At 41.7% G+C, this 251,794-nt stretch overlaps 1 protein-coding gene across 50 annotated transcripts; it reads left to right on the forward strand.

Annotated features, from left to right (window-relative positions):
- Positions 1 to 1,944: 1,944 nt before the first annotated feature.
- Sorbs1 (sorbin and SH3 domain containing 1) lies at positions 1,945 to 236,501 on the forward strand. 50 transcript variants are annotated; one of them, XM_074078642.1, is made up of 36 exons: positions 1,945 to 2,102; positions 68,750 to 68,838; positions 116,486 to 116,710; positions 119,690 to 119,744; positions 124,223 to 124,291; positions 127,076 to 127,171; positions 129,431 to 129,559; positions 139,241 to 139,267; positions 139,400 to 139,512; positions 142,781 to 143,500; positions 144,117 to 144,485; positions 148,029 to 148,173; positions 152,866 to 152,895; positions 158,451 to 158,623; positions 160,597 to 160,660; positions 162,505 to 162,579; positions 162,901 to 162,963; positions 170,494 to 170,541; positions 170,665 to 170,794; positions 172,874 to 172,988; positions 178,292 to 178,375; positions 182,265 to 182,330; positions 182,875 to 182,976; positions 187,440 to 187,489; positions 196,632 to 196,804; positions 197,293 to 198,756; positions 199,366 to 199,451; positions 202,413 to 202,580; positions 206,570 to 206,616; positions 210,118 to 210,232; positions 210,372 to 210,497; positions 212,158 to 212,352; positions 213,753 to 214,508; positions 226,518 to 226,576; positions 229,770 to 229,882; positions 233,194 to 236,501. In XM_074078642.1, the coding sequence occupies exons 4-36, from the start codon at positions 119,735 to 119,737 to the stop codon at positions 233,259 to 233,261; spliced, it is 6,048 nt and encodes a 2,015-aa protein (XP_073934743.1). In that variant the 5' UTR covers positions 1,945 to 2,102; positions 68,750 to 68,838; positions 116,486 to 116,710; positions 119,690 to 119,734; the 3' UTR covers positions 233,262 to 236,501. The 50 variants fall into 50 exon arrangements, with proteins under 50 accessions (XP_073934743.1, XP_073934744.1, XP_073934746.1 ...); XM_074078643.1 differs by lacking the exon at positions 142,781 to 143,500 and adding an exon at positions 225,752 to 225,811 and having other exon boundaries at positions 226,386 to 226,576; XM_074078645.1 differs by lacking the exon at positions 142,781 to 143,500 and adding an exon at positions 225,752 to 225,811 and having other exon boundaries at positions 144,117 to 144,149; positions 226,386 to 226,576.
- Positions 236,502 to 251,794: the final 15,293 nt, after the last annotated feature.

A 251,794-nucleotide genomic window follows, 5' to 3' on the forward strand; every position in this document is an offset into this window, starting at 1 on the left:
AAAAAAGGGCTGGCAGAGTGGCTAAAGGTGAAGAACCTGAGTTCAAGTCCTAGTATCGCCAAAAAACAAACACACACTTTTCAACCTACTTTCCCATTCAATAAATATTATAAGGATCTATGTGTGCCAGTAAGTGTCAATAGTCAGCACAGTGGTACATGCCTGCAGTTCCGGTTACTTGGAAGGCTAAGAAAGGAGGATCACTTGAGCCCAGTAGTTTGAAACCAGCCTGGGTAACAGAGAGAACTTGTCTTCTAAAAACAAACAAACAAAAAAAACCCAGTATATCAAATATACCTCTTCATTTTTTGTGGCTGTATGGTATTCTGTCAAATGGTTGTACTGGTATTTTCTTAACCAACCCACACAAATTGAACATTTGATTGCTTTGATTTTTAAAAAGCTATTCTAAATGGCATTTTCCTTTACTTGTTGGGCAAACAATTGATTTACTCACTATTCATTATTTTCTAACTCATGTTGATGCTAGCATTCTTATCTGGGGTTGTTTTGGGTTATGAGTGAGTTAATGCATCAAAGATCTTAGCACACATACATCACTTTTCTTAGCAGATTGACATGTGTGATAAATATTCATTGTTTTGTTATTTTACAGCCTAGATAGAAACGTTTTGTCCCAACTGTGGTGTAAGTTAATTGTAGAGCCTGGGAAGTGTTCTTTGCAAAGCAGCAGGATGAGGTCTGGTAGGTTTTCTAGTGGCTTAGTGCTCCTTGGTTATAGAGTAACTAACTCCTACACAGCCAGGAGGAGTCTGCCTTTTTTTTTTTTTTTTTCTCTCAAATACAGCTAAGGATAGCAGGTGCTCAGCAAAGACTTGTCACTGTTCCCTGACATCTAAGAACTCTTGCCATTGGGTTTCCCATCAGCCTGTGCATTCATCAGAGCCTATCCTTATCTTGCCACTTTCAGCCTGTAAACTGGGAACATGGCTGTGACTGAAGGTTCTCACCAAGGCCAGGTTAAAAGAATCAGTTGTGCTCAGCCTGAGGGTGAACTGTCCTACCTTGAGGATGTCCTAGGGATGTGGGAAGCTGGGCATGGAGGAAGCAAGTTCCAGACCAGCTTTGGGCAAAGTTTCCACTCCGTGTTTGTTTATCCTGTGGTTCTGATGGGAACCGGAGGTCACGAGGTTAGCAAGCCCACAATGTCCTCTTTACGTGCACATTGCCCTGTTTTATTTCATTCACTCTACTTTTCACATTGTAGATGTGCAAAGGGGAAGAGCCTTGCCTGTAACCTCAGAACCCAGCAAATGCCTGTTGAGCCCTGAATAAATGTGTTTGCATTGATAAAAATCTCAGAGCCTGAGGTTAAACCCTGGTGGCACTGCTTGCTGTATGACCTTGAGCTGGCCACTTAACATACACCTGTTTTGTTTTCACTTGAAAACTAGGGATTAGTAATAGGGTCTCCCTTATAAAGCTATGAAGATCAAATGAGAACATAGGAAGCATTAAGCAGCTGGCTGGTAAAGAATATAATAATAATAGAAGTATGATGGCCAACCTCTGCTCTAAACGCCTTACATACGCCAACTATATTAACCTACACTACATCCTACAGACTATCGTACCATTATTCAGAAGGGCAAACCGAGGCACAAAGGTTAAATAACATACACGCAGTCAAGACACAGGTTGTTACTTTATGCTAAGGTTCCTTCCAAACCCCCTGTGGGCGACAGCTCAGAAGGACCAGAAGGACCGGAGGCTGACTAGGCCAGCTGCCTGCCCTAATCAGAAAGGATTACTTGGTGCGAACGCGCGCGTTATCAGCGGAGATTCGCGGGCCCGCGCCTGGCTCACAATGCGGCGGGCGGGGTGGCGGGCGCTCCCTCGCCTCCCATTGGCGCACACGCCCCTTCCTGTCACGGCCCGCCAGACCCCGCCCCTTGGGCGCTGCCAGAGTGGACGGTTCCAGAGGCATGCTAATGACGGGCCGGTCGCCGCAGCCCATTGGCCGGCCGCGGAGTGTCGGTGAAGTCAGCGCCTAGTCCCAGAAAAACAGAGCGGTGCCAACTGCAGCGTGTAGTGCGAGTGGGGCAGGACGCACGGAGCCCGCCCTCCCGGGGACCCGCAAGGTAAACCCGAGCCGCCCGCCTTGCCTCCGGGCCGCGCTCGGAGGCGGCGGCGCTGGGGGTGTGCACCGGCCCGGCCCCCGCGGGCGGGCGGCGCCTTTGTTCCGCGCTCCAAGGAGGTGCTTTTAAAGGGCCAGCTGTTGGAGGGATTTGGGGGACCCCCCTCCCCCAGAGCATCCCCCCAGTGGCTACGGGGACAGCCGTGGTACCCCGCGACCTCACCGCCTCTCCTGTCTGCTGGGGGGATCCCTGGTCCTTCAAGGGAAGTTCCCTAGGAAGCGGGAGGAGGGTGGGGGGGAACCTGGGGGATTCCAGCTTTCTTTTTTAATTTGGTGGATGGGGGTAAGTGCGATCATGGCCTCTGCCAGGAGAGAATGTCGCCGGCCGGCTGCGGGCTGGCTGCACGATGGGTGGGCGGAGGGGATGTGCAAACCCCGGTGGATTCGTGCTGTGAAGTGAAACTACCGAGGGGTCTGAGCAGCCGGAGGGAGGAGGAGGGAGCGAGCGCTGGGGATGCGGCATCTCAGGTGTGCTCCTTCGCCAGCCAGCATCCCCGAGCGAGCGCAGGGCGGCGGGAGGCGCAAGGACGACCGGTCTGTCGCGGAGCCGCGGGACCCGCCGTGTGTGTTCGGGGACACCGCGCCAGCCGCATCCCGGCCCAGCCGCCTCTTCTTCCCCAGCGGCTGACAGCATCACCGAACCCACGGGGACCGAAGCTACTCCTTCCTGCGAATTCCCCGGGCCCCCGTGCTTCCACCTACCTCGCTGCTTTCTCCTTGATAAGCGGTAGCGGCATTCGAGACACAGGGGGAAGAGAGGCTTTTTTAAGTCATTATGTTCCTTCCATGGGAGAATGTGCTGTCGAATTCTGTATCCCCGAGCCTCGGCTGTCGTAAGATAGCTTTGAAATTCACCAGTGCATGCTTTCTTGGGGCAGACAGAATTTATTACGCTATTACATTGCTACATAAAAGCAGAAGGGGATCCCACTGAGCCTGGCTCGTTTTATTCAGATCCCCAGTTTTCCCAGCATGTTCTGGCTGAGCCTTTGGATTTTTATTTTAAACACTGAATGCTGGGATGCTCCTGTTGTCACAGGGCCGACCTACTGAAATTGCTCGAATTGATTTCACTGTCGGTAGGAGGGAGGTTCATTTAGAGACATCATGGAACCTATCTGGCATGTCGGGCCTCTGATTCCATCTCCCCCCCCCCCCGCCCCCCAATCTCGGCCACAATTTTTCTTATTGGTGAAGTCTAGGGATGGCCTGTCTGTCTCCACTCTTCTTGTTTTTTGAGCTGCTCTGTTTAGATTCAGTTCTGTGTTTTTGGTTGGAAAAGTGGCTTGGTGGTGATTGAATGTGGGAGGGTGGATTAAAAGTGAGGTGGGCAGCAGAGGGGAATGGCACTGTCGGTGACAGAAAACACATGGTGGCAATTCAGAGACTCCATAGCTTCAGCCTTTAGAAATTTAGATTAGGAAGATAGCTGTCCATAGAGTGAGTGTGTGTGTGTGTGTGTGTGTGTGTGTGTGTGTGTGTTGGCTGGGAGGGGGGAGGGGTAGAGGAGGAGGAGGATGCCAGCAATATTCTGCCCCACCCTCCTGATGCTGCCTTAAATAGCTCCATCTAGCCAAGCCCTGAGGGTCTCCTTCTTAGCCTGAGGGGAAAAGAGGGAGGGGCTGGTCTGTTGGCACCTCTGCCCTGGGCACTTTTAAAGTAGATGGATAGGAAAGGGTTAGTTCTCCAGAGATTGCAGAGAGCAGATTTCTCAACTGAAGGACCTGTGACAACTGTCTCTGGTGTCTTCCCTGCAGAGAATTAACAGCTGAAATGAAGTGCTTTCTATCCTGTGGGGTGGAGATGGAAGGGCATTGTCCCCTTCCCTTCTTTTACCTGCTTTCATTTGCTGTAGTTGGAGAATTCCTATAAACTTTTTGAAGAGATTGGGAATTGGTGTGTGGGGGTATTGAAGTTATGGGAAAGGATGAGAAAATGCTTCTTCCTAAGCCGAACAAAGAACTGTTCGGATCTCTTTTTTTCCCCTTCTCCAAATTTGAGTTCAATACAGGTAGCAGAGTGTGGGTTTTCTTTGCAGAGAATGGGAGGGTAGGGCCCAGGAAATAAAGCTTTTATTGGGCAGCACGTGTAATCACCTGGTCATCCCGACTTAGCTGTGGACCCTTCCCTGGATGTGGAAGCTGATTTGTGATAGAGGGCATTTGCTGGTAATTTAGGATTTCATTAACTTGTCTGTGTGAAAAAGGAATGGATGATCCCAAAAAGCTTTGGTGGAAGAGCTCTGGACCAGAGGCAGTTCAGCTGGCATTGGTCCTGGCCACCAGTTTTCTTTGGGCTTTAGGCTAGTGGCTTCTTCACTGTGGACTGTGTCCACAGAGCAAGTCTTTGTTGGTATAGTGGAAGGCCTTAGAGCAGACAATTTTTTAGGGTTCCTGATAGCACTCCTCTTCTTAGTACAGTACAGTTTGTGATGGCATTTTTAGATTCTTTTCTATTTGCTAACCGTGTTAAATTCGCAGTATTGAGCAATGGTGTGGAAGAAGCATTCTAGGACTTGGGCTGCTGCTGAATTCAGATCTACTTTTTCTTTGATTAGTGCGCTTTGTGTGGTTTTACTGTATGTAAATAATTCAGAGGTAGAATGACACTGAGAGACACAGCCCTTAGAGCCAGTGGTTGTCTGGGGGAGACGAGGGTGGAATGATAGATTGCTGAGGAAAGAGTTTCTATAATTTACCCTCCCTGTATATGTGTAACTCACTGTTTTATTTATGATAGGTAACTGTTTAGGTATTGAGAACAAGGGAGACCTCTGTGATTGATGGTTATAGCTCCCCTCACTGAGGAATTTGAGGCTTTGAGAGGTTTGGTCATGTCTGAGGTCATACAATGAGTAACATATAGCACTGAGGTAGCAATCCAAGGGAATAGATTCTGGGTCTAGTGTTCTAGATATTTTTGCTAAACCCTCTTCTCAGAGAGAATAGTCTAAGAGGGGGAGGAGAAAAGTAAGAGGGAGGTAGGGTACAGAAAACGAGGGAGGCTGGAGACTCCATAGCTTTAGCTTTTAGAGACGAGAGAAAGTAGGAGGTTGGTGACAAGTCCAGTGGGGAAGGGAAAAAAGCTGAAGCCAGGCTGTGAGGAGAAAGGCATGGAACTTGAAAGGGGAGACTATCAGCCTTGAAAGAGCAGAGCATCTCCATGCTCTTGGAGTGAAGTAAGGAGCAGGGCAGTTGGGCTTAGACGTGTGTGTGTGTGTGTGTGTGTGTGTGTGTGTGTGTGTGTGTGTGTGTTGTAGTGTATGTGTAGGAGGTATGGTAGACTGAGAGTTCTCTGGGCTGATCCTAACTTGCAGTCCCTTTGGGGGTGTGTCCTGTTGACCCTCTGATTGCAGAGTGTCATGGAGTCTGCTTAGTTCAGGACCAAGTGAGGCCTTTAGCTCCACTGGGGCATGCAGAACGAACATGTTGGGAGTCAGGTGTGCTGGTAGTGATGCTGGTGAATGCTGAGTAGGGCCCAGTTCTGCTGAAGTCCAGGTTTTTTTTTGTTTTGTTTTGTTTTTAATGCAAAACTTAAAAAAAAGGTTTTCCATAGAACTCATTTTTAATGCAAGCAGCATTTTCTCTTCTGACTTTTCATTTTATACTTTATGAGAGAGCATTTTATGTACTCCCTTTTCAGAAGGGAGACTTAGAGATGACTGAGTTATTGAACTGAAGCTCATTTGGGGGAGCTGCTGGCCTGTGACCTGAGCTAAGCTTCAGAATCTTTCAGGGAGCAATTAAAGAGCTGTGATCAGTGATCAACCAGTGTATCAGCCATTCAAAGACAAAGATAAAAGGGCGTAATATGTTGAAGTCTATGGCCCAAGCTGACAGCTGGCCATGAACAGTGTAATTTTGTTTGGCCAGCTCTTCAGACCCGTAGGATGTATGTCTGTGGTTCCTTTAGTTGCTCCCTCTTTCTATGTATGGTTAGGCATGTCATGTGACCCTGTATCTTGCTGTCTCCCATTTTTCTTTTTTCTTTTTTGGGTGGTACTTGGGTTTGAACGCAGGGCCTTGCGCTTGCTAGGCAAGTGCTTTACTATTTAAGCCACTCCCCCAACCCTTCCCATCTTTCTTTTCTGCATCTCTGTTCTCCATCTGGTTCTTTTTCTGTCCTCCTGTTGTATCTTTCTCCTTGCTCTCCTCTCTCATCCTTCTTTTACTGTCAATAAAATGGCTTCGTAGTGTGTTTTAATATATTATGTCATTAAAATTTCATGTTCTCTGTTCTTAATTTAAAACCAGTTGAATGTAGTCTTTTTTGAATGTGTATGTGTTTTACACACAAAACAAAAACCAAACCCAATTAAATTGCTTTTTTGTTTCTGTGTGGCCTTCCATTGAATTTCCCCTGCTGCTTCTTCTGTGGTCAGTAGTGGCTCTTTATAGAAAAAAAAAAATCCTAGGTCTCTGTCATGTGGTTATTGTTTTAAAAACAAAAATAGCTAGAACAATAGAAAAGGTTTCTACCCTTACATATTGTGAACACAAGGGACACCCTATCCCAAGAGATGCATCCTGCTTCTTGACTTCCCTCCATGTAAAGAATGTCTTTAATGTATTTTCTAGCCAAGCCTGTACTGTAAGGAGTTTGGGTGCTGATGGTGGAGGTGGGGCTTCTGTCAGTCATTCCTGTATGTTCTGAGGGGTAAGGCTGGCAGGCTGTAACCTGAGTATATCAGGAAGAATTTAGCATGATGCTTTTTCTCTTTTTGCTCAGGCTATGCTAACTCAGTTTGCTGTAGCAGGACCTAGACCCCTTTGATTAGTGTTGGGTAGGACCCGAGAGGTATCCTTGGGAGGGGTAACCTTGGGAGGGGGTGGGTAGCCACCACAGTTGCTTTTGTGAAATTCCAGATATTCTGATGGAGGTATGCTGTATAGCTTCATAATTTTCTTCTGTCCCTGATTAATTACAGAGAAGATTGACTCTTGACACTTAGTTGTCAGTATCAAAAGTGGGCCTCATAAGCAAAAAGGTATCTTGAGGCCAGGTATGATGGTACATGTCTTTACTCAGGAGATAAAGGTAGGAGGATTACAGTCTGAGGCCTGGCCAGGCAAAAGAAGGAGATAGTATCTGAAAAACAAACTATAAAGCAAAAGGACTGGGAACATGGCTCAAATGGTAAGTGAGGCCCTGAGTTCAATCTCCAGTATTACAAAAAAAAGAAGGTATCCTGAAGTCTCCGGTGTTTATAATTCAACTCTGAAATATGTCTGCACTGGTTTTAATGTAATAGTATTTAAATTGTATTACTGTTGAACACAATTGGTGGTCCAGGAAAATGTTGTGATTATCTTGGGCCCTCCCCAACTCCACCCCAGCTGGAGAAGCCAGGAGTGGGGTAGGCTTTGCCCACTAAGACTTGTTCCCTTACCAGAGGACTCCCCACCTGCCTTCCTGGCTGCCTCCTGCTTTTTTTCTGCCCCATCACATCTGAAAGAGGTTCATTGGTTCTTTTCTTCCTGTTCACCTTTTTGTTACTTTTTTTTTGAACTCAGGACTTCACACTTGTTAGGCATGTGCTCTACCACTTGAGCCTTGTCTCAGCCACTTCTATTGTTCTAGCTGGTTCCCCTGTCTGTTTCCTCCCCCATATTGTGAGATCCTAAGGAAGAATAATCTGTGTTTCATCTACTTTTAAATTAAACTTTAATTTGTAACATATATATATATATATATACAACTATATATATAAAACTATATATATGATAATGGAATATATATCTATGTATATATAATTTTAAAAGTTCAATAACCTATGAGAAAAATATAAAGTCTTACAAAGAAAGCAATGTCACTTCTCCTCATCCTGTCACCCTATTCCCCAGAGTCAGTCACTATATACAATTTTCTATTGTTGAAGGTACAAAGTGCTACAAACTCAGGGGCTTAAAGTAGTCCAGACTTATGTTACAGTTTAGGAGTCTGAAAAGGGTCTTATTGGGTGAAAAAATCAAGGTGTCATTAGGGTTGTGTTTGCTTCTGAGAAGAGCTGGTTTGCTCATGGATACCATCTTTTTTTTTTTTTTTCATTTTTCTTTTATTATTCATATGTGCATACAAGGCTTGGTTCATTTCTCCCCCCTGCCCCCACCCCCTCCCTTACCACCCACTCCACCCCCTCCTGCTCCCCCCCCTCAATACCCAGCAGAAACTATTTTGCCCTTATCTCTAATTTTGTTGTAGAGAGAGTATAAGCAATAATAGGAAGGAACAAGGGGTTTTCCTGGTTGAGATAAGGATAGCTATACAGGGCATTGACTCACATTGATTTCCTATGCGTGGGTGTTACCTTCTAGGTTAATTCTTTTTGATCTAACCTTTTCTCTAGTTCCTGGTCCCCTTTTCCTATTGGCCTCAGTTGCTTTAAGGTATCTGCTTTAGTTTCTCTGCATTAAGGGCAACAAATGCTAGCTAGTTTTTTAGGTGTCTTACCTATCCTCACCCCTCCCTTGTGTGCTCTCGCTTTTATCATGTGCTCATAGTCCAATCCCCTTGTTGTGTTTGCCCTTGATCTAATGTCCACATATGAGGGAGAACATACGATTTTTGGTTTTTTGAGCCAGGCTAACCTCACTCAGAATGATGTTCTCCAATTCCATCCATTTACCAGCGAATGATAACATTTTGTTCTTCTTCATGGCTGCATAAAATTCCATTGTGTATAGATACCACATTTTCTTAATCCATTCGTCAGTGCTGGGGCATCTTGGCTGTTTCCATAACTTGGCTATTGTGCATAGTGCCGCAATAAACATGGATGTGCAGGTGCCTCTGGAGTAACAGTCTTTTGGGTATATCCCCAAGAGTGGTATTGCTGGATCAAATGGTAGATCGATGATGGATACCATCTTTTAGAGGCTTCCTGCATCCTCAGCTCAGGTCTCTCTTCCTCCAACTTCAAAGCCAGCAGTTGCTGGTTGAGTCCTCTCACTGCATCACTCTGACCTTCTTCCATAGTTGCATCTTTATCTGGCTCCTTTCTTCCTCTCTCATCTACTTTGAAGGACCGTTGTTCATTGCATTGGGCCACATGGATAATCTAGGGTAGTCTCTGTATTTTAAGATCAATTGATTAGCAACCTTAATTCCATCTGTAACCTTAATCCCCTTTGCCACATAATTAAGCATGTGCCTTATTTTGGGGTTTGAGGGGCATTATTCTGTCTCCCACAATCACTTCCCACTCTTTAAACTGTTTCTCCTGATATTAATATCATATTTGCAAGTTACCTGCCCCTTACCCCATACTTCCCTTCCTCTCCACTCTTTCAGTGTGGCTACATCATAGTTTTTGGTTACATTGATATTTATATTGACTGCATAAACAGTGCTTATGGCTGCTTATGGCTGAGCCATATAGTATACTATAATGATATTTCATATATTTTGAGTTAATAATGGCCTTATTTTTAAAATTAGTTTTCACATACTTATTACTAATCCCCATAGTCTCTAATAGCACTTTAAAACATCTGTTTTATAACATGTGTTTGTTTTTATTTTGTTACCTTTCCCTTCCCTTGGGTTAGTCCCTCCTAGAGGCCTCCATCCCTGTCCTCTATTCTTGCCTGTTGACCTCTGTGCCTTTTTTGGGGGTGGTTTTCTTGTTGTTCCCTGCATTGTCTTTGTTTCCACAAAGTCCCTTTTTTCTATTTTGTTTTGCTTACTGTATTTCCCGTTAGAGCTATCCTTCCGTGCTGACTGATCCTTGACTGACCATTTATATTTTAAGGACACTAAAATGCAAATTGGACATCTGTGGGACATGAAAGGGGATTGTTAATTTCATTGTAAGGTCATCCAGCAGAGAGGGCCCCCCCTCACCACCACATTTTAACACTGGAGAAACATAGACATCTATAGCTCTTTTCTCTGGGGCTTTCCTAGAGAGGGTTTTTTCTGGAGGTGATTTTGCCTGGAGATGTGTAGGGTATGTAACAACCTGAAGGGAAAGGGGGGCTTCCTCTGCAGATTTTCACTCAATTCCTCTGTTGCCTCCCTTTCTCCTTGCCTTCCTCAGCTGTGTCTGAATCCCAAGGATGTGGTGTTAAGTTGTCTGACAGTAGACCTCACTTTCTGCGGTTGAGGGAGGGATGTCAGGATGAGCAAATTGAAAGAGGAAACTTAGGCCTAATTGTTCATGGACTAACATTCAGAAGCAAGCTTTCCTCTTTTTAGCCCCATCCTGCTTCTCCTCTTAGAGTCCTTGATGCCTGCAGTTCCTGATCCCTCTCCAGGTTCTATGGCATGGGTTGATCACTTGTTTAGTGTTTCCTTCTCCAGCTTGCACATTGAAGAGCAGGCAAGGCAGGAACTTAAGGGTTAGCTCTGCATGATGGTCAGCTCTCTGTCTCCCAGAGTTCTGTTGACATGTCTCGGGGATTGCTGTGTCCTTTTCATTAAGAAACAAATTTCTCTTGTGTTCTTTTAGTGGATTTCTGGGAGAGATAAGAAATAAACACTGTGTTCAGCTCTCTTACGTGTTCAGATGTTTATTTTTTTTCTTTAAGCCCTTAAACTTATGCCTGACACCTGATATAGGGTATATTACCAAGAGATGCTTTTTTTTTTTTTTTTTGTGGTGCTGAGAATTGAATCCAGGGCCTTGGCCATCCTAGGCATGTACCCCAGCTGTAACCCCAGCTCTGAGCATTTGCTAAATAATTGAATACATGTTTTAAGATGATAGTCATCAGATTTCAAGACAGTCCCAAACATACACTCTTAAAACAAACTCAGTCCATTGTTTGTTCTGAGGTAGACATGATCACAGGCAGCAGACCCTGCTGTTCTGCTCCTGAGGTGTAGGAGGTTTCAGAAGCATTGAGAGGCAGCATTACGGACTATAGGGCTCAGGAGTGGCTAAGCTCAGGTGCCACATCCTGCCCTGTCACTAACTGTGTGGCTCACCTTCATAAGTTCTTTAAGCTGTCTGGGTCTCGATTTCCTCAGCCTTAAAATGAGGTGCTGGTCAAGGTTTGATTCAGTTCTGTGCACTGAGGACCTGCTGTGTGCAAAGCACAGTGTTAGGATCTTCTAGAAATCATTGCTTAAGGCAGCCAGTGGCAGTGTTTTGTGCTTATGTCTGTTATAGTATGTGTCATACTGATTCAATTGGGTTTAGTTTATGTCTTTCTCCTGAGTTTAGTTCAGTGCTTTTTTTTTAGTACTGGGGCTTGAACTTGGCCTGCACCTTGATCCATTTTACCAGCCCATTTTTGTGATGGGTTTTTTTGAGATAGAGTCTTGCAGGCTGGCTTCAAACCACTATCCTCCTGATCTCTGTCTTCTGAGTAGCTAGGATTACAGACGTGAGCCACTGCGCCTAGCTAGTTCAGTGACTTGAGTAGAGTAACTCCTCTGCATGTTTTATTTCTTACTCTTTGTAGACTGCAGACTTACTGTTAGGACTATTTTGTAGTCATTTTTGTATCTCCAAGGTCTACCACAGTCCTTGGCACATAGATGTATATAGTAAGTGTTGGATTTTTCCACTGAATACATCAAGTAAATATGAAAATGTTAGTTGCTATGCCAGAATCCCCAGAGCTTGCTCAGAGAACAAGACCTAAATGTTGGGAATCCGGCTGCACACTTCCTGGCCCACTCATAGAGTTAGAAAGTTCAGATGTGTTGCTATTAAGGTCAAAGGAGATAATAATTCGGGACTACAACTCTGACACTAGAAAATTGTTTTTCCCCACATATGACAGATCATAGTCCTGTACTTATTGCATAGACCTCACATAATGACCCAATAAGATTGGATTCCTCTTAACTATTAAAATGTATTACAGATATAACCCTGCCTTAAAAGGGTTTAAAAACACTTCAGTGCTTTTTCATAACTTATTTTGGTTTTCCTAAACCTGTGATCTTATGTGTTGGGACTACTAAATGGAAGTTACAGCAATGGATTTAGGGTCAGTGGAAGACCTTCCATAGTGAGAGTGTTTCCCCAGAAGGCTGCATAGGGAGGTCTGGAGCTCCTTGTCAGGCCAACGCTCACCACCCACCAGCCAGAGAAGCTGGAGAATCAATACCTGTATGGGAGAAGAAGCACTGTTGGAGCATCTAAAAGTGCTATGCTTTTGATTTGCTCAACAAATAGTTATTGAGCACCAGCTATAAACCAGGGTCTATACTGGGCTCTGGGAATGTAATGGTAAATAAAGAAAAATGGCACCTGCCCTCCTCTAGACTAGAGCCAACCTGTCCAGGATGGTAGCCACTAGCTGCACATGGTTATTTAAATTGAATACCATTAAAAATTCAGTTTCTCAAACATAAGCATCATATTTCAAGTGCTTTCTGGCTGCGTGTGCCTGTTGCCTGTCCTGTAGACAGCATACATGTGGAATGCGTCCCTCATTTTGGGCAGTTCTTTCAGGCAGGCTGGACTACAGAACTAAGACTCTGGGTTTCTGTACCACACATCTGTGACTACCTTTGCTTCATAGTGGAGGCAGCTGAAGCACAGAAGAGCCATTTGCTTAGGGTTATGTGGTTGGCTGGACTGAGCTGGATATAGATTTCTTCTCATTGAATGTGGCTCTTCCTGAAGTGAGATGGGGACATACAGTGACCAGGAGTGTGGTTTCTGCTCTCAGACTGCATGGTTCAAATCCTGGTTCTGCTACTTCCTAGATCCTACTTGAGTCCTAGAGCAAGTCACTGCTCTGTGCCTCTGTTACCTCACCTATAAAGTGGAAAAGAGAATAGTAATGAACTCACAGGACAGTGAGGAAGATGCAAGTCTGAGAGTTGTGCCTGATACATAGTAGTCACTCAGGAAATGCTGCCCTTCACTACTATTGAGAATGAAATGGTCATAGAAGTTACTGATAGAGCCAAGGAGGCATTTTCAGAAAGCAGACTAAAGATTAGAAAAAGAATATTGGCTGTGTTTGTAGAGCTGGCAGGTCACCTGAAGAGGGGCAGAACTGAATGCTTTTAGCTACTGGCTACTTTAGTCATATGAACTGATGTAAAAATGCCAGCATGTCTACAAATCCTCTGAGTCCCCATAGTGGTCACCGGAACTCTGAACAAGGATCCTTTTGCCATCTCTTTCCTCCTGGTTTACCTTTTCCTAGGCTGGACCTTTATCTTGTCCCCAAATATTCCTTCTCTCCTTACTGTATCTCCTTTGACTTTTACTATCACTCCCCTGGAGCAGAGGGATTCCCCAAAAGGGCGCAGAAGAGAGAAAGGACAGAAGCTGAGTCATTTAGTAGGTGGGGCCTAGTCTTCCTTTGAGGTTTCTATCCTTGGTGATTCCATTCCTACCATTGCTCCATCTTGCCAGCAGGCCCATCTAAAGTAGCATAGCATTCTAAGTATGCTGGATGAGGAGAAAGGGAGCTCTGATGTTAGCCTCAGGGATGGGAGGGTGCCCCTTTGGTAGGTAGAATTCTGCTTGTATGTGGAACTTTAGCTTAAGAATGCTTTAGAATTTCTGTAATCCTAGCTATTTGGGAGGTGGAGAGCAGGAGGATCATGGTTTGAGCCAGCCAAGGTAAAGTTTGTGAGAACCCCCTCTCAACCAATAAAAGCTGGGCATGGTAGTGCATGCTTGCCATCCCAGCCATGCGGAAAGCATAAACAGTAGCATCATGATCAGAGCCAGCTAGTTCATAAACATGGGACCCTGTTCAAAAAATAGAACAAAAAGGGCTCTGTGTGTGTGTGTGTGTATGTGGCTCAATGGTAGAGCGCTTGCTTTGCAAGCCCAAGGCCCTGAGTTCAAACCCCAGTACTGCCAACTCCTCCCCCCCAAAAAAAACCAAACAAACAAAAAAGAAGTGCTTTAGAGTCAGGCATTGTGGTACACACTATCATTACAGCACTGGAAGGTACAGACAGGAGAATTGTCAATTTCAGGCTAGCCTCTGCTACATGACAAGACCCTGTCACAAAAATCTTTTTAAAAAGTGCTTTAGCAGTAACCATAAATCTCATTTCATTCAATAAGCAGATGTTGGTAAGGGAGTTAGACAAGGGCTCTGCCCCCCTGAAATTTGTTTCCTCATTAACACGGAGAGAGTTGGACTCTCATCTTTCCCAATAGGCAGTCAGCAATGCATTTATGGCGATGGAGTAGGAAGGCTCAATTTATTGTGACAAGGTGTGAGTGGGAATGTATAGTCAGTGAGGTTAGTCTAGGTGTGTATAATGAATATGCCATCCTGCCTTACCCAAATGGGACACAAAGGACAGAGATGTAGCAGAGGCCAATTATGTATCTGAGGGTGCCTAGAAATGGCTGACCCAGTTCAGTCCTGTGAGTAGACTTGTTTCTGGCAATGTGGATTCTCAGTGTGGCACAGGAATACAGGTTCTGCCTGAGTGCCAGTGATCAGGAGTATTGAGCACTTAAAGCTTAACTTGTAACTGCTCTGCCAATCCATTCCTATTGGGTCCTTGACTTTCCTTCATCAGGAGGGTGTTCTGGCTTACATGGAGCAGCAGTAACAGGAATGGGTGCTTGGTAGATCCCAGAATTACCCTTCTGCCTTCAGGCCAATGTGAAAGCTCATTATTCATTTATATAATGCTTTATGCATCGAAAATTGACATCAGCCTGTAGGCTGATCTTTGAGCTTAGTTTCCTGGTATGAAAGGTCACTAGGAAATGCCTTGTGAAATCCAAATAGTTTCTCTTATTGCCTAGAGTTTGTGTGTAACCTGGTGGCTGTGCACGTGAGTGGTTTCCATGTCTGATGTGTAAATAGATGATTCATTGGCAAGTCATTTTCCTTCACTTAGAGTTTGTCTTTAGTCATGCAGAGCCATTGTTGGAGGCCTGTCTTCTGAGAGCACAGAATGTCATTTAGGGGTTATAGATGTTTTTATGAATAGACATGGGAAATGGGGACATTTTCCTGGTGCACTGATATTAGGGAGTCTTTCCAAGACTGCTGCAGTGTAGGCACTGTGGTCTCTCCTGTGCTTGGTTTTACTTTGTAGACAATGCACACAGCAGGCTGTGACAGGGGACTGGCAAGATCTTAAAGCAAGGGATGAGGTAAGAAAGACCAGAACTGAACTGGGAGATCTGAGTCACTGCTCCAGTGGCCTGACTGGTAGAGATTTGGGTAGAGAGGCCAAGGCCAGAGTAGGAACTGCTTTTAAGCAGAACAAAGTAAATAGAGGTTCTGGAGAAAGCAAAATCCCAACAGTGACAGAAATTAGAGTGCCTGGAAGGAACCAGGGAGAGCCTATGGCTTCAGTAGTTCAGGTTGCCAGGCCCACAAACCTGGGCCAAGGTAGTTTTAGGCCTTTAAGGACTGTTTTGTGTTTGCTTCTTGGGACATGGTACGTGAGTGAGCCAGCACTGGCAGGTGCGAGGGGGCGAGGCCCCCTGGGAACTGGGAAATATTAGTCATGCCTGTGCACTGATAGAAGATACTGCGCCTTGTCAAGACAGCTGTTGCAGGAGGCCTCCCCCAGCCACCAGCCTGCCTTATAGTCCGTATTCTTGGTTTTATCTTTAATTATTAAAATCCTGGGCTATTTAAATACACACCTGAAGCAAAGCATCATTGTGGATAATTTTCCCTTGCTCAGCTCCAGTGGGGAAGGGGTTTTTGAGCCTGTGGTTCTGGCTTCCCCAGGTGGCTCCCTCAAGGAATATGTATCCAGGCAGCCAGGAAATTCCTTAGATGCCCTTCATGGCAGGGTGCAGACCTTTGTGGGTTGTTTTGCAGATTGGCATTTATTTTGAGTGGGTCCTTAATTTCACGAGTATATGGTATTCCTTTTGTGATAGGCCAGGAAGAGAGAATGCTGTTGGAAGATGTAAAATATTTAACTCTGTTAAAAAAATTAAATTGTCCAGGAGCTTTCAATTAGTGGTGCCCATGGCAACTTGTAGATTCTTCAGGAATCTTCTTGGGGATCTTGGGCTCCTCAGAAGGGATGGGTAGGGTCTAGTTTGGGAGGGTTGGCCACAGCCCCAGAACTTATCTGCTGTGCTTGGCTCAGAGGCTGGGTGGTAGCAGGGCTGAGCCACTCTTCAGAGACTGGTAGTTGGGTATGGTCTGTTTTGACAAGTGGAAGGGACTACAGGGAAAAAGGAGAGCTGGCCATCCTTTTTGGGTTTGTTTGTTCATTCATTTTGTTTCATTGACCTCTGAGTCTCTGGTGCTTACCATTCTCCGTATAGCCTTATGACCTTTGCCTGTATGGGTTCCTTAGCCTGGGGTGGTCTTTCCTCCTTTCACTTTAACTCTGTTTATTCTCAGATCTCACCTCAAGCATCATGTACCTGAGTAAACCTTCTCTGACCCACCAGACCAAGTTAAACCCTTCTGTGTGAGGGCTCTCAGGGCTTGGTAGCTCTTGGCAGAACATTCTTCACGGCACTTGTCTCAGCTGTTTTGTTATGCTCATCTTACTGCCCACCCCAGCAGTCTGTAGGATCCACCATGAGAGTGGCCAGGGCTGTTTTTCATCATCAGGTGTGCCTGGCTCACAGCAGGCACTCCACTATCTGTTGAGTAAATTAATTCATTTAATCATTTTTAAGTTTTGCGTTCTATACCAGATTCTAGGAATTTAGAGGGAATGAAAACCTCTGCTGTCCTTGCAGAACTGTCCATTGAGGTACAGGAAGAAAACAGCAGTCAAAGTTGTGTTTATTTAAAAGAAAGACATGACTTTCCTATTCACAGTAGTACACCTTTTATAATTAATGCATAAGTAAATATGTGCAAAGCTTTTTCACCAATACAAGGTATGATTAAGAAGTTTGCTCTGAGGGAGAGGTGGCAAATGAAAAGGTTTTTATGCCTAAGTCTAATGAGCACTGAATTGGGCAAGGGTGGTGTGGGGGCACACAGGAAGGGGCTGGAACTGGGCCAGAAGCGGGCATTCTTGATGGAGGAGAGAGGGACCAGCACTTGCAAAGGCAGGGTGGCATGGAAGTCTTTGTGTATTGGGAGAAGGGCAACTACTTTAATAAGGCTGGAGTATAAGACAGGAGGAAGGCCTGCTAGGTGTCCAGTACTGTGATTGGGAAGCTTTAGGAACTGGGAAGTCAGAGATGGGTGAAACTGGGTGGGATGAATCTGGTCTAGTAAGGAAGAGAATTGTACAAATGTGACTCAGAAAAGACACAGCACAGAGAATATATGTTCTAGTTAGGAGGGATCAGGTCTCATTGTGCTTTAAAAATCTAATGTGCCCAAGATCACTCAGGTCCTTCTCTTCTTGACTTTTTCCAAGACCATCTTTAGATTTCTCTGCAAAGTTCTCATTGGTCTACTTTTACCCAGAGTAATTTTTATCTGAATGTGATTTAGACTCCTCTTCAGGCCTTATTTTGTGGGATACAGCATTGTAGATGAAGAGGAAAATGGCATATGGTATATAAAAATATGTATATTTGGTGTGTTTACTTACCTATGCAATCATGCATATGCCTTTCTTTTCTTTTTTTGTTACTAAGTTCCAGGGCTAAAAGTAATTATGTAATTAGAATTCACATTGAATGTGGTTAGATAAGGTGTAATTAAAGAGGAAAGCCTAATTTTGGAAGAATGATAAGAGGTCATTTGACTCAGACTGGGCCCAAATCCAATCTTGGAAGAACAGTAAGAGGTCATTTGGATGTTGGGAGCTTGAGGCCACCTGGGAGCCTAGACTGACCTGAGAACCAGACAGATTCTGTTTCAGTTTACTGTGAAGGCCATTCACTGAGCATCCTCTTGGTACCAGGTATTGTGGGAAGCTCACCCCTGAGTAAGGAACAGAAATCCTGGATCTAGAGAGGGCGTGAGGGGACATGGGCTGAGAACAACTAGGAGGTCCTAAGGCAGAGAAATGAAGACTGCTCTGTGTGTGTGTGTGTGTGTGTGTGTGTGTCGGGGTGGGGGTGGAAGGGCATGTGAAGGAATTCATAGGGCAGGTGGCTTTGAAAGTTAAGGAGAGTTTCAAGAGCAGGAACAAGAACCTCCTGGGCACTTAAGAGACACGAGATAATATTTGTGGGATGAGTGCCAGGCCCAGGTGGGATGTAGAAGGAACATAGTATGTTGGTGGGTGGTTATTTTGTGGTTTGTGAGGAGGTCATGCTCCTACAGCTGAGGCGATACAGTGACAGTATGAGACTAGGAGGCCACCAGTACTGGGTCTTTGACAGTACAGTGGTGACTGTACCGAGGAAGTCACGAGAGGCTTCCTTGTAGAGAGATCATAGATGAGTCTTGAAGGACCAATAGGAGAGGAGAAAGGAGATAAGGGATCCAAAGGACAGGAATGATATAGGCAAAGGCCTAGAGAGGAAAGCGGGGGGCGGGGGGAGATCATCAAGCATAGGGGAGCAGGGTGAACCCAGCTTGGCTACAGTGGGTGAATTGTGGCTGATTCCTGGGCATCAGGTGTGTTGGGCAAAAAAGGTTTGACCCAGGAAGACAGAGGAGCTACATCAGGTTTTTGGGCAGGAGATGGCATGAAAAAGTCATCGTGAATGAAGAGGAATTGGATTCTGGTGATGGGCTTCTGGGGAATTTAGCTCCATCTACTAGGTATGAGGTGATGGAGACCAGGCAGTAGGCTTGGGACGGTAGGACCTCTGGAGTCTTTCATTATAAAAGAGTTCTGGTTTTGCTGATGGAAGGTTGAGAGAAATTAGGTAAAGGGAAGAGGCAGAGGTGGCTGTATGGGACTAGCCTAAGAGAATGGAGGTACCTGAGATAGGAGGCATCCACCTAGTGTGGAAAAAGTATGTAGGCAGAGGCTTGGTGTGCCAAGAGCCTAGAGAGCCCTGTTCTAACTCCAGCCCTGCTTTTGAACCAGTAGAGAGATGGTGGGCAAATTCTTTCCTCTCCTGAGCTCCATTTCATCTGTGAGAGTCATTGCCTTTGTGGTTCAGGCTCTTGTCAGAATGTGGAGTTGTTAGAGTTTTAGGGTTCATGTAAGGGGAAAGCTCTGGCTGGAGATTTGTAGGGTCACCCCAAAAAGGTGAGAAAAGAAACCACATAGTATTTTTCTTTATCTTCATGGAGTGGGCAGGAATCTGGCAGAGGCACTTGGTGTGACCAGGTTGTAGGAGGAATTGGGAGAAGAGGGGGTTGTCTGACTCATTCTACCTATTTCTGGGTGCTTTTGAGACTCTTTGATATAATGGAAATATAAAGTCTAAGTTTATTCTGATGTTGAGGTAAATGCTCCATTAGGGGTGGAGCAGAGAAAGAGTTAATCTCGAATTCACAGAAAGGAAATTCTTGGGATTGGGAACTGGTAAACTGCCACCCTCTTCTATTGCCTATCTTTGGGAAATTTAAAGCCTTATACCTTGGAAAGACTATGCAGAGAAGGCTTCCTGACACTTGAAGAATGAATAGTATAAGGGAAAGAATAGAAGAAAGGACTTTCCAGAGGAGATAATGACATGGAGTTATAGCACAAAATTTACAGTAGAGTAAGGAAGGAAGGGATATATTTTGAATGTTTAATGTAATGTGCATATCTGCTCTCTCCCATGTTCTTTTCTGATTTTTCTTTCCTAATCTCGTCATCATTTTCTTTTGGTGGTTCTGGGATTTGAACCCAGGGCCTTACTCGTGCTAGGCAGGTGCTCTACCACTTGAGCCACTCTGCCAACCCTTTTATTGTGTTGGGTATTTTTGAGATAGGGTCTCGAAAGCTATTTGTCTGTGGTGGCTTCAAACTGAGATCCTCCTTATCTCTTGATAGGATTACAGGTGTGAGCCACCAGTGCCAAGCTTTTCTTTTTCTTTTTTAGCATTTCCGCCCCTCTTATTATCTCTGTTACAAATAAGACAAACAAGACTGGAGGTATGAACTTACTTGCCTGGGGTCTCAGTGGTGGGATTAGATTATTTATTTGGATTTCCTACTTCAGTGGCAATAAATACCCTTGTTACTATATTCTGATGGGTCTCTGGGAAATGTAGGGAAAAAAAGAGAATTATTTGTCTCTATGATCTTTGTTCCCAAGTCAAACGGTTATTGAAAATGTGGATCCAGCTGCTGTCCATGCTGTAGCATTTCTATACAGTGCAAAATCTTAGAAACTCCTGGTGGGAGGCACTCAGAGCTCAACAGAATCTATTTACAGATTGAGAAACTGAGGCCCAGAATAGAGAAGGGATATGCCAAGGCCAGGAGCAGAATGAGGATGACAGCTAGAAGAATCTGGAGACTTCATTCTTGTGGCCGTTTTGAGGCTCCCTGTGGAAAAGTTTGCTTTTAGACAACAATGGAAACCTTTGTCTGGAGAGTTGGTCTGTGCAGAGTTGAATCTGAAAGCTCCTCTGTGTGCTAGTATGTACATGTGTGAGTATGAGTGTGTGTGTGTGTGTGTGTGTGTGTGTGTGTGTGTGTGTGTGTTTCCTTCACTTTAACTTGCCTTTGAACCAGCAGGAAGGATTCCTTAAGACCAAAGGTTAAGACCAAAGGCATTTAACGGGTAGAAAGGGCCTAGGAAGGAGGGGGAGGATCAGAAGACACGGAAATAGAAGACTAACCTCTAGGCTTGACTAAAAGGAATTTTCCAAGACTATAAATAATCACCATCATTAATTGAACCCTCACTGTGTCAGGCAATCTTTGTGTTTCATTTTATGTGACTGCTATGGCCTCCCTATAAGGTAGGTGCTGTTTTATTGTTCCCGTTTTGCTGATGAATGGACTAATTCAAAGAAACTGTGACCTACCTAAAGCCATAGAATTGGTAAGACAAAGAGCCAGGACACCTTTCCTTCACTGTGAGATAATCAACTTATAAGGAGGAAGTTTTTATTTTGGCTCTCAGTTTCAGAAGACTCAGTCCATGCTTGATTGGCCCTGTTGCCTTTAGGCACATGGAGAAGAAAACTGCTCACCTCATGGCAGCCAGGAAACAGAGAGAGAGAGAGAGAAACAGACAGACAGATGTGACCCCTAGTTTCCCTTCATGGGCACATCTTCAGTGACCTAACTCCCTTTCATGAGGTCCTACCTCCTAAAGGATCCACCACTTCCCAGTAGCATCATAGGCTGGAGACCCAGCCTTTAACACATGTGCCCTTGGTAGATATTCAACATCCAAAATATAGCACTGGGTTTGCCCAATCCAAAGCTTAGCCTTTAAGGTTTTTTCTGGGACTGTAAGTTGCAGGGATCTGACCACTTTAGATTCCATGTCCATGTAATGGTACACGTATGGAGATTATAATTTAGCGGTGTTACCCAGTAGGAGGCACTTTTATTCCTAGGGTGCATTTGGCAATGTTTGGAGGAATTTTTTATTGTTACAATTGAGAAGGTGTTACTGGTATGTAGACGCTGCCATACTCTTAAACATCTTACATTGCACAAGACAGTCCTGTATAGAAAGAGTTACTCCCCACCCACAAAATGTTGAACTCCAACAATTTGAGGACCTGGTATTTTTATTACACAGAGCACAGGTTAATCAGGAGGGCCCATCTGAAGAACTTGACTTGTTCATTCAGCGCCAAAGGCTTTTGTGGTACCTTTTATTATTTGCAGTGAGGCTCACTGCCTGAACCTGAAGGCCTACAGTGTGAGGTAGTCGTGGGTCAAGGTGGGGAAGAAAAAAATTCAGCAAGGTGTGAGGGCCACCCAAGACTGTGCATGAGCAGAAACAGATGATAGATGGGTGAGGTCCAGTCCAGGCTGCTGAGAATTGACTGGGCTGTTTCACTGTGTATAACTAAATAAGAACATAGGTCCAGGCTGCTGAGAATTGACTGGGCTGTTTCACTGTGTATAACTAAATAAGAACATAGGTCCAGGCTGCTGAGAATTGACTGGGCTGTTTCACTGTGTATAACTAAATAAGAACATAGGTCCAGGCTGCTGAGAATTGACTGGGCTGTTTCACTGTGTATAACTAAATAAGAACATAGGTCCTATGTTCTTTCTCATGAGCTCCTGTTCCTCCCTGATCTAACTGGGTGTGACTGGAGATGCAGAAAGGACAAACGATAGAAGACAGACATGCATAAGTTGGGGTCAGGTGTGCTGGGCACTCAGATGGAGACGCACAGCAGCCTCGTTATTTCTTTTCTCTATTATTCTCTTCCTTTACTTTTCTCTATTTAAAACCTTACTTCTAAAGTCTTCTTTTCTGTTCTTTAAAGTCTGTTTCCTTAGACTTGCTCTGTCCCGTGTTTTCTTTAGCTTTTCTTTAGCATAATCTCTCTTAAGAGTCTTTGCCCTTAGACTTGCCCTGTCCCATGTTCCCTTTTATAGTCTGGGTCCTCAGACTTGCACTGTCCCATGTTCTCTTTAATCTCACTTTAAAGTCTTGGTCCTTAGACTTGCACTGTCCCGTGTTTTCTCTTTAGCTCAGACTTGCACTGTCCCTCTAATCTCTAGAATAACTCAGCTGCAGCAGCAGCAGCAGCAGCAGCTCATTCTTGCAGCAGCCTCACAAGCAAGCCACCGCCAGCTAATCAAAATTCCCCATCAAAAAACCTTGTGGAGTCTTTTATATTCAGTGGCAAACAAGAAGGTGAAGCAACAGTTCTGGGGAGGGGCATGACATTGTAACAAGAGAAACCTGCCTTCCTACTTCTTTGAAGGTTAACAACTTAGGAAAAGCAGCTGTGCTGCATTTTGCCTTCACTCTCTTCTGTGGCTTGGGGCTGTGCCAAACTCAGCCTGTAGATCATTGAGTACAACTGTGCTTATGTCAAGTTCTCATAGACTTCTCATAATCTACTCTCCACATCTACTAATTCTAATTTTGTTTCTTTATTAAATTAATGCTATGAATTACTCATCATCAGAAAAGTCTGAGAGGACTGAGGATATAGCTCAGTGATAGAGTGCTCTCCTAGTATGCCTGAGACCCTGGGTTTGATTCCTGCAATGCAAAACTAATCAGCCAATCAACCAATCAATCAACCAAGCAAATAGAGAATTAAAAAAAAAACCAATAAAAGAATAAAAAAAGAAAAAAATGTCTGAGAAAGGGATATTCATATTGTAGACATACTCAGATACAAGTATGCTAGATTCCAAGCTTGTCTGTTACTGGTTGCTGTTTAGTCTAACTCTGCTAGGCCCCATCCACCACTTAGAGGAGAACTGAAAACAAGTCTAGGCAGCCCCAGGACCCTTGGTTTTATCTTGAGCTTCTCTGAACAGCTTTCTCCAAGCACAGACTCGTTGGCCGAGTTGGTCATTCATCTGGTCCTGAGTGGGTAATCCTGAGGGAAGCACACACTGCCTTACCCTGTATTCCTCCTCTAGGTCAGACATGGAAAAGGTGTGCCCTATGCTCTCTTCTTAGAGGGTGCTCCCTTTTGTAGCTTTGGTATTATGTCACCCCTCCCTTGCCAAGCTTTTTCTCTGACCATACACACATTCCCAAGGTTGTGCTTTACTGTGCTGGTCCTTCCCTTTCTATCACCTGGACCCATCCCTAAGTCTCCCTCATAAAACTTTGTGGCTACTACAGCCAATGTTCTCTAACATCCTCCCCTCCTGCAACTCCTGTGCTTGTCTATTCAGTCTCTAGCTGTGTGACATTGGATGAATCACTTAATCTCAAGAGAAGAAGCATGGCATTGAATCAAGTGACTTTGATTCCCTTTCAGCATCAGAGTCAAATCAGAGTCACAATCGTAGGACCTGGGGTTTATCTCTAAGGTCAGTAGAAATTCAGGTTCCCTTTATATAGAGTCATAGAGAACCCAGAATGAGTTGCTGGAAAACTCTTCAAACTAAATAAATAAGCATCTTTAATATTAATTCTTCACTCAGCAATTGTTTGTGGAGTGGCTGTTATATTCAAGAGAGTGTGAGAGGTTCAACACAGGGAGGGAGTTTCGTTTGCCTTCAAGGAGCTCACAGTCTTGTGGGGTGGTGGGTACATCTGCTCTCTAGCATATCACTCTGTCCATCCTAGGACAAGATATCACAATGGCCTACACACACAGACACACACATTCACTCACTCACTTACACACATGAATTAAGTTTCCATGAAAGATGGAAAATTTTCAGTCTTGTTTATCATGTGCTGACATGTAATAGACAGTCAGTTTAGTATTTGTTGACTTAATACAGTAATGAATGATTTGTGTTTTGAAGGAAGGGTATGGTTTTGACCTACACAGGTGGATGAGGGAGACATTAGAAATTAGCAGTAGGAAGGTGGAGGGATAGGAAGGTGGAGGCAGGAGGAGCAAATGGTGCAATGATTTGCTCCATCAAAGATGGACAGAGATAGTAAAGACCAAGCCATGTTGGGCAACTGCAGCCCATTTTGATTAGACCATGCGATATGGCCAGGATGCAAAAAACAGTATAGGTGGTTGGGGGCCAGGTGATGGAGAGTCTTGAATTCAGACTCTGTTAAAAAAGATTGGCTTTATCTTATCGTAGGAAAAGATGTTCCAGTTTCCTGGGGTGTTTTTGCCAGTTGTCCCAGTATGATTATTAGCAGTGCCCCTGTCACTCTCAAGTGTCCCTGTTTGGATGATAAACATATATGGCCCTGCAGTCCACAGGGCAGTGTGGGCTCTACAAAGGTTTCACAGTGGGAGATGATCAGGTTGATTTCAGGAAGGTCAGTGCACGGTGGAGCCTGGAGGCAGGTGATGAGACGTCCTCTAGTCTGGCAGTTAAGGCCTGAACCTGAGAAGCTGCAGTGATGCCTGAAAGGAGACAATGGTTATGAAAGAGACTAAGGGCCGAAGTGACACCACACATGGTCTCTAAAATGGCACAAGTCTTTCAAAGATAGACCCATCTCAAATTCAGGCATTCTGGACAAGTATTTTTCTAACTGGAACTAATGACTGATAAGAAATAAAACAAAATCCAAACAAAACTACAACGTGCCCATTTCCTGAAACAATTAAAAGTTAGAGAACCTTCTTCCCAGCCTTCTAATTGGCCTGGTGAAACCTGCTGCTATTCACTTTTCTAAACCCAGCATTGTTCCTTGGAATTTAAAATAGGTTATGAATGTGCTTGATGTCAGGAAAGATAAATCTGTGAGGAGGGCTGTAGTCAATACATTTCCTTTTTAAGTAGAAACAATATAAAGAGCTTAATTCAGTCCCGAGTCAATCTCTCTTTCTTGCCATGATTGTATAAAACCTGAACTGTTTTATGTCTGCCTCATGATGTTTATATTCCCCGATGTTCCCCATCTTGGCTGGCCCTGCACGGACTCCCAGCCTTTTTAGGCCATGTGCAGCTCTGTTCTTTCAGGCTGTTTTCTTGTACCCTGCAAAAGGTTTGTGCAAAGACTGATGGGTGATTTCATCTTATATCTAGGGGTGCTTTCAGGGTGCCCCAAATGAACTTCCTCTTCTAAAAGTGTTGGAAGATAAATTCTTTTCCTTTTCCCTTCTGTTAAAAGATTGTTAACTTTAAAAATAGTTGAAGACTGGGGATGTGGCTCAAATGGTAGAGCACCTGACTAGCAAACATCAGGCTTTTCGTTTAAACTCCAGTACCGCCAAAAAAAAAAAAAAAAAAAAATTGAGAAAACACTTGGTTTGGAAATCAGAACACTACAAAAATCTGTACATTGAACATTTTTATTCCATCTGTTTGTGTCCATTCCTCACTCCCCTGCCCTGTCCCATTATGTAGAGTTAACATACATTCCAGTTTGCTCAGGACAGCTCCAGTTGATGTGTTTTTTTCTCAGTGAATGATCAAGAATATCCTCTTTTACTCTCAAAAGTGCCCCAGTTTAAGTGATAAATTATATATACCCAACAGATAGTTGTATCCTTTTGAGATTTCTATAGGCAGGTTTGTACATAAGGGGTGACACATGTTGCTCTTGTCACTTAGCAATATATCCTGGAAACTGTTCTTATTAGTGCAAATGGAGTGTCTTCATGCTGTTGCACTGTCTTTGAGACCAGTGCTTGTAAAGACTGGTAGGTGGTTGCCTTTCCCTTGACTTGACAATTAATTGCTATTTAGGGGTTGCTTCTGTTTACTTAAGGAGAAGCAAAAGACTTTGTGAAACGAAGCTAGCTTCCTTCTTAGGAAAAGTCAGTTCAGTAGCAGACTCATCCATGAAGCATTTATCAGGCACCAGCTTTGTGCCTAATATGATACTTTGGATGAAGTGGGCCTTCCCCTCATCTGTACTTGTTTGAATCCTTCAAGGTCTAGCTTAGATGCTTCAGCCCTTTAGGAAGGCTTTCCTGATTCACTGGCCAGAATTCCTTGGCATCTCTAGCCATCTACTCATCATCCATGATTCATATATCCATCCATCTGTCTATCCATTTATTTCATCAGCTAGTCTTCACTGAGTGCACCTTAGGATCTGTGCTTCATGTATAAAGATGAAGAAGATGAACCCTGTGTTCCAGTACTCAGAGAGAGACAGGGAGACGGGCAAGGGCGGTGCAGTACCATGTGGCAGCTGGTGTTACGAATCACCCAGGGTGATTCCCTCCCAGGGTGTTAAGGAATCACAGGACAAAGGGTGCCTGACCCTTGTTAGCTTGGGAGGGCTGGGGGAGCCTTCTGAAGATAGTACTTGCCTTTTACTTCCTATTTAAATTAAGTGCCTTATCTTCACTGTTACCAGGTTCTTCATGCTGTCCTCATCTGTGGCCCCCTCCTCTGTCATTGCAATGCCTGGTGTAGTGTTCTGCATTTAATAACCACTCAAGTGTTTACTGAATAGGATGAAAAAACCCAAATTAATTAAGTGGACCAAGTCCCAAGCTAGAACAGGTGAGATGTTCTTTGCTGCCCTGGGCTTTCATGGGTTTTCTGGGTATCTGATGTCCTACAAGACATTAGTGTCTGCCCTCCCTTTAGTCTTCTTTTTACCTACCCAAGTAGCCTCAGTTCCTGCTTCTACCCATTTGCATTGCCATAGGAAACCCACCCGCTATTATACTGACAGTGCTAGAAGGAAAGGACTGCATGAACAGGAGCCCCAAACCCCACCCCCTTCTTTGGTCTTAGTTTACCCCTTGGAAGGAATGGGGTGGTTGTGACCCCTCAGGATCCTTGCACTTCTGGCATTCCCCAAAATAGCGATTTCAAGGATCAGACTGGTGGCTCAGCAGCTCTTTCTTTCCTCTTTTTCTAATGACCCTAGCTTCCTTTGCAGTTTCCTGGTGCCACAGGGGTGATCAGTCCAGGATAAGAAATAATCAGACCAGAAAAGTGACATTTTAATACAGTTAAAATAGCACCAGGAGAATGGGGATGGCCACTTGCATAGCTAGGAGCCTCTGTGCTGTAGGTTGTGGTCAGCACTGCTTGAGGACTCCTGTGATGTCGGTGCTAGAGGTAGCTGTGGTGTTGGGTTGTATGAGAGAAGCTTTTGGTGGAATGTTGGATAGTTTCCTAAAACTGTGCAGAGCAGCCTTTTGGGGGAAAAGGTGAGATTTGTTTAACAACTCACATCCCCTCTCTGTTGCCTTCATCTCTTCTTTGCATAGTAGCTTTTCACAGGAAGTGGGGAGGTAGGAGTGGTTGTCTGGGGATACTGTGTGCCTGCCACTGCTCTGGGTGTGGCATTCCACTCAATCAGTTGTTCATAAACTTTGTGTTGCTTATTCATAATGCATATTACTCCCTAGTGGGACAGAGTCTGTATTTTTGCTATGTTGTGCAGGTTATATTGGGGCAAACTGACTAACAATTGGAAATTCATTGTCTCCCAAACAGCATGGTTTCATGTAGACTATAGTGTGAAATGTGTCCCCTGGAGTTGTGCAAGGGGAGATTCTGAATCCAGATTGAGTGTGGGCTTTGGAGTTTATTGTTTCAGTGCTGGGTGATGGCAGCAAGACCTGGGTCCTTCCCATCTCTGTCATTGTTAGCTTCTTCTGTAGACTGGAATAAGATGGCTGAAGTGTTTCCAAACATCTCAGTGATGTACACACCCATGAACTGGAGGATACAGATTGATCCTGGCACTTTTCTTATGAGTCAGGAAGCTTCTAGTGGCACCTCTTGCATTCTTCCTGTCATTTCCTTTTGGCTGGATTTAAGTCACATGCCTTCCCTGAGCCAGTCATGGTTAACTGAAAGGGGATTACCCTTTTGGAGCCACCTGGAGGGGGGACAGCACCCATATAAAACAGAGGCTCTGTCAGGAAAGAAGGAGCAGGACTAGAGGCTGGGAAGGCTCCCACCAGGACCCAGTGCATGGGTGGTTTGCAGAGCACACCCAGAAAAACACTGCTCATGTCACCCCAAGCACTCAGGGGTTGTTCGAAAGGTTATCTCTGTTGTGCAGCTGAGGAAATGAGGCGGGGGGGGGGAGTTAGTGACTTGCCTTAGATAATACACCAGTGGGTTGTGGGGGTTAGGAGAAAGGAAGTGAGGTGTTTGAGAGGCCATTTCAGCCCTAGGAGAGCAATCATCTTCTTTTGCCTTCCTCAGGTGTCCAGGCAGCCCCTTTTCATTTCATTTCCGACTTATCTTCCATGGCTGAAATTACTCGTGGCAAGAGATCTGCCTGAGCATTTCACACGGGAAGAATCCTCAGGCATGAGTAAATGTACTGTGCTTCCCCCACCTCTGAGCTGACTGTGCCTGAAAGTAGGTGAAATAATAATATCTGCTCCTATTTTGTGGAGCTAGCCATTGTGCATACATTACTTCACATCCTGGCAACAACTATGTAAGTGAGGTTTTATTCTCCAGGCTTTATAGTTGGGGAAACTGAGGCTCAAAAAAGGGGAAGTGGCCCAAGGTGGGCTGCACGACTTGTCAGTGACACAGCCAGGAGGAAAGATTGCCTGACTCCTGGCAGTGCTGTTTCTCCACACCATACCATGGCTTATCAGTGGCTGCCAGCTTTGCTGTGCCCCTGAAGGAAGGCTGTCAGAGAAAGGGGTTTCAGTGTCACATAAGTTCCAAATGAGTTGGGCATTTCCTTTGGGAATAATTCTCAGGGCATTAGGAAAAAATATCCTGAGTATAATAAACACAAGGAAGAGTCAGGAAGTCTGGTTTGTTATATAGCAACTAAAATGTGTGTAGCAAAAAGCTTAATGGATTGTTGACTCTGAAAATGGAAGGCTCTGACTGAGGGTAAGAAAGCCATGTTGGGTTTGGGTATGAGTGATGAATGTGGGCAGTGTGGGCTGCTAGGTGGGCCTCTTGAATTCATTTTCTCCTGGTGGACCTCTGGAGAGACAGCAGTTTCCCACACCGTACTCCTCAAAGCGTATGCCAAGAGAAGGACTCCAAACATCCAGAGCTGGAGAAGAGCTTTTCAGGCAAAGATGATTTAAACTTCAGGAAAAGCCTAAGTCATACTTTTGCCCTTGGCCAGCTCTGCCATGCCCCTGTGCTCTGGGAAAGTAACAGCCACAGCCAGGAAGAACTATAGTAAACTTACACATGAAGGTGCCCAGTCTGTGGTCCACACCCTGGCATGCCTCACCTTGCCATCTCACCTTAAAACCAGCAAAGCTGGTTCCACTATTCGCCTCTGATCCCTCTGTCCACCAAGCTGCCAGCCCAGACCCCAATTTTTACATGTGCAGAAACTGCGTGAAAGGCCAGCAGCAGAACTGGGGCACACAGGGAGGGGCCAGAGGCATAGATCAGAAGGATCAAAGTTCGAAGGTAGCCCAGGCAAATGGTTCATGAAACCCTATCTCGAAAATACCCAACAAAAAAAAGGGCTGGCAGAGTGGCTCAAGGGGTAGAGTACCTGCCTAGCAAGATGAGCTCCTGAGTTCTAATTCCATACCACAAAAAAGAGAAAAAACATCATTGTCCTTGAGGAGTTGCTCCTGAGTAAACCAGATGATCACAGAGCTGTGTGATAAGTGCTAACAGGCACATACAGGGTCCTCTGGGAGAGGGAGGCGAGGATGCTTGGTTGTGTCTTGTGGGAGGAGGTGGCACCTGAGTGGAGCTAGGCTGGGTGTAAAGTGTGCCAGGTGGAGCAGTGTCTTGGAAGGCATTCCAGGTAAAGGGTAGTATCAGCATTCATTCTTGTAATAAAAAAGTCTGTGAAGATTTTCCATGTGATTGCAGTAACAGGGAGATGGCTGGTATTCAGTCTGTGCCCAGTGGACGCTCGTGGTCAGAGGAGAATGGGAAATATTGTAGGTGACAGTGTGATTGGAGTGTAGACAGAGTTCTATGGCAACAAAGGAGCCTTACTTAATTCAGTTATTGATGTTTACCTATTGGTCTCCTCCCAGGGAACACTTTGCAGGTTCTTTCATTGATAAGAGCTGTTTCAGGTACTAGCTTGTCTGCTAGGGGATGATCATTCCATTCCCTTCAGCAATTTGAATTATGTTGTCAGGCATCTATTCTTCCAGGTTTCTTCCTCATGAATGAAGCATTTATATATTAGTTCTTTTTCTGTTGCTATAACAAAATACCTGAAGCTTACTGCTTTGTAAAGAGAAGAGGCTTATTTAGATCCCAGCTCTAGAGGTTCAAGAGCATGGCATGGGTGTCTGCTCAGCTCTTAGGAGGGCTTTGTGGTGGATGGCACCACAAGGGCGGGAGCATGTGATGACACAGGAAGGAAGAGGCTGTGGAGGGGCTTCTCTCAAAACTAACTTGCCCCTGTGAGAGCTGCATTAATCTATCCATGAAGATAGAGCCCCCGTGTATTACTTACTTTCCACTAGGCCCCACCTCTTAAAGGTTCCACTACTTTAATACTGCCACACTGGGGACTAAGTTCCGCACACAAACCTCTGGGAGTCAGTCAAACCATATCCAAACCACAGCAACTGGACTTAGGAAGTTGGATGCGGGCAAGTTACTTCACCCCCTTGGCCTTCGTTTTATTCACTTGTGTAAATAACTTCTTGGACCAGGTCAGCCTTTCTCAATGGTAGGGATCATCATCTTAGAATGGCAGGGACTGCTTCTTGAAATACTGGTCTTTATGGGGTAGCACTTCCTCCCCATTCATGCAGTCAGTGACAGAGTCTTGCTGTATATCCTAGCCAGCCTTGAACTTGCTATCCTCCTGCTTCAGCCTCCCGAGTGCTGGGATTATAGGCATTTACCACCATGCCCAGCTGCATTCAACCTCTTTATGGGTAGGGCCCAAGATTCTGCATTTAACAGGCACTTGAGGTGATTTCTAGATATTTTACAGTTTGGGACTATGTGATTTTAACCTGATCCTTCTTTCTTAACTTCTTCAATTATTTGTGCACAGGAATTGGAAAATGTCAGCTTTCTTGGTAATATTCTTGCAGTGATGCCTTCAGCAAGCTACTCCACCATTGCGGTGTCCTGAATCTTGACAGTGTATGCTTATGAGCTGTTCTGCAGGTGGTTTTGATATTTTTTAGGGAGGAAAATCCTTGTTAAAATGTACGTGAATGTGACTCTCAGAATCTGTTTATGGGGCCAGATGTGGTGGGTCATGCCTGTAATCCCAGCTCTTTGGGAGACAGAAATTGAGAGTATCATGGTTCTAGGCCAGCCTAGAAAGAGGGAGACCTCACCTCAACCAACAAGCTGAGCATGGTGGTTCGTACCTACAATACCAGCTCTGCTGGTAAAGGTAGGAGGATCATGGATCACAGTCTGAAGCCAGCCTCATGCAAAAAAGTGGAAGACTCTACCTGAAAAATAACCCAAAACAAAAAAGCTGGGGTTGTGGTATAAGTGGTAGAGTGCCTGCCTAGCAAGAGCAAGGCCCTGAATTGAAAACCCCAGTACTGCCAGAACTGAATCATTACAACAAATGCCCACCTCAGCTTTTCATCTCTGGCTTTCGAGTGTTTGACTGGCTTCACTTTTCTGAGTCATTATCCCCTCTCAGCCTCCTGCATCTGATGGGCTCATTTTGACACATCAGTGTCAAAAGTTTTAGTCTCTCTTTGACAAAAACAGAATTCCTGCTTGGGTTTCACCCTGGCATCTTTATAGGGTTCTCAAGAAAGGTTCCCAATGTTTAGCTGCTGCCTGTGTTCCCAATTTTTGGTATTGTACCTGGGAACAGTTTTTAATGTACAAAGTCAATAAGAGCTTTATATAACTTCCCAGGAGACTTCCAGTTTTTTATCCTTTCCCCTCAGAAATCTCCTAAGAGCCTCTAAGACGTCAGGGTGTTCCTTGATGGTCTGAAGCTGTTGCCTAAGAACCACTCTTATTTAGCTGACTCCTTCAGATCATTCAGGTGTGAGTGAATGGTTCTGAGGTAGGGGTGGGGCCAGGTGCAGCTCTGTGTTCCACCTATAGCGTGAAGATCAAAACTTTGACACTTAGCATCCTAAGTAGGCCTAAAAGTTGAGAACTTTTTTCTGGATCTTTCTTCACTCCTGGTTCTGTTACTCTGTGTTGTGGCTTTGCTGTTGAAATCATGGGTAAACTTGGAATTTCCAACCAGTAAGTTGTGATGAACTCCTTGATGTCACCCAGGAGGTGTAAGGTTTAAAGCTGTCTTTCAATGATGAAAGTGGAGGATGCAGGTAGGCCCAAGAAGGCAGAGCCAAGAAGGAGACTCCCCTGGGTTCCCTAAGGGTTTTGCATAGTGCTCTGCTCACAGTGGGTGCCCAGTAAGTTGCTTTTGTAAGAATGATTTTGTTATGATAGGCCATCTATGAAACTGGTGAAAGCATGGGATTTGAAGGGTGGATGAATGTGGATTTGAATTTGCCCATGGTTCTTCCTCAAGTTTAATTTTCCTGAAAATACCTGTTACAGATGCAGGATTAGTTGCAGTCCAGAATGGCAGAGAAGGGAAAGCCAGACATTGTATATATTTTAAGTACTTGGTACACCTATTAGAGGCTTATTATTTGTCAGCCACTTGGTTAGATAATCCCAAGAGATTGACAACTCTTTTCACTTTGTGTCCAAGGAAATTGAGGCAAAGAAGTGCAGTAATTGGTATAAATTTATGTAGTGAAGCTGTTGGCAAGACTAGTTGACCATAAGCCAAGAAGGATTTATAAAGCACCTCCTCTCTGCTGGAGCACGCGCAAAGTCAATTTAGTTTTGCAAAAATGTTAGAGGTGATGGAGGTCAATCATGTACTACCTTGGATTTTATTGTTGCTTTGCTGTTTGGTGTCTGTTTCTCTTGGAGGACAGGGAGCTCTCTACCCCTGAGATAGTTCATTTTGTTTTTTAATGCTTCTAATTATTAAAATTCTTTAATTGGGGGGAAGGGAGAATTAAGGAAAATGCTGGAGGGGTGAATTCAACTATGATAAATTGTAAGAAATTTTATAAATGTCACAATATACCCCCAGTACAACAATAATAAATAATTTTATTTTATTTATTTATTTATTCTTTTATTCATATGTGCATACAATGTTTGGGTCATTTCTAGTCCCTTCCCTCCGCCCCCTCTCTTACTCCCCCCCACCCACTGCCCCCTCCGTCTCACCCTTACCCTCTTGCTACCAGGCAGAAACTATTTTGCCCTTATCTCTAATTTTGTTGAAGAGAGAATATAAGCAATAATAGGAAGGACCAAGGGTTTTTGCTAGTAGTCAACAGGGAGTTGACTTGCATTGCTTTCCTGTGCATGTGTGTTACCTTCTAAATTAATTCTTCTCGAACTAACCTTTTCTCTAGTTCCTGGTTCCCTTCTCCTATTGGCCTCTGTCACTTTAAAGTATCTACATTAGTTTCTCTGCATTGAGGGCAACAAATGCTTTCTAGTTTTTTTGGGTGTCTTACCTATCCTTATACCTCCCAGGTGTGCTCTTGCTTTATCATGTGATCAAAGTCCAATCCCCTTGTTGTGTTTGCCCTTGATCTAATGTCCGCATATGAGGGAGAACATATGATTTTTGGTCTTTTGGGCCAGGCTAACCTCACTCAGAATGATGTTCTCCAGTTCCATCCATTTACTTGCGAATGATAACATTTCATTCTTCTTCATGGCTGCATAAAATTCCATTGTGTATAAATACCACATTTTCTTGATCCATCATCAGTAGTGGGGCATCTTGGTTGTTTCCATAACTTGGCTATTGTGAATAGTGCTGCAATAAACATGGGTGTGCAAGTGCCTCTGGAGTAACCTGTGTCACAGTCTTTTGAGTATAGCACCAAGAGTGGTATTGCTGGATCAAATGGTAGATCTATATTTAGATGTTTAAGAAGCCTCCAAATTTTTTTCCAGAGTGGTTGTACTAGTTTGCATTCCCACCAGCAGTGTAAAAGGGTTTCTTTTTCTCCCACATCCTCGACAACACCTGTTGTTAGTGGTGTTGCGAATGATGGCTATTCTAACAGGGGTAAGGTGGAATCTTAGTGTGGTTTTAATTTGCATTTCCTTTATGGCTAGAGATGGTGAGCATTTTTTCATGTGTTTTTTGGCCATTTGAGTTTCTTCTTTTGAGAAAGTTCTGTTTAGTTCACTTGCCCATTTCTTTATTGGTTCATTAGTTTTGGGAGAATTTAGTTCTTTGAGTTCCCTATATATTCTGGTTATCAGTCCTTTGTCTGATGTGTAGCTGGCAAATATTTTCTCTCACTCTGTAGGTGGTCTCTTCAGTTTAGAGACCATTTCTTTTGTTGAGCAGAAGCCTTTTAGTTTTATGAAGTCCCATTTGTCTATGCTATCTCTTAGTTGCTGAGCTGCTGGGGTTCCATTGAGAAAGTCTTTGCCTATACCTATTAGTTCCAAAGTATTTCCTACTCTTTCCTCTACCAACTTTAGAGTTTGTGGTCTGATATTAAGATCCTTGATCCATTTTGAGTTAATATTGGTATAGGGTGATACACATCGATCTAGTTTCAGTTTTTTGCAGACTGCTAGCCAGTTTTCCCAGCAGTTTTTGTTGAAGAGGCTGTCTTTTCTCCATTGTATATTTTTAGCGCCTTTATCAAAGATAAGTTGGTATAGTTGTGTGGCTTCATATCTGGATCTTCTATTCTGTTCCACTGGTCTTCATGTCTGTTTTTGTGCCAGTACCATGCTGTTTTTATTGCTATTGCTTTGTAATATAGTTTGAAGTCGGGTATTGTGATACCTTCAGCATTGTTCTTTTTTCTGAGTATTGCCTTGACTATTCGGTAAAGAATTTTATTTTTAACAGGAGCTAAAATAAACCTGTGTCACCAGCCATCTTCTCCTTTAGGGCCTATGTGTCACTAATTTTACACATATGATTAATTTCTTCACCCAAGCATGTGCATTGAGCATAACATAGTCGTGTTATAGGATCAGGGGAATAAGACTACACAAGATAGCAAAGTTCCTGCTCTCTTGGACTTTAGGGTCTGGCATTGGTATCATGGAAAGAGGATAGGTTAAAAGACCTGAGCATATGGTGAAGAAGTTTACAAAAAGAAAATTTTTGTACAAACTTGGATAAGACACTTAAGGATCTGTTTTTCCTTTATAGACAGAGCACATTATTCCGCTGGATCTTCCAGAGCAGTGCAAGGTCATTGGCTAATGCACCTTGTAAAATGTTAACTGCTAATCACTAAGCCTAGTAGCAGCCCTTTCTTCCAGAGAGCAGTTCTTAAAGCTGGTCCCTGAGTGAGTAGCTTCAGCATCACGTGGAAACTTGTCAAAAATGCAAACTATCCAGCCCTACCCCAGAAACTCAGGGGGTGGGGCTCCCAAATCAGTTTTACAGGCATTTCAGCTGCATGTAATGCCTGCCCTAGTGAGAGAATGACTGCTGTGGATTGGAGCAATAGTCCTCAGACTGCACATTTGAGTATCCTGAGAGGGGGACTCTCCCCTGGCAAGGTAGGTGAAAATCAGGGCCAGAGCTGGTAGTGTAAGCCTTGCAGGTGACTGCTGACGTGGTAGGGTCTGACGATGTTGCTCTGGCCTCCGGGCTCAGCCAAGAGGAACTGAGGTGAGAAGCACAGGCAGTGAGATACCTGGTTTGGTTTGAGTCTAGGTTCTGCTGCCTCCTGCTCTTGTCCCTTGCACAAGACTCTGGCCTGGGTTCCCTTAATCTGCATAATGAGGATAAGGATGCCCAGTCCTTGGGTTATGACAGTCAATGGGATGATATGTATAACGAGCCTCCAAGGGTGTCAAACACATGGTGAAGCATATTGTTGGTAGCTGGCGTGTTTGGAGGGGTCAGTGCTCGCTTTTCCTCCACACCAAACTTCATTAGCTATTCCTCCTGGGGTATGACTTCCAGCCTCTTCTTTTGGAATATGCTATTTATTTTGTTCTGTACTCTTTTTTTAGAAGATGATGTCTAATTTGACAGTATTCTTCCAGATCACAAATGGACCCACTTTTACATCTCTGCAATTCCACCTCTTGGAATTTGTTCTAAAGGTATATCTGCCTGTGTGAGAAAAGATGTATGTGTATTCCTTATAGCATTGTGTATAGTAGCAAAAGGCAGAATCTCCATACAATCTCCATACAATGTGTCCACTTTTAAGTGGAAAAGCAAAGTATGGAACTGAATATGGTATACTACAAATTGTGCAAAAAAAAAAAAAGAGGGAGAGGACGACAGACGTTTATTGCTTATGTATGTATACAGTACCTCCTTTAAGTAATGGGTCATGTTCATAACCTCTGACCTGGGCGCTAGGTGATGGTAGCAGTGAGTAGAATAGGGACTTTTCAGTTTAGACTATCAGGTGCCTTTTCAGTCATGTGAGTAGAATCCATTAAAAAAAAAAAAACCAAAAACACATTTAAGCTGGGCAAGGTGTCCACACCTGTAATCCAGGCTATTCAGGAGGCAGAGATTGGGAAGATCAAAGTTCAAGATCAGTCAATAAGTTAGATGTGGTGGTGCATCTGTCATTACAGGCATGGGCTGGCCCAGGCAAAAACAAAGACCCTACCTAAAAAGTGACTAAAGCAAAAAACTGCTGGAGGTGTGGCGTCAAGTGATAGAGTGCCTGCCTTGCAAGCATGAGACCTTGAGTTCAAGCCCTAAGAACCATCAAAAACAAACAAACAAACAAACAAAGAAACAAACAAATTTACAAAGTGTGGTGTCCTGAGCTGAGTCCTCCACCTGTGGCCTGATGGCAGTGCTAAAGTGTTACAGTGTTTCCTCACACAGGACACTGTCCTACTTTTGATGCTGTAGAATATTGAATTACTTAGCATTGTAGCTCTAATGGACCTTGTGGTCAGTGACAGTGCCCCGCTGTGTTCCACATGAATGGTTGCTGGGGTGGGTTCTTTTGACTCAGGAAAGTTGAGAACTGCCCCCAGCCTGTACTTGCACAGTCAGCTTTGTTTTGGACCCAGAATGCTAGGCTGTCAGGATCATTTGAATCTTGAGTCTGTCATCTATAGCATTAGCTTTTCTTCCTGCTTTGTGCCATCTAAGGGTTTGATAAGCCTGCCTCCTGTGTCTTTAGCCAAGTCATTGTTAAAAAGACATTAGACAGTGTGTGGCAAGAATCGACTTCTGTGTTGTGCTGCCAGTAACCTTTCTCTAGCTTGTCGTCAAGCCGCTAATGATGCCAGTGTATGCATTTACCCCCCAGATGTTCACTGTGTGCCCATTGTGTGCCAGACACTATGCTCGTGCTGAGGGCACACAGAGATCCTGCTGGAAAAGAGATAATCAGTTAGCGTGGAGGTGGGCAAGCTTTTTCTCTAAGTAGCTAGATAGTAAATATTTTCATCTTTGTGGGCCATAGGCACTCTTGTAACCAATCAGCTATGACACTTTAGTGCCAAGTAGCCATGGAGACATGGCTGTTCTAATAAAACTACAAAAATGAGTGATGGTTTGGCCTTTGTATTATAGTTTTCTGACTCTTGGTCTAGTAGGAAGACAGGTAGAACAGTCAAGTTTAATAAGTGCACAAGGCCTTTGGTGGCCCAAAGGAGGGAGTGATGTCTGTTCAGTGGAGGTAATTGCCAACTAGCTTAGGAAGACAGTAATGCAAACTGCTTCACTATATCACATACTTATCTTCAATTGAATCATGGGAGGATTCTTTTGGATGCTTTGCTGAAATCCAGATTCATGGTATCTCTTGCATCTTTCCTGGCCTATCAACTTGGTAACTTACTACATGAAAAAAAATCACTTGGTTTTTAGAGTGACTTGCCTTTTCCCAAAGTTCACATACTTTTTCTAAAGCTCCCCAAACCATTTATTCTATAATTGTGCCAGGAGTCATTTTTGGTTTATAGTCGCCAGGGCTTATTTATTTGTAAAACTCAGAATCATCCACTTTCTTATGTTAAAATTGGTATGTTGGTCCACATCCCATGCCCTCAGACTCCTTTCTGCTTTATGTAATTTTACAGCTGATCAATAATAATTCTAAGAAACTTTTACAATCAGTTAAATATGCATAAGAGAAATTATTTGTTGTGTACAGAAGAAATGGAGCCATATCAAAAAGTAGGAGTGCTAAAATGAATCAGCCATGCAGCTGTAGCTCCAACATGGCCCCTACTAACATTTGGTGTTGCTTTTGCCAACTATGTGAAAGATAATCAAAGCTTACCACCAGACTGCTCTGGAAGGGCTATGTTTATAGGGAGAGCTTTATGCATAAGCTAATTAGTAAAAGTTTAGCAGGACATGACGCAAGTGTGTTCAGAAGATAGTAGAAGCATAGAAGAGGAAAGAATCCATTTCACCTGGCAAGGGGGTGGCTGGAGAAGGTGGCATAGAGCAGGTGACCCTTGATAATCAGGCAGAAGTAGGAATTAGAGGAAGAAAAAACAGAATTGTGTATAAGCTGTGGTCACAGCCATGTGCTAAGTATTTATGAAAAACTGCAAGGAGATGTTCCAAAATAGTACTGTGGTAGGAATGTTGATGGATGTGGTTTTATTTTCTCTGGTTTTCTAAATTCGAGTCTTTCGCTGCTTGTAATTTTTGTGAACACCACACATGCACACCCCAGTCCTTAGCTTGGGTTGTTGAGCTTTGTTGCAGTCCTTCAGGGTCAGGGAGCTGGCCTCATTATGTTAATGAAGGTGGTTGGAAACATACATGTTTTAAGTAGGGGCTCAAGAAATATGTATTGGTTGAGTAGAGAGACAAAAGAGGAAAAATCAGCAACTAGGACCAAACAAAAGAGAAAAGAAACCTCCTCTGGGTTGGGTTTGGGGACTCTGTCCAAGCTTCCTCAGCTTCTTGTTTCTCTAGCCCATAACTACCCAGGGATCCAGCTCTAGACATTAGGAGACCTTGTAAACTTAGTGAAGTGGCTTCATCTTTTTTCTGGGACACCCTCATTGATTTTTTTCTATGACTCAGGTCTTGCTGAATTACTGATTCAGTCTTATTGGTGACAAGAAACAAGATAAAATTGAGGAGAAAGTTCTGCCCTCAATCAAGAAGCCTTGAAGGGTGAGAAGACTGGTTGAGAACCCACTTGAGAAAGGATGAAAGAGTTAACCAGTCTCAATTTGTTGGCCTCTTAAGATGAGGAAGTCATCTCTAAATTGGTTTTGACCTACACTTCTGTTACACTGAGCACCAAGCACTCTATATATATCATTTACCTCTGCCTGCTGTTAAATGTCAGCTGTATCTGAAGGCATGGTGTGACCTTCCATCCTTTTTCTCTATTCTTAAACTAGCATGGCTGTTTGGGAACTGGGGAGACAGAGGTTAAAGCAGAGGGGGCATTGTGTTAGCTCAGAGGTCTGGTACACAGTAGGTGTTTAATAAACACTCTCCTGTCTCATTTTCCATGCAGGACTCCACTGTGGTAATTACATTGAATTCAGGGCACAGGTAGAAAAGACACCACCTTTCTATATATTTAAAAAATATATTTGAACAGCAAGGTACATGGTATTGAGAGTACTCAATATAAAAAAAATTTTAGTCATACTGCAGTCCTTTTTTTTTTTTTTGCAGTACGGGGGTTTTGAATTCAGGACTTTGCACTTCATACTGCAGTCTTTTAAGCCCTCAGTGTTTATTGCTGCCAAATCCTGGTAGTTACTTCATGTTCTTTCACTGTGTTTGAACCTTTCTTTCAAAATAACTTTGAATAATATTCAAAATAACTTAAATGTTTTGTTTCACAAATAGAAGTCTATCTTGTTTAACTTAGGCACTTAGGACCTCTTCTTACAGGCTGAAAATGTCTTCACATTTTGTGTCTGGTATTTTACATAGTAATGGACTCACTTAACATTTGGTCAGTTTGCTTTTCTTGTTTTTCAGGGTGCTGACTTGTACAATGTATCTGTTAGGTTTTGTTGTGTCTTTGATGCTTGATGTTTAGAATTGCAATGGCCTTGGTAAGTTGGGTTGGGGAGGATGGGAGAGCAAGACCAAGGCTACAAGGCCCTTTGGGGTAACTTGACACTGTCCTTTCTCTTTACATCATTTCCTTCTTTATTTTTCCTTCTCTCCCTCTTTATTTCTCTTGTTTCTTCCTACTTTCCTGCCCTTATAATATTTTATATTCATTGCTATATTTGGTGTATCTAGGCTTATGGCAAAGAAGAATGGTCCTTTGTCCACTTCCCCTTCTGCTTTTCCTTATAATTCAGGTTTTATTTGGAGGGATATTTTTATAAAACATTTTTGGCCACTTTCAATTGCCATACATGTAAAAGTCAGTGTTGGTTTTGCTGAGTATGAAATCTCAGAGGTCATCTCCAAATGGATGTCAGCTCTTTTGTGACTCCTATTGTGGTGCTGGTATAATAGGGCAAGGATGTTGGCAGGCTGGGCTCTCTGTTTATGGGGACTGGCAGGCAATGGGAATGTTCACAGAAGTTGGTGGCAGCACAGGCTTGAGTGCCGCTAAAGCTCAGCCAGCATCAAGCTCCTTGGCTCTAGCTGTGCCCATTGCTGACTCTGCATTTTGGCTACTGGATTTTGGCTTCTGAAGTGTCATTTGTATTGGCTATTTAGCCTGTGCTGTTCCACAGCCTTTTCATCATAGGAATGAGACAATTCAAACATTTTTGACCTTGTAAGGTTTTGTAGAAGAGACTAAATTCCAGATCACTGTACACAGCAGTACAGAGGCTGAAGTTAGGGAGAATCTGTTACTTGGATCGATGACATTGGTCTCTGAAGGCTGTCCCTGCAGTTGGTCTTAGGAAAAATATTTAACACATCCCCCAGGAATTTGTGCTGCATGGAAGACTGGTGATGTGTATGAGCTCAAGAGAGATTTAGGGACAAATATCTGCTTCTTGCATAGTCTATGATATTTTTTCAATTTCCTGCTATAGAAGAGGGAGATTTAGCTTTTTTTAAATGTGTGTGAACAGTCTCCTTCCTCTTGTTGCCTATCGTTAGCTCATTCCAAGCAATTTCAGTGGGCCTACTAGACAATGGTCTGTCATTTTGAGAAAATTCAAAATCTCTGATAACCTTCAGTTTTGGTGAGAGAGAGCTAAGGGGCAGCACAGCTGGGTCCTGGGCCAGGTAGATGTGTTTTGTAGTAGGTTTTTACTGGTGGGTGTTTTTCTGGGCTCAGCAGCACTGAGTCTCCTCTCTCCTGGCCATGTAGTCCGCTCTTACATCACTGGGAAGGAAGTTTCACTGGAGCCCAGGGCTGTGAAATATATTACCCTGGGTCACAGAGTAGTGGAAGAACCTGAATTAGAATTATGTCTTCTTTCTGACTTACATTTTATACTTATTGTTTACTCTCTGATGACTGGACCTCCTTCATAGAGCCTGTAGAAACTTATACCCAGTTTGGGGATAGGTAACTTAATATGGCTAGGTGCACATACTTTGTAATCTGATTGGTTTGGGATGTACAGTTTCTATTTGCTATGTGACTATGAGCATGTTCTTAACCTCCTGAGTCTCAGTTTTCTCATCTGTAGTATGGTGACCATACCCATCTTATTATTATTTTTTTAATTTCATAGTGCTGGGGATCAAACCCAGGTCCTTGTGCGTATTAGGCAAATAGTATACCACTGAGCCACAGCCCAGCCTTACTAGGTTTTGAAGATCTCCAAGGACTATTTTTGCTACATGTGAATTGCACCTGCAGCATTATTTTCCATGCCTTGCTTTAGTGTCCCAGCTGTGCTGATGCTGGCTCTGTCTTTTGGTATTGACCTGGTAAGAGCTCCAAGAAACCCAAACTTCCTGGTTTCCTGCTCCATCTTAGACCAAGGTCTAAGGAAAGTTCCTCTGTTGGAAGAGGATGCCTGTGAGCTCAATAACTTGCACATTTAATAATCAGCCATTTTGGCTCAGTGATATGGTGGAGGAAGACTGATTTTAGGGGTAGAAAAAGTTGTATGCTTCCCCATGTAGCTCGATGTCAAAGACTTCCAAGTTTTTAGTTATCTGCACATACGTGCAGCCAGCTGCATGTGATCTCCTTTTTGCCCATTCTTGCCTAGTATGCTATAATGATTCAGTCTACCATTGTAAATATTTGAGTGCCTACTGTGTTCCAGCCACAGGGTGAAGTGCCAAAGAAAAACACATTGAGCAGAAACAGACCTGGGCCTTGACCTCATAGAGCTTATAGTTCCTAGGGAAGACAGACATTAAGCAAATAAGGTAAAATGAGAATCATGGAAAGGGTATGAAGAGGAAGTATTTGGGGCTACTGAACACCTATGAAAGAGGTTTGACCCAACCTGGGAGGCCAAGGAAGCTTCCCCGAGAAGTGACAATTGAGCTGGGAACAGAAGGAAGGCCAAACTGGAGGGGAGTAGGGGATGACCGGGCCTGATCTTTTGTGCTTTGCCGGTTTTCATGACCCTCCCTCCTCTCCCTGTAGTCAGTAATTTAAAATGTATGATTAAAAAAACAAATCCAGCGTTTTCAGGGAAAAAATAAAATATGGTTGTTATTTTAGGAATTAAACAATAGAACCTGCGACCGTTAGTTGAGTGTCAACTTTGTGCCAGACGCTATGTATATTGTCATTTAATGCTCTCAAATGGCCTGCAAGGTGAGTATGAGGATTTCTGAGTGATGAAACTGAGGCTCAGAGAGGCTAAGTTATGTTGGTTGATGAGTAGAAAGCTGGGATGTGAGCCCTTTGTCTCACAGTCAAACACCTTTATGCCCTTTGCCTCTTCTTTTCATAGACCTTTGGGATCTAACTCCTTCATGTTATGTCCTGGAAAATGCAGTGTGAGTAATCAGTTGAAGGCTATTGTCTGTTTTTTGGTGGGACTGGGGGTTTAAACTCAGGGCTTCATGCCTCCAAAGCAGGTACTTGCAAAGCAGGCACTCTGCCACTTGAACCATACCTCTAGTCCCTTTTTGCTCTGGTTGCTTTTGGAGATGGGGGCGCTTATGAACTATTTGCCCGAGCTGGCCTCGAACCATGATCCTCCCGATCTCATCCTCCCAAATAGCTAGCATTAGAGATGTGAACCACCAGTGCTTGAGGCTGTTATATTAATTCTGTGTCAGACCAGCATTGAGACTAAGTATAGCTGTCTGTTGGTGGTTTTTAAATCACCTTTTCAGCTCAACTCCTGAATTAATTGGGAGGTAGCCTTAGAAGTAGTCACTTGAGGTAACAATGGAACAGATAAAAAGAAAGTGAGTTTTATAGTGTGCTTGTGAGCTGCGGAGAAAAGAAACTGGTTTGGACTGGTGACTTAATTATTTGGAGTTAAGTCTCTGACCATGGTGAGACTGGTCAATGAGTCAGCTCTGGGGCTTTGGGTAGGGGTAATCTATACCTGTCATTCCATCTCTCTGAACTTCAATCTCCTTATCTGTAATGTGGGAAAATAACGTTGTTTGATCTAGCTCAGCATTGCTGTGAGATTTGAATGAATCGCATGTTAGGATTAGGAGAGGGATCCCTGAGATAATATGTTTGGAAGTGTTTTGTAGGCCTGTGCAAATCATGCTCCTTTTGTATCATCATGGTTCATATTATTAATAGTGTAATACACAGACTCCCAAACTGTAGCTGCGTCAGAATCACCTGGAAAACTTGTGATGACAAGGTTGCTGGGCCCACCTCCAGAATTTCTGACTCAGTAGATCTGGGGTGGGGTTAAAGGATTTTTTTTTTTTTTGACAGTACTGGGGATTGAACTAGGGCTTTGTGCTTGCTAGTCAAGCACTCTACTACTTGAACCATTCCCCGACCTCCAGTCCTTTTTTGGTTTCTGGAGACAGGGCCTTGCTATGTAGCCCATGCTGGCCTGGAACTCTAAACTCTTTTACCTTAGCTTCCTAAATGCTGGGATTACAAATCTGCACTCTCATGCTTGGCTCAATGACCATATTTAGAGAAGCACTGGCACATACCAGTGTGGCTGTTCCAGCCACAGTCTCAGGCTTGGAGGATGACAACCCATTTTTCCTTGGGGTTGTGGGGGTGTAGATGTCAGTACAGGGCCATGGGGCAGCTAGACAGAGCTGGATATCTGGGTACTGGTGACACTGTCTGGATGGGTAGAGGCAGCTTCCCTGATTCCTTGGATCTCTGAGGACTTGGGATGGCCTCTGGTAGTCACTACTGTGTGCTTTAGGCCAAACGTGGACAGACCCATCCACATTGGTGAGCTCCTTTATTCTTTTTGAAAAAATTTTATTAGCATAAGTTAATTGTACAAAGAGGTTTCATTGTGACATTTATATAGATGCATGTGATATACCTTGATTAAATTCGTCCCGTCTGTATTATACTTTCAGCTCTTTCATTATTTTTCTTCCTCTTCCTCCTCTTTTTTGGTGGTACTAGGGATTGAAGTCAGGGTATTTCCTTCACTTGTAAGCTGAATGAAGCCCAAATCCATCCATACTGAAGTCCTCTCTGGCTCCTGTAGAGAAATCACCTTCTGTCTTAAGGTCTTCCTCAGTGAATGGAGAGTTTCCCTGAGAGGATGGGTCATCATCATATTCCATCGGTCACCCTAAGATACTTCCTTCCAGTTGCTCCGGCTACTCTTCTGTCCTTCTCCAGCTCATGTGTGGTTTCTGCTTAAATCTCTTTCTTAACTGAGATGTCCAACTTTTTCTTTAATTACCCCAATTTCAGAAGATGAACATCTGGAACGGATTAGCAGTGATTCTCACACTTTTGGGATTGTATGGAGGGCTTGTTAGACATGCTGATTCCCTAGCCCCATTCTCAACAATTTTGAGATCCCTGGAGAGATCACACGGGTTCTGATGCAGGGGTCTGAAAAACACATTTAGGGAGGTAAACGAAGAGAATTTGACTGTCTTTGGTCTGCTGACATGTGATAGGTACTACTTTTGCTCCAGTTATGCAGGACTTCTGCTTAGATATGTGTCCTTCTTAGAGTCTATTCTCATTACCTGAGAGGCAGGAAGCCTTGGTCTAGAGGTAGGGAGAGTTCACTTAATGACTGCTTTCTTGACCAGCCAGCTTCATAGTTTTTATGTGCTCTGAAGAGGTCTTTCAAAACCTGAGTGTCTTCCATTAGTATTTTACTTATATAGACCTACTTCTACGTCAAGGCCCAGTATAAATCTGAAGTCAAGGTGATGTTTTTAGCTCACATTTAATCCATTTTCATAACTTTTTAGCGAATGACAATGGGTGTTTTAGATTTTATTTTGCTTTGGATGACTGTTTAGCTTCTGCAGGCTGATTTTATCTCAGAAGTTATAAGCATTCGTGGAGTCTACATGGGGCTAGGTCTATACATATTTTATTAATGGTGATGACAAGCTTGGCTCACCGTGTTTCTAGGGTAGAGTGACTTTCATTTGACCCCAGTACAGATCTCAAAACCATGACAGATCTCCAAAGCTCGATCTCCACAGTGTGTCTTAGATGGGTCCTTCAGTATCAGTCTTGATAGTCCTTCCAAGAGAATCCTGGGCAAATCTAGTCTAAACCTAAGTACACTAGCATTAGGAAGGAGCTGGTCAAACAACTACCCCCTGTATCAGTGAGTGGCAGAGGCTGCTAGCCATGGCAGAGTGCTCTGGGCATCAGCTATGGCAACAGATTGCTTATAAGGCTAGTTGTGTGTGTGTGTGTGTGCGCGCGCGCACGCGCGAGACAGAGAGATAAAGGATTCTTACTTCAAACAGCATTCTTCCTGTGTCTCCCAAGTATCTATTTTCTTCCTTTAAATGTTTTGTTTTTCTTTTTTTCTACATAATAGTCAATGTTCAAGATTGTTTTTTAAAAAATCAAGAAGCAGTTCAAGAATCTAGTATTCAAAAAGACCCAGGCAAACTCTCAGCATATTTTGTAAATGGCTCTTTCTAGCCTGGATCACTTCTGTGATGGCATGCCAGGTCCATCTGGCAAGATTGCCATTTGCTTTGCCTATTCCTGTCTTTCAGTCTAAAGTAACTTCTTAATTCATTCTAGTCCTTTTAATTTTCATGGCTATTGGTATTTGGGTAGCTTATTTTAAAGTGAGAATGTAGAAACAATACGGTACAACCACAGACCCAATGGTGGTTAGTACTGCCCACTTCAAAATGGTCTTATCTGACCCATAGGAATGCTATAGCTCTTTGGGGTCAGGGTTCTAAACCCAGGTGTCCCACATATGAATTTAATTTTCTTCTCACTGCCCTGCACTCCCATGGCAGAGGTCCTTGCTTCCCTCTGTGCTTCCTCTTGGCTGCACTGAGTGTGCCAGCAGGGAAAAAAAAGAGTTTCTAAGCCAAGGTTGATGGAATGATTTAAGTACAAGCAGACTGATGAGGAAAGGGGTGTTGCTCAGATTGCATTTTTAAAGGGGTCGGAAATAACACTGGCTGTGAAAACATTATCAAAAATCTGCAAAATCAACACTCTTTCTTCCTGGTAAACATGAAAGGCTCGGCAGCTGCACCTCCCTCACACATGTTTGGTCAAGTGCTGTTCAGGACATTGTGCCTCCCTCTGTGGCTATGAGTACTGATTGAAATCAGCATTGGTATTCCACCTCTTTGCTGGATGGAGTAGTATGTTTCAATGTTTCTAAAAGCTGTATCAGGTCAGGGTGCAATTGGCCTTAACTGTAGCACATGACATCCATTCAGGGTCACATGGACCCTTTGCTATGGCCCCACACCTTGTAGGTGTCAAGACCCAGTGCAGGCAGTGGAATTGATCCCCTGGTTTTGGCAAAGGTGATTTGTGGGTGATTTCTTTCCATCAGAGTCCTCACCCTCTTAAACACTCCATAACCTCTGCAACACAAAAGAATTTGTTTATTTCAGAGAATCAGCCCCCACACAGATTGAAGTAAGTCCAAAAGGAACATTTGCTACTGTGTGAAAACATGTATCCTCTTGCTGCTCTTTGGAACTGAACACCTCTCCTCCGCCCCCCATTGCCTACATCATTTCTAGAAAGTTTAATGATTGGAAAGGAAATGTATTAGTTTGTTTCTCTGAATTGGAGCTATTACCTAGCTGTCTTGAAGAAATACTTGGGGACAGTTGAACTGCCACTTTCATGCCATCATTTCTTCTTGTCTTCACCAGGAGATGGCTTAGGGTTAGTTACCAAGAAGAGTGCAGTGGTGTAAATTCCTGAAGTGAGAGCCATGCCACAGGAATTGCAGTCCTTTCTTTTCTAGAAAGAATCTCCCAGGCTGGTATCGAACTTGTAATCCTCCTGCCTCAGAATTTTTTTTGAGTGCTGGGATTAGGAGTGTGTACCACTATGCTAGGCTTATACTACTTTCTTGACACGGACTCAGGAACAGCACCATAAGTCTAGTGATGTTTACTGGAACAGCTGACTAGAAGACCCTATTAGAAGACCTGTGACTGAAATGGGACATGGGGCCTGGATGATCAGGTTGCAGGTAGATTCACTGCTGTTGGACTTCCCAAGATCAGATTTGCATCCTTTAGGTGGAAGACCTCTTATAGACACCTAGGATCATGCCTGGTCTTGTTCTGGTCAATAATTTTTTGGTGATGTACTTCGAAACTCTGGAAGGCAACCACTTGAAGTGCACAGATCTCTGAGCTGATAGGGAGAGAGCTTATACTTCAAAAAGCTGTCAGGACCTAAAAAGCTCTTGTAAGATGTGTCTAGCATCTGGGTTACAAAAAAAAAAAAAAAAGTCCTATATGTGTAGGACAGGAGTGACCTGATTTTAAAAGAAGCTCTTGAGAGAAAAGACTCAGGCGTTTAGGATGATCTGGAAGAGGCAGACCCTTCTCAGAGGGATGAGGAATAGTCTGCTCTTTGGCTGGGTGTCCTGGTGGTTGAGGGTTTGCCTACTTGAGCTATTTACTTGTTACATGGGTGATGCTGGGCTGGTACCCTGGAAGAAGAGTAAGTTTGACTCTGACATTTGCCCTTGTCCTCTTCCTTGGCCTCTCCTTGGGAAAACCATTTCCTCCCTATGACACAATCTCTTCCAGGTCTGGAGTGGCTTCTGGTTTGGGCTCTTCTTTCTTTCTGAGGGCTTCCCACTTAGGCCTTAGGCCCAAAGGATACAAATGCCTTTAATGTTAAAAACAAAACCCAGGACCAGACAACAAACAAGCAAAGTGAAAACCAAGGCAGCAACATGGCCTTTAGGAAATGGATATATGAAATGCTTTGTATTCCAGTTTTAAATTAATTCTCTTCTAAGCAAATGTAAACTATACTGAGAATGTTAGTTCCATACTGCATCAGGTTAGAATGGCAGGACAAAGGTACAAGTGTATGTAAGAGAGGAGAATGCAACAAGAATTTGGGGTGGAGTTGAGAGGAAAGCTAATAATAAGTAAGGTGGGGGAGAATGAGGAAGCTAAGGAAGATTTGTGCAGGGAGAGACAGACAAGTTGCACAAGAGTGCCTGTGAGCAGAGAGTCAGAATATAGCACAATTACAGGTGAACCCAATTTGCAGTAAGGGCCTCCCTGTACTCTGCATTTTTTGTCTAGGAATCCTGAAAAATCACATTGTCACTTTCTAAAAATGGTTTTTTGTTTTGTTGTGTTTTTGTGTTGTGAGTGCACTATGCAGTCGAAATATGACAACTTGACATGCTTATTCTTGTAGAATGAATCCTTGCCATTAACTCATGGTATACGAAGTAAAAGCCCAGTTTATTTAATGTTCTTCAAAATAAAATGCTTCCTTTCCAACATAACAAAGCAAAAGTTTTATTGTCATTGGATGGATTCAAAGTGTTTAAGAAAATTGTCTGTATTGATACACAAATATGCATATAGAAAAGGAGGTATTGTCACATCATCTAGTAGTTATCTCTGGGTGATGGTATTAGGACTATTTTCTTTCTCTCTCTTTTTTTTTTTTTTCATCTGGTATTGGGTTTTGAACTCAGGGCCTTGTTCTTGCTAGGCAGGTACTGTACTACTTGAACACTTCTAGCTGTTTTTGCTTTCATTATCTTTCTGAATAGAGTCTCCAATTTATGCCCAACTGGCCTGACTGCAATACTTCATTTATGCTTCCCTCATAGCTGGGATGACAGGTGTACCCTACCACTCCTGGCTTTTTATTGGTTGAGATGGGATCTCATGAAGTTTTTTCCTGGACTTTCCTCAAACTGCAATTCCCTTAATCTCTGCCTCCTCAGTACCTAAAATTATAGACATGAGTCACTGTGCCTGGCCTTGTCCTTCTTTTTTACTTTTCTTAAAGGGGGTTATTTTCTAAATTTCTCAAACAATGAAAAATATTAATTAGGAAAATAGTTATTATAATGCTGTGGTTGGAAAATATGTAAAACAATATTTAAATATCGTTTATTTTTTTATAGCTGAGGTTTGGAAATACATGTATTTTGTATATCTTAGTCCTCCCCCCTCCTTTCTTCATGTTTTTCAAAATTTTTCTCAATGTTATAGACACACATAGTTTCAAGGACCAAATTCTTCCACAGGATCTCAATTTCCTGCCTTTCACCTCTAACCCCCTTCTTTTCCAGGTATACCTACTTTAAATTGGTAGTTGATTCTTTTGGTATTTACATCCACATTTTTTAAGTAACTACTTGTCTTGCTACTTTTTGGACATTATTAATTGATGTCTCACCACATAGGACAAGGATTTGGCTGTCTTCCTCATCCTCTTTCCTGTACCCCACCCTAATTCATTTTGGGTGGAAGAAAATCTGTCTTGCTTTAGTGAAAGTCATGGGTATCATGCCTTGTCAGAGGGGGACAAGGGTTCCTTATGTGGAGCAACATGCACAGCCTTTAGCCTTTTGGGATCTTGCCAGTAAGATCCCAAGGTCTGGTCCAGAATCTAAGTTTGAATTGGGTCATGTATCGTTACCAGCCCACAGATCAAACAGAACCAAGACCCAAATCAGGATTGAATTGAGGGCATTTCCCAGAGGTTGTTTTTGGGACCAAATTATGCGTATGAATTTATTTTATTATCCTTAACTTTTTTTTTTTTTGGCCATACTGAGGCTTGAACTCAGGGCCTTCACCTTGATCTACTCCACCAGCCCTATTTTTGTGAAGGGTTTTTCCAGATAGGGTCTATTTGCCTAGGCTGGCTTCGAACCGTGATCCTCCTGATCTCTGCCTCCTGAGTAGCTAGGATTACAGGCGTGAGCCATCGGCGCCCAACTTCTTTAACTTTTATCATAAAAGTATAAAGAAAATACACCACCCTAGTGAAGAGTGTACTGCACTCTGGTTAACTTGGGGGTCCTAAAAGTTACCTTCATTGAGATCTCAGCTCCAGGACACTCTGAAGAATGCAGCTTGTGGTCCAGGGTTTGTAGGTAGTAGGGATAGGGGGTTATGCCTGTGTCTTGGAGACCCAGCTAGAATTTTTATGAAGTCCTAAAAGTGTTACCTTTTCCAGAAGGCCTGTCATAGTCCAATCTCAGAGGCATGGCATATGGACATGTGTCAATATAAAGGTGTCAACAATTTCACTTTGTTCCCAGGGCTACTCCTCCCCCACTCTCCCAGCCATCTCTGAATTCTTTGTCCATTTCCAGAGGCTATTCCTCCAGACTTATCCTATTTTTTCTCCAGGCTCTGCATGACTCCCATTGCCTGCCCTTTGCCTGTCTATTTATGGCCTTCTGAGTTCTGGAGAAGAATTCTCTGGGATTTATGTCAGTGATCTTACCGTCTCTCTCATTCACGAGGAATGAGAGAAGGCAGTAGGGCAATGCCCTGTGCCTTCCGCTGTCTGAAATCTTAAGGTTGTAAGGGTACTTGGAAACCACACAGTTTGTATAGTTCTGCTTGCATATCTCTGGCAGTGACAATCTCTTAAGAAGCCACTTTATCCATTGTTGATGGCTCGTCTTGGAAAGTTCTTTCCTGCTGAACTGATGTCCTAAAGTCCTCATCTAAGACTTTCATCCACATAGGAAGGATGAGAGCATTCTTGAAGATGCAGTTTGTCCAACCAGTTGACAAATTACTCTCCCTGTTCTCTGGCATAAGTGATATAAGGTGAAGTAATAGATGTACTTTGGAAAAATCAACAGACATTCTCATGTACAAATGCAAGAAATATTGATAGCTGGGTGCTGGTGGTTCACGCCTGTAATCCTAACCACTCAGGAGGCAAAGATCAGGAGGATCATGGTTCAAAGCCAGCCCAGGCAAATAGTTTGAAAGACCCTATCTCAAAAATACTCATCACAAAATAGGGCTGGTGGAGTGGCTCAAGTGGTAGAGCACCTGCAAGTGTGAGGTCTTGGTTCAAATCCCAGTACCACCAAAAAAAAAAAAAAATTGGTATGCCTTTTATGGCCTAGATAAGTCAGAACTAAACTTCTAGCAGAGGTACTCCATTGGTCAGATTGTGAGCTTTTAGAATTATGTACCCTACTAGTTTAGAACTTTGCAGTAACCTATCTTAGGAAACAGTTTCCTGGAGTTCAATCAATGTCAAAAAGTACCATATTCAACCTTTATTTCATAAAAGTCTCAGAGTGATAGATAAGAATAGTTTGAGTCACAGACTATTTTCGCTTGGATACTCTTAAATTTCTTTGTGTCCCACTTTATCACATATCTCCTTGTATATGATGATGTTTATATCTTCAGTTTTAAATCTTTTTAGGAGGAAAATATTAAGCAAGAACCAAGCTGTGATAACTTTAACATTTTGAAATTGAATGCTCAATTATTTATGCATTTAGTAATTGAGATCTTCCCGGAAGAAGAGTTCATATTTCATATAATCAAGGTTCTGGCTCTTTTGTATAAAGAGTTAACATAATGGCAGGCTTTTAGCCTGCCTATCTATCCCTTACTTATAAGTGCTTGTGGTCTGCCCTGAGTCACCACCTACCATGTCTAGATATGGTTTAGGAGGGAACCCAGTTTTGTAAATACCAGTATTTACAAGTATCTTCTAAGTGTGTACTTGAGTCTTGGTAAAGATGAGCCAGGTGTGGTGACATAGCCCTGTAATCCAAGCACTTGGGAGGCTGAGGCAAGAATATCTTGAGTTCAAGAGCAGCTTGGGCTATTTAATGAGTTTGGGGCCAGCCTGGACTACATAGCAATGCACAGTTTCCAAACAAACACCCACAAAAACAAATACCAACAAAAAAAAGATGAACTTGACATTCAGCTGTGCTCTAGGGCTTCTCTTGTTTGCCTTAAAATACTTTGACTGTCTTTGGAAAAAATCTCCAGGGTACAATTCATTGAAACTGGGCAACAAATTATTCTTCCCATTGCTCTGGCATTAGCAGTATTAGAAATAGTTTTATGAGGCAACCGTAAAAGGAACTGGTATAAACTCATGTTTTCTAAGCAGTGGATGTGTTGCCAGAGGTTCAGTTTTCTTTTTTATTATGATTTTGATTTATTTGAGTCTGATAGGATGGTATTAGTGACATGAAGAATAACTAAAGTTTCTTTTGAAATTCTATTCTGGAACCCCACCAGGAACTGACCCAGATTTGTGCCAAGGTACACTTAGGTTTGGGTTTTTAAAAATGTTTTTTAAAATGCTCTTTTGAAATGCTAGACTTTGATACTTAAAGAGCATTGTTATAGTAGGTGGGGTTTTTTTTTGTTTGTTTGTTTGTTTTGTTTTGTTTTTGATGCTCTAAGTTTAACTTCTTAGTTCAGGAATGGCCATAGTGACCATTCTGGATTGTGAGAGTTTACAAGGCCTCTGAGAGGCAAGACCTACACACACGTGCATGTGTGCTCTGGGCATGTACCTGATGTATGTGCACATACATTTTCATTGTCTCCATTTTGCCAACTACTTGTAAACTTTTCCTGACTTGCTCTGCTTTTGCTGAATCTTCAGAAATTTCTTGCCATCTTAGGCAATTTACTGTGATATTCAGTCTTTAAATAAGAATCATTTGCCCTAAGTTGGGGTTGGAGAGAGGCAGAAATAAATCAACATATTAACATTTCTCTTCTGAGACTTCCTTTGTTTTCCCAGCTTTCTGTGGTGAACATGTATTACTTTTATACTAGAAAAATTATTTGAGAAGAAAAGCATGGGCTGCTTTCAAATCCATTCTTAGTCTGTCAAAGGGATATGGAGGTGGAGAATAAGGGAGGGATAACAGATGGGAGCTTAGGGACACTGGGAGCCAGGACTGTCATGGGAATTGTGCACTCAACCTTTTTGCCATCAAAGATGTCTTTCTTTCATTATTATTTTTATAATTATTTATTTTTCTTCTGAATATTTTTTCTTTGAAAGAGTTCATCTGACCCAACATTGTGTTTATTAAATAATATATTTCCCTATTGTTGATCAAAAATAGATTTAACTGCCTATTAGAGTACCTCTTCCTTTCTAGAGCTGATGTTGTTCCAGCAGAGAGTTACAAACCTGTAATACTTGAGTTGGTTTTTTGTTAGGCACTCATCCTCTACCTTCGTGCTATCTTTGTGGAACTTTTTGGGCTGAGGATCCAAGTTTAAGGTTCTTCAGTTAGAGCTGTGTTTTGGACCCAGGGCCACTTATTCTCTCTGGTACTGGCATTTCTTCCCACAAACCTGCCTCAACCTGCAACAACATCTTAACAACATAAAACCCCAAAATACAGTAAGTCTTTTTGACCATGTTAACCTTTGCCTGTCTCATCCTTCATCATTCTCATAATCACCACAATGGTAATAATAGTTGACATTAATCAAGTGAGCACTTACCATGTGCCAGATACTGTATTAAATGTCTATATAGATGATCTCATTTGATCCTCTCAATTCCTCTCTGAAGCAGAGTGCTAATTATCATCTGCTGCAATTTATTGACTTTATTTCTCAGTTTCCCAACTGAGGCTCAGAGACATTGAGTAATTTGTCCAAGGTCTTGAGGTCAGAAAGTAGTAAAACTAGGATTTAAACTGCTTCCTGCCTCATACCCCTTCTGTACCTTTTCCTTTAACCCTTTTGCTCTTTTATCAGCTCTTTCCAGACCAGGACCTCAGCCTTGGGTCATTTTCACATCCCAGCCCATAACCTTCATGTGTATCTGTAGATAGTCAACTCTGTTGTCATATTTCCCCAGCAGAGCAGGTGGCCAGATGCTTTGAATGGCTGGGCCATGGTGCCAGTAGCTTCATCTGCGCATCCTCCCTGCAGGACCAGGCAGAGTGGATTTGCTCCTGAGTGTGTGGGAACTGGAGTTGGCTCCCTCCTCTCTCATTTCCTACTCTGAGACTGGGGCCTTCAGTGTCCATGGAGGCATTTCCCAGCCACAGAAACCACCCTGTATTGCTTCAGCACAGTTCCAGCAGAGTGCTTTTTCTTGTACCGTGCAGGCCCAGGGACCACAGAGAGCCTCAAATTCCTGCCTTCTAGAGAGGTAAGGAAGCTAGGGGAGGCATTGCCCTTCCTGTAGGATGGCCTCAGTTTCATGCTAAGGATAAGGTGTAGAACAGGGATTCATTTTTTTGAGGCATGATCTCTCAAACTGTTTGCACAGGCTGGCCTTGAACTTGAACAATTCCTGCCTCAGCCTCTCGAGTGATGAGATTATAGTCATCTGTTACCATGCCCATTTTGGGATTCTTATTTGTTATTGGGTCTTATTTTTTATTGGTTTTTCTTTGAGAATCTGATGGACGCTTTGAAATCTTTTCCCAGAAAAATTATAGTGATAATAACTAACATTTATGTTGTATGCATTATGGTAAGCACTTATGTGTATTACCTCTTTTAATCTTTGTAATCCTACTGGGTATAAGTCCATTGTTATTCTCATTGTACAGATGAGAAAACTGAGACTTGGAGACTTGCCCATGGATTCACATCTAGAAAGTGCTAGAGACTTTGCATATGATTTCAGTCCCAGGGTAAGCTCTTCAATACTGAAGTAGGAGACACCACCTGCTTGGCTTACAGACAGGAATTTGTAACAGGAGAATAGATGGATATTACCCCCCAAGGGCAAGTGACCAACCTGTGTGTCAAGGTGGAGGAAGGAAAAGTGGCACTTGGCTCCCCTTGTCAGAGTCCTTTCACATCCTCCTGTATCAGTTAGGTGAGTTTGTGTGGTGGTTTCTAAGTGTCCCTGCTTTTCAGGATCCCACACAGTGATCTAATTGGCATTTAATGTTTGAAGTAGAGTCAGATAATCTGGGCTTCTCTCTTGGTTCTGCCTACTGCCGAACCCTGTGACTTGGGGGAGTCAGTCAGATGCTGTGAGCCTGTCTGCTCCTCTGCAAACCAGGGAGAATGAACTCTGGCCTGCATTAGGATGAGGACATTCTCATCATAGTGGGTAGGTGTCACTGCCCTTAATAATGTGTGTTCAGCGTGACCACAAGTAAATGGCCTGCTTAAAGTACAGCATGCATCTAGTTCTGTTAAGATTAAGGGTCCTAGAGATTGACCTGTGTTTTCTGACCATGCTTGACAACTGAGTGTTTTCTTAGAGCTATAATCAGTTTCTGTAATAATTTAGATTTTAAAATAGTTTGTATTCTTTCTTCTGTCTGCCCTTTTCCCCACCTGTCTACAATCCCCACAGCAGAACTGTAGAATGTCAGTGCTGGAAAAAGAGTTCAGATCACCTACAGCCAGCCCTCAAATGTTGCAGAAATGCAAATAGCTTAGAGAGATGCTGAAACTCACCCAAGACCCCACAGCTAATACACAGCAGGGTCAAAACTTGGATTAGCATTCTCCCTTCTGTGCCATGTGGCTGTCCTTTATCTCTTTTCTTAAATCCCTTCGCAAGTACATGCAATTCAGAATCATTTTTTACCTTATATGGCTCTCATCCCCTCTTCTTGCTTCCTTGAAAGTGGAAGCTGGGTCCTTTCATCACAATTTCTCCTTCTTCCTCCTCACTGCCTCCCACACTTCCTCAATGCATGTGAATGAAGGAATTTGCTAAGTAGAGCTGTCTCTGATGTTCTGCATGGGGCTAGGCCCACAGTTCCTCACACTTTGATCATTGTTAACTTCTCCAAGCACCAAGGTAGATCTCTGCCATAGACCAAGCCCTGAGAATTACCCTTTGTGTACAACTTTATTCCATTTAAGGTGGTGGTGGGATATGAATGGCTGTGCTAGGGTTCTATTTCTAGCAGAGATCTAATCTGGATGTGAAAAGTATCAGTTTTGATGCTGGGCCCAGTTGATCTGAGTGGTGACACTTAGCATGACTAAGCTTAAACTCTCAGTACTCACTACTTGCTGTGTGCCACTGTGAATGTTCATGAACTCCTCTTCTCTCTATTGAAGAGAATTCCATTGTCTATTACTCAGCTTTCTCAGTTACTATACCTTTTAAGGAGAATTTTCTCCTGTTTATCTCTTGTTTCTGGCTTTTTAAAATACAGAGTCAATAATGAATAGAGGCTTAAATTGGAGTACTAGGGGGTAGAGAAGGTCAGAGTTGGTGTGTGTGAATATGTGTAAGGAGGAGCTGTATTTGGATCTGGAAATGCCCAGAACTTGTGGGAGAGAAGAACGAGGCTAAAGGGAGGAGGGAGAGAAGAGTTTTATAAGCTAGGAGCTGGCTAGGGGACGAAGAGTAGAGGAAAATCTGTGGAGGAGCAGCTGCTGTCTGTGCATGGGACACCAAGTGGTTCAGGAGGAGGAAGGACTTTACAGATGATTTCCTGGTCATCAAGAATTTATACTGGTCTATGGAAACCTGATTATTTTTGAGTTTCATCAGCATGTTCTTTCTGGAAGGTGAAGGCTGACAGTGGACCAGTAAAGTGTGAGAAGCGGAAGCAAACAGTGAAACCTGGGGGTGGGTATTGGAGAATTGCTCTGCAGGGGGGCGGTCCAGTGCTGATGTACTGAAGTCCACATGTGGCTTGTGTTACTGCCTCCTGAAAAAAAAATACCATGCTACTTTCCTGCATTCAAAACACAGAAATGTCAGTTTTTAGATTTGGTACTTATTCACTTTGTACCCTATTTTAAAAAATAATTTGAGACAGTTAGGATTTAGTGGGGGAATGAACCAATTCATTCAGACTGTATTTTTCCCATAAGCAGAAAGGAAATTTGAGTTTCTAGGCCACATTTTACTAACAGATATATTCTTGGGGAAGAATACTTTGATACTTTAATTTTTGTTCTCCAAGAAATTACTCCTTTGTACTGGTTTGAGATGGAGGTAGTTTAGCACACAGAGGGTTTTTAGGCCAAGGGAAGGAGCAGGGACTGTTTGGCTTAGATAAAGAGTGCTTTATTCTGTCAGCCAGCCTCCTGGGGTCTAATCGATCTGTGCGTGCTGCCTGTCCAACATTCATGTTCTGTGAGGTGACATCTTTGAGAGACTACAGGCCCAGAATAAACAGGCTGCTGGGACATGCAGGTCTGTGTGTAGAGCCTTTTAGCAGCACTTCTGTAGAAGTGTGGCATCCAGAAAGTTTAGGCAGGACTTGGTGCCCCTGGGTCCCAGGTAAGGGCAGAAAGAATTACCCTGGGCCCTCTCCTGTGTTGCTGGTCAGAGTGCCAAGCAGCACAGACTTGTTTGTCCAATTGCCAAACTATTGGGTACCTTGAAATTGTCCATATTTTATTTATTTTTGCAGTGCTGAGGATTGAGCCTTGCATATGCTAGGCAAGCAAGCACTCTAACACTGAGCCATACCCCCCAACAACCATGTTTATATTTTTTGTCCACCTTAATGGGATTTGTTTAAGGACAGGAAGTGTCAGCTTCCTTATTTTACAACAATACCCAGGGCAGATAGTCACTTCCTACTTATGTTAAAAGATACCCCCAAAGCAGCCTTCTACTTGGGAAAGGCCTGTGATCATGGCCTCTTTGTGGGCCATGCCTTCCTTGTTCAGGCTGGCACATCTGACTGTGGACTGGATAAGTCCAAAGCAATCCTGGTGGTACGGTCACAATCCTCAGTTGTCAGTGTTTCTCACAGTGACTCCTAGATCACAAGCACCAAGATGTTCTGAGGTACTTGTAAGTGATGCGTATGCCTGGACCAAGAGAACAGAGTCAGGTTAGACTTCCAGGTGATTCCTGTATATTTTGTACATGGAGAACTGCTAAGCCATCTTGTCACTGTGCAAAACTGGGTGGTGGGGTTAGTAAATTTGAAGCCAGGAGATCCTGGGTTCAAATTTTGTATCCTTAAGAAAGTTGGGAAGGAAGAAGGGTGGGCATTGTGCAGATGTTGAGAACCAGCTGTGAGAACATACGTGGTAGATGCTCCTAGCTACTTTCTTTTATTTGCTTTCACCTGAAGCCCAAGTGCAGGGATGTTTTTATCATGTTCATGAAGAGGGGAGGAAACTGAATACCAGACAGGTCAATTCCTTGCTTAGTATTGTTGGAAATGGAGGCCCAAAGTGACCCCGTGGAGAGGAGTGATCTGGCCAAGAGATTCTTTATTGCCAGGTGGGAGAGGGAGAGAGCAGAGAGAGCCAAGAGAGAGAGAAGCAGGAAGGGCAGGGGCTTAAATACCCCTCAGTGAGACTCAGCATGATCTGATTGGTTAGGATCTTATGGTTCATGCTGATGGGCAGAAAGAGAATTCAAGCTAGACTTGAGGCAGGACCGTGACCCTGGAAAACAGAAGCTTAAGGGTGCAGTAAGAACCGAAACCTATCGGCGCCATTATTGCCAACAAGTATCACATAGTTGCTAGGTGGAGACTAGCTTGACCAATGTCCTTGCCCTTTCATTATGGCAGCAGTCTTCACACTAGAATGAAGAGTGTCTCTTAAACCTGGATTTGCAATAGAAATATGATAGATATATATGTAATTTAAGATTTTCTAGTGAACACATCAAACAAGTATAAATAGGTAAAATTAATTTTAACATGTTTTCTTTAACCTAATATATAAAAATTATTTTGGGATATAATCAATACAAAGATATCAATGAGATTTTACATTCTATTTTTATATAAAGTCTTCAGAATCCAAAGTTTATGTTATCAATGCAGCATATCAAGTCACCCCTACCATGCTTCAGGAGCTCTGTGGCCACATGAGCTAGTGGTTACCCTACAGGACAGTGAAGCTTTAGCATCTCTAGATTAGAGAGTTGTGTCTTACCTGACTGTCCAGGTAGCACATGGCCACAGTTTTCCAGATCATTGATTTTCAAACACTTCGGGATGGACCAGTGCCAGGCATTCTGCATGCATGTCACCTGAGGAGGAGGGCATTGAAATTCCTCCATCAAGCTGGAGACCCCGTGATCCTCTGTGCAGCCTGGTGAGAAATGGCTGCCCTACAAATATTCCTTGAGCAACCTACATGAGTTCTGTGTGACTATGCTCTGCCCCGTTTCAAGGACAGCTGCATTCCAAGCACATTCTTTGGGGGCAGGGATGATGGTGTAGTGGCAAGAGAGGGGGAACACATACCATGAGGGCCCTTTCCTTCCTCAGTGAAGTAGAGCTGCAGTTTCAGTGGAAAAAAGAACCTCCTTATCTGGATGAGATCATGCATAAGGAGTAGAACTTTTCCTTTTGGTGGCTGGGAGAAGGATCCTGTCTCAGGAAAGGTGAGACCAAGGAACCAAAATATTTAGGAAGAATGGGATACTGTATACTTAAGCTGTGTTCTTTTCCAGTGGTTTGTTTTTAAAGCTTGTTTGCTGGCTTAGAGTAAGAAATTTGGTCCTAAAGAGTTACAACTCAGGGGTTTTAAATCTCAAATATCTCAAAGGTCAAATAGGTGGCTTGGGAGGAAAGGTGAGAGATGGTAAATCAAACTGGTAGGAATGTTCTTTTTCACAAAAATATTGCGGTCTCCCTGTTTTGGGGAAACATAAGATACTCTTGATTTTTTTCTTTTTTGTTGTTGATAGAGAAATATTTCTCTCCTCTAAAAGAACACCAGTGCATGCAACTATAATAAGTGGCAACTGGCACAGGATGTTGATGTTAGGAAGGTGAATCTAAGTGCCATGACTATCTATAGAAAGTGGCTCCTATCCAGCTTCATCCAGTTGTTACAGTTGAGGCCTGGGGTTACCACATCTTATTTTTAAAGAAAAGCTACCTTGTAAAATTGTAAAATCTTTGGCTTGATAATTTAAAAAAAAAACTAGAAATAATTACAGACTCACAGAAAGTTATAAAAACCAAATAAGCAAGAAAAAAGAGGAGTCCTATGTGCCCTTCACCCTACTTCCACCTGTAGTAACATTTTAGGTAACTATAGCATAGCTTCAATAAACCAGGAAATTGACCTTGCTACAATCAATAGACCTTATTCAGATTCCACTGGGTTTTGTATGTGCTCATTTGTGTGTGCATGTATGTGCAGTCCTATGTAATCACTGCCCCAATCAAGAAAATATTTGACTTAAATTGTTTGAGCAAATAAATGAAAACTCCATTGAGGTCTGAAGAACATACCCTAGGTCTGATGTGGACAAATGAGCTGCTAGTTTTCAGCCTCTATTCTAATTTAGTCCTTTCTTTTTTATTCAGAAAAAAATTCACATAATACAAAATTCACTGTTTTAAATGTTTTCAAGTAGACAATTAAGTGTTTTCTTGTATATTCACAAAGTTGTACAAACATTATCACTATCTGATTCCAGAACTGTTTTTTCCATCACTCCAGAAAGAAGCCCCACACCTAATAGCATTCACTCTCTATTCTCTCCTCCTGCAATTTCCCTGACATCTACTAATTTACTTTCTGTCTCCATGGATTTGCCTATTCTGGGCATTTCATGTAAATGGACTCTTACAGTTTATTCTCTTTTGTGACTGACTCTTTCACCCTGTAGAGGAAGTGACTTGGAGCTAGAAAGGGAAAGTAACATGCTCATGATTATACCTCTAACAGAGAGACCAAGTCTGTTCTTGAACTATAACTAATCTCTGTACCATAGGCTGTCTGCCTCTCACCATTCAACTCTTCAGTCTGGTTATGATAATGAAGATGAAACTGGCACCCCACTGTTTCTTTTTCCATTGGCTTTAATAAACATGCTTAACAGAATACTTTAATTTTTTTGGTGATACTGGAGTTTGAACTCAGGGTCTACATCTTGAGTCACTCCATCAGCCTTTTTTTGTGATGGATTTTGTGCTAGGATTACAGCGTGAGCTACTGGTGCCAGGCTCAGAATACTTTTTGTTGTGCTAAGTATTAAGATTCTTCAATGAGTCACTGTGGAAATCGTAAAGGAGAAAAGTAAGGCACATAAATCAGTTAAGTGTATTTCTCCCCCCTTTTTTGGTGGTATTTGGGTTTGAACTCAGGGCCTCATGCTTGCTAGGCAAACCACTTGAGCCACTCCACCAGCCCTCGTTCAGTGTTATTTTTGTTGAATACTTACTTTGTTGGCTCAAGACCAACAGGGATGAGTTAGATTGGGTACTGACATTAAGGGACAGTCCTGGTGGAGAGGGGACTTAAGGGATGGAAGGGAACTCACAGGTAAGCATCAGATGGAGGCTTTAAGGAGGAGAGGGCTGAGCAAAGGTTTAGACTCTCAGAATGGTGGTTCACAGAGTCAAGTGATGAGCTCAATGGTGGGAATAGAGGGTGAAGTGGGATCCAGGGGTGAGCTTGAGTCAGGTCCTTGAGGTCTTGAAGACATAATAGGTCAGATAATCCTGAGGATGTCCGAAGTTTTTAAACTGAGTATGACTGAATGGAAGCAAAGTAGAAGCCTACCTTTGGAATTGAATCTCCAGGGTCCTATCAAAGTCTGAGCGGTTGGTACCACTGTAAGGGGTCTACAGTGGTGGAACCAGTATCTAAGTAACAACAGAATTGCATACAAATCAAAGCAGGAGACAGTAGGAGACACATTCTGGAGACCATGAGACAGTCATGCCATGGGGCATCTTTGGAGGGCTCTGTCTGTTCCCATCTACCTGCCCCTACCTTCTTGTCCACCCCTCCACTACTCAACAGCAATTTACTGAGCACTTGCTGTGTGTTAGAAACTGTGAATAGTGCTGGAGTTACAGCAGTGAAAAAGATTCCTGCTCCCCCTGGAGGGGAATATAGATAAATAAGAAAATAATTGACTGTGATAGGTTCTACTAGGAAAGTGACTTTTGTTGGTGGGAGTAAGGTTAGATAGGCAGAGTGTTCCTAATTCAATAGTGAGAGTGCCCCAACTGTGGCAAGTGACAGGCAAAAAATTTTCCCCAACCCTCTCAGGCAGAAAGAATAGCAAATGCAAAGAGCCTCATGGGTGGAGTGTGTGTGTGTGTGGAGGGGGGACCGTAGCCATCTGAGTGTGTTTGGCTTTGTCAGGATGTTCTCATGGCCCCTAAATCATATGAAACAGGTGTCCATGGAGACTGGGCCCTGCTCTAAGGAAGGAGAGCAGGAAAGGAACCATCAGCCTTGGGAGAAAGAATGCATATCCTAGTGGAAGAAAAAGTATGAAGTCACTGTGAATTATTTAAAGTAGGCATGCTTTTATTTTTTAAAAGGGGAGCTAAAATCATTTTTCTATTTTTCAACTAATTTTGTTGTAGTTTCTGAGCTTTGTGTCATTCAGTGAGTGAACTTGGAAACATTAATTCTTCCTCCTACTGAATCTGTGGAGTAGGTGGGAAAGCTTTAAAAAGCTCCCAAAGACTCACTTTCCTTTGGCAATGGAGGATGAGGAAGGCTGGGCTCTGGGACCAGAGGTGAGAGACATTTGGGATGTGGGGGCCACCGAGGCATGGAACGTCAGTGGAGCTCAGATCCTGGGGGTGTTGGCACTGGTTGCAGCCCAAGTGGGATTTATTCTGGGAAGCAAGGAAATTCTTTTCAACGTCAAAAATGGATTCATTTTTGCATATTAGAAAGTCATCTTAAATAACTAACGCAGTGTGGTTTAAAAAAAGAAATAGAAGGGTAATTTTTCTGATTTGTTTCCTCCCCAAGTTGGTCACCCTCAAGGTTAGTTGCAGATTTTTCTCTCCTGGGCTCTCTGGGTTTGCTGGTGAAGTGGGAATTTGTAGAAGGAGGAAGAGAGTTTGTCAGGAGTTCAGGAAGCAAGTTGGGCTTTGGATTAAGAACAAAGAGAGAGGGGCCTTACATTGTTGGTGGGAATGTAAACTAGTACAACCACTCTGGAAAAAAATTTGGAGGCTACTTAAAAAGCTAAACATTGATCTACTATATGATCCAGCAATACCACTCTTGGAGATATACCCAAAAGAATGTGACACAGGTTACTCCAGAGGCACCTGCACACCCATGTTTATTGCAGCACTATTCACAATAGCCAAGTTATGGAAACAGCCAAGATGCCCCACTACTGACGAATGAATCAAGAAAATGTGGTATCTATACACAATGGAATTTTATGGAGCCATGAAGAAGAACGAAATGTTATCATTCGCTGGTAAATGGATGGAATTAGAGAACATCATTCTGAGTGATGATGTTGGCCCAAAAGACCAAAAATCCTATGTTCTCCCTCATATGCGGACATTAGATCAAGGGCAAACACAACAATGGGATTGGACTTTGATCACAAGATAAAAGCGAGAGCACACAAGGGAGATATGAGGATAGATAAGACACCTAAAAAACTAGATAGCATTTGTTGCCCTCAACACAGAGAAACTAATGCAGATACTTTAAAGTGATGGAGGCCGATAGGAGAAGGGGACCAGGAACTAGAGAAAAGATTAGATCAAACAGAATTAACCTAGAAGGTAACACACATGCACAGGAAATCAATGTGAGTCAACTCCCTGTATAGCTATCCTTATCTCAACTAGCAAAAACCCTTGTTCCTTCCTATTATTGCTTATACTCTCTCTTCAACAAAATTAGAGATAAGGGCAAAATAGTTTCTGCTGGGTATCCAGGGGGTGGGGGGGAGAGGGAGGGACTGGGGTGGGTGGTAAGGGGGGCGAGGGGGGAGAAATGACCCAAGCATTGTATGCACATATGAATAAAAAAAAAAAACAGAGGGGCCAATTCTGGGCTAGGAGGTATGAAATTTGGTACTTTGAAGAAAAGTGAAGAATGATATACAGAGACTCTTTAAAACTTAGAAATAGGAACAGCAAAGAAGCAGAACAAAAACATGAATCTTTGTTGTTAGTAGAAAAACAAGGAAAAAAATATAAATGATAGGCCAGGCATGGTGGCTCACAACTGTAATCCCAGCTTCTCAGGGGATAGAGATCGGGAAGATTGAAGTTCAAGACTATCCCAGACAAAAAGTTAGCGAGACCCCACTTCAGTCAAAAAGCTGGGTATGGTAGTGTGTGCCTGTGATGGTTTGAAGCCAGTCCCAGGCAAAAATATGAGACCCTACTTGAAAAATAACTAAAGCAAAAAAGGGCTGGGAACATGTCTCATGTGGTAGAGTGCCTGTCCAGCAAACTGAGGCCCTGAGTTCAAACCTCCCCCCACACAAATACATACATTTGCCATGTGCCATGAAGAAGAGATGTGTGATGCTCTGAGAACATTTAACATGGAAGCACCTGTTGGTCCGGAGCAGGTTGGATGGGTCAGGATTGATGTTGGGTAAGAATGACAGTGGCTAAGATGACTTTCATGACAGCCAAGTAGGGCTCTGTTTTCTTGGGATGGGTTCAAGAAAAGGTTGTAGATGAAATAGGTGAGGGTTCAAGGTCTCTGAAACAAAAAATGTGATATCCTTTGGGGTGTTAGAGAAATGTCTTGTTTTAGGTCAGGATAGAACAATTGTAGAGGAGAAGTAAACAGATCTCTTAAAAAATTGAAGACTGCCAACATCATTTGAGCTTTGCCTAGACTTCCTCTCCCACCTATCCTCTTCTAGATTTACTTTATGGTCCAAGCAGAGGATCTTTAGGTTGAAGGGGACACAAGAGTATGTCTCCTTGATCTGTTGAAGGACAGTATGGAATGCCATTGGACCTTGTGAGTTTACCTTAGCCAGCTGTGGGTTTCTCTGGTGCTGACTCTTTGAAGGTCACCTGGTGACACCTAGTGAGGTCAAGAAGAGTTCTTTCCAGTTTGGTTCATTCAGGGAAGCTGCTTACTCTGATCTGTCATCTTTGTGGCATACATACATTTACTTTGCCATTCTTGGCTTGTGATTATGCAAGCTATTACATGACCACAAAGTAGAAATCTGGAAAGAGAAGTGCTCAGGGCTTGGCAGGTTTCCATCCATTGTATTGATCTGTAGTGTCTATGCCCTTTGATGGGCCTTGGAGCTGTTCCTAGAAGGCCATGTTGATGACTGGATGCCCCCAGATCTTTGTCTTGCCAGGGGAACCTGCACAGGTATATAAAGGTGCAAATCAGTGGCAGAGGTGAGACAGCTCCCATAATTCATCTGGAAGCCCTAATGTTGGGCATATGAGAGTGCTTGCTGCAAAAAGGAAGGCCTCCCTCACCCAGTTGCCATTCTGGTTGCTGGCATTCTGCCTTTTATTTATTTAAAATAAATAGGAATTTAAGCAATGGTTGTCATAATGTGATACAGAGTAGTTAAATGTACTAGGAATATGTAACTCTTCCAAAACCTGAATCCTTAAATCTTTCCTGAACCATGCTTAATTAATGACCTTGAAGAGACTGTCTGGAACTTCTGAGGCCTCTGGGTAAAATACACCCTTTTTCTGTGGGGCATCAGGGAGGCTTTTGAACCATGCTGGGGCCTCTAAGCCAAAGATCTGGTTTATTGGGTCTGGAATTAATGGAACTTATTTTTATTTAATTTTTTAAAGTTCTCCAGGTGATTCCTATTTTCAGATATATTTGGGTACCTGGCCACCATCTACAGACCTAGGAAAGTTCTTCCCAGAATCACGTATACCTTGCCTTCTTGTTCTTCATACTGGCCATGAACTTGAATCTTAACCATGGCCACATATTTGAATTTTACTCTTTTTTTGCCCCCAGGTACTGGGGCTTGAACTCAGGGCCTTGAACTTGCTACGCAGGTGCTTTACCACTTGAACCATGCTCCCAGCCCTTTTTGCTTTAGTTATTTTTAGGTAAGGTCTCACATTCTTTGCCTGGGCTAGGTTGGACCAAGATCCTCCCTCTCTCTGCCTCTCAAGTAATTGGGATTACAGGCATGAGCCACCTTGCCGAACCTGTTTTACTCCTTTTTATGATCCTTTTCTTTCCAGGTAGTTTTTTTAACTGTTTTCCCTTGAATCTGTTGCAGCCAGGACTGGTGGCTCATCTCTTTTTTACATATGAAAACAACTCCACTTGGCGATTTTGCTGTGTGGGTATTCTGGGACATTTTCTCACAAACATTCTGCTACAGGCTTGAAAGCATGGTGGTTTCTAGCTGTCGAAGTCCAGGCCTTAGGATAGGGATAGGCTGAACATTCTTGACTGGCTCAAGAAAAAGTCTTTACTTCTTGTCATCTCTAAGACTTCACAAAAGGCTCAGGGTTTCTACCAGCACATTTCTTGGACCCTGTAGACTCTGGGACAACATTGGTTGTCCTAAGAAGTCATAAATAGTCATTGCCAGGGAGCAGGATTGCCTTAGTACATTCTTGATATGGCAGTTGGCAAGATCCACTTCTGAGAATGTGCATACCAGGCTGTGCATCAAGTCCCAGGAGATGTTAGGTCACATGGTGTAATGCACTGGGCTTTAAGAGCCATAAGGTAATAAGAGATCTAGACAAGACAAAATTGGAGGGACTGGTCACAGTCCCTATGTTGCTTTTGCCCATGTTGTCCTGTGGCCTGAGTTCTGCCTTCCCTCCACTGTCTCCTCTATGCCTGCTCCTCTCCCATCTAAGCTTTGGAATTTCCTGAGGCCTCTGTCTATGCTAGGAAGGAGTGCCTGTAGGTACTAGGTATTAGTACTAGATACCCATGTTTAGTGCTCCCATAACACTCATGTGTATAATATGACTCAGTGAGTATTTGTTAAGTGAACAAATCAATAAATTCTTTAAATTGTTTGAGGGAGTAAAACATAAATCCCACCATCTTATTTATTTATTTTTTTTAAGACAGGGACTCTCTGACCTTTAATGTACTATATAGCCTAGGGTAGCCTCAGAGCCCTTAATCCTCCTGAGTTTTGGGATTACAGGTGTACACCACCTTGCCTGACTCTCCCACCATCTTAATATTTAAGATGCTCACTTATTACAGTGCTAATATTTTATGCATAAGTTTATTAACAGTTCTTTTATTTTTTTTTCCAGTACTGGAGATAGAACTCAGGGCTTTGTGCATACTAGGCAAGTATTATACTACTGAGCTTCATCTCCTATCCTTGTTCTGAGACAGGATCTTGGTATATGTCTCAGTCTGGCCTTCATATCCTCCTGCCTCAGCCTCATCTTATTTGCAGTCTTATATTTAAGGTGTGATTTTTCTAGCATAAAGTGTTCTAGACAGTTTGAGACATTTCAGTAATTAAGTACTTTTGAAGTCATAGATAATGATATTTGTGAATTTTTTTTTTTTGCTTTAAAGCAGTGAAATTATTGAAATATGTCCTATTAGGAAATAAACCTTTATGGAACCTGATATGATTTCCATTATGTTCTTTGGCAATACGTGAAGGTATGGCAAACATTTTAGTAGAAAGTGGATGGGGTGCTTCAACTGTATTTCCTTGATTTTGATATTTTGCTTTGTAGCTTTATGTTAATTTTGAGACACACATGTATATATGTGTATTTACTTACTTTTTTGCTCTATAGTATAAGACTACTTACTATGCAGTGGGTTGTGAAAGAGTCCTGGATTATCAAGAGACCTAGGCTATAGAATGAGCTCTGCTTTTAACTGTGGGAGGTTACTCAGTTTGCTGACTATACTTGTGTGAAATTGGAGTGTTGTTCTTCAAGAGTTACAAATGAGGCTTAACTTGGGTTGTTGTATGTGCCCTACCATTGTTTTTTTAGAATTTCCCCCTTTTTCTTTTGTTGTGGTTATAAGTAGAGGAAAATATTTCAGTACTGCAAAAACAGTAACACAGGGGTAATGATAAATGACAACCACAGTTCTTTTCTGTGTTATGAAAACAAAGGAGTGTTGGGGATTGTGCTTTTTGGAGCAGCCAAGCCTGCCTATGAAGGGCACCTACTGTGCAGCACCAGTTCATCATTGTCAGACGTGACTGTGGGCTGAGTTGACAAATCATCTGTTGTTTTGCTTTCTGCTTTTTAAGAGAAGTCAGAAGTCTGAGTTTTTATGTGACATCTTTAGGTTTGGATTTTCTGGATACACCTGCAGATGAAATGTAGTTCTCTAGCTGTGACCCAGTGTGCTTTCAGTTTGTGATCCCTGTTGAAGATGATTCCTAGAACTCCTTTCTGCCCAAGAACCTATAGTTCTGATGGAGATCATTTCAGCAGGCAAACTTTTGTGAGAAATCAAGGTGGGAAAGGGACTCTGACTGGAAGAGGAGACGGAGGCTTTCAGCCAAATTGGGATGGATGGCAGTTGGCATTGAGATGGGCCCCCTTGGGGTCAGGCCAAAGTGTGCTTATGATTTATACCAGTTGTTTTGTTTGTTGTTGTTGCAGGAGTTGGTGTCCATTGGAAGAGTTTGTGAAACCCTCTTGCTGCCCAGAGCTCCAGGTCCAATGCATCTTCCCACCACCTTAAACCACTGGTGAATATGTTTGTGTGTGTGTATGTATGTGTATGTGTGTGTTTCCCAGTTTGACTGTAGAATGTGATTTGCAGAGAACCATGCTGTCTTTCCTCTTACAGAGAAAAAGTTTATGGGCTGGGCCTAGGCATCTCTGGGTTCTGTCACTTTTACTGTGGGATCTTAGGAAAATTGACCTCATTGGGTCCAAAACAGAGAAATGAATCCTGCCCTGTTCACATTGTAAGATTGCTTGCTTTGAATACTAAATGAGATAATGCATGCGATAATGCTTTGTAGGGAATGAGGCGCTGGGCAAATATAAAGCAATACCATTGGGTTCTGAAAGGTAGAATGAGGCAACCCCAACGTACTTTCTTTACCTTATTAACACACTCTTTAAAGCTGAAGTCCCAGATATAGGAAGAAATAGTTGCCACACCCAGCCCACTTTAGCTGACCACCAGATGGGCTTCTTGTCTTTGCTTTTGTAATATATGTGGCCATCTTCATCTACTAATCCTGTAAAACAGGGCATTAAAGCAGAGCACATCTGAATTAACATTAAAATGTGAACGTTACTCTTACATCCAAATATGTTGGAAATGTGGGTTGTAAATACCTTTTTCTTAAGACATCCTGAGTGATTCTTAAAGAGATTTGCATTTTCTTTTCTTTTAATTTTGTTCCTGCCACTATCTTCCATTTTCTTAAAAAATGAATTAACTATTTCAAAATTATCTTCCTTTTTATTTGAGATCAGATCATTTCACAGTTAACAAATGTTCTTTGGAAGAAACTTAGTTACTCATCACAGCAGGTAAATATCTGGCCCCTGGGGCAGTGAAAAGATTGAAAAAATATATCCTTAATAACATTGTGTTCAGTGCTGAGATGAGAATAGTTGGAGTGGTGATATTGATGTTGAAAGTCTCGTGTGAACTGTTGAGGGGAAGGACCACCATGAGCCAGCGAGGAAAAAGGACACATGCGTCTTGAGTCCAGCCACTTTTTGTAGAGAGAAACTGGCCTGTTCAATGATGACTTCTTGGACAGCTCCCACCATATGCATCGGGAATTCTTGTGATCTAGGGAGACAAATCCTAGTGACATGGTCACTGGGGGAACTTGCAGGGTGCTGGGGTTGTAAGGAAGGGCAGTCAGTTGGACAGGCAGGGCCAGGGTTAGGAACCCAACTCAACCACAGAAGTTGACTGTCCAGACTGCTCTGCCTTAGGAGATATGTTAGACATTCTGGACCCCAACCTGAATACCATCTGGTAGAAACAAAGAGCTCTGTAGTTAGAGTTCTCGGGGAAGCAGATGGGTGTAGTTGGCAGGACATTCTATCTATTCAGCAGACATGTGTTGATGCCTACTCCATGCTAAGACATGGCACAGGCCATTGGAGATTCATTGGTCTCAAGGTGAACTGTGTGATCAGTCCTCTTTAGAGCTTAGATTTCAGTGAGTATAGCAAATAAGAAGGTGGGATTCCTGAAGGCTGGAATCTTCTCCTGCCTCACTTGCTACTATATCTCTAACTCTTAGGAAGAATACCTTGGACCTGATGGGTTCTTCTTAAGTATTGGTTTATGAATGAAGCAAACAAATAATTAAATAGAAAATGTAATTTCAGGAAGTAATAAGTGCTAAGAAAAAATTAAACAAGGTGAGAGTGAAAAAATTAAACAAGAGTTAAATAGGGAGAGGGAGGGAGAACGTGAGAGAGAGAGAAAGAGAGAGAGAAAGGTTGATTGATTGATTGAGAGAGAAAATTGACTGATTTTTTATAGAGACATGAATAAAAGAAGCTGGGGAGGAGTGTTTGGGCAGAAGGAACCACAAGTGAAAAGGAAAGCCTTTGACGTAGGATGCATTTGGCATGATAGAGGAACAGGAAGGCAGCCAGTTTGGCTGGACTTGGCCTAGTGATGGTTGTAGGGAGAGACAGTCATATGGAATGAGATCAGAGTTATAGGTGAGAGCCAGGTTGTAGAGGTTGTGATAAGGAGTTTGGATTTTACTCTGAGAGTAACCAGATGCCATTGGAGAAGTTAAGTACAATAGTTGATGTGATCTTTGTGCTTTAAAATCATTCCTCTGGATCCCAAGTACAGAATAGACTTTGAGGGCAAAAAAATATTTAGTTAACCCATAGGAGGTCTTTCAGTGGTCCAGGCAAGGGATAAATTTAAGCCTCTATTAGGATAGTGATATCCTGATGTGAAGTGGTAAGACTAATGTGTTTTGAAGATAGAGCCTGCTGGATTCAATGTGGGGTATGAGCAAAAAGAAGAATCAAAGACAAACCCAGCATTTTTGGCTGGGTAAATGATGTCACTATTTATTGAGATGGGTAACACAGAGGCACCCTAAGAGGTCTATTTGAATCATATTAATTTTGAGATGGCTATTTGATGTTCTTCCAGTGATGTAGACTTGGCTGGGGCTGGAAATGGTATCATGAGCATCATCAGATATTGATGGTATTTAAAGCTGAGATTGAATGAAATCATTTTGGGAGAGAAAGAAGAAAATGCGTAGGATTTCAATAGAAAAAAGCAGGAAGGCAAAGGGTAAATTTTCAAGATAAAATCCTTATTAAGAAGTAAATAAAGACACATGTTAAAGAATATGTTATGATTCCATTTTATGCAAATAAGATATGATATAAAAGTAATAATAGCGCCTCACCCAATATAAAAAGTTGAAACACTGTCACTCCTCCAAATCAAGAAAATTAGTTTTAGAATTACATAATTTTAAATCTGGTTGGCTGAGTGAGTTATAAAATACATTTATGCAGTTGCACGTGGCTGTTCCTTTAGCTGGCAAGCAGAAAGACCAGTCAGTGTTCTTTGCCAATAACCTGTAAAGTGCATTGTTCTTTATATGGGCTGGAACTTCAACAAGATGTTTTGATGATTAACTTTAACTCACTTTTCATACATTTCTGCCTTTTTTCATCCTGCAATTATATCATCCAAAAGTTCATTAACTGAAGGTTTATCAAGTTCAAAACATGTCTGAAAATCAGTCATTTTGCACTGAAAGTTAGATGTGATAAAATTCTATGAAATCCAGATAGGCAGCATGGTTCACAGAGCCACAATTATATTTAGGATATTTTCAAAATATCAGGCATAAATGCTGAAGATGAAAAGCAGGTTGTAGTAGAGTTATGAATTTCATGTACCATTATTGGTTAATAGAAAATCCATTCTGAATCATACACATTTTCATCTTTTTTGAGCTTCTGGTATAAAATGCAGCTGTTCCATATTGGTTTTTCCATTTCTAATACAAGTCATCCTAGTGAGCTTCCTCCATATCCTTACTGGTCTCTTAGTTTTCCCACATTAGGCTTCCTGGTAAATTTCTTTAGTCTTGCTTTCTCCAGTCACTGTGGACATTTCTGTCTCTTTCCCACCATCATCGGCTTCAAGGCCTGCCTACTTCCTCCTTCTGACTACCTTTCAGTTTAGTTCCCCATCCCCACCCCTCCAGGGTTTGTGAAGATCTTCAAGATTTCCTTCTTTGGAAACATTTAACTCCTCCCACCCCACCTGGTCTACTCAGGCCTTTTCTGGAAATGATGTGGAAAGAATGGGAAGCCATGCAATTTTAGAGGGCAAGATGATAAGCAATATTCTGAAACTGGATGTTTGAAATCCCAGAACAATGGCAGCCCTAATTTGTCTTTGCATGTATTTCAACACCTAGTTTTCAGTGAAAATATTCTGAGTGGAACTTGTAGAGCACTTAGAAGTTCCCTAGAAAGTGAGCATTGATTGTATAGTGTTCTGTAGCCAGTAGTTTATGGCACAATGAAGATTTCGGTGGAATGATGTTTGACATCAACATTGGTTTTCTTTTATCTTCTTTTCTCACAGAGTAGAACCTAAATGAAAATTTAAAAGAATTAAACTTTCTGGCAATTGTTAGGGAGAGGATTTCTGCTCTCTGCTTCCTTCTTTAATAAGTAATTTTAGGAATAATAATAAAATAAGAATAGGACCTTCCCATACCCCTGGATACTTAGAATAATGGACATTTAAAAAATAGTAGTATCTCTCATAATTTAAAAAAAAGAAGAAGACCTGGGCTGCAGAACTTGTCTGTCTCTTCCATTGCAGGAAGAGATGCCTGAGATGAATAGTGGAGAGGGCAGTGGTGTGAAAAGGGGGTTTACCTTTCACTATATGCCATTTTGTACTTTAAAATTTTTACATTGCTTATTACCTTTAGAAAGGATAATAGTACCTGTTTTGCTTTTAATTGATGATCTAAACAAGTTTCAAGTTCCTTTACAATTTGGTCAATAACTGCTCTTACTCAGTGTGCATTAATGGAGGCCATTGTCTGTTCCCTGGGATGGTTGTCTTTATTTGGTCTGTAGCTTCACATGTTCTTTAACTGGAGTTTCAGAATTTTGCATGTATGTGGATATGTCAGGCCAATTTCCTTTTTTCCCCTCTTTTCCTCTCCTTATTTTTAAAAGGATTGAAGGCTATTTCTAGTCAATGTTTTATTTAACTGCTTTAGACAAATAATGATTTTTAATGAGGTTTAGTAGATATGAGCTTACCCACAAATTAGGCCATTTCAACTGAATGCCTCACTGCCACAAAGACTTGTAGAGCCAAGTCTTGCTATACTGTGAAACAGAACAAAACATTTGGAATCCATTGTAGCTGATAGTTTCTAACCTCAGGGTTCAGGCAAATTTAAAAGCATCCCAAACTAATTTTTTTGTCTTAAAATCTTGGCTATCATAGGAAACTTTTCGAAATGAAATTTGTGTAAGTTATTAGCTCTCTGAAAGTAAAGGGTAGAATTTGGTATCTAGAAGCCCTGCTGCTGTTAGGAGTATGTGCTGTTGATCTCTGCAGTGGTCATTGTCTAGGAGTAGCTCTCTGGACTGCCATTGTATTTGTGTTACTGAAGGTGTATTAGACTACTTTCTGACAAAAGTTGTTGTGTCCTACAAAGACACGGAATCCATTTTGTGCAGCAGTGACATTCTTAGGTGTCGTTTTTTTCTCCAAGAGATTTACATTTGATTTTGCAATTTTTAAATAAGCAGGAAATGATATCACATTTGCTGGTCATGTGTGAAAACAAGATATTTTCTTCTTTTCCATGTAGTGACTATTGTGAATACAAATAGAGTGGAACATTTTTTCTTTTTTCCCTCCTAGTTTGGGAAAGTAAACATTATATTGTGCTTGGGGTTGTCACTAAAACAAGGAGATTGACTTCATCTCCAGTAATTATTGCACATCATAGGACGAAATCATCTGGATTGTTCCACAGACTGATTTAGACAAGGCACCATCTGATGCTGACTTTACAACAATGCCTTCATCCTGCAGGCTCCTTATCAACATAGAGATGACTCACTCAGTGTTCTTCTCATTCAAAGAGAATGTCTTTGCTCTGCTGATTATGGCATGATTAAATAAAAAGTAGTTTCTGCAGAGATGTACTTGAAAAACAAGTTTTATTTGTGCTTGTTGAATTCACATAGTTCAGCTTTCACTATTATGATTGGTTAAGGTGTATTGTTCTTAGGCTTTTGGGGGAGGGGTCAGGAATCTCTTTTAGGTGGGTATATGATTCACATATATTATACTTTAACATTTTCAGAAGATGACACTCCCCTGCTTAGTCACACCATTCTAAATATGGCTGCTTCTGGATTGCTGTGTGTGGAAGGCACCCACTCTAAAGTGCTTTTCTGATTAGATGGAGCAAGATTTGAAAATATAACTCTGCTTAAGGCAGGCTAACTTCAATGGAATTTGTAGCTTCCAGAATTATCCTAATATGGACTCAAAATCTAGACATACTGTCACATATAATTTAAAAAGGAGACAGAGACACCGCTATCCATGTTTTCTAATAGCCAGTTCCTTCCTTTTCCCCTCAGGTTCATTCTCTCTTCAGTCTCTTCTCTGGCCAAGAGAAAAGCTGTTTGTGTGTGTGTGTGTGTGTGTGTGTGTGTGTGTGTGTGTGTGTGTGAGAGAGAGAGAGAGAGAGAGAGAGAGAGAGCGCAACCTTTATTTTCCAACAGAATGCATAGCTCTAGACATTGCATTTGTTCTCCAAGTTCATCATACTTAACAGCATATTGTCTTCTGCGGCAGTTGCAAATGAACTTTCCACAAACACCAGTATTTTAAAAGGTTTGACGTAGAGGAAAGAATTAAAAAGTTTTTAAATTTCACATAATTTGGGCAGGAGTGGACCAGAGCGTGTATTCCAGTACCCCCATTTTCAGCTGGTTTGGACCTCTTACTTAGGCTTTGCTTTTTTAAGCTCTGAATTACGGTTTCAGTTTAACATCTTACCTTGAAAGATCAAGGGATTTTGAGGTTCAGCAAAACATTTGGAATTCTCTTTTTAAATATGAAACTAAATTTAAAATAGGGAACAAGGTACTTGGGATGTTAGGGTGAAACAATTTTTTTTAGAGATCTGCATTTCTAACTAAGGCGAAAGAAAGCAAGCAATAATGTAATTTAAGTAATAATGCAATTTTTTTTAGTATTCTTTACAAATATCAAGTCATTATATTAGTTTTGGAACATAAAATGTACTCTGTATAATGTGATTTGCTCTTAAAATTACCATGTTTGGAACATTTATACAAATTTACTAATTATGTTTGCTCTTAAATATTTCTAGTTCTTTTTCCTTCAAGTAGATCTGAAGTTGAAAGTTGACCATTCCTCAGCTTTTTCCCCTGTTCTTTTATAGAAAACAAACAGAAATATAAAATTGGACAACAAAAGTCACCAACTTTTTAAGCACATAATTTTATTTGATAGAGAGCAGTTATACTTATTTATGGGGTACAGTGTGATGTGTAATATTCAGATCAAAGTAATTGGCTTATCTTTACTTTCAGTTATTTATTGATTCTTTGCATTGGGAACATTTAAAATCCTCCTACTAGATATTTTGAAATATTCAGTTAATTGTTCTATAGTGTAGCTATCCTCCTATACTCTAGAACATTAGAAGTTATTCCTCCTATCCAATGGTACCTGGTTCCTATTGTTGCTACTAATGTTTTAATAATACACAGAATTGTCAGTTTTTTGGAACCTGCACCTTCTAAAGTGGCCAGTGGATTATAGAAAATGAAGTTATCAACAATAAGAAAAAGCAAAGAAACCAACCATGTAAACTTAATTCAGTCATTTTATGACCTAACCTGATCAACAATTTCTATTTCTTTTGATACTACCCTTGTATTCCTAGTCATCTATGTAAACTTCTGAAAACTAAATTCTAGCCAGGATGGAGACAGCAGCTCAGCCTTTTTCCATCTTAGCTCCTTAGTTTTGGGGTGACAGCTCATCAGACTTGGTATGCTGGATAATGGATGAGGGGACTGGAGCTTTCATCTTGGCCACATGCTAGGCCCTGACTTCCACTTACCCTAGAATGACCAGCCCTCCCTGGGTTTCCTCTGTTTCTATAGAAAATGAGTCTCTAACAGTCTAGAATGCATTGTTCATTTACATGCAGCACCCACTCAGGATGGGGGTGAGTTCTGAAAAATCTGAAGCTCCAGCTAGAAGAACAAAGTTGCAGTGGAGAAGGCCCCTAATGTCCTCATGTATTCTGCATAGCTACTTGTAATACACACAATGCAGAACTAAATAGTGAGTTATTGGCTACCCAGTTCCTTGTTAACTCTGTCCTAGCAGCATTGGGAAGAAATTCAGTGCAGATGGTTTTAGCTTCCTGGTATCCTGTATAGATGTACACAGGTCTGCATGCTGATCCATGTTTACTGGTGCTCATGAGACTCAGAGGATCCTAATATTTACAGTAGTGGGTGATACCTTTCCTTTATTTCTTTGTGGCAGGTTCAAAGCCAGTTGCATTCCATCATTTGGCCATGATAAGTCAAAATTGTTGGGCAGACAAAAAATAAATGGCAAAGAGACTTCAGCAGAGTAAACATGACATGTGGAACATGCTCAACATAGCATAAGTGAATGCATCCTTCTGAGGGTGCCTGCAGTGGACCTGTGTCAATAGTCGTGGGTTGAGGGCTTATAATGATGTTTAAAGCATGGAACGCACACACACAATATAGTATATTACATATGCAATATGTTATATATATTTTATGCCAAATATATTGTGTTTGTTTTAAGAAGTCATTTCAAAAATAAAAGGCACTAAAATGACTCAGTGCTGCCTGGGTTGGCGTTAAATGGGCTGTGTGTATAGGAGCAAATGAGGACCCAGAGATCAGGCTTGGAAAGGCCCTGCCATTGTGTTTTAAGGGATTGGCTTGGCAGATTCTAGGCTACATTCCTGGTGCACATGCCTAGTGATGCTGTATATTTTGCAGCTCTTTAGATTGCCTCTTCAAGATCAAATTCATTAATTTGTTTATTTAGCCAACATTTATGGAATAGCTAGTAGTATTTGCATCATGCCTTTTGGCAAGCGGAGTCTATCCATATACCTTATCCCACTTAAGTGTGCTAGTTTCAGAGTCCGGTCACATGCGTGGGCAACAACCAACATTGGTTGATAACTGCAATTTCTTTCTTTTTTTTTTTAAATAGTCTTTTCCTTTGTTTTTTTTTTTTTTTTTCCTGTACTTGTAAACAGAGAGAACTATGGCTTTCTCTGGGCCATTTAAGAAGGAACTTGGGACAGGTGGATAGGAGGGTTGCCATGGGAGTTGTACTGAACAGTCATTCCCAGGAACAGAGGAGATGGGAATTGTCTACTGGGTGTGAGAGTTGGGTGGGTGGGTTGTGATGTGGTTTTGAGGAAGATGGAAACTATTTGGAACAACTGACATGGGTTGGGCACCATGAGCTGAAGAGGAACTAAAAGCAAGGCCTCTGGGTGCCTGAGAAGAAGCTTCCATGTCAGCAGATGTGGCCTGGCTCTGCAGGGCAGCAGGTGTACCCAGATGAGACTGGAGATACAAGGAGAAGTCTGGGGAAAGGGGCTGAATGTTTGCTGGGTTGTTGGTGTAAGTGGTCTTGTTGTAGAAGCTGTTACTGACCCTGACAGCGTGGCCATATAGGGAGTTATTGAGGTGAGGGGCCTAAGAATGCTGGGCAGTAGCTCTTTTCAGCCTGCCCAGGCCTAATAAGTCCTGGCTCCTGGGAAGCTGCTTAGAATTATTCTCTGATCCATTCTGTGCTGGGACCCTTCATCTTCTCTATACATGTCTTCTTCTGTACTGTAGAGGCTTGTTTCTGGGCCTCTGGCATTTGGCATTTGGAAGGTTCTGAGTGCAAGACTGTCCCTAGTACCCAGCAGAGCATCTGGCACACAGAAGGTATTCAGAAATGCTCACTGGATTGATGTGTAACTGCTTTGCTGCAGTAATATGACAGAAGAAAGTACTATAACAGAAGGTTAGAGCTGAAAGAAAAGTATGAGTTCAGCTAATCTAACTCATTCAGTTTATAGTTCACAGAGAACTGTGTCTGATCTGATGTCACACTGTTTATTCTAGGCAGAGCCAGAACTCAATATTACCTCCTCTTGCTCTCAGTGCCATATTCTTTCTATTGTGCCACAGTGATTTCCAAATATGTCTTCCAAGCGTGTGAAGAGGGCAACCCTCTGCCTCTGTTTAGTGTGTGGTTATAGCATAGTGTCACTATTCATAGTGTTATGTTGTCTAACTTTTCTCATGAGGAGGGAAACTGTGTCCTGACAATGCAAGGAGCTTTTCCTCTGTTCAGTGCCAGGTTTATAACAGCCTTACCTCACTGCTTCCCTTTCCCTTTCCGGGTTTGTCCTAGTTTATCTTTGGGTAGGGTAAGCATCAGCAACTGTTTCTAAGTAAATAGAGGAATTACACATTTGGGGTTTGTGGTATCAATTTTTTTTTTTTTGCGGTACTGGGGTTTGAACTCAGGGCTTTTGCCTTGAGCAACTCCACCAGGCCTATTTTTGTGATGGGTTTTTTCAAGATAGGGTCTCATGAATTGTTTGCCCAGGCTGGCTTCAAACTGCAATCCTCCTGATCTCTGCCTCCTGATTAGCTAGGATTACAGGCGTGAGTGACCGGCACCTTGCTGTGGTGTCAAATATTCAATGCCTTTTGTTTTAGTCTGCTCCTTTTTCTTTTGTGTCATTGTTACTCCTCTCTCCAAATCACTGCAATTTAGCATGCGCTAAAGACTAGTAGTCACAGCAGAAGAACTGACAACCCATTGCAAAAGGGAAGCCTTATGAGAGAGGGGGTGGGGGCTTACTTGTACAAAAAAAAAAAAAAGAGAGAGGTCAATCGTTGGTTTCCACACCCTTCCCTAGAGAATGGGATATAAGGTGGTGTGTCAAGAAGTGCTTACTTGTATATTTTCCAGCTCCAAAGCTTATCTCTGAGTTTTTTGGCAGCATGACTTTAGCATATTTTTTTTAGGGGTTAAATTCTCAGTGTCACCGTGTCTGGGATGTGGCTTGTTTCTTTGCCTGTCTGTGGATAACACACAGCTTTATGAGGTTGGTTCCAGATCACTGTTGATCATCTGAACTCTCTCCTTATCACCCTTAGTCTGAAGTATTCAGGGTTACTCCAGGACTGAACATCAGGGGTTGAGGTGACTGGTTTGAACCTTTGGACTTCATTGTTAACTAACCAAACAATACATGGCCAAAACCACCCATTTTGGAAAAAGTGCTCTGCAAACCAGGTCTTTTGAAGGCCCTTCACTACTGCTAGTAGTTCTATGTGATTTCTCCTTTCTGTATACTCCTCACATTTTTTAAAAGTAAAAATTACATGATGTACAGTATCCCTTTTAATCTAGAAGTGCTGTGGCTTGGAACAAGTCCAGTATCTTTGGTCTTAGGGATTTTTGAAGCCACTTTGGACCTTCTTGGCTTCTGGCCACATGGGAGCCTCTGATCCTCCCTAGGCTGGTCTTGAGTTCCAGGCATTGGGCTGGAAGTACATCAGCCGAGGATTTGGACTGTCAGGAAGCTTTTTTATTTGCTATTTTTTCTGCTGCCATCTACTTATTTCCTTCAGGGAGATCCCCTTCCTTGGAAAAAATAACTCTAAAGATGCCTGTCTGACTGATGAGCTAAGAAGGAATTCCAGCCAGGCATTTCCATTTAGAGATCCTGGCTTGTCAGTCACAGGTCACTGGGTGAGAAGGGTACATCAAACTTAAAATGCTCCTGACAGTCCCCTTCCCTTCCTTCTGGCAGTGGTCCTTATTCTGGCCAGTTATGAGAATGAGCGTCTTGAAACAGACCTGGCTTTGACTAGAGTAGACCTTAACATGTAGGGATTTTTTTTCTTTTTCTCTTTTTTTCTGGTGGTACTAGGGTTTTGAACTCAGGGCCTGTGCTTACGAGGCAGGTGCTCTGCCATTTCACACCTTCATCCTAACACATACTGATTTTAAGGTGCCAGCTCTCATACTGCCAGGCTGTGACCTGAATGGCTGTACTAAGTGGCAATCTCCCTTGGACCCAATCTCAAGCTATCCTCTTCAGATGTGTATAATGAATGGGAAAGTTATAAGGGACTATGTGTAAGGGGTGTGTGTGTGTGTGTGTGTGTGTGTGTGTGTGTGTGTGTGTAGGGGGCTTTCAGGATTATGGTGGGATCTCATTCTGAAGCTCTCTGAGGATCATCATGAGGACCCTAATATATCCTAGCCTTTTCCATTCTTTCCAGTAGCTCCTTCAAATGCTTGGTATATGGAGGATGTGGTCAACCAAAATACTACCCATTTCCCCTGCAACATGTATTTATCTTAAACTTCATCTTGTTGGACTTAATTCTTAAATGAAGTATTTAAATTCTTAATTCCTTAATGAAGAATGTTAAAAATCCAGTTCTTGGCATCTAACAGGATAGTGATCTACCTGTGATAGTGATCATTTTGTCACCTGTAGATACAACTTGTTCACCAAACGTACTTGTCAGGGCTAAATCCATGTGCCCTAAATCCATACATTTGGGGTATGGTGGTTTATTCATCTCCATCCATATAGATCTGCTGAATTGTTCCCATTTTTTTCATTACATTCACAAGAGTATTATGGAACTTTGTTAAAGCCTGGCTCAGGTGAACTTATAATCATGTGAATGTTCTAATAAATCTAATTTTAAGAGGCAATTGATTAATTTGGTACCTGTTCATGGTAAACCTGTGTCAGTTTGAGATGATCATCATATTCTCTTCTCAGATATTCATCTATTTAATTCTCTAGGCCAGAACATTTCTGAATAGATGCCAGCCTTGTTGGTGTACATTTCTTGAACCATCTCTTTGGTTATTTAGTTCCTTATCTTTAGCACCATTCCTCTTCTCAGAGGTTTTTATTACTGGCAGTGATTCATCAGCGACAGTTGCACGTTCTTTTAGCTGTCCATGGATGTGATTCATTTGAGTGTGAAGAACTGACATTACTTAAAGCAGCTGTGGTTCTCCTAGCTTCACACCTGCTTTCTGCTTCAGCTGCCTCTTACCAGAGTTGTTCTTTCTAGAAAGATCCTTCTCTTAGGTGGAGGAGGCAGGAGCAGCATGGCTGGTTTCTCTTGCAACATTACATTGACTTCCTCAAGCAGGCCTGTTACCTCCTTGCCTTTCTTCTTGCCATGATGAGAGCTTTAAAACAACAAAACCAAAGGCAAAAGTCCCCCGAAGGCTATTCATATTCACATGTTTTATCTCATCCCAGACCTTAGGTTTTTGAATAGTCTTCTGGCCAGTAAATGCTACTATGCTTTGTTTGGCATCCACTGTGTTCCCTTTCTCGTGGCTCAGAGGTGCAAATAGAACATTCCAATGCTAGGAGTGCTTTGTAGCCTTTTAAAGGACTTTCCAGAGTTTTCCTGGCCCCAGCCTCTTTGCACCACAGAGGCTCAGATAACCTTTGACTCCCCATTTTCCATTCCAAGAACTTTGCTTCTCACCATCCTGTTCTCTGTAATTTTGAGACTGGCTCTCTGGGCTGCCTGGCACAACCATACAGGACTGAGGTAATGAGTCACAATAGGATCCTGCTGACCATCCAGAACTGTTCTTCCCACCCTTACTCCCCAAGAGACCAGCTCTTAGGACCCCACCCAGGTCTGGGCTGGGTTCATCCACCCATACCTCTATCAGGGTTGGGTGTTCTTGGAGCATCTGGGGTGCTCCCTGAGCTGAGGCACAGGACAAAGCCACCCAACCCCCAGGTTTGAGGCCAAGGGAAGGAACTGTCCAGGGATGGGCTGGCAGAGAGAATACAGTGTGAAGTAGAACATTTGGGGAAGGGAGAAGAGGAGGAGTTTGGAACGTCTACAGTCATTTCTAAGACCCTCAGGTCTGTAATCCATAGGCATCCAAGCAGTCAAGTCTGTCCACTGTCCTGCAACTTGGTGTTGGGACAGTGCCCTTTCTCAGAGTCACCCATCCTATTTTGGGATGACTAAGTCCAAGGAGGGGCTCTGTCCTGGCGCCTGGAAGTGCCTCATCATTTCCTCATTTCAGACTTGTCATTCCTGTAGAGAAAAGTATCTCAACCCCATTATTATAGATTTGGGGTCGTTAAGACTCAGGCTATATTAAAATTTTACTCTCTATGGGAAAGGATCTAAAGAGAAAAAATCACAGTGAAGGATGTTTGATTTAAGGAAAGCTTTTTAAAGAGCCCACTTTAGCAATGCACATTTGCATACAAACAATGAAAGTGATAATTAAAATGATTCTCACATAGTCATTTCAGCAGTGCAGAGACTGCTGCTTGGCAACACTTACATAGTGGAAGCGAGTGTACTTTGAAAATAATATTGTTCCATCCATCTAATCACCTAAGACATATCGTGAGTCTTTTGTTTCTAAGAACTGTGCTATAGCCACTGTGTGTTTATGGGAAGGGAATAGAAATCAAGAGTTTAAATCTAATACTTGCCCTCTAGGGTGACCATCTGAGGGGTTTCCCAGGATATGATGCCACTGGGAAAGTCCAAGGAGAACCGGGTTGTGTTGGTCACCTTACCTCAGAAGTTGAAAGGTTAGTAGGAATGAACCAGAAATGTCCCACCTGTTGAGATAGGCCACACCTGCTCACATTGCTTTAGAAATTGTTGCATTCTGCCCTGTAGGATTTATTCCTCCTGCAAATTGAGTAGTTTAACTTCCTTTGGAAGCTGTAGGCCAACATTTAAAGTATTTCTGTCATCATCATTACTGGCATCAGTGATCTCTGACACTGATCACTGGGCACCTGCCGTTTGCAGCTGGCTTGGACTTTGTCCTGGGGAGTGTGGGTAGGGCTGATTTAACCTGGAGGTGATGTGAAAATCTTTTACTTTCCCACAGGGGAACAACTGCCACTTCATCTTAAAAAAAAAAAAAAAAGTATTTTAGAACACAGTCTGGAGCACAGTAGATGCAGAATAAATATTTGTAGACTGAAGTTTATTAACTTCATGGTTAAGAGTGTAGGGTCTGGAGTCACATAGACTCAGCTTCAAATCCTGGCTCTGCCCTTTGTTGGCTTTATGATCATGGCTTGTGATTTACCTCTCTGAGTCTCATTTTCCTCATTTGTGAAATTGGGTTTAATATAAGGGTAGTAGCTATAATATAAGAACACTAATATAATAGTGATGATAAGCTACGTAGTGAATATAGGGTAGCATAAATCTAGAGTCAGGTTGCCTGAATTCAAATTATCTTACTAGGTATATAAGCCTGGGCAAGTTATTAAACCTCTCCAGGTCTTAGTTTTCTTGTCTGTGAAACAGAAATAATAACAGTACCCTTATCAGAAGGTTGTTAAAAGTAAGAATTATAAATCATCCTACGCCTGGTGTGAGGAAACATTACATTAGTGTTTGCTAAAATGTAACACCTATTATTAATGACTTCATTTTGGGTCTTTTAGAATGAGGTTTGATACCAGGCAAGTATTGCCCCCCACCACTTCATCCCCTGTTTGTTGTGGTTGTTGTATTTGAGGGAAAAAATGGTGTTTTGATGGGTTAAATGGTTTACTGAAGAGAATGTGACTATTAAATATTAGACCTGGGACCAGAATCTATGTTACCGGCTTTCAAAGTGGCTGCAGGCATACCTGTATGCATTTGTCCAGGGCAGATGGGTGTGCACTAAAATTTCAAGCTTTTAAGAACATAAATCTGGAGACGAGTGATGTGTCCCCGTTTTGTGCACTACCCACCCTGCCCTCACTCGCCTGTGCCATCACCCCTGGCCTACAGATGTTCCCTGTGAATTAAGGCTTTGAGCTTGTGCTCTCTAATAGAGTCTGGGATTTAATAAGGTAGCCAGTTTAAACCTCTTCTAGATTCTGACTGACTTAGTCAGCGCTCTTCTCTGACTGGACTTCTTTTGCAGAACAAAAGATTTTATTGTATTTTGACACCTGATTTCAAAGTCCTGCAAAAACAGTTTAAAAACACTTGTTGATATCTTGTCACTTAGCTGTCTTTAAAGATGTTTGTTTACCATTGATGGCACTTTTAAAAAATGCTTTAACATATGAGTTAAAGTATAAATATTATCCTATATGAGCAAAAAGAGGTGCTTTAGTACTTGAGTCCTATTTTTGAGCCCTGGAATTCAATTCTGTCCTGTTGCCAGCTGAACCTGATGTATTAGATGAAAATATATCCCTATCTTCAAACATGGACAACAGGACATTCTGTCCTCCAAATTTCAGTGTTTGAGTTGGGTGTTGCAGGAAACTTGGCACCCTCTCTTTCTTTTCAAAATAATAAACAGACACGATGTGGCCTCATGTTTCATCTGATGGGGCTTAGGTGCTATTGCCTCATGAAGTCTGATTCATAGACAAATGGGAACTAATTATAGTAGCTTAAAAATAATACCCCTGTTTAAATTTGGCAAGGCAAGATGCCTTGCATGTTTTGTAGGACATGAGAGACTATGTCTTTGATGGCATGGAGGTGACACATCATTTTTATTTTAGCTACATTTTAAAGATGGTGCTGGCCATCTTTATTTTATGTTTTAGGGATTTCTGGCACTCTCTCACACATACCGCATGCACAAACATCAATGCATCTCTTCCTATAATCTACACAGGAATTTATTTTCTGCTATCTTTGAGCCGTATTTAAAGAAACAACCGTCTGCTTTGAAGAAAGTGGATGGCATAATTGTTTTAAATCCTGAGCATTCAGAATCTCTATTATGACAATTTGTAGATAATGATGGACTGCTCTATGAAAAGAATAGAGGATTTTTGTCTTAGACATTTTGATCACTTTTACTCTACCTACCTTACCACATTGTGAATTAGGTTGGAAAATAGTTTTAATTTTTTTTTCAATTTGCTTAAGTAAATAGATGGCACATGGCCATGTGCAAAATTTTAAAAATTAGAAAAAAAGTTTGCAGGGAAAAGTAAATCTTCTACCTTTTCTGTGACTGGATAGTTCTCTTCAGAAGCAATCCTGGACACCATTTTCTTGTATACTATTTTAGAATCCTGGATAGTTCCTCTGTATTCATAAGTGCATGTGTATGAGTGTTTTCTCCACACAAAGGACATCATACTATCCTCAGTGTTTTGACCCTTGCTTTTTTGTTTATCTATAATCTTGGAGATCATTCTGCTTTAGATGTCAAGCTACTTCCACTGACTATATATGTCATAACACATAAACAAACTGCCTATCAGTGATGTTTAGACTGTTTTTATCTTTTGCCCATAAAATCATGGCATGATGAATAATATATATCTACTATAGGATAGACAGTCTATCTCAGTGTTACAAGCAGAACCGTATAGCCCAGTTTTAATTTTATAATTTAAGGGCTGGGTATAGTGGTGCATACCTGTAATCTCAGCTAGTTGGGAGGCAGAGCTCAAGAGAACTGCAGTTCAAGGCTACCCTGAACAAAAAGGTAGTGTGATCCATCTCAACAAGTAAGCCAGACATGGTGGTTCACCCCTGTCACCTCAGTTTTGTGGGAGGCCTAGGTTCAACTCCCCATTTGTCTTTTTACTATTGAACTATTTGGTCTTGGCTAGTCACTTAATCTCTGTGTGCCTCACCTCATTTGTAAAGTAGTATTTACCTTGTAGGCAGGATGTGATGATTAAAAACACTATTCTATATAAAGCTGGTATATAGGTAGGCATGTTGGCAGGTTTATATGTATTTTGTATGTATTTATCATTTCATATGATGCTAAAATGAACTTGTCTCTGCACGTGTCTGAACCACTCTCAGTGACTTTTAGAAGCCATGACAGTTTTTGCATCTGCAGTTGTATTTGTCTGGTTTTACTCAAGTCCATGTTCCTCTCTTCCATTTCCTTGTGGCTTTTATGTAACATCCTGGAGGAGGAAAGGGAAGATGGTGTTTCAGACCATTATACTAATTAATGGCTTAGACCCCTTTAAATGCATAAAGTGTATTGTCATTGGTGATAACCGTTTTTAACAAATGGTTCAATTCCCACCCCCCCCTCACATAATGAATTTGCAGCCTTACAATACTTAAATATTTACATTTAGGCAACAATATGCTTTTATGTATGTGTGTATGATTCAATATTTATTGAATGATTTACCATGTTTTAAGTCTTTTTTTGGAGGGTAATGGTACTGAGGAGGGCCTCCTGCTTTCTAGGTAAGTGCTCTTACCTCTTCAGCCACACCTCCAGCTCTTTTTTGCTTTAGTTATTTTTCATATAGGGTCTTGCTTTTTGCCTGGGCTGGACTTGGTCTTCAATCCTCCTTCTTTGCCTCCCACATAGCTAGGATTACAGGGGTGTACCATTGTTGGCTTGCTTGTTGAGCTGGGTCTCACTAACTTTTTGCACAGGCTGGCCTTGAACTGCAGTCCTCTTCATCTCCACCTCCTAACTAGCTGGGATTATAGATATAAGATACCACACCCAGCCCTTAAATTATAAAATTAAATTTTTAGAAAAGACTGGAAAGTGTACTTTGATTTAGTTGACTTTGGTGGGAGACAGTCCAGGGTCTTATAATTATTTTAAGTCTTACATTACCAAAGACTACCAGTTTTTGGATTCAGAAAAACTGGAGCTAAATTCCCCATTGATGTTTGCAAGCTGTCTGGCCTTGGGGGAATCACTGAAGCTTCTGGGGCTTTCGTTCTTCTCTTACAGATGGATCCACCTCACAGGGCTCAATGAGGATGGCAAGGGAGAACAGGTAAAAGACCCAAATGACAGTGTGTGGCGCAGAACAGGTGCTCATGGACCATCTGTTCTTCTCTTCCATCTCCTGTCCTCTTGCTACTGGCTCCTGGAAGTAACCTCCTCCACTTTACCTGCCAATGCTCTTCATCCTCACTTTCTGACTCACCAGGGTGCTTTCTCTGATTTAACTTGGTGGGGGGAGGGGAGAACAGTTTACATCTCAGTTGCTGTCTCTTGCATTCCACCTTACATGGAGTGACTGAAGTGTAATGAATGCTTGCAAGTTGAATACATTAGAGAGAATATTCCATCTCCTACTCCACTGAGGTCATACCATTTCATTGAAAGCAGTTGCTACCAACAGCATTGTGAAAGAGGAATTTGGGGCATGGTGATTTGGGGTAGCCCCTGAAATGATCATCTTTGTTTATTTCTTTGAGGAATTTTACTGTAGTCCACTCATGAAACTCTTTTTCCAGGTACTCTTTGCTATGTTTTGCTGTTGTTATTGGGGGTGGGACGGGACACCAAGGGAATGTCTAGAATCTGTTTCATCAAGTTCCATTAGAATGGCAGTTGCTGGAAGCCACTTTGACTCTTTTACCTTCCTCTTCCAAAGAAAAGCTTGAGCTAGTTGTCTTGCAGAACTAGTGGCTGGAGTAGCCTGTTCTTGCTTCAGTGTGGTTTCATTCTTCTTTCCCTTCCTCAGGCCTCTTTGCCCTTTGAGTTCAGTTCCCACTGTCCAACTTTTACAATTCTTTGACACTGGACAGTTTTTTTTTGTGTGAAATATCCTTTCATGAATGTAGTCTTTATTTGTACTATTCTTTTTAAATTTTGTGCTGGAGATACATTGTGGCATTTACAAAAGTTCTTACAATATATCAAATACATCATACTTGAATTCAACCCCTCTATCATTTTCCTTTATCTCCCCCCCATTCCTGGAATAGTTTCAACAGGTCTCCTTTTTCCATTTACATACAGGTGCGCACAGTATTTGGACCATATTCACCCTCCTACACCCTTTCTCTACCTCCTCCCCTCTCCCACTGATACCAACCCCCTCCTCCCCAGGCAGGACCTGTTCTGTCCTCCTGTTGTCTGATTTTGTAAAAGGAGAAAAATGACAATTTTTTTTTTGTTTAAGATAGCTATACAGAGAGTTTCCTTGTGACGTTTCCATGTACACATGTTTTATAACCCGATTTGGTTCATCTCCTCTATTTTTCTCCTTTCTATCTCTTAGTCCTGTTCTATGGTGATTTTGACAGATTTAAAAGATTCTGTACTCATTCTTGTATAGAAAGTACATCAATCATATTCACTTTCTTAACTTCCTTCTTTTATCCCTCCCCTCTCATATGGGTGACCTCCCCTTAGCATGACCTGTTTTCATAATATTGCTTGTATTTGTATTAGGTCTGTATTCCACATATGAGAGAAGACAGGCAGCCTTTGACTTTCCACACCTGATTAACTTCACTTAAGATGTTGTTCTCCAGTTCCATACATTTACCTGCAAATGACAAAATTTCATTCTTCTTTGTGACTGAATAAAATGACCCTGGATACTTTGACTAGAAATTAAATATAGGGTTGTGATTTATTGTCATGTAAGCATTCACATGTTTTTGTCTTGGCTTCTCCACTAAGTCTTTATTTTTGGGTAAGTTGCCATCCACCCTTGGCATACTGCTGCAGATGGAAGTAGTTAATGGCTCTCTAAGCAGCAGCCCCTTGGAAAGAGCTAGAAGTGTGCACCAGACCTTCTGAATTAGAGCAGCTGGATGGGCTCAGCTGCCTGCTGTCAGCTAGCCCTCAGGTGATTCTGCTATAGGCTGAAGTTTGAGAACCTCTGGAACACTGGTAAGAGCAGGGGACTGTGAGCTCCATAGACCTAGGATTCCAGCCAGCTCCACCATTCCTATCTGACTGACCTTGAGAATGTGAGTCTGTCCTCTCCTTCCAGGGGTATTTTGTAGAAATCCATTCTGTAACATGTTAATGGATGCCTTAAGAGTAGGACTAGGTAAGGGGTTCTATAGCCAAAAAGTCACCTTTAGTTAATTTCAAACAGGATTTTTTTTAGCATCAATTACTCTATTTTTTAATAATTCTTTATTAGGATATATTCATTATACAGGGAGGATTCATAGTGACAATTCCAATTAGATTTATATTGTATATTATTTACATTGTCCCCATCGTTTCACCCCTCAACCCCCTCCCCACCCCACTTAAAGCAATTGCAAGAGGTTTCTTAATAATGTTTCATATAGGTATATGAAGTCCATCTACCATATACCTTCACCTTAATCTACTTCCTTCACCCTCCCCCTCCCATTAGTACCCCCCCAACACACACTGTGCTGTTTTACAGTCCTGATTCTCATTATTAATATTTAAGTTGATGTTCAAAGGGGCTTCTCAATGTATGCCCACTGAAAGTGTGCTTTACTTTGGTCCATTCAACTCCTTGCATTACTCTCCCTTACTCCTTTTCCTCACCCCCCATTTTTCAACAGCTTTCGATACACATTCCTCTACCTTCACATCTTGTGTTATGCGATATTACTGGTGTTCTATCATTTTCTTTTCCTTCTTTCCCCAAGTTCCATAGAGTAGTTCCACTATTACAAACATGTTCTACATCTGAGTTTGTATATGATCATGCATGTTTTTGTGTATATGTTTATCTTTGGATCTATCTTCAACATATGAGAGAAGACATGTGGCTTTTGTGTTTCTGATCCTGTCTTACTTCACTTAACATTGTAACCTCCAATTGCATCCATTTATCTTCAAACCACATGTCATTATTCCTTAGGGCTGAGTAATAATACTCCATTGTATATCTATACCACAATTTTTTTTTGGTTTATTCATTTATTCATATGTGCATACATTGTTTGGGCCATCTCTTCTCCCTGTTCCCTCCTTCTATCCCCCCTCACTTCCAGGCAGAACTTGTTCTGTGCTCTTCTCTAATTTTGTTGAAGAGAAGACATAGGCAATAATAAGAAAGACATAGCATTTTGCTAGTTTGAGATAAGGATAGCTATACAGAGGGATTCCTAGCATTGCTTCCATGTACATGTGTATTACAACCTGAATTGGTTCATCTGTTCCAGACCTCTTCACTACTTCCCGGTCACCTTCCCATAGTGACCTCTGTTAATTTAAGATTACTATATTAGCACCTCTACAGTGGGCACATCAAACACTTTCAAGTTTTGGGTTTCCTACCTTTCCCTATTCCTCCTGTATGCGTTCTCCCCTTAGCGTGTGACCTATGTCCAATAATATTACTGCATTTGTTTTAGGTATAAAGTCTGCATATGAGGGAGAACATATGATTTTTGGCCTTCTGAGCCTGGCTAACTTCACTTAAGACGATGTTCTACAGTTCCATCCATTTACTTGCGAATGACAAGATTTTATTCTTCTTTGTGGCTGAGTAAAATTCCATTGTGTGTAAATACCACATTTTCTTAATCTATTTGTCAGTAGTGGGGCATCTTGGCTGTTTCCTTAACTTGGCTATTGTGAATAGTGCTGCAATAAACATGGGTGTGCAGGTGCCTTTGGAATAACCTGAGTTGCATTTCTTTGGGTATATCCCTAGGAGTGGTATTGCTGGATCATATGGCAGATCTATGTTTAGATTTTTAAGTAGCCTCCATATTATTTTCCAAAGTGGTTGTACTAGCTTGCATTCTCACCAGCAGTGTATGAGGGTTCCTTTTTCTCTACATCCTCGCCAACATTTGTTGTTAGTAGTGTTTTCGATGATGGCTATTCTAACAGGGGTGAGGTGGAATCTTAGTGTGGTTTTGATTTGCATTTCCTTTATGGCCAGAGATGGTGAGCATTTTTTCATGTTTTTTGGCCATTTGAATTTCTTCCTTTGAAAAAGTTCTGTTTAGTTTAGTTGCCCATTTCTTTATTGGCACATTGATTTTGGGGGGAGTTTAGTTTTTTGAGCTCCCTGTATATTCTTATTATCAGTCCTTTGTCTGATGTATAGCCAGTGAATATTTTCTCCCACTCTGTGGGTGGTCTGTACAGTTTAGAGACCATTTCTTTTGCTGTGCAGAAGCTTTTTAATTTCATGTAGTCCCATTTGTGTATCCTTTCTCTTAGTTGCTGAGCTGCTGGGGTTCTATTGAGGAAGTCCTTGCCTATACCTATTGCTTCCAGAGTAGTCCCTGCTCTTTTCCATACTGGCTTTAGAGTTTTGGGTCTGATATTAAGGTCCTTGATCCATTTTGAGTTGATACTAGTACAGGGTGATAAACATGGATCTCGTTTCAGTTTTTTGCACTTTTCCCAGCAACATTTGTCGAAGAGGCTGTCTTTTCTCCATCATATATTTTTGGCACATTTGTCAAAAATGAGGTGGGCATAGCTGTGTGGGTTCATATCCGTGTCCTCTGTTCTGTTCCACTGGTCTTCATGTCTGTTTTTGGCCAGTACTATGCTGTTTTAATTGCTATTGCTTCGTAATATATTTTGAAGTCGGGTATTGTGATACCTCCAGCATTGCTCTTTTTGCTTAGTATTGCCTTGGCTATTTGTGATCTCTTGAGAAATTAGGGTGAAATTTTGTGTGTGTGTGGTACTGGGATTTAAACTCAGGGCTTCATACTTGCTAGGAAGGCACTCTATCACTTGAGCCACTTTATCAGCCCTTATATACCACAATTTCTTGATCCGTTCATCAGTTTTAGGGTACCTGGGTTGTTTCCAAAGCTTGGCTATTGTGAATTGTGCTGTGATGATTTTTTTTTTGTTTTTTTGAGCCAGGGTTTCATTATATTGCCTAGGCTAGTTCAGAACTGCTGGGTTCAAGTGGTTCTCAGCCTCCTGAGTAGTTGGGAATACAGGCACATGCCACTTATCCTGGCTAACACAGGATTCTTTATGGTAAGACTTTTTTGGTAACTGAATGTGTTTCTAAGGGTCTTTGAGAGTCCCTATGGAATGATGTTCAAAGTTGCTAGACTTTAGAGCACTTTTTTCTGCACACACCTGCTGACTTTTCAAGGATCAGTGTTTTGTGGGACACATTTTCAGAAATGCTGGCCTAGCTCATCTGAGGGTGATCTAAGAATACTTCAAGACTTGAGATTTTATGACCTTATAAATCAGTGAGAAGTTGAGGGGTTGGGAGGAGAGGTGGCACAAACAATGTATACATGTGTAAGTAAATGTGTAAATGATACAATAAAAGGAGAGAAAAAAATAAAATCAGTGAGAAATTCAGAAACTTACAATATAGAGTAAGTCAGACGCAATGCCAGCGTTTATAATGTGGGCAAGCCAGATTTACAGAGCAAGTTAAACACTGAGGTGCTATGGAAGTAAGTAAACATAGAAGAGTGAGGGATTACATTTTTAAAAGGCAAAAGGTGTTTTTCAGGAAGAAAATGGTATATGGGGAAGGTAGAGAAGATGAGAAAAGGAAAACATCACTTTCTGAGCATATTGGAGGCCTGGCAGGAAACGTGGCATATTCAAGTCAGGTAATTTAAGGATATTTTAATAAAGGAACTATTTATAAAAGATGTGGGCAGAGCTTGAAAAAGCAACAGTGGTGACTCACGACTCAATTCCTCCCCATACCCAAGGATTTATGTGTACCATGTTCTATCATCATGATAACCATAAGGGTAGGTGGTAGTATTTCACACTGCAGAAGAGGGAAAGAAGTCAGAGAGGCAAAGCAAAGTACCCTGGGACAGTAGTTAGGACATGAAGGAGGCCAAACTCAAACTGTGCTCTGTCCTGTGACTCTGCGATTTCTGCTCCATGTTCTTTCAGGCTGTACACCCTTCTCTTCCTCAGTCTTTATGTGATAATGCTAAAAGTGTTGCTTTTAATAAACTCATATTCTGAGCTAAATATGTTGTACTGGACACTCAGTAGACAGGAGAAACTAGCACCTTCAGCAGATATCTAAGTTAACAGAGGTATGCAGATTCCATACATGAGGAAGAGATAAGATTGTGAGCATGTAGTCCCATGGCTCAGTGGGTTTGGGCTGTGGAAAACTATCATCTATACTTTTCTGGCCTCTGTTCATCCTAGAATATCTTTTTGAAGATGGAAGCCACTTGAAGGATGTGAGTGAGGCAGCTTAGCTTGTAGGATCTAAGAAGAAGTAGCGGGAAAATATTTCAAACCTGTAGTACAGCTGGGGAGGGCTTAGCCATGGGAATAGAGTAAAAGGGTGCTCTATTCATGGGTGCCTCAACTAACAGAAGATGGGGGTGGTGAGTGGTCAAGCAGTTAGCAGAAGAGGTCATGATGGGATCTGAGGGTGTCTCTGACACCAGTTCTTACATCAGATCATGTTGGTCCAGTGAAGTCTCTTTAGCCTAAGACCTTTGTTAAAATCTGGTAAAGGCTGAATTTTTTTAGGAATTAATTTTACTTCCTTCAGGAAATTTCAGAGAATATGAATGTTTCATTTCTCTTAAACCTAAGAAAGTTTAAAAATTATTTCTGTGGGAATTTCTTTCCCCCTTATTGATTTGAGTTGGACTTTTAATAGTCAATCACAATATTTCTTATGGCTAAGTACTTTCTGTTTCAAAAAATAAAAACACCTCTCAAATACTGTGCATAAGACCTGCCTTGGAAAACATCTGGTAAAAATAACAAGTTGCTTGGAAAACTGTGATTCTCAGATGGACCCCCACCTCTTGGTTAGGGGGACTCTGGAGTAAACCTTTATTTCCTGTTGCTTCCACACAGCAGGCCCTTCATAGAAATATTTTGCATGTTTCCTCAGGCAGCAGGGAACCTTGAAAGGCAAACAGAGGTCTGAGGCCCCAGATAGGAACAGAGATGCTCTCTTTGCCCTCTAGCGCCTCAGGGTGTGTGGAGAGCCAGCCTGGGCCTTGCAACTTTGAAGCTGGGCCAGTTTCCTGCCCCAAACTGCTGAAGACTCCAACTCTCCCCAGGCTCCAGCAAAGCCCAAACTTGCCACACCTCTGGCTCTTTTTACAAGAGAGATGTTTTAAAACACTCTTAAATGTCAGAGTTTCCCCCCAACCCCAACCTGCCTCAGACATCTCATAAATTATTCTATAGTAAAACTATTAGGAATGCTTAGAAAATGAAGAGCTGTGGTCAATGGAGTTTTTGTAACAGTGAACTACTGTTACTCCCTAACCTCCCTTCTTTTTCCACCTCAAAATTCATTAAAGGAAATCACTATAAAATAAATACGTTTCTGAAACCAGACTGTCTTCAAAAACTGAGGTCTTAAGTTCCTTCTTAATGCTGTGAGTTAAACAATGCTATATTCCAACATTGACTATTTTTGACTTTATTTGGTGGTATGGGGGTTTGAATTCAGGGCTCACATTTGCTAGGAAGGTACTCTGCCATTTGAGCCACACCTTCAGCCTATTTTTGACTTTAAAAAGGCAGTTTGAGAAGCCTCAATCTAGTGATAATATAAAAAGTGTAGAGGCTTGAGGTTTGAGTTCTGTGTTTTCTGCCCTCAGAATATACCCAGGAGGTTTTTTTGTTTGTTTTTGTTTTTTAAAGATAAATCTGTGATACACACTTTTTTGCTACTTGTTTCTCTTGAATATGGATAATTCAAGATTCTGGCTGTTGGATTCTCATTGTTGCTCAAACTGTGTTGCTTTCACATTGGCTCCACAGTGGAGGCCTTTACATGTCATATGTGTGGCTATTAACATAATCAGTTCTGTTTCATGTTCACAGGCTTCTTTAAATAAGCCTGTGTGCCTGCCTTTCTTGGTTTTTCAGTCTGTTATGAGATAGTTACTTTTATTTATAATACTTTTGACTTGATTTATTCATTTACCAATTTCTGAAAAATTGGAATTTGGGGAGAATTCTAATTATTGGTACAAAGAGATGGAACATTTGAACCTGAGGCTATCCTAATAAGTCTGGGACTTGTGGTAAAGCCCGGAATCAGTCAGTGCCAAAAGTGTTGCTTTAAGATGCCTTTACTTTATAGAAAGATAAGCCATACAAAAGAAGCTAGCATATTTCATTTTGTGATATTTCTAACTTTAAAAGTTAGACTTACTCATTAACCAGTATATTTTATTATTTTAATTCTTTATGGATGGCATATATTTGTATCTAGAAGAAATTTCCAAAATGAGGGTATATGTCTTAGTATGTTTTTTTATATAATATAAAATCAAATCAGCAACATACTTATTGTCCCACTTACATTTTACTGTGTTAAAACTCAGAAAGAATATTTGCAGTGAATAAAAAATTTTGCTCCTTTTTAAACATGACATTCTTCCTACCATCTGTTCTGTGGAAAGGTGAAGCCAGTTCTCTGTATCTTAATTCAGGGCCTCCTCCTTTGGGGAAACAGCTCTGGATTGGCAGGTGGGAAGCCTTCTTTTCAATTCTGTAAGTCCCACGCTTATTCCAACCGTGTGGGTGGGCTTTTCCTTTCCTTCTTGGGCCGCCTTCTCATCTGTACATTGAAGATTTCAAACCAGACCATTTCTAAGGTCCTTCACGACAAAAACAAACTCCAAAATGATTTTGTGTAAGGTTCTGAGATAGTTCCAAGTAATTGTGAGTCTCTTACTCCTTCAAGTTTCAAAAGTCCCTCATAGGTGGATAAACCCAAAAACATACTTATAGATTCTTCTATAGGAGCAGAGAATTGCAGTGAGCAGAGAGAATGCCAGAATGTGTAGAAGTGTTGGGCTCCACCTTCAAAGAGCAAATCCTGGTTTGGGAAGAATAAATGCTACAAAAGCTGTCACATTCATGGGACAAAGAATGAGTTAGACAATGAGGCCCCAGAGTCACAGGTCTCATTTCTCAAGCACTCATACCATGCCTGGCTCCATGCCAGGTGCTTCTAAGTGCTTCACTGATACTATCTCAAACAAACCTTGTAGCTGGTGAAGCTGAGTTTATCTCATTTTACAGAGGAAGAAACTGAGGTAATTGGTCCCAGGTCACACAGCTAATGAGTAATAGAGCTAATATTTGAATTTGAGCATAAATTCTTAATCACTGTGCTTCTGAGAGAAGATGAAGGCATGGATAGAGAGAAACAATAGGTTTGTCTCTTAAAGGAAGTCACAAATTCCCAAGGGTTAGCAATGAAAGGAGAAGAGACATTTGTGATCATAGGCCTCCTAACATGTTCTTGTTTCCCTAGGGTTCACTCACCTTGATTACCTGTCACTCCCTTACGGAACCCTGGAGAACACTGCCTCTCTGTTAAGACTTTGGCCCAAGTTTGACCAAAAACCTCCTGCCAGATCCCCTGCAGCACTTCTGCCAGTGCTAAAAAGAGCTGTGTGTTTACTGGAACTTGGGATAGCTATGCCACTTGAGCTGACAAGAGCCAAGTCAAAGGAGTAAACAGCTGAATTCACATAGCCACTTAGGATTGGAGGGTGACCCCATTTCAAAACTATGGAGAGATTTTTTTTTCCAGTTTTCCTAAAACTTGGTTTTAATTTAAACTGATGCCTCACTTTTAATGCCTCCATTGCAGATCCAAAAAAAATTGCAGCTTTGGACTTTGTGCTGTGAAAAGATCAATGTGAAGGTCCTTAACTAACTCTTAGCTCATTTCTTGGTTGGAAGGGGTCACTTGAAGCTGCTCACTGGCCTCAGTACAAGCTTCTGGTTATTGTCACTCTCTCATCAGCCAGTAATGGACAATGTCTAGGCATCACATGACTTTTTAAAAAAGTCATTGTCTTGCTGCTAAGCATCTTCTGTGCTTTACATTGTAAACCTGTCAAGGGGCAATAGTAAGGGTAGAGTATGTGGCTGTAAGCAGGTACCCCGTAAGCTCAGAGTAATGTGCTGAATTATTTGTGAAGCATATTCTCTGAATCACCATGAAAGCAAATGCAATGGGAAGGTGTTTAAAACTAGTACAGAGTGGAAGGAAAGGAAATGAATGCAAGGCTCATCTTTGTAGCATGAAGAAGGGCTTCAGAGTCTTGGAATTGAGGTCAGATAGATTGGGTTTTACCTCACAAGTATACCACTTACTCTAGGGCAGTAGGTGACCCTAGAGAATATACTAAGTCACTGGCTCCTTTTTAAATTAGTGGGGACAGTTCCCACATTAAAAGGTTATTAGGAGTAAATGAGATTCTATGTAACATGCTTAGCATTGGAAAGGGGGTTCTCTATGATAATAGGATTTTTTTCCCTTCCCATTAAATAAAGTACATCAGATTTGTATACTTTAAAAGAAATGGGAAGCAGAACTTCAGAAGATACAGCTCTTACCCCAAAGAAAAAAGTTTGCATGTTGCAGAGTGGGATAATAAATTTTGCATTCAGAATTTTGCGATTATTTTCATCAGAAGCAAGCTAAGAAGGGTATGAGTGGTATTTGTCTAAAGTTCGTCTTAGAAATTTATGACATTTGGAAAGCCTTCCCCTTTTGTATAGAAAACATGCGGAATTAGGAAGGTTTGAAATATTCAAAGGGGGAATACGTAAGATGCACTATAATCATAACCAGTTAATATAAACATTATAAGAAAATTTAGCAAAATTACATGAGATGTGCTAGAGAAGTGACATTAGGGTTCTTTTTATTTAATTTAAAACATTTAGTGTGTGCTTATGTCTTTATAGTTTGAAAATGCTTTTAAAAATAAAACCCATTAAGTTTTTAGAAAGTTGCACTCTTGAAAGGAGACAAAAAAGGGATTCTTCTTTTTAAAAAAAAAAGTAAAATACTTGAACAATCACTTTTGAATATTCTTGGTTTTAATAGATTTTCCAAAAGAAACTCTTTTCTGTTGCTGAATATTAGGATTATTTAATGAAATAGTGGGAGTTATGGAGTAAGATGCAAAATGAAAGCTTTCCCCTTGCAGTAATATGGCAGGATAAAGTATGAATGGAATATTAGAACTCAAAGCCCAACTAAAAAGTAAACATGTGCTCTTTAGATGGTATCAACATTTTTAAGGTTTTCGTTATTTTGTGGATTATGATATGAAATGTCTTTTTTTTTAAATGTTCACATTTTTTTTCTTTTGTTCATATATGCATACAATGTTTGGGTCATGTGAAATGGTCTTAAATGTAGGGTCCATTTGAATTCTTTGTCTTTCCAAATATTAGCTGAGACACATTTGAGTTAATGGATGAGTACTTGCCTAATAAATTTCTCATTTGGAAACCTGGTGCGAGACTGTGTGCAGACGGGCCATCAGTCATGACTGGCAGGCCCTGTGAGTGGAATTGCGTTCACACATTGTTTTATTCACTGTGAACATTCTGCAGAAAAAGAAAGAAAAACTGTCTCCCTGCTTAAATGGAATTCTGACACAAATCAGTACACATTATAAATTCTTATTTGAATTGATAGGATGGATTCATAAACACTTGCAGCTTTGTGTGATGGTTTGAGTTTCAGCATGGGCACTTAGGTGCTGCAGGAACTTGGTGATATTGATCAGTGTTTCTCAAAGGATAGTGTTAAAACTGCATGTACAGAAATGCAGTTTCTAGGGCTCCCACGGGCTTCTGAATCAACAAACCTGGGAGCAGAACCTGTAATCTGCATTAAACAAGTCCTTTTCCAAATATTCAATGTAAGCAACTTTCTGAGGTCTTGGAATACAGAGGGAACATTTTGCAAAGATTAAGTTATCTGAATTAAGAATGTTTTTAAATCCACAGAATTCCATTTTTTTTTTCAGAATTCCAATTTATGATAAAAGTTTGAGAGTGAAGCTGACTTATTTTGGGTTCATTTTTTTTACTGTATGTGTGAAATTTGTCTTCAGTTTGTATAATAAAATTTTTGAAGTACAAGTTAAAAGTTTAGTAGAAGGGCACATGAGAATAATTTGAAAAATGTTCCTGCTGTTTTTTGGAATTCTCTTAATTCATCAGCATTGACTAGGAATAGAACTTCAAGTAGCAATTTTAAATACCTTTTCAATATCCATAAGAAGAAAACTTACATGTAAGAAAACTGATTATTAATTAGCCTTTTGTGAATTTATAAAACAGTAAATTTGGAGAAGAAGGGATGAAGAAAGAGACTTAGTGTTATATTGAGGATCATAATATTTAATTCAATAAATATTATATAATTTATTTTGGGGTAAAAGCCAGATCCAGTTCTCTGCTAAAAAAAAAAAAAAACAAAACCAATGAGCTCTTTTTATTAGGATTTTCCAATCATATACTTACATGAAACAACATTGTTTGGCTTTTAAGTTGAAAGTAATGAAATCAAAGTCAAAGAGGACAATCTGAGTATGACAGTATTCAGTATAAAGATATTAAAGTTATAATTATCTTTAAGGAACAAAAAATCAGGACATAATTGATACAATCACTTTGATTATTTTATAATTTCTTTGACTTTAAAAATTATCTCACATAACATATCTATGTTTAAATATATATTTTTTTGAGACAGGCTCTCACTGCGTGGCCCAGTCTGGCCTCAAACTCATTGTGTAGCCCAGGTTGGCCCCCTTCTGCCTACTCCTTCCAAGTGCTGGGATTAGACATGTGCCACCATAAATATAACTTCTTAATGTCACTTGCAAAAAGTTTAGTGATAGAGGAAATGAAGTAAGACTTAAACTTTTATCTTTAGTGAATAATTTCACATGTATCTATATCTATATAATTTTAACAATCCTTGTAAAGAATTGATCTTTTACCCCTTTCTATATTGTCTGGGTAGGGAAACATCAGCCTACTTTTCTTCCACTATTTTTTGGTCTTTGGGGACTCCCTGCCCCTTTGCCTTATCATCTTCCATCTGTTGAACCCTCTCTGATGGGGTGGAGGCCAGTAGAATGAGAACTGAAAATGTCCTGCAAAGAAACCATACTTTATTTCTTGGCTAGGCAGCATTTTTTGCTTTACAGCTCCTAGGCAGTCCAAGTCCTGCAAAGAAGTCTTTAGATTGGAAGAACAAAACTCTAGAATGATTTCCTTATCTTTCTGACAGTTGCCTGAAATCTTCCTTCCAGCCCTGTGATGTATGAGTTCCCACGACCTAGGCACTCAATGTATTTTCTTAGCTAGGAATTTCCAGAGCCTTACCCTTTGCCTTCCCAGCAGCTGGCTCCATTCTGAATTTAATGAGTTGCTGAGCTGAGTGGCCAAGGAAGGGTTTCTCTCATTGGAAGGACTGTGGCTCTTTTTCCTATAAAATGAGTGGATGCATACAGACTTCTGGGTGACTCCAAGAGCGAGCCTTTCCAGCCAGTTCTCTTGTGTTAGTGTCAAGGGCACATTCCTGAGCCTGCCTGCACCTCTCTCTCCTCTTCGAACTTTGGCGTGACCAACAGTGAACTAGAAGTGTTTTAAATCACGCGTACATGCAACTTCTGGAATCCCTGGGATTTTCTGTCCTTACTCACTGGTAGAACACTTTAACAAGCCTATTGGCAAACTTTCATAGTCACCCTGTATTTCATGCTACCCAAGACCCTGCTGCACCTCATTCTCTGCATTTGAGTTTGCTGGTTACTCTTTAGAGCTGTGATATTAGCAAATGGGAATTTGAATGCTTCATTACCATTCTTAGAGTTCAAGTATTTTTAATTTCTGTGTTTAATAAGAGCTTTAAGCACATGTTTTAGCTTTTTCCCCTTATGATCTAGTGTTTTTACTTAGACTTTACCTTTTTACAGAAGGAAAACTTATTTTTGCACTTTTGTTATTAAACAGATAGGGAGTCTACCATTATACACCTTTAAAGCTAGATTTCCTCCAGAAGTGTGATATATTTACCAAACTTCACAAATACTGAATCTTTAAGCAGATTGGGAACAAACCCAAGAGTTCTAAAGTTACATTTTTCTGAAGGGTTTTGATTGCATACTTATAAAAAGAGGGATGGGGATTTTGTGTATGGGATCTTTACTCTCTCCCACATCTCCACAATCTTTTTCAAATGTTCTCTGTTATAATTTTTGATAGTTTGATTTGCAGATATGCAAGATACACTGCAAATTTAAATGGGAAACTCCATTAGTTAATGCCACACATTTAGCAGACTTTTATTGAATGAATTAATGAACTCAATAGCACCAAAAAGGCATTTGATTGTAAAAATGTGTTAAATTATTTATTTTATAAAAAGGAGAAAGTCTTTTATTCCCTTACTTAGAACTTACATATAAAATTTTATTTTCAGAGACAAATGTAATAAAACCTTATATTTTAATTCTTTACTTACATTTTAATTATTATAGGAGAACAGAATGTCACTTGAAATTTTGAAATGAATTATTATGTAGTGGGGTTGAATTTAGGGCCTTCTGCTTGCAAGGCAAGTACCCTACCACCTTGAGCCACACCCCCAGTCCTTTTGCTTTTAGTTTATTTTTCAGATAGGGTTTTGAGCTAATTTTGTCCTGGCTGTCCTTGAATTGTGATTCTATTGCCTTTGCCTCCTGAGTAGCTGGGATTACAGGCCTGCACCTTCATGTTTGGTCCTAAAAACAATTTAGAATAATAATTTAGTATTCCTGGCACTTAAGAAACATAGGGATGGCAGAGTGGCTCAAATGGTAAGAGCACCTGCCTAGCAAGTGTGAGGATCTGAGTTCAAACCCACGTGTTGCCAAAGAAAAAAATTATATAGTCAGACACAGATGCTTGTCTTTGGGGCATTCAGCATCTACAGAGCTGTAGTAGTATTGCTGATTTGGCCTGTTGGAAGGGCTTGACAAGGTAGGAGTTCTTTACCTTTCAGAGAAGATGTGTGTCTATGTGTTACATTTTCTCATCTCAGTGGGTTGATCAGGACTTTAGGGCTCATGACATTTAAAAACCCAAATCCTATGATACTCTGAGTCCTGTGGCCACATGAAACCTTCTGAAAGACAGAATTTCACTTCTTCCCTCTCCCCTCCCCTCCTCTGGACTTTGGTATAGCCAGCAGTGAATTTAGGAATGTATTTTAAATCACACATATATGCAACTTTTGGAGTCCTTTGGGATTTTTCTGTCTGTATCCACTAGTGCAACAGTTTAGCAAGCCTATTGGTGAATTTGCATAGTCATCTTAGTTTTCATATCTATTTCCTTCCTCCCTTCCCCCCTTCCCTCCTTCTTCCTTCCCTCCCTTCCTCTTTCCAGTTAAATTCAGTGGTCAACTTGTGTCATATGCAGCCAAGGGCACTGCTGTCTTTTAACCTGCAAGTTTCTGTACAAAAGTGGGGTTCTGGGTGGGGTTATCCCAGGTTTGTGTTAAATTTTCTTTGCCCAAGGCAAAAAAAGGTCTGTTCCTGGCAGTAACTTCATACAGGATCCAGTAAATTGTCATAATGGTAAAACAGTGACTAATGAGAGCATTTTATTAACCAGGGTTCCACTCACCTCCACTCTCCTCTACTTTGGAATTAGAATTGGACAAATGGGAAATAAATCAATTATTAAGCAATCATTTATTGAGTTCTTCCTGTGTGCCGAGCACTGTGTTGAATGGGCAAATGACCCCATTAACCCTTACCACAGGATTATTGCTGTTTTATATCTGTTTTGCACGTGAGGACACCAAGCTTTACATAGGTGGCAGTCACAGTGAAGCACTCAGAACTCATTGCTGATTATAGTTGCAAAGGATTTAATTATTCTCTTAATGAAGATCTCAATCTCCACCCTTGCTGTGGGCATCCCCACTAATGAACAGATGTGGTTCTTTTCTTCCAACTTCTTATGTTATATTTATTTAAGGTATGAATTTTGAAGGAAGGTCATTTGGGGTTGAGAACCATTCTAACATCTATTAACTTGGAAATTATCTCTTAAAGATCTTATTCTGTTACCTTTTATTTTACTTTAGTGGTTTATATTGTAGTTTCTCTATTTAGTTAGTAAGCCTCTTTTGATTCTAAAGGACTTTTGATACCTTTTATTTCCTTGTAATTTTGTCAGTCACCAAGGCAGTTGGGCAGAAAAAGCTTCGCTGTGGGCAGAGTGGCAGAATGAGATTTAGTGAGTATACACAGAGGATCAAATTCTCTCTGTGCAGCACTTTTTGCTACAAATAAGCAAGAAAAGACAAATTTAGAAATTGTCACCTGTGGTTGCTGTAATCAAAGCTTCCACAGCCTTGATTCACAGCCAGATTGCTGGGAGCTTCTCTCCTGGGCAGAGTGTGTTTGTGGTTGAGGGACTATGTGTTTGTGTGAGTGAGAGAGAGGGAAAGAGAAGAAAGAGAGAGAGAATGCTCCGAGCAGCAGGGCATCAGTGCCTCCTCCTATGACCCTGATTTGAATTGATGTCCGCCCGCAGACCCTCCCTGCCCTTTGATCCCTTTCTCTCCATGCCTCAGCAAAGTCAAATCTCGAATTAGGAAACTTCCCTTCTGCAGAACTTACATTGAGTTCTTTGCCTGATAGTGCCATTGCCTGGTGTTCAAGGCCATCTTGGGGTCTGTGCACACCGTCTACCCAATGTTACTTCCATTTGCTCTTCAGTACAAACCCTTCCCATAAACTGGCTTGTTCTAGTCTGTGCTGTGTACTAGACACTACCTGTGTGGGAACTCTAGCCCAGGTACTTTGTGAGGAGTACAGCTTGTTAGTAGCAGAAGACATGGGAGACAGTAAGTTTGTTTTTTCTTTCTTTCTTTCTTTTTGGCAAAGAAAAGGGTCTGAACTCAAGGCCTTGAGCTTGTTAGACAGTTACTCTATCAACTGGACATGCCCTCAGCTCTTTTTTGCTTAACATATTTTTAAGGTAGGGTCTCAAGTTTTTGCCCATGCATGGCCTCAGACCAATATCCTCCTACCTGTGACTTCCTGCATACTGGAATCACAGGTACATGCCACTACACCTGATTTATTGATTGAAATGTGGTTTTGCTAACTTTTTGTCCTGCTGGCCTCAAACTGCATCCTTTTGATCTCTGTCTTCTGAATAGGAAGACAGGAATTTTTATCTATAAATCAAGTGATACCTGCCAGTAACATGTGAACTGTTGGGAAAGAGAAGGGCAGTTACTTTTCTTCTTATGGACGTTAACTTTCAGAGGGAATTGTACTGTTGGGGAAAGACAGGCCATGTTATCTCATAAGAGAGGTAGAGGAAGCAGGCACTGGAAGCTCTTGAAGGGGGTGCTGACTAAGGCTGTTCTTATATTATTATTTTTGTGTCTAGTGCGGGGGATCGAACCCAGGGCCTAGTGCACTGTCTTCTGCTGAGCTATACTCTGCCCCTGAGATTGTTCTTTTTAATTACCTTGAAAATACCAGCCTCCCTGCAGTTGAAAAAGAACATCTGCTGCTACTCAGAACAATCAGCTGTGGAGAGAGTCATTTTGAGTCTCTCTCTCTAAGATGCTATTGGTGATGATCATGCTGAAATCAGATAAAATTTATAGAAAACTTCCTCACTCAGTAATAGGCTGTGGATGTGCTTGATCTTCTGTAATTCTCATTGTAACACTGTGATATTGATTCCCATTTTATAGATGAGAAGCTGAGACTGAGCAAGGTTTATTAACTGCCAATCATGCAACTAATAAGTAGCAGAGCAGCAACTCAAATCCAAGTTATATTTCTTCTAGAGTTTCTCTACCTTTTTTCAAAGGTGTGTCTGAGCTGGGGATGTTGGTAGATGTCTTTGCTTCCTAAAGTCTCTGGAAAATGCTGTGTGTGATCTTACTCAGTTTTAACTTCACTTAAGGAGCACCTTATAGAAAGAAGTTGATATAAGAACTACAGAAATCTTTTTTTTTTTTTGAGGTGTTGTAGATTGGACCAGGGCCTCACACATTCTAGGCAAGCAGTGTACCACTGAGCTACACCCAAGCTCTAAGGGTTATTTTAAGCATCCAGAAGAATGTTTTGGTCAACATGTACTCAGGTCTTTTCCCTGGAAACTCTTGAAGCTTGGCATTCTTTTAAATTTTTGTTTTATTAATTGTACAAAATAATGCATTTCATTATGACCTTTCATGCATGTATACTATGTACTTCAGTTATATTTACCTTCCATCACTCTCGCTATTCTCCCTCTTCCCACTGGTCCCTCTCTAATAGTCTTCCTTCTACTTTCATGTTTGTTTTTTTAAGTCTAGATTCCACATATGAGAGAAAACATGTGATACTTGTCTTTCTTCATCTGGCTTATTTCACCTTAACATGATAATCTCTAGTTCCACCCATTTACCTGCAAATGACATAATTTCTTATTTCTTAATGGTTGAATAATACTCCATGGTGTATATATACCATAGTTTCTTTATCCATTCATCCATTGATGAACACATAGGTTGATTCTGTAACTTGGCTATTGTAAATGGTCAAGCTTGCCATTCTTTTGTTTAGAATATTCTTAGACCATCCATAGGTACTCATCCCTGTTTTTGTAGTGCTTCATCATGGTTTCAAGGCTATTAGTCTTCTCTCCCCAACTGGAATATAAGGTCTCTAAGTGTAGACACCATCTCTTATCTTGATTAATAAATGTGATTATCTTGTTACCATATTTATCTTATTACCCCTAAGATGATTCCTATGTCTTTTTCAGGTCTACGTGTTCTCTGAGCAGTCTTTTATAGGAGCATCTTGCTTTAGGCAGTGATAGTTTTGGATTTTGTTGAATGTGGCTGAATGGTGGAGCAGAGTCATAATCGATATTCTGTCTTCTGCCTTGCTTCTGTAAGACTCTTCAATGAGTCTTATAACTTTTATTGAGGCTCAATTTCTCCGTTTGTAAAATGGATATAGAAGCCTCATTTCTGAGGATCAGAAATGACATGTAAAGTAAGCTTTTAGGAAATGAAGAGGTGGTTAATCTGTTTGTTCAGTAGTGTGAACATAGAGCCTTTGCACGTATGTACAATATATCCATATGATGATTTGGTTCCTTGGGACCTGACCCTTAAGAGAGGGCAACTCTAAAGTCCTTTAAAATGTTTTTACCAAGAGAGTCTTTTATTGTTTTTGCATGGGAAGGTAGAACTGGAGACCAGTTTCTTGTGCTTGAATCCTACTGCAGTTTGTAAAACCTGTTTTTTGGTACAGGTAGTAACATCAACCTCCTGATCAGGTAGTCATCAGTCTGTTAAAACAATAAGCCATTGAAAGAATTAGATCAGCACCTTTTTTTCTGGGATATTTTTCCTTTTGTAATTTAACCCTAAGAACAACTCATTAAATTAGTTATTATTTCCCCTCTGATAGATGATTAAACTAAGGCTGACAAATTAAGGACTTCCTACTTTGCACAGTCAAGTTTGGATTCAAATCCAGTTCTTCTGGCCAACTTCTTGTTGTCGTCCAGGCTGTAGTAACTAAAGTCTGAAGTGTGCACTAGATACCTGCCAAGCCAGGGTCCTTCTATGCCTGCAATATAGACAAATCATTTTTGTGTGTCTAAACATTTATATATTAATATATAAATGTATATTAGATGACAACCCATTTCCAGGTAGTGTGGTCTGAGAGACAACACAGATGTTTCTCAAAATATTTTTGTTTAATATTTACTTTGAGCTTGGAACTATATTGAGTGTTTTAGTGAGTTTTATCCTAGTTTAAAGAAAAGACATTTCAGAAATTTGCACTGCATTCTCAAATGGTTGAATGCAGCTTTTATACTTGATGTGATTTTTAAAAAAGTAGCTGATGTGATACTATGTGAACAGAGGGAGTCAGGGTCTCACATTCATTGTATTTAGGCACTAATGACCCTTGGCCCCCACAGCCTAAATTCAGGGATTACTGATTCTGAGCCTATGTATATATGTTCCACCTCAGTTATTAAACAAATACCACTGAGAAGAGAGGTTTTCTCAGAAAAGATAATATTTTCAGTGTTTTGTGTTGACTTTTGAGTTAGGTTAGTATACTTTCAGTAAAATTTCGAAACTTAAGGTAAACAAGCAATTTTTGAATAAGCTAGCATTATGAATTGAGGCATTTAAGTTATGTATTTACAAAAGACTCAAAATCTTTTCACTGAATGGAGCTTCTGTTCCCTCATTCCTGAGCATGGTATGGGCCTGCACTGTAGACGTCTGTATAATGTAGTATGTGGTGAATAAGTAGCCTTAGGGATTTTGCGGATTAGAAGTGGAGTGGGAACTATGTGTGGATTGTCTGTGAGAGTGAATACCTCTCACCATGTCAAACCCTCCCTTCCTCCCGTTCTTAAGCTCTAACAGATCTCTTTTCAGAGGCTTTCTTTGATTTGTTTTTCAGCCACATAGAGTACTGCTTAATTTCACTTACCAACATTGTGGCCTCTGGTCCACCCTTGACTCTTCTGAGGATTCAAGATGTTTTCACTTGTGCTTTTTTGACAGGTAACCATTGTAGAACCACCACTTGGGAAGAAGCATGACATCTCTCTCCTGAGTGTGCCCTTATTTTGAGGTTATATATTTATAATTTAAACAGAGCTAAGATATTTTGCCTTTATTTAATGAATTTGGGAATCTGCCCTATGTTGAATTATCTAAATAATCTAAGTGGAACGTTCCAAAAATACTGGATGACACAATTAGACAGCTTTGTTTTGGTTCTGTAGACACAGACCATATTTGGAAAACACAAATGGACCAGTTTTCACATTTAGGACTTGTCTTGGTTAACAATGCTTGTTTAAGAAACTTTGTCCCACAGCTTTATATATAAAGAGCTTGAGAAGGAGCTGAGAGCTCTGGAATGCCATGGAGTCCATGAGGAGTGAGGAATTGGCAGGGAGCAGGCTTAGGCAGTAAACAAGGGACTATGTGTGTTGCCACCTGACAGTCCCTATAACTCTTTTAAAAGAAATTCTTTGGCCAGGCACCAGTGGCTCATGCCTATAATCCTAGCTACTCAGGAGGTGGAGATCAGGAGGATCTCAGTTCAAAGCCAGTTTGTGGACTACCTTTAAGATGTAAGAAAAGATGGCCAGTCATTGTTTAATCTTTTCTTTGAAAAACTAATCAGGTTAAGTAAACATTTTCTCATAGATTTGTATGTTTGCATTTTCTCCTATAGGAGTTAATTCTTTATGTCTTCTCAATATTTTTCTTGGTAGTATGGATGTACCCTGTAAAATAGGGATATTAACCTTTTTTTATGTTTGCTACAAGCCACTCATTTTAATACATAGACAATGTGATATATGGCTATGAATTATTTCCTTAATTCTGTTTGAAGTGCAAATACTATTGCATTTGTAAGACTTGAAACTATTTGTGGGCTGCATTTTGTATATTGAGTTTTATTGTCAGAAATCAATTTTGTATATTTAAATGTTTCACTAAAGTATGAAAGATAAAAAATGATTCCAGTTATGAATCTGACCCTTCTCTGAGATGGACTTGGAATAAGAATGTGATGATTTTAATGGGATCCTGGGCATAGGATTTCTGAATTCTGTGATCATAAGTAGGTCTTATTAAAAAAGAATTCCTCATCTCCATAACTTTTTATAGCGATCAAAACAAAAACTAAAAGTAAAATAAAATAGTTTTTGTTAGACCTGTACATCTGGCCACTGAATTTGGCCTTAAAGTTTGGGAAGGTGGGAAAAAGGCATTAATAGGAAGCAACAAAGAAACTAAAGGCTTACAAATGGGAAATCTTGTCAGGATTCAGTAGGAATAACAAGTATGGTGCACATGAAGTTTAGGACTTAAGGAGTACATGGAGGAATAAAACTGGAAGAGTAATTGGAATATGATCATTCTGGGCCTTACTGCCATTAAGAAACGGAATTGAAGTTTTAGATCAATGTTTTCCAAAAATATTACATTTGAGATGATTTTAGAAGGGACATCATTGAACATTTGAAAAATTTTGTATTTATTCATTCCTTGATTCTCTCTCATGTAAATTATATTCCCTGTCGTTCTGCACTCCCATCACCCTTAGTCCAGATTGCTAGCAGGAAAGCTATCTGTGTCACATTTAAATAGGACACCTCTTGTCCCATAACCTTGCGATGGCCTCAGAGGTAGCGATTGAATCTGATCATGTTGGTCTCGCAAAGGCCAGTCACTGTCCTGGTGCACAGTAGGGGCTAAAGAAATGTTTGAAGGGTTGCAACATTTTAGATGTAACATTCTTTCCTGACAGTTTTGCTGCCTTTTTGCTCCCTTTACCCTGGGCTGTCCAGCCAACCCCTCTAAGGTTAGAGGGGCCCTGTGGATATTTTCCCCACTGAAATTTGATCCAGGAGCTCTTTCTTTCCCAAGTCAGAAAGTGGCAGTCATGAGACAGAGGTGATTCTAAGGCTTATTAGGGTGTGGTGGTGGTCCTGGAATGAGATGATGAAACGAAATGGTAGTTGTGAATATCATGGGTCATGAAAACGAGGAACTGGGAAAAGTGGGCTGTTTATCCTGTGAGGGGGTGGAGGATGATGGCAAGGAAAGGGGAAAAAGCAGTGCCCTCAGACACTTTCAAAGGACAGATCTTTCTTTCACCAGCATGACCAGGGTGGGGGGAATGGGAGGGGTGCTGGGGAAGGGTTGGGGTTTGTTCTGTGTAAGGTCCCATACTAGATGTTAGGGTGCAGATGAACAGTTGGCTGCCCTTCCTGGTAGAGAGATGAGTAATGGACTCAGCTGTACCTTGTGGCTGATAATCCAGACTTTGCATTATGCAGTGAGGAGTGGATGCCATTGAAAGGTTCTGAAGGGGACAATGACACAGTCCCTCTATTAACTGTGGAGGGCTGATTCTTCTCTGAAATTCAGTATGTGTTCCAAGAAACTGAAGGTGGAGGCTCTCCTGAGGAAGTACAAGGGGGTAAGAGGGAAGTGCATGGAAGTTAGTAGGGGAAGATTTTTCCCCCCCAGAATCTCAGTTTTTGTACCCAAATAATGAGATAGATTGGATTTCTCATTTATGAACCTTTTTTCTTTTTCTTTCCTTCTTCCCTCCTTCCCTTCCTTTCTTTCTGTCTTGCCTGTCTGCCTACCTTCTTCCTTCCTTCCTTCCTTCCCTCCTCTCTCATTTATCCAAGGAAAGTTTAGGAAGTATAAATGAATGAAATCAATAAAAGGACAATTTTTCTGGTTGAAGTAACAGATGGGGAATGGGGAGAGGGTGGGTAGGTACCCACTCAGTGGCTTGTGGAGCTCCTTTCAACACAGTTGGAAAACTATGGAATGGGCTAAGGAATCTATATAGATCCTTAGGGTTCTAATGTTCCAGATGAAACCCTCAAGGAAGTGAACATGTGGTTGGAAAGGACTAGCTCATGATCTTCTGGCTCTTTAACTCCTAGAGGAACTGCAGAAGCCATGTTCTAAAAGGAGGCTCCTCATCACCCAGTGTAAATCAGTTCACTGTGACACTTTGGAGTCAGTAACAGAAAGTGTTTTGGGAGAGGAGGAAGAAGTTAACTGTCTTCAATGCAGTGGATAGACCTGTGGGCCCTAACTAGTACAGAAACCGTTGGACTTGGCCATGTGTGTTCACTGGAAACCTTTTTGAAGGCCATTTCAAATAATTGAGTAGAACGGAAACTGAGTTGGAGGAAATCCAGGAGGAAATGGTAGGATGTGGGGGGATGGCCTTTCTGATGTGTTTTCCTATTGCTCCCTCTCTAGAAACATCAGTCTTTTCACAGCACACATCAGCCTGTTGTGTTCTGAGCCCTCAGCTCACACTCATTAACTTTCAGGCTGAAGTTAATGTCAGGGTCAAGTTTATCCTAATTTCTTCCCCTTGAAAGGAAATGTTGTCAACTCAGTGTTTATCTTTTCTGGCTTTTTGAAGAGCCTTCTGCACACCCTCCAATACTGGAAAGAGTGCATTTGAAGAGAAATGACGTTATTAAACGTTGAGACAGAAAAGGAGCTGTCGAAAATTGGAGAAATGTGGCTCTCATGGTGTTGGATCAGCAAAGTGCAAGGAAATAAGACCAAACATTATTGTGGGGCTTTGTGAGCTGTCTGTACTTTTCAAGTTATTGAAAGTATCTACAAATATATAAAATCAAGTCTCAGATTGGATTTCAAACATTGAGCATAACTGGGGTCTTGTGTGATGATGAGCTGGCTCCCTTTCAAGCAGCTGCATTGGAGTTGAGGGTCTTGGTTATTTTGAAGGTGTGACTTCAAAGGCAGGTTCTCAAGGCTAGACAATGACAAGAGCGAAGTTCATGATTGTACATTACTGCATATTTGGAATTGGGGATGGACACAGTACTTCTTTTCCAGAAGTCTATAGTCTAGTGTTAGATCAGGGAGGAGTTACAAGAGAAGCTTTAGTGTGCTGTATGAGAGGTTTCTCAAGGGCTCCTTCTCTTATGAGGAACCTTTGCTGGACCTTGACTTCGTTTCTATAGTTCCGTTTCTCCCTAGCTCTATATCCCCAAACTATCCAAATAAAGACCTAACAAACAGCCCACATTTATTTTTTTGATCCTATTTAAGCAAATGAGCATATTTCTTTTTTTTTTATTTTATTTTTTTTTTTCATTTTTCTTTTATTATTCATATGTGCATGCAAGGATTGGTTCATTTCTCCCCCCTGCCCCCACCCCCTCCCTTACCACCCTCTCCGCCCCCTCCCTCTCCCCCCCTCAATACCCAGCAGAAACTATTTTGCCCTTATTTCTAATTTTGTTGTAGAGAGAGTATAAGCAATAATAGGAAGGAACAAGGGATTTTGCTGGTTGAGATAAGGATAGCTATACAGGGCATTGACTCACATTGATTTCCAGTGCGTGGGTGTTACCTTCTAGGTTAATTCTTTTTGATCTAACCTTTTCTCTAGTACCTGTTCACCTTTTCCTATTGGCCTCGGTTGCTTTAAGGTATCTGCTTTAGTTTCTCTGCGTTAAGGGCAACAAATGCTAGCTAGTTTTTTAGGTGTCTTACCTATCCTCACCCCTCCCTTGTGTGCTCTCGCTTTTATCATGTGCTCATAGTCCAATCCCATTGTTGTGTTTGCCCTTGATCTAATGTCCAAATATGAGGGAGAACATATGATTTTTGGTTTTTTGAGCCAGGCTAACCTCACTCAGAATGATGTTCTCCAATTCCATCCATTTATCAGCGAATGATAACATTTCGTTCTTCTTCATGGCTGCATAAAATTCCATTGTGTATAGATACCACATTTTCTTAATCCATTTGTCAGTGGTGGGACATCTTGGCTGTTTCCATAACTTGGCTATTGTGAATAGTGCCGCAATAAACATGGATGTGCAGGTGCCTCTGGAGTAACAGTCTTTTGGGTATATCCCCAAGAGTGGTATTGCTGGATCAAATGGTAGATCGATGTCCAGGTTTTTAAGTAGCCTCCAAATTTTTTTCCAGAGTGGTTGTACTAGTCTACATTCCCACCAACAGTGTAAGAGGGTTCCTTTTTCCCTGCATCCTCGCCAACACCTGTTGGTGGTGGTGTTGCTGATGATGGCTATTCTAACAGGGGTGAGGTGGAATCTTAGCGTGGTTTTAATTTGCATTTCCTTTATTGCTAGAGATGGTGAGCATTTTTTCATGTGTTTTCTGGCCATTTGAATTTCTTCTTTTGAGAAAGTTCTGTTTAGTTCACATGACCATTTCTTTATTGGTTCATTAGTTTTGGGAGAATTTAGTTTTTTAAGTTCCCTATATATTCTGGTTATCAGTCCTTTGTCTGATGTATAGTTGGCAAATATTTTCTTCCACTCTGTGGGTGTTCTCTTCAGTTTAGAGACCATTTCTTTTGATGAACAGAAGCTTTTTAGTTTTATGAAGTCCCATTTATCTCTGCTATCTCTTAGTTGCTGTGCTGCTGGGGTTTCATTGAGAAAGTTCTTACCTATACCTACTAACTCCAGAGTATTTCCTAGTCTTTCTTGTATCAACTTAAGAGTTTGGGGTCTGATATTAAGATCCTTGATCCATTTTGAGTTAATCTTGGTATAGGGTGATATACATGGATCTAGTTTCAGTTTTTTGCAGACTGCTAACCAGTTTTCCCAGCAGTTTTTGTTGAAGAGGCTGCTATTTCTCCATCGTATATTTTTAGCTCCTTTGTCAAAGATAAGTTGCTTATAGTTGTGTGGCTTCATATCTGGATCCTCTATTCTGTTCCACTGGTCTTCATGTCTGTTTTTGTGCCAGTACCATGCTGTTTTTATTGTTATTGCTTTGTAATATAGTTTGAAGTCAGGTATTGTGATACCTCCTGCATAGTTCTTTTGACTGAGTATTGCCTTGGCTATTCGTGGTCTCTTGTGTTTCCATATAAATTTCACAGTAGATTTTTCAATCTCTTTAATGAATGTCATTGGAATTTTGATGGGAATTGCATTAAACATGTAGATTACTTTGGGGAGTATCGACATTTTTACTATGTTGATTCTACCAATCCATGAGCATGGGAGATCTCTCCACTTTCTGTAGTCTTCCTCAATCTCTTTCTTCAGAAGTGTATAGTTTTCCTTGTAGAGGTCTTTCACATCTTTTGTTAGGTTTACACCTAGGTATTTGATTTTGTTTGAGGCTATTGTAAATGGAATTGTTTTCATATATTCTTTTTTAGTTTGTTCATTATTAGTGTATAGAAATGCTAATGATTTTTCTATGTTGATTTTATATCCTGCTACCTTGCTATAACTATTGATGATGTCTAGAAGCTTCTGAGTAGAGTTTTTAGGGTCTTTAAGGTATAGGATCATGTCGTCTGCAAATAGGGATATTTTGACAGTTTCTTTACCTATTTGTATTCCTTTTATTCCTTCTTCTTGCCTAATTGCTCTGGCTAGGAATTCCAGTACTATGTTGAATAGGAGCAGAGATAGTGGGCATCCTTGTCTGGTTCCTGATTTTAGAGGGAATGGTTTTAATTTTTCTCCGTTAAGGGTAATGCTGGCTGTAGGTTTGTCATATATAGCTTTTATAATGTTGAGGAACTTTCCTTCTATTCCTAGTTTTCTTAGAGGTTTGATTGTGAAATGGTGTTGGATCTTATCAAAGGCTTTTCTGCATCTATTGAGATGATGAAGTGGTTTTTGTCTTTGCTTCTGTTAATGTGGTTTATTACGTTTATTGATTTTCGTATGTTGAACCACCCCTGCATCCCTGTGATGAAGCCTACTTGGTCGTGGTGAATAATCTTTTTGATGTGTTGCTGAATTCGGTTTGCCGTTATTTTGTTGAGGATTTTTGCATCAATGTTCATTAAGGAGATTGGCCTATAGTTCTCCTTTTTGGAGGTGTCTTTGCCTGGTTTTGGGATAAGTGTAATACTGGCTTCATAAAATGTGTTTGGCAGTTTTCCTTCCCTTTCTATTTCATGGAACAGTTTAAAGAGGGTTGGTATCAGTTCTTCTTTAAAGGTCTGATAGAATTCAGCAGAGAATCCATCAGGTCCTGGACTTTTCTTTTTGGGGAGACTCTTGATTGCTGCTTCAATTTCATTTTGTGTTATAGGTCTATTCAGGTGATTAATTTCCTCTTGGTTCAGTTTTGGATGATCATATGTATCTAGAAATCTGTCCATTTCTTTAAGATTTTCAAATTTATTTGAATATAGGTTCTCAAAGTAGTCTCTGATGATTTCCTGGACTTCCATGGTGTTTGTTGTTATCTCCCCTTTTGCATTCCTAATTCTACTAATTTGATTTTTTTCTCTCCTCATTTTAGTCAGGTTTGCCAGGGGTCTATCGATCTTGTTTATTTTTTCAAAGAACCAACTTTTTGTTTCATTAATTCTTTGTATGGTTTTTTTGGTTTCTATTTTGTTGATTTCAGCTCTTATTTTTATTATTTCTCTCCTTCTATTTGTTTTGGGATTTGCTTGTTCTTGTTTTTCTAGGAGTTTGAGATATATCATTAGGTCATTGATTTGGGATCTTTCAATCTTTTTAATATATGCACTCATGGCTATAAACTTTCCTCTCAAGACTGCCTTAGCTGTGTCCCATAGGTTCCGGTAGGTTGTGTTTTCATTTTCATTGACTTCCAGGAACTTTTTAATTTCCTCTTTTATTGCATCGATGATCCACTCTTCATTAAGTAATGAGTTATTTAGTTTCCAGCTGTTTGCATGTTTTTTGTCTTTACTTTTGTTGTTGAGTTCTACTTTTACTGCATTGTGGTCAGATAGTATGCATGGTATTATTTCTATTTTCTTATATTTGCTGAGGCTTGCTTTGTGCCCTAGGATATGATCTATTTTGGAGAAGGTTCCATGGGCTGCTGAGAAGAATGTATATTGTGTAGAGGTTGGATGAAATGTTCTGTAGACATCTACTAGGTCCACTTGATCTATTGCATATTTTAGATCTTGGATTTCTTTATTGAGTTTTTGTTTGGATGACCTATCTATCGATGATAATGGAGTGTTAAAGTCTCCCACAACCACTGTGTTGGCGTTTATATATGCTTTTAGGTCTTTTAGGGTATGTTTGATGAAATTGGGTGCGTTGACATTGGGTGCGTACAGATTGATGATTATTATTTCCTTTTGGTCTTTTTCCCCTTTTATTAGTATGGAATGTCCTTCTTTATCTCGTTTGATCAATGTAGGTTTGAAGTCTACTTTGTCAGAGATAAGTATTGCTACTCCTGCTTGTTTTCGGGGGCCATTGGCTTGGTAAATCTTCTTCCAGCCTTTCATCCTAAGCATATGCTTATTTCTGTCAGTGAGATGAGTCTCCTGTAAGCAACAAATTGTTGGATCTTCTTTTTTAATCCAGTTTGTCAAACGGTGTCTTTTGATGGGTGAATTAAGTCCATTAACATTAAGTGTTAGTACTGATAGGTATGTGGTGATTCCTGCCATTTAGTTGTCTTAGTTATTTGAAGGTTTGATTGTGAGCATATTTCTTTCTTTTTTCAGTATTGGGGTTTGAACTCAGGGCCTCGCATTTGCTAGGCAAGTGCTCTACCATCTGAGACATGCTCCCATCCCTGACTTTTGCTTTTTAGTAATTAGTCAATCTTGGTCATTAAAACTTACCTTAGCATTATAGGGTCTTAGAAATAGGGTGGGACCATGCAGAACCATTAGTTATCCTGATGCATCATTTTTAACAAGTCTGGGTACTTCACATCTTGTTCTTCCAATGGAATGTCTGTGTCGATACTGTGGTGCTTTGAGCAAGTATGGTAGGGCCTTTCAGTCCAAAGTGTGGAACGGTGGCCTGACCCTTGCTGGCCCACCCAAGCTGTGTCCCTGTATGGATTCCTGCAGTCTACTTGGGATAACTGTCTACTTGCCTGTTTTGCCACTAGAAGGCACTCTTCTTCCTTTTGTCTTTTGCCCCTTTGCAGGGCACTTGTGGGAAACATTCCAAAGATGTACCATCATGTACTCACCCAAATCAGACTCTTTACAGAGTCTTGATTTTAAAATAAATATTAAGTATCAGGGATTTTATGTAAAATAAACCCTCAGTTCTACATCTATTTGTAATATCTGGTACTTTCTCTAAAGAAACTGCAGGGACTAGATTATGGCCTGAGCACATCTTGCTGCCTGGACTGTGAGCTGCTGGGGACATAGGGACAAAACCATTGGCTTGGGATTCAGATCTGACTAGCCTTGCTTCAGCTTTCAGGACTCCTCCCTCCCCATCTTGTACTGGTCAAGGGTCTTGGATTGCAGACAATAAGAATCTACTTCTGGTGAAGTCCTGCTGAAAAGGGATTTATTGGCAAGATCTTGGATAGTTCCTGGAGTTACAGACAGCAAGAAAACCACACTCAGAACTGAAGGAGGATTCAAGGAAGCTGAGGTCACTGAGATCAGAGCCAGAATTGGTTGTTGCCACTGTGGGTAAGTTCCAGAAACTGGGCACCATCTTTGATACAGCTGCTACTGCTGCTCTGCTGCAGTTTAAATTTTGTTTTAAACTGCCCCCTGCTTCTTTGTGTCACCTGCTATGGTTTCAGTTACCATGCAGCAGCACCTACTAGGTAAAAGTCTTCCTGGTTCTCACCTATGTGTTGTTATTGTTACTTACTAGTGTCAGACTAGTTCTTAAAATGTTGAAAGCGTTTCATACCACCCTAGATCCATTCTCCTTTACCCTCTCTCAATCCAGCCACTAAGTGGTCAATACCAGTGACAGGGAGAGGCTCCCACAGAGTATTACAATGAGAATCTACTCTGGTTGGTAGACATTTGTGGCAAAACGATGGTTAGATGTTGTGAATATTATCCCTGACCATGTTTACTTTAGATCAGTCTGTAAACATGAGTGGGAATGACACTTAGAAGTTTAGTAGTTTCTATATTGAGAAGTATAAAATGTGCAAAGAGCTACCCAGGCATGACTCCTGTTCATGTGTGAGTTGAGGCCTCCTTGTTGTTTGGTTCCTAAGATATCTCCATCATCTCTGTTTTGTTTCCCGAAGCCTAAATTGCTGTGTGCTTTGTACTTATTTTGAAAATTAAGATGAATTAATTGGTAATGGACTATGGAGTATTATTACAAGGAAATAGTATACAGCCATTAAAGTGATAGATATGCTGACTGTGTAGGAACTCAGAAAATATTTATTTAATAGCTATTTTAAAAAATTAGAACATAAAGCTGTCCAGATGTGCTTACAACTGTGTAAATGCTATTTATGCACCTATAGGTTAGAAAGGACTGTAAAGGAATAAAAATAGTTCTATTAACATACCTTCACAGTTGAATCAAATATTTTTCCACCATACTTTAAAAATTTTAACATAATAAAATTGATCGTGAAAATTATGTATAAAGTAAAACATTTGCTGATAATTTCACACTAGCCTTTTTAGTCCTGGGAGGCAAATTGAGTCATGGTAAAACTAGTATTGGGAACCACAAGGGCATACAGTGCACAGCAGGTGGTGTGTTCCTGAATTGATAGAACAAGTTGTCTCATAGCTTAGAGAACAATCTGAGGCAACTGATGAAGACCACAGGTAGTCTCAGGTGTATTTGACAGTGACAGTGGAAAAGTTACTGCTTATTGGGGCTGCAGAGAAAGCCTTAGGACTTTTCATCCCCACCATTCTGTTCTCTCAGTTCTGAGGACAGTAAGCAAAGCAACCCAGAAAGAAACCAGTGTCCAACTTCAGCTCCTTAGAAAAGAAAACTAAAATATATTTCCTTAAGCAGACCTCTCTGCATCACTGTCTCGCACACTCTCAAGTGCCAAGTGACCACCTGGGATCTTGTTAAAATGCAGATTCTGATTGAGTAGGCATAGGGTAGAGTCCCATGCTAATTTTTAATAAGCTCCCAGCTAATAATGTACTTTAAATATTCTGAGGACTTGGTTTTCTGATTGTGCGAACTGTAAGTATGTTCAATAAGACTTCATTATTTAAAGTCTTATTAAGACCTTTACTTTGAAACCTATACAACATCATTGAAAGAAATTAAGGAAGACCTGGGTCAAGGGAGAGATAGGCCTTATTTATGAATTGGAAGACTCAATATTGTTGCTTTAGTTTTGCCCAGAGTGATGTACAGAGTCAACAAAATCTGAATTAAAATGTCAATAGACATTTTTTGGGGGTGGAAATCGATAAGACGGTTTTAAACTTCATGTCCAAAAACAAAGGACCTAACGTAAGGATGAAGTTGGGAGACACTTAGTACCTGAGTTCAAGATTATTAAAGACTGTAGCAATCAATTCAGTGAGTTATTGGATAAAGATAGCTCAGTGGAGCACAGTAGAATCCATAAGTAGACTTACACATATGTAAATACTTGCTTTTCAAAAGTGTTACAGTAGATGAGAGAAGCCAGACACAGAAGAGTGTGTATATATGATGCCATTTATAGAAAATCCTAGAAAAGGTAAAACTGTAGTCATGGAAAGCTGATGAGTGATTCCCAGGAATGTGGGTTGATACATTTGACTATAGAGAGGGTGATGGAAATGCTGTATGTTGTAATTGCTGTGACTATTATAGCACATATATATTTGTCAAAATGCATCAAAATGTACAATTAAAATGGATGTATTTTGAGCTGTGGATATAATTTAGTACTAGGGTGCTTGTCTAGGTGTGTGTGAGGACCTGGGTTCAATCCCCAGCACCACCAAAAACAAACAACAAAATAACAAGTGGATACATTTTGCTGTGGACAAATGATAACTCAATAAAAGATCTTGGGTGTTGCCAGTACAATGTTACCGTCCTTTGGTTTGAAGGAAGTGAATAGCCCTACTAAATCAGAAGGCTTTTTACTTAAACATCAGTGATAGTTCCCACCTCCTGGTAGAGGAGTGCAGTGCCTAGGATCTTGGTCTGTCAGTCTGCATTGTTTGGGTTCCAGTATTAACTCCTTCATGGGTGGATGGGCAGGCAAGCTGCTTCACCTCCCTGTGCCTCAGTTTCCTCATCTATGTGAATTAACACTACAATAGTGCTTACCTCATGGGGCTGTTGTGAGCATTTAGAATATTTTCTTGTGCATACTAAGCTATGAGTAAGCATTCACTATTATCTATTAGTCTCTGATGATCAATATGCACTGTGATTTTACCTCTTTGTCCTAAAATGTAATATGAGGGTTTTGATAGACTCAGAGCTGGAAGAAAACTGTTTTGGCCTCTAACTCCCCAGTATGAGTGACAATACTAAGGCAGAGAGGTTGAGTGATGTGCCCAAGGTCATGAAAGTACCAGCCAGCCTGGCCAAGTGGCAGCCAGTTCAACTCTGTTTTATCAAGGGTTACAGTGTTTGCATTTTTAATGCTAACCACGGGGATTTATCTTGAACCTGGTATTCATCGATTCCATTGTGTGGTATTTGTTTTTCTGCAGAGCAGTCCAGAGCCCCAGTTGCAGAAGACTTGTCCTGCCACCACCATGAGCTCTGGTAAGTCACTTTAAATCCTGCCTTTCTTTTGTCAAATCTACAAAACTGGGCACTTTACCCAGATTTCCCACATACTTGGAGGTCCCCAGCAGCAGTGTGTTTTTTATTTCTTGAAACCTGGCTGAGTGCCAAAGCTTGGTTGGAAGTCACGATCCCCGCCTACACTGGTTAATGATTTTTTGAATACCTACTATCTGTCAAAAACTGTACTATTCACTTTGTGTGTACTATGTTCTAATCTTTGCAACAGTACCCTTTCCTTTTAGTGAGATATAACTGGCATAAAATAAATTGTAGATATTTTAAGTATGCAATTTGGTATATTTTGATGTATGTATATACCTCAGTGGCACTTCTTAATCCGAGTGGCCCACAAAAGTAGACACACAGATTGATCATAATTTCCCTGGGGTAAAAACTAATCTAATACTTATCTGGGCTGTAGAACAACTTGTTTATGTTTTTAAAAATCAAGACCTAAACAAATGACTACTTTTCAGTATTTTTGGTCTTGGACTGGAATGGAAAGCATGGGGCAGGGAAGACAGAAGGAAACCGATCCCTGCTCCTTGTGTAGCTAGGAATTGTCATTGTTCCAGCCAAGAGAAGTTTCCATCTGGAGATTAAGGGTAATGTTGGCTACAGAGCATGCCCTGGAGCCTTGTGGGAACTGCAGGTGGGGCTGGTGGGGATGGGAGGTTAACCATTCATTTAGGGGTTGGTAATTCTGCATCATTTTGAGGGTATTATCAGGAATCTCTGAGATTAAAACAAACCTTTTCTGTTTATTTCCAGACAATGTCCTTTTAGCCAAGTCCCAAGCTGTGCAGGACTGTGTTTGATTAGAACTGGGGCAGAGCAGCTGAGGGCCATAACTTGGCCTCTTGTACTGTGTGGCATGAATCTGTGGTAGATGCTTCTTTGCACTTTTCTCTAAAATAGACATAAGAAAAGCACCAATCCCTTGGGATTTTGTGAGGATTGAGTAAGGCAATGCTCTTAAAGTACTGAGCATAGTACCTAAGGCATGGTGAGGTCTCCATCTGTGGGTTCTTGCTATTGTCTCTTGTAAAGAGAGCAACTTGGTTTCTTCCAGATTCCTAAGCATTAGGTGTGTATGAAGAGGGAATGTGCTTTTCCCCCTTTAAGTAGACTCAGAGCTGCTTTGTAACTCAATTTTTGTTATTTGTTTGCTTTTTGTTATCATTTTAAGATAGGCTAGGGCTTTTTAAAAAAACAAATAAACATTTGCTCTATAGCCTAAAGTTTCTTGCTCTTCCAACATTGGGTTTAGCTTAATGCAGTGCTGCTCCTAGCATTTAGAACAGGAGTAGGAGAAAGGGCCGGCCTGGAAGGAGGTTGAGGGTGCAGCAATGCTCAGGGGACTTCGTCCTAGAATCTCTCTTAGGCAGGTGCTGGGAGGAGGCATTGCCTTGGGGGAGTCCAGAACCCCAGGCCTTTTGACCTGATAATCCCAGTCCTGGGAATTTCTATCTTAATTTGAGGGAAATAAAAACATGACCCCTAAGAAGGTGGGGAATGCATAAGTACACTGTGTATGTTTACTTGATGGGATATTATGCCACTGTTGAAAGTGATCATTGGGAAAACAGTAGCTACATGGAAAACATTCATCTGTGTCTTTAATGGAGAAAGCAGCATGAAACTGTGTTCTTTTTATTTCAACTTGGTCTGGGCTGCCAGTTACTGAGGGAAGTGTTTTACTTGCATGATCTTCATTTTCCTAGAATTTCCCAAAGGTAGGGCTGATTTACCACTTCATTGTATGGATGGGGAAACTGAGCCCTGAAGTGTTAATTACCAGTCTGGCCAGGATTAGCCAACTAGAGTGGAGTGGAGGCAAATGCAGGCTGTTGGACACCAACAGACTGCTGCAGAGGCTGGAATTTGAAATGATGGGTTTATTGATTTCTAACACTTTTCTAGATTCCTTCCAGTTTGGTTGTTATATTTAATTAAAAGAAAAAAGGAGAAAGGAAGAACATAGGCATGGGCCTAGTGGTAGCTCACAGGCAGCTCCATGTGAGCTTGGGAAGGCTCTAGGCAAGACCAACAGTCCCAAAAAGATGGACCAAAAGGAGCCAGGACAGGTGCAGAGGAAAGGGATAGTTAAAAAACAAATGATGGGGTGATAGAACGTGTAATGTGTCTTTTATTTAGAATTTTTATCCTTTTACCAACACTCTTCTTCCACTTGGCCCATAAATGAGGGCTTAAGGGAGACTTGGTATCCCAGAGAATGAGTTTTCATTTGTAGGTGGATGTGGGCCACAAACATGGTGCAGCTTGTGGGGCTAATGTGGGGGAAGTGTAGGCTCTGCCAGGTGGGAGGGGCAGAGGTCCTGCTCTGATGTTGTGCAGGCTGCATCCAAGCTGGCCTATCCATGTGGTTTATATCAGGTTTCCAGCCTTTTGGGAAGCTGATTGTTAAGAGTCTCATAGGGTGACTTATTATCAGTCACATGTACTACTGGGGTATGAGACTGGGCTGTAGGCCCAGCATTTGGGGTAATAGAAGATAATAATAATAATAATCAGAAAGTCAAAATGTTTATTTTGGTTGGTGGTTGGAAGGAGAAGTCAAGCTGGGAGCTGGGGCACCTCAAATCCCAGCTTAGTGATCTTGGGCAGGCCTGGCATCCTCTGAGTCTGTTTCTTATCTATAGACTAGCACTCCCTAAGTCCTAGCTCCAGAGGGCTGGATCTAAAGGGTACAGTGAGATGCTGAGTATAAAATACTGAGCATGGGTCCTCAGATCCAGGCAATTGATATTTAAAGGGCTATAGTTATGATCATGTTTGTAGCTTCGTTAGCTGTTTGCTGTTGGGTACCTTCAAACACACTCTGGCCACGTGCCCTAGAGTAATGGAGTCTTCCTGCCCTCCTGTATTCCCTTGTCTGCTTCAAAGTTCCCAAAAGGGATAGCTGGAGAATTGTGTGGGGTTTAGGCAGCCAGTGGGCAGGTGGGCAGGGAGGGTTTCAGTGTTGTCTGCAGCTGAACAGAACTTTGAAAGTCTCAGCGTCAGCTCACACTGGGGAGGTGATATTCAAGGTGAGCCCCAAGGATGCTTAAGATTTCCTCAAGGTAAAAAACAAAAACAAAAACGAGAAGGGGGCATTTCTGGCTGAGTTCTTCATAGGAAGCAAGGCCTAAAGGTCTGAAAGTCTCTGAGACACTCAGAGACCAGCATGGCAGGCAGGGAGAAGAGGGAAATGTGGCTGGAAAGGGCTGTGACTGTGGTCAGAGAGCCTTGAATCCAGGGTGAGTTGCTTAGGCTGTGTCCCCTGAGATAGCTGTGGCCCCTGAGGCTTAGTTGATTAGTTTTCAATAAGAATGTAAGTTTTTAAATTTAAATGTAAAATGTATGACAAGATACAAGTCATCCTACTTACTAAAAAATTATATTCTGGTGAATGAAGTGGTTCACACCTGTAATCTCTTGAAAGGCAGAGATAGGAAGATCATGGCTCAAGGTCAACCTGGGTGAAAAGTTAGTGAGACTCAATCTCAAAGAACAAGCCAGGCATGATGGCATATACCTGTAATCCCAGCTACACAGGAGACAGAGATAGGAGGATCATTGTCCATGCAAAGCCCAAGCCCTTTCTGAAAAATAACTAATGCAAAAAAGGTTGGAAGCACCTGAGTTCAAACCACAGTACTGCCCCTCCTCCAAAAAAAATATCCCCAACAACCATTTCTGTACTTTTAGGAAACTGAAATACATTTTCCCCCATAGAAATAATATTATGCATGATTGAATCCCCTTGTTTTAATTTTCAAATCTGAGATGAGATATAGTATATTTAAAGGAAGGAGGCTTAGGGGATCATTCTGCAGAGCCCTGTTTTGTTTCCATCTGTCCTGCACCCTGGCACTCTTTAGCATAGGGAGGGCTGTGGTTAAGTCAGGATCTACTATGTGCTTTTGGGATGCAGATGAGGATTGAGGTAGAGAAAGGCAGGAAGAGTGGTCAGGAGGCAATGTCACCTCTGGGACAGTAGCACAAAGTTCTGAACTGGGTTGGTGAAGAGGGACAGTGTCTAAAGACAGTATCATGGAGATGGCAGCCTTACGTTGACAAGTAGAATATGGGGTGCCATTTTGATGGAATTAAGCACATTTTTTTTTAAATGCCAGAAAGGAAATTGTACTAGGGCGGTAAGAGAATTTACATCACCCACAGCACACTTCCCATCCCCAAATAGATTTTGCATCCTGCCTGGTTTAGGCCAAAGGTTATTCTCAGAACTCTCCCACAATGTCCTAGGGGGCCTTTCCAAAGTCTGACAAAGCTGGTGGGACATGGGGGCAGGGTGGAGTCACTCCAGGGACTGTAAGGGCAGGGCCTCTCTGCTCTCTCTTGACTCTATCTTCAGCACCTTATACCTTATGGGACTTGATGAATGTTAGGTAGGCATGGTCACAGCCCCATGTTCTTTTTCTTCCTTTTAGAATGTGATGTTGGTACTTCTAAAGCTGTTGTGAATGGCTTGGCACCTGGCAGCAATGGGCAAGACAAAGGTAAGTCTCTTGTAAAGAAGCCTTTCTTGGTCTTGAAAAGCATTTCTAGAAGGTGGAGGGTATGTTGGACTGGGGTTACCCCACCATACCCCATCACCAGCCTAAAATCAGGCTGTGAACTGGAGACCTAGTCCCTATGATGAGACCTGGAGTGTGTTCTTGCTGCTTGTGGGTCTGAAGCTGCTGTTTTCCTACTGTGAGTGGTGTATTGAAAGCTGTTCCTGGCTCACAAGGACATAGTGATAGTAGGTCAAATACATGGACCCAGGTGTGCATCTTGCCTGGCGCTTACGGCATTTATCACCTTGAAATCTCCAGCATTTCACCTTGGCTTGTAATGAATAGGGATGGGACATATTCACAACCTTGTGAGGCAAGAGCCCAGATAGTTCAATTTAGTGGCATGAGTTTTATCCTTAGCCTTTCATATTTTCTGCTTTTTTCCCCATGCTGGGGATTGAGCCAAGAGGCTTGCACATGTAGGCAAGTGCTCTACTACTGAACTATATCCCTATACCTCATATTTTCAGTTTAAAAAAGTTTTATGACAAGATATAGAAATGTGAACTGAATGATGGATTAGATAACCTTTGAGGTCATCCTGACCTGGCATCACTTTTGCAATGTGGGGTAATGGAACTCAAGTTGGAGTGATGAGATGTGGTTCAGTCCCTTACAGAGACGTCTTGGTAGGCATCTTTTATCTTTTGAGGGTGTGAGTTCTCTTACCTATAAATGAGAGAGTTTGATGGTCTGCAGTGTTTATTCCTGCTTCCCATGCTTGGTTCCAGTAATGCTGTGAACACTTGCCAGCCAGATATTTTCTGATATCAAAGAGGAAGGGCAAAAACCCTAGCATGGGGCATTGATGTCAAAATGCAGTATCTCCCAAAGAATAATTTCAACAGTTTGACACATTTGGCCTTTGTAACTTCCATCTGATGCAGCGAAGTACTCCTTTAGAGGCAAGGCAAAGTTGTGAACTCTGAAGGAAGCTAGCTGCTAGGAGAAAGAGGCACAGGGAACAGGAGATGGGGACTATGGGACACAGGGTTCGGGGGAAGCAAGTCTTGTGCTGTCCTGTTCCTTGCCTCCCTGCCTGGCTTCCCTTTTCCACTCAGGGTGTGGGGCTGTATATGCTATGTTCTTAGAATCTTGCACAATCTTGGCTAAGTTGTACTTAGGGAATGTCGAGGCTCAGTGCCTATGGAGTGGCTGGAGGAGGTATGTAATTATACAGTTAGGAACATGAGCAGTGGCTTTTAAATTTGTGGAGCCACCATCAGCTCTGACCCTGTGAATTCATTTACACAAGAGTGTTAGTGGGAGGAGGGTGGCAAGTGGAGGTGGGCTCCATTCTCTTCTTAGTAAGAGTCTCTGACTGGAAACAAGAGGGAGGTAGATGTAACCTGAAGGTCATCAGGGTGGACTCTGGATGTCACCGAGCCAGGAGTCAGGACAACTGAGCTCCAACCTCAGCCTCTGCCCTTGAGAATGGAGTGACCATGAGTAGTTCACTGAACTTCTTGCTTCTTCCTCTGAAAATCGTACAAAAATGTCCCACCCAGCCAATCTCCCAGGTGATTATAAGGTGCAGTCAATAGGATTCCTATAAAAGTTCATTTTTATCTTAATATATGCAGAGTTGTTGTTTTTAACCTAGTTTTTGACGACCACACATCATGTGACTGCCACATATCTTATGAAACAGCAGTTTGATGGGCTGGGAGGTGCTTCCCACCCTCTCTGCTCTCCTTGACATTCTCACTAGCATGATTCTGATTCAATAGTGACCTTATTCCCAGCCAGCCCTACCCTCTTATTATTCTGGGGCCCTGAGACCTTTGGGTGTTGCTTATTGAAGCAACTTTGGCACCATAGCAAAAAAGCTCTCATATTTCTTTATTTGCTGCCACTCAAGAGAGAGGACAAGGGAGGCCTCACAAGAGTCTTAGGATGTACCCACTAGGAAGATTGGAGACTGGGCAGGCAGGGAACACAAGGACCCATTAAATGGATAAGCATGCACATTATAGACAGAGGACACCGGCTTTCCTCACATCCCAGGCAGTGGTCCCTGCCTTGCTTTAGTTCTGCTGGACGTCAGGATCCAGGGCTCTGTATTGGGGTGTTGCCCAGAGTCTTAAGCATGAGCTCGGACACTTGGCACCTCTTTCCCAGGAAAGGGTGGGTTTAAGCAGGGCCATCTGCTTCCTGACAGATGGAGGGTCTGATTTGCTTGGGGCCAGACAGTGGTGATTGTCAGAGCAGGCACGGGACCCCAGAAGTTATGATTTGGGGGGAGCAGCTCTGAGGTCTGAAGGGACCAGTCATCTCATGAACTTGTTTCTTTCCTTCCTGCACTCATCTGCAGCCTTTGGGGCATAGCCCTCTCCTCGGAGCCCTCACTGCAGAGCCGACAACCCAACATTCTCCCATGAGGCCCCTTGAATCCTGATTGTACTCCCAGTCCTCTATTTGCCAGACCATCTGTGTCTCCACACATCTCTTTGTCCAGAGCTTTGGCAAGCTCCTGGTATGGCAGGAGGCACCAATAAACCCTGACCAACTGTATCTGGGTGACGGTTGAAGGAAGGCTTCAGCTGTCTTGGCCCGGAACTCTAGAGAGAAAGCAGGTTATTTTTAATTACTACATCTACTGCTCTTTGTATTGTCTTTTCTTGTAGGCAATTTCCTACTATTGTCCCTACTCAGTTCCTCAACTGCCTCAGTGTTTCCCAAATGTTCTTTCTGGATGCATCATTTACCCTTTTGTGTTTTCAGCAACTGCCGATCCTTTACGTGCACGCTCTATTTCTGCTGTTAAAATAATCCCCGTGAAGACAGTGAAAAGTACTTCAGGCTTAGTACTCCCTTCAGGTATCTCTCTTTGGGTTGGTTTCTTTCTTTTTTGTTATTTGTTAGATCATGCATGGTTTCCTTTCTTCTTTTCTCCTAACACATACTTTGAGACCTAATCCTTGCATGTTTGGAGGCATTCCCTCTTCCTCAGTTTGTTTCCTTTCTCTTTCTCTCTCTCTCTCTCTCTCTCTGTGTGTGTGTGTGTGTGTGTGTGTGTGTGTGTGTGTGTGTGTGTGTGTGTGTATGTGTGTTTTTCTGGGAGCCAGTTAGTGCAGGGGTTGAACTTTGACTGTAGGGTGGGGCTGAGGGACATGGCCTTCTTGGGCTCTCCCTAGAGGTTTATAACTACCAATACTTTATGAAAATTCCTGTTTCCCTGAGAATTAACTGAGCCTCACGGGGAACCTCCAAAATGGGCTGAATTTGAAGTAGCTGCCTTAGATGCCAAATACTGACTTGCCTCTGTGATGCACAGGGCCTTTTCTCAGGGCACCCCCAACTCTCCTCAGCTTCACCTGTAGGCACTTCCTGCATCTCCTCTCTAAGAGGTGGGGGTGTGTAGTTCATATGCCAGCTCTGGCTGGTGGCTTCCTCTTTACAAAGTGGGACAAGTGAGGCCCACATGCTTTCAGAAGTTGGGTGAATCTGGCTGTGTGTCCAGGAACTAACAGATGGACAGTGGATTTGCCAGTTTGCCTCTCATCCTTTTGAAATGATCATGAATGGGTATTCCAAATAGTTTTGTGACCTCAGTCACTTACCCTCTCTTTTGACAAGGTCAGATTTGCTCTGCCATGCATTGTAGGTTTTGTAATTCATGTTTCAGGGAAGAGGGCTGATGGGGGCAAATCGCTTTTCCTCCAATCAGCAATAGTGATTGTTTTGAGTTGTTGGGGAAGGGCTGCTGGAATGGAGAACATGGAGAAAGAGGCTTTGCTTCTCTCTGCCCTCACATGGGAATGGGGTAAGTTGGATGCTGAGCCTACATCCTGCCCAAGAAATATACACCCTGTGCTTCAACCTGTAATCCTAAACATGACAATTTTAGATAAGGGATCCAGATTGTGAGCAGTCTAGGGGGAAAAAAAAGTGTGGAGTTCAGTTTAGCTTAACTGCACATAAAGAAACACTCAGCACATGTGCCTCTGGAATTTCATAGTCTACACCAGTTTCCTGCCTCCTCATTACTGATTTTCCTGGAGGATAGACATCCAGGCCTTTGGAAGCTTCCACTAGCCCCCTCTTAGCTGCAGTTTCACTTTCTGTGGTTTCAGTTACCCATGGTCAACATGGTCAAAAATATTGAGAAATTCTAGAAATAAACAATTTGTAAGTTTTAAATAACTTTATTATAATATAGTGTTATAATTGCTCTATTTTAACATTAGTTACTGTTGTTAATCTTTTACTGTACTTATTAATAAAACTATCAAAGATATATATGTATAGGAAAACCCATCACATATAGGGATCTGCACTATCTGCGGTTTAAGGCATCCCCTGAGGATCTTGGAACATATGCCCCTGGGATAAGGGGACAGCTGTATTTTAAGATCCTTCTCAAGAGAACTTTCACAAATATCCTGGGTCTGTTACTAGGCCCTGGGGAAGCTGCAGGGGAGGTTGGGACCCTGTGCAGGCTTGGCAGAGGTTCAGTGGACAATGTGATTGGGGGAACTAAGGCTTTCCAGTCACCTTCCTGGAGGTGAGTTTTCTGCTTTGCATTTGCAATGTGGGGCTCTCACCCATCAGCACTATCTCCTTTCTCACCATTTCAAGAGTCTGGACTGTCTGATAGGGGGATGTTTGCTTTTCTTTTTTTCCCTTTGGAGACTTGCAAGGAGCTTGAGTCCCCTCAGAACATCCCTCTGGCTCCCTGTGTTGCCAACTTGCTCTTTGAAAGAAGGATGATCTGGAAGCTTGAGAGATCTTTCAAAAACTCTTACTAACTGGCCAGAAGTCTGCTGACCAACATAAACTTCATTTAATAAAAAGAATGAATTGCTTTCATTTTGAAATGTTTTCAGCTGATAGCATCACTCATATATTTATTCAGAACTTGCCTTTCCCCTAACCTTGTGGTGCGTGGTAAACTTTGATTCATCCTTTTCTGCAACCCTCAGATTAATTTTCATTGGTCACAAATATTTGAAGACTGTAGTTATAACCAGTTTCATTTCATTCCCTGACTGTAACAATTTGGTAACTGTCATTTTAGTTCCTCTGGTGCCTTGGATTCAGCCTTCTCTTTTTGGTCTTTCTTTCTTTTTTTTTCAGACATGGATCCTACCAAAATCTGCACTGGGAAGGGAGCAGTGACTCTCCGGGCCTCATCCTCCTACAGGGAAATCCCAAGCAGTAGTCCTGTGAGCCCTCAGGAAACCCCACAACATGAAAGCATGCCAGGTGTGCTACCCTTGAAACTTGGGGAAGATGTGCAGAGCCACATGGGAAGGGCGGGAGGCCACGGTGCTTCTGCTCAGGGGGCTATGAATTCATTAGCCAACTCATTCTGTCCCAACTGCCCTTGGGACAGATGGCTCCTTGTCCCTTCTGTGATGGGGAGTCCCTGGACTGATAGGTAATTATGTGCTGCCAGTGAAGACACAGGACAGACAGGACAGTGATCTCCATTTTATTTTAGCTTTTCTTTTCCTTTCTTTTTCTTCTTTTAGTTGCCCTGGAGTTTGAACTCAGGGTCTCAAGCTTGCTAGGTTGTCACTCTACCATGTGAGTCACTCCACCAGCCCTGTTTTGTGTTGGGTGTTTTTGAGATAGGGTTTCACAAACTGTTTCCCCAGATCATGGCTTTAAACCATGACCCTCCTGATCTCTGCTTCCTGAAAAGCTAGGATTACAGCTTCTTTTTTATTTTTGCTTTGACTGAGCAGAGAGTAGCCCTTACATGGGCCAGTACTCCACAGATTGCATTTGTGGACACAGAGGTAGCTTAAGGCCTGGGGAGCACTTGGTGAGATGGTCTGGAGATTAGGTTTCTCTCAACTTATCTCCACCTCTGAGAGGTGGGCTGTGACTTGGCTGGGCAGGGCTGGCTGGAGAAGAAGCCAAGAGACTGAGAAGTACAGGTGGCTGTATGACCTAGCTCCCAGGAAAGTAGAGGCAGTAGGGCTCAGGCATGGGGCAGGGACCAGGCAGCAGAGGGAATGTGATCGGGAGAGTGAGTTGAAGGTCAGTGCAGGTTAGGAGCCCATGGGAAGCCCCCACCTACTCTGATCCATAGCCCAGGTAACCTGGGTGTTTACTATATAGTGTTGAGGTTTAGACCTGGAACTTTGGAAGGTGGGAGATCTATGTTCACATCCTGCCTCCACCAGCTGGTGGCTGTGCAGCCTTGGAGGAGTTAATCTTTCTCTCGACCCTAATGATCTCATCCGTGGAATGGGGCTGATCAAGGCACCTGCTGCCTGGGATTATTGTGAGCGAGAAGGATGTGCAGTGATTTGTACCAGGCCTGGTAGCCAGGAATAAGCTGTTTGGTGTTAGCCTCTGTTGTTAGATTAGGATTAGGATGATTTTGGCCTTTCTGGAGAGGGCTTTCTATAGCCCACTCCAGAATTCTGGGATTGGGAAATGCTAAGTTTTCAGTTCCATAGGCAGAGTTAGTTTGGGGTGGGGTGACCCTTCTCAACACTGTGGGGCTGTGGTTATCTTGCTCTCTCTGCATCAGAATCACTCTGGAATAGAAAGACATGTTGGCTGGACCCAGTCCAGAGTTTGAGAATTTGTAATTCTTGTTTGTAGGTCTGGGGTGGGAGATCTGCATTTTTGACAAGTCATTAGGCCATGCTAATACTGTTGACCCAAGGGCCACATTTGAGAACTGCTGTGAAAGAGACTGGGTTTTTCCCTTTTTCTTGAAGGAAATGAAGAGAGAGATTGTACTGGAAGCTGACCACTCCCTTAGCATCAGAGAGGAACGGAAGTAGGGCACAAAATCCTTTTGGTAGAGTAGGAGGATATATTGTGATAAGGGGAAATTACCTAGGGTGCAGATGGTCAGTGCCTAGCAACCTGGAAACTTTCTCCCAATCACCTGTAACAGGTGCCAAGGCAGATGCTTAAGGATGCAGCCAAGCTATAGAGTTTGAGCATAAGCCCCTTACTGGTAATGTTGATCCCAGTGGAGGGTTCTTTGTTACTAGGCTTAGAGAAGGCCTGAGCAGTCTACAGCAGTAAAAGCTGATGGAGTAGCTTTTTGGTCCTGTACTCCTAAATCCATACCTGATTCCTGACCCAAAAGGTCAGAGAAAAGGCAGATTTATTCCTTATTAAGGCTCACCTACACCAGCCTCTCCAAGCCAAACTGGGAATATTCGGGTCCCAAGCTCTGGAGGATATGTGGGGAAGAGAGAATACCAAGGGATGGTCCAAAGAGAAAAGCCACACCTGTAGCCCAGTGACTACCTTAATCTGCCCCATCCTCAGGCAGTAAATGAGGTGGTGGAGAAGGAGCCTTGAGCTCCCTCTAGTGGTTACAGTTGGGGCTAATAGAGGACACAGTGTGCTACAGAACTGGGTGTGGATTTAGGCAGTCTGGGAAGTGCTGTCTTGTCCTAGGATAATTCAACCAACTAATTTTGGTGGAAAAATATTTCACCAAATCCTGTTCAGCATTTCTTCACCAAATTGTTTTAAAATGCAAATACTTGGAAGAATTAAGGGATAACTATCAGTCCTGCTCACTTTGAGGTAAATTAATCTTAGTATCTTCTTCCTGGATCCAAATGATCATACATTCACTTATCACCTGTGTGCCAGGTGCTAAGCACATCACTGGGACTTATGAGAACTGAATAAAGGAGGAAATGAGAGAAAAGGAAAAGCGTGATTCTGGGAGTTAGGTGAGGGCAAATGGCAGTTTATTGCAATAGAAGAGTCAGGCATGGGCTTGTGGGCCACCGCTCTCCTTACTGGCTGTGATAAGTCACAGTGACTATGAGAGACTTGAGCCTGTCTGGTTCCTTTCATGACCTTGGAAAGTTTGGAAATTAACCTTGCACAGATAGAATCTCATTGACTGGGATAAATTCAAGATTTATACTCAGCAATCTAGGTGAAGGGAACAAGTTGGGTTTTTGTAGAGGAAACAAAACAAAACAAGACAAAAAAAAACCCCACAGGTCCTTATTAAAAGTACAAAACTGGGTGAAATGAGCTTATTCTGGGGAGTGAGATTAAAAAGGATATGAATGTACAGACAGACATTAGGATCTGGTCTTCTTACCATACTGCCCATTGGCTGGTTTCTCATGGGCTCTCGATTCTGGCTGTGTCCATGCAGCTCTCCACCATCCTTTCATCATGACCTACTCCCTCCTTATGAACCTCAGCATGACAATCAGCTAGCCCACACCAATCTCCAGACCTATGCTGGGGCCTGGGAGCCCCTAGGCCTTGACTGGCCTAATGAAAACACTTCAGCAGTATTTGTAGACAGCCATATCCAGCCCAGACTGTGAGCCTGAGTGTGAGGCAGTGAGTGGCTCTTGCCAAGGATTGGGTCTTCTTCCTACTACCATTGCCTTTGTAGTTTAGCTAATGGCAGATGGTGTCCAGCTTTTTCCCTTATCACCAGGGCCAGCATCTGTCTCCCAGGTGTTCTGTCTGTCTCCTCTCTGTTCTCTGGGTTTGTCATCTTCTTCCACTGCTACAGGTTTCCAAGTTGCAGACTATTTGGTTAGACTGGAAGTTTCAGTATTTAAATGGTCCCTCATATCCTCATTTTAGAGGTACCCCCTGTTTTCAGTCCTTGCTCCAACTCCCTGTTCCTAAAGAGGTGGTATAACTCTGGAGTCAGGCTCAACTCTGTCAGGCTCAACTCTGCCAGACTCAACTCTGCCACTTATTATTTTTGTAATGTGGGCAAATAAGTAACCATAGGTGAGTTCAGTTTCCTCATCTATAAAATAAAGACTATCATGATGGAGTTGTTGGAATTAAATGAGCTCTTTTCTAGCAAGCATTGGCAAAGCCAGGCCCGTAATGGTAATCATTGAAGTTACTGTAGGTTAGAAAGCTGGTAAAGGTTTGACAACAATGTCAGTTTGAAGTCATGAGGGCCTGGGCCAGGTGTGAGTGCAATGGGGATGAAGAACAGTGTTAAAAGTGTCTTTGCGAGGGACTGGAGGAGTGGATCAAGCAGTAATAGCACCTGCTTAACAAGCATGAAGCCCTGAGTTCGAACCCCAGTGCCACAAAAAAAAAAAAAAAGTGTCTTCGGGAGCATGAAATAGTAGGGCTCACTAGGAGACAGGACTCCAGGCTGACCAGGAGGTGCTATCCTCCTGGTTTTCTAGGGGAAGAAGTGTGTCACTCATAAAGATTAGGGATTTGTGAGGGATGTTGAAAGGAATGTGGAATTCCATTTTTAGACATGTTGAGTTTCTTAACAAGGGAAGGGCTTCTAGAAGAAAGTTTCTAGTGGGCATTTGGAAATTTAGAGTACAGAGTATGGATTCGGTAGCCATGTGCATCCAAGTGAACTTTGGAGGATGAAGATATCCTCTGAGTTAGATTGCTACTGCCAATCTGGAGAGTAAATGTGAGTATCAGCCCTGACAAAAATAGGCTGGAGCCCTTGGAGATGCCCCCTCTCCAGACTTTCAAGTGATAGCTGGACCCCAGGTGCCTGACCACACCTTCTTGACGAGCCTTCTCATCTCTGATTGTAGACCTTAGTTTTTGGCTCAGAACCACATGAAAAGAATGGAGGTGTGGCTCAAGTGGTAGAGTACCTGCTTTACAAGTTTAAAGCCCCAGTTCCACCAAAAAAAAAAAAAAGAATAAAAAAGAATGGCAATAATATTAATAGTGGACTCCCTGCCCCGGGAGAAGATTCACTACTTTATGCTTGTTTCCTGAGCTCATTGCCTGGCCAAGTCTAGGTGTTGACCATGCCCATTCAGAGTGATACCACCTATATCCGAGGTCATAGTTTTTCTCAAGAGGAGACAGGGAGGCTGAGCTGGTTTGGTAGTGGGCCCAATACCAAGTTCCTGTCTGGTGTGGCCTGAAGACCTTGTGGCTTGAGACTCCAAGATCCAGTTTGGTCTTCTCAGACTCCAAGATCCAGTTTGGTCTTCTGGTTTGTTAACTCTGTGCTACTTGGTTCCAACCCTTACAACCTGATTCTTTGCTGCAAAGTTAGCTTTGGACATAAAGGTTCTTGGGCCCACATCAACTCATTTCCTCTGGTTTGACTCTTACATTTGATCTCCAGATTGGCAGTAGTAAACAGATAGAAGAAAATTAACATTGAAGCAGTTAAAGGTACTTCCTACCCCCATTAAATCAATCTTTATTGTTAGTACATGTGTAAGAATTAGGGCCGACTGAGAAGCTGGAGGGAAAGGTCCCCACAAGGGAGTACCCTCACTTCTGACACAACTCCAAATTTAGGGTATTCCTCAAACCACCCTTAGATTCAATGGTAATGCTAGAGGGAGTCACACTTATGATTTATTAAAGAGAAAGGATAGATATTAAAATCATCCACGAGAACAGTATGTAGTGTGGAGTTTAGGGAAGTACCAGAGGCTCCCATTGTCTTCTCCCAATGGAGTCAGGACACACTATTTCCCAACATTGATATATGACAGTATGCTCAGGGTATTGCAACAGAAAGTTAACCTAAGACTTTGTGTCGAGAGTTATTTTGGAACTCCCATAAACAGGCATACTCCATTGCCCACCTGGTGGATCTGTCTCTACTCCAGTAGGAAATAAGTTCTTGTTGGCTTAAAGCCCTGACCCCAAATATACTATTGATGTGGATCAAGCTCCCAGATAAACAAAGATATTCCTATCAGGGGTGGCATTCTATAGACTTGTCAATTACCTCCCAGAAGCCTAGGGCAAAAGCAAGATCTACCTCTTCTTGGGTAAATTCTCTACTACACACCATGAATAAAAGATAAACACAAATAAGATTTAGAATGCTCATATACTTACTTTTAACACCTGTTATCTACCTCTTGAGGGCCCTACCATATCACATTGAGACAAACTCAGTGAAAAGTACCCAAAGATTCCAAGAACTGATTATCTTCCCTCCCAAAACAAGAAAAAAAAAAGTAGAAACCAAAATGAAATTAACACAGAATGAGATAAAAGAAAATATCAGGAGGCTTACAGCCACAGGCCAGAAAAGATTGTATATAAAGAGTGGGTAGAAGAAAAGATAAGACAAAATAGATAATATTTCTTGCAAAAAGGCTAAATCTCTTCAGGGCTGCAAAATCTATGAGCCACCTTCTTTTCAAGGGCTCCCTCCTACCTCAAGAGCTCTAAGGTAACATTTTATTGAAAGAAGCATTTTGACAGTCTCTTCAATCAGTAACTAATAATGGATAATTATGTATATAAAATTTCATCCTGTGCACTCAGGCACAGTTGGCTCTGGGCTGCTACCAGCGTTTCAGGTTCAGAAGAAAAACTAACAGATGAGGGGTGATGAAATGTCGGAGATACAGCTCTCCTTTAATAAGGAATACAGGACCACTTAAAGAGGTCCTGGGAGCCATCCTTCTGGGGCATGGTAAGAGGAACAGTTTTTAAGATTTGGAATGAGAAAAAATGAGTCATTCCCCAAGGATATTTTGTGTTTGAAGCTATTTATCAAAGGACAGGAGTTAATGATTGTAATTTATGTCTACAGGGGGAATTTTCCCCCATGCTTTTGGATTTTATAAAACCCACACTTTATGTCATGTACTTTCATTTAATCTTTGTGATTCAAAAGAATCCATGGCCATTTTACAGGAGAGACTAGGCTACTTACTGCAGTATATGTAGTTAACAAGACAGGGTTGGGCTCATGGGAGGTAATCTGATGACAAGGTGATGGTCCCTTTATGATACCTACATGTTTGGAAGGACAGTCACACCTCAACTTTCCATGACACATCTGTTTGCCAGTGTCAATTGAATAGAACCAACCCAACTGGGAACCAAAAAGTGAACAAAATAATGTGTCCCCAAATCCATGTGCAAAGTTTACCTCCTTCATTGAATAGCCTCACTCAGAACCTATTAATATTTAGTGTATTACACCATTGCATTTGAAGAATGACCAAGCTGGTCTATAAATAGCAACTTAGAAAAGAAGATGGGATGGTAAAAGTGATAACATGAGGGAGGATGGAGGACTATGGTCACAGTGTGTTACCTATGTTCATGGTCCTGCCAGGTGTGAAGGTTTCTCTTGGCTAGGCACCTAGATGGCAGCACCAGTGTTAGATATAGTCACTTTCACGTCACATATATGATCTGACTCCTCAGCAACCCTGTGAGGAGTACATGGGGATACGGATTATATTTCACAGATAAGAAATTGAAATTTGGTGTGGTTAACTTGCTCCTGATCACCTAAGCCAGACCATTGCAGGAATGTGAACAAAAAACAAGTCTTGTAAATTTCCCAAGGTTGTGGTTGTAGGGGAGAGAAGACGAATAACTGAATTGTCTATAAGGAAGGGGCGGAGATGTTAACTGCTGAAAGAGTATATAACTGAGTCATCTTTTAAAATCTCCCTGTTTTGAGGGGGCGGTTAATAAGGATATTTTTGAGTGTTCCTTCTGTCAGTGGTTCCCAAAGTGTAGGTTGTGGACCACCAGCCTCGGCATCAGTTCTTGGGCCTCACTTCTTACCTACTGTATCAGAAAAGTTGGTCTTGGTAAAGACCAGCTCTGTAACTCTCATGCACCTACATCATGCTGCTCATAGATTTAGGGCCTGAGAACTTCACGCCTGCCTTACCTTTTGCTCTGACACCTTTTAGCTCCCACCACTTCTGCCCTGGAATGTAGCTTTTTAGTGGGTGCTACTGAAGTTTGAACACAGGACCTCAAGGGCTGTACTACTTGAGCCATGCCTCCAGCCCTGCTTGCTTTAGGTTATTGTTCAGATAGAGTTAGCCATGGACCACATTCTTTCCATCGTGCCTCCCACATAGTTGGGATTATAGTTAGGTACCACCATGACCAGCTTGTTTGTTGAAACAGGTCTTACTTTTTTGCCTGGGCTGGCCTGAAATTGTGATCCTCTAATCTGCACCTCCTGATTAAGAGGGGATTACAGGTATAAGCCACTGTACCCAGCTCTGCAATGTAGGTTTTACTTTGTGGCTGATGTGATGAACAGCTGAATGTGGTGGACACTGCACTTGGATTCTGGAGACCTGGGCTGACTGCTTTTCTCTTCCAGTGTGAGACTTTGTGACTTTGAGTAAATCAGTTGGTCTCTCTTTTTTTCTCATCCATGAAGTAGCATACTAGATAGGTGTAAAAGTGTAATTTTCTGGCATTTGGAAGGTATTTATTAAATGTTTGTATATCTTAATTTGACATCAGAAAGTCCGTCTCTATCCCTGAGGGACCCACATTTAAGTGGCGACTAGGGCTATGAAAGCTGCAGTATTAGTCCCCTCCTTAACTCTACATAGGTGAGACAAAAAGACACAAGCAGGAAGAAGAAAGTTAAAGGATTGGTGAGGGTAGGAGTTGGCAAATGGTGTAAAATTCAGCCCATGCATATTTTTGTACAGCCTGTGAGCTAAGAATGGTTTTTACATTTTTTAAATGATTGGAAGGAAAATGGAAAGAATGATGAAATGATATGAAATTCAAATTTGAGTGTCCATAAATAAGGATGTATTGGAGCATAGCCATGCTCATTCATTTCCATGCTGCCTATGGCTGCTCTTGTACTATGATGGCAGAGTCAGACACAGTTTGAGTGTCCCTTATTTGAAATGCTTGGAACAAGAGGTATTTTTTTTCCAGATTTTGGAGTATATGCATAATGAATTGGACTCAAGTCTAAATGTAAAGTTCCTTTATGTTTCACATACACCATATATGTAGCCCTAAGGCAGTTTTATACAATATTTTTAGCACACCTGCATTTTGACTGCAACCCATCACATGAGGTCAGGTGTGAAATTTCTACTTGTAGCAACAAGTTGGTACTCACAAAGGTTCAGACTTTGGAGCATTACAGATTTTTTTTTCAGGCTGGGATGTTCCACCTTTAGTTGTACTGATATCATGTGGCCCATACAACCTAGAATATATATTATCTTGTCCTTTATTGAAAAGGTTTGTGGACCCCAGGACTAGGTGGATTATCAAGACCAGAGATGACGCAGAAGAAGATGATAAATAGCAGACGTTTATTGATCTTTTCCAGGCAGTGTGCTAAGCAATTCACATGCTTTATTTCATTTAATTATCATAACTGATAAAGGAGGCATATCACTATCCCCATTGTTCAGATGGGCAGGTTGAAGCTTATAACTTGCTCAGAGTCATAGGGCCCATAGGTGGTAGATCCAAAATTTGAACTATAGTCCAGCTGCCTTACCAGCTAAGCATATGACCACTGGGTGCTGCTGACTCATGGTGCTGATTGGGTGACATTGGGAGTTTAGGGACCCTGAAATGCATCGGGCAATGACTGGGAAGGCTGAAGAGATATAAGGGTGCCTTATAGTATTATGAATGCTCAGGAATGATTAGATTTTGAATCTTTATGTAATGGAAAGGAGAAGAGCAAACACCCCCCCCTCAAAAACAAGAGTCCTATCACAGCAGATATATTTGTGCTTAAATCATGTACTATCACTAGTGCAGCAACACCACCCCTGGAAAAAAAGGCCTACCCACTTCCTTTCCAGGGTCTGGAAAGGATTATCCAAGCCTGCTAAGGAGGAGCAGCCATTCTGAGCCCACAGTCGGCTTGAGAAATGAAAGTTAGTGAGTAGGGACTGGACACTGGAGAGTTCAGTTGCCATTTTGTCTGTAAAATAAGAATGTCAAGGAACAATTGTTTCTTCATTCCTGTGAATATAAGCCTTGTATTTTCAAAGGTCAGCGCCTGTGAGTACATCATGGTTTCAAGTGGGTTCCTATGGTAATCAAGCCGTCGTGACTGAGGGTATTTTGTGTCAGACAACAGGGTGCTGGGTTTTCATCCTTCTGTGTAGCTCGTGCTTATTTCCCACAAATATAACCATTTCTGCTTTTTCCCTTTTCTCCTTGTTTTTATCCTTTCTGCCCCACATATAGATCTGGAGCCAGAGAATTCTTCAGCAGGTATGGTTTCTCTTGCATTCTTACTTGTCCCTGCCTTCTACCATGGATCCTTGAATTAAAGGAAAACCAGGGAGTGTTCCCTTGTAAGTGACAGAGCTTTATTTATTTATTTTTGCTTTTGTCATCTTTCAGATGAGTGGAAGCTTTCTTCTAATGCTGATGCTAATGGAAATGCCCAACCTTCCTCACTTGCTGCCAAGGGCTACAGAAGTGTGCATCCCAGCCTTCCTACCGACAAGCCCAAGGTAGGCGTGTGCCCAGGGCAAAGCGGGAGCTGGTGAGTGGTACCTGTTTGGATTCTTGTGGCCTAGACTTGTGACTCTCTGCTTGCTCAACTGGATTATGAATAGTGGTCAAGCCTTTGGCCTACTCTGGAAAAGCTCTTCAAGGACTAGAGTTAGGAGTTGGGGTCATGGGGAACAGAGGTATAGGAAGAGGTTCGTCTATATTAGGGTATTGGGAATAGGCTTGATGTTTTCTAGGTATGTGAAAATGTTCTGAAAGAAAGAATTCATTTAACCTTGAATAAGTAGGAAAAAGTCTGCACTGTTTTTAAAACTCTTTATAGAGTGGAATATTAAAAAAAGGAGTGCCTCTGGTGTGTATTCTGTTAATTTTCTGGAACTGGGGTTGTAAGAGTTCCAGCAACTGTATCCTTACAGATTAAGATCAGGTAACTGTGACCAGACCCTAAGTCCAGCAGCCCAGGAGCTTGTAAACAGAAGTCACAGTCATAGCACAGCCTAGCTTTACTCTACAACAGAAAATCCCCCAAAGCTGTACAACTTGGAGTACGCATCATTTTCTTAGGCCTTTCTTTCTAGGTTGGTTTTCCAGTCTTTCTTCCTTTCCCTCTCTTTATTTAAGATGGCTTTATTGTGTACCTGTGTTGTGTTCGGATCACTGTGTTAAACATTGCTCTCAAGGAGTTTATATGGGTGAGCTTTATGATAAGGTGAACATCCCAGGATATCTCCACAAATATCAAGTTTCTTATCTGTCACTCTTAATGGGACTCTTAAATGGCCTTAATGGGAGTGTGACAAATGGCTGATATAGAGGTTCTTTTCTGCCTATGAGTGTAAAACTGGCCCTCTGAATTTTAAGGAACTTTAGGTCATGTAGTATATCTTAGATTTATTTTCTGAATGCAAACATGACTTAGTGAGCCACATGGGAATCTTTTGTCCTGCCAGCTTGGACATGCCACCCTCCTCTCCCCAGGAGCAGGGAACCAAGTCTTCCCTCTTTGTCATGTTATTTTCACCATGGTGAGCCCTGGTAGAGAAGATTGGTAGTTTCTGAAACTGTGTGAACTAAACATACAAAATTTTTCAAGAAGCCTAATTTTTTATTCACTGAGCTACCTTCTAAAAAAAGATAAGTGGAATTACATTAGTAGGCAGTTTGGCAGGAATATAGAATGACTGTGTGGTTGCTGCAGTGTTTACAATAAAACAAAAAGTAGGTCCTTTGCATAAAGTCACTGTGTTTATCCTCCTTCCTCTTTCTTTAGGCTTAAAAGAAGCCACAGGACAGGAAGTCCCTTGGCTCTGAATGCATTGTGAACATTCTGGGGAAGCATCCTCTCTGCAGGGTCACAATCCCTGGAGTCTCGTGCCGGGTGTAATACAGTCCTGGTACCATATATGGCCATGGCTTGAGTTAAATTAAAAACTCATTGAAACTGATTTCTATCTTTGGACAAGAAGAAATCATATGCAAGGCACTGGAGCTCAAAGTAGAAGTAAATCTGAGCCTGAATTAAAGTGTTTTGCTTACCTCTCAACAAATGCTATCAGTTTACTAGGCAGTCCTTTATTGTGTGCTAATCCAAGTGTTTTGTTTCTGGAGAGCATCATTTAGATTATAAACATGCCCCAACCTCTAGTCCAAGTCCACTGAGCCAAGGGAGTTCATCTGAAAGTTTTCATTCTTGCTCTATACCAGAGAGAGGCTGTTCATTTTGTATTTTTGGCTGGTATCTCTGGCCATATCCCACTGACACTATTGTAGGCACATAGTGGACAGGAAGGGCATCTGTTAGCTGAAAATACTCAGATAGCTACTTTTCCACCCAAATTATTTATAACCTGAAAGCTGAGTTCAAAGGATGGGTTATTTGCTCTTTGTGAGTCAGTAGTCTAATCAAAAGTAAAACTTTTCAAATTTCTTATCTATTCACTTTTTCTAACATCCCTCCCCCTTTCTACATTTACTCTACAAATTGTAAAAATAAAATTTAAAGCACCCCAAGATAGTTCCATGATCTTGCCTAGTTTTTGGTCATAATACACTTACAGATATTGACCAAACTCTAATATCCCTCACCTATGCAGCTTGAGGAAGGTTCTGGTTTTCAATTAGTGCTGGGATAGCTGTAAAGATAGGGACCAATGCAGAAAGTCTAGGAACATCAGTTCTTCTCATCTTCTGATCTGATTCACAGTGGAGTCACAGATTGGCCAAGAAGGATCAGACTGGGGAGTCACTTCACTTCTTGGCCCTCTGCCCCACTGAGACCCAGTGAGAGGAGCAGTGTTGAGGGGAGAGGGAGGAGATATGAACTCTATAGCTCTGAACCTGTAACTACAGCTTTGGACTTAAGCTATGACTGAGGTTTATCACCTACAACTATAGGATTCAGCTGGGACTGAAATTAGATAAATCAGGTACAGTCCACTTCCATAGGCCAATTATGTGTTACATCATTTGGTCCCTTTTTCTGAATCCATCAAAAATGGGAAATGACATGCTTTTAATATCATACCTATCTTCCTCCCCCTCTCCCTTTTGTGATGCTGGGGTTTGAACCCAGGGCCTTATGCACTCTAGACAAGTGATCTATCACTGAGATCCACCTCATTCTCTTCCTTCTGATAATTGGTTCCATCAGATTATTTCCTCTGAGAAAAGAACACATGTAGATTCAAAGTCCTTAACATCCTCTTCTTGGTGAGCTTTAATTTGTTATGCTTGTGGAATTTAGAGCTGAACCTCAGTGGCTCAATGAAGACATCTGTGTCCTGTGAACATAAATAAGGATAATTTTTCAAATTCTCTTTTTCCTAAGGGAAAAGAATAAAAGGCACTCAGAGGACTTTAGTGAATTTACACTTAAATCTAAAAGCTTAAAGGGAAAAATCTCAAAGAGGTTGGAGAGAAAAGGGGGGCTCTGGGGATCCCTCCATTGGCATTTGGTTCCTTGGGCACCCTGTTAGACAGGAGGTTGCTAAAGATGCAGCCAACCAAGGACTGGTGTTCATGGTGACTTGGCCGGTTCTAGGCTGGGCTCGGATGTGAGTCAGACCAATCTCTGCAGGTGAGTTTGAGTCAGTCCTTGGCTTTGCCCTGAAGAGAACTGTGAGGATTTGCTTAAAAAGTGTTATGAGTTGTTTTGTTGTCAGATCACATTATGTTGCTGTTTCTAATGGTCATCCTTCTTTCCATCTCCCCTCCTCTTCCTTTCTTTTTTTTCTGTTGTGATATCATGTCCTGAAAATATTACTAAAGGTTCTGTCTCCCCCACGCCTTCTCCTCCCTCAAAAGGACCGCTTTGCATGGCAGCCCCCTACCACCTGCAATACCTACAAGGACTCCCTGTACATGAGCTCACCAAAGCCTTATGTCAGCACCCCCAGCCAGCAGAACCCCACACAACCCCAGTCCATCTCTGTCCCTCTGGCAACTAGATCGCTTCCTAAAGATGCGGTGTGTCCGGGTCCCTTGCTTCTGGGTTCCATGGTCCCCAGTGCTTCATCCCAACCCCAGCACCACTATGCAGCCAACAGGTTAGTCTATAGTAAGAATGTGAGCTCTAACCTATGTCATGAGGCTGTTGGGAATAGAAAGGTCAGCAGCTTATATGTACCTTGTTTATCCAATAACATTTGCTGGGCGGCATCAGAAAACTCCTCTCGTGTTGCACGTGACTCAGCCAAAGACACTCCCTTGGAGGCTGCAGGCACCCGAGCACCAGCTCCAAGCCTTGTCCCTCACACAGCCACAGCCGGCACAGGAAAACCACCCCCTGCTCCTCCTCCTGACCCTCCCAAGCTATTCTTTGACATCCATAAAGATGCTGGTAACAGTGGTGAGAGTCCTGCCCTGGGGACTCGGGCTTCATTCCCAGATGCAGTGAGACCACCTGTGCTAGGCCCCCAGGTTACCTCTGATCCCGAAAACCAGAAGAGCAAAGAACTTTACCTTTTGCAGCCGTGTTATCCAGCCAAGGCAAGAAATTAGGAATCTTTGTGTGTCTTCTATACTGTCTCATTCAAACTGATGTGAGCAGCTGATTAGTTCTCTTGGCTGCCCTACTGTCCTTTTCCTCATTAATATTGCTGCAGCTTGAATTCCCAGTTCTTCTCTCTAAACATCTCAGCGCAGACCTCTTTCTGTCTCCCTCCCTCGTTTCCGTAAGTGTGTAAGTGTGCCAGAGTGTGGAATTCATGGACTAATTATACGGTGAGATCCTGGAATATTTATATTTTATGACAAGGTGCCAAAGAAATTGTATTTACTCCCAAACTTTCAGGCTCTACAGCAGTTCGGTAGGGTTAAACACAGCCTGCCTGCCTGTTCTGTTGTTCTCTCTCTCTGTCATAAAATGTGAAAAGGATTCAAAAATAGATGGATGGAAAGTAAACTTGGATGGGGCTCCCTCTGTGTCTTGGAGTGTCAGGAGGCCAGCTGGCTAGCACTGACTGTCTCATGTACTCTGAGGAAAGGGCACCGATTAAATATTTCTCAGAGTACATCATTGCATGTCCACTCTCAACTGCTTAACTATGGAATTCCTTCCATCCTGCCATACCCCTTTATGTAACGACCCCCTTATTTCCTACAGGATGCCTCTTCCTCCAGCCCAGCCCAGCCTGAGGTAATAGTTGTCCCTCTCTACCTGGTTAATACTGACAGAGGGCAAGAAGGCACTGCCAGACCTCCAGCATCTCTGGGGCTACTTGGCTGCGACCACAGTATCCCAGCGACTGCCCCTGCCACCTCACCTCTGACCTTCCCAACTCTAGATGATTTCATTCCCCCTCATCTGCAGAGGCGGCCCCACCACAGCCAACCAACCAGTGCTTGCAGCTCCCTTCCCCCCATTAGCCAGACACCACCATCCTTCTCACCACCACCTCCGCTGGTCCCTCCCATACCGGAGGACCTCCACAGAGTCTCGGAGCCTGACCTCACGGGAGCTGTCTCAAGTACCGTAAGCTTGCTGGACTTCCCTCCCCACAGCTTTCCTGAAACCTCTTTTTCTCACCCAAGTCCTAAGTTTTCAGGAAGCCTTGGCTGCTGCTGTGCTTGTGTGTTGACTGGACTCATGTGCCATCCCTAGAGTGCATGCTTCCTGTGTGTGTCTTGTGGGTTGCCTGCAGCTGCTCAGTCTCTCAAGTGCCTCCTCTTCTGTTGGGAATGCACATCTTTCTGAAAGAACTTTGTCTTCCCTCTGAGAAAACATCTGTGGCCTTTACTTTGCCTGGTCCTGCTTTTCATAGGGCAGACAGATACAATGTTGAGAGTTTAGGAAACTATAGAATCTTGTGGAAAGCCAATAGCAGGTGTGGTGCTACATGTAGCAGGGAGTAGGGAGGGTCTGGGGAGGAGGAGATTCTCTTAAGTAAACTGCTTTACAACAGAAGTGGCAGCAACTGGGATTAAAAGAAAAGTGAATCAGGTTTGATTGAACAAATGGGTCTGAAAGCCATGTATAAATGTCAGGACTTTCTCAAAAGGCAGATACTTGCTAGGGCATTTTGAGAAGGAGGTCCTGGCAGTCTTTGTGGCAAACCAGAGCATCATGAGTTATAGGCAGTTGAAGGGTCTTGATACCTCCCTGAGGTCCCACCCTGGGAGGAAAAGGCAAGTCCCCTCATAGGTGGGAAAGCTCCACTGGTTCAGTGAAAAAACTGAGCCAAAGTATATTGGTCTCCTTTTTCCTCAAGATCCCTGGAGATGGCAGGAATTTGAAAGAACCTCAATGTGGGCAATAATTTGGGGGTACATGGATCTACTCACAGGGCTGTGGGGTTCAAGTAGATGAAGTAGTAAAAGCTCCTGTTGTGGTATATGGCACACAGAAAGTACCTGATAAATGTTAACTGTATTGCTGAGGACTCAAATGAGGAGCCAGAGTCACTCAAAAGCAACTAGTTAATGAACAATTAACCATTGAGTTTCTACTATGTTCTAGACATTTTCCTAGGTACCACAGGTACACCCTGCTTTCAAATAGCTCTGGGGAGTAGTGTATCAGTTCTCAAGGTTGGTGCTCATGGGAGCATCTGAAGGTTAGGGAAGTCTAGTTTATACTTCTAGAGTTTCTGATGAAGTAGCTCTAAGGAGGGGCTTAGGACTCTCTTGATCCCAAGGATTTTTATGCTGGGTGTTTACACACCAGTTTTGAGGTACAGTGAGCTGGTGAGTCATGCATTTGGCCGATGGAACTAAACATTCAGACATCCTCTGTGTGAAGAGGTATGCCTACAAAATGTGCATTGTTAAACTGAAACCAGTAATGTAGAAAGTAGGAAGGAATCTTCTTATTTGCCTGATTAGAGAAATTATAAGGAGTCAGTGGGCACACCAAAGTTGGGAAGTGTTACATCCTGGGCTAAGTCTCTTCTCAAATCTCTATGTGTAGCACAATGTAGTTAGGCCAGGACCAGGCCAGATGTTACCCATGAGTGTCAATCTCCTTCTAGCTTTGAGCTTTGCAGCTTAGCCCTGCTGGATGTGGATTTACTCCCCTGCCCATAGCAGGGCTTCTAGGTGAATTAGAAGCCACTCTACTTTTGGGACATGCAAATATCTTGCCTTAGATGCAGAATGTGTTTCTCTAGAGCAGCAGGTAAAGTGAGTCTTCATTTTAGTGCCCTTATATGCTATTGTAAGAAGTTTTATTGTGTAACCCATAGTTTACTATTTGGGTAAATCTAGGTTTGTATATTGAGTTTATTTCAAGTGTGCCAGGACAGATTAGTTGAAATAGTCCCCTCAATTTCTCAGACTGGACTAATGATCTTTTCTAGAAGTTGGCCTCATAACTTCTGATTTGTTTGGCCTCAGGTAACAGTAAGAAGTTAAAAAAGAAACTGCTTGGATTCCCGAACTGAATGTCCCTGTGGATGGTGTCCAGTCTATGAGATGATATTGCTCCATCTGCAGCTATTTGAGAATAAGAGGGAGAAATAAAATTCATGCGAATTCATCCAGTTCCTTTTAGTCAATAACAGTTTTTGTAATATTTTAGAAATGAGACAAAATAGAATTTGTAAAATGCTTAATGTTCATGCAATCTGCCCAGGCATCATATTAGACATTTGTGCTTTAAAGAGCTGATATTTTGTGTTTCTTGGGTACACTCTGGAAGTGTTTTTAACATGACATTATTAAATCATGGAAGAGATAAGTTAAGAAAAGAGTAGTTAATAAATAGGAAGAGTTGAGATGATACACTTGTGTACAAGATCATAGTCTTGGGAAAAGGTTTTACCTATGAAATTGATCTGCTGCTCATAACTAACAGCAGTAGCTACATAGGGAACTTCCAGAAAAGAGGGAAAATCGATCCGTGCAGTGTTAGTAAAGCCCCTACTGCGTGTTAGGAGCTGTCCCAGGTGCCGACACTCACTTCTGATGAGCAGGTGTTGTTTTGCCACAAAGATTAGCTCAGACATGCCTTTGCTGGTAGATGGCTCCTGTCATTCACATGTCATACTGAGCACTTGCTATCTGCAGGGCATTGTTCTAGATGGTGTCAGGAGGAAAAGAGAGATTTGGCCCTCGTCTTACAGTAGCTTACCTCTGGGCGTAATAATTGCTTTAAAAGTGACTATCAAAATGTTGTTATTAATGTACTTTAAGAATGCCATCTTGACTTTAAGGTTTGTAAGTCCTAAAATAAAACCTTTGCCCTCCCAAAAAAATATATATTTTATTTCATATATATATATATACATATACATATCTATCTATCTATCTATCTATCTATCTATATATATATGATGGGGAAACTATCTGAATATCCCTACTGCATATCAGGGTGCTGTTCTCATTTGTTTCAAAAGATTGGCATTATCCCCATCATACAGCTTATAATAGTTTTAAAATTATTATTGGCATTTCTGGTAGAGATCTCAGATTTTTGAAGTCAGGATTCTCTTAAGTCTTTGAGGATCTTTGTCTCTTTAATATTGGAGTGGAAAAATGTCACAACAGGATAGGATAATATTCAGATCTCAGAAGCAAACACTAGTAAAATTGCTCAGGATTTCTCTGAGAATGCTGTTACTGAACTCTTGCTTGTTCCTGCATCAGTGACTTCATGTCCTCACATTGTCTCACATTTCTCTACACAGTATACTAAACTTCCCTGGTTTTTCCCACTTAAGCCAGCTCTTGTTCTTGGATCGCATTTGGAATTGCATGAGTTTTGCATGTTATTCTACGTGATTTGAATTTGCTTTTCTCAGTAACCAGATTGAACCACAACCAGGTGAAAATAATAAATGATGTTGATAAGACTTTCAGTAACATTCTCCTTCCCCTCTGTCCCCTTACTAATAACCAACAAAGAGAAAAAGCATTCCAAATTAAACTTCTAACTGAAATTACTGATGATATGTGTTGTTGATTTCCTTTTATAATTAAAGTTTTTGTAAAGCTTTATATTTCTTTTTTTAAAAAAGTATTAACTGTAGATTTCTTCTATTTGTAGTTGTTTACAATGTATGTTTTTTTTTTCCTCCAGGGTTCTAGTGCTCTACTAAGTGAAGTTTCTTCTTCTCCTATTGGAACTGATTCTCAAGCTTTTCCATCAGCTAGCAAGCCATCATCTGCCTACCCCTCTACCACAATCGTCAACCCTACCATTGTGCTCTTACAGCACAATCGAGGTAAGGGAGCCTCACAGTGCCCCCACCCCCGCCCTCCCAACTCACTGGTGTCAGTATAGGCCTTCTGTGGTATCTGAGGCAAGAATTCTGTCAGTCCAAGAAATTTTCACAATCCCTTCCTGGGCCATCTGCCCCAGTTTACTCATTCCCATAATCCTCAAGATCAATTCCAGCAGGCAGACAGGCCCCTAATTTGGAATGATGTCAGGTGTCTCAGTAAATAAGCTGGGCTAGTGCCAGTGCATGCTTCAGAACTTGGGTATTGATGGTTATTTTCAATTGTAAACACACACTAAAAAGGAGGAGAAATTGTGTCTGTTCATTCTTTATCATTAAATTTCTTTTTAAAATATTTTTTCATAGTAAATTTTTATTAGGAACTATTCATTATATGGGGGGATTTGTAATGACAATTCCGATTAGACTTGTATTGTGCATTATTTACATTGCTCCCATCGTGTCTCCCCACCCCCAATCATTTGCAAGAAATTATTTAGTTCTGTTTCATATAGGTATTTGAAGTCCATCAACCATATACCGTCACCTTAATCTCCTTCCTTCACCCTTCTCCTTCCCACCAGTACCCCCACTCCACACACACTGTGCCTATTTTTCAGTACTGATTTTCATTATTGATATTTAAGTTGATGTTCAAAGGGGTGTCTCAATGTATGCTCACTGGGCGTGTGCTTTACTCTGGTCTGTTCAATCTCTTCGAATACTCTCCCTTATCCCTTTACCTCCCTCCCCTCATTTTTCAACAGTTGTCAATACATATCCTTATATCTTCTACTTTCACATCTTATGGTATGTGATATTACTGATAGAGTATCAGTGTTATCATTAAATTTCTAATGAGGCTTTGCTTTTAAAAAGATAGATATAATAATACCTCTTTTAAGCAGCATCATAAATGATTTAGTTCTTTGACATGGTAAATTTCTAGAAAGCATAATTTTAAGTATGAAATTTTAAAAAGCAAACATATTGAATAGAAAAGTTTCTAAAATATAATGTTTTTGTGCCTCTAAAACTAAGGCAATGAGACTTTCTCCTAGTGACTCACTGGACCTCTTCTTAGAGGTTACTGGCCCTAGGCTGGCATTCACTGGGATTCTCTGTGACTACTAGGGTTCATGTGGTTCTTCATGCCTACTTCATGTGCTCTGAAGGATTCTCTCTGGTTAGAGTTCCATGTTTGGTTTCTATAGTTTTTCTGACTGTTCTGATTGGTTCTAACACAACTTTCAAGGGGCCTTGTTTGTTGAAACACAAGAGTTTCAAAGTAATAATTGTATATGTTGATCCTACCTCTTTAAAATTCCAGGCAATGATTTTAAATCCCAAAATTTCCTATTGGGGATCCCATAGAAGAGAAACCTCCCCTTTACAAAAGTCCTTTGTAGCATGAAATGGAAAGTTTTCAGGCTATCTCCTAATGTATAAAGGGCTTTTCAATATGAATTCAAAGAATGGTGAAGGTTTACTTATTCTGTTCAGACCTCAAGGCTTTGTTCCAAATCTTCGTTTTCTTGACTCCCTCCTCACCTACTTCATAATTCCTCCCCTTCCTAGCCCCTCCCTCTCTGCATTAATTGGGATGAGAGTGGGATTGGAGTCTATTTTTAATTGTTTTCCATACTAAATAGAGTTGTCTGTTTCCAGCTTCTGACTTGCAAAATAGATGCGTAAAACATTTTCTCTAACTTAAGATATTCCCACTCAAATCTTACATAGTTGATTTAGTAGTTTTATTTATTTTGTACTATGTGTGGCTCTCATATTAATTTTCACTCATGAATCTGTGCTCTTCACAAAAAGATGGGGCAGGATGCAGGCCCACACTAAATGAGCTCATTCTTCTTCCAGCTGTGCCATCATCTTTACTGGCAGTAGCTCTTCTTGCTTAGAGAGTGTCTAATGCAGGACAAAGTGAAATTTTGGTTCTCCATGAGCTTCTTTATGACTCATTTAAAAAAAACAATCTAGTCAAGCAGAAGCAAGTTAGTTCCCAGAAGAAAAGGCAGTTTCTTTAAAAATGGAATTTATTCCCAAGGCAACTTGGTTTTTGGGAAATGCCAAGTGTTATGTCAGCTTCTTTTTCCAAGTCCCTCTGAAAACACCTAGTGAGACATTTTTAGGCACAGAAATGCCTGCAGTTCCTCTTTATTTCTTCCTTGAATAAGTGAGTTCCTCTTATTTACCAAAATACCTTTTGTTCTTGCCTTTTTCTTTTGGCCAACTCATGCCTTTGGATTTAGAAATCAGAATTGTGCAGCCTGAGACACACATCCTTCAGAAAAGGATGTAAGTAATGAAGTAGTTTTTTGGAATTAAATGGTAGCTTCCCATAAAGAGAAAAACCATGTGTTCACTATCAGGTAGGACAGGAAGAGTAGAGATGAATGGAAAAGCCTGGCCTGTCCAGCTCTGTATTATTAATTATAAATTGGGTTTAGGTCAAGCGTTTTTAGCACTGCTTTGAAATTTACCCAATCCTAGCAGCTCTGCTTCACTTCATAGACAGTACCCAGAAGAACAACTTCTCAACTATTGCAGTTTCCCAAAGGAATGATAACTTTGCTCCACTTCTGAAATTTTGGTTTAGTCATCCTAAAAAAAGTTCTTTTTTTTTTCTACCTAGACTGTCTCAGGGCACAATCTGATGATAATCCTGCCTTTCCAAGCCAACCTCCCCTAGTAAGAACAGAGGGGCACTGAACCTTGGCCTGGCACTGATGGTTGTGAGCATCAGTCCCTTTTCCCCTCCTTCCTGAGGTTTCATACTATGTGAGTTTAGGACAAATTATGTATCATGAGTCTGGGAAGGGAGATTTGAATCATGAAACTTTCGGGACTAAAAGAGGCATATAGGTCCCCTTGCTCAGGGTTTCTCAGTCTTTACTATACATCAGATCTGAGAAGTCTTATTAACTTTTCAGGGTTCAAATTTAGGAGCTCTTGGGACCAGGTGAGGGGACAAGAATGAGATTCTGTATTTTTGGGAAGCCTGCTGGGCCTGTTAGTGCTGCTGGCACTGGACTGCACTGGACAGGAAACATTTGAAGGTTCCCAAATGTATCTGTGTACATATCAAACAGTCTAGGGATCACTCTAGTGCTGTTAACTTCTAGCTTTCTGAATAGAACTACTGAAAAATAGCTTCTATTGTGTGTGACATGCTATGAACGAAAGGCTATTTTACACCTCAGAAGTGGAAGTGGCATAGACTTTTAAATTGTGTGCATTTGCTTCTGCTGGCTTGGGAGGGCCCAACAGCAGCCTGCAAAATAGTTTGGCAACCACAGATTACTTTAGATACCATAGAGCACCTGATGTCACACATGAGGGAACCGAGGCTGAGAGATTGGTTATTGTCATCTGGCAAGTTGCTGACAGAGCTGAGCCTGGAGTTCCACTGGGTGTCTTGTCCAATTGGTGTGAACCCCATCCACACACCATAGGTGGGCAGCTGTCACTTCCATGGACTACAAGCTCTCATGCTGATCTGTTTACTTCTTGCCCACAATGATTCTAGTGGGAAGATGGGAATGTGGCCAAGGGAGATGATGACAGCTCCCATGGGCTGGCAAATATTCTATTTTTATCTATGTGGCTGCTTTATATTTAGCAGCTATGGAAGGTAAAGGTCATTTTTGTGCTTATCACATAGCAAGTACACATAGGACTCTCCAAAGGAGATGTTGGCCTCCCCTCCACACAGTTGCCCAGGAGGGTAAGCAATCAAGAGATCTTCGGTGTTAAGGACAATGCGGGGCAGGGGGCGGGGAGGGGGGTTGGTGACTAGACTTAAAAAGAATCCTGGAATATGAGTTGGGGGATTTTGGTTTTAGATGATTTTCGCTGTTATCATCAGTTATTTGAGCCCCTTATCTGAGGTCTCTTGGTTAATGCTGAATTTTTTTTTTTTTTTAGTACATCACCTTTACTCTGGACCAGTCAGATTGTTATAGTGAATAAGGCTGTAAAATGAGGAAAATAATTATACCTAATTGCCAGGGTTGTTGCTAAGATTGTAAGAGCTACGTGTAAAAACTCTTAAAACATGGTCAGGCGTGCTGGGTGCTGGTGGCTTATGCCTGTAATCCTACCTACTCAGGAGGAAGCCAGCCCAGGCAAAAAGTTCACAAGACCCTATCTCAAAAAACCCTTCACAAAAATAGGGCTGGAGGAGTGGCTCAAGGTGAAGGGCCTGAGTTCAATCCCCAGTACTTCCAAAAAAACCAAAACCAAAACAAAATAAAACCATGGTCATACATTTGGTAAGCCCTCAGGAAATAGTGGCTCCCATAGCTATAATTCTAATCATGTTTTTCTCAAAAGATGCCAAGGTTAGGATCATATAAGATCCCATTCACGTGAAATCAGAGGGGTTGGGAGGGTTCTCCTTAAGTGACAAGATGTAAGGCAAGATGTAAACTGCTAGAAAACTTTGGCAATCCACATACCAGTTCAGATTTGGAGATGGGGAGATACGGGAGGGGTGGGGGTGGGAGGGGTCGCACTTGGATGATATTATCTCTGCCTTCAGCTGGGCTGTGCATTTTAGTATTTAAGCTCAGAGGACAGTGAGCACCAGAGTTTGGAATTCTAACTAGTTATGCCAGGACTTGTTGATTTTACTATATGCTGTATAAATCTCACACTGGGTGTTCTTTTCTTTTGTCACAGAACAGCAAAAACGACTCAGTGGCCTTCCAGGTAGGTGAGAAATCTGTTTAGTTACATGTTAACCCCTGAACAGCCAAACAATTGTTTTGGTCCCCACCCAATGTCTAGTCAGCACAATTTTCCGAGCTTCCCTATGTGTAGGTGAATATGTTTGTTGCTGGACCACAAAGGTGATAAATATAGCATAGTTTCTGCACCTTGGCATTTGCAGGCTAAGGCAGATAAATGAGTGAACCAAACTAGTAAATGTGTCCCACAGAACTGTGGTAAGTTCCTTTCTGGTAAGTACAGGATGTTCTGGGTAAAGAGCAAAGGGGTTCTGCTATAGATTCAGTGATCCTGGCAGGCCTCTCAAGAGGTCACCTTTCTGTTGGCTTCTGTCTCATAGGATGTGACAAGTTAGGGGTTGGGAAATGTAGGCAGGTTACTTCCTTTTTGGGTGACAAACTCAATGACTTTGGGGTAATGGGTCCAGGTAAGAGTCTCCAACCATCAATACCCAGAACTGCTTCTTGAACTTGAGCTGCATCAGGATTTCCAGGAGATTGTCAATGCTCATACTCCTGAGCCTCATCTCTATGATTCAGATTTAATGGGTACAGGCGAGAATTTTCATTTCTAATCAGTTCCTGATTATATTAATGACTCCCTCCATGCTGGTTGCACTTTGTTTGGTGAGTGGATCATCATGGCCTGTAATGGTGGAGAGTGCTACAATTATAATCCATTATCAGGGCTCATTCTCTGAGAAACTGTACAGGATGGGACAGTATCCAAATGAGGAAAGAACAAACATGGAGTGTGACATTATGAGGAAACCCAGGAATGGGGATGACTAGCCATTTCCTGTTAGCTTCCAGTATCCATTCTGCTTTTTTGTTTGTTTGTTTTCTTGTGGTGCTAGAGATTGAACCCAGAGCTTTGCATATTCTAGGCAAGTGTACTATACTGAGCTACATCCCTAAGTCATGCCATTCTGCTCTGAATCCTCATTCTACCATTTAACTTCTAGTGCCACCTCAGACAGATTTTCTGAGCTCTCTGGGCTTCAGGATCTCTCTCTCTCTCTCCTGCAGATCACAGGAGAATCTGCAATGAACAGCTGTGTGCTGAGCTTTGGTACTCACTAAGTGCCTACTAGATGTGAGCTGCTGCTATCAGCAGGTGCCTCCATTGACTCACTAGTCACTTACTGAGTTCTTCCTTGTGTCAGGCACAGAGCCAAGTGCTGGGGCTGCCCATGGGAAGCTAATTGTGTGGTATGATGTTTTGCCACTGTTCTTTGGTCATGATCTCCTTGGGAAAATCTAATGAAGGCAATAGATTAATTCTCCAGAAAAAGCAACATGTGTACAAACATGTATGTGAGTTCCATGGTTGTACCAATACTAATGAACTCTAGGGTTAAGAACCTTTATCTGGTGCATGACTGAAGCCACCAATTTCTAAGAAGCTGCTACATGATTTCTGCAGAACTTTATCCTACTGTTGCTCTTGTGATTCAGGCAGAGCCCAGGTGGGGAGGACATGGGGTTCTCACACCCTCTCCACTTTATCAGGACTTGGCTCTAGGACTTGCACATACTGTGGCTAAACTCAAGGTGCCCTTTGCTGCCCTTCTCAAACTGCCATACACCACTCCCCATTCCCTGGGCCTAGCCCAGATTGCTGAGCCAGGCGTCTATGAAAGAAAAAATAGTAATGGGTCTCAGTGGCTCCTTTCTGCCTGTGGGGATTTGAAAGAAGTCATGAAATAGATGAAAAAGGCATCCAGCCACATGTTAGGAGACATAGAGTTTGGTCCTGCCTTCTCCCTTAGAGCTGATGGTCCCCGGGTAAGTGACTTCACCTCTCTGAGTCAGTTTTCTCATGAGGGAAATGTGAGTGATAATGCTTGGCCCTGCCTGCAGGAGTTGTTGTGTATGTTGGAAACAGGGAGAATGCTTTGCACATTGGAATGGGCCATGCTCATGTGAGAGCTTCTCCACTGTGCTGGCAGACTTAGCCCAGTTCCTCGATTTAAAAGAAGCTTGATGTTATCACCCTCCTTGGGTTTGGGACAGATCCACTAATGATGTGTAATGGAGTAGAGCTCGCTAAATGTTAGTGTTTGTTTACAAAGATGTACCATTTTTTTCGGGAACTCCTGAAAGAGACAGGGCTGGCTGGGCTGGCACTCTTCAGTCTGTGCCTTAGAGCAAGTAAGGCTCTGCCTTCGTCTGTGGAGATGAGGCTCAAGGGCCACCAGCCTCTCTCCTTTTTAGCGGAGTGTTCTTAAGCCTCTATGGGACTCAACATTCAAGGAGAATCTACTAGACTTTTCATCACTGTTACCAAATACCTAACAGAAACAATTTTAGGATTTTAGAAGTTTCAGTCATTTGTGGCAGGGAGGGTGTGATGGAGAAGCTTACATGATGGTGGAGCAGAAACAGGAAGGGGCGAGGACAAGATGTAGCCTCTAGTGACCTACTTCTCCCCTACTTCTCCCAAACAGGCCCTACCGTCCACATTTTCTACCATTTCCCAATAGCTGTTCAAATTTTGAATCATCAGTGGATCAAACCATTGAGTCAGAGCCCTCATGATCTTATCACCACTGGAAACATCCTCATTCGCAGACACACCCAGAAGTGTGCTTTATAAATCTCTTGTGCATCTCTCAATACAATCAAGTTGACAATCAAGATTAACTATCACAAACAGTTATCTGGGAATGGAACCTACATTGTGTTTGACTTTGTGTGGCTCATGATCCCCTTGGACAGGCAGGAAATCAAGATATCAAAATGAGGGCTTAGGTAGCAGGGCTTTCACATGGTAAAAAGACTACCCTCCTTCCCCCAGAGAAGTATAAGCATTGCTGTCATCTCAATCACAAAGCTTTGGGTGTGACAAAAATTTATTCCTCCTTCCACAAACAGAGGTTCTTCTGCAGTTGTTAGCATCATCATTTGTTTAGTGGCCCAAGACCTTCCTTTTTAAAGCACAATGTAAAACTAGAAAGAAATACCTCCAGGATATCATATAAAGGATCAGCATCTGCTTAGTGTGATGTGATAGCAAGCCCTCATTGTAATGGATGCCAAAGGATGGCCCCGTCACCTGTGAAGAACAACTAAGTGTCACTTTAGATTTTTGCTATGTAAAGTAACTCTTTTACTTTCGGAGCTGCAGTTCAGTTGTCTGTATATCAAAATCCATTCAGCCATGAGTCACAGGATCACAGCTTCTAGGGTAAAGTAACTCAGAGGTAATTTTTACCAATCAAAAGAACTTTGGCAAGTCCATGGACTGTTAGCCTGAGTTTGCAATTAAGTGACTATTGTTAGAGCTATATTGTTAGGGTATAACAACTGTTTTTTTAAAAAAAAGAATTATTCTGGTTCTAGAAACATTGAGAATGGCATGCTTGGTCTTCCTCATGACCTTATAGCTTGAGATGTATGAGTACCTCCATGCACTAGGTGAGTCATAGCTTGGAATTTGCTCACCTGCCCCTTTTTTATTTCACTTTCCAGGTGGGAGGAGAATGTTAAGAGAGCACAGTTAAGACTAGACTTTGATAACTCAAAACCTCCCTGCCTACCCAGGCTTTCTGCTGAATCCTTGTCCTCATGTAGGAACTTCTTAGGGGCATGAGCACTCATCCCATAAAGCCAGCCTGGTCTTAAATCCTTTAAAGCTTATGGTGATGATGCCAGGGATTGGGTTATTTGAGGCACTCACTAAGCTTAATCGTACAGAGAATATTTAGAAATACTTCTTCCTTCCAAGATGGAGGAGGAATTTTAGAAGTTTGTGTGAAATCAGGGCAGAGTTACTCTGCTAATTAGATCCAAGTTTGTCAAACCCGAGCATGCTGATTTCACTCTTACCCCACTTCCCCAGCCTCCACTATACACATAGCTATGTCTGACTTTGTGACAACTTTGCACAGACCTTCATTTCCCTCTTTTTTACCAAAGTATAGTCCCCTAGCCAGCACTCTGCATCTCTCCTCTGTCAGTCAGTGAGCATTTACTAATTGGTAGGCACATTTCAATGCCCTTCATTCTCTCTTCATGGGTTTCATTGGTAAGACTTCAGGCTCCCCTGGCTTAAACCTTTTTGCTCCCAATCTTTTGGCCTCTCCAGTTACCATCTGACATACTCCTTCCTCCATGCTGGATTCCTTCCCTACTGCCTGCTCATACATTTATCCCTTTCCTTTCAATTTGGCATCTGTCCCCATTGCCTTCCTGAAATTGTTCTTTCAGGTTTCTTCTTGTCTAATCTAATGCCTCCTCTTCTGCTTCAATCTCTAGAGGTTTTTTTTTTTCTTCCTTTTTTGACATATTTAACCACTCACATTTTGGAATTCTGTCTTCTGTGGTTTCGTGGCACCTTGTAGTACATCCTGATTCATCTCCTATCCTTTGGATGACTCCCACATCCATTTGGGGATTCTTCAGCTTTTTAGCCTTTGTGGTGTTCCTGAGTGTGTGACTTCAACCCTTTACTCTGTTCTCACCTCCCACTGCCACTGAGCTCTGACATTTCCTGACATTGGTCATTATTTTGTGCCGAAGTCTCCAAAACCACACCTTGCTAGGGTGACTCACTGTTTTCTCAAAGTGAAAGAGTTTAGTGTGATGCCTGGCACATAATTAGGTTAGAGTAGTTCAAGGTGGCCAAGCATTTGCTTATGTTGTCCCCTCTGCTGGGAACACCTTCTACTTCCTTTTCATCTGGTTGGCTCCTTAGACAAGTTGGCTCTGAACTAAATTCCTCAGCTGACTTGAATGCTGATTCCTCTATCAGCCTTCATCATCCTGATCCTCATTGCTGGCTTGCTTGCTCTTTCTGCTTGCTAGAGCTTAAGCTCCCTAAAAGCCAAGATCTGAGATGCTCACCTTCATGTCATTAGGCAGCACAATAGTGCATAGCACCAGGTAGGTGCTATAATAAGTAATCATATAATCTGTAGATCACATCTGGTATGTTTATTAGTTCTGTATTAACATCCAGTCTTGAGGTAAATTAAATAAACTAGCCATGTACAGCTTTCTGAATCCTTTGCCTTAAGTTACCTTGATAAGTCTTTTCACAAGTGACTGATGAGTTTGCCAATGGAAGTGCTATCCCATCTTTGTGTAAGAAAACCGAGGCACAAAAAAGTTAAGTGACCTCCACAAGAGGAACTTTTTAGTAATATTAAGCCAGCTCCTTGGGCTCCCTTAATTCCTAGAATATTCAGAACCACTTGGATCTCCAGAGCACAATGTACTGCAAAGCTGTTGTCAGAAAACTTTGTCCAGGGGACAAATAATAAGTGTTTTAGGTTTTGCAAGCCATCCCATCACAACTGCTCAGTTCAGCCATGGTAGCACAAAAGCATCCATATATTATATGTGAATGAACCAGCATAACTGTGCTTCAGTAAAACTTACTTTCAAAATTAGGTGGCCGGCCCATGGGCTAGCATTTGCTGATGCCTGTCCTAAGTGAAATTTGTTCTACTTTCCTCTAGCTGGACTGTTCTGATGTTTTCTGCTTTGGAGCTGCCAGCAGAACTTCAGTTAATGATTGCTTTTCATTTTCAGATTCTGTCTCAGAAAGAAGAGTGGGTGAGCAGGACTCAGCACCAACCCAGGAAAAGCCTACCTCATCTGGCACGGCTGCTGAAAAAAGAGCAAAGGATGACAGTAGACGGGTTGTTAAGAGTGCACAAGACCTGAGCGATGTGTCCGTGGGTGAAGTGGGCATCCCACTCCGGGTATGCGTATGGACCTGCAAGTCCTTCTTAGACTTCAAATTAAACAAGTGGCAACAAGGGAGCAGCCCTGAGTGCATGTGAACCCCATCCATGGGTTATAGAGGGCTAGAGCTTGGAGGGTCCTCATTGTGACACCAGATCCTAAGTGCCATACCCCTGATGAGCTGTGTTCCAGACTTGGTGCAGAGCAACTTTTCCTAAAGTAGATGTGGGGTATTAATAAATCTCATAGAAAAAGGAAGAATATCTGGGTGGAACAAAGTTGGAGAGATTTCCCTGAGAGGCTTGAGCCTTGTGAGTGTGCCAGGGGACACACCTTGTGGGTGGTGTGTCCTTATTGTTGTTCTGTGGAGCCTGTTCAGCAATTCCTGCTCCAGGGTTAGAGTATCTTTGTGAGAGTATGAGCCCAGGGTCCCTGTTTATTGGTTTAGGAAGAAGATCTAAGAGTAGAAGGTACCCCATCATCCACAGTGAGCAGGACCAAGGGAACCACAGAAAGGATTCAGCCACCAAGGCCTGGAGGACAGAGTGGGTCTCTCCCACTCTGTCCTCCAGCAGGCCCTAAGAAACTCAGGGAAACCTGCATTTTGAAACAATTCAGAAGAATTACATTCCTTTCCATGTGTCTACCAGACCACTGGCTAAAATGTGCTTCTCTGTGATTTCCAACTGGAAAAGGGACTGTTTTTGAAACAGGTTAACAGAAACAGCTATGGGCTAAGCCTTAAAAGAACTCTATATGGTCCTAAGTAATAATAGAGAAAAAGAATTAGTGTCAAAAGTAAACGCAGCTATTATTTGCTGGGTATATTATCTCATTTAAACATCACTCAACAGAATGGGTGGCGGATACTAAGATTTTATAGATACATGTGTTAATCAGCTTTGGATCACTATAACAAATACCCAACACAGGTTGCTTATGAAGTAAAGAGGAGTTATGAAGGTACAAATCTAAAATTGAGTGGTGGCCCCTTTAGTTTGGGCCTCTGGTGAGGATGGCCCATAATGGCAGGAGTGCATGTGGGAGTAAGTGCTCACATGACGGGCTTGGAAGCAGAGGGAGGATGGGTTGGATCCCACAATCCTTTTCAGTGACTTGCTTCCAGTGACCTAAGGACCTCTCACTAGACCCCACCTCCTAAAGGTTCACAGCGCCTCCCAATACTGCCACCTTGGGAACCAAGCCTTTTCATATGGACCTTTGGAGGACACTCTTCCAAATCATAGCAATGAGGATACAGGAACTCTGAGGGGTCATGTTACTCTCCCCGTGCTGCTAATAATCATGTCAGGTGGCCCTTCCTCACACCTTTTCACCACCTCTGTGACCTCAGGCAATTTGCTTTGACTTTCTCTATCTCTTTTCTTAATCTGTAAAGTGACGCTGAAAATATCTGATCTAACCACCTATGTGTCTCCTTTCTTATTTTATTTTTATCTTAAAAGAAAAAAAAACAGCCTGGCTTTGTGGTGAGGATGAAAACTCTGGCATTGAATGCTATAATGGGTTGCATTTTAATGTCTACATTCTAAAATTGGCCCTATGCAAGGTGACTTAGGTATATTCTACAGAATAAATAGAATGGGCAGGGATAAAGCGTGATAAGCAAGTATTGTTTGCCTCATGATTCTAGGAGGACTTATTTCAGTTTGTCATAGTCTCTATATGGAGAGGGATTCTCTCTAAAAATGAAATTTAAAAAATGAAGAATGGACACATTTCAAGTTTATTTTTGTCCATTTTTTTCAAAATTTGCATCCTTTTGACCAAAATATCATTTTACAGTTCATGTCTGAATTTCTTAGTCTGTTTTTTTGTCAGAATTTTGCCTTTTTTAAAAAGATATAAACGTACTAGAGTTTTAACTTAAGATGTTGTCGTTGTCATTTCCCTGTTTGGTTTTCATAGAAATTTGGAAATATACCAAAATTTCCATTTTATTTTAACTTTTTCCTTTGTTTTTCTCCAGAATACTGAGAGATCAAAAGACTGGTACAAGACCATGTTTAAACAGATCCACAAACTAAATAGAGGTACTGATTTTCATTTGTAGAAGTTGTGCTGTGCTGTGTGCTATGTTGATGTTGACTGTTGGGTGTGAGCCCGAACTTACTTTGCCTGGATGCCAGGAGACTGGGTCCTGCAGTTGGATTCCGTTAGGTACTGGTCTATCTGAGCCCAGCCATGCACCTTCAGACTGCAGGGTAGGAGGACACACCTATGTCCCCACCTCAACTCTGGAATTTGAGGTCAGCTCACAAGTTCTCCTTCCCAGCTGTTGTAGAATGCAACAGGCTGAGCCTAGCACTATGCCTGTGCTCTGCGCCTATCTGCCTGGGGTGAGAGCAGCTCCATCTCCCACCTGCTTCCAGCTTTAGGTACACGTGTCAGCCCATGATTGCTTTATGGGCAGAACGAGCTGAGAATGTCCTGAACTGGGAGTTAAAAAAACTGCCCTCACCTAGATTCAGCTGTCCCTGCACTTGTGCTTTTGGGTCAATCATGTGTGTCTCTGTGTTTGTCCTGCCTCCTATCCTCTGAGGGATGTCAGAGGGTCCAAATGAGAACACATTTGGCCTTGTGAAGTAGAATTCATAGTGCACCTCTAAGGCTGTGTTAATATGAAAAATAAGCTTCCCCAGGTGGGAGCCAGCCCTTGGCAGGTAGCCCTGAGAATCAGTCAAGAGCTGACACACCAGAGACTGCTCAAGCTGAAAGAGAAGTGTTTCTAAATCAGAGGCCTGCTGGGCTGTCAGTGGGTGACCCAGCATGGTTGGAGAACCCCAGGCCAGTGCTCAGGCAAATCACAAGCCCACCAGCTCCCATTGCTGCCTATGTTGCCAATCAGCTGATAGGCAGGCATGTCACTGTACGTGGGAAGGGTACCACTCTTCCTGCAGGCAGAACATCCTGTCTTTCCCTATACCCAAATCCAGTCTGACTGCCTGCCATGAAAGACACATGAAAGCAAAGAAAGAGTGTTCTAGTCAGTGTTCCCACCTAAGCCACAAATATCTAATCTTTCTGATTAGCTGTGGATGCCAACTAACGTCACTGTAAATTAGCTCTTGCTGGGTTCAGAATGAACTGGGAAATATCCCTCTTGAAAACTTTAAATATTGAGATGCTCAGTGTTTAGCATTTCTGAGTTGAGTAAATCTGCTGTGGTCGGGTGGATAAACTGTCTCATGATGGTGATGCTAAGTGCTGGATTTCTGTGATCTGATGCTATCAGTTCTATTTAAGATTAAAGTCACGGTCCATTTCCTCTAGCAATCTGTGACTCTCTCACCTTTAGACCCAGTTTGTAAGTCTAAATGCAGGACAAGTGCATGTTTAGGTGCAAAAGATGTAATTGTACCTCATAGCACTGATCTTTCCATGCTATAGTTATTAACTCAACTAAATTACAGGTTCTAAACAAAACTACCTGCCCTAATGGTCAGCAGAGGTATTGGAAAAATTAAGACTCCACTCGCTTGCCTTGATTCTAACATCCACAACACAAGCTTTGATTTTTAAAAAATCATTTTAGGACTCTGTTTTCATTACATATTACTTATTATCATTCTCAATATCTCTTGCCTTTAAAAAGCAAAAACTTAAAGCTTTGTGTTAAATTCTTCTTACCCATTGGAGCCTGTTTATATGTAATTTTTTGCCCCACCAAAAGTAATGATGTCTTTTTTGATGTGTCTCAATAATTCAGGCAAAAGGACTGGATTTTGAAAGGCAGTTTGAATTTCCTTTATATCATAGTGAAGCTTATTATGTTCCAGAATTCAGGGATCCTAAATTGTATGTGGATTCCTGCTCATTCATTCTCTCCATTTGTATCTTCCTCTGTTCTCTCTCTCAAACCTGCTCCTCTGCCTAGACACTCCCGAGGAAAACCCTTATTCCCCTACGTACAAATTCCCTGAGCTTCCTGAGATCCAGCAAAATTCTGAAGGTACCACCACATTTAGACAGTGTATCTGTTGTCATAGCTAAATTAGCTCTTAGAGTTCCATTATAGGCATAAGATTTGGCTTTTAGATTTTATTTTTATAGTATTTTTTGGCTGGTGAAAATTTTATTTCACTTATTTGCATGATGTGCTATATTAAAATAACTAAGTCCTAATTCATTAATCTATTTTAAGTGTGATGCCCGTGTGCTTTAACAACACTAAAATAGGTAATCAATCATTTGAAAGAATCATTTGGGGATCTGTCAGTCCCTCCACTTCATGGTGGATAGTTTCAAAACCCACTGCTTTTCTCCGCTGCAGAGGACAACCCTTACACTCCTACCTACCAGTTTCCTGCATCTACTCCTAGTCCTAAATCTGAAGGTAATTAATGGAAAATTGTGTGCCTCCCTTTGTACCAGTGCTGTGACTTTCTTTTTTACCTTGAGTTTTTCCTGGTGGCTCAGGGCTGTCTCCCATTCATTTGCCTCCTTTTAACCTTGTGTTTTGTGGTGGTGTCTCACTCCTCTTGGGCTACATAACCACAGTATATCCAGAAGGTATTTTAATCCTATTCTCTTATGGTGTACATGATTAATGAGGTAGCCATCATAGCTTAGTTATACTGCTCAGAGAATGTGGGGTTCTGGAAAAAGCTCACTGACCCAACTACGTATTTGGGTATTTGGTAGTACCTGGTAGCTGGGCCACTGCCACCCCTCAATGAAGCTGAGTTATTGAGGTGGATGAAAAAGAGGTAGACCTGCCAGATCTCAATAACAGAAACATTAACAGGTTCCTACATGTGCAACTAATTCATCACTGGACCCCTCTTGTCAGGGCCCTCAATGTGTCTCTGAGAATTACTATACAGGTATCTAGGTATAAGATTCAGTCCTGGTGGGATATAGTATTTCTAAAAACTAAGAATTTGCACCAAGCTGAAAAACATCTCATGAATGAACCGGATAGGAATTTGACCTGCTTGGAAGACAGCCACATCTGTATCTGAGAGATTCTTTTCTGGGGCAAAAAGTCCAGGTATCAAAAAAACTTATATAAGGTAAGTTAGGGGAATCATCTTGAAGAAGTCCTGGAGAGAGGAACAGTGGCTTCCATTGGACTGGAGATTGCCTTAGACCTGTCACAAGCTGTGCCCATGACTTCTTTAGCCAGCTTGGTTGTTAGTCTCAAGACAGGGTTTTCTGGCCTCACATCGAGTTTCCATGTCATCAGCTACTACACCTAGCAACCCTGGCTGAAGGTAGCGTCTGCTTTTTGGTACACATCAGATGTTTATGCCTACAGGCATAAACAGTAAGGGATGATGTGACGTGTCACATATATTTGGAAGTGGACCTTGCTATATTTTTTTTCAAAGACCCCCCCCCCAAAAAAAAAAAGAAGAAGAAGAAATGGTCGTAAAAGAATACAAAGTAAAAAAAAATTAGGTTGAATATAAAAAATCCGTAATAACAAAGATGATTAAACTTTAATACAAGTTTCAAAGAAGTTGTCTTCCCTGGAGATCTCTTAAAAATAGGGTAGATTCCATCTCATGCCCCCGTTGCCTAGACGACATATCCAGGCATGGATTATTTATGTATTCAGTTAGATAAAGGCTTTTTACAATTGAGAGAAACATTTGAGCTAGACATTTTTAAAAATTGTTTTTTATATTTTGAGAGGTTGTTTAGATTTCTGGATCTGTGGTTTGTGATATCAATGTCTGTGAGTTCTAACAGAGCCTCCTCAGCCCCGTGCGTGGTGCTGTTCCCCATGGGTTGGTGCACACACTTCTTGACCCAGGAAAGATTTACGTCTTTCAAAGAAAGACATTAAAGATACATTGGCACCTACTGGAGACTGTGCCCATATATCCATTAGGAAATAGATAACTTTACCAAGAATTGGGAGCCCTCAGTTCAGAGTCTGTCTCCTGGGGAGAAACTTACTGATGCTGCTGTTGTTTTGTTTTAATTCAGAATTTGAAACTAGAATTATTTGTGATAAACCTATCAAAGCTTAGCCTGAGGACTACTGCCTCTGACTGAATTCTAGTTGTTGATACAGCATAATAAAATATACCTCTAAATATCTCAAAGCTGACTCTCCTAAATAGTAACGAGCCATGTGAACGTTTGTTTATGCTGGCTCAGCAACTTTTTTTCTGCAGTTACAGTGAACAAATAAACTTCTGGCCAGACTTCAGGAAGATAGACAGAGTGTTCATATCTTAATCAATGAGGTTCAAAATGTAGTTTTAAAAAAGCAAACCTCTGTAAATTCCAGCAAGGAGCAATCCCCTCCAACCATTTTATAATCTTTGAGACTGCTCTATGTTGCATACACTTAGTCCTTTGTTTTATGAAGCAGATGAGAGGATGGGCTGTGGAGAAGCAGCTTCAGAACTTTAGGCTTTTCCCCTTCCCCATGTCCTGCTTTAAGGGACAGGAGCATGGTGCCTAGAACCTCTGCAGCTCATGGTTGTAATCCTATTATTAGTGGTAACATGGCCACCACCATGACTATGTGGCTGCCATTTATTGAGCCCTTAATTGTGCAGTGTGAAGCTCTGTGCTGAGTACATCTCTGCCATTATCTCATCCTCCCGGCAACCCAATGAAGTGAGTCTCATTTCATCAATGAAGAGTATAAGGCCAGAGAAGTTAAGTAATATGTGCAGGATCACACAGTAAGTGGCAGAGTCAGGATTCAAACCCAGGTCTGTGGGGTCCCCAAACAGGGGCTTTTATGCTGCCGCACTGCTCTGCCAGTTCCTTTCCCTCTCCTGATATACTCTATGCTCTTGGTTTTTCCCTCTTTGCCAATGGCTCTCTGATGCCTGAGCTTCCCCTGAGCAGTCCTGTCCTGGGCTGCTAATCCAGTGTCTCCCAGATGGTGTCTGGGAACGCATGGCTAGGAAAGTTCCCTGAGTAACAGGGACACACAGCCAGGACTGAGCAGCTGGAATGGAGAAACACTACCCTTTCTTAGCCCCCTAGTAGGGATCAAGATGCAGTTTTGGAAGTTTGGATGTAGGACTAGCATGAGGAATGAAGATTCAAAAGAGCTAGACTTTCTACTCAGCACAGGTCCGTGTGATGGTGCTCCCTTGGCACATTTTATGTCAAGGAATAGAAGATTATTTGCAAATGATGCCTCCGACTCCACAGCAAAACCAACTGATAGGTTACTCCATAGTCCATGGCCTGCAAGGATGTACTGGACCACGTCAGTGTGAAGGGCTGTTGCATAGGTGAAATCCCAGAGAGCAGCTGTGACTCAGGACATCGCATGTAGGCACTCCCAAGTTGTGGAATCATGGTGGGGTATCTCCTTGTGCTTTTTCTAGATAAGCTTTATACCAAGGCAAAGATTTAAGGAGCCTGGTTTTCTCAGGCACAAATGTACTAAAGTTAAAATAATCCTCTACTAGTCTTGCAGAATTTCTAAGAATAGCCTTATTTTTCTTGAGTTCAAGCAGATCATTCTATTGTGAAGATGCTTGCCTGGGACTGGTGCCTCCTGCCCCAAACTCTGGCTTAGTGCTGCCCAGAGGAGGGGCTGAGCTGCTTACAGCAGTCACCTTTGCTTTTCTTATGAGAGCTGCCCAGAAGGTCTCCACCTAGCAAGTACAAAAGTTTGTAGTCTGAGAATAGTTAAGAAATGAAGCAGTATCCCCTTTCTACCTTCAGGACCTAGGAATCTGACAGGAAATAAGAATGGTAAGTCTTTTACCAGCTCACAGGTCCTTCAGCTTCTTTCCGGCTCCATCTTATCTCTTCCTCCACGTTCTCTTCTTCTGAATATGTCTTCTATATCCTATTCTGGCTTTTTTTGTTGTTGTTGTTCCTTAAAACTTGATTGCCCTTTACTAAAACATAGACAACTTTGTGACTCTTTCCCCAAACTCTCAGACTTATGGCTTTTTTGTCCCTTCTCCCTTTTACTTACTTTTCCTCTCCCATCCCAGACTCTGCATGTCTCTCTTTTTCCTTGATTGTTTTTGTTTATAGGGTGTGTGTCTGTCTTTATCCTTTTATTTTTGCTCTTTCTAAGTTTGTGGGGTAAAGCCTGAGAAGGAATTATGTGAGTAAAGATCATATTAAAAATGAGCCATTACTATTACAAAAATAATTTTAGGTTTTAAAGACCTAAGAAGTGTATAGTATGGAAATTTCATGATATAGGCAGTGGTTATGTAAATTCTGTTTTTTTTTTGTCTAGCATCTCATTTTGGTCTGTTATGTAGTGCTGATAGAACAGTTATCAACCAGCAGTTTCTCCAGTTGTCTTTAAAGACTTATAAATTCTTTAAAAAAAAAAGTCATTTAGAAATTCATTTAAAGTCACTGGTTAAAAAGGCAATTGTTTGGCGGCAATTTTAGGGGGATAGCTATCTCCACATTGAGCTACCAAGTACATATTGCCAAATCCCCAGAGAATTGTTGATGTGCAAACATCAGAGCCCGGCAGGGGCTTTCAGGACCCTACAATGAATTCCTGCGTAGTTTGGTTGCTTCCTGGAATCACTAGCATTGGAAGTTCTGAGTATTGGTGCCAAAGTTTGCTGTCTGCTGCTTGGAGCTCTGAGGGGCAAAACAGCATGTGGTTCTACCATGAGCCGGAATCACAAGATCCCGGTTCAGCTGAGTGCATTGGGGCATTGTTTAAAGAACCCTTGGAGAAAAGGGAGAGCAGGCTTTCTGGCGCTAGGTCATAGACAGCTTAAGAATAATTTTGCTTTATGTGTCTTAACTATGATCTCTCTCTCTCTCTCTCTCTCTCTCTTTCTCTCTCTCTCTCTCTCTCTCTCTCTCTCTGCCTGACTCCAGCCTATAGAAATGCTGGATGCCCCTTATGCTCAGTTTTCCCATTCCTTGGTATTTCTTACTTCATACCCATCTTCCTTTGTGTAGACTTGCCTTATCAGCTGAAGGGTTCAGAAAGCAGCAAATGGAAGATGTAGCAAGAGTTGACTCAGTGTTACCCATTTCCCTGGAGAGACCAGTAGGAGGAAAACTCAGAATGTGGTGGGGTAATTCAGAAAACTTGCTTAAGCATCACCCAGGGTGGAGTGATGGGAAAAATAGAGCAAAGGCTGTGCGGGCTGGAGATTGACATGAACAACAATGCACTTGAGTTTTAGAATGACACCCTTCTCTGCTTCTTCCATAAAATAGTAATCAAATAGCCGCAGTCTTTCACCTTTCCCAGGACTAGGAACATGAAGCTGGGATAAAAGATAGAACAAAGCAGCCCTGTCACAGGGCTAAAAGGTGACATAAGGAAGTGAAGTCAGAAAGACCTTGAAAAGTTACACATCCCTTGGAACTTGTCATTAAATTGCTGAAGTTCAGATGACTCCATTCAACTTCAGTGTGTCCTCCTAAAAGTCCATGAACTGAAACCATGTTAGATCGCCATGGACACTGAGAAAGGCTTGCTCACAGAGATGTCTCTGTCTTGTCTTAGCCTGGGGTGAGTGAGATTTCTTTTTCCACCTACACTAAATAAGAAAATAGCATCCTTCCAGTCATCCAGTCTTTGCTGTTGTCCTCCTCTCTAGCTTTCCTACTTCTCCTTTTCAAGGTATGTAAGTTGTTTGATTCCTCAAGCAGTGATTTTTTTTTCCATCTTACGAAATTATATCTCATTGTCTTCTAATAAGCCTTCTACAATTCCATATTAGAAATCTCTGGGAAGGAACAGTTTTTAAAAGCTCAGACTTAAGATTTTTGAATATTTAAATGCCACCCCTCCACTCATAACTTTCTAGCCTTATTAACTAGGTAAAGTTATAAATTAATCTTCAACTCACCATCTTCTGATAGGCTGTAATTTTTCTGTGACACATGGTTTTGTGCTGAAATGCTGGGCTGCATTAAAGCAGTAATCCATTGGTTTTTAACTAAGTTAACTTCATTTGAGAAGGCACTGCTTTTTTTGTTTTTGTTTTTGTTTTTTCTAATCAAGTCCCTACAGTCAAAGCTGGTTTTTAGTATTCTTTGATATCATGCTATTTCACGAGTACAGTCATCAGAAGTTCTCTTTTAAAAAAAATACCAAAAGCAGGCGACACAAAATTCTTCAGAATAGTCTTTCTAAAAATATATTTCTGGATCTCATTTTATCCTTTCCTTGTCCTATTTTCAGAAGTTAACATAAATAAGCTTGCACAGTCAATTTATAATAGTGAAAAGGCCCGCTGGGTGTGATAGTGTATACCTGTAATCCCAGCACTTGAGTTTGAGACATAGTGAGACACTGTCCACTCCCCCCCACGCACACACACACAAAAGGTGAAAAGCTTGGCTGTTGGTAAAGAATCTTAATCCCTATTCAATCGAATTGACTAATTCTTATCTTTAAAGATAAAAGGTAGGGAAAAGGGAAGTGAAAAGTATCTGATAGCTGTCCCTTATTTTGACTGAGGAACACCATGAAAATGGGGAGAGGAGAAACAGTCTTGTGGCTCACGCCTGTAATCCTAGTTACTCAGGAGGCAGAGATCAGGAGGATTTTGGTTTGAAGCCAGTCCAAGGCAAATAGTTTGTGAGACCTTATCTCGGAAAAAAAAGAAAATGGGGAGAGGAGAAGGAACAAGAAGTATGTGAGAGGCTGTCTTGAATACTACTTTACTCAAAATAATAACAATGTGAGCTTTATTTACATAAAGTATCCCAACTTTCTGTGCTCTGAAATGATTTACATAAAAACAGGGACTTGATTAACAGTGTCATTAATATAGCATATCAGTTTCTTTGACCTTTCCTGGTCAGGTCCTGTGCATTTACTAAAGGTTTTATGGATTTTAAAGGAAGGGACTGGATCTTTATTCTATATGCATTGATTTTGAATTCAGATTATCAAGGTATTAGAAAATGGAAAAAGGCTGATTTTCAGGCTAGCTCTTTTTGGAGTAATGCTTTGGAAAGATTAGCATAGGTTTAGTGACTAAAAGCCTGCATTTTCAGGACATGGTCCAATTTGGAAATCTGTTCCTGTAAGTGGACCCATGGTCTGATTTTTAGTTAAAAAATACAGGTACTTCCATGAGGGGTTCAGATCTTATCTTGGCTCAGTATGTTTTAGAGGCCCAGTGTTTAGCTTATATAGGGGCATGTGCCACACCTTTGGAGAGCTGTCTCATACCATAGAAACTCTCATCAGTACAATTTAGACACTTACTCCAGGCAGTATTTTTGCAGAGCAGACTCTGTAACCACATCAGCCATGGGCATGCTGTGTTCCAAGGAAAGAAATCAACTCAGGAAACCAGGTTGAGGTAGAATCAAAACAAATTTTGATTCAAGTCTGATTTTGATTCAGACTTGTTCTTCACCTGAAGAATTTCTTTATTAATGAAATAAAGAAATTGCCTATAGAAGTTTAACATATAAAATAGGTCAAAACTGAGGTGGGGAGCTAGCAACCATACTATCTAGGCCTTCCCTTCCCATCTAATAGCAGCCCCAAGCCCTGGAAGGAGGCCTGTCAGGACCCCATGGCACTCAGCAGGCAAGACCAGAAACTGAGCATGTGAGCCGCCAGATCCGCATCCACCTCAGCCATACTCAAGACTGCATTTCAGCTTTGGCAGTGGGTGTTCTCGGAGCAGGACCTTTGGCTATTTGTTTCCATGCATTTCCCAGTATCAGATAGCAGTCATCTACCAAGCATTGTGAAGATCCTGCTGGACTGCGGGCCCTGTTGGATTGAGTGGATTCTGCAAGCCTCACTGCTCACTGTGGTCTGCTGTGGTATAGCTTTCAGTGCTGAGTCCTCCTCTCTTCATTGGGTTTCCTGGTGTGGCTGGATGCGGTACAGGACTGTGGAAATGGGGAACGATGTGTACCTTGGTTCTCGTACCTTAGCCTACTTCTGATTGCATTCTTTTTTGTTCACTAGATGATGATTCAGATCTGTACTCTCCTCGATACTCCTTTTCTGAAGACAGTAAGTGCTTCTGAATTTTCTACTTGTGGGGAAGGAAGGGAGAATGGTGGATGAGGGAAGACATCTCCCGGTTTTAGTTTTTATTGGAGTTCAAAGCCTTTTGTATGTACTTTCTTTCGCCAGCAAAATCTCCCCTTTCTGTGCCACGCTCAAAAAGTGAGATGAGCTACATTGATGGTGAGAAGGTGGTTAAGAGGTCAGCCACACTTCCCCTCCCAGCCCGCTCTTCCTCACTCAAGTCCAGCCCAGAGAGGTAAGTACTCCCTTGTAGTGTGTTCGTCATTACCAGACAGTGACTTGTTAGTATTTATTGAAACCCAGGAGCCTCCTTTCTTCAGAATATGGAACTTGAATTCCTGTTTTGTCACCTATAAAGCAGTGAGTTAGTCTTGAGTCTTGATGTCCTCATCTATAAAACGGGTATAAAAATAGCATGACTCCTTGATGGAAATGTTGCAAGGATAAAATGAAATAATGCACATAGCATTCATAGTAGTGCCTGGTTCATAACAGCATGGGCTTACTTAATGCTCATTATAATTTTTATAATTTCCCTTTTTATGAGAAGAATCTGAACTGCAAAATTTGTCACCAGTTTCCATATTCTGTGTGCATACTAACTCTGTTTTCATATTCACAGCAAAGAATATAATTTTTAAATGAAGGCACACTTTTTAATGTCTGTTTATTCATATAACATGTGTTTTTGGAATATAACACTTGGACCTGTTCTAAAGACATCATTAGTCATCAATTAATGCCTGTACAAAGCAACCCAATTTTCTTTTATTTAGTTCTTATCTCTAAAAGTACCCTGTGAAGAAATCATCTGATGTCCTCTGGACAGGTGTCCCATGCATCTTTTAGCCACAACTTCTAGCAAATTCTACACACAAAATGTTCTGGTGAGATGAAACTATTTTTCCCTTAAATGTATGTCCAGTTTGGCGCCCCTTTCCCCCACTTTTTCCATCTTTACAAACAAGTGGCTATTTTAAAAGCCCCAGACATGCCTAAATGGTATCTACCTGAGGAGTTTGATAATTAATGTGAAAGGAAGGCAGGATATGCCATAAATCCCTTACAGGTATATTCATCAGGCACCTACTGCGTACATTCTGTACAGATTGAACCAGATGTTATAGAAGAATATAGGTATATATAAATCATTGCCCTGCCTTCAAAAAGTTTTCAGCCTCTCATGAAAAACAAAATACAACCACAGTGTCAAGTATAATAATGCACATTCATTTAAAAAAAATTGCAGACAGTTTTCAAGGAGTTGTGTATCTTTTGAAACCCATCACTGGATGCTAGGGTAAGAATCTGGACCAAAAGCTGAGATTGGTGGGTACTGTGGTGGGGTGTAGAATAGGGAAGAAGACAGTTATAGTAACAGCTGATGTTTATTGAGTAGTTCCTACAGGCCTGGCACTCTGCTCATAGAATCCTTACAAAGTGCCCATTTTTTGGAGGAGGAAATCCATGTTCCAAGAGGTAAGGTACTTGGCTAAGATCATCTATCTAGCAAAGATTTGAACCAGAGTCTAATGGTTTCAGGGCCCATTTTTTCCTCTGTGCACTATTGTGAGTGGAAAGTACAGGCATTTTGGGAAATGGTAAAGTCATGAGAGCAGAGCAAGATGAAAGATTTTTCTAGGACACGTTTGTTTGTTTGCTTTTTTGTTTTTGTGGCTGTCCAGGGGTTTAAACGCAAGGCCTTGTGCTTGCTAGGCAGGTAATCTACCACTTGAACCACACCCCTACCCCTTTTTTGCTTTATGTATTTTTCCAGTAGGATCTCACATTTAGGCCTGGGCTGGTGTAGACCACAGTTCTTTTATTTATACTTCCTGAATAGCTAAGGTGACAGGAGAATGCCATCTACCCAGCTTTTTATTCAGATGGGGTCTTGCTAACTTTTTTACCCTATCTAGCCTTGAACCTTGATCCTCTTTGTCTTTACCTCCCAAGTAGCTAGGATTACAGGCATGAGCCACCATGTCTGCCTTAGGGCAAGCTTTGATTGAACTAGATATTATAGAGAAATATAAATATATGTAAGTATGTATAAATGATCTCCTTTCTTCTCTCCACTTCCTGGTGCCTGGTTTTGAGCAACAGGGCTTGAAGTCCTTTGTGAAGCCAGGACAGATATAATTGCCTGTTTTGAGAAGCATAGAAGCACAACTAAATTGTTCATCCTAACTCCAGTTTTATGCTTTGGATATAAAAATTCCTTGATTACACTATAGCCAACCAAAATCAGCCCATGTCAAAAGCTGATGCCAATTTTCATGAGAATAGTTCTTACAGGATTTTCGTTCTGCAGAAACAACTGGGAGCCCCCAGATAAGAAAGTGGATACAAGAAAATACCGTGCAGAGCCCAAAAGCATTTACGAATACCAGCCGGGCAAGTCTTCCGTTTTGACCAACGAAAAGATGGTAATGTGCATAATAAAGTTCTTTTGTCTCACTCTGCCCATGTTCTTTTATCTGGATGCATTGTGCAGTTGAATTATAGTCTCTCCCTCTTGAGATAGACTTGCTTTGTTTATAAGACAATGAAAGAAGTACTTTTACCCTTTTCATTTTTGCAGTTGTTCATAAAATAAGTCCTGGAAGTCTGCTTTTTAAAGAATCCCGTTATTATGGTTTTGTTGCTCCTTTTTTGCATGGTTTTAACTTACTTTAATTTTTTTGCTAAGATAAAGATTGGTCTTGTTGTTGTTTTATTTCTAATGTCTAATCATTAATTTTTCAGGCTTATTGACTGGAATAAAGCCAGGTTTTTTTAAGTTACTCTTATATGAACACACAAATTTTGTAGAAGTTACTAGTACATCATTAAAAGCTAAATAGTTAATAGCATGTTATAACTTGAGAAAAAAGCCCCAGACTATTAGAATGTGTCTTTTAGGTCTTCCTTTTTTGACAAGTGCAATGCTGAGAACTAATTTTGTATTTGGTCTGATTTATGGGTCTCTGTACAAATTCAGATCACCAAGCAATTTTGAGTGGGAAAATGGCCTGCATGGGCATAGAAGACCACCCTGGGAAAATAGCCTCTTTTGTGAAAGGAGAAGACTTTATGAAAACTGATTAGTTTCATATCTGCCAATCATGCTTCCTTTATTCATCCTTCATTAGAAAAAGCTGGTTCAGATTTCTGATAGTGGTTAAAGAGATTCTCCAAACTCTGTAAACATTGCCGCCCTCCGGCTGTGACTGCATAATGGAATGATCATGCTGGGATTGGATTTTATTAAATGCTTTTACCAAACTGAACGCGAACAGGCCTCTGAAATGTGGGTTCAAGTTGTTTTCCCTCCACCTCTTCTGCTCTACATGTTTTTAAGGAATAATTGATTTGACTTTCACTAAAGTAAAAATATGACATCTTTAAAAACACAGAGGGATAAGTAATTTTAATTAGAAAAAAGGTCAACAGTTCAGAGATACTTTTAGAGTTGTCTTTCTTTAGCATTTACTGTGCACCATAGTTATTTTAAGCAGAAGGTTCAGAGATGAGCAGAGGATCTTGCCTCTGCCTCCTACTTTATTAGAACATAATTAACATGGATGATAACCTTCCACCCAGGGGTTCTCGGAAGGAAAGTCGTGTTCTTCAGGCATATTCCTAAAGAATACTAAAAAGTGAGTCTGGGGCCCACTGTCACATATTAATACATTTAAATGATTTAAGGAACTTTGTAGGTCTTTGGATGCTTTTGTTTTGGCATTGTGACCATTTGTATGTTGTCATGACTCTTACTAAAGGCAAATCTTTTTTCTTATTTCTTCGTTTCCACTTTCTTTCCTTACTCTTGGTAATTTTACCATAATCAGAACTATGAAAACAACAACATAATTTTGTTTTTCTTATTGATACCACAATGGTCTGAATATCTTCCAAAACTCAGTTCTTGGGATCATTGACATTATTTTAACAACCCTGGAAAGTGACAAACAGTGCCCTATGGAGGCCTCTCTAGGGAGTGGTGCAGGCCCTACACAAAGACAGCAAAGAACCATCTGGGTTTCTACACAGAAATTCCTCTGTTCTGTGCCATCCCTGAGGCCCATCCAGAATGGGACATAAGTACCAAAGGCAGACCAGGGAGGAACCTGTCATCCAGTGGTTTAATTCAGTGCCTTTCACCCAATTTAGCTCTATTTTTCCAAAAAGAAATTTTTAATTTTAGAGAGGAATTTCAATTGAATCTTAATCTTCTGACAGTCTACCCTACACAGTAGTTGAATTGATCCCTTTATTTTCCTCCTATTTTTATTACATGAACAGAAGAGTTGGAATGTGAGTTTCAAGCAAGCCATATCTAGTTTGTCAGGGTTTGGGCATCCCCTGCACACACACACTTTTTGAAAATTAATTTTTTTTTTTGGTACTGGGGTTTGAACTCAGGGCCTCACACTTGCCAGGCTAGTGCTCTACCAAAAAAAAAATTTAATTAAATTTGCAAGTATACTAATGAGCAACAGATGTGGGATCTAAGTTTGCTTTCAGATGTGTATTATCTCATGTTGAGAAAAAAAAACTTTTTTTCTTCTATTTGTGGTGCTGATATTTGCTTAATTCTGGCAATTTAGGTGATGACCTCATAGTGCGGCTATACATAGCTAGTAGGAAGAAGTGAATGGAGACTGCGTGGGCTGCTAGGGTTCATCTTGCTCTTGGAATATAACCATACCACCGAGAAACACATGACCTGTGGAACAATACCACCTTCAAAATCCCCCACTGACTCACAGCCTCAGTGACTTGTTCACCTGTTTGGCAGACTTGTGACAATCTAAATACTACTCAGTCCTGCCCTTATTATAGTAAAAGTCCATTTTATTTTCTTCTGGCCTTGGAATTGGAGATCTATTGGTTGGTCCCTTCCTTGTCAAAACTGGCCTTTTGTGGGCTTCATTCCTTTATACTTTCCTCTAAAATCCCTTATAGAACGTGAGCTCAATTCAACAAATACATAGAGGAAAACACTTTATCACACCAAGCCCTGGGTTTGATGTTGGGACTGCTGCTCCTACAAGTGTATAGTAGCAAGGACATCCCCAACTTGGTTTCTTCTCAACTCACTGTCACCTTGAGTTCCTTCTCTGGCATTTCAAGCTAGTCACTAGCCCTGCTAGTTTGTCGTCTGCAAATTCAGTAGGTCTGCCCCTTCTTGTTTAGAGCAAGGAAAAGTGGAATGTAGTGTAGTGTATGAGCCAGGGATTGAGAAATCTGGATTCTGGGTTCTAGTTCTGACTCTGTTGTATGTCTTGCGGCAAGTTACTTGACCTTCTTGAACCTCCTAAATAGAAATATTACTGGCTTGCTAACCGTAATGAAGTACCAAGGAGATGGTCAAGTGTAATAATATGGGTACAAGAGCTATGAGCATGATAAAGCTTTGTGCAAATGAACATACCACATTCAGATTATTTATTTAATTGAAACTTGAAGCTGATCTCTGGCTCTCATTGCAGCTGAAAACTGTCTTTGAGAAGTTGGCACTTTTCTGGCAAGTTCCCTGCACTTTCCAAGAATTTTACCAAACTTAGAAGAGAACAGTCCATAGCAGAAAAGAACTGAGCTTGCCATGATGGAATTTGCTATGCCTGCTGGGACAGGGATCCTTCTTTGTATCCCCAAGGATGTTTGCTATTGGTTTCTTCCCTGATTGGATGTACAGCTGGGTTATACCTGCAAAACTCAAATGCAGTTGGAGTGCTGTGTAGTGTCACTTTTTTACCATTGTCTCTGAGCAGCTCGAAGAACTGAGGCTTTGGACCCAAAGTTCTGGACCCAGGTTGTTTGGCATACCCCCTGATTTTATTCTTGACACGCCATTAACCTTGTCAGTAAAACAATCTATAAGCAGCATTCAGGAATAAAATAGGTTAATTCTTTCAGGGTTGTAAGTACCAAAACTTTCAGGCAGTCTTCCAAAATAGTTGGTACGTTTTATTTATTTATTTTTTTAAAGACCTAACCTATTCCCAGACATCAGTTTATAAATAGTCTTTGTAAAAATGTGAAAATATGAAGTAAGTTTCATGAAATACCATCATTTTGGGATGTAGAATTTCCCAATGTCTAAACTTTCATTGCCAGATAGTTGTGACCTTTGTAGGTGTTGTGTTTCATTTCACTAAATAAATACAGAATTCATTTACTGTGGGGAAGGTAAGCCTTCACCTTCAAGATTGAAATCCAAGGTCCTTGCAGACAATCAGAGGATGTTTATCTGGATACAAGAGAACAGACCCTGTGGTTCATTATATATTTCCCTCTGATTTTATCTTAGCTTAATGTCAGTGAAACAAAGTGGCTCTGCCATAGATCCATATCTTCCTGTACCCATAATGAAAGTTGAAGGAATAACACAGATTCTTCTAAGAATCTTGGAAGAAATGGTTGGTAAAAGTTGCCCAAAACAGTGTGGAGCCTTGTCTACAAGCCTCAAAAGAGATAACTGATTTGTTAAGAAAAGTGCATCCAGCAAGAATCACTTTATGATGTAGTGACATTGAAGACCTGTACATGGACCTTGAGAGTATTCTTTCTCAAGATCCTGGAGGTAGTTAAGTTTCATGCATGATGTTTTCAATCTCACTAGAAAATATCTCACTAGAAAATATGTACATTTAAAATTTCAGATTGTTGGAGAAAATCACCATTTAGCTTTCTGATTTTCGAAGTTTTTCATAAACATGTATATGAATTTAATTAAGCTATGAACCTCAAACACTTTTGTCTGATGTAACATAACTCCAATTTATTAAAGGGAAAACCTGATTTGCATTCCAGGAATTCATTTTCCAACTAATTATTTCCAGGAATATGTTATTCCTCAGAACTTTATATATATTTGATTAAATATTAAATCCCATGGAGTGAAATTATTAATCTATATAATACCTCTTAGAGTTTACAAGTGAGAAATCTAACCCAGAAGTTTTCTTCCCCCTGCTCTGTTATCTGTCTTGTCCAGCTTTTCCCTCATTTAATTTTTTCCCCAGTTCTTTAATATTTATTTGTTAGAACACAAAGTATATTCTGTCTGTACTCATCTCCCACAGATGCTTGTTTAAAATGTTTTTCACTGTGTCCTCTGTTTTAACTTATATCATCTTTCACTCTACCATGTATGGGACATGGTATCTCACCTATTCATGTGCCATTAAAGATGCAGTATTAACCAATTGGCTTTTATAAATGTCAATATTTGTGTTTCTTTTGAAAACCATAAGGCAACCTTGTAAATAAAGTACTAAAACTGTACTAGCCCATAAAAACTGTTTTGCTCAACTGGTATACATGCTAAATGTTTGGTGTGCTCACCAGTTTATTTGCTCATAATTAATAGTTCTTTGCTAAAGGAAATAAAGGCTTTCTTTTTTCCAGTACTGGAAATTATTGTGGAATGCTATTGTGCCCATCTTCAGCTTTGTTGTGAAAAGCATCACCAGTACATCTTCCTCTGCCACAGGACAGAAAATGAGTCACTCACTGCTCCCTACCTCAATTTCCCTGTTTTTATAAACATATCCTCTCTGTTTCAGCTCCCTGTTTTATTTTGTTTTTTTTTTTCTGATGTAAAAATGGATGACTGCTGCTGTTGAATACAGCTGCTGTATATATCTGGAAACCACTGCATCTCTACTGGCCTGTTCCTGTGTAATCTTTGCATAATGTTATCCTTCTCTTTCTTCCATTTCTCTGTCACCAACCCCTGTAGAGTCGGGATATAAGCCCAGAAGAGATAGATTTAAAGAATGAACCTTGGTATAAATTCTTTTCGGAATTGGAGTTTGGGAAACCGGTAAGTTTAATAGCTTCAGTGGTTATACACCTTTTTAAATAATGCATTGTTGCTACTAAAGAATCAAATCTATGTGTAAAAAATTCAGGAGTGAGGAACAGTCATGTTGGTTGTCAATAGTGGGATCATCTTCTCTCACTACAACCTGTAAGTTTTCCTTACTTTACTTCAGCAAGAAAGGATACTGAGTTCTGGAGGTAAATCTTGCCAGAATATCCCTGAGAACACAACTAGATCATTTGCTTGTCCTAGGACCATCCAACAGCAACAACAAATATCACATGGCTTGTAGATGACATTATTCTGCCATTGGTTCACTGCCTTTACCTAAGTCTTATGGCATGCTGAAGACAGAAAAGAAAATGCAGTATGCACTGAGAAGACCAGTATTGTCCCTTCTTCAAATTTCAAATAGCATTTTTTATAGCACATATACAAGTCCAGTGCCAGAGCAGGCCAAAAAGGACCCCTCTATGCAGATATCACCCACAAGTGCAGCTCCATTGTAAGCTGCTTTTAGGGAATGCTTTCTGTGAGTCAGGATAATATTTTCTAATGTTTGTGGTAGAGGCCATGAGTTCTAGCAATTTCAGTGCTCAGCCCAATGTTCAGCAGCTTCCCTATGATATCGCTGAGTTGGCTTTGGTACAGATTGATTTTGGCTCTTAAAGGAGGATTTTCTTAGCTCTACACCCAAAGTAATATCAAACAGAAGGAAAACTGAGTTCATCCTTCCACTCAAGGTGATTGGCTCTAAAACTCTAGTTACTTTAAAGTCTTAATTAATATTAATGCAAAAAAGAATTTAGAGTTAAGCATATAAAAATAAAGTATTTTGTTAGCTGTTTGTATGAGACTCTAAGCATTGACTCCAGCTTTTGAATTACTGTGGTTTGGGATGATAGTTTTGTTTACAAACTGGAATTAACTTTATATTTAGTAAAATGTTAAAATCTATGAAATATTTTTCATTAAGATGAAGACAAAAAGAAGTTCAGCTGAAATTGCTAGTTTGATTTAGCAATGCTGAACTAGAAGTTCAGGTGTCTTCTGAGTTAGGAGCCCCTAACTGGCATCATCCTGCTTATAAGAACAGGTGTTTCTCCTTTCTGGTCCTTTCTGGACACATCCCCCAGTGGCAGCTGAGCTATTCTCAATGAAGAGCGCCACCTAGAGACAGTGAAGAGATGAGCATCTAACCCAAACTTCACCCTCCTTTCCCCTCCCCTATTCAATGCTTTGGTGTACACCTCATTTCTTCTCCCTTTTTATTCTTCTGTTCAACATTTACACATAACTCTACCTCAGGTAATACTTTCCACATGAAAATATTGAGCAGTATCTTAATCCTTTTCTCCTTTTCCTTAAAATCTGCTCAGTTAAAGCTGCTTTTAATATACATAGTTCTCCCCACCCCTTCATAAACACTATGATTGGCATATGTAACAACAAGACCATACTTTCATCAAGGAAAGCAATAACCATTAGTTTTAAATTATTTCATAAAGAGTCCATGCTGGGACTGACGGAGTGGCTCAGATGGGAGAGTGCCTGCCTAGCAAGTGTGAGGCCCTGAGTTCAAACCCCAATACTACCAAAAAAAAGTCCATTCTGTTAATCTTTGAAATTCCTTTCAGAATCCACAGATTTCTAGCCATATTCTCATTTGCCAAGTGACTCAACTAGTTTTATTTGAAATAATTAGCTTTTAAGAAAAAAAAGAAACCTTTTTCTAATTAATTGGTATTGGTATTATTTTGTTTTCCATTATTATAATTTTTGACAGTAGACAGTGATTTAGTCCCAGCATACAGTAAATAGGCCCTGAAAATTGGGTAAATTAATAGTTTCTACTAAACACCATGGTCTGAGGACCATACAGCTACCTCAAGTAAATGTTGACAGCACAGTCCATTTGTAAAATGGGACCTTGTAATGGGACTGATCCATTTTAGTCAGGTCTTTAAAAGTTAATGATTTTGAAGACTTGCCAAGATAACTTAATCAGTGCCTCTATCCTGAGGAATATCATTGAGATGAACAGTTCTTTATGGTTTGAGGCATCTAACGGTGGACTTATTGAACAGAGTTTTGTAAGAGGGTATAATAGAAAGAAATGTTTTTGTTCTCTTCCTGCCCCAACCACTATGTACCACAAAAGAGTAAGAGACATAAATAAAAAGGGCATAAACCATAGAAGTCTGTTTGGAAAAAATTTTAGCCATTCAGAAGCAGAATGAAGAAAAAACTTGTACTAAATGAAGAAATGGATTAACATTTCTTCTTTTCTAAAAAATTATTGTTGCTCACACCAACTCAGAACTATTTCTGAGTAAAGCCTACCAGAACTTTGATACTAGACGTTTACCTGAACAACTTTCTTCCTCAATTCCTTCTCTTAACACCACCCAAAATTAGTTAAAATTCCAGCAAGATCTTGATTGTGATACCTTTTAGCTCAATCAGTTGTCATAGAATAGCAAATAATCGAAGACTCCAGAGATCATTTGGGGGATGATTATTTAAAATCAATCTAATATGTAAACACTCTCTTGTGGGTTTATGTGTGTGTGTGTGTGTGTGTGTGTGTGTGTGTGTGTGTGTGTGTGTGACAAAGAAATGAGTAGGGGTAACATAAGTGATTTTAAAAAGTGTACTTCCCCATACAAGCCATCTGAGTGTATAAAGTGCTAATGATGAATGACAATTGCTAGTGTCACTTACTTTACAAAATGCCAAACATTCATGTGCAGAGATGACATTACCGTTGCTATCAGTGGTGTATGCATCATGGAATTAGATTGTAGATTCATTACAAAAAACTGAGCCATCAGGCTTTTCTTCTTTTTCTTCTAATTTCTACAGAAATCAATATGATTTCCATCCACATAATCAAGGCAAAATTTCTCAATGTAAATTAGTTTGAATCCTTCCATAGAACTGGTTGTCAAGAAATTTGCATAAAATTTTAAGAGCTATTAATAATCTCATGTTTTTCATCTCCCAGAGGCTATAATATAGGAGATTTCAAGTGTATGTAGGCACAAGAGGGTCTTCTTGGTGGGAGAACAGTTGCAGTTAGAAGTGCCTTGTAATTCCTGAACATCCTACACTCCAGACCCCTCCCTTGATAAACCTACCACAGCCTCCTGGCAGATTTCTATGCAGAAGTGCAGCTCTGATACTAACCTTCAAAGAGAAGGCAAAAATAACCTTGCAGTATACTGTTTAACCTAAGTCTAAACTGTTTACTAAGGAGGATGGAAAGTGTATCTCTACTACTAGCTGTATTATCAAAATCTAGCTAAACTTTAAAAAGAGAGTTTAAAACTACTGGTATTGTCTAGTGCACTATTTAACACCCATATTTAGTACCTGTTTTTACATGAATTTCATCATTACAAACCACAGAAAGCACATTTAGTTCAATTTGCCTCTATTAGCCAAACTTCTAGATTCACACACTTCTTAATATGGTATATATATATATTTTTTTATAGTACAGAAAACTGTTTCAAAAATGTAGAATCTCCAGTGTCAATCTTAATTTGAAACAATGGGGAATTTGAAAATTTGTAATTTTGTTCAAACTTGTGTTAATGCTTTCTTCTTCTTCTTCTTCTTTTTTTTTTTTTAAGGTATCAGTATTTAGAATCCATGATTTGCTCTTGAGACATAGACATAGAAACACCCTTCCTAGTTAGTGGTGTGAGGTCCCCCTGTGGCACACCTTTGTGTGTCCTCAGGCAGAATCCCCGGCCCTTTGTTTTGAGTTTGCCTTTCTGTGTTGGTACAGTTTTCCTAGTGTCCCCCTCTTTGTTTGAACCAGCCTCCATGTTTGTCTTTATGTCTTTATGCTCATTTCTTCATTTCCTCTGCTTCCCGTCAGCCTCCCAAAAAGATATGGGATTATACTCCTGGAGACTGCTCTATCCTTCCTAGAGAGGATAGAAAGGTAATTCCGCTGTGCCTCCTCCGTGGAATGTGTGTGTGCACTCTAGCCTTGGTTGGTGTGAGTGTGTTGTGGGTTTGTTTTCTTTTCTTAAATCACTTTTTTTTTTAACTTAGTAACTTGTTTTTTTTTGGCTTGGTGGTAAAACTATTTAACAAAGTTGCTAAGACATATGAATGTTTAGAGCACTTAAAACAATTATTTATTTCTAACATAGAATATTTATCACAGCCACCATACTCTGACAAGAGAGAAAGTAGGCCTGTCCTTAAAGGTAGGTTTTTGTGGTATCTGTAGTTTTTGTCAGCAAGTAGAATAGATTTTTGTAGCTCTGGTACTTGGGATTTCTATTGTACATGCCTAATGTCACATTCTCTGTTTTTACATCTTTAATTAATTTCTAGTGAGTTCTTGTGATTAGGTCATAGCATTGTGGCCTTATTAAAGTATGACACTAAAAAATTTCATTTTCAAACTTAACCTTCCATTCTGTCTCCCTTTCCTCTAAACTAAAACATTCTTTCTCATCTTTTCTTTCTTGAACCAGACTAATCTAGAAAAAGATCTCAACCTCTGCCAAACAGAGTTAGAGGCAGATTTAGAAAAAATGGAGACGATTAATAAAGCTCCCAGTGCAAACTCGCCACAGGTACTTCCCAGTTTTTCTCATGCCATCAGTTTCTTTTCAAGCTGTTTTGTTTTCTTCTCTGTTCTATGGTTTTGATGTAGCTGAGGTGACAGATGGTAATGCTGGTTATTTTAAACTGCATGGTTTTCTGACTCCTGCTTTAGACCCCACCCCCTCCCCCAGTTAATTTTTGTTTGGATTCCATTTGAGCTTGGCATCTTCCTTAAAGGGGGTTTTTCAAATATATGCAGAGTGGCTGGTGACTTTTCCCCCCCACTTTCAGAGAGTGACTCTTTGAAGTTCCCTTGCCTCTGTATACCTTCTCCATATTTTCAGGGAGCTATTTTTTAGACATCTTCCTTGTATTTTTGGGGGGCTCTAGAGGATGCCAACCTCAGAGGTTATTGTCAAAGACACTGCAGCAGTGATTTGGGTGCCTCTTATGGGCAAGTCACTGCCAGAGCAGTGGTGTTTGTCATTAGTAAAGTCAGAAGGTTCTCCATGAAAATGTGTACTACAAAGGTTAGATGGCCTGGGCACAAGCAAGTGTTTGGAACTGAGCTTTCACTGATATTTTTAAAGGGAGTTATAGCAAAATGTGGCTTATTAAAAGGTAGGCGAGAGTCAGTCCAAGATAAATGGATTTCCAAGAGGAAACCAAATATTTTCAGAAGTGTCCCAGGGCTCTCTGACAAAACTATGAGGAAAGGATATCTTTAGAGAAAATAAAAAGGGAATGTGGGCACTACTGAAAAGTCCCAGAAGGTCTACAAATATGGCAAGAAAGTGAAAATTGCTAATGTTAGGTGTAGCATAATGTTAAGAGTCAGACTAACAGCACTAGTAACTTGGATACAAAAAGTCTTATGATTGCCAGAGTCTCCCAACAGAAAAGGGGTAGAGAAACCAGGGCTGTATGGTAGCAGCCAAGTGGTTTTCTGACTCCTAGAGAAGAGAGCCAGAAGCCAGCCAGCTGCATTGAGTCAGGAAAGCTAGGATTCAGAGAGCCAGAGAGTCACTGGAAGATGAAGGAGCCAGCAGGGCAGTGGTTAGGTCCAGGCCTTCCCTCAAAACTTGGAGGCACAAGAGGTGAGTCACTTGCACACAAATGAGGCAGACAGGTGATTGGGGCTGGGGGAAGGTGGAATCTGGATACTGAGTTTCTAATGAGGGTGGATACTGGAACCTGGTATAGCCACTGTGGGATTGAAGGGCCAAGGTGGAAGTGATCATAGCTAGTTCTGGAGTAAGAGCTATGACTTCAGGTAAGTCCTAATATGGGCCGGATGCAGGATGGGAGGCCTTTCAAAAATGAATCAGGAAGCACTTTCAATGTAGTGAAAAACAGTTAGAGGAGAGCTTGTAACTACGCAAGGAGGGAACGCAGCTCAACTGTCAGTTACCTTCCTAGGGCAGAGCCTGCTTCTTAGGAACACATTCCTGCCCAGAGCACAGTGGGCACAAAGAAACATCTGATGCATCCGTGAGCCGTCTTCATAATGGTTCAGTTGACTGGTGCCTATTAGTCCTAAATATATGTGAGGCATGCTATCAGAACCCCTACACCCACACTAAAAAGACTTTGCTTTCAGAAACTTCACAGTTTAGTCACACTCATAAGTGAAAGACCTCCAACAATGAACACAGTTGTGCCTGTTCATGGATAAGTGAATTGTATGGGCTCTAAGAGCCAGGAAAAACAAATCTTGTGGAAAATCAAGGAAGTCTTTGTAGAGGAGTTGGCCAAAATCTTAAAAGGTAAATGGAACTTGGGTATGTGGCAAAAGTACAGGGTATCCATTTGATGCCCTAGGAAAGCATTAGAAAGAGTGAAGAAGTACGTATGTAAGGAATAAGACAAATTCTGTTGGAATAGGAAATTTTAGGTGGGAATATTGGGAGGCAGTTTTGGGAAAGAGAGTTGAACCTGACTAGAAATATGGCTAAGGACATGATGGGTTTTGCCCTCAAACCAGTGATGTAATTAAAGAATTGTTTTAGGGAGATTCGTGTCATTGGTTTAGAAAGGATGAATTAAAGGGAGAAGGTTGAATTGAAGGAGTCTGAGGGGGCAAGAAGACTTCTGCAGTAGTCCAGGCGTGTGGTGGTGAGAGCATGTACTATGGGGAAGGGGTGAGAGGTCATCAAGGAAATTGCAATGGGACATTTTAACTAATTGGTGTGAAGAACAATGACTTGAGGGAAGAGATGGAAACAGACAACTTTAGTTTGGGCCAGGCAGCTGGAAGAATGAGGCTATCAGTTTGTCGCATAAAGGTGGGAATAAAATCAGTACAGAGACAAGGTGAGGAAGTTGGTTTCTGGTAATTAACTTTTGAGGTGTTGGTTGGGTGTCACATGGGGAATATTCAGAATAGTTGGGACTGTAAGACTAGCTCTCATGATAGAGGCAAGGGCTTAAGAAGGTGATTAGTCACCTAAAAAGAGATGGTGTTTGATGCCCTGGGAATAAATGAAAATACCCAACCTGGGAGTAGATGAAAGATTGAAGGAAGAAGCGTTCATATTAAGAGAAAAGAAGCCAGACATGGTGGTATACATCTGTGATCCCAGCTCCTGGGAGGCTGAGGCAGGTAGGATTCTGAATCAAGGCCAGTCTGGGCTACATAGTGAGACCTTGTCTCAAGAAACCCAGAGCTGGGGATGTGTCTTGTGCACAAGGCCCTGTATTTGATCCTTAGCATCAGTACACATACACACATGTGCACATGAAAAGATGGGAGACCATCAGCTGTCCATTGGTATGTTGGATAACAGATGAGAAGAAGGGAGTCATAGAAAAAACAGTTAAGAGAGGTGGGAGAAATCATTGATGGAACAAGAGAGAAAGATGAGAACTACTCAAGTGCTCCAGAGAGGTCCAAAAAGATGGACTCCCAGGAAAGACCCAAGGATTTGATAAGAAGTTTTTGAAGACATTGGAAGTTGTTGGGCGAGTAGTTGATGGGAGTTACAGTATATCGCAAAGAATTAGGGAATTCCATGTGGGGTGCAGCACTGATTGAAAAGATGTGATTGGTCAGGAGCTGGTGGCTCACACCTAACTTGGGAGTCTGAGGTTGGGAGGATTATGGTTTGAGGCCAGCCCAGGCAAATAGTTTGTGAGACTCCCATCTCCAAAATAACCAGAGCAAAATGAACTGAAAGGGTGGCTCCAGCAATAGAGTACCTGCTTTATAAGTACAATATCCTGAGTCAAACTCCAGTCCCACAAAAAAAGAGAGAAGAAGATATGATTGTGGAAGTACGTAAGTAAGTGGGCTGTTCTCAGAGAACTTCACACAGGGTCATGCATAAGTTGTTCCAACTTGGAACAACTTGGTCTCCAACTTGGAGACCAAGGCAAGGTCTTCAGAGTCCAGAATGGCACAGGTGCCAAAAGGTAGACAGAGGATGAGTAGGCAAGACCAGAGCAGCTAGCAGGGCTGTAGCATGAATGTGGAATTAAGAGTGGTGCTAATGGTGATAAGGTGGATAGAATCCTCATCCCGGGGCAGAGGTGTCCTCAAAGATGTAAGGACTCAAACCCAGCAGCCCTCTGGCAGGCAGAGGGCTGGGTGGGTAAGCCCCTGAGGAAGACTGCTTTCCTCCCTGTCATCTCCTTTTCCCTCTTTCACAGTCTCTTCCTTTTCTTTCTCTTTCCCTCCTTTCCCTAAATGTCTCTTCTCCAGATAGCTTTTTTCCTTTTAATGGTCATTATTACATATAGGAATATTTTAGTGTTAACTTTTACACTGATTTATTGAACACAATATATATTGAACCTTTTACATTTTTCTCTCCAAGACAATAAAAGAAATCCTAAACTACATAATTATGCTGCTTTTTCTCTGCATGTAGCTCTTGGTGGCCTGTAATTTTATAAAGCATACCCTCATCCATGCTGATACAGTCATTAGTGGGTTTTGTGAAATTGTGTTTCTCCTCATTTCCACACTTCTAAAATCTGAAGGCATAAACAGATTAGCTAAATATGGTGTGGTCTTTTAAAATGCATTTTAGTGCATTCTGTACCTAAACTATTGTGTGGCTCTCTGGGTGTGGCATTTGGGGTGCATGAAAGGGATCTGTAATGGTTTGGGCAGGAGGGTCTGAGGGCTGGGTGTGCTGTGCACGTTGGCCTGGTGGTGGGTCATTGCCCATTGGGCTGCTACTGGAGATGACTGTGAGCCAGGAGCCCATCTCCTGAACCACACAGATAGTGGTGGCTGCATCTACTAGGAAATCTACTAGGAAGCAAAAATCCCAAGCATAGGAGTGCCCACTGCCTTGAAATACTCCTCCCAAAGAAGAGCACTGCCTTCTGCTAGCACCAGAACCTTTGCGTCCAGACCCTTGTCTCCCAGAGGTCCTTATCTAGATGAGGGAAATGAAGTGCCTTCTCTTTTTCCCTTGGCTTGAAACCTATGAATCATCTACATTGTTGGTTTTTTTTTTTTTCTTCTTCTTCTTGACTTTTGCAGAGCTCAGCAGTCAGCCCCACTCCAGACATTTCTTCAGAGCCTCCAGGATAGTAAGTAGTTACTCTTTTGTTTACATGGTATAGTGCATAAATGTTAAAACTGAGATGAGAGAAGCTTGTATTTTAGACCCAAAGTGTTTCCTTTATACCCATCTACTGTATCCATTATTTGTATACATTGAATGATATATAGTCTAGTGGTAAGTAGCAACCTAGTTGTAGTCTTCAAATTATTCTTCTTTAGTTCTCTCCTCTTCCAAATTAATTTTGTGATGGTTCATACTACCTTTAATTAACTTTCCCCTATGTTGTGGTCTTTACCTTTAGAATGTGAGGTTATTTGTCTACATTTAGAATCAGAGTTCTCCTTGGTGGATTCTTGGGGAGAGAAAGTACAGCTAGGATGGGCTGAACCTGGTTAAAAAAAAAAAGATAATGAGGTTGTGTTCTCCAGCCAGATCTGACATAGGGAATGTGGGGCAAAGAGGGGACCAACTTACTTGATTCTCACATACATACAGATTTGCTTCCCTGTATCAGTTCTGAGGCTGTGGCTATATGACACACATATCCCCCACTCACTTCATGGGGTAACCACCAACATCCCAAACCACTGTGGACCTCTCCCAGATTACCTTTCTCAGTATTTTGCTCCACAGCTATTAATCCATGTTGAAAACTTTCAGTGCTGCCCTCACCCCAGGAGATGCATAGTAAATAGAAACATTTTAGCTTGTATGAGTGAGTTTGAACACAGCTTCCCATACCCAGTCGCATATTAGTACCTCTTCTGTCTCCTACTTTTGCTGTCATATGCCTGAATTATACTCTTGTATTTTTCTAATTGCTAATGAGTTATAAACTTAAGGGCAAGGCCTTCCATCTCCAGGTTGCCTGACATACGCAATAAATATGGGAAAACAGCTAGTTCTGGTAAGAGTTTCCTCATCTTTTTGCCATCTTCTGTAGTCAGTTTGTTTAAAATGACTATTACTTGTTCCATCTGGGTTGATAAAGCCACAATGAGCAGAGATGCTGAGTTCATGGATTTTGGGGGCAAGCGTTACAATCATTTTACTCTGTCCTGCCTACCTTGATAAAGCATGCACTTGGTAAGCAGAGTTTCATTTGAAAGTCAGTCAGCTGGGATTTTGCTATTTCAGTTGAAAAATTGAAAAAACTTTAATCCTTTTAGGGTAGTGAATTTTTAAAAAAGACTCTAGCTAAGCCCATTATGTTAATTCTTCTGTAAATATGTATGCTTCATAATTAAGATGCCTGGGAGCATAATAAGAAATTGAGAAAATATATTAAGGTAATGGCTAGGGGAGAAGATACCTATCGTCAAAGACAGTCAGTTCCCATCTTGGAGAAGGCAAGGTATAAAGTCTCTTGTACTCACTGTGAAGGTGATGAACAAGCTGTCGGTATGTCACAGAAACTTCAGGGCTGAGACCTTTTCTCCTTTCTCCCTTCACCCTAGGCTTTCTCCATAACTGCCATTGGAGCTGTGCCTTTCGCTGTTAGGGTGACAACAAGCCACAGGTCTTTCTAGGTCCTAGGGCTATGGCTTTCAGAAGTGAAGCCTTCCAGATGACCTCAGGCTACCTACAGATAAAGAGTTTCCTCCAGGTCGTAGCTCCAAGCAAATTCTCCTTAGTCCCCAAGGCTGCCTGTTTGTCCTGAATTTGCCACTTGTCCTTCCTGATCCAACAGGGCCTGATTGGACTTTTCAACCAGTTCTTTCTCTGCCCTTGTTGTTTTAGCATTGCCCAATGTTGACCCTGTTGCCTGGTCTCCCCTGTACCTCTGTCTTCCTGAAATTCACAAGGCCGAATAGGCTCCTTCTGGGTTGCCTGGTTGAGTGAATTCCTTAATTCAACTGGACTAAAGCATTATGCTAGTTGTTGTAATAGGAATGTGGGCATACTCCCCTGAGAGTTTTGGGTAATACACGCACATACGCATGCACACACACAATGAGTGTTGGCAAATGAAAGGCAATATGAATAAAGTGCAGGCTAAGGGTTAAAAGTATTTAAAAGAGAAAGTAGCTACCATGGGCAGTCAAGATTAGGAGCATCAGTCTTGAATAAAATAATTTTAACAGGTTATTGAGTATTTGCTATGTGCCAGGCCCTATGCTTAACATTTTATCTACCTTAACTCATTTAATCCTGTCAGCATTCCAGAAACAGACATTATTTTCAATCCCCATTGTGTGGGGAGTAAATGGCACACTGAGCCACTGTAATGCCCACAGTTCCTCACCTGGCTTATGTGTGCCCCATTCAGAATTAGCAGTGACACTGTAAACCAGGAGACTACTGTGAGCAATAGAGTCTCTCCTGCACCATACTTATTCACATCTGGTAACAAAATAGTGGAAGGCACAATAAGGTTTGCTGTTTTTGAACATGTAAAAGACAATTTAAGCAACTCTTTGTAATATTGGGTTAGTAGGATTGAATGCTACTAATGTAAAGTGTTTTAAAAGAGCAAACTATTTTTGGACACTCCTACTGTCCAAAATGATGTATTATCTTACCAACCTCGCTTATTTATATCATTAAAACAAGTCTCTAAAGACTCCTGTTCTTCGGCCATAGCCAGCTCTCCTGGAATACTTGGCAGGATAAAATGGGTCAAACATGTAAAATTATTTCTCCTTTGGAATTGGTGAGGATCCAGCCCAACTGGGGTACTCGACACAAATGAAAGTGTGCAATAAATGCTGGATAAATGAATGGGTCTGCAGTCCTAATGAAATAGAGTCCACTTGCTTAGCATTAGGCTGGCAGTTTGCTCAATGACCTGAGCCCCCTCACTGGACAGATGGGGACGACCTGTTGAAGGAAACATTGGTCAGGTTTAACCTAGCCAAAGTAATGAAGAAAGAGGAAACACAGATGGCCCAAGTTTACAACTTTGTGACAATTGGAGAATTGATATTTTAAACCCCTTTCATGTATTGGACCGACTGAAGTTTAGAATTTCATTAATTAGCCTTGATTACATATCACAGTACTAAAAGAAGTCAGGAACGGAGAGGAAGAAATTTACCCACAGTCCCAATATCTAGTTCTTTCCTTTAAAAAGTATTTTAGAATTACCATCACAATATATTTCTAATTTGGGATATTGTTTCTCTAGCATTATCAGATCTATAAATTTGTAGCAAGAGCAACTCATTAGGGCTTACCATTTCAGCATTGATTAGTGCTGATACTTTCTTTGCCTAACCAAAAGAGCTTTATTCTATTTGGCCAGTAGATGGCATTCAAGTAAAGCTGCTCTTTCCAGGGTGAGGATGGTATATCGAGAGACTTTCTTGCTTTCATCAGAACAAAACAAAATCATAACCTGAAGAACTATATGAAACATTGGATATTTCCATGGGCCCTAAAAATATTTCAGAAATTTGTGTGCAGGTAAGTCATCGATTTTTAGAATCATTTATTACTCCAGTGTTTGTTGAACATCTGCACTAGACACCAGGCACGCAAGGTTAGTAAAATAAGCTGCCTGCCTGCAAGAGGTTCAGGGTACCACATGGGAAACAGACTTGTAAACAACCAGAATCTAGTATGGTAAATGCAGTGATGAGACCTAAGTCTGAGTGCGCACCTCTTATTTTGTGGAGGAGGAAAAGTCAAGGAAGGCTTTATAGAGCTGCAAATAAATGTGAAATAACTACAATATAAATATAAAAAATGGAATTTTCATGCAGTACAAAGATTATAAGTTGAAACTTCTAGAGGACTGTCTAGACTTCTTCCTCTATGGCCACAGTTAAGAGTTACTTTTTGCTTTTTCCTTCCTAAAATCACCAAGTGGTCCGAACAGTGAAGTAAGCTCCATGAGGATGAGGCTAGAGCTTTTGTCATTATGTTCCCTACTCAGTCTGCTCCACCTATGTGAGTGATTGACACGTGGTAGGGGCTCAGTAAATATTTTTTGAATAAATAAATGATCACTGGACTGCCATGCTGATACCTTTCCTAGAAATATAACCAGAAGCGGGGTTGAAGTGAGGGGGTAAGAGGATGAGAGGTGCTATTTACTTGGTTGTAGGTGAGCCATGGTAAAGCCATAACCAGCAAGACAGAGCAAGGGGATTAATGTGGATTCCAGAGGAAGCAAGAGTTGGTGACTAGAATTACAGACCAAAGAGAGGGAGAAAGGACTGATTCTCTGGGCTTTCTGACTTGGATTTAGTTTGGGACATGCTGGGCTTAAGATGCCTGGGGGCTATGCAGGTGGAGATGTCCAGAAGGCAGTTGAATATAGAAGGCAGATGTCTAGAATGCTTCAGTTTGGGCCTGGAGCCCAAAAGAAAGGTCTGTATAGATAACATATTTGCTGGTGGATTTCTTAGACAGTCTCACCAAACCTGTTAGCTTTGTAGATGAAAGAAATTGAGGCCTGGAGAAACAACCTGTTTGCAAGTTTTTCAACAATACAAGCTTGCCTCAGCTGATCCACAGTCATTGTTGAAGTCAGACTGGAACCTGGCCTTCTAGGACCTTGTCCACTGCTCTGAGCCTGTCTGTTATCACAGTTGGAAGCAGTTTTGGCCCCAGGATGATTGCTGTATTCACTCACCTTATTCTTCCAGTGAGTGTGTTTTGTTGAATCCTTTTGAAACTCAGCAGCCAGTTCTGCATCTTAGTCAGAGGCTGAATCCTCTACATTGTCAACTCCTGGCTTGTTCTGTCTAAACCCAAATCTGTCTGAATCCAGGCCACTCAGAATGGAGCTTCTGAACTTGATGTGTTTTGTTTTTTATCAGTAACCACTAATCCTGGTTGTGTGTTTCTCAATCAGCTAGGGGTCCAAGGCTGCTTCTCTCATCTTCTCTGATCTACTTGGACATAGCAACTCCTTGACTTTAGGCAAATTCCTTCACCACTGTAGTCCTTAGTTTCTTCTTTTGAACAATGGAACAAATGTTGTTTCTCTTTGCAGCATTAGAAGGGCTGATGGAGATGATGCATTTAAAAAACATTGTTTCAGAGCACTTAGATACTCTTTTTAAATAAAGGTACCTCAGTTGCAAAATATTACACATCTGGAAAAAGCTTTGTTTTATCAGCTTTGGTATCAGAAAAAAAAACAATTGGCTATAGTAACTCCATTCTGAGAGGTTTCCTGAGTGCTGGTCTGTCGTTCTGTGGGAAGCAGGAAGAACTGGTGATACTGGATGGAATACAGCCAGAGTAGGCTGGCTGGTGAGGTTGAGAGGTATGAGGTCAGCTGGCCAGTTATGGCCAAGAATCACAAGAGAACGAAGTTAGGAGGAACTTGGGAAGATGGGTTGGATGTTCTGACTGATGCTGAAGCAATTCAGAGGACAGCAGGGGCAGCAGGATGGAAGCTGCTATCAGACATTCTCCAGTGCTGAGGGCTTTAAAGAATGTCCACTCACACAATAGACCCCAGTCATCTTAATTGCTGATTAGCAAAGACAAAGGACATCTATGTGTAGATCATTTTGCAAATGTTGGGTTTATGCAAAAAAAGGGAAACATAGTGTTACCAGAATTTTTAATTAGGAGATTCAAGTTAAAACCAGTTTAGATGAGATTGCATTTTTAAAAATTGGTATATAGTGCCATAGCCTTGCAAGGCCCTTTCAGAGTTCCCTCAGCTCCCTAGCAGGAATTGATAGCTTTTCTCACCAGAACCTCAGCTTGGGTTGTCCTGATTCCCTGCAGTGAACTCCATTCACCTTTGTAATGATTCCAGGTCACTGACATAGGAATTGGGATCCCTAAGTAAGTTTTATACTTGGGGAAGAATTTCTTTTTCTTTATATACACATTTATTTGGTACTGAAAATTAAAATCAAAAATTATTTTATGGCAACTCAAATATTTGAAAATGAGAAAATATAGTTACCTACTCTAATTATTACACGCTTGCCAAACTACCCCATCTTCTCCTCACATCCCTTCAGGTTATATTTCATTTCATAGACTTCAGGCTTCTAAAACAAAGACTAGAGACCTATTGGTGCTTCTTTGGGTCAAATCAAAACATATTTTGAAGTCACTCATATACAAACTACACAGATGACTTATAAGTTAATGATAGAGGTATGAAAAGATCCCCAGTGCCAAAAAAAAAAAAACTAAAAGTAAAAGAGATGCAAGAGAATCACAAGGTCATATCATACACATTGGTTATTCAAAATAAGTGGTATGTAGCTTTCTCAACATGTTGCATTAAATTACCAGCAGGAAAACAGTATAAGATTTAAGCCTAAATTGACTCTCTGTTGTGATCACTTCCTATTCTAGCATTCTCAGAATATAGGATCCCAGCTATGGTACAAGCAGTAACTATGGGTGCATCGAATGGCAAACTTCTTGATTCACTCTGAACTCCTTTAAGAGTGTTTCTTAGCTGCTCTCTTTCAAGCCAAGTGTATCTGTTGCCCACAGAATATCTCAATTTTGCCAGGCATTCTCTCCACGTGGATAACAAGGTCTGGATCTCTCTCTACCTGTAGGGAGCGTCACCTCTGTTTCCTGTAAGACCCTTTCGCTTCTGTCTGGTGCTTGTGTTGGACCTTCTGGTAGAGGGGAAGGGAACTTGGTACAAGGGTCAAGTTATGAAGGTCCTTTATAAAAGTTTCTGGATGAGCGCCTGCTGACTCTCTTGGAGAATTTTCTTCATAGGCCATCTGAAAAGACTCTGGGATCAAGGTTGGGTTAAATGTTTGCAGTGGCTCCATTGGTGGTGTGCTGAAGCAAAATTACTCCAGAGTAGCCCAGAAAAAATAAAAAATATAGCCCTAGAAGAACCTAAAACTCAGAACTCCAACAAGTAGTGATGAAATAAGGCAACCTTTTGGGGAAGAATTTCTAACTTCAGAATTTCACATATTAAGACACATCTGCAATCAGACCATGTACTCTAGTTTTACTTTTAGAAACTCTGTTGGGCTGGGGACACAGCTCAAAGTAGTTGTTCAAGGCCCTGGGTGACCTTTTATTCATTCAATACATATTTGTCAAATGTATTCATGGGCCTTATAGTCCAGGGAGTCCTGCCAATAAGGATACAACGTGGGGACAGAGGTTGGCACCATCCCATCCCTCTCTGAGGTTTTCCCCAGTAAGAAGTGAACTCTGGAGCCTGCTCTGCAGACTCACTTCATTTGTATGTTTTCCTGTTTTCAGCCTTGGGAGAATTGGTTTTCCTTTCTCTTGGATTCTCAGCAAGGAGAGGGGAAACCAGTTGATCCCTTCACCTAGGCCAGAGAACCTGGAAGAGCCCTGACTCCCCCTAGGCTGTCCCTGAAATAGCACAAGGACTAGTCAGTGGCAGCTGCTGCAAGGGGCATTACTAGTGCTGGAGGCAAGTACTCAGAGGTACTTGACTATTCTAAGGTAGAGGCATCACCATATTCTAACAGTGGCTCCTCATTTTTTTCATTTCTGATTACTGGATCAGGATGCCATTTGTCTTGGGTGTATTCGTAGCAGATGATGCTTTGTGGTAGTGCCACAAATGAAGCTCAGGCACCCTTGAGCTCCCTCAGGCTCCTACAGTGTGTGAACCACTGCCTCCTCCATCATAGACAAACTTTCTATCTAAAACAAGTCGAGAATACCATCCGCTTGGTGTTCGATTGCATGGTTCACGTTCTGGTTCTGCTCTCTGCTAATCGTGTCTGCTTTGACAGGTTACCCAATCTTTTAATACTTCATTTCCTTATCTGAAAGATGGCAGAAGTGGGATTATGTGTGTGAACTAAAGAGAGGATAATCATTGGGCACCTAGCACACTGCCTTCCACATAGGACATCTCACTGGGTGGCATATGGATTTATTGCCTTCATTATCTGTGATTATGAAGAAAGAAGGAAGGGCTAGCTTGGTGGAATACCAAAAAAATTCCCTCACTTGATTGGCATGTAGAGAGAATAGATGTACAGATGTGTGATAAATCAAATATATCTGGATGTTCCTTATAGAATCTAAATGGGGGAGATGTGAGTGGTCACTCATCATTCTTTAAGCTTTTCTATGTGTTTGAAGAGATTATAAAATACTGGAGTGAAGGAATTCCATTCCATCAAGCTGTGGGTCTACAGAGCTGACAAATCCATCATGATTCCAGTAAACTGAATGTAGTAGATTAAAAGTGGCCTACTAGAAACTTATGTACTTTTGTGAGAAAGAAATCATCCACTTCTCTGAGAAGGTGTGTGTTTACATGAGTCAGTGTCACTGTACCAGTAGGTGAGGGCATACAATAGTTGGGATTAGGGGAAGGGGCTTGGTGAATAAATTTTTTGTCTGTGCTCCACCTTATTCCAAAAAGAATTTGTAGTAGCTTGAAAATAACCTAGATTTTAACAAGAAGAAATAAATGGAGGATATAATTGTGCAACAGCTTGTGTACATAATACATGTCATAATATTCTGAACAAAAACTTTGAAAGAAGCAAGTGAAAAATTTGATTGTAGTCCCAGCTACTGGAGAGGATGAGACAGGAAGATTGCTTTAGCCTGGGAGTTCAAATCCAGCCTTGGAGGAGAAAAAAGAAAGAAAAAAAAAAAAGCAAAAACTTGGTTGTGATGATAAGAGTAAATTTAGAATCCCTGGTTCCTGGTTCCAGTTTACTTGGTTGCTAATTTTCCTAGAGAGCCAAGATAGCTGGACCTCTCCTCGTTTTGTTGCTGATTTTAATGTTTCATCAGCCAAAACTATCATGAAGAATAACTTAGAAAACTTATCCAAGAAATGGACTTTGAGTAGGTGATACTAGCTGGCCACACATTGAAGCCATGTGTCCTACACTTATCTATACTGTCGTGTGTGTAGTCACTGGACCCCAGTCCCTCTTTCCACTTTCCTCCTACCCCCACCCCCAGGCAATGTATTGCAGAGTTATTCTTTTAAAGCACAAATGCAGTCATCTCAGCTAGAGAGCTTTGTTGTTTGGACAAGATTCCTTAGCATCCAAGGCCCCATGGACCTGTCTTGGTCTGTAGAAATCTCTGTGTAAATAGGCACAGTCTTTAGAAAGGAGGGAGGTTGATTAGGACACCAGAAAGTAGTTCTCTTTCTCAGCTGGTCACATAGGCTCTTTAGAAAATGTTAAAAAGATAAAAATTTAAATGCTAACTTTTAATCATTTTTTTTCCTTTTCTCTTTTTTAAAATTACCTTATTTGCAGTATATATTCTTCTAACTTCCATGCAGTGAAGAAGGAATCAGATGGGGCCCCAGGGGATCTCACTAGCTTGGAGAATGAGAGGCAGATTTATAAAAGTGTCTTGGAAGGTGGTGACATCCCTCTTCAGGGCCTGAGTGGGCTCAAGCGACCCTCCAGCTCAGCTTCCACTAAAGGTAATTTATGTGATGAAGCCTGCAGACCTTTGTCACCCCTACACACCTGTTACTTGAGCATTGGCCGCAGGTGAACCTCTAACAGCTGGGATAAACTCTGCCTATTCAGATCCATGTCCAGGCCTCGGAGCCCTCTTGTGTCCCCTCCCCTATTTTCTTGCCGGCCATTTTTCTTTCTGGTATTAATGGTTTCTCTCTCTGAACCCCACCTCGCCTTCCCTGAAACATCTCTCTCCTTTTTGTTCTAATTCCCTTTTCTTAGAAATTAGCTGAGCTTCAGCCTTTCCTAACTGGCAGGGTGGCCATTTCTTTCGTTGCATCTTTGCACCTGCTTTGCAGCACAGATTATTTTGCTTCTGGACATCAACTGGAAATTTCTAAAAAGCCCTTATGACAAATAAGCATGTTACCTCTCCTTTTTTTTTTTTTAAAGCAGCTTTCAGCTTTAACCTAATGGGTCTGTTTATTTTATTCTGCATGCTTACCAGTGGATCGTAAAGGTGGGAATGCTCACATGATTTCTTCATCTTCAGTTCATAGCCGAACGTTTCACTCTAGCAGTGCATTAGGTTGTAAGCACAAGAAGCCCCTGTCGGCTGCAAAAGCCTGCATTTCAGAGATCCTTCCTTCTAAATTCAAACCCAGGCTCTCTGCTCCCAGCACTGTTTTGCAGGAACCGAAGAGTGTCCTGTTGCCCTCTGAGAAGGCTCAAAGCTGTGAGAACCTTTGTATTTCTTTGCATGATTCCAAGAGAGGCCACTCCCTCCAGGTTGGGGGGAGCATCGAGAACCTGCTCATGCGTTCCCGAAGGGATTATGATAGCAAGTCAAGCAGCACCATGAGCCTCCAGGAGTATGGCAGCAGCGCCAGGAGACCCTGTCCTCTCTCCAAAAAGGCTGGGCTGCACTTCACCATGTTCTACCGGGACATGCACCAGATCAACCGAGCTGGTCTCTCCCTGGGATCTATCTCCTCCTCGAGTGTGCGCGATCTTGCCTCCCACTTTGAACGGAGCAGCCTGGCATTGGCCAGGGGCGAGCTGGGGTCCAGCCAGGAGGGCTCAGAACACATCCCGAAGCACACGGTTTCCTCCCGCATCACTGCTTTTGAGCAGCTCATTCAGCGGTCCCGGTCCATGCCATCCCTGGACCTGACTGGCAGGCTGAGCAAGTCCCCAACACCTGTGCTATCTCGGAGTGGCCTGACCTCAGCCCGCTCAGCAGAGTCCCTCCTTGAGTCAACCAAGCTCCGTCCCAGGGAGATGGACGGGATGAACTCTGGAGGAGTGTATGCTTCTCCCACATGCAGCAATATAGCAGACCACACTTTGGGCTTTAGGGGCCTTGTGCCTTCTGAACCCCTCTCCACCTGCTCAGATGAGCTAGACCACTGTTCAAATGTCTCCAATGATAGCAGAGAAGGCAGCAGTGGCAGTGTTCATGGAGACTTCCCCAAACATCGCCTCAACAAGTGCAAGGGCACCTGCCCCGCCTCATACACCCGCTTCACCACCATTCGGAAGCATGAGCAGCAGCAGTCCTCCAGACAGCCTGACTGGCGTCCAGATTCCAGGGGGGACAAGAGCAGCTTCCTTAGGAACATCTACCTGATGAGCCCCCTCCCTTTTCGGTTGAAAAAGCCCCTCCATCACCACCCCAGACAGCCTTCCCCTGGTTATTCCTCGGGCCTGCTGGAGGGCCAGAAGCCAGATTTCCCCAGTCAACCTGATCAGGACCAAGCCCCCTTTGGGGGGAAGCCCTTGGTCCCTACCCGTCTGTCTTCCCGGCACACCATGGCCAGGCTTAGCTGCAGCTCAGAGTCCCCTCAGGAGAGACCTGCAGTCCTGGAGGACTGCCCAAGGGCCATTAATAATGGGAACTCTGTGCCGTACTCAGACCATGGCCTCGACCGAAACAACAACCCACAAAATGAATTGGCACCGTCCCGTGGAGGTGGCATTTTGTGTGTTTGACCAGTCTCACCTCCCCTGTCTCCACCTTGCCTGCTCTGTCCCTTCCTCTTGTGTGCCCTTGGTGCTCATTTTCTGCTTTGTCTTTTGCTTCTGTTTGTTTTGCTTGGCAATTAATCATGGCTCGTAGTGGCTGCACTTCTTTAAAAACAAATCCCCATATCATTTAGACTAACCACCAAACAGTGTTTCGAAAGAAAAATTGGCCGTTTAGCTCATCTGAGAAATGTGTTCTTTTGAATTTCAAACCCTTTGCTGTTTGTACCAATCCCTGGCCCACCTGTGGTTTTTTGAGAGGCAGCCTCTCTCTGTGGCCCTGTGTGTGTGAGTGTATGGTCTGTCCCTGTAAAAGCCTGCACGCCTCTTTTAGGGACACTTAAAGATTGTCCCTTCTTTTTGCCTTCTGGTTAGTCGTCTTTGTATTAAACTAGTTCACAAATAAATCTAAAAAGCCGGAGGGAGGGGTGTGTTTGGATTTTTGATCAATAATTATAAAAGCTTGATATTTATAGTAGGGAAAATTGAAATCTTTTCCCAACCTGGTTTCCCACTAAGTTTTTGCCTGTTTTAATTCTATGTTGTTGTTTTGAAGATTCAGAATCACCAAGACATTTTATACCAGCTGATTACTTGGAATCCACAGAAGAATTTATTCGAAGACGTCATGATGATAAAGAGGTAACTATCTTTTAAATCTCTTAGCTCTTGTGCAGAAAAAAGTATGAAGGAAGAAAATAAACATTCTAGATACCTGTGAGAGAAGGGATGTGGTCCAATGATTAGAAGCAAAGATTGGGGTTTTCACAAGTGATCCTTTGTGGACAAAGGCTTCACACTCTTCTTTTAGTAGGACTGATTTCCTCATAGGCATTTGGCTGTAAAGTCCATGTCCAGCCAGCACCACTGCAGAGAGGTACAGAAGAATAGGGTCCATGTTGTCCTTCATGCCTCAGAAGCTGGTAACTGCAGTCACTCTTTCATCCCTCTTCTGAACCCACACCCTTAATATTTTCTAAGGGAATACACCTGCATATTCCTCCAGTACTGCCCACCCCTCTGTTGGCCCAAAGCATAGTTCAAGTCAGGAAGGATGCAGTAGGAAAAATAAGAAAGTGAAAAAAAAAATGATGGTAAATTTTATAAAATGATAAGAACACAGAGAACCCAGGAATGTCAGAACATGGGTATTTTTTGCAGCTAGTGAAATACCTGCATGTGGTATGAATGCCAGAGTCTGGAAAAGAGCCCATTCTCTCAGGGATCCAGGAAGAGGTAGTCCTCAATATCAGCAGGACTATCATAGCAGGACAAATCATAACTTCTGCAGTGATAAAGTATTACAATAAATATGTTCCAGGCTTCACATTCCCAGGAAAAGAGATGCCATAGATTAGACAAGTTCAATGCCCCTTTTCTTGTAATGAGTTTAGACATGGAAGAATTACCTTGAACTGTTGGCAGTGGGGGAGGGCATTCATGTATTCACAACTCTCTTCCATCTCCTTTTTCTATATTGCTCTTTCTTGAGTGGTGCCAGAGTTTAGGTGGAGTTTCCTTAAGGATTTAGGTAATGCTGACTTTGAGGAAAATGATATGATTATAGTCATTGCTGCCAGATGGTGAGATGAAAGACAAAAAAAAGACCATGTCTCTCTTTATCCTCCAGGCACAGTTTTCAATAAGACACTATACCTGTCCATTGAAAGAAGCAAAAAGTATTTGATGTCCAGAATAATTTTTAATAACCAAATCCAAAACTAACTAACGATGAGTGTTCATGAGGACACAGAACAGATTCATTTTCATAGCTCTTTATTAAAGTATTTCCTGTCACTGAAATATAAGATTCTCATGTATGTAGACTTGGGCTGCCATGAGAAGATGAAATAACATTTTAATTATAAAAGCCTAGTACCCAATGTGGAAGGTTTTGTGGTAGAACCTTACCATATTTTACTTATTTGGTTTAGCAAATGATACGTTAAAAGTTGCATACAGAACTTGCTTCCTGATTGACACCAGCTCATGGATTCTGAAATGGTTGATGTCTTTATCCAGGGATTTAGGCTTCTGTGGTTAAACTCAGACCTGCTAGATTTATTGAGGTCAGATTTAAGTGCTGGGTTGGAAACTTTGCTGTATTCAATGTCTACTTGCACTGGTGATGTTAAATCTCTTTGGAGCCCCAGGGGTTTTGAGCAAGGACTGTAGCAGCCTCAAGCCTGAGTCTGTCCCAACTGCTGCAGAAAGGAGTCACACTGCCTAGCAAATGGGTGTCAGCCTGCATCTTCTTATGCAGGTGCTTTATTGTTACCATTGATGATAATGGCATTTCAGAAAATGAGAACATGTCCATCCTGGAAGAGTCATTGGCTGTCATCAAATCAACAGCCTTGTTTTATTCAGGAAAGGATCACCACAAGGTGGTAGCTTACCCAGGACCACCTGGCAGGAGAGTGAGAAGCCAAGGCTCTTCCCATAACACTATGCTTCACAAAGCCCTTCCTTGTCTTTTGTCATTTAATCCTTACAATTTATTGAACACTGGGAATTCTATAGCATTTGATCAATTGTTATTTGTAGACCCCCAAGAAAAATTGGCCCAATGTCCTTTGGAGCTAGATGTCACGTGAGACAGTTGTCTGCTGGAAGAAGTCTTATGTTTTATTGAGCATAAGTTCTAATTAATGTTTTACTACAAGGAACATGAATTCTGTGGCATAAAGAGGCACATTAAAATCTTGTTCTATAGGACCATTTCAATAGGCAGTGAGTGCATTTGGTAAAAAGCAACTTGGGTTATTTTTAAAGGTCTTTAAAATAGAAATAGAGAGGCTGGTGGAATAACTCAACTGGTAGACCGCCTGCCCAGCCAGTGTGATACCCTGAGTTCAAACCCCACTACCATTTTCTTAGTTTGTTTTCTGTATTTATATTCTACATCATTCCCTTAAACCCAGCTTCATTTCAGTTAATGAAGAAATAATTCTGTAAGACAGTCACACAAAGAACCTTTGGTGCATATCCTCTGGCCTCCTGAAACTTTTGCCCAGGGAAATTATTGAAAAGGGCTGCACATTTTCTGAAAAGGGCAGCTGCACTTTGTGGAGAATGTGGTACAGTAACAGACAGAGCAAACACAAAAATGACCTAGTTACCAGTCAGTAAAGTCCCATGGCAGACTTGATAGGCCTGATGTGGGTCGGAGAAAGTGGCAGTGCTAACCCTGCTTTGGGACTATGACATGGGAACATATCACTGCCTAAAGGAGGTAAGAATGGCAAGGTCCCCAGCTGCCAGCCCAGCATGCTTGCAGTGCCCTGGCTGTGCTCCCTTAGTCACCTGGCCTTTGCTGCTAGGAGGTAGGAGGCTTTGGATTGAGCCAGGGACAGTGTGGTCATATGAAATCATCCTTCACTGTATCCCAGCTTTCCCCAAGTTTCTCCTAGGCAGTACTCTCTCCTTCTTGCAGAGTGTGTGGAGGGTGGTTCCCATGGGAACATAGTAGCTGTGGCCATAAGCCTCTTACAATCTCTTCCCTGTTTACCCTACACCTCTTTCCTTAGTTGCTTTTGTTGGCCATTTTCCATTGCCCTGGACCAGATGATTTACTGCCCATTTTATGCAATTTCATGGCAGAAACTTTTAGCGGACCAGAGACGACTTAAGCGTGAGCAAGAAGAGGCCGATATTGCAGCTCGACGCCACACGGGCGTTATCCCGACGCACCATCAGTTTATCACTAATGAGCGCTTTGGGGACCTCCTCAATATAGACGATACTGCAAAAAGGAAATCTGGGTCAGAGGTCTGTTTTGGTCGCCTCAAACTGCTGCTTGACCCAAAGCAATATTTGCTTCCCTTTGGCATTGCACTCTGTAGGCCAATTTAGTTCTCCAAACAGTATCTGTCATTCTGGCTTCCCTTGGCCTTGCTTTGGCTCTTTTGTGGCTGGTGAATGAACATGAGCCCCATTATGTCCTGTGCTCTGTATGTTTAAGCATGTATGGCTGTGGGACTGGGATTGGCTGGCGCACACCCCTAATGCATGCTTAGAGCATCGGCTGCCTTTGTGAGTCCAGTCTTCTCCATTCTGCATTTGATCATGATACTGTGTTGCCTGTGCATTCTGCTTAGAAGCCATGTATCTTAGGCCATGTGCATTGCTAGTTGTGGTGTGGACAATTGCAAGATTCTTATTTAAAGAAATGGTTAATGAAACATTTCTAAAGTTAGCTAGTTGTACTTTATGACTTTAACAAGGGCCCCCAAATTGAGTGATATTACTGTTGAAATATCAGAGAATAATACTCATGTGTGGACAGATTGTGTGCCTTGGTCAGTAGTGCTGAAGCACCTCACTGAAACATCTTGACACCCAAAGACTTTTGCAGTTAGGATAAACCCAAGAACTGTTCAAGAGCTCTCTGAAAGGCATTTCATATGTTCCCTTAATTTTGACATTTTTAAAAGTTTGAAGGAATTTTATCCAGGTCCTAACACCAAGGTTGGCACTTTGGAATTCTTGTGCTGACTAAATGCTACTCCTTGGGTAAGAGTGGATGCTTTGCCCTATAACCCTGAGGTAGCCCTGCTGGAGATGGTGTCTTCTTGGGAAAGTGTCCAGGCCTGTGGTATGGCATGCAAGGACTACGGGGAGGGAGAATGACACCCACAATAAATAGTTTTATAACCTTTAATATAATAGATTAATATTAATTTTTCTATCTTTTGAGTGACAGGCATCACTGACTATTATCACTTATCTTTTAAAGAAACACAAGGTGTCTGGGAAGAAGCAATAAAGGAGGGAACTTGATTTAAAGAAGGAAAGCTAGGTGAAGCCCTAAGTTCACTGAGATACCTCAGTATCTCAAAAAAAAAAAAAAAAAAAAAAGGAAAGCTGGGGAGCAGAAGGAGATTCAAAATGTGGAGAAAACGTAACAGGGAAGAAGCAAAGTTAATAAGTATCAATCAACTGCAAGGGAAGGACAGCCCCTCAGCCCTCAGCTCCTTCTCAAAATGGCCTTGACCTGAAGTCTCTGACACTAGTTTATCCTCATTTACAGGCTTACCTTACTGCAAGTGAGGAAGGAGAAGATGGGAACATGGCAAAGGCACCCTAATGATACACATGAATGAAAATGCAGCTCGGTTACAGTAGTCAAGGATAGAGACAGGCTTTCTCTCCCTAATGAGTCCTACCTCCCTTCTCCAGCAGCAGTTCTCGAGTTTGACAGTGCATCAGAACCCCCCCGGAGGCTTGTTAAAATATGGATGTCTAAGCCCCATCTACAATGTCTTGGTCTGGGGTGTGGCCTGAGAATTTGTAAATTCCTAGATGATGTTGATAGTGCCAGTTTAGGGGTCACATTTAGGGAATCACTGCCTTAGAAGTTGACTGATAGATGTGACAAAGTAGAGACCAACAAGTGCCAGGTTGTGTTGTGTGGATGTTCTTCACCCTCAGTAGAATTTAGGTGACCACTAAGTCTGTGTAAGACCCTGTGGGAGGCAGAAACAGGGCTCAGTTCATGTCTTTGGGGAGCTGGTAGTGAAAGAGTCTCCTTCATATATTATCTCCATATTGTAGTAAGTAACACAGTGCAGTGAGAAGCACAGTAGGCAAAGGCAAATTTGGTCTGGGAGATATAGGAGGATTAAGAGGAAGTTGTTGCTGCTTTCTGTAGTCATTGATGACTCACATAAGTCTTAAGAGTTCAATGGATTATTGTTTGCCAACCTTGAGTAATGTATTTTTCTTTTAATGGAAAATAATAACTTACCAGCCCCCATTGTTGACCTAAGCCAATCAGTAAGCTATATACTTATGCAAATTATATTAATTTAATTGATAGGTGATATTGTTTTGATAGAACTCTCATAGTGTGAATATATGCTGTTTTAGTTAAAAATATTAATGAACTACCTCTCCCCACACACACTTTTTTCTGCTGGGAGTGCTGTGACTTTTTTGTCCTTACAATTTTGATCATTGGGTCTTTTCTTGTGACCTTCTCATTTATTATTAATTGTATGTCTAGTCTTATTCACCTATACCTGTAAAATTATGCTGTTTGATTACAAACACACAAATACGGGCATTGAAATTGGTATTAACTTGATTATAACGTGGTCATTCAGTTGGCCCCAAATATGTAAATGGATAGATAGACAGAAACATCTACGTGAAATGTAAAAAAAAGAAAAAAAACTTGGAGAGCTGGGCATGTTGGTACATGTCTGTAATCCTAACACTCAGGAGGCTGAGGTAGGAAGATTGTGAGTTCTAGGTCAGGCTGGGCTACATAGCAAGACCCTGTCTCAAAAACAAAAGAAAAATTTCTGTGGAGAGTTCATGATTCCTAAGAAGACCCTGTAAAAAAACCTTAGGTTGAGGGGGACTGGCAGAATGGCTTAAGTGGTAGAGTGCCTGCCTAGCAACTATAAAGCCCTCAGTTCAAACCCCAGTACCACAAAAAAACCCAAAACAAAACAGGTTATAAACCTTAGGTTGAGGAGCTTAGAAATATGGGGCATGTCACTGAAGGATTAAAATCTAAAACCAAGCTTGATGACTTTTAAATATCATCTTTTTCTCTCCTAGAATGTTCCATTTGTTTCCTTCCACTTTGTGCATGCCTTCTTATGTGGAAGAGGACATGTAATTTCATTTTTGTCTCATTGTTTCCCTAGACCAGAAGGTCACAGTAGTTGAAGAGGTTGGAGCTGCTCTGGCAGCCAGAAATAGCTTGTTCACATGTTTGCTACCCCCATCTTCCTTTAAAATGGTTAAAATAACTACCTTTAAAGGTGAGGAAGAAAGATATGAAAATAAATGAAATGATAAAGGTAAACTTCTTGCTAAAACTGAAACTGAAGAATTTCCAGACAGAGAAGAGGATTTAGCAGAGGTATAGCATGTAAATGTGCCTGACTGGAGTAAGAAGAAGGAAATAGAAGTAAAGGGTCAGTTAGGTCAGCAATGGGAGAAATGACCCAAAGGTTTCCCCTTGTGTTGGGAATAGAGATTTGATGTGAAGGACAGCTGAGAACTGTAGCCAACATCAAAGCAAGGAAGTGATGTGAGGGAGAACTTGAGGAATGTTATTTGTGCTGCTGGGTGACAGCAGATTAGAGTGAGGACAAGGTGAAGTCAAAGGAGGCTTTGTGCCTGTTAGAACCAGAGGTCAGACCCAAGCAATAAGGTTGTAGACAGAGGGCACTTAGTAACAAACTTGAGAAAGTGTTACGGGCTGAGGCTGACTTCAGGCGTGGGTGTTGGGGAGGAGAGTGCTGCCCCAGCACATGGAAGACTCAGCACATGGAGGAGCTCAGGATTTGCTCTGCATTGCTTTCTGTGTGATCTCATAAACCATAAGAAACACATGCAGTAGAAGATGACACAAGAGGTGAATCATTTTCATCTACTTGCAGATCATAATTTAAGTCAGGCAAATAGATGTCCCCTAAGAAGTGAGTGGATAAGGAATGTCGTAGGACTTCTGGCTGACAATAACCATGTTTTGGTGAATCAGTACTTCAGCTTTGAGACTTTTCAAGCCATCTTTTCCCTAAATCTGGCCCTCTTTAGGGGAATTCTCCTGTATGACAAAGGTAACTGAACATCCATCTAGGGGTTCTGTAAAGGTCATATGCTGGAATTCTTAGATTTCTATACCAGAATAAGCTGGATAGAATGATTTTTTTTCTGCTTTGCTTTCTAGAAACTCATAAAAATATGACCTTTTTACTGTACATGAATGATGATATTAACTCATTGTTTCTTGTGTTTAGATGAGGCCTGCCAGAGCCAAATTTGACTTTAAAGCTCAGACACTAAAGTAAGTCCCTCCAGTCATATTCATTTGTTGTCTTTGCTGCCTGTTTGAAGCACAGAAGTTTGCTTATAGAAGAGAGTTGGAGAAATAAGTGACTTTAAAAAACCAAAAAATAGTAGTTTACATAGCCGGCATCATTTAAAGTTTGTATATATTAACTCATTCAGCCCTCATGAATAAGGACTGAACCTATGGAGTGAATCACTCCCCCACTGAACAAATGAGGAAACCAAGGGCTTGTGAGGTGCAGAAACCTGTTCTTACTGGTAAGTGATATTTGGGATTCAAACTCAGACAACCAGGCACCAGAAACTGAACTCATGCACCGTGCTCCCTATGACTCAGTTTGCTTGATTAAGTGGTGACTTGATCTGATCCACTCCTCCTAAGGAAGGAACTGGAACCAGTCTGTAGGGATATAACATTACCAGTTTTACAACATCATCTCAAAAGAATAAAGGCCTATGGGAACCCACAGGGGACTAGCATGTTTCTAAGTGAATTGCTCAGAGTCCTCACTGTGTAAGATTTTTCTCAAAAAGAATAACCTGTTGTAGAAATGAGTTAGGGAGCCCACTGCATACTGTATTTAGATCCTGTTCCCTCTCTGGAAGAGATACTTTGCTATTAGCATATTCACAGCTGTAGGAATCTTTCAAAGAAGAAATCTGATTAGCTTTTTTAGCCCAGTATTTTCTAATTTAGGTAGGTGATCAAGAGACCTTTCTGTTTTCCATGAAACACAATTTGGGAAATGCTACCAACAACTGGATTCTAAAAGGAACCTGATAGCTTTATATCTAAATATGGATTAAAATGGACTGAGTTTTCGGGGGCAGCTGAAAATACCATGGCCAACAGCCATTGTCCTCCTGACAGGAGGGCCCATGTCTGATGATAAGAGAGAGAACTCCTATCCATGAATGACAGGAAACACTGTGTGGAAGCTACTCAACTGTTGCTTCCGTATCCTCTAACACAAAATGAATGACCAGGCCACTGTTTCCAGAACCTAGACATGAATCTGATATAGTTAGGCTTATTTGTATTACTCCAGTCCTTTAACTTTTCAACTAAGAGATGGCTTCTGTTAGAAGTGGCTGTGTGATATATTGCAAAGATTATGGGCTTTAGACTCAGGGAGTCTTGAGGTCAAATCCTGACTATGCCACTTTTCTCTCTGAGACTGTAATCATTGATCTCTCCCACTCTCAATTTTTATCATCTGCAAGATGCTTTAAAAAAAAATGCCCCTCTTGCAAGGAACCAGGGTAATACCTATAAAATATTTTGCACAGTGTAGCTGCAGTTGGCACTCAAGGTATATTATCTTATTTTTTAGCCAGAGAGAGAATAACACAGTATATAAATTAATTTGTAGTTTAATCATGTAGATGACCTTTTTCTTTTTTTCTTTCAATTGAGAAAGGCCCATGTATGAATCACTGAATGGTGCAATGATACTACATTTCCCTAGATTTCATAAAAAAAAAAGTTTAAAACGAAATTTTCTTCTCTGCAACCCTGTCATATTAAGAGATGAGAAGGTACAAAAATGAGATCCATGGAAATTGTCACCATTTATCAACATTGCTAATACTAGAGAGCGGGTTCCTTCCACCTGACTCAGTGTTTTCATCATAGCATGCTGCCTCCACAACAAAGCCAATGAAAGTTAGTGAAAAGAGTAAATGCCAGATCCATAGAGAATCTCAATTTAAAGCCTTGAGTCATGTGGTTCTACCTCTTCCCTTAGTGAGTTAACTTTTTAAAAAATGTGCTGTGGGGACTTGGTTCAACAAAGTCAACCAGTTTTCATTCCCCCAGGACTCTCAGAGCCTCTGCTGAGCTCATGTCCACAGTGACATTTCAGAAAATATCTGAAGTATATTGTGCTTCTCTTTCCCAGTTGTTACTACCAGACCTGTTTACATGGTGCTTTGGGAACTGGGAGTGTGGTCTACAGTACTGGAAGGATGCCTCCTCATGTATCTCCATTGGCCACAAGTATAGACCTCTCCATGTTTGTCTCTCTCATAAGAACTGTCTTCCTCCTTTGCTTAACAGTGGGGCTGTTCAGCTCCTGCCATCTTCCATGCTGTAAGATAATCAGGATAGCTGAGTTAGATACCTATATATCCTCAGTAGCAGCAGAGATGCTGAGGGTCTTGCTCATCTTTGTGCCTAGAGTTGGGGTTAAAAAGCAGGGGGATTCAGAGTACCCCAGAAAGGACTATGGCAAAAATGTGACTGGAGACATCCTTCTTAGACAGACAGATATCCCAGATCTTCTTCATAGGCCTCTTTAGGTTTAGAATCCTATCTCCCAATGCAAGATCCACAGAGGCTGCCTTGTGCTTTTATTCAGCACAGAGCCAATTTTGTGTAAAGTTTTCCAGATGTGCCCTGTTGTTTAGCCAGCATCTCTCACATACTGTTGGACTTCCTGGCACACTATAAAACAGGCACACCCTTTCCAAATTACAGTCAGAGACCTTTCTTCCCATGCTGTTTGTTTGAAGCAAATGAAAAAGATCTAAGATACTTTTTTAATTAAAAAATATTTCATGTTATAATTTTTGCTCTCTGAAGTTTTCATTGTATTTATACTTTGTCTTTTGTTCATTGTTTTTTCAAAGGAGTCCTGGTTAGATGTTAGCATCATCATTATTGAGGCAAACCAAGGAATGGGTATGGAAGAGTAGGGAAAATGCATGAAAATCTACCTTTCTTTCCAAGATCTCTTTTCCTTCCACATTGAAAATAAAGGGAATGAACATTCAAGTATTGACTACAGAGCAGGCTCTATACTAGGCATTTCATTTGCAGTGTTTTCCAACCTTGAGTTAGTCACTATGATCAGATAAAGAATGGTGTCTCAGAGAGATCAAGTATCTTGTCCAGAGCCACAGAGCTTTGGTAGAACTGAATATGAACACAGATCTGCCTAATCTTAGAGCTTTTCTACTGTATGGTGATAGACGGATGGTGAAATGAGTGGGTAGACAGGTAGCTGAATAGATGGAATGATAGAAAGATGTCTGTATGTCACAGATAATTCTGTGATTTAGAGCAATGTAGTAGGCATGCCTTGCTGCAGCATAGGGCAGTGAAGGTACCCAGAAGGAGATATTTTTCAATATTGAGTAAATATCAGTCAAGACTGGTGGGTGTATCACTATGTGGTATGTCAATATTCAGAACATTAAGACAGCATTCACAAAAAAATGTATCTAGAAAACCACACCAACTAATTGGATCTCTGAGCACTTTCCAGTACTAGTCAGTTTGAATGTAAACACCCATCCCTCAAAATACTGTACAAATGCCCACAGTGATGTAATTTCCTGAAGAGTGGGTTCTCACTTCCAAATATGGAGCTCCCCCTTCTCTAATCTGTCCCCTTTGACTCCACTTGAAGTCTTCTTCTGATAACAAACTCAAGTGTCTTAATCTTGTACATACTGAAACATTTGCTAAAATGCAGTGACCCTCTGTCAACAGGGAGCTTCCTCTGCAGAAGGGAGACATTGTTTACATTTATAAGCAGATTGATCAGAACTGGTACGAAGGCGAACACCATGGCCGAGTGGGAATCTTCCCACGCACCTACATCGAGGTACTGCAGTCCCTGTCTTTCTGAGTAAAAACCCAGTCATGCCCAAAGCACCCTTTGTTTACCAAGTATTTGTGTTTTGTTTCCTTCTATTCCTCTCGTTACCTTTCTTTCTTCTCTTTTGCCTCATTTCTTTTCTCAGCTTCTTCCTCCTGCTGAGAAGGCTCAGCCTAAAAAGTTGGCACCCGTGCAGGTTTTGGAATATGGAGAAGCCATTGCTAAGTTTAACTTTAATGGTGATACACAAGTAGAAATGTCTTTCAGAAAGGTAAGCTGCCTTTCTTGTTTTATGCTTTGGGGCTCTTGGATGGTGCCGTTATCTTAGGGGAATGTAGCGTTGCTATAGAAGGCCAGTCTGTACATTTTGAAGGTATATCTGCTTTTCAAAAATTGCAGAAAGGGGATTTGGAGACTTTTCTAAGGTTAGGTCTTTTTTTTTTTTTTAATAAGATTTAGAGTAGTCAGAGTTTAATCACATTGAGTTCACTGATTAAAGGAAGTATTTGTTGAGTCTTAGACATCTTGTATATACTGTTTTGAACCAACATTTAGTGAGCACCTAATGCAGTGATGAGCATTGCGTCAGTGACTGGGTTTGGGTGTACAATATATTGATAGGCTGAGGGAGAAAAACAAGTTTAGTGGTACCAAGAGGAGTTTGAAAAGCTTTGCAGCCAAAAGCCACATGTTATCAACTGTGCAGCTTGTGGGGAGTTTAATACTTTGTCTGAGCCCCATTACCTCATATTTTAAAAAATGAAGATAAATGGCTCTTTCCTATGATCATTTAAAGAGGCTTAAATTAAATAACATATGTGAAACCTCCAGCATGACATTTGGCATCTGGTTGGTACTCAGGAGACGCCAGTATTATTATCACCATTATTGCATTAAGGAGCTCAGCATGCTTATTGTGAACACAGTCACACGCTGCAAAGGAATGCTTCCCAGGGATTCAAATGCTCTACATGTCAAAATTCTCTGGCTTTCTAAAGTCGTTAAAATTATTGATTTTATTGGGGACTGAGAGAAGTCAGCATATGTCCTGGTAAAAAATGAGCCAGCCATCTTATGTACAGTAGAAATTCTGAATGCAACCTAATTGCCCAACAGCAAGAGATGAGTAAGTAATGTGTATAGACAATAGAATACCCTTCAGCAGTCCATTAAGATGTGCAACACCATTAAAATGTACAGTTATGCTGGCTGTGGGGTTGCATGCCTATAATTGCAGCACTCTGGAGGCAGAGGCAGGAGGACCACAAGTTCAGGACCAACCTGGGCTATGTAATAAGACCCTGTCTGAAAACATTAAGAAAAAATTTTAATATAGAACTATGTTTCTTAATTTAAAAAAAAAAGGAAGTAGCAAAAACAAAATACAGTATATACTCAATTTTCATAGGAAAAAATATGGGCAAGTCTAGTTCACATGCATAGAGTTAAATCTGGAAAGTTCATTTGGTAAAATATTAATAGTGACTATCCCCCCAGTGATGGTATAATAGGTGAAATATTCTACATATTTGTATTCTAATTTTTCTGTGATAACCCATGAAAACATAAAGGTATAAAAAGGAAGAAAATATAATATTCCAAAGTTTTTGTCTTATAGATGAAGATGAAGATTGGATATTTGACTATTTTGCTTTGAATGAGCCCAAAACACTCCATCTGCCTTCCCTCTTGAGGGCATGATTCTGATCTCCTTTTCACTGAAATCCTTGAAGACCAAGCTTAACTTTATAGTATTTAGGGAGCTCTACTGCTGTTAGCATCCTGAGCCCATGTTAACTCCATTCAAGGCCAGCAGGGAAGGCTTCTCTTAAACATAGAAATATCACAAATGGTGGGGGCGGTGCAGGCAGGGGTCTCAGATCTGCCAAGATATGGTGGGACAAGGACCTTTGTCTGGCTGTGTCTTTCAGGGTGAGAGAATCACACTACTTCGGCAAGTGGATGAGAACTGGTATGAGGGGAGAATTCCAGGGACGTCCCGACAAGGCATCTTCCCCATTACCTATGTGGATGTGCTCAAGCGGCCACTGGTGAAAAACCCTGTGGATTACATTGATCTACCTTACTCCTCCTCCCCAAGTCGCAGTGCCACTGCAAGCCCACAGGTATTCTCATCACTGGTTTTTATACTCAGCTCATTAGTTCTTAGGCTCAACAGTGGCAATGGCATACAGCCCTTCTGGGGTGGTTCTTGAGCACTGTAATTAAGAACTGTCTGCAGCAAGGCAGACTGGATACTGAAGTTTATTTTCATACACATAAATAGAGGAAGATCTTAAGGTAATTGCTGTGGGATTAAGGTGAGTAGGAAACAAAAAACAAGAGCTTTTATCAGTTGGTCCATCCTGGGTGAAGCTGGTGTTGAAACCACCTCAGTATCATAAATCTCCTGGCCCAGGATGGTTCTCTTGGCAATCTTGTCTGTCCCATTGGCTTGCAGAAGTCAAAAGTTGAAAGAGAATGTCATGTTCTCATCTTCAGACTTGTAGACCAGATTCAAAGTACTTTTACAAGCATTCACTGTAATTAGGTTATCAGTAGGTTTACACTGGGCTGAAAGGAAATAGGTTTATAGCCATAGATGTTTGCTTTTCTGAACATTAAATATGAATAAAACTTGCTTAAAAATGTTGTTCCAAACCCATACCCACTTACTGAAAGCCAAGGAAAAAACCAGACTTCAGGCATGGTGGGGTGACATCCTGTGGAATAAAGTGATCATGTCAATGTATAAGTTGTAGAGAGAATGACCAGAGGGCCTGGTCACCAAGGTGACACTGAGATGGTGCTTCTTTCTCTTATCCTCTAATCATTTCCTTCTCTCCCATCTACTGACCCCAGTGAGGGTTCTTGGCATAAAGCATTGGATGAGCTCCCTACACAGTGAGATCCACATCCTGCCATCTCACAGGGAAGGTGTGAGGTTGGAATGGGGCGTTCTGCCTTATAAGAATGTGAGAAACTCAATGAAGTTTTTCGCTTGACTGTAGACGAGAGTGATTTTAAAACAAAATGACCACACTACTCGTCTCTCTCTGAGAAAGACTCTGCTGAGCCCCTAGAGAATAAGAGCTGAAGGGAGGGCCAGAACAGTAATAGGTCACCTTTCTCCATAGTTCTGGGTCAGTGCTCTTGCTACAGAGATGGTTGGGTGGGCTGGGGTGGGACACTTCCCCTGTGTCCTTTTGAAATTTGATCCTGCAGAGCAGACCGGTATCATGTGAAACTAACTAGTGGGAGTTTCTCCCATCTCCATGCCACCTGCCTTTCCTTGTCCCATCCTGTCCCATCCTGCCTACACACTCATGCACACACTCACCCACATCCCAGTTTCTCTCAGATCTCTCCAGAGGATTTCCTTTTTTGGACACCAGAGTGTCTTGCTTATCCTCTCCACTTCATTCCTCTTTATGCCCCTTGTGGTTATTCTCTTCTTTCTTCTTTATGCTGACACTTGTACCTTTGCTTCTTTCTTTTGTTTTCTTCTCTCTCCTTTCTTTTTAAGTGTCCCAGTCACAGCAAGCTCATCATGCCAGCCCCCTCATCTGTGCCCCACCCCCGCCGAGCTCTGTCCCCTGAGATGCACGCCATCACCTCTGAGTGGATCTCGCTGACTGTAGGGGTCCCAAGCAGACGGTCTCTGGCCCTGACCCCACCATTGCCTCCTCTGCCTGAGGCTTCTGTCTATGACACGGACCGCTTTGCCTTGTCAGCAAGGGCCAGTCCTTCTCTGCCCCTTACCATCCCCTATTCAAGTTGGTCAGATCACTCTACCCACCGCCCAGTGGCTTCTCCACTGGCCCTGCCTCCACCCCAAAAAGCCTACTCCCTGGCACCCAGTGCCCAGGCCCCGCTTCACATCAATGGAGATGGTGGGATCCACATCCGCCAAGACAGCTTCTCCCAGCCGCTGCTTGAGAGCTCTGATAGGGTCATCTCAGAGCTTAGTGATGCCTTTAGCAGCCAGAGCAAGAGGCAGTCCTGGCGAGAAGCGAATGGACAGTACGAGAGGAAAACAGAGAGTGAGGCAGGTGAGAGGTACCCTGGTGGACCCAAGATCTCTAAGAAGAGCTGCTTGAAACCTTCAGACGTGGTCAGGTGCCTGAGTACTGAGCAGAGACTCTCAGAGCTCCACACCCCTGAGGAGAGTCGGCCCAGCAAGCCTCTGGGAAGCCCTTTCCTAGGACAGGAGGCTGGGCCTGCAGAGCTGCACAGAGGTGGAGAGGCTGAGAGGAAGGCTGCTCAGAGTGGTGTGAGTCAGGTAGGCCTGCAGCATGATACTGGGGATGCCTTGGCTTCTCGCTTGGCAGGGTGGGCTGGACCTCTCCCCACTGGTTCACCAGCTGAGACCAAGTGGGTCCCTGTGAGTCCCATTTGCTTGCCTTGGGAACAAAAAGATGGCTCAGAAGGGAATGGAGGGGACGTGGATTAAGGTGTCAGGACTGGGGACAGTTGGAGGGAAAGGTCAGGCTGTATTCTGGCCTCTTGAGGTGATTTTGGAGCATCCCCACATTGGGTACTTCCTGGCCTGGTACAAAAACTCATGGAGATTGTCCTGTTTGCTCTGACTAACACAGCTGAGAACACCAGGCTTTGGTGTGATGTGGTGTGGTTTGCTTTCTTGTGAGATGCACTTTGTTCCTATAACCCATGGTGTGCTGCTAGTGCTTAGTTCTGTCAGGTCTTTGTCCTGTCTTGTTTGTGTGGGAGTACAGGACCTTGTTCACTGTGAACAAGGGCATTTTGGTTCTGTGGAGAATGTGCAGGACCCCCTGATATGCTTGGGATCACTGAGTGGGCTTGCCAGGTTTTTTAGTGACTGTCCCATTATCTCTTTTAAGTCAGCTAAAAGAGTTCAGGTCTGAACCAAGGTGGCCTTAGGGTGTTTTGTGGGGAAATGAACTTGGCAGTTAGATAGATCATGATTCTAGTTTTTATATTGTTTACTACCTGGAAAGTCAAAGACTTTAGACAACTTCTTCAAAGTAAGCAGATTTGAGTACTAGCTCCATGGGAATTATTCACCTTCTCTGAAAGCCTCCTCATCTATAAATAAACACCTACCTCATACAGCATTTGAGCAGATGTCTTGAAATAGTGCATGTAAGTGCTAAGAACAAGGGCTGGGAATGTGGCTGTGCGCTGGTGGCTCACACCTGTAATCCTAACTACTCAGGAGGCAGAGATCAGGAGGAACAAGGTTTGAAGCCAGTCCAGGCAAATAATTCTTTTTTTTTCTTTTATTATTCATATGTGCATTCAAGGCTTGGGTCATTTCTCCCCCCTGCCCCCACCCCCTCCCTTACCACCCACTCCGCCCCCTCCCTCTCCCCCCACCCCCTCAATACCCAGCAGAAACTATTTTGCCCTTATTTATAATTTTGTTGAAGAGAGAGTATAAGCAATAATAGGAAGAAACAAGGGTTATTGCTGGTTGAGATAAGGATAGCTATACAGGGCATTGACTCACATTGATTTCCTGTGTGTGGGTGTTACCTTCTAGGTTAATTCTTTTTGATCTAACCTTTTCTCTAGTTCCTGTTCCCCTTTTCCTATTGGCCTCAGTTGCTTTTAAGGTATCTGCTTTAGTTTCTCTGCGTTAAGGGCAACAAATGCTAGCTAATTTTTTAGGTGTCTTACCTATCCTCACCCCTCCCTTGTGTGCTTTCACTTCTATCATGTGCTCATAGTCCAATCCCATTGTTGTGTTTGCCCTTGATCTAATGTCCACATATGAGGGAGAACATACGATTTTTGGTCTTTTGGGCCAGGCTAACCTCACTCAGAATGATGTTCTCCAATTCCATCCATTTACCAGCGAATGATAACATTTCGTTCTTCTTCATGGCTGCATAAAATTCCATTGTGTATAGATACCACATTTTCTTAATCCATTCATCAGTGGTGGAGCATCTTGGCTGTTTCCATAACTTGGCTATTGTGAATAGTGCTGCAATAAACATGGGTGTGCAGGTCAGGCAAATAATTCTTGAGACCCTATCTCAAAAATACTTAACACAAAAAGGACTGGTGGAATGGCTTAAGGTATAGACCTTGAATTCAAGCCCTGGTACCGCAAAAATAAAAGGGGGTAAGGGAGGCTGGGAACGTGATCACTTCGTAAAGGGAAGCTATAGAGCTACCATCTTAGGTGATCTAAAACTGCTCTTGGAACTGAGAACATTCTAGAACCTCTTTAGAACCAGATGGCTGCCTGAAGATGTATCTTAGCCATTTATTTTCTATTATATGTGATGCCCTCACCACACTGCTCAGTCCTCTGACTGAAACCCAGTTTCCCTGTGGAGGTTTATTTATTCAGTCTGAGCATTAATTCAAGGCTCTAGTCTCTACAGTCTAGAGATCATTGATTCCTGCTCTTCTGGAGTCTATGTTCAGTGAGACTGGCACACACAGCAGTGTCAAGCAGTACAGTGACAGGAGCACAGAGGCCTGAGACACACTGGGCCAGACCTCCAACTCAAGAGTAATGCACGTGGGCCCATAGGTCAGTGTGGAGTAAGGATTACTGAGGGTAAGCAAATGTGGGATAGTTTATAAGAAATTGGGCTTAGCACCTCATTAGCAAGTCACATAACCCTCCTGAACCATAGTTTTCTCATGTGCAAAGTAGGAGTAGAAATGGCCCCTCCCTTGTAGGGTAGTTGTAATGACTAAATGAGAAAGTGAGTGTAAATGGGATGATGGGTATGTGGGAATGCTCCATAAGACAAAAACCTCCTGCCACCATTGCTCCAGATAGTCATCCCATCTTCCAGTGTGGGCTCCAGGAAGGCAGCAGAGGCTTTGCCTGGTCCCGGGATAGGTGCTTCTGGAATGTGTGTTCTATGAGGAAGAAAAGCATTATGTCTCATTAAGGAAAGAATTGAGAGATGTTTTGGAGTGGCTAGTTGAAAAAAATTGAATGTGTCTGACACAGTAACAATTCACAAGTCAACCCAAGATGCCTGACGCCATCCTTTTTTGTTTGTTTTTTGCGGTGCTGGGGTTTGAACTCAGGACCTACACCTTGAGCCACTTGACCAACCCTATTTTGTGATGGATTTTTTCAAGATAGGGTCTTGAGAACTATTTGCCTGGGCTGACTTTGAACCTCAATCCACCTGATCTCTACCTCCTGAGTGGCTATGATTACAGGTGTGAGCCACCGGCGCCAAGCTGGAGCCGTCTTTATTGTCAGTGGTGAGTCATCACCACAGTGGAATTCCAGGATCCAGTGTGCACAGGAAGTGCGTATGGTGCTGGAGCTTTGAGTGAGGCTAGGGGTACACGCTTCCTGCTTCCTAACAAGGACAGGAGTGGAGTAGCTGGCAACACTGGAGATTGTGTTGATTGGAAAAGCCAGGCTTGTTGGAAATTGATTTTCCTTTCCTGGTGGGCCTCCAGACCCCAAGTCTACTTCCTGTCCCCTCCCTTCCTCCTGTTCTTCTGGCACAAATCCTCTTCCCTGTTGGCAATGCCCAGGTTGTGGCCTGCTTGCTCCCTATGAGAGTTGGGGATTGTGGAAAGAGCTTTTGCACACACACACCTCACTCCCAGTCAGTCTCATTTCCCTCTGCAGCAGCTCTGGAAATGGGTTCTTTAGGGGGGCTCCTGCCTCTTGGGCCTTCTTTGGGTGACAAGCTAAAAATGGAAAGGACTTATATGATAGCTGTTCTGTAGTGGCCCTGTCAGGACAATGTGACCTCAGGCTGTGTTACTTGTTTGGGTAAACGCATTCCAGACCTGTTTGTGTATCAAGAAAATTGCCAGCCATTATTCTCCTTGAACCAAAAGTTCAATTTTATTGTGTTTTATTGTGCTGGTGGACATGGTTAAGTATCTGACCAGTAAACAAAATTTATCCTGAGCGCCTTAAGTGAAAAGAATCCGAATTGTTACAATCATTTACTCTTTCTTTCAAGCATCTAGTATATTCCAGGTACCTAAGTGTAGTACCTTAAGGGATTGAGAGAAACGAACATCAGGGACTTCCTCTGGCTCTCAGAAAAGTCTCTCCTCTCTCCCTGGTTCAGAGAGAGGCCTCATTGGATCTAGTTGTTTAGACAGCAAGCCAGGTGCATCTTTGAATGCCCCCATGACTTGCTGATCTGGATAAGTTCCCACCTGTCCTTCCCATCTCTATTTAGATGCTGCTTCTCCCAGGAAACTGTTCCTGACAATCTCCCCAACCTCTGCATGATGGAGTAAAAGTGATTGGCCTTTGTGCTGCCCCAGGCAGATTTCACTGCACTTGACTTATGTTAGCACTTCTCAGCTCTATTGTATTTGCCCCTTTGCTTGCTTGTGTCCCTCTAGTTTACTAAAGACCTATGGTCCATGGACACTTGTTTTATGGGAAGTACCCAATATATATCTTTTGGATGAAAAAAGACAAACAATAACTGACCACAACTAAACAAGTTTATAATATCCACTGACGGAGTAAGACCTGTTCATGAATAATTATAATGCAAACCAGAGAGTCACAGACAGTCCAATCTGGAAGTTCAAGATGAGGAGAAATAATAAACTATAGGAGAGGAAAGCCTTTATGAGAAGAAGTAGCATTTGATCTGGACCTAAAAGTATAAGGAAATTTCCTATAGTTATAGCAGTGGGGAGGCGATTATGGTGGATATCTTTTGCAGATCCAGAGCTAGGAACTGCAAGGTATATTGCTGGTTTGAGTAAGGCTTTGGATATCTACCCATAAACAGATGGAGAAGATCTGGGTGAGGAGGGTGAGACTAGAGGTTGGAGGGTACTCGTTGGTATTCCCAACATTAGTCCTGATGGTCCTTGCCAATCAGTCCTTGCTCTGCTGCTTTCCTTCCCCTTAGTCACCTGCCCATATCCTGACTGCATGTATGTGTGAACTCTTCATAAGATGGTTTGACTTCTCACTCATTTCTATTGCCAGACTGTTACAATTGGACCAGATGCTTGTGTGTTTTCTCTGAACAGAAGAAGGGGTAAATGAAATACTGGGGTTTCTAAAGGAAACCAGGGTAGGTGGGAAGAGCACTGATCCCCATGTTCTCTCTCCAGCTCTGCCATTAGTATCACCAGGTTGCTGTCTTTGGATTAGTCACTTCTCTTTCCTGGCAGCTTCCTTGTCCATAAACAAAAGATTTAGCCATGAGAACTGAAGTTCCTTTTAGCTTTGATATTCTGGGGTTAAGTGAAAATCCTGTGTGAATTTCAGTTGATGTGAGAAAGAACATATAAAGAACATGTAAAGTTTTAAGTAGGGGGGTTATCATAGACTTGCAGACCTTCATGATTGAAAAAGGAACGTTTTCTTTGTTTTTTGAGACCCAACTTAATTGATTAGACAAAAACACAAATGCATACAAACACCCCAAGAGTTCAGAATTATCAACCAAGTTCTTGCATTCTGTTAAGTATAATTTTGGCCACCAAGGTTTAGAACAATCAACCAGGAAAGTAAAGGGGAAGATCATCTTGGAAATCTCCATCATTAACTTCAAATATTATGGATTTCCCCCAAAATAGAAGCACTGTTTACTGACTATCATCTGGACTTGTTATTTAAAAGACTCTTTGCAGAATTCAATTCACAGAATTTCTGAACTAAAGTGAATCTTTAAAGATCATCTGTTTCAGTGACTTGTAATTTTTTCTGAATCACAGAACCTACAAGGATCTGAGGCCAGCTGAGGACTCTAGGCCAGCACATTGAGGAGGAAGTGGCTCACACATAATTCTTCATAAAGTTTCTAGAGGCTCAATGAGTCCACCCAAGAGCTCCGTTGTCCATGGATCTCCAGATCCATGGCTCCCAATCCATTCAGCATTTATAATGAGATAAGAAAACAGAAGCCTGAGAAGAGTGACAAAACTTTTGTGTCATAAATTTGGTTCTTACCAGGGAGAAAGACAACTGAACAATAAAATCTGAGAGTATGAATATGAAATGAAAGTATTGAAAAGCTAGGTGTCCTCAAAGCATCTGTCTCAGAAACACTAACTACAGGAGAAGAGGAAAGTGACTCAGCTGAAAATGAAAAGATGTGCTTTGGTGTCTTCAAAAGGAAGACTCCTCACCACATGGAAACTCGGTTAGTTCCCAGAAAGATCAGAATAAAGATGGATGCCTGCTTGGAGAGTGGAAATCAGAAATAGAAGGGAAAACATGTAATGCAACTTGCAAGAATTAAAAGGAAATTGGAAATATTAAGATGCTCAAAAATGGGAAAAGTTTTCCTTTGACTTACTCAGAAGGGAAATCTCTAAACAAACACAGAGGGTGTTAACAGTTTATGGGATGGGGAGAGACACTGGGCTGCAGTTCTTACAAAATAACCAGCAAGTATTCTCTCACTGGAAAAGAAAATGTTAGAGAATGAAAAATATCGAAACAATCCAGCTGTATATGAATATAATGTATTACACTGAAAGCTCTTGAATATTAGGGGAGTGTGGTAATAGAGAGTAAGTAAGTAATTGGGATTTAATTTGACAAACGCACAATATATTCAGGCCTGAAGCACCAAGATGAAACTCTCTTGGACTATCAATAGATACTTTAAAAAAAATGAGGGAGAGGAGGGAAAAATAGGTCTTTTCTAGGAGTGGGTACCAGTGGGGTAAGAATGGGCATAAGGAAAAGGTGAATGAGGGTGAATATGGTGGAAGTATTTTGTAATCATATAGAAGAAAGACATCTGTTGAAATTGTTCTAAGGAGGGGGGAGGAGGGATGAGGGAGAACAATGGAGGGGTGAACATAAGGTGTATTGTAACACATATGTAAATATCACATTGTATCTCCCTGCACAACTATTATATGCTAACAAAAAAAGTATTCTCTCACTACTTAAAGGTGAGGAACCAAGACCCAAACCTGCAGTGTCCACCCCTAAAATGCTGATAGGAGAAGACTTATTATTTTTTATTTTTTGGTGGTACTAGGAATTGAACTCAGGGCCTCACACTTGCCAGGCAAGCACTCTACCACTTGAGAGTCATCTTGGTGTTAGGAGAAATGGTGCCTAAGCGTAGAAATCCAAGTGCCAGCTGCAGAATTACCTAGACAAGTTAAGTGACCTCTCCATCTGCATTTCACTCTAGCTGTCTAAAATCTCCCTCTGGCAGAGCATCTGAAAAATCAGTGTGTAGTGCAAATGAATTCATAAACTTGGAATCAGAAAATGGGTGTTCTTCAAAATTCTTCAAATTTCCAACTGAGACATACTAAGCCATTGTTTCTCATTTGTAAAATGTGGTGATATTGACTACCTTCAATATAAGAATTAAATGAAATAGAATGAAGATAAATCACCTACTACAGATCACGTCATTGAGACTAGCTCAACGTTGAGACTATCACACCTACAGTGTGATATTGAGGAAGCAAGGAAAAGAAACAGAAGTTGTTTATTTTATTCTCCTTATCCAGCCCCACCTGAGACATGAAGATGAGGTAGAGGGGTGGGGAGAAAGAAGATGGGGAATTCATTTTGCTTTAAGTTTCATAAAATAAGCGTTTAGTAAATGTGGAATTTGTACTCCACAAATTCTTGTCCATGTTCCCTCCCACCTTGAGGACAAAGACCCATAGCTACTCTTGGAAAGCTTTTGAGTTCTTCATACTTGAACATACATCTGCCACCACTCCCCTGAGCGCTGTATGGCAGAAACAGAAGATGACATCCTACAATGGAAAGACTTGAGTGTTGGCTGTGTGTTTCAATTAGGTATGATCAGATTCAAATTGCAGCAGAGCTAATATGTTATCTCTTCAGTGATCTGCAAGGAGATTAAGTAGAGGTGATAAGCAGCTGAAGTAATTATTGGTAACTAATTTTATATTGAAGCTGTGGTCTTTTTCTTAGTGGACTCAAGGAGAACTTCGTGGATTCAGAGGCTGTTTTGAGTGTTCTCTTAAGGTTTTCTGGTACTGAAGCCTAGGAATCCAAATCATTCAGGCCTCCCCACTCCTTTGGCAGAGTTTGCCCATGCTGTTTAAGGAGCTGCAAATCTTCTATTACTATCCTAGGGAAACCCCTCAGCCTTCATACTTCCAGAAGTGAGCTCTCCATCTATGTTTAGAGGCTATGATCAGAAGCCCTTCTCCACCCAGGCTTCAGTATGCCATTGCCTACTAAAGGGCTGCCTTGCTTAAGTCTCATCAGTGCTGCCCAATTCTAGTTATTAACTCATAGGATAGACACAGTCCAGTCATAAAACGTTAGATCCAAAAAAGACATGTATGTAAATTATGTCTGGCCCTCTTATTTATTTTAGAAGTCCTAATAATTTAAACATTTTGTTCAAGTTAGTGTCAGAGCCTGCCCTAGAACTCAGATTTTCTTACTACCCATTTGGAGGCCAGTGTAGGTGGGATGATGTCTGAGAAGGCACATGGTGTGAGATGGCTAGAGGAATGTCATCTTGGAGACCGGGGCCTATTAGGAAATCAGCAGAGGATTGGCAGAGTAGCTAAAGTGGTAGAGCACCTACCTAACAAGTGAGAGGCCCTGAGTTCAAACTCTTGTACCACAAAAATAAATAAAGTCATCAGCTTATTTAAAAAGAAAGAAAGGAAGAAATCATTAGAGACTTGTGATATTTCTAGAGGGATCTGGGGCCATGTAGAAGGCTGAGTGTATCTATCCTGTCCACATCTCCAGACCTTCCTGCTGTTTTAGCCTATGTGTAATTTATTTTGGGCTTCAAGGCTTTGGCATACCCCCAAAGCTAGAAGAGGATGCTTAGTAACTTTGCAGTAGCACCAGGTGTTTTGTGGATCCACAGGGATTAACAGCTCCAGGGAAACTAAGATCAAATTTCTGCCAGACTTCTGTGAACTGAAGACAGAAGGACAACAGAGCAAGGACACATGCAGAGTTACTCCTTTGGGGAGAATAAAACAAGCATCCCAGCCAGGAGGGGCAACTTGCATGTGATACACAAGAAAGCAGTTTTTGGGTCAGCAACTGTCACCTGCTTGCTGTTGATGGGGGGTTTGTGTGTACACACATACCCGTGCAGGTTGGACTGGTTGCTGTTTTTCCAAACACATGAAGAACTGAAATGCATCTCCAGAGTCGGAAATGTACTTAGCATGAGCTAATAGTCCTTTTATTCTTAGCCCTGGATGAGTCCTGGTGAGAACCTGTGGTCTACTCTTAGGCTTACATAAGGGCAGATACTAAGGCCCTGGAGAGGGTTCAAAGCAGCACTGCTAGTAGAAAGAGAAGTTTTTGCAGTCCCGTGTACATTTTTACACTTATTGCACATTTCACTTCATATTTGCCATATCTCAAGTGTTCAACAGCCATGTGTCTACTGGCTACCATAGTTGGTAGCATAGGCTGAGAGGAAGAGCTGTATGAAGCTGTTAAGTGGTTAGAAAATGGCTCAGGAAATGAAAAAAATATGCCTGGAAGGTAAAAAAAAATCAGGATAAATAGCTTTCAAACTGAAAGGCTGATCCTTGTAATGGATATTGACGGTTTCCTCTCCATCATGGGTCCAACCCCATGCCATGCCTCCCATTCCCCAAAAATCCATAGTTACATTCCAGCTACACAAGTTGTATCATTTAAATCTAAATAAGAAGAAATTGAATCTGAGCTAGTAGCATTAATGTTTATCTTGCCTTCTTCCTTTATTTAAACAACAAACATTTTTCCAATAAATGCTAAGGAAAGAACTCTGTCATTCCTACCTCTCAGGAATGGGGTTAAGTTTGTACTATCTAGATGTGAGGGCTATGATGGTGATTATCTCCTGCTTTAGGTATGGCCTGAGACCAAAAAAGATCCTAATGGAGTCCAGTCTCCCTCTAGCTTTGTGGTTCCTTGGGTTAATAATCGGACAGAAGAAAATGTCTTTGAGTACCTAGAGTAAAAGAAAATTCAAGAGGGGTGAAGGTGTTGCTCAAGTAGTAGAGCACAAACATGAAACCCTGAGTTCAAACCCCACTACCGAAAAAATACTCAAGAAAAATTATCGTGTCTGTTTTCAGAAGAGGTAGAAATTGAGAGTTGTTATCATAGCTACACAAGCAGTCCCACTCTGACCCAAGAGGGAGGTGATATATGGGTATAAACACCAGGGGGCTCAGCTCTTAGGCTCAGTGGTCTAGCCACCTTGTACAAGTCTTCAATTTGGTCTTCTCTGAGCCTTAACAATTCCTCTTTTGCCCTCCCCACATCGAAGAGTTAGTACAAAAGTCAGATGAGATAATGTACCTATATGTGCTTATAAAATATCAATTCCTTCTACTGTATTTGATTTGTCTATCCTCTTTTAGCACCAAATTATTTGATAGATGATTGATTCCAGTTTTTACAGTTTGGGAATTAAGTTGATTGAAGGATGCTAGGGGCTTTGTAAGCTGTGGAGATCATGTCAAGAGATTGTCCACATATTCTCTTTGAAGTCATCAGGCCACCAGCTGGAGTTTGGAATTTTTTTTTTTTTTAATGAGAACTCTTGTTTTCATGAGGTGTGACCCATACCAGTCTTGGCATACTGTATCCAGAGAATCTTGGTGTGGGATAATTGGACTGCTGTACAACATTGCTTCCCAAAGTTAGGCTGAGAACCAGCAGCAGCACCACCACCAATTAGAAATGCACAGTCTGACACACCCCAGATGAACCAAGTCAGACTCTGCATTTCAGCAGGGTTCCAGGTGATACGTACCTGTGGTAGAGCTTGAGACGTGCTGATCTATAGGACCCCGACTAGTGATAGTCAGCAGCCGTGTCAGCTCCAACAGCTCCATCATGGGAGCCCCACTTAAACATCAGAGCCCTGATTGCATCTGTTTCCATGTTAATGTGGTACCTGGGCTAGTGAGTGACAGTTCATCTCTACAGCTCTGTCAGGACATACTCTCCTGTTTCTGGAAGCAAGCTCTGCTCTGTGAGCTAGCTATCTGAACTCGCTTCATACCTCACTGGAAGAAGATTTGTCCAGGAGAGTGGTATTATTTGAGACTAGAATATTATCCAGGAATATTTCAAAAGGATTATTCTTTTGAGGGTTGTTTTAAAGTACCCAAACATGACAGATCTAGTAGTTTTATGAGCCTGTTCTGCCATCGTCTCCCAGTCAACAAAAACATACTGACTTTGGTACAGCAGCTCTTCTCAGAAGCTTGTTAGCTATGAGTAAGAGGATCAATATGTGTGATTACAGAGGGGGGCAGTCTGTTCCTAAAGACCTTTTGTGTCTCTCTCCTGCTGGTCTGGTGATCCTGTATTGTTCATTCTTACCTCACTGCAGCCATGTTTCTGATTTCTCATTTCATTGCCTGGATGCTTGCTTCTAATCTGTACATTTGCTTTTTCTCCTGTGCATCCACCACGTTGTTGTGCAAACTCAGTGGCTATAGGCCTCGAGTATCCGGTGTCATCTAAGTGCAATGGTGTGGTACGTGTACTTGCTCATGCTTTTATTTTGAATCTTTTCCAATGTGACATCTGCTAAAATGTCTCCCTTATGATTTGCTTGGTGATCACAGCCTTCTCATCATTCATTGAGAGCAGGACCTGATCTCACAGAATCTGAAAAGAGCTATGTGGTAAGATGCCTGTTGAATAAGACTGTAGCTTTCCTAAAGAGACTCCTTACTGATTCCAGAGTCTAGACCAGAGTAATGCCTGGTTAGCACATACAGCTGTGATTTCAAGATTCCATGGCTATTGTCGTAGAGCCAGATGTTAGGCTACTTTCTCCCCCTCTAAAAAAGCAGAGGAATTATAATTTTTCCATTCTGCCTACATGTGGGAGTAAATTAATGTATTAGTGCATGATTGGGGATACATACTTGTATTTCTATCCTGAGATTATTCCACTTGTAACAGTTACTCACTAATTACAGGCTTTTATGCTGCTGTCCTTTTTTTTAATGTTCATACTAAATCCCAAATTCTTCTGTATCTTACCTGTTTTTTCATGCTTACACCTGGATCCCTCCTGCACTCCACTACTGGAATATCTATTTCTTTTTTAACCTGGATCTTCAACTCTGTTTTTTCCCTGGACTTATGTACTTCGTCTGGAATGTTACATCTCTTCCTCTCTTTCTTTTTTTTTTTTGTCCCCACATTGACTGTTTTATGGGGGTTTCTGGATATCTCGGGGCTACCTCACAGGAAGCGGTTTGCAATGAGATCATAAACATTGCTGAGAAATCTGTTCATTACTGCAGCACTGTCTCTCATCCCCTTGACTTTCATCACAAGGTATCCCCTTCTGACAATAAATCATCTTTAATCATTTCTCAGCAACCTCAAGCCCAGCAGCGAAGAGTCGCCCCAGACAGGAGTCAAACCTCACAAGATTTGTAAGTATGCTTGGTGAACTTTGATTCTCACATCCTTTGTGGGCTTTCAACCTTAGAAAGTTATTCATTGGCTGACTCTGGGGGCAGCCATTTGGGGGAATGAGTGAATCACTCCTGCTTCTCTGAGGATTTCTAGTGAAGGCCAGTTTCCTATCAATCACTACGAAATGGATGGTGGATAAATAAAAGAGGTCACAGAATACTAGGAGAGAGAAAGAGATAAAAAATTAATTACCATAAAATGGAAAATGAAACTGGACTGATGGGTTATAATCCTAGTGTTGTGGAGAACATAAAAGAAAGAGCAGCTAATTCTGAGCAAAAGTGAATGAACAGGGCTTTCTTGTTTATTCATTCAAAAAATGTATCGGGTATCCCCTCTGGTTTATGCATATAGAAGAAAATTCTGTTCATAAAGGGAGGGTGATTTGAACCAAGAATTGAGAGAAAATTGGATTTTGAGAGCTAGAATGGGAAATAAAAGGTCTCCTCAGCTAAGGGACCACATATGCAAAGGTGTGGAGTAGGTGGTATTTGGAGAACTTGAAAAAAGCCTGAGTGACCACAGAATATGGTTCATGGAGGAGACAATTAGAGATGAAGGTCAAGTGGTAGATTCCAGAATGTAGTTAAAATAAGTTTGGATTTTATTCTGTAGGCATTAGGGAGTCATTGAAGATTTTTGAGGTGGGGAACATACTGATCATATATCGTTTTAGGAGGATAACTGTGGAAGCAAGCAGAGTGGAGGGCGGGTTTCAGAGACCAGGGACAAAAATGTTGAGTTGGAGATAGATACTAATGCAATAAAGAAGTTATAAGGGTCTAAGGTAGGACGCATAGACTTTTTGTAAGCATGGGAATATATAAGTTGACCCACAGAGATACAGAGTAAAAAGGGTATTCAGCCACAGAAACTGAGAAGGGGAAGCAGGAGATGGTGGCAAAGGTCTAGGAATACTCATTTTCACAGATCACAGTAGGCAACATCTGGGCTTCAGTGTCACCTGCTTCAGAGAGGCCAGGAATAGGAAATAAGAAAGGGCCAACTGGAAAAATCACTGGTGACCTCAGAGTTTACAGAGGTGGCAGATGTTCCATTAAAAAGGGTTGAAGAGCCAGTTGCCAGTGGCTCATGCCTATAATCCTAGCTACTCAGGAGGCAAAGACCAGAAGGATCACAGTTCAAAGCTAGCCACATGCAAATAGTTCTCCAGACCCTATCTTGAAAGAGGACTGGCAGAGTGGCTCAAGTGGTAAAAGTGCCTGCTAGCAAGCATGAGGTCCTGAGTTCAAACCCCAATGCCACCAAAAAAAGGTTGAAGAGTAAGTTTGATGGTGTATCTGAGGAGAGGAGTTGACAAAAGATGCAAGTGAGCAGATATAAGTGAAGGAAGAACCCAGGGAAGGAGTTCAATGTGGTCAGGAGAAAAGAGCCTTACACATGGGAACAGGGCAGGGAGTGAGTGGAGACACAGATACTTATCTGGAGAGCAGGAAGATTAAGTTGTTGCCACAGCAAGCTTTGATCTTCAGAAGGAGAAGCAAAGTAAGGCACTCTCTGTTGAGAGTGAGGCAACAGAATTGGCAGGGAAGGTGGGGGAAGGACTCAGTGGGACAGTCTCCTAAGCTGTCTGAGGCCCATCCAAAGTTAGAACTGAGTGGAGGCCCCAGTTCTTAAGGGTGTAGATTTCCTCCAGCCAATCTCCACTGTCTAAAAACAGATAAACAAAGCAGCCATAGTCGAAATTAAGGTGACAAGACATGCTAAGATGTTAGCAAGGACATACATTGGACAGCCAGATAGGGGCTGGCAGACAAATACAGAAGCATGAAAAAATGTACTCATTTACCAAGTGGAAATTTGTCTGCCTCTCTTAATTTCTCATTAAAGACTTTCCTTCTGGTAGTGGAATTCAAATATGAAAGTATCAATATACTTAGAGTTATATATAAAGTGAAATTGTCCCTTTTGTTTTAGCAGAACAGCATGAAACTCTTATTTCTGCAAACTGACTCTGAGTACTTTTTCTAGTCTCTCTTGCCCACATGCTGGAATTCACTGACAGGACTGGAACTGGTAGCCTGGAACTGGAACAGTATCTTTCTGATACTGTTGTGATTCAAAATAATGAGTGAATGGAATTGTGAAGCTGGTGATAGTAGGTGCCCCTAAGTATTTATTGAAGGAATAAATAAGAACAAAGCTTTTCCTTATGTCAAAGCAGGTATCAGATTTCATCATGAAATCTTCTGTTGCTGGAACAGAGAATGGCATTGACCAACTGCCTTAGACCCAGAAGCAAATTAAATAAATAAATAAATAAATAAAACTTACCCCCAAACATCACTGGGATAGACCAAAAGCAGAAAGCTTTCAAAGATTTCGGATAAATGACATCCACATTTAAAAGTACTCAAGATAATTTGACTAAGTAGTGAGGAAGTGGGAATGTGCCTATCTGTTCTATCATCTGCCTACCTGTTTTTATAATTCGCTTATGTGCTCCCATGTATATGATCAGAATGTAACATCTATGGGATTGAATGACTTCTGTGTATTCTTGACAATTAATAAACATTATCCTTTATTGAGGGGATTGCTACTGGGGTTTGAACTTAGGGCCTTGTGCTTGCTAGGCAGATGCTCTACTACTTGAGCCACTCCCCCGCCCTTTTTGCTTTAGGGGCCAGTCTTGGACTGTGATCCTCCTACCTACACCTCCTGCATAGCTTGGATAACAGGAGCTTGTGTATTGAGGTGGGGATCTCACTAAGTTTTTCCCTGGGCTGGCCTCAAACCTTGGTCCTCCCTATTTCTGCCTACCAAGTAGTTGGGACTGCAAGTGTGTGACTGTAATCACCTGGCAATGATCCTGTTTTAAGAAAAAAGCTTCCTTTAAAGTCAGAGTAGAGGGGAGGAGGGGTCTAGACAAAAAAATATATATGTATCTTGGGTATGATAACCAAATAAAGAGGACTGATGATCATTACTTGCTTGTCAGGAATACCCCATCCCTGTCAGTCTTAATAAATTTATATGTTGAATGCATTTTTCCAAATGCTAAATTGTTAGAGAAGTAGTCAATAAAATACTTTTTCCTTACAAATAATAGCATTTACTTAAATGTTGACTTAAGAGAAATGTGATTTAAAACTCATGACTTAACCCCGTCATTTTTCTTATTTATAGATTTAGCTACCAAGCACTATATAGCTATATACCACAGAATGATGATGAGTTGGAACTACGTGATGGAGATATTGTTGATGTCATGGAAAAATGTGATGATGGATGGTTTGTTGGTAAGAACCGCCTCGTGCTTTTCTTCTTAGTTGTGTATGAAGGAAGAATTAGGAGTGATGAGCCATGTAAAAAGCAATCTTCTGGGGTGCTATGAATATGAGCAGTCCTTTGCAAACTGTGAAGCCCCATACATAAAACTAAAGACTGTATCAGGCAACATAATGGAAATTTTGCTTTCCCTGTATAACAATAGAATCATCTCTGGCTACTTTAACAACAAAAAAGACAATCTTCTCAGGATTAGAGGCATGGCTAAAGTAGTAAGGTGTTTGCCTAGCAAGCACAAGGTCCTGAGTTCAAATTCCAGTACTTCCAAAAAAGTCTTCTCAGTCCCTGTACCACCACCAGGAATGCTGGACCACCCAGTCTATGTTTGCTATTAAGATGGTGTGGATGTTACTAATATTGGGCTTGAAAACTAGCTATGCCAACATCTGCTGTGTGGAAAGGCAGTTATCAAGTTCATTGTTGTTAACTGATTTCCATTTACATTTCTATTGTGTATATGCCTATTAATATTTAGAAAATTTATTTTTAAAGCTCTTATGAGACAACATAAGAAAAATTTGACTATGACTAGGTCTCTATCATGAAATTCAAGCGTATATGTTGCTGTTCCAAAGAGTTTCTATTTTACTCTAGGCTTCTAATAACTTTAATCAAAACAACCTGCTTAACATAATTTAAACAAAGGAGAGCTAGGGATGTAGCTCAGTGGTAGAACTTTTTGGAGGATGGGAAAGAGGTGAGCTACTTAGGATTGAACCCAAGGCCTCACATGTGCTAGGTAAGTGCTCTACTACTTGACTATGCCCCCAGCCCTTGTATTCATATTTTGTTTTGTTTTTTGTTTGTTTGTGGTACTGGGGCTTGAACATATTTTGTTTCTGAGATAGGGTCTCACTAAATTTGCTTGCCTGAATTGACCTCAAGTTGTTGGTGGAGAGGTAGAAGGGAAAGGATCTGCCTTTTTAGGAAGGGGAAAGATCAACATTTATTGAAAGTTTTGTTACAACCCTATCACTGTGCTTGATGATAATTCTTTTCTTCACACTTTCTCACAAGCAGTTCTATAAGACAAGAATTATCCTCATGTAACAGATTCAAAAAATGAGGGCCAAAAAGGCTAAATAACTACCCCAAGTTCACCTAAATAGCAAATGACAGGGTCAGTATTTGAACTCAGGCTACCCAAACTCTCCCAAATCCTATTTCCTTTCTGCTGAGGCATGAATATAACATTGAGAGCCACTGACTCACTCTTTGCATCAGTTTCCCCCTTTTTTCAAAAGACCAGCTTTTCCCTCATCTCTGGAAAAGTTTTGCTAAAAATATTGGGGCTGTCTGTCATGGTGAGAACAACAAGGTTCTGCCTTCTCAGGAAGGCGGAAAGATTTGCCTCTGCCTTTCCAGTCTCCTAGAAAGTGATCTGTCTTCCCAGAACAATAGGCCTTAGGCCCTTACTACCCTGAGGCATTCTGTTCAGAAGAAATTGCAGCCATTGAGTGCACTCAGACAGATAGAAACACTAGGCAAGGCACATGTGAAATTTAAATTTTTCTAAAGGCTGCATTGAAAAAGCAAAAAAGGTGTGCTGGTAGCTCATACTTGTAATCCTAGCTGCTTGGGAGGCTGAGATTGGGAGGATCATGGTTCAAAGCCAGACTAAGCAAATAGTTTATGAAACCCCCATCTCCAAAATAACCAGAACAAAATGGAAGGTAGGTGTGGCTCAAGCAGAAGAGTGTCTTGCAAAAGCAAAGCCCTGAATTCAAACCCAGTCCCACAAATAAATAAATAAATGAAAAGAAACCAATAAAATTAATTCTAATGTATTTTATAAACTTGGTGCATTCAATATATTGTCATTTGAACATATAATCAATAAAAAATTGTTTTTTTAGGGGGCTGGCAGAGTGGCTCAAGTGGTAAGAGTGCCTGCCTAGCAAGCGTGAGGTCCTGAGTTCAAACCCCAGTACCACCAAAAATAAGATGAAAATTGTTATTTTTTACTTTTTGTACTTAGTCTTTGGAATCTGGTGTACATTTTCCAGTTTCAGCTCAGCTCAGCTCATTTCAGCTTAGACATATTTCAGTTGTTTAGTCATCACATGTGGCTATCATATTAGAGAATGCAGCTAGCTCTACCTAGCACTTGAGAGGCTGAAACAAGAGAATCATAAGTTTGAGGTTAGCCTAGGCTACATAGGAGTATTGTGTCTCAAAGAAAAAAAAATGGGAGGAAGAGAAAGTGCAGCTCTAATATGCATTAGCTAAACATCTCTTCCAGGAGTATTTTCATTTGCAATGGGTAAGAGAGGTCAGTAAGTGAAGGAAATATTTTGGGATGAGTATTTGCCTTATATGTCAGACACTTCAAAAAGTAGCCTAGTATTCAAAGTACAAGTACAGTAACCTAGCAGAAGTCATTTTTCTCGTCCATAAGGAAAGTTGCTAACTGTGTACAGGAGCACAGGCGAGCTCTTACTGTCTCTGGGCTTTCTATCCCAGCTCTTTGCAACCTTTTTGATCATCCTCCTGAGGAGAGGTTCAACTAGATGTCTCACCTGTCCTTAGCTTTGACACATTCTTTTAGCTTAGAAGATTCACTTTACCAGTTATTATAACCCATTGCTTGAGGTGCTGTGTTCAATAGGATTCTGAAACCAAATCCAAGACAACACCTGGGAAAATTTGTGATGTCTTTCATGAGAGGGTGATGATGGCATGACATATCTCAGCCATACCTGCTGTAGAGAGACTCCCGAGGAAGGCATTGTGTTAGGGACCAAGAGCTCTAGATGAGGAGCACTCAGGAAGGGCTTTGTTCCCAGGTAGATCAGTGAGACCCTAATAAGGTTGGTAGCAAGGACAGGGAATCAGGCATTAGGCTGAGACCCAAGCTTTTGAGAGGCACTTCCTCTGGATATGTAGTCCCAGTCAATAGGCTGTTAGAAATCCTGTTTAGGAATTCTAAATTGCAGGTATCTTGTGTTGGATACATGTGTTAATTCCTCCAAAAAAGAAATATTGGGAAGAGCACCAGGCTGGGAGTCAAAAGACTTGCCTGGATTCTACCTCTGACACTTGTTAAACTGGGGAATTTCTGAGCCTTGTTGCCTACTTTGCTTAGCCCCAATTAGTTTTCAGCCTGAATGAGGTAAGACAGGGTAAGAAAGTGCTTTGGAAACCATTTATTATTCTACAAGGATAGTTATTAAGGGACATTTGAGCAGAAATCTCTGCAGTGCTCTCTCTGAGCTCAGTGGGTGGGTCTTCTCATTTTGCGTATGTGTTTTTTTTTTTATAGGTACTTCAAGAAGGACAAGGCAGTTTGGTACTTTTCCAGGCAATTATGTAAAACCTTTATATCTATAAGAAGACTGAAAACCACAGATTATTTTTATTGGAGAATGAAGCATAATTCATGAACCGATCTCTTTATTTAAATGTTGAGTCAGTAGGAAAACTAATGGAGTGGATACAGTAAGAAGTGAAAGAGAGGAACAGAGAAGTATATTTAAAACTCAAGCCATGAGTTTACTGTGTATCAGGGCTGAATCATGTTCTGAGCACAAAAAATTGAGACAAACCTGTATTTACTTAGCTGCTTCTGGGGGCCACTCCAGGCTTCTCTTCCCCTCCACCTCATGGGTAATCTGACCTGGAGTACAGTCCAAGATCATATTTAGCCAGAAATGCTTCCTGCTTCCCAGCATTAACCCGCTGTCATCTCAAAGAGGTTCTTGAGCCTAAAGCAACCAACCCTTGAGGACCAGGCAGGTAGATCCCCAGCCATGCCTGAGCATCTACTGACCACCTGTCTCCATCCCTGGCTGCCCTGCACCCATTGACCACCCCCTCAGTGTTGCTAGGGGTCAGTCTGGGCTGCTGAGGCTGTCCCTCTGGTGGGACCTGCTGAGGTCCAGGTGGAGATATGGAGGCAAACCAGGCACTCTGGCATTCAGCCTGCTGTGTGGCACTGCCCTTCACTGTGCTGATGTTCAGACAGAAAAGCACATGACGTTTGTCCTGAGCCTAGAGAGCAGATGGCCAGGCAGATAGGTTATGTTTGCATTGCCAAGTGACTAAGTGAGGAAGCCCCACAGCTCTGGGGGGTGACTTGAAGTGTGCAGTGTGTTCCTTTCCTATGTCAGTGGCTTTATAAAATGCTGCCTCCAAGGCAGGGCAGCTGCATTTATCAAAGCACTATTGCTAGCCTTTCTTTTCTGGCTTGTGTTTGGCTGGGACCATTTGGGATCCATAGGTTTGTTCTCATAGGAAATTCACAATGGTGTCTAGTGGTTCATTTAACATGCATCGATGCATGCTGGCTGCAGGGATATCTATGAGTAATGCATGCTCTGGACCTAGAAGGGACTCCATGCAGAGGAGTTCATGGTCCACTCAGCACATGGTCCCCCAGGGTTGTGAGTCCTAATGTACCTGGTAAGACTTCCCTTCAGAGCTGGGGTGCAGTTTAGCAGCCTAAGTGTGAAGCAGCAATTATGCCTGTACCAGGAATAACCAGGAGTCTGTCCTTTGTGGGTGCTGGATCTGAGGAGAAAACCCCCATGACACCTGGATGCTTAGTTACTACTCTGTCCAAGTGGTGATAAGAATGTTTATCAGCTTCTTTGTTAGATCCCTCAATGACACAAACATAAAAGTGCCCCATTCATTCCCTGCCCACCAGGAACTCAAGGTGAGTGGGAGAAAGAGAATAAAAGAACTGAATAGAGAGAGACTGTGATATGTGCTAAGAAGGGTGTGAGAGGAAGAGATGAGTTTCCCTGGAAGGACCTTAGAAAGCATTGTCATATTTTCTGTCCCCATTAGCTCACTTCTGAACAATGAGGATGCTGAGAGAACTTTTGTCTGAGGGTTGTTAATGGCTGGAAAAACTTGGAACTTTTTCCAGAGTCTCCAAACTGTCATCTTCCCACCAATACCTGTCCAAGGCCACAAACAGGATTAGCAATTCTATACAAGTAGAACTGGAACCCTGGCTGTCTGCATGTAGCTCAGAATTACCCCAGGACCATTGTCCCAAAGTCTGGAGTCTTTACAAGTCAGCAAAATTTGTCTTCACTGCCTCTGGCTCAGCTGCTGCCCGAAATGCCCATCTTGGGATCCCACCAGCTTCCCACCATCCACCAGTCAGCCACATTGCCCTCACTTTCTCCCTAACTGTCTTTCAAGGGGGGCTCTCAGGAAAGAACTGCCACTTATTCATTCACACTAAAGTGTAAATGACTGATAAGAGAAATGTGTTGCCTCTTCCTGCAGACATTTGTTTTTAACTAGAACAGATCAGAGCCTTAATTCCAAGAGAACAAGATGTGGAACTTTGGGAGAGGGGTTTTCTGGGTAGAAAGAAACTTCTTGATTTTCTCTAGAACCCAGTGACAATATGACCTATGCTTTGGAAGCTCTGCTCCACCATCCAACAGCATTGTTTTTACTTTCTCTCTCTCTCTGAGGGATTACAGTAAAAATGCATAACCATGCGCATTTGCATGGCAGCATTTTGCCGGGTTTGGAATGTGATCCTTGTATTGGCTTAATGTGTTTCCTGGTCTTTCTTCAATGCAAACCATTAATAATGCAATCTTATCTATGTTTTTTTTGAGGGGTGCTTCTTGATTAAGTAGGTAATTTTGAACACCTCTTTAAATACAGCTAGAAAGTAAAACCAATTTGTAAAGCCACATTTGCATATGATGCCAGCCTCACACAGCATTTGTCTATAATCAAGGTTTGCCTCACCAACTTGCCCATTTTAATAAAACTATATGTTAAAAATTGCATCCCTTCAGCTTCCTATGTGTGACAAAACAAGAAACAAAGGTTTCTGATTACTCTTTTGTCTTCAGACATTTAGTAATATAAAGTACCTATTTTTATGCTGAAATGTTTATACAGGTTTATTAATAGCAAGTGCAACTAACTGGCGGCATGCCTTGCAACACATTTTGATATATTAATCATGCTTCCAGGTAAAGGCAAGGCCCAAACTACTTACCTTTTGCAGTCTCTCTGGGATCAGTTAAAAAAAAAATGTGCTTGAGAAGTGGGACTGTAAATATGTATATTTAACTTTGTATAGCCCATGTATCTACCTTGTATAGAAAAATAATTTTAAAAATTTGAATGGAAGGGGGATAAAATAAGGGAGTCATGAAGTTTTTTTATTTAAATGAAGGCATTTCAGATAATTCACCTGCAGACTTTTAGCACAAAAATAGCCATGGGACACTGTTAACACAAGAATTATTCTTTTGAGAAGAGAAAGTAACTATAATCTCAGCTACAGTTTTTTTTATTTTTTAATTTTTTTTGCAGTTCTATTTATCTGCAGTAATATTCACTCCTGTTGCTGGAATAGCTTACTACAAAAAAAGATTATATTCTGAAAAAAAACTGACATTATACATAACCAATTAATTTAAAATATTGTCATTTAAATTATACACTGAGCGCATGTACTGTGCATACACAGATTTCTGTTCATTTATTTTTCTTTATTGCAGTGGATTGATTTGACAAATTGGTGTGTTGAATTACTACCTTTGGTGTACATACTGTTTAATAAACTTTATTCAGAATTGTGTGGCATATGTTTGTTCTTGCCATTTATTATTTTTTTTCCTGCCGTTGCCAAGCTTTCCAAATGAGGCTTTTAGTCACTTACCACTTGACTTCCTCCAATTCTTGAAAATACCATTTCTTACCTTATATTTTTCTCAGCAACTTAATTCTGTGTCTCCCTCTCAGTTACTATTAAACATTTGACCTTTATTTCTAAAATATGTTAACAAAAATAATGCACATTTGTCTTTAAAAGCAAAAACGAAACATTATAAATACACTAAATCAAGTTAAATCTGGCTTTGAGTCTTCTCTTGTGATGGTGGGTTGCTTTGTTTTCTCCCAAACCAGGTGTGTCAAGGCACTCAGCATCCAGTCTCTCCTGCCATCCCATTGCTATCACAATCCTATCTTGTTCTGATGGGAGATGTGGGCTATCCCCTAAAGGAAAAATCCCAAATCTTCATCCTCTCTCTCCATTGCTCTGTCCTCCACCTTCTCTAACTCTAAGCACCACTTCGCAACAGTGTCTCTGGGCAGCTCAGTGGACACAGGCCTCAGGAGGGACCTGGGAATGGGGCTGTCTTCCAGGGTCTGCCAGTCTTCATGCTGGGCCTGGCATCATAGCACTACTAACCTTCCTCTGGTGTCTCCATCCTGTCCAAGAAATCTCTCAGCCTACCTTGAGACTACTTTTAGATCCCAGCCACTGGTACCATCATAGTCCAAGCTATTCTCTCCTGGATTATTGCCATCAACATTTACCTTCTAGTATTGACAGAGCAACGAGAGTAATTTTTTTTTTTTTTTGTGGTACTAGGGTTTGATTTCAGGGTTTCATTTTTACTTGGCAGGTGCCTTACTATCTTAATCAGGCCTCCAGCCCAGAGTGATCATTAAAGTTGACCAATGACCCTGAATTCAAACCCCAGTATCGCCAAAAACTGAAGTTCCAAAACCCTCTACAGACTTCTCTCAAAGGGGACTCAAGTACATAGGTACCCCTCCTACCCCTCTATTACCTCTGACTTCATCTGCTAATTTCTCCAATCTCATTCTCCCTACTCTTAAACTCATCAAGCACACTTTAGCCTACTGTTCCCTGTGTCTGGAAGACCCTTACCCCAAGAGCTTCATGGCTTCCTTCCTTCCTTAAGGTCTTTATGTTGCCCTCTCAATGAGAAGCCTCCAGCATTCTACCCTTCTCTTCCTTTCTGTTTTCTCCTTAACTTACACTATCTGTTATTTGTCTTCACAAACAATCGTGTAAGATCTATGAGGACAGTGATTCTGTTTTGCACCAAAAAGAATGTTCGCTGGCACTAATCCCTTTGTTGATTAAATCAACAAGTGAATGTGTGAATGAACCCCTGAGGCCAAAGAACCTAGAACACAGAATACTTTTTTTGTTTTTTGAGACAGTCTGTCTATATAGACCAGATTAGCCTCAAATTCTCCACTCTGCCCTTAGCTTCAAGTGCTAGGATTACAGGTACACACCATCACAGCCAGCTAAGAACTAATAATGAAAGAAAGAAACGCCATTTTTTGTGGCAGCAAAAGCAGAACAGAAATTAATCTCAAATAAAATTAAGCTGGACTTAACAATACATATAGATATAAAAAGTGAAAGTTCTTGTCAACTCCTCTCCCACAGAGGTCACTGCTGATCTTACATATGGTCCTCCCAGCTTGCCTCTGCACGTACTAAACGTATGCCTCTAAACAAATGCTTTACATAGTCTTAGATACATTTTCTCCTTAAGAGAACTTGGACATAGTTTCCTATTGATGATGCAAATATATGAGGTTATTGTCAGCTCTTTGCCACAGCAAACAATGCTGCTTTGAGTAGATTGTTGACTCATAGAGCGTGAATATTTCACAGCTTAAGACTGTCAAAGTGCTTTCCTAAAACTACCAATTTTTATACTCCCGTCAAGTCCATGGGAGTGTGTTTCCATCCTCCCAATTAAAACTACTCCATTGTCAGCTTCCATAAAAATGCTGTTCCTTGGCTCTGGCCAGCTTCCTTCTCATCCAGTTGCTAGATCTTTCTCAGAATTTTGTTATTTTCTCTCAGCACATGCCCCTTCAGGGAGTGGATTCCTCACCATGTAATTATGGCCCAAAGAGTCAGTCATTTGAAGGCTCTTTCAATGATTAAGTGGTAGAAACCCAACACTACTGGCATTTGTGGAGACATACCAAAGGGAGTTGGAAATAGCCTCAGGCAGGAGCAAATCCAGAAACTCAAAACATTTTGTTTTCTTTTTCCTGGCTCTGTTGGCCTTGTTTGGCTGCATTTCCACCTACTAAGTGTAGTAGTGACAAATATGGTTGCAGGCAATTCCAGACCTAGTTCTCTGACTCTAGACCCTGGTAAGCCCCACCTGGATTTTATACTTCCCTGGACTACAGTCACTTTGGCTAGATGAGATGGACCACGATTGACAGCCTCACCAGAACCTCATGGAATGTTGAGATGAAAGGCCAGGAGAGACAGTGCGTGGCTGTAAGAAGGAAGCAAACAGAAAACTCAGTGGCCCCTGAACTTGGAGAGCTGTTGTAGCAAACTGGAAAACAAAACACCATTGTCCTGGCCCAAACTAAACTTCAGTGTGACTGAAAGCATGTTGTGCTGAAACTCTGATGGTCAAGGTCTTGAGAAGAACATAGTAGAGGATGATGTATATCCACTGGACAGAGCCAATGTGACTACAAGGGCATAGCACAAGTGTATCACATGCTAAAAATATCAGGACTCTTCTAAAAAAGAACAAAAATATTGGAGTGATTTGTGCATGTGTGTATCTGCCAAGTCTTAGCATGTACAAGTGAAGTCAAGCCCATTTTGGGACCACTCAGCCAATGCCTTTAAGGACAAATGAAAGAAATTCATGCCTTGAAGGCTGGTGGAGTGGCTCAAGCAGTAAGAGCAAGTGTGAAGTCCGGAGTTCAAACCTCAGTGCTGCCAAAAAAAAAAGAAAGAAAGAAAGAAAGAAAAGAAATCATCACTTGATTCAGATAATTTGTGGAAGGAATTAGGTGAGAAAATGGTTTGAATTGAAAGTACAGAAATGCCCCCCTTTAATCTGTAGGAGATACATTCCAAGACCAGCAGGGGATGCCTGAAACTATGGATAGATCCAATTCCTAGACTGTTTTTTCCTATATGTATACACCTATGATATAGTTTATGTTAGACACAATGAAAGATTAACAATAATAGAATAATTATAACTGTAATATTAAAAGTTATATGAATGTGGTCTCTCTCAGAATATCTTGTACTATATTTCCCTATCTTGACCATGAAGAACTCAGAGTGGAAGGTCAAAGAAAAGATAACAGGGTAACTACCACATTTAAGAAAATTTACATTAAACCCATAGATGCAAAATGCATGAGAAGTTTTAAATGATCACATGACACTTTGAGTCTGTCCTGGTGCACAACTGTGCTACTCTTCCAGGACCTTCATTCTGGCATTATCAAACTCAAAATACTGGATAAATTAAAACAGCCTGCCCCTTCTGGCTTGTCTCTAATATGAGATCTGACAAACAAATCTGGAAAAGGGAGGTACATCTGAGAATCATCCCCAAATAAGCAGCATAAATTATGTATATTGATGACCTCAAAGTATGGTCTGTGGTCCTTTCAGGGGATTTATAATGTCAAAATTGTTTACATAATAATGGCTTGATGCTCATTGCTAGGGCTTCTCCAGTGGTAGTCAGTCACACACCGCTGTGTGGTCCCATTCCCCATTCTATCAATTGGTCTGGCCAGTGTACAATTGTGTGACTAATAAGATATGGCAGAAGTGATGGTATGTGACTTTCGAGGCTAGAGCATAAAAACTTTTGTGGCTTCTGTCTCATTATTCACTTGGGGACAAGCAGACTACAGTTTAGAACTTGTGAGTCCTAGGCATTGGATAAATGTGCTAAGGAGGTATCACATAGGAGGCTGGGAGTCAGAAGATCTGAGTTCAAATGCTGTCTTTGATCCTCACCAGGTGTGAGACCTCAGAAATGCCACATAAGCTCTCTGAGCCTAGGTTTCCCCATGCAGGCGGGAAGACGTCTGGACCAAAGTGAGATTCTATTAGAAAGGAGCAAGAAGAAGGATGTTTGAAAGATAAATTGCAGAGTGCACCACAGAGCTCTGTAGTCATTCCAGTGAATGACATCACATACCATCTACTCCCACAAACATCCTAAGGTAGGTATTCTTATCTCCATTTACAGGTGAAGCAACAGACTCAGAGGAGATCAGCTCAAGGGTATATGTACAAGTAAGTGGATTCAGTCTGACTCCAAAGCCAGTGTCCTTTATCACACTCTGCTGCCTGCATAGGGCAGGTAGCTGGGACAAGTCTACAGATCAGTCTATCTCTGGATGATTTAAAGTTTGCCAAAAGATTGTAACATCTCCATGATTGAACTCGTGGAATAGTCACAACAGTGTTAATCATTTGATGAGCATCCACCATGTGTTTGAATATTGAAAACTCAGTATGTCCCTCCTTAGCCACTCAACTGCCAAATCTGAGACAACAGAAGTCTTCATGCACCTGTGCTGATTCTATGTCACCTTAATTCTCACCACTCACAAACCTCTCAGGAGTGTGGTTCAGTCTCACGCCTCTACTTCCTCACCACCACCCTCACCCCCTCTATCACCTGCACTTTGGCTCCCTATGTGGTGCCATAGACTACCAAAAATGCTACATTCCTATTTTCTTTATTAGTGAAGTACTATTTCAGCTGCAATAACAAATGCCCCAATAAAGGACAGCTTATGTGACCCAGGAATATGTCTCTTTATCTCCCATAGGAAAGAAGACAGGGCTCTGGTTAGTGTTTCTGATTCCTTTGGCCTTTCTCTCACAAAGATAATCTGGCTACCATGGCAGCTCCAAGCATCCCATCCGTTTACAATTGCATTTGGGGCAGGAAGCAGGGCACAACATAGTTTTCTCTTTGCATGCTGTCCTCCTTTGGAAAGAGAAATCTTTTCCAAAAGTATCCCAGCATTTCATTGGCTAGAGGAAACCATGTGGTTACTCCTAGCTGCCAAGAAATTGCTTCCTAGATGTAGACAAGGCAGAGGGTCTGTTACCTGAACAATCTTATCTATTTCCCTTGATAATTTCCCTAATGTGTGAAAGGATATTCACCTGACTGACTCCTTTATTCTTTTCTAGATAAGTTCCTAGAAGTAGAATTGCTAGGTCAAAGGGTATACTGTGCTTAAGTATTTCCACACATACATATTTGTCACCCGACTAGTGACAAGACCCATCAGTTCTTCCTTCAAAAGTTTGGATTTGTCCCTGCCTCTGTGTCTATCTCACTCCTTGTTTGTACTTTTTAAATTGAACAAACTATTGAAGTTTGGAAAGTAAATGGAAAATTGCATAATACTCTATCCTCTAAGTGTTCCACATTGACACATATATGTGGACTGCTTTTTTATTTACTGTATCATAAACACCTTTCCACTTCTACTGATCTCTACATCTCTAACTAATGATCGCATGATTTTCCACGGTATAAATGTGCCATGGTATATTTAGCAACCCTGTATTATTGACATTTGAGATGTTTCCAGTATTTTGTAATTATTGAGAACACTATAATGAATATCCTTTTACATATTCTTAGCAACTTGAATGACTACTTTGTGTGTGGGGGGGTGGTACTGGGGTTTGAACTCAGGACCTACATCTTGAGCCAGTCCACCAGCCCTTTTCTGTGAAGGGTTTTTTCGAGATAGGGTATTTGCTGGGGCTGGCTTCAAACCATGAGCCTCCTGATCTCTACCTCCTGAGTAGCTAGGATTATGGGCGTGAGCCACCAGCAACAGGCTTACTTTTTTTTCTAGATAAATTCCTAGAAGTGGAATTGTTAGATCAAAGGGTATGCTGTATTTTAGTTTTTCAACACATACATATTTGTCACCCAACTAGTGACAAAACCTGTTAGTTCTTCCTTTGAAATTATGGGTTTATTCCTTCCTCTGTGTCGCTAAAAATGTATCATCCTCCACCCTTCTTCAACTAAGAGCACCCCTGAAATCTCTTCTATGATAAAATGCTTCCTATGCACAAAATGGGGATTCAGACATACCTGTGTCACCATCTTGGGAACCCAATTAGAGAAGAATGGGCTTATGTATTTTTTCAAAGTTTCAAAAGAATTAAAAGAGTAGTTCCTTAGCATAGGACATGGGGAGTAAAAGAAAGAGCTCTGATATGGGAGATGTCTGTGAGGGGGGAAACAGAGAAGTTGGTATGGAGTTAAACAGTGCATGTAGGAAATTACAAGAGAAAAAAGGCCAGGTGAGACAAGGGAAAGGGAGGAATCTAGGAAGAGAGAGAATAGCTTTCAAGAGGAGCTGCATAAAGATACATGACAGGAAGTTAAGCTTTAATCCAGGGGCCAGTAATGGGTCAACCCAGAGCAGGGTCAGGTCAGAGAGAGAAGGGTAACAATAGTGCCCTTTTTCCTAAAAACAATTAAGTACCCTTAGACAATTACAGCAACCTTGCCATGACCCCACTGAGAAGCCCTAGTTCCCCTTCTTAGTTAAAAAACAAAATAAAACAACAAAATAGCAGCAACAACAACAAAAATCCCTCTCTTGATCCTGTCTCTCTGGTTCTGGTCACAGAAAAAGTCCTCTAGAGAGCTGTCTGTGCTTGCTGTATGCAATTCCTCTCCTCATCCTCTTTTGAACTTAGTCCAATTAGGATTCTTTTCAGGACCCCAGTGACCTTCAGGACATTAAATCTTGTCGGTTCTCAGTTCTTGACTCCTGTGGCTTCGGCAGTATTGACCACATCTCACCTCTCCTCCCTCATCCATACACTTTGGCTTCCAGGATGCGACCCTCTTGGTTCTCATCCTGCCTCACTGGCTCCTTCTCAGTCTCCTTTGTTAGTTGCTCCTCATTTCTCAGGCCCAATCTTTGGACCTCACTCTTTTCCCACTCTCTGGTGCCCTCAACCAATCCTGTGTCTTTAAACTATATGCTGATCTCCTGCCATGGCCTCTGCCTGGGAACCCAGACTCCTGCCTACAAACTGCTTGCTCCACATCTTCACTGAACTATCTAACAGTCTGAGATTTAATTCTCGTCACAACTAAACTCCTCCAGCATACGAATCCTCAAAAGCTACTTTTCCCACAGGCTCCCCGCTTTTTCAGTTAATGGTAATTCCTTCCTCCAGCTGCTGTTCAGGTCAAAGACTCTGAGTCATCTTCAACGCTCCTGTGCCTCCCTTCCTACCTATCAACATTTGCTTTTAAACACAGCCAGAATCCAAGCACCAATCAGATTCCTCTGCCCCTACCCAGATTGATCCAAGCCAGGGATCATCTCTTATCTGGCTTACTACAGCAGCCCACTTACCTCTCCCCAGCTTCTGCCTCTTGCCTCCTCTTCCATCTGTTTTCAACACAGCAGTGTTGAAAACATGTCAGAGCGTGTTAATCCTCTGCACAAAGCCCTCATAGCTTCCCTCTTTCTCTAGCTGTTCTCAAATGCCTCCCCCGACACTGCCCAGTCAGGCTCACTGTTATTTCTCTGATTTCATCTTCTTTTCCTTTTCCTCTTACTCAGCCTCAGCCCATTGAGCCAGCTTGCCTGATCCGGCTAAACTTGTTGCTGTGTTTGAACTTACCACTTTCTCTGCCTGGAATGCTCTCTCTCAAGAGGGTCTTTCCTCAAATCACTCTCCTGAAGAAGTCTTTATTATTCTTGTCACTGACATTTGCAACCCCACTTTATTTCTCTTCATAGAATGTAACAACCATCTATTACACCAAATTTTTTAAAATATTTTATTTGGAAATAAATGAGAGAATAAAGGAAAGTTGCAAGGAAAAAAGACAGTCCATGTATTCTTTACCTATATTCACTACTGTTAGCATTTGGTTTGCCTTGCTTTATTTGCTCCTTGAACCCCCACCCCCACCCTAACATAAAAACATACACATAACTTGTTTTGTTTTGAGACAGGATCTCATTACATAGCCCAGGCTGGCCTTGAACTCACAATCCTCCTCCCTCTGCTTCTCCATTGCAAGCACTGCAAGCATATACTACCATACCTGGCTACACATAACTTTTTTTCTGAGTCATCTGAGAATAAGTTGCATACATTTCAGCCCTGTACCCCTAAATACTTCAGTATTTCCTAAGGATTAGGGATAGTCTCTTATATAACTACAGTCTAGTTATCGACCAGAAAATTTAATATTGATACTTTAACATCTGTATCCAATTTTATCAATGAACTCAATAATGTCCTTTACAGTATTTTCCCCTTCTAGTACAAAATTGAGTCTAGCATCGGATATTACATATGGGTTACCTATGTCTTTACTTTTCTTTAAGCATGGCACTTTCTTTGTCTTATGACATTGAAGAATCATTAACGAATATTGCCTTTCCTGCCCCAATCAGTTTTATATAAGAGGGGGTTGTCTGTTTCCTTATACTGGGTTTAGATTTTGCATTCCTGGATTGAATGTTACATTTGAGATATTGTGACCTTCCCTCTGGGTGTCATATTTGAGTCACATGAAGTTCTTCTGCCCCTCACTGGTGACATTAATTTTGATCTGGTAAGATATTGGATTTGCCACATATGGCACTATGTCTGTGCTATGGTTTGAATGCATTCCCCTCCCAGATTCAGTGTTGAAACTTAATTGCCAATGAGATGATATTAAGTGGTGGGGCTTTAAGAGGTGATTAGGTCATGAGGGCTCCTCCCTTGTGAATGGGATTAAGGTTCTTATCAAAGAGGCTTCATGCAGAGTGATGCTCTAGTCACTCTGTGAAAATATAGCATTCCTCAGATCAACAACGCACTGTCCTAAAGCAGAAAGCAGCCCTCAGCAGACATGCAACCTACTGGCACCTTTATCTTGAATGTCTAGACTACAAACTTGTAAGCAGTAAATTTCTGTTCTTTATAAATTACTCAGTCTTGGGTACTTTGTTATAGCAGCAGGAATAAACTAAGACAAAAAGAATGTCCCCCCCCCTAAATTCATATACTAAGATCTAACCCCCAAGATGATGATATTAAGGGGCACCTCCTTTGGGAAGTGATTAGATCACAAAGGTTCCACTCTTACAAAGAATTTAGTGCCCTTATACAAGAGGCCTGAGGGAGCTTGTTTGTCCCTGTTATCATGTGAGGACACAGCAAGAAAGTCCCATATTTAAGAAAGTGGCATGCACTAAATCTGCTAGTTCCTTTTTTTGGGGGGTGGGTTACTAGGGTTTTAACTCGAGACCTTGAGCTCTGCCACTTGAGCTATGTATCCATCCCTTTTCGATTTGGTTAATTTTGAGATCTGGTCTGGCATTTATTCCCAGGCCAGCCTGGACTGTGATCATCCTAGTTGTTTCCTGAGTAGCTGGGATGGCAGGTGTATACCACTACACTCAGCTTTTGTTGGTTGAGATGGAGAATCTTGCAGATATTTTGCCTGGGCTGGCCTTTAACCTTCATCCTCCCAATCTCCACCTCCTGAGTAGCAAGGATTACAGGCTTAAGCCACTGTGCCTGGCATGATTTTTGCAAATATGCTAAATGTAAACTCTACAAGGAAGGATATTTTTGTTTTTTTTGTTTGCTATTAATTTTCTAGTGCATAGAACAGTGCATGGCAAATGAGAAGTATTCAGTAATAGTTGTTGACTAATAGCCAAGAAAGAAATGGTATTAGGATGCTACATGACTTGCCAACTCTCACAGCTGACAAGTGGCAGAATTCTCTTTTGCAGACCCCAAATGGAAGCTGAAGTTTGCATAGTATTGGTTGTCTTCATTGTCTTTTTCTCGCTTTAAGTTTTTCTGTCCTCTTCTACCTCTAAGACCTCTGTGGTTTGTATTCGCTCATCCTCACCTCTGAGGTTCATAACCTTAGGTAGTCAGTGGGTGGGGGTTGAAGGGAGAGGTTAGGTGGCTAGGCCTGGGACCTCAGGCCCACCACCCAGTGTGATGGTTGAACCCTCTCCAAGCCTGGAATGTAGCCTAATTTAAGAAGGGAGCAGGCTTTGGTTCTTGGAGCTAGCCTCTGGCTTATTCCCACCAAGCAGCCTCTGAGGAATGGCTACCTAGAAGCAGACTTTTAGAAGTAATGGGAGAAAAGACGGACACAGATGGGTTGGGTGGTGACCCATCAGAGAGGAAGCCACTCTTCAGGAGCCCTGGCATCATGGAAACTGGTCCTGCCACTCAATCTGTCCTCAAATGCTATAAATAGTCAGCTTCGGTATCAGCTGTGGCCAGACCAGGCCAGCAGCACAGGCCAACACTGGGAGGAAATGGATTTGACTGGGGAGGATGGAGTCCCAGAGAGCTTGGATGAGTGGAGTGAGATGGAGCTAAAGGAAAGCCTTTGCCTGTCACCGCTGCACACATCACAGCATGTCAGTGGCATTCAGAGCCCTCCCACAAATTTTCCAGCCTGCTCACTACCCAGTCGTGTTATTCTACCAGACTGTTCCCCACCCCTTTTACTACCATGTTCATTTTGTCTCTGTTGCCCAAAATGGCTTTTCTGTCTTTTTTTTTTTTTTTTTTGGCTCATACTTTTAAAGGTTATCTCAAACTCCACCTTCCCCCAAAGATTCACCCTAGTGATGCTAACATTTGGGCTGAGGGTGTCCCTGCCAATGGAGCCAGGAGATCTGGCTCTTTGGAACACTGTGAGTTGTGGGCTTGAGGTGTTTTCTGGGATCCATGAATGTCTGAATAACCTTCCTCCCCTCCTGTGCCTCTCTATTCCTGGGATCTTAACCCCAGAAATATATTAATATATGCAAATTAAAGTACCTACCACATCTGCTAACTCACAGACACTGTTGAGTCAGAGGATGACGTTTATTACCTAGGCATTGGGCTAGGATTTGTTGGGTAATTCGGCCCCACACTACTTTTCCTTCCTTGGGGAGGCAGTCAGGGGATGGTTCCATGTAAGCTAAGGTCTCAAATTTAGACTTCTGAAGTTTCTCTAGTGGAAGCTATACATCCACAAAAGCATTTATAAAATAAACGAACAATGTTAACAGGACCTTTTAATTTAGGTCACATTAGCAGAAAAAAATTACTCTTTTTTTTTCCATACTGGGTTTGAACTTAGTGCCTCACACTTGCTGGGCAGGTGCTCTACCACTTGAGCCACATCCCCAGTCTTTTCTGCTTTTTAAATTGTTTTTCAGATAGAGTCCTGAGTTTTTTGCCTGGGCTGGCCTGGGACCATAATCCTCCTACCTATGTCTCCCACAGCTGGTATGACAGGCGTTCAGCACAAGGCCTGGCTTATTTGTTGAGATGACCTCTCATTAACTTTTTGCCCAGAGTGATCTCCCAAGCAGCTGGGATTACAGGCATGAGCCTCAGGGCCTGGTCACATTTTTATAGACAGGCTCTCACTATATAGTCCAGTTGGCCTTGAACTTGTGATTCTCCTGCCTTAGTCTCCCAAGCAAGTGCTGAGATTACAAGCATGAACCACCATACCTGGAAAAAAGTATTAATTCATCAGTTATTATGTGAACAATAGTATTGCATTATGTTGTCATCTTGTTCTTCATATAAACATTTAATATGAAGCACCTTATCTATGATTCTACATTGGAATTTCTTCTTTTTCCTGTCCAGAGCACTGTCCAGGAGGGAAATGCAGTTGTGGCCCTTGGGCTGGCTCCTCAGTTCTTCCTCTACTAGGCTCAGGGTGGGCCTCTGACCTGCCGGCTACCCATTCACACTCTCACCAGCCGGAGGGCACACCAGCCAGCCAAGCCTGGTGCCCAGGTGGTCCTTATGGCCAGAAGCGCCACGGAGCATGCTCTGTGCTGCTGAAATCTGAGAGGGGCCCAATCCCCAGTGGCCACTTCAAGTTTTCCCCCAGGTGAGCTCAGGAAGCAGGAGAAAAGAACTGGGAGCCCAATTCCCTGCTCAGGTGCTGACGCAGCCTAGGACGACTCTCCGGGATGGATTCAGCCAATCAGCTGCTCTGGGGTGTCGCCGGGACCCAAGAGACATGGGGCAAAGGACCCACAGACCTAGGGAGGCTCGGAGCTTGGGTTTCGGTTGTTTTTGGAGAATAGAGAAGCAAGTCCCTCAGACGTCATTTGACCAGGGCGCCGGGCAGGGCAGGTAGCTGCACGGATCTGGGGACTGAGCGGCGCTGGGTGCCCGCACTGGGCCGTAGGGACACCGGGCTTGGCTGTGCGGGCCTCACTCGGATATGGGAGTAGATTCCCAGTCCCAGCTCCGGGTCCTAACCCGAGTCACAAGCTCCTTCCTCTAGGCTAGAAGCGCTCAGTCCCTTAGGAGGGGTCCTGGCAGCCAGTGTGGCCTTGGCCAAGTTACCTGGAAAAGCCCAGGTCTTGTCCTGGAGGATAAATGTGACCATGTGTACAGCCTAGCCTGCAGGACCCTACACCTTTAAGAAACCCAGCGCTGGGCTGTCGGTTTAGGAAGCAAAGAGACTGGAAGGTCCTGGCTATGGCGCCCTGAGGGAACCCACGCAGCAGCCACTTCCTGCTCAATGGGCATTGTCAAAGAGGGGAGATCCACTGTCATGCCCCCCTCCCTGGTTTCCTGGGACACTGCCTCTCAGGCCTTTTCCTGCCCAGTGTTTCCATTTCTCCTGCGTTCTCCCCCAGTACCCAGCTGTTTGATGGGAAGGGTGTTTAGGTCAACAAACTTTATGGAATGCGTTATAATAACAAGGCAAACTGAAGTTCAGAGGTTTCTTACGGCCACTCGACTGGTACAGGGCAGGAGTTAAGGGTCTGAGGGAATTGGCTAAACAAGCCTGGCTTTTTAGATAAGACTGCTTGTGTCTTAGGGCGAAAGCTGTCAATCAGTCAGGTGGGTATTTTCTGAGCACATGCTGTGTGCCCAACTCAGAGCTAGCTGCTTGGGGAGAGAAGAGGAGATTAGATGATAAAGTCTCTATCCTGAGAAAGACTACATTAATTCTCCATCCTAGTGGCCCAGACAGTTTTGTTGATTTTGATTTTGAAACCTTTACATTATCATTAGAGGATGATAAAAATTCTCTCCAATTCCAACTCCTAATGAGCAAAAAAAAAAAAAAAGTTTTTGTATTTTCTCTTAGTTTTTAAATCAATAGTTAGATTAAAAACTATTATTTTTTAAAACATAGTATACAACAATTTTGTTCCATTCTTTTCTTTTCACATATTTTTAAACTTTTTTTTTTTCAGGGCTGGGCAAGGCTTTCTCACTAAGCTACACCCCCAGGCCCTTTTTACATATTTTATAAACTTTTCCCCCGCCTCCTCTTGGTCTTCATGTTCCTTTTTTTTTTATCATTTTCATTCTGCATATTACTCCTTCATATGGCCATACCATATGTAGCCACTTTTCTGTTAGTGTCTGAGGGGTGATTCCAGTAGCAGAATTGTCATTATAAATAATGCAGCTATAAATATCTGAGTACATATACCATTCTTTCTTCCTTTAAGTTATGTCCTTGGAATCAGTGCCCAGAGAGGGGTTGACTAGGTTATAGGGTTGCTGTGTAGAGCCAGACTACAACTGAGAACACTCAACAGCAAAGCAAATGAGAACTCAGTCCTGATAGACATTTTGCTAAGGTACTAGTGCTCTATACCTGTACAGAATACTGTGTGGAATAAACACATATTGACCCCTACTGTGTATCAGAAGTATGGTAGCAGGGTACCTGGGGTGAGTGAAGGGCAGTCCTTTGGAGAGCACAGAAGCTGTGGACTTTTTGCCTTTTTCTTGTAGTAGGATACAAAGTATTCAAAACTGCTACACATGTGGCATTTGCAAAGACTATAAGCACTAGTGTGCTTTCTCTTTAACTTACTTGTTTTTTGTTTTTGGTGCTGGGGATCAAACCCAGGGCTTTTTGCATGGAAAACATGAACCATATCACTGAGTTAAGTCCCCAGCCCACTTAACGGGCTTTCTAATCAACAGAATCTTATCAAAGAGGATATATTTTTGGTGTTGATAAAACAGGTGGTATGAGCTGGGTGCCTAGTGGCTCATGCCTGTAGCCCTAGCTACTTGGGAGGCTGAGATCAGGAGGGTCTCAGTTTGAGGCCAGTCCAGGCAAACAGACCCCATCTACAAAAATAACCAGAGCAAAACAGACTGGAGTCTCCAGTAGTAGAGTGCCTGCTTTGTAAGCGCAAAGCCCTGGGTTTAAACCCCAGTAACACCCAAAAGGAAACACAAAACAATAACAAAAAAACAAGTGGCTTAGCCAACATGGGAGTGGATGAGCCATTGGAAATTGGAGCTTACCATCAACTTGAAGAGATGAGGCAGGAGGATTGATTGACTCCATAAATTCAGGGTCAGCCTGGACAACACAGCGAGACCCTGTCTCAAAACCAAAGACACAAAACAAAAAGAAAAGAGACTCTAACTGTTCTTCTTTTTTTTCCCCCTCTCTCAGATTCAAGAAAGATTATCAGGAGGTAAGGGGTTGAAAGGACTGCCTAGATAATATAAATCTACCTTGATTTCTAAAAGCAAGCAAACCATTCCCAAACACAGGTGGTTGTGTTGTGACACGATTGGAGGAGTAAAATGATCCTTCATGTGTAAGTCTGTGCCTGGGGCTCCTCAGAAGGCAGGCCAGGACAGCAGGGAGACAGAGCTGTACATCTAGCACAGTCTTTGAGCATTTGCCCAACTGCAGGAAAGGATGGGTGCCAGGAAGATTATAGGGACTGGAGGGGTAGGTGGTCCTAAGGATGGCCAATGCATTGCGTCTATCCATTAAGTGCTATGGGCCAGGCAGTATTCTAGGTCCTGAGGTACACCAGTGATCAAAACATACAAAAACCCGTGCCCTGGACGAGCCAATGCTTGGGGATGGGAGTGGAACAAATAAGTAAAATCTATCAGACTGTGACAAACACAAAGAAAATTAAGGCAGGGGAGGTATTCTAGACAGGATGTTTTAAGTGGCTCTCAGAGATGGCCACATTGAGAAGGTCACATTTGAACAAAAAGCTGTGGAGATGTCCGGGAGAAGATATTCCATCCGGATGGAGGTTGGAGGCAAGGCTCTGAGAAGGAGGCCAGTGTGGCAAAAACGCGGTGGGGGTGGGGAGGGCGTTCAAGAGAGAGCGCGAGGAGCTGGGGCCATTCTGGGAGTGACCCTATGGGCATTTTAAGAATTTGGGTTTTTACTCTGTGTGAGGTACAGACTCAGTGAACGGAGGTGAGAGGTAGTCTGATTTAGGTGGCTGTCAGGGCTTCTGGT

The sequence above is a fragment of the Castor canadensis genome, chromosome 7 (assembly GCF_047511655.1).
Source record: "Castor canadensis chromosome 7, mCasCan1.hap1v2, whole genome shotgun sequence".
NCBI classification, from domain to species: Eukaryota; Metazoa; Chordata; class Mammalia; order Rodentia; family Castoridae; genus Castor; species Castor canadensis.

What these genes read in the sequence shown, in the direction of transcription:
- Sorbs1 (XM_074078642.1), top strand. An exon ending in AAAGGAAATCTGGGTCAGAG is followed by an intron (nt 202,581 to 206,569) that starts GTCTGTTTTGGT and finishes TCTTGTGTTTAG; the next exon opens with ATGAGGCCTGCCAGAGCCAA. An exon ending in CTCAGAGTGGTGTGAGTCAG is followed by an intron (nt 214,509 to 226,517) that starts GTAGGCCTGCAG and finishes ATCATTTCTCAG; the next exon opens with CAACCTCAAGCCCAGCAGCG.